The sequence below is a fragment of the Trachypithecus francoisi genome, unplaced genomic scaffold (assembly GCF_009764315.1).
Source record: "Trachypithecus francoisi isolate TF-2019V2 unplaced genomic scaffold, Tfra_2.0 Lachesis_group2, whole genome shotgun sequence".
NCBI lineage: Eukaryota > Metazoa > Chordata > Mammalia > Primates > Cercopithecidae > Trachypithecus > Trachypithecus francoisi.
Window position 1 is genome coordinate 47,238,167 of NW_022681465.1, and position 288,358 is coordinate 47,526,524.

The 288,358-nt window shown below is 37.3% G+C and overlaps 1 protein-coding gene and 2 long non-coding RNA genes across 27 annotated transcripts; 2 read left to right on the forward strand and 1 right to left on the reverse strand.

Annotated features, from left to right (window-relative positions):
- Positions 1-11,297: 11,297 nt before the first annotated feature.
- Positions 11,298-48,229, reverse strand: LOC117064934. Its single transcript, XR_004429751.1, has 4 exons — positions 47,995-48,229; positions 47,542-47,603; positions 47,047-47,118; positions 11,298-11,848 (listed from the first exon to the last, which is right to left on the reverse strand). It is a non-coding gene; the product is annotated as an uncharacterized LOC117064934 (long non-coding RNA).
- Positions 48,230-48,705: 476 nt separating this feature from the next.
- MEF2C (myocyte enhancer factor 2C) lies at positions 48,706-234,796 on the forward strand. 25 transcript variants are annotated; one of them, XM_033179178.1, is made up of 11 exons: positions 48,706-48,895; positions 66,015-66,111; positions 129,565-129,760; positions 148,658-148,861; positions 192,602-192,739; positions 201,645-201,831; positions 204,309-204,356; positions 220,858-221,030; positions 223,407-223,536; positions 224,126-224,261; positions 230,118-234,796. In XM_033179178.1, exons 3-11 carry the CDS (start codon positions 129,707-129,709, stop codon positions 230,437-230,439), a joined length of 1,392 nt encoding a protein of 463 aa, XP_033035069.1. In that variant the 5' UTR covers positions 48,706-48,895; positions 66,015-66,111; positions 129,565-129,706; the 3' UTR covers positions 230,440-234,796. The 25 variants fall into 25 exon arrangements, with proteins under 25 accessions (XP_033035069.1, XP_033035060.1, XP_033035059.1 ...); XM_033179169.1 differs by lacking the exon at positions 192,602-192,739 and adding an exon at positions 192,399-192,542 and having other exon boundaries at positions 129,568-129,760; XM_033179168.1 differs by lacking the exon at positions 192,602-192,739 and adding an exon at positions 192,399-192,542 and having other exon boundaries at positions 48,729-48,895.
- A 43,522-nt stretch (positions 234,797-278,318) lies between these two features.
- LOC117064935 lies at positions 278,319-288,279 on the forward strand. The gene is made up of 3 exons (XR_004429752.1): positions 278,319-279,796; positions 281,643-281,691; positions 285,135-288,279. It is a non-coding gene; the product is annotated as an uncharacterized LOC117064935 (long non-coding RNA).
- Positions 288,280-288,358: the final 79 nt, after the last annotated feature.

The following is a 288,358-nucleotide window of genomic DNA, read 5'->3' on the forward strand; positions in this document are numbered from 1 at the left end:
TTTTATAAACAGTACAAAATGGAATCTTCCCTTTACAAACTATCAGCCTAGAATTATGGCCGACATCCTAACCTACAGTATAAATTCTGTGCACTGTATAAATGTCAACTGATATTCATGGCCAATGTGCCCAAAATAAATTTTCCCCTTGAAGATTTTAAAGGTAAGATTTATGTGAAGAAATTGGGCACATATTTAAAAATGACAGACTACACGTTCTGCTAATCAGTTATCAACCTGATTTATTTTGACAGACTTCTTTTTAAGATGATCAGAGCTCAGTCTAGTGTACTACACGGTTTTTTTAAATGCAATGATTTTCTTGAAAATAATGAATTATTAACTTTTTATTAAAATAGATTCATTGCATTCATCTCTCCACACCCATATTACTTACCTGTTGGTTTTGTAAAAATATTGTCATTGTAGAGCATGAAAAGACCTTTACCAAGGCCATAGATAAATTCAGCTGAATTTTTCATATCTCTGGTAAGAGATTTATTTTTTTGAAAGGTGAGAAAAATCTTACCTAGGTATAAAAATAATACAAGAAATAAAAAAGTTTTGAGAAAATACATTTTAGATTTTTGACTGAAAAAAATAATTTTTAAGGGAAGTTCTATTTATCCACAGCAAGCATGCTTTCTCTGATGTTCTTTCTTTCTTTTTTTTTTGTCTTTAAATTTGTTCTAATGTTATCAGAATTGATTTTTAGTCTCAGTCATCCCAAAGGAACTGTCTTGAGTGAAGCTCTTATCGGGGAACTGTAATGAAGAACCAGCTCGCAAAGCTGTTACTATGGTGCTCACATATCTGAAGAAATTTTTAGTGGAAATAAAATTCCAAAGCACTAAATTTAGAGGTATTTCGTTTCCTAGTAAGAGGTATAAAAATAGTACTACTAGATACAATTTAAATTCCAAGGGGGAGATATTTATTTCTGTACGATACCCAACCATGTACATTATAGAAAGCCAGTTTCTTTCCACAAGTCTTGAGACAAATTAAAAATCATGTTAACTAATTCCCTCTTAGCCTCCCATCCCACCAGAGAATAATAGTTTTAAAGAAGGAATTCTTTTCCATTCTCACATTTTCATTTTTGTGTTGCTTTTAAGAAGACACTTTACAAAGTAAAGCATAACTATCTGAAAAACGTATTCTTCTTCATATATTTAAGAAAAAAATGTTGACAATGATGCATAATTATAGTTTTAGATACTAAATTGTATATTATCTCCAGAGGGCAAAGGAGAGTTAAAGAACATCATTGGTGTCCTGGTATAGTTACTAGAAAGATCAGGTTTAAGCCATATTTTACATTAAAAGCAATAATTACTATGGTGTGATTAAGTCAGCAAAATTCTCTTTACCAAAAATGAAAATTTCCAGAAATCATGAAAAAGTATAGCCCTGAAATTAAAATATTTCTAAGTATCATATCATATGTAAATATAATTTTAATAAGCCTCTGCCCACTACTCAAATATAAACCAAATTCCCCAAGTCAAATTACACTTCAGAAGTGTTGCCAAAATTACTACTTGAAGAAGAAATTTTAAAATCATCTTAAAAATTTCACTTTTGCCATTAAGCCACCAGAAACAACAGAAAAAAATCCTGTAATAATGTTACATGGATGAGCATATTATGTTACATCTGTACTTCTAGGTTCATAAGAAAGAAGAGAGGAACTGGCATCTCTCAAGAAACGAAACTAAAGAAGTTACAGATGTATACTTTTGTATGAGTGATAAATACTCATAATGATTGAAAGGGGAAATAAAGAGTATAGCTATAAGCATTCCATCCATTATGTACAATTTTTATTGATATAAATATATATTTGAATTTTAAGACTTTTAAACAGTAAGATTTGACAAGTGCAGTAAAGAACAAGCTTCTCTGTTTATGCTGTTCCATGCATACAGGACAGAAGAGTTCATGTTATAATTGGCTTTGGTTTTATCTATTCTTACAAAGTCAAACTGTCCTTAAATGAAATTATTCACAAAAGCAATCCACAGCGCCATCCTCTACATTAAAATGCAAACCTCATGTTAACATGAATAAATGTGCCCATAATTTCGGAGAATATTTTAGGAGTTGTGGCCATTATATGTGTTTTATTTTTAATGTAAACTTGGAATTTGGGAGAAATGTTACCTTGTAATTAGAATAGAATACCAAGACTAAGATGTATAATGCAATGCAACAGTGGGTAATTCACTATTCTTTTACAAATATTTAATTCAATACTTCTGATTTTCAGTCTGCACCACGAAGGAAATATTTCTTCAAGTAAAGTAAATGAAGAACCTTCGTTAAAGAATTCACATGATTTTCTAGGTATACTTTTTCTGTTACTGTAACTTAATTTTCACCTCTATCTGACCAGGCCCACTACAGATGGTGAAATAGAACGAGAAAAAATAAAGTAAAACAGAAGTGAATTTATTTTGCTTTCACATAAAACAAAACTACACTGTAGCACTCAAAAAATAAAAATTATTGAAGCTTTTTCTTCTGACAAAACACTTAGAAAACAATCTCTAAAACTGTCAGTTTAAAAACTCCTCAGGAACATTACACTGTAAAAGTCACCTTTTTTGTTAATTCGTTATTTGTTGACAAAAGAAGTGTTTGCCTGTTTTTTGTCACTATGGCTGTAATTCTTTCTCTTTTTTATAGGCTATATACTAAATATAATCTACTAAATTCTTATCAACCTTTTGCTTACAATAAAACCAGCTCTCCACCGTTTCTACTTGCTAGACAAAATTGATTAGAAAGTGATTCTCATGTTAATTTTACCAGAAGCTAGAAAGTGCAAACTGCACATTCAGCTACATAGATTTCTGGACTTTTAACTGTGTTTATGTAACTGTACCAGAAACAGTATTTTGCAAATAATCACAATGTATTTCATGACATTCCCTAAATCACATTTCTTTTTGGTCTCATTTTCAAGGCCAAGTCAGAAAACTTACTCCTTTAGGTCAGGAAAGAATAAAAATTTAGCTTGAAAGCAAGGCTTTGGGGAGAGTGAATGGATTTGCTAAATTCTTTTAGTACCTACTTAACATTTCAAAACTAAGCTTAGAGGACTCAATCAGAACTCTCATTATAAAGACAGGATGCCATCCACCTATGAACTCTCTAGGTCACGAGGCTTGCTTCTCTATGTACAAGGGCTCAGTATAAAGTTAAAGGAGAGTTAAGCCCATCCCTTCTGTTTCTGGAGGCTGAGAATGGTAGAAGGTGGAAAGCAATCTGAGACTGCATTTCAATTTCCCTTTCTGGCTTTCTTTTTTCTTAGTAGTTGTGTGCTGGGAAGCTCAAGGGAAAAGCAATCCCAAATTCCATACCTGACCCTAGAATGCAACCTTCTGCAGCTGTCCTTGCTGAGAACTCGTGTATTAACCTTGAGGAATGGCTTTCTAGACTCCTCTGAGTTTCAGTGTGGCCTGGATAGAAACTAGGAACTTCTACAAAATCCCACATCGAAGCCCCAGGGGAACTGACAGGGCAGCTGAGTTGAGAGCTGGCAGGCAAGGTGCGTCCACGGCAGAGGCTCAGTTTGAGCTTTCCACCAGGGAGCCATTTGAGAATAAAGCAGAGACAATGTTCTGTAGCACCAACCAAAGCCAAGGGGAGGGGAAGTTGACCAAGTTAACATACATGGTGCCTAGATCAGCTATGAGTGTCAGCAAGGCAATAGACAAGGACAGCACCCTGAAGACCAGAGGATCAATAGGTCTCTGCACCGAAGAATACCAGCTCTTCCCTACCACTCCCAGTCCGTGAAAGCACCCAGACACTTGAAGGGGTGCCTGAAAGTGGACAGAAGGCTGAAAAATCTGGGAGACGAAGCACGTTTTCCAAAAGAGACAGCATTACCTAAAGGGATGGTTTTCATTATTGGATTGGACTGAATTTTAAAATGCATAGGACTCTATATTTATAAGAGAACCAGAATAGTTATAGACAAAATAATGGAGCTATTTTCCAGGCACATCCACGTTGCTATATGAGTGAAGTTAATGTTACATAACCAAGACAAAGAAGAAACTTTCTGCAGTAAAAATAATTCCTTCTCCAAACACATATTCTTATACACATGCAAGATCACAACATGATATCTGATGAGGAGAGAGGAGTAATTGTTTTTTACCTGAATCATCCATACTGGGTGACTTTATAAGTGAGTCAAATAGCTGCTTGGGTTTCCTTTTGGAGTTTGTCATGTCTGTATAAGTCAGGATTACCAGTTCAAAAAACAGCAGTAACAAAATCCCTGCTCTTTTAAAATTTACTCATCTGCAAAGAGGAATTCTAATTATCTCAAATGGTTATTTGGGGAATTAAATAAGACTATTCATGTAAAGTTAAGGGCTTTCCATAAATTGGTTAGCACCGTCTCTGTCCTTGTCCACCCTATCTTCATACCTTTTCTGAGATCAGTGAGGTTTGAATGTTCAAGATCACTGATATTCCACTTTCCATCACCATCATTTCCAATCTCTGATCACTGAGTTTCCAAGTCTTCTTTGTTGTTCACCTGAAAAAGTTCTTAAGCTTATCCCCTGATCTCCTTTCTCACTGTCATGACCTTCAGTCCAGATCTTATTTCTTCTCTCTTTGGCACCTGTAAGTACCTTCTCACCAACCATCTGTCTCGAATCAATTCCTTCTTGTCTGCAAGCCACTGCTCGGCTCAGAGTTTGTCATTCCTTCTCCAAGACCCTCTCTACTCTTTCCTTTCTCCTGTCTTTTTTTTTCTCCCTTCATATCTTTCTTTTTTCTTTTTATAATTTCCATAAAGAACATGAAGCTACTCAAAATGTTGAAATACATAGATAGCATGAATCAGTTGAAAGTAAATGAGAACAAAGATGAATAAAAAAAGCAAAGAGATAGCTATTAGAAGAATCTAAAATAGACCCTTCCCCAGCTAAGGTCTGAATTCAACTCTGAGTTTTAAGGCAGTTCAAATGGAAAGGCAGGTATTGTTTTTCATGGTCATTAACTCAAAATTGTAAAACAATTAACTTTACACTTAACATCTGTGTTTCAAAAATTTGAAATTAGTTATGGAATAAAAAGTTTTTCTTAGGATGTGCTGATAATTCTAATTTTTTTTAAAGTTCATGTATTAGTAATACTATAGCATCTATAAATAAAAATATTTCACAAATAATTTTCTTAATATGATATTTAAGAAAATTAATGACTAATACACTGTAAAATCTATAAATGTAGATCTGGAAGTAACTCCTAATGAAGACCAATCTCCTGATTTCGTTTGAAAAAGCAATAATAGTAATGCTTGGCTTTTGGAGAAAGCAGAAGTTACTAGTGTGGTTTTGCAAATATCTCATTTGATCTTAACAAGAAAACTAGGTTTCTGAAAGGGTAAATGAATTGACCGGGATTACACATCTGGCAAAGAGTAAGGTCAGAGCTTGAACACAGCTTCACTCAACTATTTTAGCAGCCCAATTGGCATCAATTGATTGATTAATTGAGAGTGATTAATTGCAAGCAGCTGAAGCCTGTGTCACTGGAGGTGTATTTTTTTTTTTTTTTTTTTTTTTTTTTTTTTTTGAGACAGAGTCTCACACTCTCACCTGGGCTGGAGGGAAACTGGAGGTATATTCTTCATTGCAATCTCATTCAGGCCCATTTTGATATGTTATAGTGTCCTCATTCCCTTTTATCTACTTTACCCAAAGAGAGAGTAGAAGTGATAAATGCTGAAGAAGGAGAAGAGTGACTCATTGCATGTGTATGTGTTTCAAAATTGGGCAGGTAAGACTTAAGCATATATTTCCAAGCCAGGCATGATGGCTCACACCTGTAATCCCAGCACTTTGTGGGGGTTGAGGCAGGTGAATTGCTTGAGGCTAGGACTTCAAAACCAGCCTGAGCAACATGACGAAACCGAGTCTGTAATAAAAATACAAAAATATGCCAGGCGTGGTGGCACGTGCCTGTAATCACAGCTACTAGGGAGGCGGAGGCAAGAGAATCCTTTGAACTCAGGAGATGCAGGTTGCAGTGAGCCAAGATGGTGTCACTGCACTCCATCCTGGGCAACACAGCAAGACTCTGTCTCAAAAAATATATATATGTGTGTGTGTGTGTATATATACACATAAATATATATATTATATATATTAAATATTGTATTTAATATAGTATATATTATATATATTTATTATATATATATTTCTAGAGGGCTCTGAGAAAGAAGGTCCCTTAGTAGTTACCATACCATATGTCTATAGGATATGAACAAAAAGAAATGGGTAATCCTTGTGTCAGCTGCTGGAAGTCATCCTGCGACTATGAAGGGGGCTCTGGAAGTCAGAGTGAAGAGACAAAAAGCAATCATGTTTTCTTGACACAACAGAGCCACCTACACCACACCACCTTCCAGTTACAAGGCCCCTACATGCCCATTAAGTCTGCGTGAATTGAGTTTTCTGCTACTTGAAACAAGAAGTATATGAACTGATATATGAGAGAAGAGTGGAGGCAAAAAGGAGTGTAGTTTACACTTTCTTAAATATTTCAGACTTGTGCGTAAGGTCACGGACAAGATATTGGCATTTATTAGCATTTGAATGTGTATGAGAATCTTTTGGATGACACAAGTTTGACGTACAAGATGTGAACACTGAAGTCTAAATGGTGCATCAGGGAAATGGCAGGTGCTTTACAAGAGCTGAAGGAGGAAACAGAACAGTCCCCCTCGTTCTACACAACACAGTATGCCAGTGGCTATCCCCTCTGGTTTATAGGTGACAGAAAGAGAAACTATTAGGAAAAATTACACTAGAAGGGAATGAATAAGTGGAACATTCTCTGAATCGGTCTCCTCTACTCACGAGGGAAAGGGGAAGTTTTCCACCCACACACTGGGCACTCTGTTTCTGCTTTGTAGACTGTGCCCTATTCCTCTCCCCACTGGAAGGCAATGGGGAAAAAGACTTTACCGAAGCACAAGACAGAATGACCCAGAGTGCAGTTCTGGAAGACAGCCAGTTCCCTAGCATTGATGTGGTCCCACTTAATTCCTCCGGGTGGACACATGTACATGTTTAGTGACAGCAAGCTATTGCAGCAGCTGGCATACAAGGAACTGAAGTGGAGTCACTGTAAGTAGGATGGACAGAAGAAATGCTCTAGAAAATGCTCAAGTGTAATTTCAAGCAACGTTGCATTGTTTTGGAATGTGGGAAACCACAGGAGTAAACAAGCCAAGCTGGCATGCAACAGGCACAAATAAAGCAGGACTCTTTTTTCTTTTTCTTCCAGAGAAGCCAGATCAAAGCTCTGGAGTAGCTGGCGATACTCTACAAAGTATTGATTCATTCTGTTAACAGCTGTTTATTGCATACCTACTATATATGTTGCACAGTCTCCAATACCAGAGTATGACAATGAGGAAGGCACAATTTCTTCCTTTGATGTACAGACACCTGAAGCCACCAAGCTAAGATGTGCAAAATATATATATATAATTTCACTTTTTCCATACCATTTTATTTTCAATTTGAAGCTCCCACTCGCATTGTAACAGAAATAAGGTCTCCTTCTATCCCCCTTTCTCCTGGATTGTCTCTAATTTCCAAGGAGCTTAAAAAGTGCCAGGGACTGTGAAGGGAAGGTGAGAATGAGCAGTCCAGTCTTCATGTCATCATTTGTCCTCACTGCTCTACGGGGAAGCTGCTATCTCTTCTGCACTGGTCTAGGTCCATCTTCCTCAGTGGAGAAGCAAGACTTCCCCAGGTCCTGCTCCATCTTAGAGACTGTTCCCTTCTTCCCTGAAAGTTCTCTGCTTCTTTACTATTCCAGGCATTGTCTAGGTCTTTTTGCAGATACCCCAAAGCATCTAAGTCCTCCTCTTTCTTTCTCAACTCTCTTCTTCGGAAGGCACAACAGAAATTGACCCATTATGCCTTCAAATCTGTTTTCTAATTTTGGACTTTAACTTTGAGTTACAAAACAAAGATATCGATTCCTTTATTGTCTTTTGTTTTCTTTGCTGTCCTTCTCTAAGGTATTCTGGTTTCCTGAATGCAGAGGCGGGGTAGAGGTTATAAGAATATTAGGAGGACAGCAGCTTTGGTTCATATCTCAAAAAACTTGTTCCAATACAGTGGGGTTCTGTTCTCCTTTGGGAAGATGGAAAAATTTTCCTTGGTGAGATAACACATAAGTGGGTCTTGGAAATGGATAAATGTTCACCAAAAGAAGAAAGTAAAAGAGAATCAAAGGTCTGATAAATACTTTACTCGGCCGGGCGCGGTGGCTCAAGCCTGTAATCCCAGCACTTTGGGAGGCCGAGACGGGTGGATCACGAGGTCCGGAGATCGAGACCATCCTGGCTAACACGGTGAAACCCCGTCTCTACTAAAAAATACAAAAAACTAGCCGGGCGACGTGGCGGGCGCCTGTAGTCCCAGCTACTCTGGAGGCTGAGGCAGGAGAATGGCGTAAACCCGGGAGTCGGAGCTTATAGTGAGCTGAGATCTGGCCACTGCACTCCACCCTGGGCGACAGAGCAAGACTCTGTCTCAAAATAAATAAATAAATAAATAAATAAATAAATAAATACTTTACTTGTAAACAAAGTTAACCCAACACTCATTTTAAATCACAAAATAGTATCAGATTTAAGAACAACATGCAGATCTCACAGAAAATGAGGTTTAAATATCATTAACTGAATAAAGTGTCTACCCTGAGTAGAAAACTGAACCATTGACCACTATATTTTATGTGGTTAAATGTCCATTTAAAGTTAACATCCCGTCATTCACTTTAAAAAATAGAAAAGCTTTATTTAAGAAAAACGTAACCTAAAGTAAAGCCCCAAAGCAGAGGTCAGATACAAAATTAAGAATTTTTTTCCCTTTCTTTCTGTGGTAAAAGTGTATTTGACTAACGACTTCCATTAAAATAATGGAGTAATGTAATATTTCTTTGTGTATGAAAAGAAATCTTTTACAACATTGACACTTTTGTATGAGAGGTTTTTAGATGCATGATGCATAACTAATTTCACCAACTATATTGGCAAAGAAATGTGGAAACACGATAGGCAAAAACAATCTCTTAAAATCACCCATCAATGTTCAATTTCCTATCAGCAGTAATACAAATGTTATCAACACATGTGTAACCTCCCTTTACTACATTGAGAGTTGTGTGGGTGTCCATGCACGGGAGAAAAGAATCCCAAGAACAAACATCACTCTTCCCAATGTACATTTTCAGTATCCTGAATTTAAGCATGCTCAATGAATCTGACAGGGAGTGCTACTGAAGTCTCAACTCCAAATAAATAGTTTAAAATAAAAAGTTGTATAAATATTAGTCTGTGCCAGTGGTGCGGTTTGAGAGGGAGTGCTATAAACACAAAGTAAATTAAATGGGATCTACTTTTGTGGGGTAAAAGGCTACTTAGACTGGTTATTATAGAGAAAATGTTGTTGTGTGGTGCGACAGCACGTACCCATGTGGCTAACCTACAACTGGTAGAAGAAACAAATCCCACCCATACCTAGAAGCGGTGCCACAGCCAGACCACAATTCCTATGAGGGATGAACTTAATTTGCTGAAAATGAAGGCCAGGCTCTGTTGCAGCTCATTAGCTGGTTACAGACACACTGAGAGAGAAGAAAGTGGAATTTAGTCGATGTTCCAACTTCTACATGTGCTGTGAATAAAACAGACTATTGTTTTTTTGATAAAGAAGTATTGTTTTGAATGTGCAGATTGGCTAAGGAAAGCCAGCAGAATTTTTTGGCCAAATATAGTCTCTTGCTCACTCCTAAAAATCCTAGCTTTCAAATTAGGAGCTGAAGTCATTGAAAAAAAAAAAAAAAAAAAAAAGTTTACATTCCTGCAGCCTGCTGCAGCAAAGCCAAACAAATGTTTGGCTTAAAGCTCACTTACATCTCTTTCATGAGCCTTTTTTTTTAACCATGGAAGTCTGAAAAATACCATTTCTTTTATCGAGTCATTTAATGCCAAGTGGGGAGTGTGTGTGTGTGTGTGTGTGTGTGTGTGTGTGTGTGTTTATGTGAGGACACGCACACTCAGCAACAGTACTATAGGGTCAGTGTAGTGGTTTTAAAGCATGTGGGTCATATTTGAATTTAAAGAAACCATGGTTTTACAGCTTCTGGCATAATTTAGGTCACAGTCACAAACTGTGATTTTTTTTTAAGCATCATTAACCACTGAATGGACAAGGAATGTGTTATATTCAAGGAGTTTCTTTGGTGCCAGTTCAGGCAATAAAAACCTAAGGACGGGTCAAACTGGGAGGGTAACTTTGTATGTAGTTGCCCTCCTGATGCACTTTTTTACCATAAAAATTGCTTGCTTTTTGGCCTTCAGTCTCTAAGCCCAAAGTGGATAACATGAAGTAACAGCATCAATTTATTGAAGGCAGACATCTTGATGGCCAATTTTTGTATAGTCAGTAGAACTAGTGATTTGGCACTCTGAAGAGGCCATTAAAATGACAAAATTGCAGAACTGAGTATGCAGTGGTCTAGTATTTTGGGGTTCACGGGTAGATTCTCCTTCCAATATTCTTCATAGATCAGCCAAATTTTTGCTAGAATACAGTTGAGTTTTGTTATAATGATGACATTCATATTAAATAAATTCCCAGTCTGAGAGCAGAAAATGAAATGGTTTAAATGAAGCCTCTTTCTAAGTCAGGGGCCACTGACAGTGTGTGCCCAGACCTGGGGAAACAGAAACAGAGGGAGCCATGTGAGCATCACTCTCATGGCCTCTCCCAGCTTGCTACCAGCTTTGCACGCTGATTGGGCTATTTTGTTGGCAGGAGTAATTTGGTATTGAGGGTTGATTTCCCAAGTGCAAATGATTGGTGTGTTTGAGGCATGTCAAGAGGAGGAGAGCAGAGAGTAAATCCTCCTGGCCATAGTGTCACATGATGGGTGGCTGAGGGCCTCCTTAGGCCAATTCTAGTTCCTTTCTCAACCTTCAGACACTAAACAAACAAGTATATGGAAGGAATAAAATGAAACATTTACTATAAAATATTATTTACACACTAATTTCCTTTTCAATATATTATTAAAAGCATTTTCATCACATTCTTAGAATTTCCATGATCTTCAGATGCCATTTGGGGATTTTTGCTGTTGTTTTGTTGTGGGATTGGCTTTAGCAGAATTTCACCTGCATAGGTTTACATGCATAGCTTATATCATCAGTATAATAGTGAACATATTACCATCAGAGGAAGACCAGAAGAAATGTCTTTATTGTACATTTTCCCAGATATTCCAGATATCAATGTTTATACTTTTGACGAGTGTTTTAATACAATACAATCTACCACAGAATGTTTCTGATTTATGTCAAAACCTCTGAAAATTAAGTGTGGTGAGCTATAAGAAGAACAAAGAAGGTCACCTTTTGAGAGAATGGATGAGGACTGCCTTCAGTTCTAAACACAGGATCACTTCATTAACAAGATGTGCCCCAGACAAGCATTTTCCAAATAAATATTTGTTGGGTACATAAACAATTAAACACTTTAATTTTACCTTTTTAATTAAATTATTTATAAAATAAATGCCCTTGCCTCCTTAAACATTGTTTTTAGAATGAAAATGTAATTATTTTGTCTTGTGTCATCACTGTGATTACCTGCTGCTGTATTATAACCATGTGTCCTGTCTGCCCTTTAAGTTGGGTGCTTTCTCTTTCAGTTCCAGGTTCTTAGTTAAGATGTTTCTACTGCTATGCTGTGCCTGTGTCTAATAACATTTCACATTCTTCCAATTTGTTCTGAAATAGAAAAAGAGATTTTTGTTAACAATTTATGCTAAATAATAATCAACACGACTGTGAATGAAAGGATGTATAATTACAATTAGGAGAAATAAGTTGAAGAGATCTATTGTACAGCATGGTGACTATAGTTAATGACAATAGATTACATTCTTTAAAAATGAAAAGATGGTGAATGTTAAGTGTTCTCAGTACAAAAATGATGTCTATGTGAGGTAACACATTTGTTAATTAGCTAGACTTAAGTATCCCACAGTGTATGTATACTTCAAAACATCATGTTGTGGGCTGGTCACAGTGGCTCATGCCTGTAATCCCATCACTTTGGGAGCCTGAGGTGGGTGGATCACAAGGTAAAGAGTTCAAGACCAGTCTGGGCAAGATGGTGAAACTCCGTCTCTACTAAAAATACAAAAATTAGCCAGACATGGTGGCAGGCATCTGTAATCCCAGCTACTTGGGAGGCTGAGGCAGAGAATTGCTTGAACCCAGGGGTCAGAGGTTGCAGTGAGCTGAGATCGCGCCACTGCACTCCAGCCTGGGCTACAGAGCAAGACTCCGTCTCAAAACAAACAAACACATCATGTTGTGCACAATAAACATGCAATAAAAATTTTAAAAATAATAAATTTTCTAGAAGTTTTATAAGAGCACTTTCTGCCAAAGAGTTTAAATTGTCAGTATTCAGTATTACCAGATCAATATTCAAGTAAGTAAAGAACTATTGTAATCTACAAGTTCTGACCACCTCTAGGCTACTTCAAAAAGTCAAGGAATACATATTGCAACTAAAATTCAAGTTAATTACCAAATAAATTTTCCCTTGAAAGGTTAAGTTTTGAAACTAATTTACATCCTAAGCTTCTCAGACCTTACCTCATATTTGAACACGATTTGACAGTTTACAAATAACTTTCACATAATGTACTATTCTATTTTACCTGTATAACATGAGCATGTTTGACTTTTTCAGGTAACAAGGAATTGAAACATATTCTGGTTACTTTAAATTACTGTAAGGCCTTACAGGAAAGTAAGGAAAACAAGCATCTGTAACACAAGCCTAATGGATATTAGAGATCATTCAGGGATGTGAAAATGGTTCAGAGAGCTAAGTCCTCACAGCCTGCTTCTCCTGTTGTCACTTCTGCAGAAGGGACACGTCTCTGCCTTTGCTATGGCTTCACCATTATTCTCACCCATTTCCTTATTTTAGTATATTCTTAGTAATATGAAAAGCTATCAAATAAAATTTTCTAAAATTTTTAAACATTTTGTTTTTAAAACATATTTTTAAACGTAATTAAAATACTGCAGTAAATAAAGTATCTTTAAACTAGAAAACTGTTATGAATATTTTCAGTACTGTATGAAAGATTAAATGGTGTATCCTTTAACCCAAAACAAAGATGTTACCTGACTATTCTTACCTCTCACATACACACACAAAATGATTCACAGGTGAAAGTATTGAGCCTTTGGGTGTGAAACATTTCTGGCAAACCATAGATAACTTTATCTATTCTCCTTAATGTTCCATGTATGATTGGTGTTCAATTAAAGATACATACATGAGATGATAAGACTTTTATTTGGTCTAGAGAAAGAGGAGTTGTTTAGTCATGGACCTCAACTCTTTTTTTTTTTTTTTTTTTTTTGAGACGGAGTCTCGCTCTGTCGCCCAGGCTGGAGTGCAGTGGCGCTATCTCTGCTCACTGCAAGCTCCGCCTCCCGGGTTCACGCCATTCTCCTGCCTCAGCCTCCTGAGTAGCTGGGACTACAGGCGCCCGCCACAGTGCCTGGCTAATTTTTTGTATTTTTAGTAGAGACGGGGTTTCACCATGGTCTCGATCTCCTGACCTTGTGATCCGCCCTTCTCGGCCTCCCAAAGTGCTGGGTTACAGGCGTGAGCCACCACGCCCGGCCGGACCTCAACTCTTAAAACAGAATGTCAGAGTGTCTAGTCTCCTTGCAGTCTTGACTGCAAACTGAGCACTCTCTTATTATTAAGTACTTTCACTTAGAAGAAGCCACTTTTCATAGAAGAGAGACTCAAAAAATCTCATCCATAAAACAAAAACAAAATGAAAGACAGGGACATAAAAGTCAGCAAGAAATACTGAACGTTCTTCGGGGGATGAGGAAATGTATAGCCTTCATTCTACCAGATTCCCAGACCAAGTCTACTTTTGTAAAGCAATAGTCTTGGTATCTTGAGAAAAGGAGCAACTCAAAAGGAAGTGTGGTGGAAATTTCCAAAACACAGAGAGTCTGTCTGGATAAAAACAGTGAAGACAGGCTTCTATATTTAATGACAGGGCCTGGGTTGCCTGTCTTCTGTGATCACTGGCTCTGTGTGGTACACTTTGGTAAGTTTATGATGGTGTAATCCCCCGATGAATGAAGCACTCCCTTCCCTTCGGTGCTGTTTATTCTTAGCTTATGCACACAAAGAGCAAAAAAAGTTGTCAACAACGTATCCAGTTTATACACTGAACACACTACTAACAGCCAGCTGACTCAAGTGAACCAAGCAGTTCTTGTATCCTGAACGTCCTTCCTTCATTAATTCACACACACAAATATTTGCTCTGCACCTACTATGTGCCAGGCACAACAACAGAAGAGGTTAGTTGGGGAAAAGTGTAGAACAGGAACATGGCAGTGGTAGAGAGGAGAGGAAAGAGGAAAAAATAGTTTCTGTTTGTGTTAATAAAGGGGGAGATTGTTTTCCTGACATCCTGTAAAAATCTGTGACTCTCAGTCATATTTAAAAAGTGTTCATTTCTGATTTGAACCATAATATGCAGGGAGATGTTCCTGTGTTGATTCGCCCTTTATGACTGCTCCTGAAATTCTCATAGGAGGTGCAAAATACATCTATTCTAGTTCCCTAAAACAATCCAAACCTTAAGCATACGCAACTCCATATCCTTCAAACGCAGAGAAGAATGAAGACAATAAAATGACTTATTGTTTAAAAATTAGACATTTGATAATTATAAAAATCTCTTATGTGTCCATTTTACAATTGGAAAATAAACATATTAGAGTAAATACGATAATAGCACCTAAATTCTAATACCTTTGATATAATAGTTGGAGAGAATAATTGGAGGAGAATGGAAGAAAAGAAATTTTAGCTGGAATTTGGAGTTGTGGATCATTCTATATCTTTAAAAATGAAGTTCTGCCCTTAGGGAAAAAAAATTAAGTGGTTCTGGCCTATAGCAGGCTGTTTCAATACCATTCTGTGCATTGGGACAACAGAAACAGCACTTGTTCAGAAAATGTTTCAAGTCATGATTTCTAGAAGTCACCTCACTTATCACTATGTCAGAATATTTTTCTTCAGTCCATTAGAAGCAGACTCTGCCTTTATGCTGCTTTCAAGGATTCCAAAGGTTCACTCACAATGCCAGAGTACAATAAAATTCAGCGTAATGTGAACCACTCGATGATATTGCCTTTCCTTATTGCCTTTCAGTTACACCATTCTAAATGCAATAAAGAAGAAGTTGTGCTGTGTGGAACAGACAGAGAAATGAGTATCATTCCCTGAGTTGAAAAGTCATGGGTTGTAATACACTATGAGCTTAAAGGAGAATTTCTCATATCGATGGTTGGTTATGCGTGTTTGAACATCCGAGTAACCTAAAAAGCAAATAAGATTGCCTATTTCAAATCACGATGGTTTTTATTTGGCATGCATTCCACGGTAGGCAGTAAAGCAGTGCCCCCACCAGCTGCAAATGTATCTATGTGTTCTTCTGGAGAGCAAACCCAAACAGCACTGGGGTCATAGGAAAGGAGAGCTACTGGCCACTCGCTCTGCGGAGCAGCCCTGGGAAAGTGAGGTGATTCTTTCCACATTGTGGCTTGACTCTCAACAACAGGTTGGAACTATTCGGGAGACTGTAAACCCAGCAATGTCTTTCAGTGCTGCCAGTGGGGCCCCAAGTGATCTTGGGCAGTTTGCATAGAACCCTGACACAATCTGACCTATCTCTGTATGCATTAGCCTGAGGCAAGTTGCTTGACAGGAAGGCAGGCGCACAGGATGCAGCCTAGTTTTCTGTGTCTTCTGTGGACTCTCAAGCAAAGCAGGAGCTTGAGGATAGCAGTGCTGATCTTTGTAGGTGATATTAGGTGCATTCCAAACATAAAAGCCATATTTAAAGCACTCAGACCATACAATGGTTATTTTACATATGGTCATCTGTTTATTTGAAGATGAAAAGAGGCATTGCTGGACAACTCTGGCTATAAATACCAGTAACCCCAGGCATTATTTTAAGTGTTTCCTTTACCTTCAAAGAAAAAAAAAAAGCAAAGCAAAAAAATAAAATAAAATAAAATAAAAATAAAGCAACTCAAAGTGACATTTTAGGGGTAATTACACTCATATTTTGAAGTAACTTATCTTAAGAATATGAATGATTCTTGTCTAGCTCACATCTTGTGTAGTTTTGTGTAGAATTCCCACTAACAATCCCTTTGCCCTGTACTTAAAATAAACCCATCTATTCCTTCTCCCAGAAGGAAAATAACAAAATTCTCAATGGTTGCAGTGAAATTATCCCCTGTGATATGAGTGAGTCATCTCAGCCACTGCAGGCAAAAGCTCACTTCTGTGAAAACTTGTTCCTTGTCTTCTTTCTAGGGAACCTGCATTACTGCCATCAGACTGGAAAACACGCAGCTTTATTTCACGTTATGCACCAGACACTCTGAAGAAGTTTTCTTTAAAGTTAATGCTTGCACATAACTGACTTTCACCATAGTTAAAGCACAGAAAGGAGTTTGTCTTAAAAACATTCTTAATTTCAGTTAAGAGTTTTAATATGTGGCTCAATGGGCATTTCTCGTGACTGCTTTTTCCTACAAAACTATTAACTCTTTAAAATAGCAAGCCTGATTCTGTGCACTTATTCAAAGCATACATATTATTAAAAAAATGCATCCATATTTTCTCATATCTTTCACAGTTTAATATTTAAGAAGTCATACTGACTACTCCAACTTTACAGGTATTTAGTAAATGTTCATTTGTTGAAGAATCATTGTGAAGATTTTATTAATTAGAATTTACCAGTCTTACCAGTAATTTTAAGCAATACGTTCATTTGTTAACACTTTATTTTTCTTTTTCATTCTACTCGTTTACATTTTTAAGAGATGCAAGTTCCATAATTTCTATGTATGAGGTACCTATTTGGTGGATTGATTCCTTAAACTATATCCTTTTTATTTAAATCAATAAAATGGTATAACAGAGTACTTATTATTTATGACACATTTTACTTCATGCCAATGAAATGAATAATTTTTTATAAAGTTAATTCATTTTTGCAGAATTTTTCCCAAAGAAATCATCTTAAATACTGATTTTTCATTTTTCTGAATGTATATTAGATGTCACACATGCATTAGAGAAATTCTGAGTTACTCTGACTTGAAAAAAGTACCTACCAATATTAATGGAGTTCTTTAAAATTAAGAATCTCACATCTTCCCAGTTCGAGACAGTGTATTTTCTGACACAGGTTTTCAGAAACACAATAGGAAACATTAGCGAGTGTATTACCCACCCCTCTTAAAGGTGTCAGTGCCTGTAAAAATCTAGAAATACAATAAAAAGAAAGCCAAGAAAACCTAGGTACAATGCCGTATGCTCAGCTAAAAAAATTAAATCTTAGACTCGTGCCAAAAAAAATTACCAAATGGTTATCTTGGTGGGATCAGCTCCCCCTATAAAGATTGCAACCAAACTGATGACCTCAGAGACAGAAGCCATCCCTTTGGCATCACTGCTCAAATGAGAAATAGAACTAAACATCCTGAGACTTGTTTTAAACAAAAAACAATACAAAATAAAGAATCAGAGGAACTGAAAGAAACTTTTGAGCTCATTGGTGATAAAATCACCTATTTTCATCGAATAAAATAAGAGCTGGAGAAATCATAACATTTAGGTATTATTGAGGTATTTTCACTGAAGACTACAAGCTCTCAAGGCTCCAAAGAGCAAATAGAATAATTTTAAACAATTGACAAATAATGAAAATAATGTTTAATTCTCAAAGGGCCTTAAACTGATCCTCAGTGATGGCCATATAGTCAGCATAGTTGTGACAGCGCTGGCAGTGGAAATTACGGGATCTTGGAGATGATGTTTGCCACCAAGATGAATGGCAGAGAATTGTTAGAGTTACCCAATTCACTGAGACGGGGGAGAGAGATGGTGGGAAGTAAGCCTTTCCTTGTGAACCTACACATCGTACTTATGAAGCCATGTGTTGTAATTTTATCTAAGCAAGTAGGAATGCACATAAAAGTGCCTGAATTGTACCATAAGAGCTTGATCTAAAACACAAGCATGGAATAGAGTAATAAATTATCACAAAGTGGAAAGTGGTAACACTAGTAGTTCAAAATTCATGTCAGGAAAGCAATGCTATACACACTAAAGCCCCAGGAGCCCCAGACATACTCTTATCTTGGATAGCAGAGCAGTACAGAGGCACAGGCTCAACCCTGAAGAACTTTGTCTGTGGAAGGTAATGACAACCAGTGACACAAGTAAAGAAAGTCACAATATGGCATTTTAGAGGAGAATCATTCATTGGATAAGGGAGATTGTCTCCATTGCAGTTCATGGTCTATAGGACAATACTTCTGTGAAAATTCTACAGTTTTTGTGGTAATCTTTGCTGTTCCTCAAACTTCCAAAGCCATTGTCGGTCTGGGAATTTCTTTGGAGATTTCCAATGAGCCAGCTACGAAATCCAGAGTTTCTAAAAGTTATCACCTCAAATTTCCAGTCAGGTTGTCAGAATTTGTCAGCAGTGGAAGATGCCAGATAGGAATGACTGTGCCCTGAGACCTGGCACATCCAGTGGCCTGGCAGGGCAGGTATTGGAGGTGTCTGCATTGCAGGTGAAGACTGGGCTTGTCTGGCAGCTCCACGGGGAACTATTGAGAGCTCCAGGGATTCAGAAGCAGGAGTTTTTATATATATGTATAATGTGTGTGTGTGTGTGTGTGTGTGCAGGGAGATATTAGTGATGTACACAGATGCTCAATTCATATTTTTACCCTGTGCTTGGATCTTCATGTATGCTCACCTCTAAAGGCCACACTAAGAGTCTGAGAAATGGGATGGTATGTATTTAACAGAACAAGTTCCAGGAAAAGAATCTTGAGAGAAGAGAGACAAATGGGTCTCTCTTCAGATAAATGGTCTAATGGGGTAGAGAAAGAGGCAAGAAATGCCTGAAAGAATTGGCCCTTAATTTGGAGGTAAGGCCATAAGGTCAGACGAGGTAGAACGATACTGAAATAATCCCACGATCTAAGCCTTTTGATCTATTTTTTAATAGTATTTTCTTGGACTTTCTAAAATTATATTATCAGCTATCATGTCTTGTTTCTTTCATTTGCCTGAATCTGTAATCCGTGATTGCAAATTTGAGTAATTCACCCCTTTAATTTTCTAAAAACATGGAAACAAACAAACAAAAGCCTGTTACAACTACATGTAGAATAAGAATAGGCTCTGTCTGGGTAGAAGAATGAAGGGCTCTTTTACCATTATTGATATTGTGAACTATTTTTCCTTTGCATTTTTAGGCTCTTCTCATTATTTCTTGATTCCTAGCTATAGTGTCATGTTTGAAACTGACCACTTGTTATATGAGGTATTAGTATTTTAGGCTTTGTTGTTAATTTTCTCTACCAACTTGAGTTCTGAATTGCATGGAATACTTTTAAATAAAATGGTGGGCATATGGTTCTGCTACCTCTTTATAAGTTGCAGTGTACCCAAATTAGCTTTTCTATATTAAGTGTGATGCTAAAAGCAATTATTCTAGACCCACAGACTAAACTGCACATGAAGATAAATACATCATTTAAGGTAAATGAACCTTGTAAGGGCTCTTGAATGTCGATGATATGCATGAAGAGCATTTCATTTGTAGATAGATTTCTCAACATGCCCAATACAAGAGATTCTGATGACAGGTGGACTCTCCATAATAACTGAAGCGGGGGCACAGATATTCTACAAAGTTACATCTCCTTTAACAAACATTTACATAGCACCCTATCACAAACCAGGCACCATGCAAGGTCCAAGGAATACACAAATGGATTCGATATAATCCCTACACTCAAAAGGCTCACAGCTTAGCTTGGGAGATAAGCATATCTTTAAGTACTACACGGTGTAACACAGTATGCATAAATGCCAAAAACAGGAATAAAGTGAAAGACCTACTAATGTCCTTGGATGTTCAGGGGATATTTCACCAAAGATATGCCATTTGAACCCTATCTTGAAAGATTTAATACATGTTCCTAAGGCAGATAAAACTGAGATGATTTTCTGATGGAAGACATTCCAGCTATGGTCATAACATGATTTGTATGTGGTAATTCATAGCTTGGTACAGCTATGAAGAAATAGTGTGGAAGAGTCTGAAAAGTAGGCAGTGCAAGAAGTCTTTATGTGCCACATTGAGAAATCTAGACTTAATCTTGTAGGTGACATCAGGCCATCGTAGCTTCTTAATCATAACTGATAACCTTGTCAAAAGAATGAAATATTCAATTTTTTAATCTTCTGTTGTGCTTAGTTACTTTCTACCTGCACTTCTTGTATAAGTCCTTACACATTACCATTTCCCAGTAATGCAGTCACAGCAGAAGGGCCCTGAACTTCTTCTAGAAGATTCGGTCACTGGAGAGAAAGACTCTCCTGTCCACAGGAGATTATTTATTTTAAACCTGATTTAATTGCCATACCCCAGCTAGTACTTTGCAGCATAGCCAAATGAAATAGAAAACAACCAACCAGTAAAATATTTCCCAACTCTAGAAATATTCAGTAAAAGAGATTTCACCTTGCACATCCCGGGAATATACAATAAAACTTTCATGTAAGTATTTATTGTATGATTGATAGCATCACTTTTGTCTCAGGAAATTCTCAGTATCATGAGAAAGTTCAAAAGCAAGTGAGAAGCCATCACACTCTCCAGTAAATCCAGTCACCTCGCAAATTGGAGTTTTATGGTTTTGCGGAATAATAAGATAAAGAGAAGTACACTTATTTGAGCTATTAGGTTGGTGCAAATGTATTTGCAGTTTTTTTTACCATGGAAAGTAATGGCAAAAATAGCAATTATGTTTGTACCAAACTAATAGTTCCATAATATATTTCTGATATTTCCTGGGAGTCCACGAGGAACAATTTATCCTTACTTCTTGAAAACTATTGTGTCAGGAGGTAAACTCAAGATGTTTATTAAAAAACATGATTATTGGGTATACTCAAGAAAAGAAATTTCTTTTTAAACTATATACCCAAATAGTGGTTTTATTTTCCCCACACTGTTTGCCTTTGTCTATCAATTGATTAAACCAAAGCCTTGGGGAAGATACTGGTAGTGAGAAGATCTGAGCTCTGGACAGATTACACACTTTTGGAATTAAACCCAAAATTAAAATTTAAAATAGGGCTAAGACCAGAACTTCACCAGTGTCATAAATTGTACATTATTGTCTTATTTTCAGTCTATAAGCTGTTATCAAGAGCAAAATGTCATTATCAATATAACTCTAAGGAAAGTTTACAAAATAAAAATTTGTGAAAATGAAAACTGGCAGCTGGAAAACAAAGCATATCCATGTTTTTCCTATCTGCATACTCTTATCTATTGATATACATTTTGCTTTTCTGTAATTACTCTCTTTTTTTATAAACCACTCATTTTTTTTTTAATCAGTTGCTTAATCAGAGGGTCTAAACACTCTATGGGAAATTTCTCCTTTCTTCTCTCTTGACTATGTAAAAATAAAGAAGCAAGCTGTGGCAAATGTTTCACAAGAATTTTTGTTTCCTAAAATGTTAATGGAACAATGGAAATAAGACAGGAGTTAAAGGCTATCACAATTACATAGATTTTCATTTTTTTCCACCAGCAACTTTTTGCTAACTTTTCAAATTATGCATTGTTACCTTGACCCATTTTTTAGATGCCTCAATGGATCTGAAAGGCAGTAATTTGAGACTTAAAATTTGAACTTTCAATTGCCGTATTTTTAGTACAACCTAAAGGTGTTCACAGGAAAATGTGAGCCTAGATTAGACAATAAAGAGTTGTTTTATAAAAGCAATCAGCTTTTCTAGTTCAACTCTCTTTTCATCCTGAAATTTTCCTAAAAGAATTTTTTATCTAATACTTTAAGATAATTACTTGCTCATGGCCATTGGGTTAAATTTTTTATTAGTAGGTTTTCAAATTGTGTTCTTCTGCTAGTTACAAAAATGAAAATATTTTAAAATTACATATGCCAAATTAACTTTACAGTACAAATGTATACTTTTAAAATTATAATTTACAGCACAAAGGTTTCTGACACCTTACATGGCATTCCAATTCCTACAAGAAATTGTTGAGATTCAGGAATCACGAACCATGCCTAAGTTCTTGGAAACTATGTGTCTGCTATGGTGGCTGTTGGCTCCTGTGTATGGAAAAAAGTGCCACAGAGAATTTCAACCAACTTGAAGCAACTGTTCCAAAGAATGTGGCTTAAGATTTTCAAAGACAAGTCAGACACTTAATGCATGCAGCTGTACTAGAAGGTGACCAAGAGTAAGAATAGATGAATCAAATAACAAATGCATTACCACGAGGCTGGTTTGAATTGCCAGAACTAACTTTTGTATTTTTACCTGAGGAGCATCATATTTCAAAAGAAACAATTAAAAACTGATATAGACAGAGGACAAATTTCTAAAATGAAAAATGGTCATTAAGATGGTAAATAAACTGATGTCCAATTAAAAAAGGAATCCGAGGTTATCAAAAGTTACCTTGACTATAGGAAATACCTAAATCTTGTATGTTCTTTTGAGGATAGCACATACGAAAATTTTAAATCACACTGAAATTTAACTACAAAATTCTTCCAGAATAAATTAGCTTCCAAAAATCAAACATTTTTCAAAGAGCCTATAAAAAAAAAGATAAGTGTGAAGTGTAGGCCTTCTGTGGAATCATCAAAATCTCTTAGCTCTTTATTCTTTTTTCTAAAAAGTTTCTCTGCTGAAATATAATTTAGAGAACATGCAGAAAATAAATTTAGGATAGTCCAAACAAGTATGATGCCTGAAGCTCCAATAACAATTTAGAGACTATAAATGTTATTAAATTTCAACCTATCTTTTCTTGGTGAATGCAATTCATTATTTCCTAAGGAAATCAGTCTTGACCAATACCATTGTGAATTACTTATATAATTAAATATGCCACTTCTATAGAAAACTTTAGGTCAGCAGCAGATGTTGGTAAATTCCTACAGAAATGCATGCCCAGAGAATGTTTTTTTTTTTTTTTAAATGGCAGAAATCTGCTAGCTATTCCTGCCTTATCTGCAACAGCTGAGCAATCTTTCAGTGCCACGCGGAGACGGAAAACTTGGCTCAGATATAGCGTGGACAAGCTTGCCTTAATCACATTGCTCTTTTACATGTGCACAAGGACATCAACATTGACAGTACAGAGTAAAGCAGCCATTTGCTGAAAACAACTGTCAACGTTGTCAAGTTTTTGGAACCTCTTATAATGTGATTTGTATGACAAATCTTGTGGCATTTTGTTTGTCAGCAACAGTAGTGAATTTCCATGTATCTGGGAAGGCAGGAGAAGTGTTCAGAAGTGAATTGGGATTCTTTACACAGACTGTATTAAAGGAAAACAGTGATTAATTTTAAAATGACAGATTTCAAATAGATCTAGAATTTTCAAAGTGGAATTTCATTTCAGATATCACATAAATATGTTTTTCTCCTTGGGCTCAAACCTTGAAGAATTGCTAGAGTCGTTCAATTTTCCTTTGTTGCTCTCTAAGTTTTGAAAACTGTTGTAAAAATATTAATATTTTCAGAGACTCGGATCTGTAGCAGTAATTAGTAGAGGGTGTTCTAAGTGACAGCAGTAGGTTCATTTCTTTCTTTAAGAACTAGATGCTCATTGGCCATAAAGCTCACGAAATCAGTTGTAGTCACTTATAACTAACCTAGTGCACACCAGTGTTATTCAACAATGTATCTATTAAAAGACCATTATAGAGATCTCATGGTTCATTACTTTTCAACACTATTCGTGCTTATCCTTACTTCGTGCTGTGTTTTTCATATAGCTACTCCTTAATGTGTTTCATTCATGTGTCCTCAGCCAAGGTCCTCCTTCATGTGGGTGGGTGGGATTAGCTTGGATGTGCTTACATAACGGACCATGAATGCCTCCTCCTTGCACATGCCAAAATGCCCATAGATGCCTGACACCAGTATCCTAGCCCAGCCAAGAAAGTCTCAAGTTCTTCACATCTACACTAATTATGGTTCCTTTAAAAGAGATCCTTCAAAGTCTAAGAGAGAATCTTTCTTTTTTATGCTTCCTTCCAAGTAAATATGGTTCAAGAATCCCAGAAAAGGTATTCTCTCCTGTTAGGATCCTTTTCCCCTCTCATCAAAGCTATGCTCAACATCATGTTTAGGACCACCCTTACAAATATTAGATACTAAAAGATTTTTTTTATGGAATGGAATTTTTTAAATGATAGATAAAACTGAGAAACACTCTAACTGAAGGATTAATGTTTTGCTTCAAACACAATAATAACTAGTTCTCCCTCCTTTCTTTCTTCCCTTTATTTTTCTGGAAAAATACTGAATGAGGTGCCTATAGTAGCAATAGAAGTGTGATGCAAGCTACATTAGTAATTTCAATTTTTCTGGTAGCCATATTAAAAAGTAAATAGAAGCCAGGCACGGTGGCTGACACCTGTAATCCCAGCACTTTGGGAGGCCGAGGTGGGCAAATCACCAGAGGTAAGGAGTTTGAGACCAGCCTGGCTAACATGGTGAAACCCCGTTTCTACTAAAAATACAAAAAATCAGCCGGGAGTGGTGGCCCACGCCTGTAATCCTGGCTACTTGGGAGGCTGAGGCAGGAGAATTGCTTGAACCCAGGAGGCGGAGGTTGCAGTGAGCCGAGATCACACCATTGCACTCCAGCTTCAGTAACAAGAGTGAAACTCCATCTCAGAAAAAAAAAGGAAATATAAACAGATGAAACTGATTTCAATAATACTTAACCCAATATATCCACAGTATAATGTAATCAGTATAAAAACTAGTTACGAGATATTTTACATTCCTTTTTCCTTGCACTAAATATTTGAAATCTGGTGCATATCTTACACTTACAGCGCATCTCAGAACTAGGCACATTTCAAGTGCTCAATAGCACCATGGGGCTAGTGGCTACCATATTGGACAGCAGAGTTCTAGAGACCTCAGTTCTCATACTACTCGGTCCACTAGGTTATGTGACTTTAACTAAGTCTCTTTTTTACTGAGTCTTATTTTCCCCATCTATGAAAAAGACTTTAATAATTCCTGTCCTAGTTTATCTTTGAGTAATTTGTGAAGAGCACATAGAAAACTACAGTTAAAAGTAGTTTAAAAATTAGTAAGTTTTCTGCAGTTTTTAATTTTTGTTGCTATTTCCTCTTTCCCAGAGTTTCCTTTCCTCACTTTCCCTTAAAAAAATCCTCTGACTGCTATTTAAAATCATACATGGTAAGGTGTGCTGTGTTTTATGGTTTAAAAATCTACTATTAAATGCTTCCAGTGCCAAATTTTTGCTCCTCTCGATAGAAACTTGCCTTCATAAAACCCTAAGCTTAAGATAATATCAATAGCCTGCCTTTTCTGTGATGGTCACTATTTCTAAAAGATGCTCATATTCTATAGTTTTGTTCTCTCATCTTCCAGTTGTGCTTTGATAATTCTAGACTAGAGCTTAGCTGTGTGTCAAAGATATGTAGACCTCTCTGTACCTACATTTATTTTAAATATCCAGCGTATTTCCTACTTATAAAAATACTAAGAATGGAAAACTATGTACAGTCATGAGCCACATAATAACGGTGGTCTCCTAAGATTATAATGGAGCTGAAAACTCTTATCACCTAGTGAGGTCGTAGCCGTCATAATGTTAGCACAACACATCACTCACGTGTTTGTGGTGATGTTGGTGTAAACACACCTACTGCGCTGCCAGTCACATAAAAGTCTAGCACATACAATTATGTACAGTACATAATACTTGATAACGATAATGAATATGTTACTGGTTTACATATTTACGATACTATACTTTTACTGCTATTTTAGCGTGCACCCTTTCTATTTATATATAAAAAAGAAGTTAACTATAAAACAGCCTCTGACAGGTTCATCAGGAGGTATTCCAAAAGGCGGCACTGTTATCGTAGGAGATGACAGCTCTGTACGTGTTACTGCCCCTGAAGACCTTCCAGTGGGACAGATGTGCAGGTGAAAGACAGTGATATTGATGATCCTGACCGTGTGTTAGCCTAGGCTAATGTGAGTGTTTGTGTCTTAGTTTTTAATAGAAGAATTTTAAAAGTAAAAATAAAAATTTTAATAGACAAAAGTAGAGAATAAGGATATAAAGAAAAATATTTTGCATAGCTGTACAATGTGCTTATTTTAAGCTAAGTCTATCATAAGGGTAAAAAATTAAAAAATAAAAAGTTTATAAGGTAAAAAACTTATTGTATGCTAAGGTTAATTCATTATTAAGAGAAGAAAAATATTTGCTATAAATGTAGAGTAGCCTAAGTTTACAGTGTTTCTAAAGTCTACAGTAGTGTACAGTAACGACCTAGATATTCACATTAACTCACCACTCGCTCACTGACTCACCCAGAGCAACTTCCAGTCCTGCAAGCTCTGTTCATGGTTAAGTGCCCTGCACATTATAGTGGAAGCACAGCTTCCATTATAATTAAATTCTAATTGTTTCTAAAGTTTAGGAAGGATAAAATGGTTACTCTCCACAGTGACAAAAGGAAGCCAAGAAAATAAAGTGCACATTTGTATGAACTGTGAGGAAATAATGTACCATTTAAAAAAATTTTTATACTGTATTTTTACTGTGTCTTTTCTACGTTTCGATACACAATTATTTACCATTATGTTCCAATTACCTACAGTACTCAGTACAGTCACATGCTGTACAGGGTTACAGCCTAGGAGCAACAGGCATACAGCCTAGGTGTGTAGTAGGCTATACCATCAAGGGGTGTGGAAGTCCACTTTATGATTTTGCACAGCATCAAAATACCTAATAATGCATTTCTCTGAATGTGACCCTATTGTTAAGTGGCAAATGACTGTATAATGGTTGAACTTTCAATCAGTATATTTTCAGTACAACTTAAAGGTATTGACAGGGAAACGGATCTAAATTAGAAAATAGTTTTATGAACACAACTACCTTTTCTAGTTCAAGCCTCTTTTCATTCTTAGTTTTTTTCTGAAAGAACTTTTTAGCTAGTATTTTTAGTTAATCACTAGCTCATGAGTAGGAAACCCTGCCTCATGCACTCATTGTCCTATTTCTTTAATTTCTGAAAACTTCCTTGACATATAATAATTCTTACTGGCTTTTCTCCTCCTGATCATTTTAAACTCATTGCCATTCCTTTCCTCCTTTTCTCTTCTCCCCTCCGACAGTCTCTCTGTCACTGTCTCTCTCTTCTCTCTGCCTTCTCAATCTCTTCATCAACTGTGTTCTCAACAGTCACCACACTGCTTTTCTTTTTTGATCTTTTCTTGTGTATTCAGCTTATATTCAGTATCTGGCAGGCTGGTAAGTTGGCTGCATCAAAGGAGCTTTGAACTTTTGCTTGTTTGTTTACCAATAACTGTCTTATACCCTATAAGTATGTAAATAAAAATATATTATAAACTTAACACATAAAATAGATTGTTATTTTAAAATCTTATAAATTAATCTAGCAGCATCTAGAGTACTACCACTGGACTCCCAAATCATCTACTATCCCAGCAAAACAGCAATCTATCTGAACAGTGATCTAAACGTTGTGGGTTTTGTTTTTTTTTTTAATGCTCTTGAATACGATCTTAATCACCATTTCCAGTGGTGTGTCTACATACCAGCTGCAGCCCTGCTGATTAGAGCATCAATACCAATTGATTTTCTAGCACATACTTGCAATGTCTATTGTATCTCATTGCATACAATTGGTATTTAGCTAAAGATAAGGGGGAAAAAAAAGATTTCGTGTACAGAACACATGGGTCCCAGAGAGTTTCATAATTCCCAGGAGAATATAAGAATCAGGTACTCAATGTCAGACTAAATGGTTTCTTACAGTTAATGTGTTTGGTGACCACAGCCTCAAATAATTCTCTTGCCCAGAGCCAGGGTTACTCAGCTGTATAATAACCTCTAAAGTCTCTCCTTTGAAAAAGACTCAGGATTCATGACTTTAATTTTGCCACTGATAATATGAAAAGTATACTCCAAATAGTACTGAGCAAGCATTCACTCTCAGCTTCCACTGTAATGAAATTCTAATTGTTTCTAAAGTTTAGGAAGGATAAAATGGTTAATCTCCATGATGACAAAAGGAAGCCAGGAAAATAAAGTGACACACTTGAATGAACTGTGAGGAAATAAAGTGCACAACATGCGATAATGCCATGACTCCGTGTTATTGCGCATTTCTGGGCTGAAAAGATATGGCTTGATGGGTAATTTGTCATGCTGTGCAATAGAGAATAACAGTAAAGAGACTTCAGACAGAAGAAAATTACACAAATAGTAGGGTGGAAAGGTATAATTGAAGATGGCAAAAGATTGAAAGAAAGACATTTAAAATTACTGTACTGACCTACTAAATGCACTTGGGCGTGGAATCCTGGCCTCACAAGAAGAGGCATTAAATGACTGCGGGCTGTGACACTACTGCAGAGTAATGCCAATCTCCTGAGCGTTCGGAGAAGAAAAACACAATGCACAGCCTGACAGAACAGCCTCAACTTGCTTTCTTAATGAGAGGAGCATAGGATGCTGGTGAACTTAGATAGATAAAGTTTCCTAAACTAATTCATTTGCTTACATTACGAATATATTTAATTTATTAAAAATATTTTGGGAGCTTAACTAATTCCTTAATTTTCTGAAGTCAATAAATCTGCACGTTATAAAACTGCAAAACAAATGGAATATCTTTTCAAATGGATTCACACCAAAGGAATATGCTTTTCACATCCGGTTAAGTTCTTCAGGATTGAAGAGTCTGAGAGATCAGTATGACATTGTGCAAAGCACATTCATAACTCTGAGAAGCAGAAGACACAAGCGGTATCCCCACATCTTCTGCAGTCTCATTAATCATGTACAGCTCTGGGCAAGTCCCTAATCCTCATGAAGCTCAAGTTCCCTTCTTTGTATAAGGAGAAACATGGACCAGATATTTTCTAAAGATCTTTTCCAGTCCGTAATTCTATTTCAAACAGCAGAAGCTCAAAAAAACCTTCTCCATAAATATTATTTCCATTTCCTTTCCAGAGATGTCCCAACCACGCATACTTTATAATGACTGAGGGCACTCATCTACTTTGTTCCCTTAAATTAAAGAAATATGCCTCCTACCTATCATGTAAGATAACTGCATGATAAACATAAAATTCTTTGAGATGTCAGTTATTTATAAAGATTTTTCCATTTCTAACATATAATGCACAATCACAACTTATCTTTAAACATTTAATTCTTAATGACAACAAAGAACTTATAGGAATATGACATTTCTTTATATAAAGGAAAATGCTATCCTTGATGACTATACTACATAAAAAATGAAGTGGGAGCATTTTTGCAATTCTTATTATAGCTATCATGACTCTATTGCCCCATCATTTCTTCCACAAAGCAGAAATCTTAGGTTATAATCTGTGTAATCTACCATAAATTGCTCAAAAAAAAAGTTTTCCAATGGGAAGTATCTTCTGTGTATTACTGGTAAGGTACAAAATGGAAAATAATATATTATTAATAAATGAAAGAGTGATTTCCACTTTTAAAAATAATTTTTAACTCGAGGAAAGTTAAGTGAGCTAAAAATAAAGTATTGATCAATATAACTATTCTGTCTAGATGACATTGTAAGAAATACATTAAATTAAGCTTCAAACTTGTAAGGGTAAAAAAATTTCGAAAGTTTAGAAAGACTGCTTAACATGGACTTGTGACATACTATGGGGAAATATTTAGATATGCCTTAGAGATTTTTTAAGGCCCAATAGGCAACCATGCTGTACTTAAACAAAAATCAGCACTTAAAATAAAAAACGGTACTTAAAATCACAAAAGGTACAAAAGGTGCTTAAAATCACAAATAGAATTCTGTACTTAAAATCACAAATAGAATTCTGACTGAATTTCATCATGAGACATCATTATACTTTCGCTCTTATATTCTTTTTCTTCAAGTTAAACATTTTAGACTTTCAATATTTATTATGTTTTATATTTGCAAATTACAATACTGATGATAATGAGCAGCAGGTACTATTATACAACTTTATCCAAAAATATCTTTTCATTAATTCATTTCAATATAGGATACTTATTTAAAATTTCAAGTGGAAAATGCATGGTAGTGGAATCTAGCAAAATCTTGTCCCAACTCCCATGGACTGTGATTGGTACATCACATATAACAGGACAGACATAAAATTAATTTCTGACTAATGTCAATAAAATAATCTATTAGTCACTTAATTTAAATTTTCAAAAATCATAAAACTAGAAGAAATATCAGAAAGTCACCTAACCTTGGGCTTTATGCACATGAGATTAATCTTTCAAAGAATGTAGTGAGCAAACACAGTCCTCTAAGACACAAAGATTCATCCAACAAATAAGACTTTTGATGACTGTTAAGGTCTCTTCCAGCTCTGGGATTGTACATTATATGAAAACATATAATTATGTTCAAGAAAATTCTATTCAAAACATTTGCTCATATCAGAGTCAAAAACTTCTCAGAACTCAGAATCCACAAGTCTCAGTTTTAATGCTCACATTTTAAGACTATTTTATGAGAAGTCTTATCAGGGCCATGGAAGCTATTATTCTTACCAGTGTAGGAATAAGCAGATCCAAATGCCGTCAATTATTAAAATAATAATAAACCACTCACTCACTTATACATTTCATGAACACTTACTACCATCTACTATGTTCCAGGCACTGGACCAGGCACCAGGTATAGAAGACAATTACACAGACATGACCCCTTTCAGGGTCTAGTAGAGAACAGAAAGTTGAATGAATAACAATGGAGTGTGGTGAGATGGGATAAGTCATATGAGCCCAGGAGTTCGAGTCTGCAGTGTGCTATAATCACATCACTGCACTCCAGCCTGGGTGGCAGAATAATATCTCATCTCTTAAAAAAATGTGGTAAGTACAGGAAGCTGTGAGATCAAATAAAGGCTCTGTTAAACCTAAGGCAGATAAGGTGTAGCTGAGACTTAAAGAAGGTGAGCAAGGGTAGCTGCTTTTATGCACTGCGCCCTCTCACTTCTGCATCTTTGCATATAATGCCGTCTCTCCCTACAATGCCCTTCCAACCTCTTTCTTAATCATCCTCTTGGATTCAGTGTGGACAGAACCTCTTCAAGGAATCCTTCCCTTAATCTCCCACATGCACTAACTAGTCTGGAGTGAATGTCCTTCCCTCATCAGTGCTCACTGAACCAATACATAGCTTCATCCACCATTTCTGTAATTGCCTGTTTAATCCTGATCTCTTGGGCTAATAAATTCCAAGAAGAGGCTTGCTTCTCTGAAGCTTCTGGGGAAGCTTTTGTAGCTCTTCTAAAAAGTCCCTTTCACTTGGTAACTATCTTGCTGATAGCCACTGATGAAGCTGGTCCACAGAGAGGGCAAACAATGGAAGGAAAATGAAGCCCAAACTACTGGATTTAAATGACCCTGGATTCCACCACATCTCTGAACTTTCAGTGAAGTGAGCCAACATATATTTTTATTATTGAGGCCATTTGGATTTGTGTTTTCTGTTACCTGCAGGCAATGGCATAGTGACTGATGAAACAGTATAGATGGGAAGCATGCCTTTTTCCTCAGCATCCAACACACTATTTACCACATACAATGACTCGATAAATGTTTCACGAATAAATGAACTAGGGAATTTAATTAAAATATCAGATAATTAAACTATAAATTTTATTTCTAAATATAATTGAAACCAAATTGTTTTCAACCACAATGTTTTAAAGGTGGATTAAAACTCTCTTCAGAAAGCCTGACATTTTTAGAGGGTTTTGCATGTTGTAAAGAAAATAAAGCTTTACTATTTACAGTAGCAAAGACTTGAAACTAACCCAAATGCCCATCAGTGATAGACTGGATAAAGAAAATGTGGCACATATACACCATGGAATACTATGCAGTCATAAAAAAAAAAAAAAAAAAACAAAACTGAGTTCACGTCCTTTGCAGGGACATGGATGAACCTGGAAGACATCAATCTCAACAAACTAACATAGGAACAGAAAACCAAACACTGCATGCTCTCATCCATAAGTAGGAGTTGAACAATGAGAACACATGGACACAGGGAGGGAAACATCACACACCAAGGCTTGTCAAGGGGTGGGGGGCAAGCGGGGGAGAGCATTAAGACAGATATCTAATACATGTGGGGCTTAAAACCTAGATGATGGGTTGATAGGTGCAGCAAACCACCATGGCACATTAATACCTCTGTAACAAGCCTGCATGCTCTGCACATGTATCCCAGAACTTAAAGTAAATTAAGAAAAAACAAACTAAAAAATAAATTTTTAAAAAATAAAGTAAAGCTTGTCCTGTGCTGTTCTAAACTTCCTCATTCAGTGTCTTTCATCATGTCCCCACTATCTCCCTCATGCCAACAAGGAAGTCCCTCTCACTCTCTAGTGACTCAGTGTCTTCACATTTCTCTGCCCCTTCACTCTCAAAATCTGTTCTCCAGAAAGAGCTAGTCCACCTACTCTGACTTAATCAAAGTATTATCATTTCTAGGGATGTTTGAAAAATCCAAGCGTTGTAATCTCTAATCATGCAACTACAGGTATCAGTAAGCAGGTAACAAGGACATTTGTGGAGCCAATAGCCAACTGTGGCCATGAAACAGCAGAAAGAGATGGCTGGTTTCCCTGTAGACAAGGGCAACTCCAGATAGTCTCATTAATGGTCAGATTAAGAATTTGACAAAGACTCATTCTTGTTGCATTCTCTTAAGAGCACATATTATACATCCAGTAATCAGTGAATCATGTCAACCAAGTGATAAGAAGTTCTGGCTGTAGACTTTAACCCTGGGATGGGATTTAACACCATCTGTTCTGTATTACATTTGGAACTAACTTCATAATTATAATAAACATCTACATTAGAAATTCCTCTACCACCAAGTACTATGAGCAAATTATAAATAAGACTTGATTTGTTCCAAAGATGAGCAAACTCAGTATTCTTTGTTATAGACCCTAAACCCAGATAAAAATTAGAATCTAAAAAAAAAAATAAAATAAAAGCAGATGACCCTAGATAAATGTTCCAGTATACAACCAGTACAAACTGTCTGGCTAACATTTTTTTTTTTTTATGAAATCAGATATTCCAGAGCCACCTTTATCACCAAACATAAAAGCATCCCACTGCATATCTCAACAGAATTGTCTGCATATCCTTAATGTCTTTCCATGCAATTTTATGCAGTCAGCACCCTATACGTTAGAGAAGGAATGGATGTGTGCTCTATGGGTTCTTATAATAGCAATGAACCTTCATAATCAGATTAATTCCTTAATTTTTCTTACTTTTTCATGCAGCTGCATTAATACTACATTGTCAAAGACAAAGATGAACATGAGACACGAGATATGAGTTTAAAAAAAAAGAGAGAAGAGCAAAAAAACAATACAGCTATCCAAGGAGCAAGTGCTGAGCTTGTGAAAAAAACAGCTCCTATTTTATTAAATAATAGTGTTCCTGCCGGGATGTCTGAAGTACTCTGCAAGGCTAATTAGGGCAGATCAATGTACACTTACCTCTCCAGAAGGCTGAAAGGTGTGTAGTGACTATGTGTCATTAAAAATTTACTTGACCATGGGCATCAGATGTCCATGAAACAATGACCCTGGTAAGCACTTTAAGTTTTCATTTTACTCATGTCATCCTCAATGCATCATAAATGCCATAGACACCATTACTATCACCCAGGCTCATAGCAGCTGATGTGCTGTATATGCTTGAGAGGGTGGTATCAATTAACTATATTATCTATAAAGCCATACTTGCAATTACTACCACTTCACAATTTATCATTAACACATTTGGCAGATCTTTTTCCAAAGTAACATTTATTTAAAGGTTAATCAAAATTCTTAGAACAGCATTTATTATAATGTGATTTTTGATAATTGACTAAATCAGTGGCTCTTAAGAAAAACACCCTTGTCTCAGTCCTGCTCAGTATACACCACAGTGTCATTTGGGGAAAAGAAATATATATTAGAAATGTTCATTTCAGACCTCGTCATGGAAGATCATATATTAATGTAATCAGGTGGTACATTTACATGCTCATTAGTAATCCAGCATTAGTCCGAATGCTCACTATTAGGAATAGATGTACCACGAGTTATTCAGAATACCCAGAAATAGTATTTCTTATTTAAACATCCAGGATAAGCTGACTGAACTAAGTGCACACCTTGGATTTGAACTTTGAAGGCACATCACTAAAGCAATCAGTTATATCAGGACACTCTTGTAAAATAATCTCAATTATAAAATTCCTGCCCCTCCCTAACACAGGAGTTGGAGGGAGTTTCAATATCAATCTGTCTGATTCACTGTAACTGCAAAAAATCCTGATGAAGTGTGTGTTTAAATTTTATGCTTTAATACATAGCATGCCACTAAAACCACATTAGTTATGCTTTAAGCTGCTTAATCATATGTCAAAATCTGTAAAATCTGTTCTTGCATGCTAAGGTAAGTTAACTACAATTAATCAATCAAGAAAATAAATAAAATGTAATAAATGCCAAATAATATAACTTCTTTTAAACAGATGCCTAGCTACACATTTGTTCCCCAAATACTTATTAGCCATCATCATATAAGGAAAATATAATAAAAAAGATAGACTTCGCTGAGCCTTTCTCCCATTAGTAGCTTGCTCTAAACTTAAAATGTTTTAGAGAATTCTTTGGCATGATCTGACTTTCCAACTAAAATGTGAGCAACCTGAGGGTCAAACTTATCTTTTTTTATCCCCTGTGCCCAATACAATGTCTTAATCATAATAGGTGTTCAGTTTGTTGAATGAAATAATTGAATGACTCAAATATCCATGAACTAGATTATTTTATCATAATGCTTATAAATTACAACAATATTTATATTTTTTCTTCTGACAACTATATATTATATTTCCTTGGCATTTAACTAAAAGTAGTAGTACTCTCTTAGTTAATTTTTTCATTTTTTTCATAGAGTCAGTTAGGTTTCATAGAACCAGCAAGGTGGGTTGGTAGATATGTTTGTTTGTATTTGTTCCTCTAAATGAAAATGGTGATTTTTTTTCAAATATGTAATTTAACAACTTGATGAATATAGTTGTGGACTAAGACTTGGGAGGCTAATTATAAGTTATGAGTCCAGCTGGCAAGAATTTATTAAGCACCAACTGAATAAACCAAACCATGCTAGCAGCTAAAAATATATGAAAGGATATATTAAAAAAGAAAACCACGTCCTGCCTTCCAGACCTTAAATCAGAGAAGGTACATACATGTGCCTTCAACAAACGTTACCGACTACACTTTACACCATGCAAGGCACTAAAAGGGAGGACAGCCAACAAGTCTCAGTTCTCAACAAGAAGCTAAAAAAGAAATTAACAAGTAACTGCACGCCAAGCACAAAGTCATGAATATCACTAAAAAATTACAAACTGATTCCCTTAGAAGCCTCAGGAAAGAAAGCAGGTGAAATCATGGAAGTCTTAAGGAAGTAGGTGCCATTAAAAATAGTTCAATATAATTTCCCAGATTACATAAATTAGTGAATTCACTAGTGATGAGGGCATTGAAAGTAAAGGTCCAGAGGTTTCCAGAGTAAGTTAGTCACTTTCTTAAAAACAGCAATCTGTTTGTTAATCTCATCAAGTTAGTTTGGAGACATAAAATAATTATAACTTCTGAATTAATGGCCATTCAGTATGAAGAACACTGAAGAAATTTCCTTTCAAGGTTCCTGATGGTAATTGTAGCTGAGGAATCTCAAGACTGAAAGTATCACAAGAATATTTTAACAATCAGGAGTTGCACTCCTACTGTCACACCACTTACCCCATTGTCTAAGGCCATACTGTGCAATACAGTAGCCCCTGACCACATGTGACTATTGAGTACTTGAAATGTAACTTTCCCAAACTGAGTTGTGCCATTGGTGTAAAATACACGCTGCACTTCAAAGATTTATTTTATTATTATTTTTATTGAGACAGAGCCTCGCTCTGTTGCCCAGGCTGGAGTGAAGTCGCACAATCTCGGTGCACTGCAACCTCCACCTCCTGGGTTCAGATGATTCCCCTGCCTCACTCTCCCGACTAGCTGGGACTACAGGCACATGCCACCACACCCAGTTAATTTTTCTTTTTTCTTTCTTTTTTTTTTGTATTTTTAGTAGAGACGGGGTTTCACTGTCTTGATCTCCTGACCTCGTGATCCACCCGATTTGGCCTCCCGAAGTGCTGGGATTGCAGGCGTGAGCCACTATGCCCAGCCCAAAGACCTATTTTTTAAATAATGTAAAATATGTCAATAGTTTTATATCAATCACCCGTTGATATAATAAGATTTGGGGGTATATTGACTAGAATGCATATATTATTAAATTATTTTCACATATATCTTTCTACTTTTTACTGTGGATACTAGAAAATTTTAAATTATATATGTGACTCACATCATATTTCTCTTGGATTAGTGCATGTCTAAAGGTATTGTGAAGAATAATAATTTTTGAAGTATATCATGCTGGCATTTTAATATGATTATCTGATATAAAAATAATGAGCTACTCAACACATGCTTCCCCAAAGCTAGGAAAAACATAAACATTTCTCCTGATGAACTGGAATCTCCTGCCCCACTCTCATCTGATAGTAGGTGGCATCATTTCTATGCCTCTCTTTTGCTCCAGTTGGCAGAAAGGTGAGCCTAAAATTCAAGTTATTCAACTGCAGGATGTTTGAGGGAGGGTCCTTGTTTTCTGGTTTAGTTTTATCCTATCCCCTTTTTATTACATCCCTTTGTTTTAATACTTATTTTGATGATTTTATTATTGTGAGCCACCAAGATAGCTTTTTGGAACCAAGAAGAGCTATGGAGAAACAAGAGGGTGATTGAGCCTCATACTATGGTGCAATCAGTGAGATGCCACCCTTCAGAGTCTGGAAAGACTCATTATGTCTGAGGCCCTTCTCTCTGATACAGGAGTGAAGCACAAGAGACGTTTAGCAATACTAGCCAGGACACACATTTGGGATCACAAATATACAGCAGAAACTATTCACAACTGACGTACACAGATCTGTAAGACAGAAAGGCACTATATTCAAAGGGCAGAAAGAGCGCTGAAGTCACGCAAGCAGCTGTAAGTAATAGGGCATCATATTAGGCAGAAGTAGCAGTAACTATCAGGAATACTTAGATATCAGGCAGATGGTGGCCATCATCAGATCTGATCCTATTTCAAGAAACACCACAGAGTGGAATTAGAGCATAGTGACAGCATCCAAAGATCCAAGGAAACTTAGCAGAGGCCTAGTCCCGTGTAGACAGAAGGGGACAATTTCCATGTCTATAGAGCACACCGGCCCCTGAGATATAATTCGGAATCATGGCCTCCCAGATCTAGTGAACTGCACAGATTCCAGCTCAGAATGAGCAGTAACACGGGAGCCCAGCAGTAGTAGCAGGGCCACTATATGTACCCAATAGAAAAGAGAGTCAAAGGCTCCAAATATGCTTCCTATTGTTGAGTTTGGTCCAGGGACTGATAGGTTTGCTGCAGGTGGAAGTAGATTCAGCACACTTTTGTTCAGGCAGAAGCAGAGGAGGCAAGGAAGATGGGGCAAATGCCTTCTCTTTATAAACTGGAGGGATTATAGTGGTGGCTATGCAACTCTTGTTCCAAAATCAACCATTCAAGAATATTTAGGCAACTTTAAAAGAAATGCTTCTTCACAGCCTGGCCAACATTGTGAAATCCCATCTCTACTAAAAATACAAAAAAAATTAGCCAGGCATGGTGGCAGGTGCCTGTAATCCCAGCTACTTGGGAGGCTGAGGCAAGGAGAATCGCTTGAACCTGGGAGGCAGAGGTTGCCGTGAGACGAGATGACGCCATTGCACTCCAGCCCAGGCAACAGTGCGAGACTCTGTCCAAAGAAAAAACAAAATCTTTTCAGTGGCTTTCCAAATCTATGGAAACTATACTGCTTCCAAAAATGCTTGTAATATTTTTAATAGTATGGTTGTGTATATCCATGTTAACACTGGTACAATCATAAAGTTAAAGAAAAAGTATAGAATTTGTGGAACGTTATGTAACTTTGAGAATCCTTACAACTGCATTTTAAAGAAATAATTAACAACAAGGAATAACTAATAATTTTTTCAGCAATAGAGAGAGATATGAGAAGTCTAGGACACAGAAAAGATCATGGCCATATAAAAATCAGGACCACAGAGTCACCACAAACTATCAGAAATATTCTAAGTCAAGTATACATAAACTTGACTGTTTTCTTAGAATGATTTTAAAAGATTTAGCACAAAACTGGGTTTCATTTCAGAAAATCAAAATTAATAAACATTTTAAATGAAAAGTAGTACACAACTGATTACAACAAAAAATGAGGAAGTCTTGGGATTGAATCAACCATAAATGACCTGTTAAATGTAAAGTACATTATGACTATATCAGCAAAATTCAAAATAAATGGTCCAAGACCCAGTGAATTCATCAATTTTTTAAAAAGAAGCATGAGGCCAAAGACAGAACTAATTGGTGACTTTCACAAAGTAGACCTAGGTAATTTCAAATTGGCTGTTATACTCCTCAAGGTAAAGGACACAAACCAATGGTACCTATACACACCTTTTGTGATTTTTATTTCAAGGAGACAGATCAAATTTAAAACTCCAAGAATGTTTTCTGCCTGATTATTCCAGCAACCCACATAGGCACAGAGTCAGACACTTAGTCCAGTAGTAACTCCAAGGAGGTTTTTCTGACACTGAGAAGAGGGGGTGAGTTTTGGGGGAAAAAATTTTAAAAAAAGTATTTCCAGCCTATTCAAAGATTTGTGAAATTTAGAAAGAGCATAATAATTCACCTATTCAAGGATTTGTGAAATTTAGAAAGAGCCTAATAATTCTAGGACGACTGAGTTGTCACAATGTCACAAGAGCACAAATTCATATTGAGTAACTTTTCTAGTAATACGAACAAAACCAAAATATAAATTTCCCTCAACATATCATAAATAACATATATTCTACTTAGTTCCAAGAAAGAAAAAAAAAACTTTTATAACTTGAGAAAACTCAAAATATATGACAATCTGTCACTAAATTAAAATAAGCTATAGTAATAAGTGACTATGTAAAAAACCCACTACAACTATGTGTTCATCTTCACATACAAAGGCTATTTCTAAATGGGTCAGAGTAAAGCTTTGGCTGATACATGCTGATGGCAGAAGAGGGCCAGAAATGAGCCAAAGCTGTGTGTATTCCAAAACTCATTGATATTTAAATCTGGAGTGGGTCTTTGTGCTTACATTTGAACATGTTGTGAGAACATGAGCCTCCTGTTGCTTTGTAGTAATACATGCTCATTCTTATAAAATGTTTGCCTTGTATGGTTAAGGTATTTTACTGAGGCTATAAAAGGAGGGCACATTACTTTAGTGGGGCTAGAGGAGAATCAACACAACTATTTTGCTAGTGCATTACTGCTAATACATGTCCTGCGAATAGAAGCATGACTTGACAGGGAAGCTTTAAGAGATGAGAGTAGTAGAGACATCTTAGGACTTGGGAATGGAAACAAGGTATTCCTCCATATATATGTATTACTTCCCTGTACTGAAATAAGCACAAGAAATAACTAATGTTTTTCTCAGCTATAGAGACAGAGACAGACAAAAAAAGACCATGGCCATAATAAAAATCTGGACTACATAGTCACCACAAATTACCAGAAGATGACAGAGAAATACTCTGTCAACTATACTACTGACATACACGGGAATGTTTTCTCAGAATAAGTTTTAAAGGATTTAGCGAACAACCAGTTCTTATTTCAGAAAATTAAAATTAATAAAAATTTTCAGTGAAAGGTAGTATACAATTGGCTATTATAATTGGATATTTACTTCTTTGTACCCTCCACAAAATTGCAAGATATTTTTTAATTTTTTATTTTAAAATAATTAAAAATTCACAAAAAAAATGTGCAAAGAAATGTACAAGAAGGTCCTGTGCACCCTTTATCCAGTCCCCATTCTCAATGTTAACATCTTGCAAAACTACAAAACCAGGAAACTGACAATGGTGCAATCCATGGAGCTTTTCATAGAATCCATAGATATTTCACCAGCTGTACATACACTTATTTTTGTTTGTGTATGTGTGTATAGCTCTATGTCATTGTATCACATGTGTAGCTTTGAGTAACCACTAGCACAATAAAGACACTTAACTATACCATCACCATAAGACTCCCTAGCGCTACCACTTTATGCACATCCCACCCTCTCCCCTTCCCCTCCCTAACCCCTGGCTACCACTAATCTTTCTCCATGATGATCTTACTTCATGAAGGTTGTATGAATGAAATCATTCAGTAATGTATCTTTTTAAGACAGGTTTTCTTTCACTCAGCACAATTTCCTTGAGGTTCATCCAAGTTGTTACCCGTAATAACAGTTTTCTAGTCTTTATTGTTGCAGTCTATAGCAAGCTTATATCACATTCTGTCCAATCATTCACCCATTGATGGGCATCTGGTCATTTCCAGTTTGGGGCTATTACAAATAAAGTTGCCGTGAACATTCATGTTCAAGTTTCTGTATGAAAATAAAATCGCAACATTTTTAAGGGAATGAGTGGTGTTTTATTCACCACTGTATTCTCAACACTTCATATGACACATAATGAGTAATCAAAAAATGTCTGTTAAAGAAATGAATGGGTGAACCAAAAAATTGCCTCTAAGTGGCAGAAAATAAAAAACTCATCTGTCGGGGGAAACCTAGTTGGAAGGAAATATGCCAAGAAGAGGTCTTGAAGTGGCACTGGCAGTTTTTTAGACTACAGCAGTGTTTCAGAAAGATTTCCTACACATAGACAAACACACATCAATCAGAATATTTTTAAATTTAATTTAAATATTGAGCATCATATTAAGAAGCTGTTTGGATTAACAAGCTATAGCTGAACTTTTTAAGAAACAACTGAGGAGACTTCCATTTCTAGCCAAGATGGACTGAAAGGGACTGGATGTGCCCTGCTTCCTAAAACAACCAAAAATAAACCCCGACAAAATATATGAAACAATGGTTGTCAAGACATGAGCTATCAGACCACAAAGGATGTTGATCCCTGAGGGAGGTGAATCCTATGATGGCTCTGGCTTAAGACCGTGAAGGTTTCTTAGCAGTGGCACAGGAGGGGCAACTAACTCAAGGGAGGTAAACTCCACGAGTTGAAGAAACAGAGCTGAAGGTATGGGATAATAAAGTGGCTAAAGCTTACAGGACAGAGTTCAGGAGAGAGCAGGTGTGCAGACAACAATCTCTTGAAATCTGCAGAGAGTCACAGAGATCTGGATATGTGCATGAGGAAGCTACTCAAGGCTGGGGAAAGAAGCATCTGAAATAATTATATGGAGAACAGAACCTGGCACCTTCCTAGGGTTGGAAATAGGCCTTTTCTCACCAGCCAGAATGGAAAATCTCTTAATTCATATGCAATTAGGTAGAACCTCAGTAGTGAGAAATGAGGAAGACTATGCACTGCTCTGGTCTCTCCTAGCTAACATTTTAATCCCGAAAAATTGAAAGCAAAAAGAGCCAAGTGAATCTATCTATATCTAGCGGGTGGCATAATCACACCAAAAGAAACAATTCTACATGACTTAAAACCTCAGTAAGACATACATCTTGAAAGAGTTTAGAAGGGGGCTGTACACAGGGTGTACACAGGATGTGTCCATCACTACTGATGGTAGTAGTCTTGGTATTATTATTCTGAGCCTGTTGTAAGTGTATCGTAGCATAAGCAAATAAGTACGCTAGTATCATTAAGAATTAAGATTGTAGGATGGTCAGTCGGGGAGAAAGGACATTGATATGATACTAGATTTATGTGATTAAATTAAAAACCTGTTGGCCTGTATATTAATAGGAAGTATTAGTGTGAGTTCCTGATGTACTTAATCTTAAAATTAAACACACACACACACAGATTTTTTCTAGCTTTTTCCTTTGAAAGGGTCTATATTAAGGACAAAGTCAGTAGCAATGAGCTCACTAATTTCAAGGTTACGGTTTTCAAGTACTAGTTCCAAGACCAAAAAAAAAAAAAAAAAAAAATAGAACTAGAATTTCTTGGATAATTGCCTGATTCCAGGTTTGGAAAGGAAATGTTAAAGATGAGCCTGATATATTTGGTCACACCAATTATCCTGGAAGCTCTCAAAAACTGGAGGTTCTTTCAAAAACACAGAGGAACCAACTGAGATAAACTTTGAGTACTCAGAGATGTGGCAAACTGGGCGTTCATAAGTATGATAACTGCAATAGCTTGACGCATATTAACGTTCATAATGAAATTTTTAAAACCACTGGTAAACTTTAGAGGATGTTAAGGAACCACACATTATATTAAGAACTGATAAAGGGAGAGAATCAAGCATCCATCCTCATTTTCTTATAAAAATTGAAACTCTAGCAAACTAGTTTATCTTTATAGAAGCATTCCACCCAATAAATAAACCAGAAATGACAGTTATATTGCCATTTTCAAGCTCTAAGGAATAAATGGATGTAGGCAATGTCAACACCAACTGCTAACATCACAAAAAGAGAAAGAGCCAGTAGTCTTGCCCCCCGATCCCCTAAAAGAATTTGATCAAGTCTTCACTACCCATTAACAGGTAAGAAACAGGGCTGAGGAGCTCATTAAATGACTCTGCAGCAATGCATCAGCAAAAGCAGACTATGGAAAGCTCTACAGCATAAACAATCCAGTGTCTTCAGAAACAAGGAAAAATAAACATAAACCTATAGATTAAAAGAGGAGACATATTAACCAATTACAATGTATGGACTTTATTTGTATCCTGCTTCAAATAGTAAAGAATACAAAACTTTAGGAGACAACCAGAAAATGTTGAATATTGGTTTTGTATATTTGAGAATAGTAAGAAAATGTTGACTTTTTAAGTATGGTTAATTTTCTAGATGTGGTTCATTTTTAAGTTAAAAAACATCTTAATCTTTTAAAGATAAAGACTGAAATGTTACCAGATAAAATGATGTCATGTCTGGGATTCACTTCAAAATAATTTGAGGTGGAAGTGGAAAGTGGAAACAACAATTATGAAACAAGCTGACCCATGAGATGATAGCTGTCAAAGGTAGGTATGGTTATATAAAACTTCATTACAGTTTTCCCTCTACTTTTCTAATATATTCTTAATTTTCATAACAAAGAGTCAAATACACTTAAAAGTAGACAAATACATACTAATTTGAGGTGGTGGTTAAGGACTCAGAAGTTACAGCCCATGTGTCTGAATGAAAGTAGTTTCTCAAACATGCAGATATCAGAGATTTGTAGGATTCTCTCAATGGAGAACCTTGTTTTCTCTACACAGAACACTGGTTTCTGAGCAAGGGTGGGCCCTTTTTCTGAAAACAGATCAGGCAATATGAAAGCGTTTGGCTACTTAACTGAAGATACCGAAAGAAAAAAAATAGGACACCAAAAAACTGGGTCTACAAATGTGGTTGTTGGTTCTCCTTGTTTGTTTCAAATAAGGCTTGGTTTAGGAGCAGTCTAATAAAGCATGTGACTGCTATACTGCCAACAGTATCTTTGCAAATAAATACAACCCATACAATTCAACTGTCCATCCCACTTTTCCTGTTTGTTTATTGCTCTTCAACAGCACCTCATGCTTTTTAATTTTTTCATTCTAAGGCAAGGAAAAGGGATCTTTAGAGAAGTTAAAAAAGTTTTCTGAAGTCAAATAATTCATTAGAAAGTATGTTTTATCCAGAATCCTATTGTTTTGCTGCAGAAGGAACACTGAGTAGCTTGTCCAAGGTTCTGCCAAAGGAAGTCTCTTCTCTCGCGTTCATCTGAATCCAATCCTTCCAAAAGAACATGCCCAGGTCTAATAAATGGAGTTTCTAAAAGGATGGATGTCTCCCATTTAAAAAAATATTTCCCAGAGTCTCTAGGGTTCAATGTCCTACAAATAATCAGCATTCAAGATATGAATTTACTGGCTTTTAAAATCTATACAAATTTAAAATTTTCAATATTATTTTACAGTCAATTATCCCATCTATAATATTACTGTCTAGCATTATTATAAAAGTATCATCACAAATCCTAATGATCAATTTCACTAAATGCCTGAAAAGATCATGGGAGATTTAAACTCTGATGTGTGCTTTGGAAGATAATCAGCTTTTGGAGAAACAAGGCTAGGGAGCACTTTTTGAGACCGATTACATTTTTGGAATTATTTGCCAAGTTGTATTGCCAAGTTGTATTGCAGAAATGGTAACAAAACTTTTTCGTTTTCTTTTCTTTCTTTCTTTCTTTTTTAGATGGAGTTTCACTCTTGCTGCTCAGGCTGAAGTACAATGGCATGGTCTCAGCTCACTGGAACCTCCACCTCCCAGGTTCAAGCGATTCTCTTGCCTCAGCCTCCCAAGCAGCTGGGATTACAGACGCCTGCCACCATGCCCAGCTAATTTTGTATTTTCAGTAGAGCTGGGGTTTCACCATATTGGTCAGGCTGGTCTTGAACTACTGACCTCAGATGATCCACTCACCTTGGCCTCCCAAAGTGCTGGGATTACAGTCATGAGCCACTATGCTCAGCCAATTATAACTAAACTTTAAAAAAATTTGTCCCCATAGCTAGAATTTTCATTAGTGTATTTATCTTTTTCATGTAGTCTTGTTTATAATGGGCCATTTTAAAAGTTGCTATCCCAGGCTTATAAAACAATTTTATGATGTACTCCTATTGACCATATGAAAAGCATTCATCTCTGAGAAAGTATCCTAAAGACATCCTATTGTAATGACAATTCAAATATTAAAGCAAACATAAAAAATTGTATTGTATGACAGAATGCCAAAGGAAATAGAAAATCTCTGCAAGAGGGTATTTAATTTCTGATGCAAACAAAATAGTACTCTTTACAATTTGGCCTATCACATGACAGTATTTCTCAACCTCCTGCTAAATTAATGTTGGAGCACAGTTCTTCAGGCATTAATGATTTCAGTTATGGTCAACGGTAGTTGATATACAGATAATAACTGATAGTGATATCAAATCTGCACATATTTGACTCTCTCCACATTTCTAAGTGATCTAGACCAGAACTAGCTTGTTTATATGGTATATGTAACTACTAGTTACATGTGGGCTATTTATATTTAAATTAATTAAATGTAAATAAAATTCAAAATTAAGTTTCTCTGTTGCACTAGCCATGTTTCAAGTACTCAATAGCCACATATGGCTAGTGAGTACCATATTGGATGGTGCAACTATGGAACATGTCCATTATCACAGAAAGTTCTACTGAACAAAGTTGGTCTACATTAGAGAGGCTACTACTGATGAATGGAAAATCTCAAATATATACATAAATGTGTATATATATATACACACATAATCTATTTCTATAGCAATTTTCCTTTTGTTATAGGAGGTTTCATTAAATATGTCAAATTTAAATTTTTTTCTGGAAACATTTATATTTTAATGTAAACAGTTAAAATTGTGCCATGAGCACTGCACTGTAGATTTTCATTTTCCTTGTATTACAAGGATAATGAATTTCAAAAGATTTCATTTTCTCAGGATAGTGAATTATAACATTACCCTGTCTTCTCCTTCAAATCTTTCTTTATAAACATCTATTCTAAGCCCTCTCTGCTTCCAACTTTACTCAGTAAAAGCCTACCTTTGTTGTGCAGCAAGGAATTCCTACTTTAGAAGGTAGCACTTCTGGCCTCAACCTCCACACTTGTGAAGTTTATAAGTTACGTAAAAAATTCAGTTCCTAGCCAAGTCTTCTTATTGGGAGAGGAGGCCCTTCCAAAGTTCCAGCGAATTCCTTAGTCTGACAGGAATTTTTCTCAATTTAGAAAGATGCGTTAGGTAACATATATTAAAAGGCAGAAATATGTAAATGTATAAACAATAGAATTTGGCATAATTATGTGATAAAGTGAAATGTTCCTGCAGTTAGTTATTGAACATGAAGGATCTCTGTCATTCTTCAGAGAAATTGTGAGATAATCTCTACCATTTATGCTTAGCAAGGAGCCATAATGCAGAGGAAAAGTAGAAATACACACGAGTGACAAAAGTAAAAAAATATATATATGAAAAACTCTCAAACTACCCTCGATGAAATGTAGTATGTCTGTATTTAAAGACTAGGTAAATCATACAGTGAATTTAGAGGGTAAAAACGATGTCTATAATTATATGAGTATATAGAAAATGTTAAGTATTTTGTGAAAAGGTATGTAAACAATAACGAAAAATCATTTCATGTTGAAAATAATTTAATTTTAAAAGTAGATAGTACAAATACAAAAATTAAAATAAAAATAAAGTCCAAGTAAGGAAATAGTAGAAATTTCAAGTATTTTAGGAATGTCTTTCTCCAGAGTAGCATGTTGTTTAGAAACTAAATTTCCACAGTAGATTTCATAACTCTTGAACATGAATTAGAACCTTGATATTAGCTGCAGAAATGTACATTAGTTTTGCAGAAGGGGAGAAAGAAAATAATGTGCCAACCTCCCAACTATTTCCCCAAACAGATTTTTGCATCTTGTCACTGACTTTCAAGATTCTTTTCTCGGTTTAAACATGTAATCTTGTCTCTTTGCTCACTTGCTCACTCTTCAAGCAAGCCTACAGCCAAATAAATTGCCATAAATGTTTACCAATAAACCACTATTTTCCAAGGAATTTTTTCTTAATTTTTAAAATTTAACAAGTTTAACTACAATTAAGAAAGTACTCCTGGCACAAGGACTTTGAAACACTGTTTGGGTCTTGGAAAAGTTTGAAACTTCCAGTTCATTAGGACTTTATTTTGTACCTAAGAACGAGAATTGATGGAGAGGTTGGGACTAAACACATAATTTTATGAAATATGATGGAAACATGAGAGTTTTGGTATGACGCACGTAACAATCAAGAACCTGTTTCTTTTTAGCAGGCTCCTAAAAAGTACCTCCCTTATAATTACTAAATAAAAACACTCACTTATTCAGTACTCAGCTAGCTTTTAAAATCTGAATAACAGAAGTACACAGTGAGAGAGGTACTTACATGGTTTCCTTGGATACTGGATGATGCCATTCAGGTCTATGTTTTTATCTGAAAGTGGTGCCCTGTGGAGAAATGAGGCTTGGTGAGTGGCTGTTTATACATAATAAGTAAATAGGAACTTTGTTTATTTTACAAAGCATTTTTTATTTTGACCCAGCTTTTCTTTTCTATCACACCCAACTCCTGTAAACAGCAATAATACGGTAGAACAGGTACTCCGTACAACTCTTTTTAACTCCACTTAAGAAATCATAATTATTAAGGCAGAAGTTCAGAATGCTTTGGCTAAGGATGTTACTCCTTGGGCTGCTTTATATATCTTAACTATTTTATTTATGTCAGATATATTAATGAATATTGCTTGCCTCTCTATTTTCCTCAAACGGAATATTTCCCAAACCACTAATAAAGAAATTAGTCTAAAACATTCACATAAATGATAAATGTCCTTACCTTAACCAAAAGATAAGAGAACTCAAGCTTTAGCCAGTTTCTAAACATGAAGGGATTGCACAGACCTTAGCTGCCATTTTACATGTTCTAGTGGCATCCTAGATTCCCAGTGGTTTTAGTGCTATGAGCATACAGTTTTGACATTCAGTCCCTCAGAATTACACACATTCTAATTTTGGTAGCATGATTAATCCCTCCTATGTGATAAGTTATTTAACCTTCTAATATTTCTTAGAATTGAAAAGAACAAATGAGTTGCAGCAAAGAATGGCAAATAACTTTAATGCTTAACACAATTTAATAACCTGAAATGAAGTAAGTATGTGCTATGTTTCCATTAAAAAGTTTCCAGCCACAATTAATTGAACGAAAACTTGTCTTGTTCCAAGATTATTCTTGGAAATGTAATTTTAAAATCTGCTTGAAATGAGGAAACTTACTTTTTTATACCATATGAAAGCAATTTCATTTTTTAGGAATGATTTTTGGATAGACTTCCGATTGGATATTTTCCATTGGAACTAGCAGCATAGGGGGTCGGGAGGGGGGAGGGGAGGGAAGCAATTCTGTGTTCTTTCGCCAGCACTGACAAAGGTCTGGTTGTCAGTGATACCTTTACAGCTAAATTTACTCCAGAGTGACAGAAACAGGTGCACCTCGGCCTGCCAGACACTTGTGCAGAGAGATCACGCATCTCACGGCTTGACGATCAAGGGGGCAAAGCCTTGGTCTTCATAGAAAAGGAGAGGAGGCAAACGCAGCCCAAACTGGGGGGTTTCTCTTCAAAGCCAGCTGGTCTGGCTTTATTCTACAGGAATTTTTTTACCTGTCAGGATTTGGACAACAAAGCCCTCAGCAGGTGCTGACGGGTACAACTTCCTGGAGAAGCAGAAAGGCACTGGTGAGTTTCAATTGCCAAAATATATTTTTTAATCTCTAAAAGTTAATTTTGTTGTCTTGAAAGAGGCACCACTGAGGTACCTGTGTTCACAAAGTTGGAGACCATTGGAATCAGAGCCAACTCACTCAACAGTGGGTTTGCCTGGTGTGAAAGCAAAGCTGTTAGCATATAACAATTTTTTAGTTTTTTTTCTTTTTTTAGGTTTTAAAAAAGATTATATTTTTAAATATTGGTCTCTTTCATTACTGTTTTCAATCTTTGGAAGATTGAGTTAATTACATTTATAATGTTACATGTTTTAACACATATTTTAGTCTTCTTTTATCTAATTATCTAATTCTGTCATAATCTTTTGGGAATAAAAAGCTATTTTCTAATAAATCTCCCAAATAAAAAGGTGCAGTGGTGGCACACGCTATTTTCGAAAATTACATGTACTGGCTTTTTAAAATGTGTGCATGCTACAAGAACATGAATAGAGAGAATATGCAATTAACTTTATTTTAATACATTTTTAAAACATATATTGCATGTATAATTAAATAATTTAAAATATATTGCATGTTTAATAATTAAATAAAAGTAAATTGTATTATAGTAAATATTATTTAATAATTAAAAGTGGCAATATTTTCTTATTACTTTACAAAGAGTGTCTTTTGAGAAAAATCTTTGAAATTAACAATCAAGACAGTATTAAAGCAGGTTTTTACATCATTGATTTCCAAAATTAGTATATTTACATATTTTTTAATTTTTATTTTGTGAATTCAAAAGTTTAGGCCAAAATATTTTTTTCAGAATAGGATTTTAATTAATGCAAAACATGAAAAAATGAGACCACATGTTAGGACATATTTTTAAAAAGTGATTCTATTTCAGGGATTCATTCTTTTAACTATGCTTCACAGCATTTCTCTACAAATTGTTGTATTATAGTAAATTGAAAACATTTATTTAAGCAAGTAAGCAGCTCAAAGCTAGAGCCTATACATAGTAAACATATGAAATCATTTTAATAACCAAATTCCATATTCACAGCAACATGGGCTAATTAATTTAACAGAAACAACAGTATACATTGATCAAGAATGTTATAAATTATTATGCATAAAATCAATTTTCTAGGCTCTGGGGGGTAGAATTGGTGCTTAAGAAAGAAAAGATCCCTACCAATATAAATTACTAATACTATGAGACAATTGTTTTATTCTGATGATCACATAAATAACTTTCAATCTACATCCTTAATACATGATTGTATAGTGGAAAAAAAATAAGGTCTGACTTTTTTAATGACTGCTGTATCTGAAATAAATTTTAAATCAATGATGACATGGATATGCCACAAATGCATAACTAACACACACTTTTAAACTGTGGTAATTACTATTGAAAATTGTGAAATATTTGTGGTTTAAAAAATTATCAGAACTACTCCACCCAAACAAAATATCTAATATTTTAAAAACATAATGTTATCTACAAACACTTTAATGAACCCATATTTTAAAACATTAAACCTATATACTTTTTATTATAAATTGTTACATGTATATTATATTTCAAATGATTAAATCATTTAAAAATATACATGTATTTATTGCGATTAAGTTGCTACTTTCATATATTTTGTCATGCTTCATTATGTTTCATTATATTGATTCAGACACCTGAGTACCTATAGTCACTAAATTTTTAGAATAACTTCATTAGTCTCTTAAATAATTAGTATGTATTTCATGCACTTGAAAATTTTACTTTTATTTTTCTAGTCTGTTAAATACTGCATTCCTAAACAATCACAATATTTGCTTTTAAAGATGATGGTTACTGCAAAACTGAACTACATGTGTTCTTATTTCAACTTCAGAATTATATTTGTTAAGTTTTCACGTGCATTACCATTGGCTATAATTATTACATTGTCATTAAGTATAAGCAAACCAAAAGCTTCTGTCAAACTATTGCTTATGACTCTGTCAATTATTTAAGTATAAATGAACCTATTGGAAATAATGTTAGATATAGTTCAAGTATTTCAAAATAACTAAATTTATCATTTTAACTGTGCCTGAATTGTAGATTTAATCTAAAATCACATTATTTTTTCCTTTTCATTATGAGAAGCTGTAAATTCTTGTCCACCATGCAGCTATGTTTGTCCTTTCTAATAAATCTTCAACATTTTGTCACACACACCAAAAAAACTATGCCAACTCCCTCAATGTATGGGAATAGTTTATTTTAATAAAATATTGGAGTTTAAAGTAGCATTGATTTATACCTGCTCTAAATATTTAACATTAAAACATAGGCATTTCAAGCATTATTTGCAAGATATCTTCCTATCTTAAAGACAGCTTATTTACAGTGGAGAAAAATTGTTTTCCTGTTTCAGAAAGACACTTGGAAAAACATGTTATTTAACCTTACATATTAATAGGGAAAATCTTGATTCTACCAGTAATTAACTTCAATTAATTATATTTTGAATATCAGCCTATTTAATTTCAATGCAACAAAATTTCCAGCTAAAATGATTTACTTGTAGGTATTTAAAGCAACAAAATATTTTGGCAGCTTTATATGTATCTCCTCATTGACCAGCCACCTGACTGACAGCTGTCAACTGTCCATGTGCCAAATGTAACCCAGTAAAGATAAAAATTACATATTACTCATCCCTGTTGATAATACCTGGTGCCAGTAGGTTTCAAATAGGGATAACTAGACTATAGATAAAAAACAAGTAAGTAGGGAATCATTTCTACTGCCTACCTCTCCTCCTTTGTCATTAACTCATTTCCCCTTCTTTTTCTTATTGATCCCTTTTCCCTTGCTATCCGTATCTACAGAGTTATTTTCCTTAAAGGAACTTTCAGAGTATGTTACAAGTCTGTGTCCATGAAAATACTGGGCAGCCAGGTAATAATGCCCACACATTTCTTTTAGTCTTATTCTCTTTTGAACTCATAAACTATTTCAGAGTTATGGGAAGAAAGCTTTAAAGCTTTCAGCTCCTCATTTTCAAAGAAAATGAAATCAAAGGACAAAAATGAAATTTACCAAAGGTCACCAAGGTGGCTATGTAGATACAGACTTGGGTCTGTTTCCCAACTTAATATCCAGTGATTTTTTTTTTTCTAATTAGACTTTAAATATGTTGACTATTAAACTATAAGTAACAATGATCACATGGAAAATTAATGTGAATTGCATTCCTTTGAAGAACACTTTTCAGTTACCAAACTTAATACTTTGTTAGAGAAATACACATTTTTATCACAGCGTATTAAAATGTAGTTCTAAAAAATACAAAGACTATAAATGTACTAAAACATCTATGGTACAAACATTTTTTATTTGTTTTACTATTTAAAAGGATTTCCAAACTGGAAATATTTATGAATGTATATGAAATATCAGAAATAAAAAATAATCAAAGGTAATATATATATTTAGAATATAAATGTAGAAATCAAAAATATAGGTTGGAATATAGGGTTTTAAGATTGGAAGTAATTAAAAACACAAAATACACTAACACATAAGCATATGTATATATTTAAGTGCATAATACATTATATAGTTCATATAACTGACTTAACAACTGACTAGCTTGTCTGTGTGTATATATAACTATCTTATATTAATTCTAAAAGTATTAATTATGTTAGTAAATATTGTATATTTATATAATTTGTTGATAATATTTGTACAATATGTTGATCCAGTCAAAGTCATGAAAATATTAATATTCAAGCCAAATATTTGTCTTCTGGATCTCCAGAAAAGAAACTGTTTAGTTGAAATCTACCACATTCTGAATTTATAAGAATTTATCTTAGTCCTGGGCTTTGGAACAGTACTTGCTTATAGGAAGTGTTAGCTTTAAAACCCAGACATGCAAATTAATAAGAAAAAGAGAAGGGGTAAAGCTTAAAAATTGAAAACAAATATGGGAGGAAATTGTAGCCAGGGTTCCCCTGCAAGGGATTGATCCAAAATAATCAACATTTTTATGACTAACAATACCTTTTAGCAACTAAATTGTATATCTAAATTTGAAAATATATTTGCTTATTCCATTACATTTAGTCCAAATCAACATTAGTCATTAATCAACAAACCATTTAACAATATGCAGTAACAGTATGCAAATCAATTGCAAGCAAAGTAGTCAGTAAATAACATCCATTTCTAGCAATTTGAAAGATAGGAGTGTCAAAGGAAAATGTGCAAAATCACAAGACTTTCAAGTAAGTTTAATCATTGCCCTGCATCCCAAAGGGGTTTTAGTGAAAATGAGTGATTCGTCCTTTGTCTGCTTTTGAAGGATCATAAAGGCTTCCTCATTAGAGTTACAGAGTGTTCTTCAAAGAGCACCAGAGCAGAAGTAGGAAGGTTTGAGTTAGACTCTTGTTTCACTGCAAAGTAATTTTGTGACTGGAAACAAGTCACTTAACCTCTGTGAGGCTAATGAATGGATGGATCTTTTTGCCCATTTTGTACACATCGTAGGAAAGGAAGTTTTAGATACCCAATGAAAGACATTTCCTCTGTTTCATGTGAGGAAGTCTCAAAAGGAATCTGGACCATTATTGGTGGGTTCCTGTCTGCAATGACATGCCCCACCCTGTCCCTATTGCTATAAGTAGCCCGCCATGTAGGCATTCCAAGTAATTAAAACTGACACGGTATCTAGTCTGTGAAGTCAGTGGGCAAAACAAAATCACTTTGCAATACACTCCAGAGCAGCAGGCCATATTTTTTCCACTTGGGGACCCTAGTAACATAATACAAAAAGTCTCATTCTCAAAATTATATTATGACATAAAACTTTAAACTTTGCAGTATGCACCATAATGCCAAATTGACAAAAAGTACTGAATGGTCATTTAATATTTTTATTTTATACAACGAGGGGACAATTTTTAAACTTAGAAAGATATTCTCCACACATACTACTGTAAGCCAGCATGATAATATATTTGTTTAGGTCAGGAAAATGTTGGACAAGAAAGAGTATTAAAAATATTTGAATCCTAGTACAGTATGTCTGCTACCTACAGGTATTTAGGTTATGTATGGTGAATAAATGGATTGAAAGAATGGATAAATACAGTTGGGGAGTTCAATATTTTTAAGGAAAACTTGTAAACTAAAGCAATACTTTTGCAATAGTAATAATCATTTATTATTGCTTTTTTATATTCACAAGGACAGAACTAAAACATGATCAATGTATTTTTTAAAAAATCTTAATATAAAAGAGGTTAAAGACCTAAGATATGGATCACTCTGTTGACAACGATGGCAAAGTTGTGCAGGCCTTTATGACTGCTTGGCAGATGGAGGTGATTACTGAGGTCATAAGGAACATTTGCATTGATTGAGAATCTCTTTACAGAGAAGCCACATTCCTCAAGTGACTATGACCAGTACCAGTCCTAGTTTCACAGAGTCTGGGCTCACATCAGCTGGTAGTCACTGAAGGATGAAAATGTTTGGAGTTACTTATCACCAATGATAGAGGTCCCTGGATCTGAAGCCCATTTTACAGGTTTTGCAGAGGTATCAGGACCCAATGAACAGATTCCATCCAAGAAAAGATAATGGCTATTCCTCAATTAAGTAAAGATGAAGAATTGTACAGAAATTTGAGATAATTAGGTTTCCATATTGCTTAACTGGTTTTCTAATTTCAACAGGCAGAATATTTGTGACATGTCTTTGTTTCTTGTTTACAATTTTGAATCAAGATTTATCTTACTATCTTGAAAGGTTCTCATGACTTTAAAAGTTCCCCAATATTTGTTAACATTAGTGAAGAGAACAGGAGTTAATAACAAATGGAGAGAACACAAAGTTACGGCATTAGAGAGACCTGTGGGTCTTATGCTTCCCCTCACCTTAAGAGAGTGGCATGCAAAAAAGTGCTACGCAAGAACCACCTGAGGAGCCTGTTACAATGCAGATTCCGGGCGGGCGCGGTGGCTCAAGCCTGTAATCCCAGCACTTTGGGAGGCCGAGACGGGTGGATCACGAGGTCAGGAGATCGAGACCATCCTGGTCTACACGGTGAAACCCCGTCTCTACTAAAAAATACAAAAAAAAAAACTAGCCGGGCGAGATGGCGGGCGCCCGTAGTCCCAGCTACTCGGGAGGCTGAGGCAGGAGAATGGCGGGAACCCGGGAGGCGGAGCTTGCAGTGAGCCAAGATCGCGCCACTGCACTCCAGCCTGGGCTACAGAGCGAGACTCCGTCTCAAAAAAAAAAAAAAAAAAAAAAAAATGCAGATTCCTGAGATTGCAGCTAAGTGGGCCTGGGGTGGGGCCCAGGAATCTGCATTTTAGCAGGCACCTAGGTGACTCTGAGGCACTTTGATGAACTGTTCTTTGAGTTAGGCTGTTAACATCCTCACAAGGAGCCCTGTTTTGTGAGGAGGATCAGTTCTCCTGCTCTACAATAACAAGAAAACTAACACTTAGTGATCCCAAGTCCCAAAAGATGAAAGGGAGCATATGCACACAACTATAGACTTTACCTTTTAAAATGTATTGTTTGCTATAATTAAACACTACTGTATTGAGTAGTTCATTTATTTTAATTATCTTATGTAGACTGGAAAATAAGTGTCATCGAATACCAGTGAAAAGCCAGAAAAAAATCATTCTCAAGTTTTTCTTAAATTTAAGATGCTAAATAATACAGCTTGAAATGTGATAAAACGGCTTGAGCGAACTCTTCAGGATAGTCATTAAAACAATACAGATAGTGCTTATTATGGGGAGTATGAGAGCATAGAGCATACACATTCACCAAGTTTTAGAATGCTCAATTAATCATCACTGACCTGCGGAGTTTAAGAAGTTATAGCCCAGTGATAATGTGAGAGAAACCACAGGCTTTATTCTCCTGTGGGTGAGTTTATTTTGTGGCCATCGGCTACATAGACTAGAATCTCACTAGAATCTATGTAAGGATGAGATGAGACTGTGTGGATGCATGAACATAAATTTTTCATAAGTACTATATAACCAACACAAGCACAGACCTTATTCATTGTAAGTTAATCATCATTGCAATCAAAGAGTAATTACAGTGATTAATAACAAAAAAATCATAGAAGTTATTCTATGACCATATTATCTATAACATGCATCATCAATTGTTTAGAAATAAGCTCCTTTAGTGATGGTGTTTTATTTTGAAGTGATTCTGATACATCAAAAAATAATAATACCCTATGGTTCTGAAACAGAAAATGTAATTTTCCAATACAAAGGAAAAATCCTGTTAACCAGTTGTGTGTGTGTGTGTGTAGCTTTACTGAGTTCACAACTGATGAAGAATTTACAACTGAAAATGAAGAGAGGAAGCAGTAAAGACAAAGGAAGGAAGGAAGGAAGGAAGGAAGGAAGGAAGGAAGGCAGGCAGGCAGGCGAGCCAGCCAGCTGGAAGGAAGAAAGGAAGTAAATGGAATAGTTGGGAGGAAATCTGTCGACTAGCTATTTAGCCTTTGCTAAACGGGTCAAAAGGAATAAGAATGTTGTAGAATGTTTCTTACTTTAGTAGTGTCAAAATCTTTTACTTAGAATCTTATTTCTTCATTCTGAATCTTGAGTGACGATTTTCAAATAAAATGCATTCTATTTGATATGGATACTCTTTATTTACAGATTTAAGACTACACTAAGTTGGGAAATATTTGTTTATGTACCCTGTCTTTGCACATAGGAAGATGCTTTATCTGTGATTTAATAGAAGAGATAGAAGGCAGAATGAAATTTGCCCTCTAACCCTAAATCTCTCCCAACCCTTTCAAATTCTCTTTCATCCAACAAGTGGCACATATTCTCTTCAAAGAGTTCTTAAACCCTGTTCAAGACATTTCTAGATAAACAATAACTAATTATGCCTCTGGTGACTTTGGTGGGGCAGAAGGGAGAGCACACAGAGTAAGTCTGATTGACAACATAGTCACTATGGCACAAGGGACATGCAGTGGCTGCATGCCTCATATTGCAAACAGGTAATAGAAAAAGAGACCAGAGGAACAGGTAATAGACCTGCAAACAGGTAATAGAAAAAGAGAACAGAGGTAATACAATGTACAATTTTTTTAAGTGTATAAATTTTTTTTTTTTTTTTGAGGCGGAGTCTCGCTCTGTCGCCCGGACTGGAGTGCAGTGGCCAGATCTCAGCTCACTGCAAGCTCCGCCTCCCGGGTTTACGCCATTCTCCTGCCTCAGCCTCCCGAGTAGCTGGGACTACAGGCGCCCACCACCTCGCTCGGCTAGTTTTTGTATTTTTAGTAGAGACGTGGTTTCACCGTGTTAGCCAGGATGGTCTCGATCTCCTAACCTCGTGATCCGCCCGTCTCGGCCTCCCAAAGTGCTGGGATTACAGGCTTGAAGGTGTATAAATTTTCAAGGAGTATCTTAATCTTTTGCTGATAGAGAGTTCATCTTCCAATCTCAACATTTTCAGAAACAAAACTGCTTCTTCAAGTAAGAGTCAGGTTTCCCATTTACTTGCATCCAAGGCTTAGATCTGTGTGGACAAATGAAGTGGCTGCTGGCAGGAGGGACCTGAGACACACTGAAAGTGCTCCCTAAAACACATCCTGACCAACACAGCAGGGTATCTATGGAAGCATGGATACTCCTTCGGATTATGAATTCTTTTCAGAAAACTTTTGAAGAGAGGTTCATTTAAAGTGGATACCGTGTCATGGATTAGGCGGCTCAAGTGGCCAGCTCCTCTGATAGAACATAGTTGGAAAGAATTCCGGGACATAAAGGGGCAGCTGAGGGATGAAAGGACCTTGTAGGTCAGGTCGCAATAATGGAAGGCCCAAAGAAGAAAGAAGCCACTCGTGAAACAGTTATTACTGATTGTAAAAATTGCTGCTGGGTGAGTGGAGCATGCCAAAATGAAAGCAGGGCCTGCTGAATGTGAGTATAGGGAAGACAGTGATGTAAAGACAAACTTTCACAGCATCACAACTGCGCATATGCTACACAGATAAGAGCACCGATTTAAGAGGAGTTCACTGGGATCTAATAGGAAGCCACTAATTCAACATATTTATGCTCAATTCCCTTAAATTTAAGATTATATAATGAATAAACAATTTAGAAGATGTCTGAGGTAACCAAAAAATAAAATCTTGAAGACTTATTCTGGGCAAATGTGTGTGTCATTACTTTCATAACTCTGATGAAATCCATTAAGAATACCCCCAAAAAAGTTTATCTAAAGACAATATTATACAGAACACTGACAAGGATAATATAGTTAGCAGTACAATATGTAAGACTTCTTGGTATAATACATATTAACTGAATAAACATACAACCATAAATATGTTTATCTTTACTTTACATATTAAATACTTCACATAAAATAACTGTTTGGAAGCATGAAACTGACAGAAAAGAAAACATCTTTTAAAATATCATTAGATAACTACAACATTGAGATGTTCTCCAGGAATATGGGATAGTTCTTGAAAGTGAAATGGTATACAATAGCTAACATTTGTTGAGAATTTGCTATATGCGAAGCACTAAGTGGCCACAGAAGTACAATTTCATGAGCTTCTCTCAGCAAAATCATTATCATGGGTAGTTCTTGCCACCTTCCCCATTTTACAAAAAGAACATTTAGAAAATTAAAGTCAAAACAGTTATTTAGTGTCTAAACGTGGGTTCTGGTCCAGAGTTTCTGACTTATCCTTCGCTGTCCATTTTATACTCTTTGAAAAGAACATTTCCCATGCTGTTTATACATGATCTATAACTACTAATTTAGTGAAAATGACTTTTTAAAGAACTACCAGACCTTTTACGAGTGTTACTTGTCAAAACTTTCTGCTTAAAGGCTATACAATCGTATCAAAAATACCTTTGAAATTCCTCTTTTATATCTTCAATTAGTGTCAATTTATGAGACAAATATCAAATCATCTAAAGCTTTATAATCAAATCTTAGTTTTCATCCTGTTTACTACATTTGGCTTGGATTTACTTTTGGCAAAAAATTCATCCTTAATGATTAAGATTTGCCAACAATCAGGCCAGTTTTAAGACTGTGTAGCAAATCCCTGAGGAGATTTCTAAATAGACTTGAGCAAAGACAACATTACTGAAATAAATGAATAGTCTTCTAAAGTGTCTACTTTAAAGAGGATGACATGCATTTAGATATGTATTTCTGAAATATTTTCTGGTGATACAAAAATATATATTATATTATCCCTATAAGTGAACAAATGTTATGAATACAAGAAAGCAGTATAGCATCATAGCTAAGAGTAGAATATTGGAAACAAACACATTGGTTTTATGTCGTTTGGCACTTACGAACTATGTGGCCCTGGGCAGGTCATGTCAGCACGCATAGCTTTAGTTTGTAAAATCTGTAAAATGGGGACAATAATAGTACATGTCTAAAAGGTTGTTCTTTGAATAAAAGGAAATAAAGTTTATAAAGCAATGAATACAGAGTCTGACAAATAGTGTGTGGCCATTAAATGTTAGGTACTTCAGACATTCATTTCAACCCACATTCTAGTAAGATAGTACTATTTTTGTATATATCCTCCAGATATCATTGTATTATGCTGAAGAACATTACTGATTAAAAAGATTTAACTACAAATTTAGTATAAATAAATAAATAAGTAATAGTCCATAGGAAATCTGACCTTTGGTTTGAGTCTTTGACTCAATCAGTACTTTGGTGAAACTAGTTTTAATCACTGACTTAAATTTAAAAGTTTTATGGAGTTTTGCTTTTAATTCTCACCATATTACAAAATAATTTAGAAACTTCCTCCCAGTGAAAATTCTCTTTCTTCCTAAGAAATTAGAATATTGATAAAATTATGTGCCTCCTTGTTCCAGACTATCTATAAAATTATGTATTGAAAGCATATAGATCTATGCATGATCTTACCTTCTTGAAAACATAACATTTTCTATTATATTGCTTGGTTTAAAATTTAGGATTATAAATAAAATATTTTAGAAATAATTTTGTAAGCTCCAGTTAAGTAGAATATAGTCATTTGAAAAATTACCTAGAAATGGCCGGGTACAGTGGCTCAAGCCTGTAATCCCAGCACTTTGGGAGGCCGAGGTGGGCAGATTACCTCAGGTCAGGAGTTCAAGACCAACCTGGCCAACATGTTGAAACCCCATCTCTATGGGAGGCAGAGGTTGCAGAGGGCCAAGATCACACCACTGCACTCAAGCCTGGGCAACAGAGCAAGACTCCATCTCAAAAAAAAAAGAAAAGAAAAAAGAAAGAAAGAAAAAGAAGTAAAAGAAAAAATACCTAGAAAGATAGAGAGAATAATGCACATTTTGCCATGCAGTAGCCTTTATTCCTTCTTTTCTAAACTCCTTTGTCTTAGCTTGGGGTCTTCATTTAATAACTAACGTTATCATGAATATCAGATATAAAATTTTTACTGACATTCTCTAAGTTTGTTTTTTTTCTGTAATACACACTTAATCATAAAATCAGTATGAATCATAAACATCTCAGGTGGGACTTTATTAGAACCAAAAATGCAAAATGACTATACTTCTATTTTTCAAGAAATGGTACAGTCCCCTAACAGAGCTGTAGTGTTAATCATATGTCTAACAGAACTACTTCTAGGTCCTCTTGAACAGAACTCTCCATTAGGCATTCTGTGGGCTACCCCTTCCCAGCAGGCTTTTGCCCAACCAAGTTGCCATAGATGGCCATCAGACATTTGGAATGACATCAGGAGACAATCTGAGCAGACTCTGCCCTAAAGAATTCAAGCTAGCAGGAGACTAAAGATATCAATGTCATCTTGGCTGACAACAGCATTCCAAAGGTCAACCAGGGTGAAAAGAGGATAGACTCTGAGTTTTCAGTGCCTTTTCAGCAACCAAGTGGCCAACAAGTATAATAAAGCATCCCTTAAGAAAAAAAAAAAAAAAAATCCTAGAGGCATGATGTCGGCGAAAGGCAAATAAGGCAACCTGTACACTTAAGTCATGGTATTTTAAAACATAAGAAAGTTTTGCCTCTTCAAAGGTAAATCTCATCCTGAACCAATTCCCACCTCTTGGATGACCTACTTCTTTCTGCTGTGATAACCCCACTATGAATGAATAAGGAACTTAATGGTATAGAAGTGGAAATTCTTTGCATTAGATTAAGAATGGCTAATTTTTACTGCAGTTTATCACTTTTCCAGCCCTGTGCTTTATGCTGAATAACTCATTTAATCTTTATAACAAAGTTTGAGGGTAGCACATTTTGTTCCACATTTTACAAATGAGGAAATTGAGGCACAGGGAGATTTAAACCACATGCATAATCATACAGTTACCATGTGATACAGCCAATTGACTTTTGGCCACACAGTCTCTTCCAAGTCAGATCAGCCTTCTCACTCATCAGCCATGGAGAAGTTGAGGCCTTCTACCATGTCTACAGGCACTTGAAGAAGTGAAACATTTTCTCTTAGGATACTGGATTTTAGGGAGAATGGGAAGAATGCTGAACCACATGCAAATGGTAAATTAAGAAGAGAAATAAAGACAATAATTCAAATATAAATGTAAATCTACACTTTTAAAAGAATTTATTGTTATTAATTTAAAATTAGTTAATATTCATAAGTACTCTTATTTGGACACTTTGGGGATCCTTCACTAAGGGTTAAATTAAAGGGTAGCTACTCTAAAAGAGCAGAATTAATACCAACAGTTCACTCCTAATTAACAATAAGATATATAGAATACAAACATGGCATTAAAAACAAAACAAACCCAAAAGACAGAACAAAACAAAACAATAAAACTAACAAGAAAGCTTATGCTTTGTCTAAATCTTCATGATGTATTCTGTTGCCTTATATGTTTCAGATAGTGTAATTTATAATAATGTTTCGTTTGGGCCGGGCTCAGTGGCTCATGCCTGTAATCCCAGTACTCTGGGAGGCTGAGGCAGGCAGATCACCAGGTCAGGAGATCGAGACCATCCTAGCTAACACGGTGAAACCTTGTCTCTACTAAAACTACAAAAAAAAAGAAAAAATTAGCTGGGTGTGGTGGCAGACGCCTGTAGTCCCAGCTACGCGGGGGGCTGAGGCAGGAAATGGTGTGAACCCAGGAGGCAGACCTTTCAGTGAGCAGAGATCGTGCCACTGCACTCCAGCCTGGGCGACAGAGCGGGACTCCATCTTAAGAAAAAAGAAAAAGAAAAAGTTTTGTTTGTTATTAACATTCCTGAGCCAATTCCATCCCAGTTATATCATAATCAGTATATCTGATATCTTTATCAAATTTGAGAAAGATTATGCTTTGCTAACAATTTTTACCTTAGGTAATGCTTTTCCTCCCCGACCTTAAGAAAGCTTTTTAGCTCTTTAAGAGGATAATCCCATTCCCTCGGAATTTTTAAAGTAGAATTACCACAGTGTTATCCCAATTAGCCTCTTAGAAAAGGCATTATATAAATCTATGACACCACCAATAATATATTTTTAGTTTGGGAGATAGTATTATTCCCCATGCTCCTCCTTATTCTTTGTTAAATGGAATTTCTTCCTGGAGGAATACTTAGCAGTATTTTTTCTTGTAAAAGGGTACTCTTGCCTAAAATTTCCAGTCAAGCTGCCTTTCTATAAGATGAATTCGCCTAGAAAGATGTCCTGGTCTGTTACAAAGTATACTGGACCCTGTTAGGGGACCTTAACTTTTTTCCAAATTTATGACATAACTTTGGGAGCATCACTTAACTTCGCTGGGCCTGATTTCTCTTGCCTATAAAATAAATTCGGTGTTTGGCTGAAGTGTTCCCCAAGGTCTCTTTTAGCAGGAAGATAACTGAAATTCTGACTTTAAAGCTTCTCACACTAGTGCCAAGTAACAGAAACTCCAAGAGTGTCCTAAAATGTGGCTGGTATCAGTCATAATGTAATTTATTTCTTCCTTTTCCTTCCTTCTTCCTTCCTTCTTTCCTTCCTTCTTTTTCTTTTCTTTTTTTTTTTTAACCAGCATTCATTTTGAACTCTATAGCAGCATTCTCCAGTAGAACTTTATGAAGCGATGGAAATGTTTGACATGTTGCTGTCCAATAAGGGAGACACATGTGGTTACTGAGCACTTGAAATGTGGCTAGTGGAACTGAGGGAGTGAATTTCTTATTTTTATCTTATTTTAACTAATTTAAACAGCTACCACCTTGGTAGCCGCTAAATGTTTCAAGAACATGATAACATAAACGTTTTTACACCTTTGGTGTAACTGAGTATTCCACAATGCCTTTGGAACATCGATATTCCTACCATGCTTGGTGCCCTTGGAACAGCTCCCCAGACAGATGAAGAACAGCACAGATATCTGCATTTAGTGACAGCATTTTTGCAAGACATCCCAGCACCGTTCCCCTGTGTTAACAAATAAAGGGGGTACAAGGAGAAAGGAAGTTTTCTGTTTTGTTTTTAAAGTGTGTGTTTTATCCTGAATACCCTACTTCTTGCTCTACTTTGTGGCTTTTTCCTAGCCAAAACTCACACACGACTTTTATAGAGCTAGGAGTTGGCTTTTGTTTTTTTGAAAAATAATTCCTTAGATGCTGAGAGCTCCGACTAGAAAATCCAAGTTGGGGCCCGTGTTCTTTCCTATTGGTCTGTCAGGTGAAAAACTCCGACTGGCCAGAGCCGGACAGGGGCGGCGGCTAGACCTGCAGAGCCCCTCTTGCTCTCCCAGGCTTGCAAAATGGTTGGAGCGCTTCGGGCAGCCTGCGTCACCAGACGTGGACCGCGTGCCAGCGCTTTGTGCACTGTTAATGGCTGGGTTCATTTTACTTGGCCCCTTGTATTTTCGTGGGTCGCTCTGAGCCCATCCCCAGCTCTTTGGGATCTCATTTCTCCAGCCCAGGATCCCAAAACCAGACCAGCAGGACAACTGCCCTGGCACTGCCACCGCCCGTTTCCACAGTCCACCCACAGCCGTTGCGCCCTCCTCCATTCCCCAGAGCCCACCACGCACCCTCTTTACCAACAAACCACCGGACGCTTTTCCCCCGGCCGTGACTTCCCCAACCCCCAACTAAAGTCAAGTCGGCACACCCCCTTTCTTCCCCGTGCCAAACCAGCGTGGCCGCCCACTCATCGCACCCAGGTCCAGCAGGTCCCCAAGAGAGCCAGAGTCTGCCTCCTGCTCGCCCGTGGCGCACGCACATGGCGCACTCACCCCCTACTAGCAGCCTCCGAGCTCTAGAAACACTCCAAGGAAGGAACCCCCGCCCCTTCAGCTCCGTCGGCCCGGTAGAAAAGTGGGTGGGGGGAAGCAGAGACGGGCAGAGAGAAGAGTATATAGGTGATGAGAGCAGTGTTGGAGGGGAGGATCGGCAATAATTGGATGGCGTTGTGGCTGTTGCGCCTTTCCTGAACGCCCAGCCAGCGCGGATTCACTTTTCACACAAATCAACCGGAGGGATTGTTGCTGCCTGCAATCAATAACTCAGCGGAGTGAGTTGCTGAAACCAGAGGCGTGCCTCGTCTGGATCTTTGAGGGCCGCCCGGATTGAGTCCCAGCGCTCTGCTTTCCAAACAAAGAAGTGGGCACCAAAACGCAGGACAAGATTTTTAACCCCCACTTCCACCCCGACCCCGGGTAAACATTTTTTAAAATGAAAAAGCACACACATAGTAAGGTATCTAGAAGAAACAGTTAAAAGGGGAAGTGTGAAAATCCATTCCTTGAATTGAAGGTTTCTGTGATATTTCAAGAAATGGGATAGAATCAATGTTCCGATGAACAACATTGAACAATTTTGTAAGTAAAGGTAAAGTCGCATTAAATTTAGTCATGCATGTGGGTATTTTTGAATCAGCCACACACTTGCAAGCAAATTACTGATCAAGCCTTATTTGGACATACTGATTACAGGAAAAGGAAGAAATGTATCATAATTTGTAGTGTCGTTTTTAAAAATCCTTACCATACCTTCATGTTATTTCATGAAGATTGCATTTCTCTAAGGTGAATAGGCCCTGGGAGATGTGTATTATGATTCTCACTTTAGACTGTAAAATGAAGCACAACTGGAAGAAAGAGAATTCACCAAATCACTTGGTAGTGACTACAAGACCAAGTCTGGACTCACTCACTGTGGGCCTGAGCCTAAAAAACTAAACTCAACTAACACCCATAAAATAAAACTGGCCAAAATTCTTCATTTCTCTTTGACCCTGAAGCAACTTAAAAATAAACCTCAGAGATGTCAACCCAAATATAGAGGCTTTATAAATGATTCTTCACTATGCAAAGTCCTCCTGCTATTACAAATGGGAAAATAGATATTGACCATCCTGGTCTGAAGTGTCTCAAGGCTGGTTCTCTTTTTGGGACTAGCCTCAGTCTGAAGCCAAGGAAACGTTCATTCATGTGCACAAAGTCATGGAAAGCTAGGCTAAAACAGAAATCAGAACACAGGAGCATTTGTCTGTGCTCAGTACAGTTAAACACTGCTTGGAAGAATAAGGTATTATTGGTAATAGAATTTATAAACCATACTGAATACACATCACTAATCCCAAAGTATTTTAAATTGGCCTTTAGGCAGTGCATAAAATAAGCCCTTTCAGCAACCTCAACTGCATTGCAAACATTTCCCAATTTGACAAATTGTGTTAGATTCGGATATAACGGATTTGACATTCTTCTGTAATTCTCTATCAGATATAAAACTGAAGGTACAGAAATACAGATAAATATAGAATCCTTAGATATGTGTAAACCCTGTCTTGAAATAACAAATCCTTTGTATATTGCAAATGCTCAATCACAGACAGTCCACATGCTGTATATGCTGCTTGGGTTAATGCTGCACCTAGTGAATTTTTGAAATTTAGATATTTGGCACTATTTATATTGAAGATTGTTATCACAATAAAAGACAATTTCAATAATCTTATATTCAAAACACTTTGGTTTAAAATCGAAGTATTGTTACTTCAGATTAGAAGTTTTAGAAATAAATCTATTTGAAAGTACTTTCATATCAGCATTAACAAAACACTATATACTTTTTTGCACTTCCACATTTGAAGGTGCCAAAGAAGAGTTGCAAACTGTGAAGTAACTTCTATGAAGAGATGAAGTAAAGAACGGAAGGCAAATGACTGTGGCAGTAAAGAAGTGTATGTGGTGAGTGATCACATTTGTTTTTATCATTTACCACAGAGTTACCATAAAGGTAGAACTGCCAAACTCCTTGACCTTAGGTATTTACAGAATAGACATGTATAACAATATTAAAGAGTTAAATGACCACAATACACTTTATATTATAAGCAATGACATACCATTTTGCTTAAAGATCATGTCACCTTTCAGGGCCTACTTTTGCAAGTACTGTATCTTAAACAATCTATTTCATGGGAAGTCCTGTGTATCATCAATACTATAATTAGACAAAGATTAAAATATGTAATGCTATTGGAATTTGTGTCTCACTGCTTTTTAGATCTTTCTAAACTACGATGTTCACTTACCATGTTTGTGTTAAAAGTATTCTGGCTGAGGAACAAATACTATACAGTTGAATAATCTTAAGGGGTAGATTAATCTATAGCCTTTCTTCATCTCAGGGTGGGTTGCTGTGGCAACCGCCCCAGTTCACTTTAAAATAATTTTTAAAGCTCACTTCAAGAGCTACACCCAGCGTGGGCCAGGCTTAAAAGCAGACAGACCCAGTGCACAGGGCTTTAGTGGACCGCTGCTTTAATGTAGGGAAGTAGTGAAGAGAGGAGGATGGAGTAAGATGGTATGCAGCTCTGAACAGAAATTGCAATATTAGCTTTCCCTGTAGTTAAAATCCCGCGAAGCATGCTCTCTGTAACTTCTAGGACACTTTAATTAAATATATTGCTAAATATAATTCTTTTGAGGGAAAAACAAGTGACTCTATATTTACATTCACAATAAGGCATTTACTATTTAATGTAGGAAATGTTTGGTGATTAGAAAAAAAAAAAAAAAAGCTGGTACATCAATCCCAGGCATAATTTTCTGTTAAAGGAATTGTCACCTATTATTTAACTGGATAGACCCTACCTTCCAATTGGTTTAAAGGGTAGAAACATTTTCTGTTTTCCAATCATAGAACTGGAATAGGTTACAGAACTCATTTAACACATAAACGAACTGAAGCCTAGAAAGGACAAATCCCTTAGTAAGGCACAAATTTTGAACTAGATAGAGAATCCAGGTCTCCTGACACCGAGTACAAGCTCCTCCCTACATGAGAAAATAGTCTGATCCTGACCAAGTATCATTAGATGGCAAGGATCAGGTTGATTTTAGTTAAAGAAAAAACAAAAACAGAAACCAAAAGTCCGGACGTATTTAAAGAATACAAAGCACATTCTGGATTAACTACTTTGTGGATTACTCATGAATAATTTTAAATCTCAGGTGATTTTCTATTGTATATGTCTTCATATCTCTTCTCTTCTGCTTCAACTCTAAAGGCTCATGGGAAGAAAACTAATGGTAATATTAACTTAGGTCACACATAATTAAGAAGCTAAATCTGCTGAGGGGAAAATCCTATATTTTAAAAGGCCAACTGTGATACATTCCAGATCCAAATTATTTTCAAATTATCCAGTGTGAGGTTATACTTACTTTTGAATGCTTGCAGTATCATTGATAATTATGGGTTTGTTATAATGTTTATTACTAAATAATTAAAATATGAAAAGGTAAAATAAAATAATTTCTTTTTGAAAGAAAATCTAAAACTGAAGTGTACTGTGGTAAACAGAAATACTCTCTATAATTCATCAAAAACAGCAGGGCTGAAATTCATGTTTTGGCTATGTGTTTGCTCATGTCAAATAGACTGTTGCAATTCACTGCATTAATTTTAGGCATTATGGCAATAAACTTAGATGGTCCTTAAAATGCTTTGCTTTTTCAGGACCTTTGTGAATCTTGAAGAAAATTAATTTTATTTTTACCACCATATGTAGACATACCTTAGTATTAAAAATATCTTTGCCCTTTAAATTTTTGGATTTTCAGAGAAGTTGTACTTTGAATGGAAACCTGATATAGATGCTCTCTGCCGTATTATTAAAATGAATAATACGGTAATGGCAAACTCACCATTTGAAAAACCGGCAAACAAAATACATTGTAGATACTAATCTGCAAGAAATACTACTATTTCAGATGGTTTTTGCTTTGTGACATTTTGTGATGCATTCCTATAATAAAAGGGAGGGAATGGTCTTAGTTGTGCTGATAGTCACAATGAGGAGCTGGAAGCTTGAAAATTGTTCAGATCTAGTTGTACTTGCCTATAAAATAAATCTTCCCCTTTTAAGTGAAGCCTTGGGACTGTTGCCTAAATGTTGAGCCCACTCTTCTGAGAGAAGCTACTGACATCAAATACCTCCTACATTGAAGCAGGAGGCTTTTTGAACCATACTGTCCTCTTACATTAAAACAGTCGTCTGGAGGCATATTGCTGAACTTAAGAGGAAATACAACTAGTCATTGGGTTAAACGTAGTGCTAAAATGCATTTTCTAAAGTGAGGAAATATCTTCAGTTAGCTAGATATTTCAATATACTCCTATTGTCTACTCTCATACATTCCATGTTCTATGAATTTTCCCTTCTTGCTTTCACAATATTTTTTAAAAAATTAATTTGGTTTAAACATTTTATGTCATCTGTAATTCTACTGGCATGCAATCTTGTCTTTTAATGATTCTATACTAGTTGATGTATTTTATCTCTGGCTTTATTGGGCATGGTATATATTAATAGTTGGTTAGGGCAGGAGGTGCCCAATCTCTAGTAGCCTTTCCTAAATATTAAAGCCTATATATATATTATATATGTATATCTATAAGTAAGGAAAAGTGTTTATCATGCTTTAACCTTAACATAAGTATCCTTCCTTATCAGTCTCTATTTCTGCTTCCTGTGCAGCTGAAACTCTTCAGGATAAGTGAAGTCATCAGCTATCTGCTAGGGTAGCCTAATGCATTTGGGAAGTTGGTTTGGTTTACATGTTAATGACCTGGATGAAGTCCAGTAAGGTGTGGAAAAGACAGAGTGGGGGGAGGGGGGAACTCCGAGGAAGCTGCTGCCTCGGTAAATATTTCCAAACTGATTAGAAAGTTCATGGCTCCGTGATGAAGTCGAGATCTCAAATACTGGTAATTATTTTATTATTTCGTACATTACTAACATTAGAGAAACCTTTCGGCTCGCTTTCTAGCGCTCCAACCTCTTAGGGTGAAAACCGCGACTTCTGGGCGTGCAGGAAAAGCACGCTGGAATCGAGTGCTGCAGACATCCTGGACCGTGGCTTTTACGCGTGAGTAACGGAGGAGCGCACCGACCGGTGGAAGAGAGAAGTGGCTAACGCGTGTCCAAAAGGGGGAAAAGTCACAAGAGCAACTATTAGGGTCGCGCTCCTATTGGTCAGAGGAAAGATTCCGACTTTAGAAGGACTTTCCTGCTGGCTGGCTCACAGCGTCCCCGGAGAGCGAGCGCGCCGCAGCGGGAGACTAGGTTCTCTCCTAGCGTCCTCCGCAGAGGCGCCGGGAGAGGAGCAGGGAGCCGCAGCTCGCCGTGTTGTCTTCATTTCGTGCAATAAAGAATTGTCATTAGGTTTGCGTATGGCATGTGCTATTACCCCACCGTAAAACTAAAATTAGCAAAATGTCAGGAATGGAAAGATTGATTCACCAAGATGCAATTATCATTTAAAAGTGCTTGATTGAGGTACTGATGTTCAGTGATTTATTCTGCATACCATATACATAATTAAAGTAGTGTAGTGGAGTAATTTATCAATCTAGTTGAGACTGGAGGGGTGAGGAGGGAGCTGCTGTATGTTTGTTTTATTAAAACGCTCCGAGGTCTAGTCCCGCCCCCCTTTTGCAAGAGTGAAACTGATGATTTCTCCAGCTCGCGAGGAGAGTCAACGGTTTGGGATTGTGGGGGAGAGAGAGACGGAGAGAAAAAGGCAGCGCGAAGCAAAGGCAAGGACAAAATTAAATAAAGGGGGAAAAAAAGAGGCAAAAGACACCTCGTCGGACGTGCTGCTTAGAACCCCAACCCTTCGTGCTCCGTCTTCCCTGCCACCCCCGTCTCCCCTCCCAGTATCCTTCCATCCCCCCGCCCCCACCACCCCCAGTCTTTTTTACGCGATGTTTCAAACGCTGTGAGCTGTTCTCCTTTTCCCATTCGTCTTCTGTCACTTCCTTCCTGGACGCAGTTTTCTGGACGAGTCTGGTTACTTTTCATCTGACCAGCCGCTGAGAGCCACTTTCTCCTCCTCCTCTTCCTCCTCCTCCTCCTCCTCTTCCTCCTCGTTCTTCCTCCTCCTCCTCCTCTTCGGAGCGGCCTCGGCGCGCGCGAATGCGCGGCCCCGCGCCCCCCCCTCGCGCGCGCTCTCCTCGCGCGCGCACACACGCACACATCGTCTCCAGCTCTCTGCTCGCTCTGCTCGCAGTCACAGACACTTGAGCACACGCGTACACCCAGACATCTTCGGGCTGCTATTGGATTGACTTTGAAGGTTCTGTGTGGGTCGCCGTGGCTGCATGTTTGAATCAGGTGGAGAAGCACTTCAACGCTGGACGAAGTAAAGATTATTGTTGTTATTTTTTTTTTTCTTCTCTCTCTCTCTCTCTCTCTTAAGAAAGGAAAATATCTCAAGGACTAATCTGATCGGGTCTTCCTTCATGTAAGTACCCCTGACATTTCTCGAGGAAATAGAAAACCCGGGTATTGTCTCTAAAATCTGCATCAATATATTCCACGGCACTGTGTCTATCTATCCCTGTGCCTTTTTTGAAGGCTGAAGTTGAGGTTCGTTGTGCATTCTTTTCGTTAGATTCCATGATTTCCTTGTTTGTTGCTAAAAGTAACTTTTTAGATAGTCGTATCTGTTTGCCATCAGCTATTGAAATCACTCCTGACTCGTTCCTGTCACACCAGTGTATTTAAAGTTTCATGAAGTTAGTTCACGTCATTAGCATGTTTGATATGGTGGAGCGTGTGGAGCCTGGTGGATTTTAATGTTTCACAGCATGTTCTGTGACCTTGAAGTAGATGTCTTAAGATTTAGCAGTTAGTTCACTGTGGAAAGATGCTCCCATGAGTCCCCCAAAGACACTGATTTGCCCTGGGTTATGCTTCTGAGCCACTAATTCTTGGGATTAGTTTGAGCTAAAGCATGGCTGTCTGTCAGAGTATACCTTTGTGCATTTCCTTCCCTCACCAAAGTGCTGGCTTGACAGAAGGATTCTTAATTGGTGTGGACAAAAAGTAATATCCCTGCCATGATAGTCTACACATTTCACAATTCACGTTCGATTTCAGCATATAGTTTGCTGTTCAGGTCAAGTCAAATATATAGCCGTTTAAAAGCAAGCAAGGTTAAGTCACTTAAATTGCCTTCTCTTTGGACTTGGAATGAAAGTTACCAAACTCAATGATAAAGTTTGGCACAAAGGAAGTATATATAGATGTGACACATTGTTTATTGTATTATTAAATGTTATGGAAGTATTTACATTTAATGCTAATGTTATCTTCCTTCCCTGAACATGGCTATTGATTTTTAAAGAATTTTATATCTGAATCACTTCTGACTATTCTAAGTCCAGTAGTTATCATTCTTTGGGGAAAGCCTTTTTTTGTCACATTTTAGGAATGCGTGTCTTTTGTATAAAATACTTTATATGTAAATGCTGACAGTATAATAAGTAGAATTGGGCTCTCTGCCAGTTCCTTAACCGGTCCTCAGTGGAGAATTGCTTTGACACAAAGTGCGTTTTACTATTGTGAATCTGAAACTAACTCTAATAGTAACTGTCTTATGAAATGCTTGGGGACTGCATATAATTTCTAAGTGCTATAAAGGAAACTCCAGCCACCTCATTATACCAGTCCAAAAAAAAAAGGTGACCAGCCTACTTTCACTGGCACCTTGCAATGGAATTGTGGTTGCAGAGTAAAGATGTTTATGTGGAGTGTAATAACTCCAGTCCCTAGAGACTTGGTAGGACATGGAAATGTGACCACCTGTGAACCCCGTTTAACCTCGTATTGCATACCAATTTTAGCTTTAAATAGATCAACAATCTTTAATTTGAAACTAAAACATCTTATTTAATTTTAAAAAATAATGTCAGTTTTGGCTAGTCTTTAAAAACATTCAGTATGTACCAATATGGTATAAGCAGTATTTTTGTTTCTTCATCAGTTTCAATTAAAGATAATGCTGTTAAAAGCCATATTATTGTCTTCTAGTGTATGCATGAAATTATTTAAGTTAAAAGAAGTAGTTCTAAAGCAAGACTCAGAACTTGATAGGTAAAATGAGATGTCCCTATCTAACATCCTATTTCAAGAGGAAAGAAATATTTTACATATCTCGTTCAATTTGTAGAAAAGTACACTTAGCTGTGTGTTCGGCTACTAGCTCAATTCTAAAAGTTTTCATTAAAACAGTCTTTAAACATAACATTTGCTTAAAATTTGATTCTCCCGTCAAACAGGCAGTAGGTGGCTGTTATCTTTACTTCAAATTTTACTAAATTTTATAAAAATCTACTATTTTTATTAATATAATTCACACAGCATTGGAATGTTTGACTTTTTTCAGGCTTAGGAAAGGCAGCATTTTACTTCACTCATTAATTATACCATTTACATCCTGATTGCTGTGCATGTGGAATATATTGAAAGATAATATTAAAGTGTCAATTTTATTAAATGTTAATTTGTTTTTTATTTCAATAACGAATGAGCAATTTATAATAAAAACAGTTTTCCACCTTTTCTGAGCTATTCATATTTTAAAAGTATGCAATCACCGATATTAACTTTTCAAGATAGAAGCACTTTAATACTAGATAACTCCATGAAACTTAGATAACAAGAGGCAACTTGCCCCTTTTCTTCTTTGTAAACATGTTCATTTTGCAAAATTTGGGGGAAATGATATCTGACATTTTTTCCTTGGCCCTAACTTAACGGAATCAATAAATTGCATAACACTGCAAATGTTATCTTTCTAATAAATAATATATTGTATTGAAACTTCTTTTGTAAAGAACAGCACTGAATAACTCCTTAGCATATCTTAACATTACCTTTTAAAACTTTCTTCTGTTTATTGAAGTATATTTTGTGGTTTTATTTCACAACTCTAAAGTGTGGTATAATTTGAGTCTATGAAATCTCAGAAAGTGACAAAAATGGGGAAATAGCTGTGCAGCAATACTTGTGCTACATAACAACAAAGACATAATTATTAAACAGAGAATTCTGGCTTTGGGGACATGATTCGAAGCAACGTAGAAGAATTTAATATGCAATTCATGGTCACAAGATGGACTGTTAAGAGATTATTAATAAAGTTACACTTCTTTTTCAAAAGCTCATCCTCTGAAAAAATGTCACACAAATTAATATCTAAAACTTATCAAAATACACATATTCATTCTATACTAATGTGGTGATTGCCTGGGCACGATGAAGTGATTTAATCACTGATGTTTCATCAGTATGCTGCATGTGGAAAGATAGGTAATTAAGATCCCCGTCCTTAGCACTGTACCTTAATCTCATAGGCGCGTGGACTATCTTGCACTCAGTAAAGCTTGACTGTTCACCAAGATCTGTCACCTTTAGGAAATCAAACCAGATTACAGAGGTGATTCACAAAACCAGGAACAACAACAGAGTCTATGCACCTTACAAAAGGCAGATTACATAGTTCACATGTTATTTTGATAGGTCAAAGATAAAAGCTGATTGTTGAGGAATGGCAAGACACTCAATTTCAAATGATTGCTAGATAAGTATACTTTGACCCTGTTGCTTCATCATTATGAACCATTCAAACAATGGAAAATTCAGTTTCCAAATGACAGGCTTTCAGTAGTGAAGTAAGAGAAAGCATGTCCTTTTTTATCTATGTCCTCATTGTGTAAATTTTAAGTTCCATCATTTCTTTATTAACAAACATCAAATTGTCTGCTTACATGAAGCAGGTATTGTAAGACTTAAATGCATTAGACATTTTCAGAGGCGTTATAAATAGCACAATATAGAATTTGCCAGAAATAAAACATACACTCATGTTATTGAGTAATTCAGCAGAAAATGCATAATAGTCAATATCCATTATGTTATTCTGTTGCCAAATATATTCTACATAAAAATGTGTAATTACATAGTTATGAATCCATACATCTGAAATATATCTTCATAAAAGTTCATTGGTCAAATTATATATATATATATATATATATATCATGAATGTTATATAAAGGTCATTCTTTACAACAGAATATGATGTTTTGAGAGTTTCAGAGAATAAAGTTTTGGTTTACATAATAACATTTAAAAAATCTTAACTTCTTACACACCCAACTTTACAGTAATTTCTTGCTTCTTCTAAAATTGAAGTCCTTTTTCACCCAACTGATGCCTCCTAGTGTTTCACACAATAAAACACTAATGAGTCACTCATAAATGTAAACATTGCATTTTCATTGCCTACATAATCTGTGATACATAAAATTAATATTTATATGTTTAATTTTCTGTGCACTATTATAATAAGATAGAAAATTTTAGTGAATGAGATGTTTCTTCTGAGTGGATTTGTGGCACGCACTTGCAGGTTTTCTTTGACCATAACAATATCTTACTAAGTTTTAATAAGTTTATTACCTTGAGTTCCAGTTATATATTCACTCTTACTTCAAGTGAGAAACACAGGCAAATAACAAAGCTTCCATTTTGTAGGTCTGGGAATTAATTATATAGTTGAGTTCATTCTGAAATGCCTGATAAATTGCACAAGGACTGTCCATTTCATTTAAACACTAAAATATCTTAAAAGAGATAATTTTTTTTTGCCTGCTGTGTCTGTACACTTGCAAATTTCTTTGTAAAAGTGGAATAAAGAAAAAGAATATTTAGAAAAGATAAAATCAAAAATAAATGCAAAATATTCTATAAATGTGGAGTATATTACTTTATTAGAAAATAATAACAAAAGAAAAACTTGCCTTGGAAGGAAATACATTATTCTACATAATGGGAAGTCCTGTTAGAATGTAATATCCAATGACCGGCAGCTTGCCTTAATGAGGTAGAAGTTAGTGGGTACCAACTTTGGTGTGAGTTTTCTGCCATTAGGATGATAAGTGCAGACCTGTGGTATTTTTGCACATTTGTGATTTCAAACAGCTCTCTGATTCTACTTGCTAAGTTTCTAAATATTTTTTCTCTAATATAATTATGAAAGAAAGGGGTAATTCCTCTAATGGGTCTTAAATTGAAAGAATGCAGTCAAAAACTTGTAACATTCATGGGCCTCTTCCTGAGGTGTCATACAACATACATGTACACAAAAACATTCATGAGTTTCTTCTACTAACACAAACATTCTAAGCATCCAAGTGTAGACACTTGATTGAACTTCATTTCTGTTATCTGTGTGTGTGTTATTTAGGTCTCCTGACTCAAAATACACAGCGTATTAACAATATTTGACTATCACTTAAGATTTTCTAATTTAGTCAATAATACAGTGCTATTACAATTGTTGGACACATTTCAAAGAATGTAAGGGGGTGTGTTCCTTTCGTTCAAGGAAGCAAACATGTAGAAAGGGGTGGACCTTTCCCACAAGAGCCACATTTCTTCCCTTGGAGAATTGAAGCAAATATGCAGTATGTAAGTGAATAGCAGCATGAGAAAGAAAGTAATTTGCAATGATCTCCTATAGTTAGTGAGCAAAGAAAATTGTCAATTTTTTTTAAAGCAGCTCTTATTGACAACCTATCTTACACTGAATATTGAAAAAAGGTATATGAAAGTTTTATAATTTCAGTATGTTTTAACATTCATGCATGAAATAACTGTAAAGTACACTGTAATAATTTTGTTTTTGCTCAAATCAAGAATTTTGTAGTAACCATGTTACTTTACAGACAATGTTGAGGCCTAACAAAATAAAGGGTGCTGGAAGCATTCATTCCTTGCCCCTCTCTTTTAAGAATATGAAGATAGCATTGATGTTCTTATGTTATTTTTGTCTGTGTAAGAAAAATAATTAAAGAATGTTCTATGACAAAGAATACCATTGTAAAAATAAGATTATAGAAAAGCCTATTCAATATACTATTATCTCGCATCTCCTTGATACTATTTTAATGTTTACTGCAAAAAATCATATTCCTATTAAATATGGAAATTATGTGATACATGTTATATAAATTCATGGTTTACTTTCAGGTGATATGAGTAACATTTATTTGTCATCACTATAGTTCATTTGCTGTACATTGTCATTTTATTGTGCAAGTTAAATCTTGGTATATATTTTTAAAATACAGCCAATGTAAACAAAGTTCAAAGCACATGAAGAGAATCTTTCGAGGGCATTGAAAAGGAAATTGATAACATTACAAGCAATAAAAACAGTAAGCCTATTACAGGCAGATTTCTTCAGGAATCATTACTCTTAAATAATGCAGACATTATAGAGACTTTATTAATTCTTAATGCTGTTAATTTGAAATGAATGGAACAATGTTGTTCCTCCTGCAAGTGTTGGGATTCAGGTAGAATGACAGTGCAAGTCCTCAAGTAGTGATTTGAATTAAATACTCAAAACTTGTTTTTAGAGGCTGGAGGAACTATCTGATCTTGAAATTAGTCCCTTTTGAGAACCTGCTTTTTGCAAATAGCATCATGAGCATGGTGGTCTGGTTTTCCTCTTCTATCTTGTTGTCATAGATAAGATGCACATGAAGAATTCATATAAATTGCTCTCAGATACTATGGATTCCTAGCATATTGTATTTAAAAAGAGATGGATGTGGTCCTTCGATAGAATGTGAAGCGTTTTTTTAAAAAAACAGCCAAGAACTATCCCCGTCTTTTTTTCACACCTGTGATTCTTTCAGCAAGTTAGAAGGATAGCAAGAGAATGTGCATCCTTCCCCAAACCCCGAAGACAGGCAGCTTTGGCTTAAATATGCTTATTTTCAAAATTAGAAAGTAAATTCATTAACGTAAATACGTTGAGATAGACAAAGAAATTTGCCTGCTACTTAATAAGCACACGATTTATACTTTTTGTCTTCTAATTAATTTTTGACCCTGAATAAGGAGCTTACAACCAAGGCATATTATGGAAAACTGGCATTATTGCTTGATGTAACATGAGGGATTGGAATTTCTTTAAAGTAATTTTGAAGATGTGATTATTTAGCAGAAATATTCACTGGAGCATTTTACTTTTAGAAATTATGGTCACACAAGGAAGCCTTTATAGGACCGACTACCTAATTGCAGTCAAAGATCTCCTGAATGAATGAACACACACACAGAGAAGAACACACATTTTAAGAATATAGTGATCCTATATTTTTAAAAAATTTTGCCACATTTTTTATATCTGAACAGAACGTATATGTCTGAGCAGATGTTTTAAGTTATATCCTTCATGTAGGTGAGTCTGTAAATGTACCATTTAACTTAAATGGCTTTGTTGGAAGGTAGTTTGAGGAGTTTAAAAAGGAAAAAAAAAAAACAAAAAACTTCCAGTTACTATAGTTTCAGCTCTTTCTTCTTTAAAAACAGTAATTACACTCAGGATAAAGAAAGAAAAATAAACTCTTTTAATTCTTTGTAACATCCACAGTTTTTCAGGTAGAGCTCTGGTATATTTTTATTCCTGAATATGCAGGGCAGGTACTGGAAGCAGAGCTACAAAATGAAAACTTACTGGCTGCAGACCAGATACTGTGCACAGTGCCACATCATAAACTTCCCTTCTTCTGTCTCAGAGTGATTTCAGCCCTAAGTAATGTCCTTTTTTTCCCCCTGCATAGGGTAAGGAACAGAGGGCCTTCTTCCTGGGAAATAGGGGAAATAGCTTTGGGAAAGGAAAAGCATAATGTTTCCCCTCTTTTGAAAATTCAGCCTCTTAAATTACTAAGACATTAACTGCAAAGTGGATTCAGTATGTTTCCTTTTTATTCCCATATAGCAGTTTAGAATGCATAAAACAATAGGTGTGAGATAGAAAATGAGACCTCTTCCCCACCCCCTACCTCCAGCACACCCAGACCCAATCAGGTATCTGTACTTTTTGTTTCACAAAGAAAAATATAATGGTTTCTTTTCAATGAAGCCTGTGCATTATATTCCAGATATGTTAGATCATTTTGTGATGCAAATTAGCATTGAGGTTTTTTGTACTTATCTCGGGAAATAGCAACGTTCCACCACAATGTGTGGTGCTGCAATAATTTTTATTGATAAACACCCACACTTTAAATGATTATTAGGGGTCAAAATACAGAGTACAGAGGGAGAAAATGTGAGCTTTAGTTTTATGCTTTTCATTTGAAAGGTACAGTGTAAGTAACGTGTTTAATACAATGCAAAATAAATTGACTTCTAAATATCTGCATTAATGTTCCTTGTATCTGAAACTATAGTCTAAAAACTTGTACTTCTCCTTAAAAAAATAAAGTAAAATTTTTTTAAGAAGCAGGCTTTAATTACCAGTTACATTTTCAACTGTTACCCATGTGATTTTTTAAAAATCCTATTAAAAAAATAATTTCTAGCTGCCATGGCTCCTTTCAATCAGTAGAATTCTCATTTGTATGAGGTGCAACCAGCACACCTTTCTAAAACTAGCCTTCTTCTTTAGAAATATATTAAATGAGAGCCTTCAGGAAAAAGTGTTACCACTTAATAAATATTTGGTCTAATTTTATTTTTAAACTAAATTATTGATTTAACAGTATATGGATAGTGTATAAATGTTAGCTTTGTCGTTAACCCACTACACTAATTATTAATTGCCTATATGAAATTGACCAAATTAGACCAACAGTTAAGTGTAATTTAATTTTATTTCTCTTGAAACCTAAATAGATAAGAATGATAATTTTAATTATGTTTAAATATCAGGCATCTATTTTTCTGTGAATGCAAATGTTCCCAATAAATTGTTAAGAAATTAATGCAGCATAAATCTTAAAAAATGTATAAGGCAGCTTATAAGAATATGAAAACAATGGCATATTCCTATACCTGGTACTTTTTCAAGGCCCATTAGCAAGGGAGGGAAAAAATGTTAAACTTTGTTTTGTAAATGCTAATATAGATATGAGTCAATACTTTTTGACATTTATTTGTTAGAAAATTACACATATTTAAAAATTCAGATTAAAACTATGCTTCTATTTAGGCTATTGTATAAGAGATTTCTTTATTTACTTGGAAATTCTCTGGAACAGTAGGATCATTTGAATCATACCCCTTGGTAAATATTGTCAGATACATTGTAAAGTTTCAACTATTGAACATGTGTATGGAATGGAAATTTTAAAATAGATAATAAACTATCTTTCTATTTAAATATGATAAAACTATACCCGATTAAAACGTTGACTCTATTAGAGGTTCACCTAGTTGATAATTCTCTGGTCAAGAATTTGGGAAATCTTAAACTCTGTTAACCATTAAAACAATTACTTCTTTAAGGTACCTGATTTTCATCCATATTTGAGGAGCCTTATTAAGTTGTTGGGTGGTCTTTTAGTAAAGGTTTATGTGGTTTAAAAAGTAGATCTTTTCACCCTTCTATTACAGTTAACATTAATATCTTTAAAAGGTACTGTGTAAATCCAGACCTAATTCATTCTGGATGATTTTTCTTAACTAAATGAAGTCTAACAAATTTGTCTATTTTTAAGTGAATCTATTTTTTTATTTCTTGTATTTATTGGAAGTCCACTTAGACTCTATATAGGTTAGAAGTTAAAGGAAATAATTTTGACTATTTTTTTCTTTCATTTTATGTTTGAATTGTTCCCGCCTTACATAAATCAAAAAAAAAAAAAAAAAAAAATCCATGGCAACATTGATGGATTTGCGGAAGGCTGAGTAACATACTCAGTAACCATTATTTGTTTCCCTATAACTCTTTGGTTGAAAAGAATCGGCAGTATCCCTTCCAAGACTGTTTGATCTTGCTTGATTTAGAGTGAGCGCTATGTGATTTTTCCCTCCGCTTCTCTCATTTCATAGCTTCAAAAAAATCAGAGAATTCTTCACTTCAATGTTTTTTCCTTCCGTTTTCATTGTTTTTGGATTCTCTCGTTTCGAAGCTTCCTTCTTGCTTCAAAGTATTTGTCATTGTGAAAGCAAGTGCACTTTTAACTTGTTTTGACTACACATGGGCGACAGAATTGTTTTAGATGCTAACTTACCTCCTTACACTTGAGAAACTGATGTGGTTCATCACAGCCCAATGCCATGATTTGAAAGAGCTGCAGACACTGATCTTGAAACAGCCAGGGCTGTAGGATCACGTCTTTGTAAGGAACAACAGCAGCTTTAGAGTCACTTGGTAGTATATTCGTGGCAAACATGAACAGCTTCATGAACTCCCTGGAAGTGGTACAGTTATTGGGCAAGTTCAACCAAATTATGCCTTTTAGGCTGCTCTATGAAGTAAGCGTTGGACCAGAAATCCAACAGGGTGAGTGTGTGTGTGTGTGTGTGTGTGTGTGTGTACGGTGTGTGTACAGTGTGGGGAGCATCGGGTGGGGGAGAGCAGAGAGAGACATAAAGCGTGAAAGGATGAAGATACACTCAAGAGAGAGAAGATCATTTAAACAGCCATAAAGAGTTTGGAGACCCCATTTCACTTAATATCATTTCTTTGATTATATATGTTACGCTATTAGACAAACATGTCCATAAACAATAAAGAGTAATGATTAAGAACAACGACCAAAACTGGGTCCAAAAGCCGACCTCCCATTTACTGGTTAGTGGTTTTAGGCAGTTGTTTTAATGACCAGAAAGCCCCAGTTCCAGGATCTGTAAAATGGGAGTTATAAAATCACCCACCTCTTAAAGATTTTAAGGATTTACTAGGATAATGGATATAAAACCATAATACAGACACATGTAAATGATCAGTAATTACTAAATTATTATCATAGCATTACACTATAGTTTAGTCATTTTACATTCCTGCTAATGATCATTTAGAAATTTTGGGTGGGATGGTTATTAAAAATTATTTTTCAATAATACTGTCAGTCAATTAAATTTGGGTCATATTCAGAGCAAGTCTGTAATTCTTACGCAGTGGTGGGTCAATTCTAATGACTGCTAAGTACAATATACTTCTTTCTTTAAGAAAATCAAAACCTTTCACAGATTAGATGTTATTAAATAAATATCGTATTATTTTTAGAACCAGAAATGGAAACAAAGAAACAAAATAATACTATCCATGAATTTTAAAAGTCATTTACTCGAAGTTCTGAATTGCAGATAGATTATTCCTTAGTTTTGATGCAAGTTCAGTTTGGAGGAAGTGTTTCATGTAGTTATTAGGTGATTTTAATGGTGTAACCAGCCTTGCCAAGAATTCTAAGTTTTTTTCTTAGTATTATTCACTTTTGAAGTATACATTCAAAATCTTTGTTTATTTTTCTTATTAGACAACTTTGATTATATATAGAGATGGAATTAATTTATGATGAATGTGTGTTCTTTTAGTCTTTATAATCCTTCACAAGAACTCTTGCATATAATAGGCATTCTATAGATATTTGTTGAATAAATGAATGAATTGTATTTTCCCATAAAGAGGAAATGCATTTTTTATTTGAAAAGAAAATATAACCAGCAAATGGTGCCCTTATTATCTATTTTTCTCTAGATTTGAGGGCTTATTCATTATGACCACAGTTTATCAACTTTGAGATGACGAATAAATGAACTTGTCTTAATTTGGGTATTTTTATGTATATGAGAAAAATCATAAAGTATAGAAAATGCAGAATTGTACCTGAGGATTATTACTTTCTGATAATGCAAACAAATTTAGGTAAAATGTAGATTTAAAAATGTGAGCATTACTGGTGTCAGGACACCCCTTTGTTCAGCTTTTCTGTTCACATACTTTCTCAAAAAAATTCATATTTTGGATGTCAGGTAATATCAATGAGACATGCCCAGTTTATACAACCTGGCGAGTTGCAACCACTTGAAATTGTTCTCCTGCTTTTGAATAATGCCCCTCTAGTGTGCACCTTGCATTTCAGCTTTCTTTTCTAACTCTGTTTTAATGCCTGGATAAAGAGTGCTCAGCGCAAGGAATACTTGCAGAGTGGACTTCCCTATGGTAAAACAGCATGGACAGCTCCCAACACTGCAATCAAGGACGCCTCTAAAAGCTTTAATTTAAAAATAATAATAATAATAATAAGTCTGCATGAAGATGATGGAGCCCTCTAAGGCACATGGGCTTAGAGAATTATTCCCATCTGCAACCCCCTCCCCCTACTTAGTAGCCCTTTCCAGGGTTATGATTACTGGAAAATGGCTGTTAATCACCAGAATTTTTTTTGACTGCAGCTGCTTCAGTCAGACTACTAATCTATTAAACAACTTCATCTTCAGTTTAAAATTTGCATTGTATACTGTATAGAATAAATTTTCATTGTAATCAGAGCATCCGAGAAAACTTCTTGATATGATTTATAGAAGCACATTTGTTTTTATGTATGGACCTCTCTACTGCTATTGAGCCAATTGTTTAAACAATACTGTGGTTGATCAGCATAAAATAAAATATTGTAGCACTCTTGAGTGCAAGCAACATTTACAATAGTCACATTTGCAGAATATTTGAATTGTGGCATCTTTGGCACTTGTCAATATAATACCCACATAATTCAAAAACTTACCCCAGATATTTAAAATTTGACTTGAACCTGAAAGGGTTTTTATAAGTTTAGTGTTTTTGTACCAGGCTGTGGTAGAGTGGTTTGGCCTCTTTTTCTACCCTAATGCTTATTTCATTGCCATAATTTGAAGAAATAACCCAAAACCTGAGTCAATATTTAGTGCCGAGAGAGGACAAAACAGCTCTAATTTACAAAGAACTCCTTTAAAACACATTTTTATATGTAAAATTGACAGGCTAAAAGATGTGGTTGGATGATGTTCATCATGTTGGAAAGAATGTTTCAATTAAAGTTGAACACTTTCTCTTCCAGGTCTTTTTTTCTCCATTTTTTATTTGCTGTGCCAAGGTATCCATGTGCGTTTTTCCACTGTCATCTGGCTCATTCCCAGCAGATGCACACAATCTGTTCTGCTGTCACTAACAGGGTTCGGTTTATGAAAAGAATGTGTCAGAACATGCCACTATAGTCACTTTTACAGGTTTTTTTAAAGAGTAACTGAGAATATATGCATTGCCCTAGTTTTATTGTGCTCAGGCCTTAAGAGATTTCTAAGAAACTTTTATAATATTCATAGACCAAAAGCTTTCTTCCAAACATATTTTTGACCAAATATTTACTTTCCATTAAAAATAAAATTTTAAAAGTTCACAAACATCTTTATGAAATGTGTCATATTTAAATATGAGTAAATTTTTATAGGATTGTTTAAAATAAACCATATATTTTTATATAAAATTATTAAATTTCCAATTATGAAATTTACTGCATAATCCTTCAATACATATCTTCCCTCATACTAAAAGCAAACCTACCTTCCTACTCAAGTCAAAAGCATTGTTTAAAAAATGTATTGTAATAGAATACTTAGGATATGGCCACAAGTACCAGTTATTTGATCTGATACATAATACTGATTTCCCTAAGTGTTTGACCCATTAAGTTAAAACCAAGTAGTTAAGCTACCAAAACGTTCTTAGTCCATATAGAGACGCATGATACATTGTCCTTTCACAAAATAATATGACATTTTATTTTTGTAAGCGTGCATGTTTTAAAAGCATAATAGAAAATTAGTTATGAAATTAATTTTTGCTCGTTAAGATTTCTGTATTTCTATTGACTGTTCTTAAAAAATCAGTTTTTGCTGTCTTCATCAAAAATAATTTTTCTGTTACTATGTGAATTAAAAAAATTTGAGCAATGGAAGTTGCATTTGTTTCTGAATTCATAAGTATAGTAAGTTAATAGAATTTGAAATTTCAAGTGTGTGTAGTAAGTATGTACTGCATATGCAGATAGATAATGGACACATTTACATTTTGTATACAGTTCATGGTATTTAAATATCTCCCAGAATTGAAGGCTTTAGAAAGGTACTTAAGTGCTAGTGTTAGGATTTTAAAACAATTTTTGACTTGGAGAACAACTCAAAGTTCAGGAAAATTAAACATTTTTTAACCAGTTATAATTCACATGCACTAAAAATGCAGATTAAGAAAATATATTAAGGAATGACAATTTGTACAAATGAAACATTTTATATGTGTGTGTGTGTATATATATATATATGTGTGTGTATGAAAACTAGTTTCAGATTTCTGCCTAGGGAAAAATTACAAAATACATTTAAGGCACAACATGATTATGAAACTGATATATTGTCACATAGACAAATCCAGCAATATAAATTAAGACCTTTGTGAAACAACTTTGTCATTATGGTAAGAAAATAATTTACAGTTGGAACTCATTGACACTGTTGTTACATCACATAGATTAATTGCCTAATTGTCTTTCTGACGTTCTATCACATGCTTGTTATAGTAAGTTTTCTTCATAAAGAAAAAGGAATCCTTGTTTGTTTTATTTCAAATATTATAATGTGTACGTGACTATTGTAAGTTGATTTTATAATGTTTTTTGACTATGTGAACACAGCACACAGACTTAAGATGAATCATAAAGAACAATTCTGGAGTTCACTTTTTTTTTGCCAACATTTTAAATCTGTAATCTTACACATCAGATAACTCGACTTTTTAACTAACCTGTAAATAATTTCATTGCTTTGTTTTGGGTAATTTGGAATATTTGCTCTTGGCTTAAAAGGCCAGGAATCATAGGTGGTGAACTGATAAGAATGTTCTAGCTGAATCATGTGGATTGTCATAGCCTCTCTCTCTTCTCCTTACAGTATCAGCAGGAGGGTTGGGGGAGAATTGTAGTCTGTTACAAGAAAGTAGACGGCCTCACTAACTAACTATGCCAGTATTGGGTGGGGGGTGTCACACGGACTTGGAGAACAACCAGAATCGTTTATTTTGCTGCAATTTGAATATACATGACATCCTTTCAAGACAAAACTCCAGAGGCAAACTTATTTATACTTAAAATCTTCTATCACTCAAAGTGCAAATATCATCCCAAATTTCACTGGGGGAAAAGCTTACTCTTCTTAGCAGTATTCACCGAACTTGAATATCTGCAGTTGTGTTTTGCCTTGTGAAATGCTTGTAAATACCAGATCTTCTAAAAAGGTAGGGTTTTTTATTTAGTAATGCCTCATAAAGAAGTAATCAGATATTTTCCCCCCAGCTTTATTTTTTAAAGTCAAAGGAAGAGTAGTTTTGAAATGTGAAATGTTGCTGGTTCTCCAGGATATGAACCGTGGGGCCATTTTTATATCAAAAATACTTTTTAAAGTTTTGCCAGTTGTCTTGATTTCCAACACAGGGGGTACCACCCTCCTTTGTGGTTGGGAGGTAATTCTTTCTTTGCGTTTGCTTAGTCATAGGTCTTTTTGGAGCAAAGACAGATTATTTTTGTGACACTGTCCCCAAAATATATATTATTCATAGACTAAGAAACCCATCAAAGAGTCTCGCTGCACGCGTAATGATAGGTTGGACTGCAGTGACCAGAAGGCTCTCCACTCAGCTTTCTTTAGGGAATTTAAAGACAGTTGTATCCTTTTTCCATCTGCATCGACATATGTTGACCAGTTGGTTTTCAATTCTTGCTGGCTTGGTGGTTGAAAGTAGGACTGATCTTCTATAAATATAATTGATACTTTCAACTATGACTTAGGAATTCCACTTTTACTTTCTTCAGCGTCACTACTCAAAATATCTCTAATAATTATAATAACTTTTATGATATGTGTTTAAAAGCTTATATTATTAATTTGAAAGAATTGCTAATTATAATAAGACAATAAAAACCACAGCTAACATTTTTTTGAGAGCATACCATATACTTGAGCACTGTTCTATGGGCCTGAAGTTTTAAATGCATTAATTCATTTATTCCTCAAAACTTAATGAGGTAGGTGCAGTTACTATCCCCATTATATGGATGAAGAAACTGAGGTAAAAATTTGCAAAGTAACTTGTCCAAAGTTACCCTCTTAATGGCAGACCTAGAATCTCAACCCAGATAGTCAGTTTCAAGTCCGCTCTCTTCCTATTAAGCCAAAATCTCACATACCTGATCTTATCTGTTAGATAGGAAGAAAGAAAGAGTCAATTATTGAGTCTTCATTTTGCCTAGCATCTTGGGGAAAAATATTTAGTAACCTTGGAATGACAATATAACTAAGTTTGTGTAAACATGTTTGTATTGTTTTTAAAGATAAGTGAATTAATTGTTGGTCTGTGATATATACTTCCACATTGTTAATGTGAAGTGAGAAAAACATATATTATCAACTACTTGATAAATCATCTTTTCACAAGCAATGTCTTATTGCTATTTGCGAAAATATATTTTTCCAGCTACAATATTAGCTTTAATTGAAATGGGAAAATCTCATTTTATGTCATCGCTGTCTAGTGACCACTTCGCTATTCATTTCTTGAGCTGTTTTCATTTTTAACCTGCATTTGCAAGAATCATAGTAATTTATATGGTTTTAATTTTAAAATGTGAGATGTATGACGGAGTCTATAAATGAATATTAAATGGATTTCAGGAGTTATTCAGTAAATTTAATTAGTGCAGATGGATATTCTAGAGAATTCAACTTCAAGAACACCTTTAAACTTTTTCTTTGTAGTTAGAAAAGGAAAACAACAAAACCTAACCAGAGTTAGATGTGAAATAACTACTGACGCGTTAGAACAAGGTCATATTATATTTGAAAACTAAGAAATATAATATCAAGTTTATTCATCAAATGCATAGCTTTTAGCTTTTAACTGAATTTTTCTGGGTTCAGTAAAAGACCCTTTGAAAAAGGAAAAGGGTCATTTTTAGAATTTTTACCATGAGAAACAATATGAACTTTCTTTTTTCTAATAAACAGTGTCCTTGTTTTTTCATAAAAGTATTGCCGTACTATTGACTAGAAGGGAGGACAGAGAGGCTGGCCAGAGGTCAGATGGGACACAGACATTTCTGAATTACCAAATATACAAGCTTTGGACTTCAAATTAATAGCTGCCATATTTTTAATGTCATGGATTCTTTGCCAAATTTCCACAGTTCATATTAGTAACTACATTTGCTTCCGCTTTGTTTCACTGTTGAAGAGAATGAAATGCTTGTTTGGATTACCATGCAAATATGCAAATAATCTATGCCCTCTGTATTTAAAAATTTGTTTATTAGAAATGTGACTTGAAGATTTGGGGATTCAATGTATTATTTGGAATTAATTGATTACAGTGATAAACAGCCTTCCTGTCATTTATGATGCCCATTGGCGGGGGAGTTTTGTGTGCTTTATGCAACATTAAGTGCCGTTGATAACACTCAGTGTTCATTCTTCTCTTTCCAGCAAAACCCCTGAGGCCAGTTATATCTACTTCCTAATGTGATTTTGACTAAACTTGTTTGAATTTTCTCTGTTTAGAATCTTCTAACTATAAAGCACACCCTAAGACTCCATAAAACACCTTATTTATATTAATATCCATTTGAGTTGTAAATATGCAGGAAATAATTATTCACTCTAAAGGCCTGGGTTACCCTAAGACTGAGGAGGAAGTTATAGCTGTTGGTTAATTCTATAAAAGATAATTGCATAAACTTATTAGTAATATTCCTTGAAGAGGATTGTGATGTAGCTAATATTGCATTTCAAAAGCCTTTTTTAAAAGTTTCAACATCCAAAGACTAAAATCAACCAAGTTTCTCACAAACAGAATTCATTAGAAGACTATGGGCTATAACTGAAATTTGGTATATGCCAAGTGACAAGGTCATAGGTATAAAACATTGGATTTCCTTTGAACAGTTAGCTTAGATAAGTGGTTCTGAATTATTGGCTGTAAGGAGAATTATTTTAAAATACTGATGTTAGCCGGGCACAGTGGCTCTTGCCTGTAATCCTAACTACTTGGGACACTGCGGCTGCAGAGTCGCTTGAGATCAGGAGTTTGAGACCAGCCTGGGCAGCATAGTGAGATCCAGTCTCCAAAATTTTTTTAAAATGGCCAGGCATGGTGGCTCATGCCTGTAACCCCAGCACTTTGGGAGGCAGGTGAATCACCTGAGGTCAGGAGTTAGAGGCCAGCCTGGCCAACCTGGGGAAGCCCCGTCTCTACTAAAAATACAAAAATTAGCTGGGCGTGGTGCCAGGCACCTGTAATCCCAGCTACTCAGGAGGTTGAGGCGCAGGAGAATCGCTTGAACCCAGGACGGGGAGGTTGCAGTGAGCCAAGATTGCGCCATTGCACTCCAGCCTGGGCAACAGAGCGAGACTCCATCTCAAAAAAAAAAAAAAATTAAAAACACGAGCGTGATGGTGTGGTACATGCCTGTTGTCCTAACTACTCGGGAAGCTGAGGCTGGAGGATCTCTTGAGCCAGGACTTCAAGGCTGCACTGAGCTCTGGTAGTGACACTGCACTACAGTCTGGGTGACAGAGTACGGCCTGGTGTCTAAATATATAAATATACATATATAATTTATGTATTTATGTATATTTATAATTAAGTAAATATGCATATTACAAATATACATATACATATACATACACACACACACCAGTGCCCAAGTTCCACTCCCAGATTCATATTAAATTGACCTGCCATCCAGGTATTGCAGTTTCTCAGAGCTGCCTGGGAGCTCTTAATGTAAAGCTTGGGTTGAGAACCACTAGTTAGAAAAAGATAAATGTGAATTTTTATTTTTAAATAGCATATAATAACCATATATATTTATAGGGTACATGTGATATTTCCACACATGCATACATTATAGCATGATCAAAGAAGGCTAATTAACATAACTATCACCTCAAATATTTATCATTTCTTTGTGTGGAGAACACTGAATACACAGTGAAATACTATTCAGCCTTAAAAAAAAAAAGCCGTGGCTAGGCATGGTGGCTCAGGGCTGTAATCCCAGCACTTCGGGAGGCCAAGGCGGGAAGATTACCTGAGGTCAGGAGTTTGAGACCAGCCTGGCCAACATGGTGAAACCCCGTCTCTACTAAAAATACAAAAATTAGCTGGGCGTGGTGCCAGGCACCTGTAATCCCAGCTACTCAGGAGGTTGAGGCGCAGGAGAATCGCTTGAACCCAGGACGGGGAGGTTGCAGTGAGCCAAGATTGCGCCATTGCACTCCAGCCTGGGCAACAGAGCGAGACTCCATCTCAAAAAAAAAAAAAAAATTAAAAACACGAGCGTGATGGTGTGGTACATGCCTGTTGTCCTAACTACTCGGGAAGCTGAGGCTGGAGGATCTCTTGAGCCAGGACTTCAAGGCTGCACTGAGCTCTGGTAGTGACACTGCACTACAGTCTGGGTGACAGAGTACGGCCTGGTGTCTAAATATATAAATATACATATATAATTTATGTATTTATGTATATTTATAATTAAGTAAATATGCATATTACAAATATACATATACATATACATACACACACACACCAGTGCCCAAGTTCCACTCCCAGATTCATATTAAATTGACCTGCCATCCAGGTATTGCAGTTTCTCAGAGCTGCCTGGGAGCTCTTAATGTAAAGCTTGGGTTGAGAACCACTAGTTAGAAAAAGATAAATGTGAATTTTTATTTTTAAATAGCATATAATAACCATATATATTTATAGGGTACATGTGATATTTCCACACATGCATACATTATAGCATGATCAAAGAAGGCTAATTAACATAACTATCACCTCAAATATTTATCATTTCTTTGTGTGGAGAACACTGAATACACAGTGAAATACTATTCAGCCTTAAAAAAAAAAAGCCGTGGCTAGGCATGGTGGCTCAGGGCTGTAATCCCAGCACTTCGGGAGGCCAAGGCGGGAAGATTACCTGAGGTCAGGAGTTTGAGACCAGCCTGGCCAACATGGTGAAACCCCGTCTCTACTAAAAATACAAAATAAAGCCAGGCCTGGTGGTGCATCCCTGTAATCCCTGCTGCTCGGGACGCTGAGGCAGGAGAATTGCTTGAACCCGGGAGGTGGAGGTTGCAGTTAGCTGAGATGGTGCCATTGCACTCCAACCTGAGAGACAGAGCAAGACGCTCTCTCAAAAAAAAAAAAAAAAAAAAAAAGAACAGGAAATTCTGTCATTTGCAACATGAATGAACATAGAAGACATTACATTAAGTGAAATAAGCCAGGCACAGAGAGACAAATACTGTGTGATCTTGTTTGTATGTGTAGTGTTAAAAGCTGAATTTACAGCAGTAGAGAGTAGAAAGGCAGTTTCCAGAAATGGGGGCTGGAGAGGATGGGGAAAGGGGAGATGAGGCATGGGTCAACAGGTACAAAGTTTCTGTTAGACAGGAGGAAGAATAAGTTCTGGTATTCTTTTGCACAGTGTGTTGACTATAGTTAATAATAATGTGTTGTATATTTCAAAATAGTGAATCTTGAACTTGGGCATACAAATCCATGCATTCTTACAGTTTCAGAAACAAATAAACCTGTAACTTGAAAACTACCTTTGGCTCTGCCAATAAAATGTCTACTGCTATTGCCCAATGCTTCTCCTTGGACATCAGTTGTATAAATTTATTAACTAATAAGTCAGCTTTTCACTGTTTCATAGGAGTGTTTCATTAGGGATACAAAAGCGAGAGATGGAAACTCTGTTACTGAGGAATTCAGTCTGATGAGGGAGATGAATATGCAGAGTGCAATCATAAATGTAATGTGATAAACACTATACTGCAGGTATATTAAAAGTGAAGTAAACGCTTAATTGATAGAATGTTGATAGAATGTTCAGCTCTTTTGGGAGATGACTGATTAGGTCAATCTTCAGTCGAGGATGCCTAAGGTGAGTCTTACATGATGAGTCAAATCCTGGCAGTACTCCAGAAAAAGAAGTTTTAGGGGCTAGTCTGCCCTCTGAAAGCATAGCAGACTTTCATATGGTTTTTTATATGGCTTGCCATATTCTCAACTTTGCTTTCCCATTTAGAAAAGCTGTGTAGGCCTTGCCCAGGCCTTTAGATTCTGTGGAAATTGGGGGCACCTAATAAAGCTGTGAACATGGTACCAGAAGTAGGAAGTGCCAACCTAATCTTCTTTCCATTTTCTGGTATGCCGTAGAAACCTCACTGTTGGAGATCTCGAGGTAACTGGGAGGACATACTCCTCCTCAGCACCCACTCCTGCCCTATTTCCTAGACACAGCTGAAAGGAAGGATGACCTGATCCAGGTCCTCCCCTGCAACCCACTGTTTTGACAAGGGATATGGGACAAGTTATGAATAAGAGAGAAGGGCCAAACAGGGAGCTACCCAAGAATACTTTATATAGTGGAGATTCAACTTATATCTGTTACAAAGTAATTTTTTTAAAACTTAAAGGGCATTTCTCGTTTTGTTTTCCTTCTTATTCTAAAAGAGTAAAACTAAAGAAAGACAAGTACTTGAGGAATGTCATACCGTTAGGAAAACATCTTGTATATTTTTAAAGAACTTCGGGTACTGTAATAGAAGGGGATAAATCTGTAAACATAGCAAACCATGATCTTATAAGGCATGTAGAATCCAAGAAACTGAGCTTATCCCTCCTATGTTGCCAAACAAACATACACACATGTATCTGTGTGTGTGTTTGTGTGTATGACAGAAGTCAGAAAAGGCAAGACATGACAGGAAAATAAAAATGCTAGTTCCACAAGTTCTGTAGAAAAAAGATTGTTTATTTCATAGGAAGCCTTACCATAAAATGAACCACATAAAGTCTTATGTAAAGAGCAGGGATTAGATAATGATCTCAGTTATAAAATGGAACAGAATTCCAAGTCTGTAAACCTTTTGGTCGCAACTGCTAGATAACGTTTTCTTCACAAACCAGGTATTTAATGAAAAAAGCCCTGTTTCATGTGGAGGGATGTGGAAGAACTGGGTTGCACTGCTTGCTAATACCATTTCCCAGTGACTGAGGTAGAGAAATAAATTAGTTATGAAAGACTGAGAACTTTGGTATAATGGGTTGACTTTTTTGGAAGTCACAAAATGTAGTGAATTTGATCTCAAATAGATAATACATTAACATCATACATGTAATTAGAAAATTATCACCTTGAGTAAATTAAGTATACAGCATTCAATTTAATTAGCATAATATTAGAGATTTGCAAGTCAGTAAATATCACAAGGTGAAATTTATATTTTTTAAATACAACTGGAAACCCTCCAAAAAGTCAATTTGATCCATGTAAAAATGGTTAATTTTCAAGCCCTCGAAATTTCCTAATACTGGTTCCGCAGAAAAGGGGCATATTTATCAGGACTGTTGCCTCAAAAGGGCAAAATTTTCTATGATTTTAACGTATAAATCTATTAAGACTCAGATTGTCCTGATGAATTTTTTTCTCTCACTTCGTCCAATAGCTGAGCAACTCAGGTGAATTAGCTCATAACTGGATGGACTAGTAAATTTCAAGAACATACTACATCCAAGGGAGATAATGCAACATACCTGTGTTGCGGTGGTTATGTTTCTAAGAGTTTTAATATGATTTATTTCAGATCTGGCTTCACACTGGAATCTCCTGGAGAGTTTTTAACAAGTAACAATGCCAGGGAACCTGGTCTAACAATCCTGATTTCATTGGTCTAGGATGGGTCTGGGTATCAGTGTTTTTAAAAAGTGTTTGAAGTGATTGAAATGTATAGTCAGCGTTAAGAACTACTGTTAGTGGAACATTCAAAATTTCTACTTTGAAACATCTTTGAACTCTAGGGTGAAGCAAATACAGAACATTGATGTTACTTCCATTCTAGCTGTAGAATTGAGAAGAAAATAAATTAATTTCTTAAGTTATGGCAGGAAAATTTTCTATAGAATCCTGCTTTTTTTCATCTATGAGATCAGCTGCATCATTCCAGTTTCTAAATTATTGGCATTTCTAAAGATGAAGTAACAGGGGAAGTGATGAACTTTATAAATAGACTGCCTAAAATATTTGGCATGAGGGGTCAAGATGTAGGCGAAGCTGGAAAAAGACTTTAGTTTGGGTATTAGCCAGAGGCCAGCAGTTGTTAAATTCCCTAAATTTCCTTAAGAAAGGAAAGAGTAAGAATCCCTTGAAGAACATATATTTTTTCTCCAATGTGTAGTCAGTGAAACCCAGAGGGGGAAAAAATGTACCTTTCGAGCCAAAATTAGGTCATGCCAACCACAGCAAATTGGAAGCTCTACTTAAACTGTAGTCTTGCAGGATTGCTGTGGATCATCTTAATGTCATGCACGTGGTGGGGCCAACACTTCCAGATCGTAACTGCTAGGCTCTGCTGATCAGAGCAGCTCTGCAGAATGAGGCTGCAGTTGGCACACAGACATAACCTAAGGCTGTCTGAAAGGTATGCCCTGGAATATGGCATTTTTTAAAGTGAAAAAAATTTACAGTTTCTAAAAACAAAACACATTTCATTTGTTTTATGATTTTAGAGGGGGGAAATGTTAAGGGAAATAGCGAATGGACAAATCCACCATTATGATCAGCAGACACGGCTTCCTGGTCATTGGGACAAGGTTGCCAAAAACCTATCTCACCATTAAAAAAATAAATAAAACATACAAAGTAATAGTTTCATTCATTTATTCACCTGTACACATTAGAAGTGGCAGGATTGCCCCCTTACCAGCCTTAGAGAAGTGGAAGAAAATTAGAAGGTACTTCTTTCATTTCGTTGGCACTCCCATCATTATTAAAATGTTGAACCTACTATAAAAATGGAACATATTGCCATTATGTAAAAGAAACTGTTGTCCTTTCCTACCTGTGAAACATAGGGTTTCATAGGTATTTCCAGTCATTAGAATGCTGAATTGGCCATAAAAATGTAACTTATTTCCATTACCTAAAGGAAATTTATACTCTTTCCTACTTAGAGAAAGTATTTAGTAAAATGATAAGACCTGTAGGGTTTAAGAAACTGTATCATGAATTGCCCTACCAAACTATATGAAGCTGTTTAAAGAAAATATTAGTATCTGCTACAGTCTCCAATGTGTTTGTTCTGTTTAAAAAGAAAAAAACTAAAATATATTTTTTGTTGAACACTACTGAATTCACTCCCACAAGAAAATAAAACCTCAAATTTGTTGACTTGTTCATAAATGAGCAAATATTTTTGCAGCCTTGTAGCCATTAGCTTTACATCTATGTCATGTCTGCGAAGAGTTTTTGCTCGTTGAGTGCAACTTCCCAATATGTACAATTAATAAGATCAATCTAATTTTCAAATTATTGGCTTCTTTTAGGATGAGGTTATAGCAGTTATATAACATTCTGTCAGGTATGAACTAAACTAGGATACTGGAAACATTAATGCTTTCCTCTTATTATGGAACACTGTCATCTTCAGTTAATTAATACAGGAACTTGCATATGTGAAACAGCATTCTCCTTTGTTTTCCTTGCATGCTGGTTCTACCTTTTTGATAGCACAGGAAGTAAAAAGACCAATCTGTACTACATGAGGATTCTGGAAATACTTCACAAAGGAGAAAACAGTTGAGTGGGATCTTAACGGAAGAACTTGAATGTGCCTTGTCACTGCGTGTCTTGCTTTTGAGTACAGACTCTAATATACCATTATGTTCCCAGTAATACCGTCACTACTACCTTCCTGGGGAGAACTTTGAACATAATATTTAAATGATGAGAAAGTGAAGTTTGAGGATTACTGCTTAAAGATTCAAGTATTCTTAGTTTATGTTATTTTTTAAAAAATAGCTTTTTCTATTCCTTAATGCAGATTTATAATAAGCATTACTCTAAATATTTATTAGTTGTCTTTAACTGACATGCAGAACACATGAGAAAGAGATTTCTCCGAGGAGTAACTAACTGATCCAGGATTAGGGAATGACAAGGATGTAAGTGAGGGCCAGAGAAGGACTGCACCCAACAAGGATAAGGACACAGATGGGTGGGTCCCAGAATCCCTACCCTTATCAAATGCACTTCACTCCCTTCCTTGTCTTCTAGTTAACTCTTACCGGGCTGCCTCCTCCTGACATCCCAGGTGAGCTTTAAGTTTTGTTGCCTGTGGTCACCAAATATAAATACAGCCAAGGCCCATGATTAACTTGCGAAATTAACGAGCAAATGAATTCTGTCACTCCCTTTATTCCAATATTTATGGTGTCTTGCTTTTTTAAGGGTCCCCTGAAATGACTGGAAAAGTACCTTGAATATACTGTAGGTGAATATTACACGTGAATTCCTATATGAGGGACAGGAAAAAAGATTGAGGAGGCTTGAATGTAGAGGTTGGTCTTGAGGTGATAGGCATATGTAGGAGCATGGAGGGAAGATTGAGGAAGATCCTAATTTTTGCAAGGAGTAAAGATGTATGCATTGAGTTGATTAGAAGTACATATTCGCTAGTTGGATTTCATTATCAAGAAATATCTCAATTTGTCAAAATTAAATTAATAGGAAGAAAATACTTTGCTGAATATTCTTATGAGTCTAAAAACAATACTGCATGTATTTAATTCACAGAGTTTTTGTTGTTGCTGTTTTATTAATTTCATTGTTTTTAAAATCCTGCTTTGAGATTTTTCTTTGCATTGTCTAGACTTGGACCGTAATTTAAGCACACATTCAGCTACTTTACAGGAAATCTGAAGAAAGGGAGTGTATTAGTTTGTTCTCACCATATCATTTCTCACCTGGCGCCTCCCAAATCTCATATTCTCACATTTCAAAATGCAATTGTGCCTTTCCAACAGTCCCCTAAAGTCTTAGCTCATTCTAATATTAACCCAAAAGTCAAAGTCCAAAGTCTTATGTGAGACAAGGCAAGTCCCTTCCACCAATCAGAAGCATGTTAGTTAGTTCCACCTATCAAAATCAAAAGCATGTTAATTACTTCCTAGATACAATGGGAGTATAGGCATTGGGAAAATACACCCGTTCAAACTGGGAGAAATTGGCCAAAAACAAAGGGGTTACCAGCCCCAAGCAAGTCCAAAATCCAGTAGGACAGTCATTAAGCCTTAAAGTTCCAAAATGATCGCCTTGGACTCTGCTCACATCAAGGTCATGCTGATGCAAAAGGTGGGCTCTCATGCCCTTGGACAGCTCTGCCTCTGTGGCTTTGCAGGGTATAGCCCCCCCCAACCCCCCAATCCTGGCTGCTTTCTCAGGCCGGCATTGCATGTCTGTGGCTTTTCCGGGTGCACAGTGCAAGCTGTCAGTGGATCTACCATTCTGTAGTCTGGAGGATGATGACCCTCTTCTCACAGCTCCACTAGGCAGTGACCCAGTGGGAACTCTGTATCGGGGCTCCGACCTCACATTTCCCTTCTGCATTGCCCTAGCAGAGGTTCTCCATGAGGGTTCTACCCCTGAAACAAACTTCTGCCTGGACATCCAGGCATTTCTATACATCCTCTGAAATCTTGGTAGAGATTCCCAAACCTCACTTCTTGACTTCTGTGTACCCATAGATCCAACACCACGTGTAAGCCGCCAAGGCTTGGAGCTTGAACCCTCTAAAGCAATGGCCTGAGCTGCACCCTCAGGCTGTTTTAGCCACAGCTGGGACACAGGGCACCAAGTACCAAGACTGCACAAAGCAGCAAGGTCTTGGGCCCAGCCCACGAAACCTTTTTTTCCTCCTAGGCCTCTGGGTGATAGGAAGGGCTACCAGGAAGTCTCTGACATGCCCTGGAGACATTTTCCCCATTGTCTTGGTGATTAACATTTGGCTTCTTGTTACTGATGCAGATTTCTGCATCTAGCTTGAATTTCTCCTCAGAAAATGGGTTTTTCTTTTCCATCGCATTGTCAGGCTCCAAATTTTCTGAACTTTTATGCTATGTTTCCCTTTTAAACATAAGTTCCAATTCCAAACCACATCTTTGTGATACATAAAACTCAATGATTTTAAGAGCACCCAAGTCACCTCTTGAACACTTCACTATTTAGAAATTTATTCCACCAAATAACCTAAATAATCTCTCTCAAGTTCAAAGTTCCACAGATCTCTAGGTCAGGGACAAAATGCCTCCAGTCTCTTTGCTAAAACATAGCAGGAGTTAACTTTACACCAGTTCCCAACAAGTTTCTCATCTCCATCTGAGACCACCTCAGCCTGGACTTCATTGTCCATATCACTATCAGTATTTTGGTAAAAGTCATTCGATGAGTCTCAAGGAAGTTTCAAACTTTCCCAAATCTGCCTTCTTTGGAGCCCTCCAAACTGCTCCAACCTCTGCACGTTACCCAGTTCCAAAGATGCTTTCAATTTTCAGGCATCTTTACAGCAGCACACCACTCTCTGCAGTACCAATTTACTGTTTTAGTCTGTTCTCACACCACTATGAAGAAATACTTGAGACTGGGTAATTTATAAAGAAAAGAGGTTTAATTGGCTCACAGTTCCACAAGGCTACAGAAGCCTCAGGAAGTTTACAATCATGGCAGAAGGTACTTCTTCACAGGGCAGCAAGAAAGAGAATGAGTGCCAAGTGAATGGGGAAGCCACTTATAAAACCATCAGATCTCATGAGAACTCACTCACTATCAGGAGAACAGTATGGGAGAAACCACCCCCATGATTCAGTTATCTCCACCTGGTCCTTTCCATGACATGTGGAGATTATGGGAACAATTCAAGATGAGATTTCGGTGGGGACACAGCTAAACTGTATCAGAAAGGGAATAAACATTATACAACAAGAAGAGCATTATTTTATGCACTGGTTTTTAAATTACCCGACTAGCTAGTTTATTTTTTTGTATCAGAGAAATAATCTGTGAATAGTTAAATAAAAAATATCCACAATCGTTGAAAGAAGTGTACGTCTTATGTTGTGCTATTCAAAAAACTGTAATGATGCTTTTCTAAAAGTGGAAGTAATTTGTTTTATAGATGAAAATATTTTCAGATTATTTAAGAAAATAAACTTAAATATGGATATATTTTTAAATGCTTCCTACGTATTCTGTATAGCACTTAGCAAGACTCTTTCAAATTCCAACATTTAATAACAACTGTTTAAAAATGAACTGTAACTAACCCTCAGGAAAAGTTGCAAAGTTTCTTTTTAAATTTGTGTCTCTTCTTCAGGATTCTTCAGCAAAGACAGCACGGGGTTCAGCACCCTTTCTGGGTACCTCCTGCCATACTTGTCTCCCTTATTGCACATAGAACCACTTTGGATAGTAAACCACACAGAAGCTATTCTAGAATGGGCCGAGCCATTCACATAAATACTAAAATTAGAATGAACCTCAGTTCTCGGAAACACGAGACCCTAAAGACTCTACTGAGGCAGCTGTGATTCATTGCAGTCCTTTTTTCATATCACAGTAGACAAATACCAACTTTTGTGACTTCAGTAAACATAATTCTCAAGATCTGCGTGAAATGATATATGCACAATAGAACTGTAAAATGGAAATACTGTATAAATGCAAATTATTCTCAATCCACATTAGATTGTAAACTCCTTGAGCTTGGAGACTGCACCTTACTCATCTTTGTTTTCTCCATGGTCTGCATGAGTCTGTTACACATAATAGATGTTCCATCTTTATTGAATTAATTTGAAGCAAGTGAATGAAGGGTAATAATTATCCTAATTCAGGTGAGAGAGACCTAGGAAAAGTAGTTGATAAAGTATTTCCACCCTGAGGCTTTTCCTAGTGGTTATCTTTCCCACATCTGACTTTCAGAGAACTTTTTGAGTGTCTCTTTTATGGTGTTTACTAATTTCTACATTGTACTAAAGTTAATTTTTAAAGTATCTTTCTAAGTTTGATAAAATGTAGGCTCTTTGGTGTGCTGAGATTAAGTTTTATTCACCTTTCTATTCAGGATATACTTCTTGATGGGTTTTTAATCTCTCAACTAGCAAATTATTTTTTGCACCGCATCTGCTATACTACCTGATTGGCTAAAGGATGTTGATCATAGCTACTCTATAAACCCATGGATACAAAAATTTATTAGGATACAATAAATAGGATCTATTTATTGTATCCTAATACGTATTTCACAGAGAGGAAAACTGAGGTTTAGAAGTCTCATAGATTGAAACTTTGGTCTCGCGGAAAATATGGTTCTTATATAGCTAGAAAAAACTGCTCTTAATGGTCTTTAATTCATTTTACATGCAGGTAGTAGATAAAGAATGCTTCCACCTCTTTCCTAAATTGTAATTTTACAGTTCTTCCTCAGATTTTGCCCCCATGTAAAAATTAGGAATTAATGTGGTTCTTGTTTGTGTCACGAGTGAAGTCGCGAAATAACAATAATGTTGTCACTGATAAAACAATGTTGAAAGACACATTTATGATTTATTAGGAGACATAGTGCATTTTATTATCCTTGTTTGAAGTTTAAGCTTTATCCAAAGCGTTCATGTAAATTGTTCTATTTGTCTTGTGATGAGCATCTGACCACGTGGATCACTTATTCCTGTAAATATCTGAAAATTCAAGTACATTGGAAAGGGTTTATTTCTTTTATAAATTCATTATGTGGACATCTAATAAAAGCTAAATCATGCCATTATCTTTTCCATTGCTATTTAACATCAGGTGATTATGGGAATAAGAAAATCAAAATGATATTCAAATCACTAAGTTTTACTTTTCACGAGCAGTCTTTATGATATATTTGTTTTAATTATACTGTTGCCTAAAATGATTGTCATTTTTATTTTGCATAGATTTCATTTTTGCAGGCAGTTTCCAGTTATCTATATGCATTTAATTATAGTGACTTAATACTGTTTTCAACTTATTAAATCTCTGGGCATTATGTAGCTAACAGAACGTTTCTTCTTAATGGTCCTAATGGAAGCTACCTGTCTACCCTGTGTACACAGCTGCTTGGTAATCAACTCTTGTTTAAGCGTATACAAGTCCAGCCTAGACGATATCACTACCCATTGCACAACTCAGCTAGAACTACATTTTTTTTTGTTTGTTTTACTTTTTTTCAAAGACAAACGAACAAACAAAACCAAAACAGATGGTGTCCCACCATCACTCAGGCTGGAGTACAATGGTGTTATCCTAGCTCACTGCAGCCTTGAACTTCTATGCTCAAGTGATCATCCCTTCTCAGCCTTCTGAGTAGCTGAGACTACAGGCACAGGCCACCACACCCAGTTAATTTTTTCAGTTTTATAGAGATAGTGTCTTGCTATGTTGCCTAGGCTTGTCTTGAACTTGTGGATTCAAGCAGTCCTCTAGCCTTGGTCTCCCAGAGAGCTGGGATTACCAACATGAGCCTCTGTGTCTGGCTAAAACTACATTCTTTTTCTTTCTTTCTTTCTTTTTTTTTTTTTTTTATACGGAGTCTTGCCCTGTCACCCAGGCTGGAATGCAGTAGTGCTATCTCAGGTCACTGCAACCTCCGCCTCTCAGGTTCCAGTGATTCTCGTGCCTCAGTCCCTTGAGCAGTTGGGATTACATGCGTGCACCATCATGTCCGGCTCATTTTTGTATTTTTAGTATTTGTATTTTTAGTCTCTACTAAAAATACAAAAATGGTGAAACGGGGTTTCACCATGTTGGCCAGGCTGGTCTCAAACTCCTGACCTCAGGTGATCTGCCCACCCTGGCCTGTCAAAGTGTTGGGATTACAGGTGTGAGCCACCGTGCCCAGCTAGAACTACATTCTTAAGAGCAGTACATGTACCATTTTAATTATCACTTGGAAAAATAAAAGAATTATAATAAAAATATTTATTAAGGAAAGTTTTATTGTTTTACAGTATACTTATTTCAAGTGATGGTTAATACAACCAGAATCCAGTGTTCAAATAAATAGAAAGAGACCGCTACTCTGAACAGTCTTTTACAGGCACTAAGTTTAGAGTGAGATTCTGACTACCTTTTCTCATCATGTTTCATGAATTTTCTTCATTTCAACTTTCACCCGTCCCACTGGTACTTTTAGGTGTGTGCTTTTCTAACATTTTTTAAAAGAAATAACTTTTAAATTAACTTTCTAATTATACAGAAAAGATTTAAAGTATTTAGTTAAAGGATGTGTTTTTTAATATTAAAAATATTTGCTGTTACTAACCATACAGTTCAACATACGTTTCTAAAATTCTTTTAATCATGTTACGATACCTATAACGATAGCAGTAAGTTATTTTTTTGTCACTATAGTGCTAAGGAATGTATATGACTGCCAAACACAATTACTTTTGGTCATTTGAATTTTCACTTGTCATTATGGAAGTGTTGCAAACTAAAATACAAATATAGTTTGATGAACTGCTTATATTCTAGATATAAAGTACTTATGGATTGAGTCTGATTGTATTGATTGCATTATAAAGCTTCAAGTAATAATCATCTTGGTACATTTTAGTACAATTAGAACACTTTAATCTTTTTGAGGTGCTGAAAATAGATTTTATAATTTCCAGTACTTACAATAAATATTACAACCTATTCACACAAATATAAATGCATGAAACTATTTTAATTTTAAAATATAAAATAAAAAGTTGCACACGACCAAATACTGAGTTTTTAAACCTTAATTAAGTTAGCCGACTTGTCATCAAGAATGTGAAATTACTGAGAATAGTAGAGTATAGAACATTAGCAAGCAGAAGCTAAAAGCTAGCAGAAAAATTAGCCGGATCCTAGCAGATAGGCTGTTTACACTGAGTGAGTTTAGTAAGTCTGCATCCAATACTTGTACAGGTTGATTGACATCAAAATGGAAGACAAAGTGAAGTCATGGCATTACTCAAAAATGAAGCAAAGTAGCCAAGTTTTCTACTAAAATACAGTTGACCCTTGAACAACGTGGAGGTTAGGGTTGCCGAACCCCCATGCAGTTGAAAATTTGTATATAATTTCTGGCCCTCCAAAAACTTAGCTACTAATAGCCTACTGTTGACCGGAAGCCCTGCCAATAACACAAACAGTCAATTAACACATATTTTGTGTGTTATATGTATTAAATACTGCATTCTTTTTTTTCTCTTTTCTTTTTCTCTCTTTGTGTGTGTGTGTGTGTGAGAGAGAGAGAGAGAGAGAGAGAGATGGAGTCTCGCTGTGTCGCTGTGTTGCCAGGCTGGAGTGCAGTCGCGCGATCTCGGCTCACTGCAGCCTCCGCCTCCTGAGTTCAAGCGATTCTCCTGCCTCAGTCTCCTGAGTAGCTGGGACCACAGATGCATGCCACCACGCCCAGTTGATTTTTCTATTTTTAGTGGAGATGGGGTTTCACCATGTTGGACAGGAATATACTGCCTTCTTACCAGAAAGTAGGCTAGGGAAAACAAAATGTTATAAATGTTCTTAAGAAAATCATAGAACAGAGAAAATATTAAGTTAAAGGGGATCATCATTAAGGTCTTCATCTTCATCTTTACATTGAGTTGGCTGATGAAGACGAAGAGAGGGGTTGGTCTTGCTGTCTCAGGGGTGGTAGAGATGGAAGATCATTCATGTGTAAGTGGACTCTCTCAGTTCTAACCTGTGGGTGTTGTTCAAGTGTCAACTGTACATATATATTCTTTCTTAAAGAATTATACGTGTGTGTGTATGTTTGTGTGTGTGTATGTGTATACGCGTGTGCGTGTGTGTGTCGTAGAGATCACCAAAATCAGAGTATGTACACAGACCTGGAGGTTACAATTACTGCTCCATGTTGAAGTGAAGGGCATTCTGAGCATCATAGTGGCCCTGAAGGTCCTCTTCAACTCTGAATCCTCCATACCCTCATCTACTTTGGCAGTTCCCACTCAGATGCTGCATTCTTAAGGCAATCAAAATAGTCATTATTTTTCATTAAAATGTTGGATTCTTTTTAGTGTAATAGTTAAAAAGCAGATGCTGGAGTCAGATTGTGTAACTTCAAACCCTAGATCTACCTCTTACCATGGGCAAGAGAAGCCCTCTTGGCCTCCATTTCGTCTGTAAAACGGGCATAATACTACAACAGCATATTTCTGGAGATTAGATGAACTAATATATGTAAAATGAATAGAATAGTGCATGAGACAAAACAAGGATTAACAATCATCCTTTTTAAACTTTTATAGTCAAGAAATTTTGCTTTGAAGGATTTTTGATTTTTGCCTTTTGAGAGGAAGGTCTAGGAAATAGATTTTATAATTACCACATAATCCTACGTTATCCTACAAGCTACCCTAAAGTCATTAAATATGACTTTACTTTTGTCGTTTATCTCTTCAGTGTTTTTTAAAAAAATTATTGGAATGAAATGTTAATGGTTTCAATTCAAATTATTAAATTAAAAATGGATCTAGAGAATACTGGATTTGCTAATTTCTGGAAGTTTCTGCATTTTGAAATGTTGATTAATGGTAGATAATTTCTGAAGGCAACTTGCAGATTCATTTGCCTGAAACAGAGAAAACAAAACTTTAATAATGGCCAGTCATGAATGTGATCTAAAGTTCAACACTTAAGACACAGATTAAATAGAATAAATATGTTCAAACTTTTATTGTAGATTTTTAAATTGAGCCTTAGACAACATTTTGTGTTAGTCAAATATCACACTCATTTTCTGTGCATATGACCTTACTGCACACATATTATCACACACATATTATGTGCATATGACCTTATTATTTATTTTTAACAAATAAATTTTGCAATCTTTGCAGGACAAAGAAGATATTTCCCATAGAATTCAACAGGTTAGCCAAAATTATGTGTGTTGGCTCTTAGATGTGTGAATTTTAAGGGTTAAGCAGTTGGAGCATGTGGGTGTATGAATGCTTTTTATTTTCAAATTAAATTATTTAGAAACAAGTAAATTGAAAATACTTTAAAGTATTTGGCACAATAATTTTTTTTTTTTTTTTTTTTTTGAGACAATCTCACTCTGTCGCCCAGTCTGGAGTACAGTGGCGTAATCTCGGCTCACTGCAACCTCCACCTCCCGGGTTCAAGCGATTCTCCTGCCTCAGCCTCCTGAGTAGCTGGGATTACAGGCAGGTGCCACCACGCCTGGCTAATTTTTGTATTTTTTGTAGAGACGGAGTTTTACCAGGTTGGTCAGGCTGGTCTCGAACTTCTGACCTTGTGATCTGCCGACTTCGGCATCCCAAAGTGCTGAGATTACAGGCATGAGCCACCACACCTGGCTCACAATAATATTATTTTAAGAAGTATTTTCCAATATTGAAGAATTTTTGTGTCATCGAATAACACATACTACTTCTACATCGCCCATTAAGAACTCTAAATACCTTATTCATTAGCAAGGAGAATCTTTTAACTAACTCTTTCACAGAGAAAAATGACATAGGTAAACAGAATTTGTATCCCCAAGAGTGTCAATTGTTTTACCACAATCCAAACTTAATTTTCATCAGCTGCCCATTTTTATAATGTTCTTACTGCAGTTGCAAATCACTAGTTAACAGTGTGGAGTGAGAAGTTACACTACTGAAGTTTTCAAAATGTGCCTCAGCTTATCTACCTTATTGTGACTAGAATAATTATAAGAATTAAATAATATGCATAAAGCACTTAGCATATTGCCTACTATCATTACTATGTAGAGAGATAGAAATGTGTGAAAATGGGAGTTTTTACCTTAAGGACATAATTTTCATCCGTGTAAAATTACCCAATATTCTATGAAGTAAGAGATGTGACATAACTAGAAAGTTGTAGCCATTCAATCGATTTTCTGGAACTAGCTTTATTATCCCCTACTAAAATGGTTTTGGCCACTATAACTTTGGTCTTTCAAATACAGATCATCATTAAGTTTTTAAATCCAGTAGATTCTCTCCACAACGTCTTTCTGCTCTCTACTTTTGAGGAATTTTTTAAATGGCAAATTATTCTATGTCATCTTTTGAAAAATTATGACAATTAAAGATTTAAAATCTCAGGTAAAATATTATATATGGATTTTTAGTTACATTTTGTGCCCAATTGCTAGTTACAATTGTAAGTGTGCTGAATGAAGTTTATTTGGACTCTGTGTATTGCCACTTTTTAGTTATGTACTTTATAAGTGGAATTTATTTCACTCTAACTTTTGTAATTTAGATAATCATTGTGTTCAAATTCAAATTTGAGGAACTCCTTTGTAATGCATTTGCGATCCAAGTCATTAACGAAAATTGTGTAAATATAAATGAGATAAACAAAATAGAAATGGTGGTCTCATATGAAAGGTATAGATTGGTGTCTGATCTTCTGTCCTAAATTTATGTATCAGATTCACATGTTAAAATTCTATCTAGAGGTCCTGGGATTATTCTCTCTCCCTTTTTTTTTTTTTTTTTTTTTTAACATATGTTGTATAGTCAAGTCACTAAGTGAAAAAAAAAGAAAAGTGGTAATAGAGGAAGTTGGCACGGAGAATTGCCGCTGTACTCAGCTCTTTTGATCTTTTTCTAAATATAGTTTTAAAATATTGTCCAGGTCAGCTGATATAAGCAGGGAAGTGCTTCTTCATGTCTTCTTTCTTTCCCAGCCATTTCAGTAATGTTTTGGTGAATTAAAGTATGTAAGTGAAACAAAGAAATCAGTACTGAGTTCTGATAGCAAATTGCAAATTGAAATTGCTAAATTTCCAGATATTGTAATAGATTGCTGATCCCAAAGCTAGGACTACATTGGTATTCTATGGCTAAAGTGATAAATTTTTAATAGAGATGTCTCCTATGAGCAAGTCTTATTATAACATACTAGAATATCATTTATTCTTTCAGGGTGTGATTTATTCTATTTAAATATAAGACCTGTAAAGGAGATGTGTTAATCTATTTTCACTCTAAGTACATAAATATGACTGCTACACTCCAGTCAGTAGATGTATTCAAAAGACAATATGTCTACACTCTCACATTTCTTCTGTAAATGATGAATAATATTGATAAATGAAAATTACAAATCTGCAATAGAGCTTAACTGTTGAATACTAAATCATTCTGTTGCTAACTCCATGTTCCAGTGACATTTTCGATATAAAAAATGTCATTCCTACATTTAAAAAATATTTTGTGCTTTTGCAGTAATATAAGCAAATGTGCATTTGAAAGAAAATCACAATGCAGCCACAAATAATTCCCTTTAAGATTCAAAGTGCCATTTCAAAAATGGTTCAGTTTTCAAAGTGGAATATTTAAAACCTCTTTCCTGCCAGACTGTATCCATTCCACATATTTGGTACAACTGAAATAGAAGAGTTGGTGGAATGAAACTCTTCCATCTATATTTTGGAAAAACATATTCACTCACCTCAGTTTGTCAGTGTGCATTTAGAGGCTGGTCATTATGCAGTAGAAAAAAGAAGAAGGCAGCTCTAACTCATGTGACTGACATACTGAACATGGCCATTAATACAACTTGACAGTGACCTTGGTGGCATTACAGGTAATCTCCCTGCAGGGATAAACTGTGTTTGAATGATATTTCTACCATGTTGAGCACAAAGAGAGTTCTCCTTGGAATTTTACTGCTTAATTTTCTTTTATCCTAACAAAAATATTATAAAGTGATTTTTGTAATGATTTTCATTTTCCCTTTGCTCTCTGAAATGACAGTTTACTCCGTGGTATTGCTGCTGTCATTTTTCTGTCCTTATGGGGAAATGCCGTATATTTGTTGCACTTTCGTAAAGGGTTGAGGTAGGCCAAGCATGGTGGCTCACGCCTGTAATCTCATCACTTTGGGCGGCAGAGGTGGGCGGCTCATCTGAGGTCAGGAGTTCAAGACCAGCCTGATCACCATGGTGAAACCCCGTCTCTACTAAAAATACAAAAATTAGCCTGCCATGGTGTTGGGCACCTGTAGTCCCAGCTACTCAGGAGGCTGAGGTAAGGAGAATCACATGAACCCAGGAGGTGGAGGTTGCAGTGAGCTCAGATCGCGCCACCGCACTCCAGTCTGGGCAATAGAGCTAGAATGCATCCCGCCCCCCCCAAAAAAAAGAGTTGAAGTATATTTTATTTTTGTTATGGTGTAAATGTGTAATTAAATGTTATACCACTTTTAACAAAGTTCTAATAAGCAGAAAACACATGTCAAGAAGATATAGACTGAAAATTTGATGTTAAGATAATTCTTTTATTATGTGTTTTATAAAAATTATCAGCACCAAAATTAGCTGGGCATGGTGGCGTGCACCTGTAGTCCCAGCTACTTGGGAGGCTGAGGCAGGAGAATCACTTGAACCCAGGAGGTGGAGGTTGCAGTGAGCCGAGATCGCACCACTGTACTGCAGCTTGGCGGCAGAGCAAGACTCCATCTCAGGAGAAAAAAAAAAAAAAAAAAGTTTTCTGCAGCATAAGTTAGTGTTATTACCATTTAAAAGTTATTTAGATTATATAAGTTAAAAATGTGTATTTTTATCACCAACTTCTGAGATGTTTACCATAGAAGACTCGTATGTATTATTGCTTGTTTCCTACTTCAGATAACCTTATCACACAGGAAGGGAACTGTGATGCATAAGATTCAGGTAAATGAATGGAAAAGATAATGACAAATAGTAAAAGTGTGATCTTTCTCAATACTTCTACTGCTGTTGTAACCTCAGATTTAGTGGTAAGGCGGTACTGAAATGACTACAAAAAAGAAGTTTCACATAATGAAAGTTTGACTTATTAAAAAGCCCTTAAGTAGGTCATAATTTCTTACTTACAGTTGCTTCTACGTCATATTTCAGTGCAGGAAATGAACAGTGACTATAAAGGAAGTTTTTTCCATAATGTGGATCCATTTAAAAGCTTTTCCTTCCTGAATTGTTTCTGGGGTCTTTTGGCAATTTGAAGCAGCTGTTGACAACAGCAGTTATAGGCACCATTGACACGGGAGGATGTCACAGTTGCAGTTCAGTGTTCGTTATTTGTAATGTTCGTTCTAGCTTCAACTTTTACATGCAGTTCAAATTAATTAACTTGTGGAATTAAAACAGGTTCACCGGTCATTGACATCTTTTAGTATCCTATCTATTGTAAGGTATTAGAAAGTTGCTTACCATCAATGGGTTATTTTAAATGCACAAAGTGAACTATTTTCATACACAGAACTCTTAAGAATCATTTGATAAGAAGGGCATAGAAATTTATTAGATAAGACATGTTCAATAAATTGCAGAATACGGCATTTCTTACCAGTTCCTCTATACATTTAACCTTTAGCAGCACCTTTTTCCAATTCATTGTCAAGTTAATCTATATAGTCAGAGTCCTAATTATGTTTACATTACTAAGACATACACCAAATGGAAAATTAGAGATATCTTATCCCTAGTTATAAGTTGTAGGTAAATACTTGCTGGTATTTTATAACACTGTTTACAATCTTAACCATAGGGAAAAGAGCTGTTTTTGGAATGACTTTAAATAGAAGTGCATTAAGAAATATAATTTGAATCAGAGAAAAAGTTAGATTTACTTAGTATTTTTGGTGTACTATATTAAGACTACAGATAGCAGTATATTTTCCCAGGTTTCAAAGGATGGTAACAAAAAGCCAAGCAGAAACAAAACAAAACACCCTTCTCTAATCAAATAAGAAATAAATTTTGTGGTATATTTTTAGGTAAAAGCTCTGATCATGGATGTACTTGAATTTGATATATGTATATCACTATCAACTGATTTCGGACTTTGACATATAAAACTGAAAAACAACATGATAAAAATATTTCCTTAGGACTTTTCAAGAAGTTAGAATCTGGAGTCAGCCTCCCTTATCTCAAAATCCAGTTTTGTTGCTTACTTGCAATATAAAGTTGGACAAATTGTGTATTTTTTCAATGCCTTGATTTCCTCAACAGAAATACAATATGAAGTATAATCATGAGATTACGAACTTACCGGAGATTAAGGTCCAATTGAAATATAGAAATAACATGCCTGGGGCATGTTCATTAAATTTTACCACTTTTACTAGGATGATTTAAAATTATTTCACAGGCGTGTGATGACTCATGCCTGTAATCACAGCACTTTGGGAGGCCGAGGTGGGTGGATCACGAGGTCAGGAGATCAAGACCATCATGGCCAACATGGTGAAACCCCATCTCTACTAAAAACACAAAAAATTATCTGGGCGTGGTGATGCGTGCCTGTAGTCCCAGCTACTCAGAAGGCTGAGGCAGGAGAATCGCTTGAACCTGGGAGGTGGAGGTTGCAGTGAGCCAAGATTGCACCACTGCACACCAGCCTGCATGACAGAGCAGCGAGACTCTGTCTCAAAAAAAAAAAAAAAAAACAAGTTTCATCGAACAATCAAACACAAATTAAGACTTTGTTGCCAATTTTCACACTTATTTCTTCAGATTTTTTTCTTCTGTGTTTGCAACTTGAAATAGAATCTGTTAACATAATTTTCTGGATTAGATAAAGTCATAGATATTTGTTTCAATAGATCATAACTAATAAAATTTTTAATTACAAATAGAAGAAACATATATATTACATAGTTAACACCTCTCACTTTGTTGTGGAGAAATTGAGTCTTAGAAAAAAAATGAATGAGGTATAAAACTTGAATTTCAGACACATGAAAAATGCAGTTTAAATGTAATTGTGTAACATAAATTATCTGCCTAATAATTGGTCTGCCTCATTTTTGCAATGTCTCAATAGAATTCCAAAGATAGATTGATTTTTTTAGCTTAATTTCAACAATTTGTTGGTTCACCATTGAGGGTTTTTTGGGGGGAACCAAATTTAAATAATACGCAAGCAATATTTTACGTGATATAACATGTCTGTCCATCTCACATGGATAATGGAGTAAGATACCCAAATAGAAATGCTTTTTATACCGTAGGATTTAAAAAAATTTTTAAAAAGCAAAATACTCAAATAACTAGAGAGATTTTTATAAAGGCCTTCATGTCTCCCAAAAATGAGATAGGAAAAACGTTAGGGTTGAGAAGATACCACCCCCTACATATCGAGATGTTACAAAATAACTCAGTCTTTTGTGGCTCCCAATCAGTAGCCACTGATAATCTCTGTCCGTCATACCCTCCTTCTCCTTCTAGAGCAGGACTGAAGGAGGGGCAGTATGTTTCTCTGGGCAGATGTTGTGGTCATCATCATCACGTGCCCTCTCCAGTCCACATATTTCACTGAATAGAACCTGCGCTTAATTTCAAGGATTCTGGAAAAGAAAAAGTTGCTTTTCTTCACAAATTATTGAGATCCTAACCTAGCATATCATCTTTTTAAAGAAGATTATTATTATTTAGATTCTCATAAGCACATGAAAAATTTGTCTAGGAAGTTGACATACTGGTAGACATCTAGCTACACATAAGAGGTGTTTTCTCCTTTATCGCACCTTTTTCTTCCTGCGAATTTTTTCAACATACTTAATGAAAATTGAAATTATGTCAAAGAAACTATCACAATGTTTCCTATTTCTTTATTGACTGTAACTTTGTGGCTGTTAAATGAACGAATTCTCAGGAAATTTTTTTTCACTGTTTAGCTTCTCTCTCTTTTTTTTTTTTTTACATACTGTTGACGTCTGTAATTGCACTGTTTCTAATCCACTGTCTTTTATTATATGTTAGAGTCATTGATTACTTGCTTTCATCATCATATAATAGAAATATCTAAATATTACAGTCACAGACACCACAGATATGTAATACCAGAAAACATGAAAGTGAGTTAGCTTTCTTGTTTTACTAGATTTTTTTTCTTTCAGTAAAGCTAGGAAAATATTATTAATTAAAGAGTTTAGTTTTCATCAAACCTGGTGATTGGCCAGATTCTCAATATTTTAGCACCCAAACACAAATAGGAATTAAAGATCTGAAGAAGTCAACAATAGAAAAGATGAATTTTAATGGAGCAGATTTCAAAGAACTTGTAAATATTACAAGGTATTTCTTATAAAATATAGTATGTAACGTAGAGGATTGCACAAATGGTCAAAGAACACTTCATCTGAAATCACAAGCCTTTAAAGAAAGAGCTGTATGAGGAATGGAAATTTGAATGTATTATGAGAATAGGAGAAGTTTAGAAGTTTAAAATTGTATAGAAATAAAAGTTCTAAGAAATAGGGCTTAAAGTTGGATAAGGAGAATCAAAATTAAAAGATGATTTTTATGAATTTGTTTAACCAAAAACGACAACAAAAGATAAAATAAAATGTAGCCCATTTTTAATGTGCTACCAGGAGTGTGTAAGTTCCACCAGGGCATGAATTTTTGTCTGTTTCATTCCCTGACATATTACATAGAATAGTGCCTTGAACATAGTAGTGACTCAGAAAAAACTTGTTGAGTGAAGGAATAAATGAAATGCTTCTTTGCTTTATTTTTCACCTTTATTAAGCAGTGAAATGAATACATGCTTATAACCACATACATGAAATATAATGCAAGTATGTATGACTTACGGAATCCATTGATACTAAGGAACAAAACAAATTTCATGGAACTCCTCCTAGAAAGGTTTCACTAAAGTCTAAGATCAGTTTTTTGTTGTTGGTTTTTTGGTTTTTGTTTTTGAGACAAGGTTTTATTACGTCACCCAAGCTGGAGTGCAGTGGTGCAACCACATCTCACTGCAGCCTCAACCTCCTTGGCTCAAACGATCCTCTGGCCTCAGCGTCATGAGTAGGTGGTACTCCAGGCATGTGCCACCACACCTACTTAATTTTTAAATTTTTTGTAGAGGCAGAGTCTCACCATATTGCCCAGGCTGGTCTCGAACTGGACTCAAGTGATCCACCTGCCTCAGCCTCCCAAAGTGCAGGGCGTGCAGGTGTGAGCCACAGCACCCAGCCCTAAGATCATTTCAATAGTAATGGCATTATGAGGCCACAGGCTGCTAGTCTTAAGAATTTTTGAGTAAGACTAGGAGTTGACTATCACACTGATAACATTTCTTAAATGAAGGATGACGCTGGGAACCACAGTTAGTAATTGTCTTAGTTGCAGACTTAAAAATGTACAAGGAAATAATTGCCATGAAATCCATGTGTTATTTATCTTAAAAAGTTCAGGATGTATTAAGCAACATAGCATCATATAAGAACTGGTCCTATGAGAATATTTTCATCTTTGTTAATAAAGTGTGAAGGAAAAAGGATAGGTATAATTTCAACTTTCTAAGGCTTTTGATTTTCTACCATATGACATCCTCATCCATAAATTGGGAAAATATCATCTAAACCACACACAGATTTTAATGGTAGCTAAAGGAATAGTGAATTAAATAATTTACTCATTACATTTTAAATGCCAACAAATCCTGTATAAAGAGTGCTTGAGGTCTGGCCCTTGAAAGATAGGAATTCAGCATAACCTTGGTAAACTAGAGAAGTGGTCAGAAATCTTGAAGCCAAGGAGAAAAAAAAAATAAACTCTCCAAATACAAAATGTGGAAGAGTTGGCTAGAAACAAATCTGGTAAGGGAAAAATTACAAAATTGAAATAAGTGAAAAGGCAAACATTTACTTTAAAATTCATGCAGTGTGTGGATAAATAAAAATATTTATTTGATAAGACTATACAACAAAAGCACTTTTCAAGGACTGTGTATACTTTTGGACTCCAGAGATCTAGGCAAATCTGATGGGAAATGATGAGCTGCAAAGATGGCGAAAAAATAAAACCCAACGTAAGGGAAGATTAACAGAATAGATACAAAGCAATACACAGTCTTGAAGTGTGTGACATGAGGATGTGATCACCAAATGTTGTTCTCTGTACAAAGGACGGAACAAGAGGAGTGGACATAAAGTATTCTGTGAGGGATTAGCTATAAGTAAGAATTTCCTGAGAGTGAGAGTTGTGAAACATCAGAATAGGATACTGAGGAAGGTTATGTTGCTCCTTTTCCGGAAGGCCTTAAAAATAGGAGAGGTGGAATCTTTGTGAAATAATTTGGGTATAGTATTATCTGAAGGAGGGAAAAATGATATGACCCTGCATAACTCTTGCCAGTATTAATGTCCAGCGTTTCTACTGTTACCTTAGATGAATGGAAAATACAAATTGTATTTCTAACCAAAAGAAAAGATTTTTTTCTCTTTTCTGACATGGCAAAATTTATCATTCTCATAAAGATCCATTTTAAGGCAGTTGAAATTTCCAAGTCCATTCTGGAATTCTCCGTAGTAAATTTAGTGAAACACTAAATATTCATATTAACTAATTTTTTTCAAAGGGAGTTGGTAGAAGTTTTTCTATACTTACTGTTTTTCTATTTCATAAGATACAAAAGACAAACACTCTTATATAATTTTGAAATTCAGAATCATCAGGATTGTGACCAAATAATAATTGGGTATGTGAACTAGTTACTTGATGGAAATGTCCGCTTTTTTAGCATATAAGAGTAATATGCACACTCTTCCCTTTTCAGAACACTTATTACTGGACCCACAAACATGCATGAGGGATACTGACATAAAAATTATCCTAGAGGTGTCTTCACGTTGAAAGGCAATATTTGCCAACAGATTCTTTCTTACTGAATTACAAATCTCAGAGATTTCCTGTTTACCAGAAGTCCTCTTGGAGTGCATGGGATATAGAAGCAGCCATTTTGGCCGGGCGCGGTGGCTCAGGCCTGTAATCCCAGCACTTTGGGAGGCCGAGACGGGCGGATCACGAGGTCCGGAGGTCGAGACCATCCTGGCTAACACGGTGAAACCCCGTCTCTACTAAAAAAAATACAAAAAACTAGCCGGGCGAGGTGGCGGGCACCTGTAGTCCCAGCTACTCGGGAGGCTGAGGCAGGAGAATGGCGTAAACCCCGGAGGTGGAGCTTGCAGTGAGCTGAGATCCGGCCACTGCACTCCAGCCTGGGCGACAGAGTGAGACTCCGTCTCAAAAAAAAAAAAGAAGCAGCCATTTTGAGCATTCACTTTGCACCACCAACTGCCCAGCATCTGAAATTGAACTCAGTCTTACGTAGGTAGGTAGGTAGGTAGGTAGATAGATAGATAGCTTGATAGATAAATACGATAGATAGATAGGTAGATAGATAGATAGATAGATACAGACATAGATAAAATGTGGCATTGTTGCCTTATGGAGTTTTTGAATGGTTCTGACCTGTTCTCATCAACTAGTACAATAACATATATAATTATATAAGTGAATATAGATGTACTATATATGTACAAATATAGGTACATGGTGTTCTGCCTATGAAAGTAGGAAAAAAGTCTAACAAATGCTGAATATATATATATACGCAGGATTACTTCCTCATTCTTATAGGCTCTGATAGAGCAAGGCTACACAATACATTGTGAAAAAATTGTGATATTAACTTCTATAATGCACCAAAATATGCAGTATTTTCCAAAAATTATAAATATATTGCCAATTATGTCAGCTGTTTTTATACAATTAGTATATTTTATTAGGTGTGTGTCTTATAAAGTTGATAGCCATAAAGGTGCTTCTAAAATAATGTACCTATAGAGATTGAATTGCACAATTAAACTCAGAGCTCTAAAACACAAAGTATTCTGAAGAAGTATGTAACTGTATAAAATTTTGAAGTGGAAACTTCCCTGTAAATAGAAGGATTTGGAGTAGACCATAATTTGAGGAGATAAGGAGAAGAAAGAGGAAGAGCTAACAAGAAGGAAGAAGAGGAGTGGCAAGGGGAGGAGAGTAAGGATAGTGGCCAGGGTCATACCAGAGCTGGTTAGGTGTGGTTTAGAAAACTACTCAAGGTACTTTGAAGGAAAACAAGATGACTGCTTCAAGCTTTGGGGATGAGATATCTGCGTAATTCTCAACTGTAATTCTCAGATGGGAATTCGGGTAATTCTTACCTTCATCATAAGTGAAATTGGCTCTCCTGACCCATTATCAGGAAGACAACTCTTTTGGGTTTGTTTTTCCAGGAACTGTGAAGAATATATACTGATTTATACAGTATACATTTACCTGGTTTTCCTTGTGAACAACCACATTCATTTGTAGAAAGTAGAAAAAAAACAAATAAACCAAAAACAGCTACTGATGATCATCCAGTAAATTGTAATAGTAAAGACAAATATCTAACTTACATTCTATTCCCTTGCTGGCCCAGGGAAGTAAACTCATTTTTGCCATCAAGAATAAGAAAATGTGAGATGAGTTGAAGAACACTCATTTTAAAAATAATTTGTAGATTCCACCAAATCCTAAACATCACATTTTCTACATAGAATTTTAAGTTTTAAGTACTCCCTTGAATACCACTTAGCAGCATAGAGAAGTAACAGAGTATGTGATTCGACTCTCTGAGTGTGAGACTGGATTGATACATTGATCCAATATTGATATATTGATATATTTATATTGATTACAGCTCTAACACTAGCTGTGTGACCTTGGGTAAGTTACTTAACTACTCTGTCCTCCAGCCTTCTTTTCTGTAAAATGGAAATTGTAATAGTGCCTTCCTCATAGGCTGTTTTGAGGATTAGAGTTAATACATGTAAAGCTTTCAATACCTTAATATTTTCCTAGGTATTATGTATTTATTAAACTTCTAAATGTGATTAGTGGTCCAGAGTGCATAATGTAACCTTGGTCTTAACTGTTTATATTGCTTGAGGCTGAGGTGAACATACCATTCAATATTTTAAAATGTGGAAGAAAACAATTCTGTTTGTCCAGACAATAACTTCTTTGCCAATTTATGGTTTCTCTAGGATAATACTCTTGTGAGAATCATTCCAACCCTCGTTTTTTTGGTTTTGTTTTGCTTTCCTCCTTTATTGAATGTATACCATTAGGAACTTGAAAGGCATCTTAGAAACTGAACCCAGCTCGCTTTTTATGTCTGAGGATAATGAGACTTAAAAAAGTTGACTGGCCCAAAGTTCACTGGGTAGCTAGTGAACCCAACTGAGAGTCTGACTCCAAATGGAGCTTTCTTTTTACTGTGCAATATTGCTTTGCACTTAGTGCTTTGGGGTTTGGAAGCAAATTGTACTCTTTAATGGCAAAATAATTTACTAATACTTTTACTTCAAGTGAACAACAGTTTTCTGCACCTGGTCTCGTGTTTGCACTTTCTTTGTAAAACTGGAAAAAAAAAAGTTTTCCATTGTTTTATCATGTCTTCAGCAATACCATTATATTTTCCTTGTGCCAAGCACTGAGCCAAGTATTTGTCTGAGGTATTTCAGCACTGCAGTGTATTCAGTGGTTAGAGGGAAGAAGCTTGTTATTTTCTTTAAAGCTAGCATTTCCAAGGGATATCTGAAATACATTGGGAAATAGTCCAGATTCTGGCATTCAGCATGTAGAAGAATATGAAAAGTCCTATAACAAATAAATCGGTTTTCCCGAACTTTTTTTTTTTTTGAGGAACAGCTTGTTAAAATCTTAGGAACCAGTAATCTCTGGAATCCACTTTGGGGAATGCTCATTTAGGCACTTTGGGATCTCTAAGGAAAGGAAAGTCGTGAGTTTGCCCCCACCCAAGAGTGCTTTCTTTTAGAGTCTAGGTTTGAGAGAATCAGGCTAAAATAGGATCCATTTTAGTAACTTCTGATCTATAGTACATAGTCTTTTTTTACAAGGGAAGCACTGTAATACTTTCCGTTTAGTGTTATCTGCTGAGGATGACTTGGGCTATCCTTGAAAACAGCATGGGACAGAATGTGTAGACACGCTGAGATAAGGAGCCTCCTGCTAGGCCTTCGGCCTAGAAACTGTCTCAGCTCACTCTGGCCTGGGGCAACATCCCTCTGCAGCGTGCCTGTCCTTGCCCTGCCTGGATTGTATGGAGGAAACATTTTGCTCGTCTGAGAACACCTCTATTCCTAGCTCTTTGATAGTTTCACTTTCCATATCCCCTCAGTTCCAAACATGTGGAAAAAGAGATAAAGAAAGGTGATGAAATGAAAAAATGGAGTGGGGAATGCTACAAGTAGAGAGGAGAAACTCGTATTTCCATGTCTGGTTTGTATGCAGTCATGACTGGGTTTTGGAGGGTGAAGCAAATGTACCCCAGAGGTCATCTTACTAGATAGGGAGGGAGGTGAGAATATAATGTGAAGTATTGGTTAGCACTGAGAAGAAAATCAAATGCAATTTTTTGTTATAATATCTATACCATGATACATTTAGAAAAGAAAAATATAGTGTTTATTTTTTAAAAACTTTCAAATTTATGTTTCTTTTGTCAGGCATTTGATTGATTGTAAATGAAAATCGGTAAGTGTTCATTTAGGCTTCATGGTAAATTATATAACTTACGCTATTTTAAAACTGTTAAATTATGTTCATGAAACAGGAAATTAGAAGAAAATGGTTTGGAATAGAGAATCAAATTTATTTACAACTTCCTCCAAAAAAGAGGAGAATTGAAAATATATACCCCTAATTCCTTAGGGCATAGGAAATTTTGACCTCTTTCCCTAAAATACTATCATTTGTCATTAGACATTTCTGTTTCACAACCTTAAAAATTAAAGTGGGAGCCTGTTGTCCTTTAGTTTTCTATTTATTAGAATTTGTAATCCTTACCTTTGTACTTTTTTGTTTGTTTTTCTTTTTTGAGACGGAGTTTCACTCTTGTTGGCCAGGCTGGAGTGCAATGGCACAACCTCAGCTCATTGCAACCTCTGCTTCCCGGGTTAAAGCGATTCTGCTGCCTCAGCCTCCCAAGCAGCTGAGATTACAGGCACCTACCACTACACCTAGCTAACTTTTTACGTTTTTAGTAGAGACGGGGTTTCACCATGTAGGCTAGGCTGGTCTCGAACTCCTGAACTCTGGTGATCCACCCTTTTCGGCCTCCTAAAGTGCTGGGATTACAGACGTGAGCCACTGCGCTGGGACTGTATTTTTTTCTTAAAAATGCTTTCATTTAAAATACTAGATAATTCAATTTGTCTATTCATTCCAAGTTGGAAATTAATCTGTTTGGCTTGAGGCTACACAGCTTGCTCTATAGGTGGGGATGGCCAAAGACACATGAATATTTCCAATACCGTGAGACACTGGGATTTTCAAATATTGCTGACATCTTAATCAAAGCTCTGCTGATTACTTGGGAGTTGGGTCCTTTGAGAGAGGAAATAAATCAGCCTCGCCCATGGACAAGTTACATTAGTATGGTTGTAAAATTGTTTATTTCTCAAATTTTAAAAAATGTGATTTTTATATAATTCTATATTTTACACTTGCAGAAATTTTGCATTGTATTTACCAGATTCTTCGTGGTGTTATCTATAGTTAGCACTGTGAAATGAAAAGAGCTGTTTCAACCAGTGGCCACTGCCATCATGAAATATTCACATTTCAAGGGAAGATATGCTTTTGGACTCAACTGATGTCAATTTAGAAACATTTTGCATTATGCTATATTCCTAGGGCTTCAAAGTAGTTATAATTTTTATAAAATTATATAACATCAAAGTGAAGGAAGCAAGTTAGACAATGAGTATATGAAATTGAGTGGTATCCATCTGAATTTTTACAAATGAATGTAGTTTTGTCTTTTATTTGAGCCTCACGACCTCATAATAGAATGTATATATTGTTACTATTCCCACTCTATAGAGGAAGAGACTGGGGTTTAGAAAACTATGACTTGGCCAGGCTTGTACCACTAGTGACAGGCACAGTGACGGAGTAATCATCCTCCAAATAACGTCTGACTCCATCATGGATTAAGACTTTACTCAAACATCATCTCCTCAAATAACCCTTCCCTATAAATCAACCCAATGGATGCCCACCTCTGCCCTTCTTCACTTCATCACCCCTTCGTCCATTCTACTGCGATATCTTCTCAATAGCACTTCTGTATCTAAAATCATCATATGGGTGCACTTGTGTGTCGCTCCTTTTCACCTTAGAACATAAGCTTCACGAAGACCGAGACCTTCTGTTCTGTTTTCAGTGGTATCCCTGGCACGTAGCATCATGCTTGACAACTTCTTGTCTCTGTGACTAATGATTGAATTTTGTCACTGATATCTGTGATATTAAGCATCATGGTTTTGGCTCACGGTATACCCCGTTACAGTGATTTAACCAGGGTTTGATTCCCATGTAGTCCAACCTGAAATCTACAATCAGAATACACCGAGTATGTCACATGTAATTGGTCTGCTCCAAAGCTGTGGCAGGTAGCGTGGACTGCATCCTGTTAGAGGACCCGAACTCCATGTGTGTGCCTTAATTTCATTTCTGACATTTAACTGTCACCCTTCCTGCCCATCACCCTGAGAGAAGTTCTGAAGTATTCGAACAGTGTGTTACACAGCCCCAGCATGTTCTACAGTGTGCCAGGGCAGTCATGGAGAGGCCTCTTGTTCTGGAGCTTTGCACAGATAAAGGGAGGATATAGTTTTGAGAGGAATGCTATAACTACAAAGTGCATCCTGAAGGCCATTTAGCTCACAATGAAGGTCTGTGTTTTAAAATAGCACTATAACAAAGTAGCTACAGAGTTTTGGCAAGGGCTTCAACTATTTATAGAACTAAGTAAGACATAGTAAATAGTGCCACAGTACCCAGTTCTCCCTTGCCATAACCCCAAACTTATAAGAAGCACTGTAATTATATTTTTCTACTTAAAAAAAAATCATAGTAGCCATTATCAGTTTAACCATACGGAAGCTTAGGCTGAGATTTCTTTTTTAAATGCATAGTTTTGATTTTCAGCAGCTGCACTGGGTCTTTAATCATATATTATCTTTATGAAGCCTTTTTCTAACATATGTTAATTGGCTGTTTTCTGTGACAAATTATGAGCTCTTACTTTGATGAGGTTCAATTGCAATCATGTTGGAGTCGAGTACGCAGAGTTTCCACCCCTGCTGGCTCCTCAAACCACTACAAACATCCGCACGTCACTACAGTGCTGAGTAATGGCAGGATTTGGGCTGGCTGATTTCTCTACAGATTTTTTTTTCCACAGGATATTTTCAGCTTCTTTGTACTAAATCTGTTGCAGGGTTTGCCCTTTTTAGCAGAAGCATGCTCTAAAATTAACATCAAATCTTATTGGAGATTACTATAATACATGAGAAATATTTCATAATTCAACATCCGGTGTCTGTTTTGGTTTACTAAAATTTTAGTACATTATTACACATTTTAAAAAGTCAGTTGTAAGTCTGGTAAGTATTTTCTAGATCATCAGCATTTTGTAACATATATTTTGAATTTTCCTCTTTTGAGAAGAATACAGTTATTAAGTGAATAGATGATCAGGTGTATATTTAGTTATCATAAAGAAAATGCACATAATGGTTTTCCTGGAGTTACCAAATATATCACTATGTTAAAAATTCCATTGTATTTTCTTTGCAGTTACATCTGTTGGTCGAGTCATAAAAATAATTACATGTCCCATCAAGGCTAATGTCCTATAAGATGCATAGCATGCATTTCAATTCTCTAACACTTTTTAATGTATGATTAGGATGGACAGATATGTTCTAATCCATCTGCTCTGAGAACTATGACCGATATCCTGCATCAAATACCAGCAGATGATCAGTGATAGCCATAATTAGAATAGATATCAAAATACAGTGTGTTTGTTTATATTCAGAAGAAAGTAGGTTAATTGATTAAAGCCTTCAGAATCTGTGTCAGACACCAGTCATAGTGGGATTAATTTAACTGTTTCTGCTTTGACATCTCAAGTATTCTAAGTAAACTGCTACAGTTGTTCAAAATCTAAATCTATGGATCAAATTTTCATACAGGTATTAGACTTTAGAATCATATGAGCCAGATGTGAATAGGAGCTACTCCTCCTCATGAGGCTGTTTTTAATCAGTCATTTCCCTAGAGTAGCACACAATCAATGAGCTCTAAATCCTGAGGCTACCTGCGCTTGTAGGAAGGCCTGGGAACATCATTACAGAACTTACAATTGAGCCATGTGAAAAAATTAGAGCAGAAATTAAGGGTAAGAAAGGTTAACTTCAGAAGTCTTACTTTGGTACTGCTTTTTTAGAGGGAGGTAAAGAGATTTTAAAAAAAATGGAATATTAACCCCACCTTCTAAATGCAGAGAATTTTCTATTAAAAGATCATTATAAACAAGCCAAATGAGATGTTATTATTGATTTATGTTAGCTAGAACTGTTTAAACACGTGTATTATTTCGAGAATGTACATGTGGGTCAATTTCAGGAGGAGTAAACAAATGTAAAGATTCTTTTTCGCTAGTACCTCTGCAGCTATGTAGAATGGCTTCAGATGTCCTATGTAATACTTCGGTGTGCAGTCACTTGACGTACTGTGTCTTGAGCTAATGTACATAAGGAAATTTAGTTCCACTTGATAAGACACATGCTTAACTGGCTTTAAGAAAATAAACCAAGATAAAGAACAATGTGTAAATGAAACAGAGAACTTGGCACTTGACTGTATGGAAGCCCATGAGCCATGTGGCTTAATTGGGGCCAGTTGGGATCATTTAATGATTGCTGTCAGAAGATCAGATTTAATTCTCCTTATAAGAAGACCACAGTGGGATAGAGTTAAACAAATTGTCATCAGAGGTTTCAGATGAACAAAGCCTTAATTAGGTTGATTGGGATGCTATAAAAGAGATGAAGAGAAATGGAAAAATTGATGAATCACTGAGTTCTATGTTGAGCTACATATAATAGCAATATCATATATATTTTGAGAGATAGTATTATAGCATTTTGAACATCACATATTTTAGCATGTAAAGATTCTATGTGAACTTTCTAAATGTGTAAGGTTTAGAGATAAAAATAAATGACATTCCACTTAAATAACGATGATTTATCTAGCATTTTCTCTTTAATGTACAACAAAATCATTGGCAGGGGGACAATGGTATTTCTTCCCATTTCAAGGTCATCTTTAGATGTTAAATAAATTGGAAAATAAACAATGAAAGCAGCAAGTTATTTTCAAGGACATAATTTTCAATCATTTAACAATATTTGAATGCAGAGTAAAATAAAGCTTTTACTGAGAACGTCCTTTTAGGCATTCACACCACAGTCTTAATAATATTGTGATTATTTACTGGTGATAATATTCAAGACAACTCAGGTGTCTTAAAATGTACCCTTATTGTTTTATTTACACATTTTGAAAGACTAAAATGTGTTTTTCCATGTGCTGTGCACACATGTGCACACACACACAAATGTATCAGTAAGACTGAAAAATGTGTTCAACACTTATAGGCATATGAGAAAAATATTTTTAGAGTATTTCCATTTTAATCATGAAATATGATATATTAAAGATGCAGAATATAACGAACATAATTTTTTTCTTACAGGATCATGAGATACCTCAGAATTTATATGTTTTTATTGTAATAACATGAAAATATATAATAGCAACATCTCCCACTTCTAGCCTAGCTTGCTTTACAGACTATTTTGTTTCACTGATGTTGATGTTGTTTAGTGCTTAACTTGCTTTGTTCAATAACAGCAACAAAAATCCAGCTGCATGTGCTTACTGAGAGGTTATAGCTGGGGAACAGAACACTATCTGTGATGCTAAATTGTAGCTCTTGCTTTGTGATATGACAGTGCAGGCTTTACCTTTGTGGTGAGACCTGCCACATCACTCAGAGGCCTTTGAAAGAAAACATAGTAGCTGCACTGTTGTGAAAAATTAGAAAAGCAAAGACATGATAGAACCCTGAATTAATTATCTAATATAATGTGGAAAAGCTAAAAGCTGTGGTAGGGTTGGATAGCACAAGGTTCTTCACATATTTAGAACATTTGGAATTTATTTTGGCATGGGAATAGAGAATGCTGTTTTAGCTGCAGTGTGAAAAAAGTGTTCAAGACAAAATAGACTATGGATGACTATGACAGGGAGACTGTGCTTCCCTCACAGTTATTAAATTGTTTATAATGCAATACAATTGTAGAGAGGTATGTGTCTCCTAAATTCTGGAACTGTGTAAATAAAATGATTTATGTCATGGATAATGGCAGGTTAGGCCCACTTATTAAATTAATTGCAGGGGTTTTGAAAACGAGTTCCTTTTTAGCCTTATTATATTTCTGACATACATTTCATCTCTTTTTGTCCTTGGGGAAAGATATTAAAGTAGGACTAGAAGCATTAATGTAGAGTTTTCAGCAGCCGTGGTCATTGGGAAAATTGATATATTTCCCTAGTTATTTCCACTTTTGCTGCCTGAAGCTCTTCCGTAGCTGATATGTAACAGAAACTTCTTAATTTTTTTAACACTGTAAATTTATTCTTCATTTGGTGATTATTGTTACAGGATAAATGAGGCATTATCTGTTAGAAGTTGCTAATCATTAGTTTTGGAAAGTGAGATCCTCATGGTAAATGTAAGGACTACACTGTTCGCTTGATAGCATTAGTATATGATAGGACTTGCACTTTATGCCTTCAAACAGAAGCAATCATACGAGCAGTAGGCTATGTTCCCAGTACTACTATGTACCCAGGACTCACATCTAGTACCACATCTTATGATCATAACCATCCTACAAGTGAAAATTGTTTTCTCAGTTATGGGTAGGGCAGGGAAACAACAGTTCCAAGGGGTTAATCATTCTGGAGTCACACAGCGTCCAAGTACCAAGCTAGAATTCCAACCCTGTTCTTTCTGATCCCCAAATCCATTCAACTTCCAATTCTCCGTATACATTATTCTAATTCCACATAGGAGATGCTATATAAATATGATGAAGTATTAAGTGAGGTTATCAATCTGCCTTTATATAAGCAAAAATAGTAAAATATTTTTAGTGGTAGTCATTAAAAATAGAAGCTGAAGAAAAGAAAATACATCAGTTGAGAGATACAAATCTTAATTGATTGTCAATCAACTAATAGTCATTGGCTCTTTTTATATGTTTGACACTAAGGGTATATACTGGGGATAAAAAGGTGAAACAAACAAATATACCCGATGCTGAGGTAGTTTCAGCTGTTGCAAGTGCTACAAAGGGGAAGGACTTAGTGCTTAGATCTTATGAGAGGGAAATTCGATGTCATCTGGAGGGCGTGGAGTACTTCCTGAGGAGGTGAAACTGAAGCTGAGACAGAAGGGAGGAGAAGTTAAGGACGCACAAAAGGAAAGGAGGAACATCCAGGCAGAAAGAATTGCATAGTACACAAAGGCCTCTTGGCAGGAAGGAGCATGGCAGGTGTGAGGAACTGGAAAAGATGGTCAACATTATTTATTATTTGTATGTGTGGTACTGTGTTACTGAGACTTGAAGATGATTTGAAATTCATCATATTGATACTAAATTAGAATAAATTGTGAAAATAAATTGGCATATGGCATGATGGTATTTATCTAGTGGAAAAGAATGGCTGTTCTTTTATTACCCTTAGAAGAATGAGTCTTGGGTATGTGATTTGGAAATGAACTCAAATTGCACTCATAACTAAGGTAATGGTACATTTATAAAATACATGGTAAGCTTAGAGAGAAATGGATAACTTTCAAGGCCAAGGAAATACTCCTCAACTCAAGACATCACACAGTCGAGCATCTATAGGAGGAGTAATCTGGTTATACCTTTTGAAGTTCAGAATAGCTCTTATTGGAAAAAAAGTAAAAGTTCTGCCTGTTTCTTTTAACCAAAATATAATTGTATGCTTCATACATTTTTCAAACAAATCACAAAATAGAAAGCTAAATGTAACTAGATGTAACATATTGAGCAAAGTTTTCCACTTAAAAAGATAATGAATCATTTAATTATTTGATTTAGCAATACCAGGCTTGCAGCAACTAGGCTTATGATCATTTTTGCCCCTTACGATGTATCCAGTTTGTATGTATTTAACAGTATTATTTACTGTTGTGAGTGTTGTGTGATAGAGTATGCTCAGTTTGCAGCTTTGAGTTTTTACGAAACATTATTTGAGGATGCTAGCATTAGTGAAAATGTAAGTCAATGAAAATGATATTTGCTAATACGAATAAAAGAAAACCAGAATTTTTTTGAAAACTGGCATCACATATTTCAATGTTTTATCATTATTCATAGGCTGTTTTTATTTAAGTGACTGCATTGTACTTATTGTAGCAAAATACATACTTTGCAAAGATAAGTTTAGCAGAAGAGAATTAATTTCTTCCCACATCTTTTAATGTGGCATGGCAGTCTCACTCTAAGATCAAAACACATAACTGAAGGTTATGTTTAACTTCTAAATCAAAGTGTTGTGGGAAGATGATTGAAATCTGATGATGACTCAGATCCACTTGATATGTGGTTTTCTTCCTACAGAAACCTTATGTAGAATGCCATTTCCATGTTAGAAAGAACCTAATAGCGAGGAGATTAAATAGTTTCACTATAGATGCAAAGTTTGTGTTATATACTTTGGTTCCTAGTTTGAATTTTCTTAAAGAACCTCGAGAGCCTCAATAACCATAAGAATCTTTTCCCCCTCAGTATATCTTTTTTTTTTTTTTTAATGTGGGAGCAAACAAATGATTAGCATATTTTACCAGCATGCATTGATTTTTTTTCCCGCCGGTTTTCATAATTCTTTTTTTAACCAAAAGTTTTAATTTATCTATTTTGATTCTTTGCTTGCATAGAATTTTTCATTTGCCTCAAAGGGTAAATTCCAAGTATATGACTGCATTAACTGTGTACGATGATTTTTCTAAGGCCTGGTAAACAATAATTGAGATATATCTGCTACTTCAATGAAGTAACTTTTTTGTTTTCTTATTTTCATTTCTTAAAGCAATCATAACAAAACACTAACCTAGAGCTGACATGGATTTTTCTCAGGTGTTTTAAAGATGGAAATTAAAAATCACGCCCCAGGTCTGAATTGTCCTCATTGTCCCTTATCTGAACCTCTCCAAGGCCTCTGTGTGTGGGGTGTGCAGCACAGCGCACTCAGACAGTTCTGCTCAGAGAAGGAAGTGGAGAGTTTTGGTTCCCATTTTACACTTCTGGAACAGTTTAGGGAAGGAAGCACCTTTACACCTTTTATTGTTCGTGGTTGCTGACATCATATCCTTCCCTGACCAGTCTGTGTGCGTGTTTCCTGCCATTCTGTCAAAATTCTTCTGTGCTACTGGGAGAGATTTGTAGGAGGGAAGGAGGGAGGAAGAGGGCAAGAAAGAGGGAGGGAGGGAGGAGGGAAATGGAAGGGGGAGGTATGTGTCACTCAAGGGAACTTGTTTGTAAATGAGATAGCCCAGTGGGAGAATGATCTTTAGCATCTGTCCAGAAGAAATTCTTCTCGACTTGGGTCTCAAACCACTTTGCCTTCTTCTGCCTGCTTATGCCAAACTCAAACTCAAAATGAACAGAAGCCTGCCGTAATGAAGTTCCCCTTTTTAGTAAGCAGCCTCATTTTAGTTTTCTTTTATCTGGGTTGGCATTTTTTTTTTTTTTTTTTTTTTTTTTTAGAAAAAAATGCAGAAGACTGTAACTCTGTAGAGTGTAACTATAGTAGAACATTTCTTCTTTTTTTTTCAATTACTGATTATTTATATGTAGCTCTGTCATTTTCTAAGAATGCTTCTTTCCTGTGGAAAAAGTAGCGGCAAGGCTGTTGGAATTATGTTAAGCTTATGATTGATTGTACATCATTAAAGCTCTCTGCATAACTTGAAATTTTACTACATGTAGGCAAGCTATTGTAATCCTTTTTCATAAACACACAAAACAGTTTTACAGATTACTAAAGTTAAATAATCTCTTTCTTCACCTCTCTAGGCCTCCTACAAATTAATACTTGAAACTGACCTTAAAATATAGGTTTTGCATAAAAATTAGGTTAGAGAAAATGTGCTAAGAAAACAATGCGTGAGCTATTGTTGACCTTCCTAATTCTTTAAATTTTTACTGACAGCCTTGAAATGTGGTGACCGATAATCAAATGTTCTAAACCACGTTTCATGATAGACTTTACTTCATGACCAGTTACTTAGTGTCATCATCACCACATATTACTCTGCGTGTGTACTTCATACCAAATTTTGCATTTTAGAAATGTTCTGAAGGAAATATCTCAAGAAATATTTATTTATACAGAAAACAAAACTTTAGTTCTATTGAAATTTAAACTTGCTTCTCTCTATATTGCTTTGCATATTTCAAAAAAGAAAATATATTCAACAGCATTTTTATCAAGCACTTATATATACATAGATGCATGCACACATTCTCTCTGGCAAAATTTTTTTCCAGCATGTTTTAAGAATTTTTTTTTTTAAAGTCCTTGCTCTGCTCTTTTTAAAAATGGTCTCACTCAAAGTTGTGAAATATGGGGTGGTGATATGGAGGAACTCTCCTAAGTTTGGTTCGTCAGGAACTCTCTCTGCCTTTCTGAGACTTTTCTCCAAGGTTGTTTCGCTGCTTGTTTGGTTATTTGTATTTTGAAATCAGGATCTGTAGACATTCTTGTCTCTTCTGCCTTATCACCACACTCTAATCTGCTCACCCTGACCCTCCACCTTGAAGTGAATAAGCGCTTAGGCAGCCATAGTCCTGTTAGCCGATAGTACCACTGGCCTCAGCTCAATGAAAGGAAAGGAAATTGTCCTATATGCATTTGCTGTGGATTCATGCATTGGCTTTCTGTGATAGAGAAAGCTTGTTTGTATCTTTGGGGTCTTAAACATGCATGGGAAATACCATTCTAACATGCTGCTTGCTTCTAAGGTAAGACTATGGGAAACACAGGAAAGTTGCCCCATTGAGTGACATTTAAGACTTTTTCTAAAAATAGATGGACCGTGTCTAGCAACATCAAATATATGATGCAATTATGCTTTGTGGGTTTTTCATATTTTAATGTGATTTCAATATGTTATAACCATTTTTATGTGTATTTGTCAAATGTGTGTTATTTCTACAACTCTTTAAAATTTTGAACCACCTCCAACATTTAAAATTACAGCTGGAACAATAGTTTTTGATGAGCACTGTGTGGTCATAATGTTACTCAACATACATATTCTGAGAGGCAGAACCGAACTGCAGTTTAGCAGAGAGGCATGGGGCAAAGAGAAGGGATAGTCTTAGTATTTAAGCAGCACTTAATCCACCAGAACTAATTATATCGTAATAGCTTCTCCAATTAAATAATCACCAAAAACTAAAAAAAAAAAAAAAAAAAAAAAAAAAACTCAAGGTGATAAAGAGTTTAGAAATTAAATTACAGAAATCAAAAGACAGCTAATGGTCAAATTGAATGTGTAACAGCCTTCCTGTTCCAAGAACTTTGAATTGGAGCCAAATAATCTATTAAATAGCCAGGACATTGGCTTAGCATTACATAATGCATGTGGGAATTTATCAGGTCCGTTGTCAGACACCAGCTAAAATAAACAGGGAAATTCTGAGCAGTGTGTAAAGTTGTTGCATTCATTGACCTAAGACGAAATAGAATAATTGGAGCTGTTGCTTGAAGAAACCTTTGTGGAATGCTTTCTTGTTAACTTTCACATTTCAGAGCAATTAACTTCCGTTATGTTCAAGTATTTTCAGATATAATTTAAAACCAAGTAAAGTACGTACTTTTAATATTCTGGGTTTCTTGGACTTACCTCATGTTATTGATGATCATTTCTCTAATTTTAATTCATGACCTAGAGATCGCCAGTATGGAATATGAAGCTTCTGCAGTTTTGTATCTTACTCCACAAAGACGTGATATCTGTTTGTAAATATTTAAATTAGAGGATGGATGGTCTGTTATAAAAATATGGTATAAATTGAAGAATAATCTTAATTTTGCACCATTTATTTTCTATCAATGCTTATCTTTTTTGATTCTTGTTATCTAAGATGTAGTTTAAGGGCTTTCAAAAAGAAAAGATCTCACTGCTGATAGATGCTTGCAATCTAAGATTAAATATTCCATATTATTTTTACGGTGTTCTCACAGCAATAATTTTTTTAAAGTAAGAGTAAAGGATTTAGATTTAAATTAGTTGACATTTACATATATCAAACAGCACTTTCATAATCGTCCATCCTATTTGCATAACGAGGGACGTTATCACCTCTGCTGTCAAAACAGGAGATTGTTTTCCCTTCAGAAATGAATTAGCTGCCCTACTTAGCATACACAGGTACATAAAGGTTCATTAACTCTCTGATTTAGGTAATTTTTCATAACAGAAGGGTGAAATTGTCACCTAATTTCATTAAAAAGATTAGGAAACTTTTTACAAAAAAAAATACATTTCAAGTGTTAGTCTTTAAAAAAGCATCACTTAAATGACTTGTTAAATTACTTACGACATTATTAAAAAATAAAACATTCCTACCTGATATGCTGCTGTCTGTGATATACCATATACTTTTAACAAAAAGTTGTTTTTATTCATTTTATTGCTTTAGCTCCGTATAGCCTATTTCCTTGATAAAATTAGAATATGATAGTTCTTATGAAACTGACTTGCTGTTAGAGTGATATTTAATTTTTCTTTTTTGTTCAGCAGGAACGAATGCAGGAATTTGGGAACTGAGCTGTGCAAGTGCTGAAGAAGGAGATTTGTTTGGAGGAAACAGGAAAGAGAAAGAAAAGGAAGGAAAAAATACATAATTTCAGGGACGAGAGAGAGAAGAAAAACGGGGACTATGGGGAGAAAAAAGATTCAGATTACGAGGATTATGGATGAACGTAACAGACAGGTGAGTGGAGTAAACTTTCTTTGTATCATTATTTATTAATTATATTTTCTCCACATATGTTAAGGGTACAGAAAATATTTTGAATCTGTAAACATCTATTGAGAGAAGTTTGGGTTAATTAAATGTGGCCAGTTAAAGTGCTGATAGTCTCTTATATATAAAGGAGAAAAAATCACTTTATTTGTCAGAGATATAATTTACACATTTGTGATCATTCACTTTTTAGTTCAATACAAATTTTAAATGGGAAGTGTGCTTGTGTGACATGAATAGCTTGATAATTAAGAGTTAATCAGCACAACATTGTTACATTGCACACATCATCAAACAAAGATATCCTTATATTCATGGGAACTAGACCTTTTGTGGTCATTCACTTAAAGGTTTATAATATGGGATAAATATCCTGTATAAAAATGGCTTTCATTTTATTCATAGTAAATGAGATTTTGAAATACATCCAAACATTTTAACATTGTGCTGACAACAACAACAAAGAAAACACCCACACAAGATATTAATAACTTAAAACATATAGGCAAGAACTATCAGTTAATTCATACCATTTTAAATCTGAATTTGATAAACATAGAGGCAGATGGTGTTATAATTTTTTTCTAGAACGCCAGTGATAATGTCTGTGTGATACAATTAATCTGTTGTGAAGACTTTACACATTCAAATGCTCAGTTCAGCATTAAAGACTTGTATATCATGAATGCCTGCAATTTGATTCTATTTTTCTTCACACTTGGGGAGAGTGGATTTAGTTAGGCTATATAAGGACAGCTGGGTAGCTTGTCTAACATTAGATATTAAATAATGGTCCTGGGAGAAATTACAGTAATGCAGGGTCCCAGCCATCTCATATGGATCATGGAACCTGCAGAGAAGACGTTTCTGAACTGTGGAAGAGAAGAGTGTTTTGCCTATTGCTCAGTTACACTGAAGAAAGGCTACACAGTAGCCCTGGGGACAACCACTAGACTGTAATTTCCCCACAAATACAGACACCCATGTCCTCTATTGTCCCTTTTTGTCTTCTTGGACATACAAATGGGACTAGAACTGATTGATTCATTTTTTTAAATATAATGTTGTTTCATGTGTAAATTATAATGAATAGGAATTATTTATTGCATCACAGTCAGTATACCATTAAAAAGTAGAGAAACTTTTAGGTTTTCAAGTTTATACTCCTCTAAATTATTGTATATTTTCAGGTACACATGACTTGAGCTAGTTTTGGCTGCAAGTTTAGCTAAAGGGTGAATAATATTAAGATTTATAGTGGATTCCTTTAGTGTTTTCATGCACATCGTTTCTTGCTGTGGATCAAGCCAAAAAGCAATAATTGTGTCAATAGAAAACCACTATTTTTTAATTGGCCTATAGCTTGAAATTGAGATTAAGACTGAAATATTGAACATCAGGTAACACTGTTTGGACTTTGTTATTTGGACCAGAACCTATTTTGAGTACAGTCAAAAACATATGAATGAGCATTTACACTTTATTATCAACATCAGATAATTTTTAGGTTTATGATATTCATTGTATCTTGTTTTGCTTGCAGAGTTAGAAGAGAATTTTTGCAGGTTGAATTCATGAGCTTTTATTATGCTTTATTTTAAAAAAACAGGGATCCAAGATTTTTTAATTTCTATTTCTAATTATTATGGGTAGATAATAGTTGTATTTAATATGGGATACATGTGATGTTTTGATGCATGTATACAATGTGTAGTCATCAAAATCAGGATAACTGAGGTGTGCCTACCTCAAACATTTATCATTTCTTTGTATTAAGAACATTCCAATTCTATTCTTTTAATTACTTTTAAATATACGATAAATTCTTATTAACTGTAGTCACCCTATGTACTACCAAATTCTAGATCTTATTCATCTTACCTATTTTTATACCCATTAAACATCCCCACTTTATCCCCTCCCCGCTCCATGCCCAGCTACCGTTCCAAGCCTGTGGTAACCATCAGTCTACTCTCTATCTCAGGGGGTTCAATTAAAAAAAAAAAATTTAGTTCCCGCACAAGTGAGAACATGCAAAATGTGTCCTTCTGTGCCTGACTTATTTCACTTAACATAATGTCCTCCGATTGGTTTCACCCATGTTGTAACAAATGACAGGAATTCTAGGGATAGAAGAATTTTAAAGCCAGGAGTGGTAGTTCATGCTTGTAATCCCAGCACTTTTGACAGGCAGATCACTTGAGCCCAGGAGTTCAAGACCAGCCTGGGAAACATAGGGAAATGCAATCTCTTATTTAAAAAAGTAAAAAAAAAAAAAAAACAATGGTGTGGTAGTGGCACGCACCTGTGTTTCCAACTACTTGGGGATCACTAGGGCCCGAGATGTCAAAACTGCAGTGAGCCGTGATCATGTTACTCCACTTCAACCTGGGCAACAGAGTGAGACCCTGTCTCAAATAAACAAAAAGAAAAAAAAAGATTTTTAATATCATACTTTTGAGCTAATAATTGAATATTTTTTCTTTATTTATATACAGTTGCAGGTACAGTGGCTGTTACTCTCATCCAGGTTAGAAGTCATAATAACTTTAGAAGAAGAAAACTTATTCAAATTCAGCTTAGTTTGACTCACCATTTTTTTAAATTCTGAAGACAGATTTCTTGATTTTATTCTTTAGAATTTAGGATGTATTTATTCTTTTCTCCAGTCTTTAGATACAGTAGGCCTGTAAGTTCAATGCTTTTAAACAGAATTAGTAAAATTGAAATCCACCATGTTTTAATATATATTTCAGTGATTATTTTAGAGGCTATTGACAATTTCAAACATCTTACATATAAATGTTTGTCTTGTGTACCTCTCACCTACTATGAGAGCGGTTTTAAGAGTCGTTTGGGAAAGAGCCTAAAATATGTAGGGCACTTCTAATAAACAAAACTAGCAAATCCAAAACAGCATATCATACTGTGTAGCGGCATCCCTAACCTGGGCTTGCTTTCAACTGTGTATTCACATGTTGCAAAGAAAAATATTAGCTGTTTTGCCCTCTTTGAAGCTGCCCCACTGTAGACTGTCCAGTAGAACCTCACGCAATGGCTCACTGTCATCTTTTCTTAAAAGCTGTCAAAGACTGCTCTGCCATTGCACTTGTTTATTTAGCTATACACAGAACAAGGTATGTTTTTTCCAGAAAAAGAAATACTGACTTGTGTGAAATGAAATATTACAGCACTGATGTGATAAGTTGTATATCATTAAGAAATAAAACTGTTGTGAAATAGAATGGCTGTTTAAATTGAATCTTACCTTTACTTTAGCCGTCTTTCATAGTGGAAGTAGAGAACAGCTCAAATTCAGAAACATCAATACATAAAATAGTTTAGGTGAGAATAAAAGTTGACAGCCTTTTTTTATTTAAAAAATTTTCGGCATTTCCAAGTTTACAAAAACTATTTATTTTTAGTTTCAAGCTTAAACATCATGGATTTCTTAAGCAAGTATGTAAAAATAACATCAATTGTTAATTTATCTTACAGAAATTTTCACACAATCTAATAAAAGTAATTACCAATTATGTGCCAAGAACTATATATATATATATAATTCTAATTAATTTTTATTAATAAGTCCCATTTTATGGCTGAATAGTTCATTTATTTGTGAAATCAACAAATGTTACTAGACTGCAGTGTACCTATCACTAAGTATTCAGTGGTGAACAAGAATCTCGTCCAGTTTATCCTCTGCTTTAGGGGGTCAGCGAGCTTTTCTGTAAAGGACCACATAGTAAATATTTTTAGCCTTGTGAGCCATATAGTCTTTGTCTCAATTACTCAACTCTGCCCTAGTAGTCTGAAAGCCATATGCAATATGTAAATGAACCTGTGTGGCTGTGCTCCAATAAAGCTTTACGGACAAAAACAGGACATTTGGATTTCACTTGTAGGCTACAGTTTATGGACCCCTGATTGAATTAAACAGACATGAAATATGAAAATATATAACAAAAATTTCACTTATATGTGCTATGAAAGAATAATAGAAGGTATTTACATCAGAGTTGGAGAAAGGCCTGAGGAAGTGCTAAACGATGAGCTAAAAGATGAGTCAGAGTTAGGCAGGTGACAGCATTCCAGAAGCAGTATTTGCAAAGCTCCTTAAGAGAGGAAAGAGCTTGACTGAGGAGCTGAAGGAAGACCAGTGGGACTTGAGCCTGGTGTATGACTGTAGAGAAATGAGAGAAAAGATTGGATGTTAGACAGGACCCAGATCTTGCAAAGTTTTGAAGGTCCTATTAAGTTCTAAATAACTGGCTCAAGATTGAACAGTTAAAACTGGGAAGTGACCAAGATCTGAGCCCAGATCTCTCATACTCAACACAAAACAAATCATGCTCTTTAAAATTATGTCATGATGGATCTAGTGTAATATAATAACTAAGAGCATGGTTTTGTGTCATTGCTTTTCCCAAATACATTATACCGCATCCAGCATCATCAAATGGCTAAGAGGCATGGTTTTTAGAGACATACAAACTTGGTTCTTATCCCAGTTCTGCCACTTACTAGCTATATGACTCTCTAGCAAGTTACTTAGCCCCTCTGAGCTTCAGCAGTACCCTCGTCACTAGAGTGAGGATTAAACAAAAATAGTACCTTTCTCATTAGGTCCTTAAGATAAGCTTCAGAAGCTAACAAGGGGCTAGAGAATGATACCAGAGCAGGAGCGAGCTGATGCAAAGAGGATAGTTTGGACAGGAAGGAAAGATCACACAGGACGTTTGCAGAGAAGGATTTATGACAAAGGATGGGGAGAAGTCGTTTCCTAAATTTTATGCTTGTGGGAACTATTTTCGAATATATGTTACTGACCAAATTATTTTTAACTACTCCTCACCATTTTTATCACTACCAGCTTCCAGCTTATGCTAACACTACAGTTTCAGTCTCTCAATCGGCACTTTTTTTTTTACCCTTGAAATACCCCCATCAGTTAGGCAATCATAATCTTACCCTCTTTCACATGGTACCAATTTTTAATCATGCTCCTGAAACAGTTGATTTTTTTTTCTGTGACACTTTTATTGTAGTTTACAATAGCATATATATACAGGCTTAAAACACTCAACAGCAAACGTGTTTTTATGCACAGATGGTTTGGGGAGGGGTTTGCTTCATTTCTTTTGTCTTTACATTTTTTTAAATTAACAAATAATGGTACATATTCATCGGGTACACAGTGATGTTTTAATACATATAATGTATAGTGATCAAATCAGGGTAGTTAGCATATCCATTATCTCAAACATTTATCATGTCTTTGTCTTGGAAATGTCCAATATCCTCGTTCTAGCTATTTCAAACTGTAAGATCCATTAACTGTAGTCATCCTTTGGTGGTATAGAACACTTGAATGCATTTGTCTTATCTAGCTGTAATTTTGGATGCTTTAACAGTTTTTAAATGAGTCTTGTCCTTATATGACTCTTTCTACAAACAATATATTTAGAAATCTGTTATATTAGGAAGAAAGACATATAAAAATCAGGCATGCTTAACCTAAACCTATTTACTTGTATGTTTGTATTTGAAAATTTCAGCTTTCCTACTTTGAAGGACAGGAGAGGTAAACCCAAATTTATTTGTGCAACTTGTTATAAAAAGACATTTAAATATTTGTCAGATAACACGGGGCTTAAAATAGTAGGTTAAGGAAGAAATATATTTAAATGTCTTAAGTTTTCTTTTCTTTCATCAGATCTGGAACACTAATAGTTTTTGCCAGCAAACAAAACTTCATGTAATTATCAGTGCAATAACTGGAGCACAAATTAAAGACAATTAGCAACATTCTCCTGTTAATAGAACAGGAGAATCCCCTTATGACTAAAAGAATTCAGAGTTCATAGCTGTTAAATTTTCTAACTTCCCCTCTTCTTGTGTCCCCGTCTCAGTCTCTTTATATGAATTATAAATTATATAAGATGAACTAGGAAAAAAGCTGGAAAAATGTGTTCAGTGTAGATGCAGCTTCTGACAGTTTCTACATACTGATGTGTTTTTAAACTAAATCTGGTCTATTCGACACCAAACTGAAAAAAATAGATGTATAGATGCCCTCAAGTGACTCTTTAAAAACAAAAAATTTTACTCCTTACTTTTTCCTGGTTTTCACCAAGTTAATTACAGTTCTAAATTTGGGAGTTACATTCTAATAACCTAATAGAAAAATTTTAAAAGAGAGATACATTCACTCTTTAAATGTGACTAACTGGATAATTGAGAAATACAAATTAATTGCTTCAAAAAAATAGTTTTTCGGTGAATTCCAAACCATAAGTTGGAGAACAGATAGAAGACGCAGTCACCACTGCTAAATGCACTTATTTTGGCCACCTCCACAAACAGAATTTCCAGACTTGCGAGTCTTTCTTTAAATACTATAGAAGAATTATATTTGTAATCAAGAAATATCTGGAGTCTCTTTCAGACTTAGTGAATAAAAAGTTCAATCAGTGAAAAATTATTGATTTTCCCATCTTTTAATCCAAAATAAGCCTGCGAATACCTCACAATAATGATGATGATGATTGTTTTTTCTTAGTATCATTTTTTAATGGGGAGGAGCTACCTGCCTCCCCAACACTTTATTAAAAGTTATACTAAATTTATTTCATTTAAATAAAATTAGGGTATATCATAGTAATATTTTAGGACATCATACTCGTCAGAATTGAATTATAGGGTGTAGTGCTGCATATTGGGGATGCCTTCTTAAAAGCTCCTCATGCGTATAAGTTAAATCATTCTTTTATTAATCTTAAAATTACCAAGGGAAAAGTTTTTATTCAAAGATTTGGAATTGCTGGTGACTGAAGAGGTTGAAAAAGAAAACCAGAAGGGAAAATGACCCAAATAGTACTTCTAAGAGTTTCAAAATTAAAAAAAAAAAAAAAAAAAAAGTCAGTAGGCAGAATGCTCAGATGTATGTTTAACAGCTGTGACCTCAGGCCATTCATTTCCATTTTATCCTTTAGCATTTTGAAAACAATTCACAAATAGGCTCCCCACCGTGTAGTGGGATCACAGCAATAGTGTGCCACGCCACACATTTACTATTTATCCCATTTGGTGCATTGTAGTTTATATTTATGTCAGCTAGATCTACTCCTTTACTGCCAGAAGGATATTGCTCCAACCCCCGTCAATCTCATTCATTCACTTTCCTTTGGTAGGAAATCTGAGAAAGGCCAAAATTTTCACAAGGAAAAGAGTAATTGTCTCTTGTAGAATTCTGTCACTCTTCTTTGAACTTGAGGGCCTCAAGGGTTTTTATTGTTTCCATTTCTAATTTGTGTATCTCACATAATTTCTACTTAAAACTGTAATTTAAAAAGAATCTAATGCTTTTATTTATTGTATATCATTTTGTGTAGAAAGTTGACGCTGAATGGCCCCTTTCACCTCTGGGAATGCATACACACACCACTCTGTCTGCTACAAGTCACCTTTAGCTTTGCAAATGCACAAACTGTGTGACATTGTATTACTGAGAAGCCAACACTAAAAATAATTACATTATAAATAGACCACATAAACCCAGAAGTTTCTTCCAAACTGTAGATTAAAAGACATGATGCTAATTGTTTCAAAAGCCATGTCCTCTGCAGTCTGAACTTCTTTAACATTTAGTTCAAAATGAAACTACTTCAAAAATTATTATGTAAAAGTATTTTTAAAGTTTACATCCCAATGTATTCTTGTTGGAGGTAGTTTGGAAACATTTATTTTTTCTGAGGATAATGGCTTTGGGCAAAAATTTTTAAAAATATAAGTAAATTAGACATCACTAAGGAAATAAATTAAATTTTCATAATATGTAATGTGTATTTGTGTTTCTTTTGAAATATGTTGGACCTTTAATAAGAATTAGAGAACCAATCTAAATGTTTGGAAATTTGACTTTTAATTTTAAATTGTAACAGTTTAACTGAAGAAATCACTAACACTTAAATAACATTTCAACAAATGTAACTGTTTGGAAACTATAACGGAGACAGCCTTCTGTCTTGCAAGGATTGATTTGGAAAGCCCTGGGGGAGAAAATATTGGAGTTAGGAGGTAAAACCTAAGCTATTGTGGAAAGGAAGAAGTTACACTCTTCCTGTTATGACAGGAAAATGTAGACAAATGTGCTTCCTGAGCATTTGCTCAGCAGGGAATGAAGTATCCTTTGACCTTTCCTTTAGATACATTTGGCTTTGTTGAACTAGTAAACATGTTTTTGCCCCCAAAATTTTAATCTGGTTTATTTGATTCTTCTCAGATTCAAATGATATCTCTTATGTAGATGAGATACGGAGAAACAGAGGTATTGATTTTATGACTGCATCTGCAGATTGGATTTAGAATGAAAATCAACCCTTTAACGAACCAGGCAGATCTGAGCAGCACATATAAAAAATGTGAAGCCTGCTGTGTTAGTCCCCTTTTCAAAAGGCAAAACATTCCGAGGCCTTAAAATGGGCCACAGTAAAATCTCTTAAATCCTGATCAAGTTAATAATTTTCAGTCATCCTTCTTCCTTTTCCTCATGTAGACAAATGTATCAGAATTTAGCTGTCACAAATTTTAAAACTCAAACTCTTGTGAGTTTGTTAAACACTTGTTTTATTAATGTGCATTTGATTATTTAATTTAGATCTAATTGTGATTTATTATTTTTTCATCCAGTGCATAAGATTTAGAGTTTTATTTTGGGATTTGGGATGTTGACTTATGGTGAGGGATTGGTAGAGTTCTAAATTCCACACTCTAAGCCCCCATTTTAATCCTTTTATCATGTTCAGAATTTTAGGAACTACTGCTTGAAAATCCTTTGGAAATACTACTATATTTCAGTGAAACGAGGCTCAATTTGCTTGAGGGTAATGAGGACAATAGTCCCCTTTGCAGCAGAACACACTGCTGTCTCATCCTCGCAAGTTATGCTGGAGGGTTACAAGCACGTGGTAGCAGTCTGCTTAAAAGAGTCCCTCGCTGCCCTTTAAAGAGCCTTTCATTTACGATGGCAGGCCCCGTCATTGTATAAAGGAACACTTGTCTAGAACACAAGTCTGCAGAGGCACTGCTTCCTCCCACCGAGAGTAATCATCGGGCCTAAAGCTCACAAGCCTTTCTAATGACAGAGTGAATTAAACAAAATAAAACTGAAGAGGAATACTTTAGAACACTTGTGCCATTACTTACTGTCAGGAACAAGGGAGGTAGAGAAAGAGCATTTAGGAGGGCATTTCCCTTTTTCCCAATTAAAGATTGTCGTTGCAGACTCTTGACTCCAGCCCTAACCCTTTAAACACATAGGAAGACCTGTGGCTCCTGGATTACAGAGTGTATTGTATCTGTGAACTGTCCATCTGTCACTCATTAGTCATTCTGTTTCCTCAACTGGGAGGAAACTGAGAGATTATCTAGGTGGGGGGATGAGGAGGAGGAGTCGACCTGAAATACTTTCACAGAATGAGGGTTATATTTATCATGACTCTATTTGGAGGGAAAAAAAATGATAAAACCTCAAACCTTTGAAAACAGAATTAGCTGGGTATATAAGTCCCAAACACGTCTTAAAACAAAGAAACTACTATTTATGAGTTAAAGAATGGTGAAAATAAAACCATAAAAAATTATCCATTCATTGAGGACCATAATGTTCAACTAAGATTAGGCTAAAAATATTCTGATTGGTGGAAAGAAGTATTTGGGACCCATAGATGAGATTTTTGTTCCTTCTCTTAGTGATATGTCTGAGGCAATTTGGAATTGGGCCTCAATTATTATTATAGATGTGAGTAGCTGCCGTTTCTAACAGTCCTTTTCTATCAGAACTCTTTCCTGTAAGGTGCAAGAACTACCATAGTAAATATGGCAGGAAAGTTCTTCTGAGGTGATTTTATGAATGGGGCCGGGCCTGGGAGGATGAGGGAGGGGGCAGTCGTGTGGAGTGGAGAAAGATTATGAAATGCCCTTTCCATTGCACAGTAGTCAAACTAATTTCCCTACCCTGTAGGAAATGATACAGGACTCCTTCTCTGTTTTTAGAACTTGTTATTTACATTGCCTGTGTAAATCAGAGGCCCACCTTTTTTATTCTAACTGTAAGCAGACCTGTATTTACTACCAACTAAAATTCTTCCCATTTTCTGAAATTAAAATAAACATCCATAAATATAGAACTAATTTGTGCCCACTAGTGCATGTATGTGGTTCTCAGTGGCTGTAGTGGGAATGACCAGAGCGTCTGAGGGCAGAGTTGGCTGCAGACTCTATACAAAAGTAGCTTTGATTTACTGTCAGAACCTAGAAACCAACTTGCTCTCAATTTAGTGTTCTTAGTATTATTTTTTGACTTTAACCCAGAAAGCAGTCCTTACATTAATTAATATGTTATGCATTACTGTGCTTGTACTTACCAGAATTTCTGATGGTTCTTAATGTAACATTACAAATGACAGTGCCTGCGCATTGCTCGATAAACAGTTGACTGGGTCGATATTGAGCTGAACTTCAGCCCCTAAAATCCATAGTTATCTAAAAGAGGGAAGGAACACCAACTAACAGAAAGAAAGATGCATTTTGTGTGAAGAGGGTTGGTTTTCTAATCCATCCAGGAACAAGTTTGGGGACCTTGGATAAGGAAATTCACGTCGTTGTTTAAAGTATTCATCTGAAAAATAGGGATGATAAACTGTGCTAAAGAATAAGTTCAAAGAGATACTGTCGAATGTAGGGAGATAATTTATTATAACATCTTTGAGCTTCTTAGAAAAAATCATCAAATAAGCAACACTGTTATCTAAAAAAAAAATAAGAAATATGATATGCTTCACTTGCACCAACAAACCCACACATAAAATTTGACCCAGTCCAGTTTTTCTCCTGATTAATTTTACCAAATGTAAGTTTTTACAGTAAGTTAAAATGACACACAAAAAAAATAAAACAAGTATGTGAAATTGCCCTCTCTCAGTAGCAAACTTCTTGTTGACATAGTCTGAGCATCCATAGAAATTTATTTTCAGCTATTCATTTTGAATTATGAAAAACACTATAATTCCTCTGTTCATATATCTATTCATTCTATCAACATATATTTATTTAGCCAAGTATTATTATTGGATGTCACATTACAACAATGAATAAAAGATGGCCCAGGTACTCAAGAAAAGCTGGGATATAGCTGAGAGAGATACTCTAATCTAGACCTAAGTAAATAATGGTAACACAAGCTGACAGTCGGTCCTAGGAGACCAGTCTTTTACAGTATGTTTCAAGGCGCGACCAAGCCTGGTGCATCAGAGAAGATACTACTTACCTTGTAAAGTGTTTCACAGTTAACAAGTTAGTTTACACTTGTATTATATCCCCTACTTGACCTCTCATAAAATTCTATATGATGCCTATTATTACCTCTACTTTCCAGGTGAGGAAACTGGGGTTCAGGTAAGTTAAGCCATTTTACGCAAGGGCACACAGCTCATAAAAGGCAGAGCTGGGACTTGATTTTCAATTTTTATGTTTTTCTTTCTACATTGCACTGCTCCAGTCATGATGCATATATCCTGCTTCTTTAAAATTTCTTTAATAATGTGAATTTTCTATTTTATCAATCTGGGTAATTATTTTTCTGTGCATTTTCAGTATGTCCATCATTTAACGTTGTCTAATTCTTTACAGTCTTTTGTGTCTCTTCTAGCTACAAAAAAGTTATTTTATTTCTTGAAATATGGAAATTAGAGGTGACAATGTATTGGTGGGATTGAGTAACTAAAACATAGGAGATTCTGTAGGGTGCATGCTTGGTGAACCATATTGCCATTGACTCTTAACTCAAAGCTCTATGATACCTAGGCATAGATTAGGAATATCTAAAAATTAGAATAAATATTTTAAAGGTCTCTAGTTCAACTTCCTGCTTAATTCAGGAACCCCTTGTACACCTTCCTGGATATGCAGCTGTATGTGAACATATTCAGAAATGAGCTGCTTCCTGCTTGGTGAGACTAGGTCCACTCTTAGGCAGTTCTCATCACTAGTGTGTGATGTGGAGAAAGATTATGAAATGCCCTTTCCATTGCACAGTAGTCAAACTAATTTCCCTACCCTGTAGGAAATGATACAGGACTCCTTCTCTGTTTTTAGAACTTGTTATTTACATTGCCTGTGTAAATCAGAGGCCCACCTTTTTTATTCTAACTGTAAGCAGACCTGTATTTACTACCAACTAAAATTCTTCCCATTTTCTGAAATTAAAATAAACATCCATAAATATAGAACTAGTTTGTGCCCACTAGTGCATGTATGTGGTTCTCAGTGGCTGTAGTGGGAATGACCAGAGCGTCTGAGGGCAGAGTTGGCTGCAGACTCTATACAAAAGTAGCTTTGATTTACTGTCAGAACCTAGAAACCAACTTGCTCTCAATTTAGGTTCCCTTGTTTTGAACCTCTTTATGATTTTCAACAGTGCTTACTAATTTTGCCTCTTCACACGGGCATATGCTTCAGATCTTAGAAAATGTTTAGCATTTCACTTTTAATTCTATTTTTTCTGAGTTATACATTCCAGATTCTCTCAGTGGTTCCTCATGCAAAATTGTTCTCAGACCCTACATCAGTCAGTTTACCATCCTGTAGATGCTCTAATTTTGTCAGTGCCTTCTTAAAATGTAACCTTCAGAACTGAATACACTACCAAAGATGGTTCTGACAAACAAAAAGATCAGTAGAATCATTAATTACCACTATAGAACACTAAAACTTTAGATTGTTTTCCAAAATTCCATAATTTTCTCCAACCTGACCTTTTGTAATTGTTTTTTAAAAATATGAATGTGGACTTTAAAATTACCTCCATTTGAGTCATCTTGATTGTGACCCAGCTTTCTAAAGGCTGTAGAAGGCACTATGGATATAGACTCTATCACCTACTGTGTTTGCTCAAGCACCCAGATTTACATTGCATGCAGATCTGATAAGCCTGCCTTCTTATATTCCCATCTAAACCAATGACAAAAATGTTTCCTGGGATGGGAAAAGTACTGAACTCCATGGCACTTTACTAGAGGCTTTTTGATAAACTTAACATTGATCAATTAAGTCGGCCTCATTAATTATAGTTCAACAGCCATATTTAAATCAGCTAAATTACTACCATCAAGTCTCAAATTGTGCATGAGGATTTCATCACTTTTCCAAATGCTTATTCTTTGAAAATCTGAACTCATCAGAAAGTTGAATACATTTTTGCTGAACAAACTCAGTCATCCTGAACCCATGGATCCTCCCCATTCTTTCTGTATCCTGTGATTGTAAAATTAAATTTTTATCTTCAGACTTTTTCATCTTTCATGATGAGTCATCCAGGCAAGGGATAAAAAAGAAAAAACTTTTCTCTGAACTTTTTGAAGTACATTTTTCTTGAGGTCTACAGCATATTTGCATATATATTTCTCTGCAGACATCATTTACCTTCTTTATTATAAATTCCAAGATAATATAATTACTTTATCTTAAGATTTGTGTCACTAATAAGCTAAACATTGTAGTAAAATAAAGGTATATGTGTCCAAAATCTCTTATTTTTGGGAGATTAAATTATTTAAAAGGCAAGTAAAAAGTGTCTACTCTAACATAAAATTATACCGAAACATTCAGACTTCAAAATGGAGTATTTCCATTCCATAATCTACTCATTCAACAAAGGTTCATTGAGTGGCCACTGGTCAGAGTCTGTGAGAGGCCTGAGTGAGGGTCTTTGGGGAATTCAAATCTGGCAGAAGAGAAAACCAACTTTGTAATAGTGGAGTACGTCTGATAATAAAGATTTGAAAAAGTGCTGGAGGACTACAGTGAGAAAGGAATGAGTTTTATCTGAATGTGACAAGGAAAGCATCAGAGAAAGAAGTTGGCATTTAGTAAGCCTTACAGCATGATGGGCGCATCCAGTGGCCAGGTGGAAAAGGAGAGATGGGAGTAATACCACAATCAGCTTTCACCAAGTCAAGATTAGAAATAACCAGTAAGGTAGATTTCATTTCATACTCATCTTGACTGAATTTACATCTATTATTATTTTTCTAACTCAATAACTGAATTCACTCAACTCTAGATAAAAATACGAATTCAGATTATTAGACCTGACTGAAAATACAACTTTGTTGGCCAAGTCATGCATTTTGTTCCAAATAAAGAAAATTCCTTTTAAACGTTATGGAATTAAATGACTTTTTCTCCAGCCACAAGGAACTGATATGAACAAAGGAGATATTATTTTATATAATGGAACCCACAGTACCTAGCACAAATGTCTGACATAGAGAATATTCAATAAATATTGCTTAGCATAATGTTTGACATGCAGAAAATGCTCCATAAAACTTAGCCAAATTATTTTTACACTTTTGTGAATAGACTTTCTTAAATTTTTAGTAACTGGTTTGTAAGGTGCTGCATATAATGAATGTTTCTTTTCTCAAATTTCAAATTCTAATTTCTGTTTTTCCTTCATACCTAATAGATTCTAGAGCCATTATCAACATAAGATGTATGATATCTGTCCTTATTCTAGGATTTAAAAGTCAGGGCCACTAAAAAACTTAACATACCATCATCACATTTGGGGCTATTTAAAGATGGAAAAAGATAAAGAAAAAACACAAAATAAAAAACTTACAGAGTAGTTCTGCTTTCTACGCTATATCACGCATTAAGTCTCTTTAATTTAATAACATGTTGACTTACGTAAATCCTGGAAAAGAGTGACTCTTTGCCTAACTACTGTAAAAACCTCTTTCTGCCTCACCTAAGGTTCCAAACATGTTATTTAAAAAGAAATATGGACTTGTCCCCCATTACAAACTATTATCAAGTTAAGAAAAATGTAATCATCACAACGCATTATTTAAGTATAAAAGCTCAGAATTGAAATCTTTGTCATTGAGTGGCATATTTTAAATGAAGAGTAATATTCCAGATCTCTTTAGAAAGCCTAATGCTTAAAAATAATTTTATCTAACCATGAACAATGTGAAAAAGCATTATAAAATACATTTTGAGTATGCTATGAAGATTATGAACATAATGCAGAATTAAATTTAGGGCAATTAAGAGTAGATTTTGAAGATATTTTCTTACATGCTTTAATACAATCATCATTCCAGTTTGCAGTTTTAAATTGCAGAAGAAGCTATGTGCACTGACTTCTTTGACAGGTATTATTAAATAAGTATGCATTATCTAGCAGCCTATTTGGTTACACAAAAATTTAGGAGCACTAAAAGTAAACACAAATAGTGGCATTAATGATATTTCTGTACTGAAATGTACTTAGATTATGAGTGTTGTAACGTGCAAAATCCTGAGGTCTGAGTACAACAGAAACCATACTGTATTGAGACATTCCACATGCAGTTTGTGGTCATGAAGTTTGATTAAAAGTGGTTTTAGATATATGAAAGTAGTCTAGGTCAGTGCCTTCTGTAATGAACGTATTCTGTAGCCTATTTCACTAAATAAAATGCCAATATGCAGGTATAGTTTCATATCAAAATTGGATCTAAAAGAAATATTAAAAGACATTCAGTACAGCTCTGTGTAATTAATGATTATTATGTTTATTTAGTCATTCCAAAAAGTTAGTTTTCAACCCATCCTTAATATCAGTTATGACTCATCTGAATAAAACAGAATAAACTTTTCTAAAGTAGTATTATAATCAGATATGAAAATAAAACACTGGCTATATTTTATCAGAAGTACTTTAGAAAGACAATCAATAAAGATGAAATAGAAGGTAAAACACTGACAATTACAAGAAAGAAGAATTATCCAAGTTGAAACGTAAATAACGTAACTGAGTAAATATTGACTAGTTGATATGGGCTAGTAAATACCTAAATGCCTTATTTTCCAAAGGATGGTCACTACAGCTTTATCTTTCGATAGCTCAGCTTTATCTTTCTATCAAACATAATAACATCCTCAAATAGTCGTAATTGGTAGACTCTTCAAGTCACCAAGATGAGTATATTCTGCTAGTTCTTTTTCAGTTAAGTCAACTAAGAAATTTACGGGAACTAATATTTATTGAGCACCTACTCTAAGCATTATACTCAATACTATACACACATTATTGGATACAATCCTCACAACAACCCTAAGAGTAGGTATAAATCTCTGTTTTACAGATGCGAAAAAAATCAAACTCAAAGAACTTTATTTAAAGTAAGGCGAGGCACAGTGGCTTATGCCTGTAATCCTAGCACTTTGAAAGGCTTAAGCGGGAGGATCGCTTGAGCTCAGAAGTTTGAGACCAGCCCAAGTAACATATGGAAACCTCGTTTCTACTAAAAATAAATGAAAATAAAGATAAAGCCAGAACATGTTGGTGCACGCCTGTAGTCCCAGCTACTCGGGAGGTTGAGGCAGGAGGAGCATTTGACCCTGGGAAGTGGAGGTTGCAGTAAGCAATACTAGTACCACTACACTCCAGCCTGGGTGACAGGGGGAGACCCTGTCTCAAAAAACAAACATAAAAGAAGTTTTTAAGTGAATGTCACATGGCTAGCAAATGCAGCATTCAAATTCAGAGTTCTCTGAATACAAACCCTATGTTCTTTGCTTTCTACCATACTACCTTCAATGTCAATGTGATAATATAATTATTATTAAGTAAGGAATATATGTATTGTTTAAAAAAGTTTGCATATGAATTGTTAAAAACATTTCATGGCAAAATTTATTACATATATAACATACATCAACTTGTATCTTTCTAAAGACTTCACATAATGGTTTCCCCTATCATTTGTTTGTACCATAGATTTTTACCATGTGCCCATACATGTCTACTGGTCTAAGCACTGGGGATAAAGTAGTGAGCAAAATAAAAATGGCATATGCCCTTGTGGGGCATGCACTGTAGTGGAAGAGAGGTTAAACAAATCACATAGGAAAATATACACAGTTTTGTATATTTTTTAATTTTGTACATTTTTGTATATATTTTGTATATTGTGTATATTTGAAAATATAAAATGTAATTGTAACATTAAGGAAAAATAAAAGGTGATAAGTAAGATAATAATTAACAAAATGTGGAGGAATGAAGAGACTGGGAAGTCAGGTTTTCTGCCTGCTAGCCCACAGTCCTTGTCAACATAAATCTATTTAGTTGTACGGGAGGGTGGGGAGTGGGAGAAGGAGGCGGGCCGGGATTCAGAGTTCTCTCTGAGGTTTCTAGTTTGGATGTCTGAGTTTATGGTGAGATGGGGATTCCAAAAGGGGTAACAGATTCTAGACTGAAGATAATGAGGTTGAGCTTTGGAGGATTTGGGATTCCAGGATGTTTAGACAGGTGTGGAACTGGAGGACATGTATTGGGTGTCTGGAGACAAAAAGAAAGATGAAGCGTAGGAATATGCAATTAGGAATTACACACAAATCTGTGGTGGATAAAATGAGCTGGACTCTGCAAGGTGGTTTGGATTTGAAGGTATGAAAAAAGTGTAAATAGTTCCTTCTGAAAACAATAGCTTAATTAAGTAAAGTAGCTTTTCCCAGAATATGTGCCTCAAAAACCTAGTTCTGAAGAGTGATAGTAAATGATCCTCAAAATAAACATGCAGAGAAACAAACAATATGTCAGCAATAGGTTTGAAAAGCAAGTTAAAGTTTAAAAGGTTTCGTAGCCTTTAACATACCAATGTGCCTCATTTTCCAAACATATTAGGCCATTGAACTTTTCTCTTAAGGAGTGTTTGATAGGAACAGTACTGTACAGAATGAATACCTGCTGGGGAACAGTGGACCATATAAAGGTTTATAATTGAGACTGTTCACACCTTTTCAGTATCCAGACTGGAGCAACAAGCTGAAGTTCAATTAGAAGAGAGTTGAAATGGGGAAGAGTGAAATATATTTTTGCATTTGGTAGGATTGGCAGGTAGGAAGTTTTCAAAGCCAGGGAGGGAGCGGCTGTAGACAGCTCATCAGGAAAAAGACAGTAGGAAGAGTGAGGCTTTGCGGTTTGAGATGAATTGAGGAAGGAATGGTTCCAGGCAGGGAGATCATCTAGGACAGGAAGCTGCTAGGCTGCCCAAAATTGAAGTGATAAGGACATGAGTGATAGAGTCGCCTGGGAAATATTATGAACCTGAGAAATACTTTGAGGAAAGGAATTATGGGTTTTGGTAATAGATTAGATTAAAAGAAGAAAATGGTGGCATTAACAATACAGTTTCTGACCTGAGAGAAGAAGAAAGATACACAGAAGAATGAAACCAAAACCCTAAGCATATGATGGCTAACGGACTTCCCAATGCCCTGCTGGGTTTCTAGAAAACAGAATACGACATCCTCTGAGAGCACAGTCATCTTCAAGTGTTTTCAATTAAATGACATGAGAGTAGACAATTTTAAGCCTTGTTTGAACACAGATCTAAAATGCTAAGTTCATAATGTCATGTCCACTCTTCAAATAGTCAAAAACAAGCTCCAAGCTAATTATTAATTGGGAAATATGTTAACCATGCTGAAATTAGTTTTTTTTTTTAAATCTTAACTTGCTCAAAGAAACATGACCAATTCCCTGGTCACCTTCATTAAAATACCCTACATTAAATCTTGCATTTAGAGTCTCACATTCAGCAGCAAGCTAGAAATCACACATTTTCAAATGATAAGCAGAAATTAATTTTAGATTTATTTGCTTTCTTTCTAAATGTGTTAGTGCCCAAGGGCTCTGACAACTACACAGCATTGTTTTGTGAAGGAAAAGAAAAAAGAAAAGAAAAAACCACACATGCATGAATATTTTTTAAAAAATCTTGGCTGCTTTCTTTTTTCCAGGTGACATTTACAAAGAGGAAATTTGGGTTGATGAAGAAGGCTTACGAGCTGAGTGTGCTGTGTGACTGTGAGATTGCGCTGATCATCTTCAACAGCACCAACAAGCTGTTCCAGTATGCCAGCACCGACATGGACAAAGTGCTTCTCAAGTACACGGAGTACAACGAGCCGCATGAGAGCCGGACAAACTCAGACATCGTGGAGGTGAGAGAGCATGCGTGGTGAGCCCCAAGCCTCTGCAAGCCGGGGTGTTTGGACCTCCCCCGGCACACACACATATTCACATCATGTTCTTTTTCCTAAGATGTTCATAAAGTCCCATAGCTAGACCCAGGATTATTATCGATCCCAATTCTTACTCCACCTTTTCTCTTCCCCTCAAAAGTTAGAGTGATATGATGATAGAGACCATGTAGATCTGGTCTTTGCTAGAAATCAAGTACCAGTGTCAAACTATTTGCTTTATCTTTTGCAAGTGGTCATTGTCCACAGCTGCATATCAGGACACCATGGTTGGAAACTCTTGCCAGGGAATAGCTCATCCATTTTTTAGAGACTTCTGATCATTTCTTTTAGGTATATAATAGTTTCCCAGCATCATCAAAGAAAAAGTGTATTTAAAAATGAACTCACCCCAACCTTACACTTTCAGTTTTTCGATTTATGCCTCCTCTTTGTAATTCATTATTCTGAATGCCTTCTTGGTGGAAGAGTAAAGGCAATTATTCTCCTAGAAATGTTTTTTCCTAAAAATTATATCTTTTACATATCAATGAAAACTGTTAATATACACAGAATCAGAAATCAGATGAAAATGAATTTCTAAATGTTACCTCAGTGTTTAATCAATGTCAGATTTAAAAAATTGTTTTATTGTGCCAAAAATAAATGAGTATGATGTCTAAAGTAAAAAATGTTTTAGATGTGTTAGCATAAGTAACATACCGTACAGTTTTGGCTGGAACTTTCTAAAGATTTTCAGCATCTATCCTATTTAAATACTTTGTAGTGCCCTTCATGAGCAATGACTAAGACTGTGAAACCAAGAAGGAAGAGGTATAATAAGAATGGTTCCCATCTGCCTATTTTCTTTATCTATTTGTCTACTCTGGCTTCTCTAGATTGTGCCTGCTTTCTCAGAATGAAAAGAAAATTAATAAGTGTTTCAAAAGTATGTACTCGAGTCAGTTTGCCAGAGTACACGTCATTCTTGCCATTACTTAGACTGGTTCCATATTGTGAAAAAATGTAGTGCTAATCCTGATCAAATGAATATGCCTCCCACATCCATTTCCCTTCTACCTGTTACAGTTGTCTAAGACTAATTCTCATTTCTTTGCTTTTATTTGAAAGTTTTTCAAAAGTATTGAGCTAATTGTTGTATTTTATTTTTGCCTAACAAGACCAAGGAAATAATTTCAGAGAAACAAAAGTGAATGATAAATAGATCTAGTGTGATATGTGCTTAAATCACTAGGCATTATTTTAGTTTTTCATTGATAATTTGAATTGTGTGTTTGCCTTGATCTTGAAATTTAAGATCACTAATAAAATTGACCTATGCATTTTAGTTTTTTATTTGCATATAAATGTGAAAGTACAAAAATATGAAGGTGAACACTGCTTGTGTGTGTGTGCACTAATACATATGTAAAATAAATTCAAAAAACAAAACACCTATTTACTCAAAACTCCCATCTCATTGCTAAAACCATTATAACAAAAGTCAGGGTAACAAAAGAATTTGAGTTGGAATTTATCATTAGACTGGAACTGTGCTAGTCCTTAATGTCGTGTGAAATGCAGTAGAACCATAATGAGCCAATTGAAAAATATGTTCACTTCTAAAATTTGCTTTCTTAAAGGAGTTTAAAACCTAGAACATTCATCTTCTGAGGGTTTTTCTTAGGAATATATTATATGACTTGACGGCAACTTAAAACTTCATATATTGGCCAGGTGCGGTGGCTCACGCCTATAATGTCAGCACTTTGGGAGGCCTAGGTGGACAGATTGCCTGAGCTCAGGAGTTTGAGAGCAGCCTGTGTAACATCGCAAAACTCCATCTCTGCAACAAAAAAAAAAATACAAAAATTTTTTGTATTTAGGCATGGTGGCACGCATGTGTGGCCCCAGCTACTTGGGGGGCTGAGGGGGAAAATGGCTTGAGCCTGAGAGGTCAAGGCTGCAGTGAGCCGAGATTGTGCCTCTGCACTCCAGCCTAAGTGACAGAGCAAGACCCTGTCTCTTTAACAACAACAACAACAAAACCCACTTCATATATTGTATGAAAACTTATTATTTTTTGATAGGTGGATATTTGAAAGTCAGACTTCTTTAAATGCCACAAAAACAGCACTGGGTTAAGAGTCATTGTTTTTCATTTGAATCCTTGTCTTGCACTTTTGTGCTATGTGGTGAGTTGGGTACCCCTCTGGGCTGAAGTTTTCTCATGTCAAAAATGAAGGCATTGAATTTGAAAGTGCTTTTGCAAGATTATAATTTTTCTAAAAAAAGCAATACATGTAGGCTGGGCGCGGTGGCTCAAGCCTGTAATCCCATTACTTTGGGAGGCCAAGACGGGCGGATCACGAGGTCAGGAGATCGAGACCATCCTGGCTAACACGGTGAAACCCCGTCTCTACTAAAAAATGCAAAAAACTAGCCGGGCGAGGTGGCGGGCGCCTGTAGTCCCAGCTACTCGGGAGGCTGAGGCAGGAGAATGGTGTAAACCCGGGAGGCGGAGCTTGCAGTGAGCCGAGATCCCGCCACTGCACTCCAGCCTGAGCGACACAGTGAGACTCTGTCTCAAAAAAAAAGAAAGAAAGTTCCCCAAGTAATTCTTAGACACACTAAATTTGAAAACCTCTGCAGCACTAGTTCATAAATTGTGTTGGAGGCCAAAGACCTATGATACATCAGGGATTTGAATTCGTTCTTAGAATGGATCTAACATAAAGTTGAAAGTTAAGATAGTTTACTACTCCTGGGTAAAATTTTAAATCCTATTTATTTTAATTTAATGGAATACATTTAACTGAGTAAGTTTAATGAGGAGCATAATATGTTTCATGAAGGGTCATTAGTTTTATGTTTCCCATTTGGACCATTACCCCTCTTCCTTACCCTCTAAAAACAGTTTACTCACAAGAAGAAAAGGTATGGGGAGAGATAGAAATAATAAAAGTTCTAGTATTTAGACAGAAATACAAATTTCTGGGCCATACCAGAGTAGTGCTACAGGGTCATAGGAAGCTGCAGTGCGTGGGTGTTGAAAAAGATTCCTTCTTTTAGCAAAAAGGCTCTGCGTAATTATCATGTCTTTGCTTGATAATTAACACTACTCCACACAATGGCATAAAGACTCACAAAGGCTTAACAGACTGAGATCGATTTTTTTACTATTATATTATAATGCAGCTTGAATATCTGTTTAGATACAATATATAAATATGCCAGATTTAGTAAATGTGTTAAATTTTTAATCCATTGGTTAAAAAAACAAAAACAGTTATTGTATTAAAAGCACTTCCCTTGAAGAAAGTTCATTTTACTTAACTCTGACAAGTAGACTGGGATATTTACCCAAAATGTTAGCTTGTCAGACTATTGAAATTCAGTTGGAATCTGATGGCATTAAGGAACTGCTCCTTTCACTGCTTGTTCACTAGCTCCACTCCTCATTCTCTTAGCTGTCTAAGACAGCAAACCCTACCAGTTTATGTTGGGCTCTGTTCCTGGAAGAAGATGTGGTTGTTGAGTACTTCAGGATGATCTGAAGACTCAGATCCCACAGGACATGCTTATAGGCCATTGCTTCACTTAGCAATGTTGTAGCAAGCTCCATTCATGCTCAGAACTGTGCAAGAGACTCTGAAACAGCAGGAGACCGGTATTCTTGTTAAGAATGTAAAACATATATGCAAAAAATGAGCTTGGGAACAATTGGACGGCAAAGGAACAATAACCTCATTAATGCAGTATAAGCTGCTGAAATGAAGGCATAGGCTAAACAATTCAACAGAACTCATTCAGCCAGGTCATGTGTTTTTCCAGAGCATTCCAGGTGATCCTTGGAGTGACAGGACTCCCAAACAGGTTATCTCCATATCCAGCACATGTTTTTTTTTGTTTTTTGTTTTTTTTTTTTTTTTTTTGAGGCGAAGTCTCGCTCTGTCGCCCGGACTGGAGTGCAGTGGCCGGATCTCAGCTCACTGCAAGCTCCGCCTCCCGGATTTACGCCATTCTCCTGCCTCAGCCTCCCGAGTAGCTGGGACTACAGGCGCCCGCCACCTCGCCCGGCTAGTTTTTGTATTTTTAGTAGAGACGGGGTTTCACCGTCCAGCACATGTTTTGTAACCACAAAATCCTTATGGGAGTATCACTTAGCACTCAGCCAGGAAGGAATCTCTCATCCCCTCAGTGAACTCAGTGATTCTAACGAGCTACTCATTCAGTCTGAGCCGGCAGTCCAGTGATTAAGTGTGGAAGGGGAATAAAACACAAGGCCCTTTGCTGCTCTCTAGGAAATTCAGAGATGGATATAACTCCTGCAGAAGAAACCTTTGATTCACAACTGTCTCAAGAGAGAATTATTAGTTTTTCTTTTTAGAGGAAGAATGTGTGTGTCTGTGTGTCTGTGTGTGTGTGTGTGTGTGTGAGAGAGAGAGAGAGAGAGAGACAGAAGGAAAGAGGCAGGGGGAGATGGAGAAAGAAATGAGAGAGAGATTATATTTACCTGAAATTTTATTATTTTGGAAATTTTATTTGCTGTCACTTGAATCCTGACTTCTGTTTTGATTTGGAGACATCTAAGAACAGTTGCTGCAGCAAAATATTCTCTGCACAGTAATAATTAAGGCCTAAATTGGGATGGGAAATGCCTTAAAATAGTTTATAACTTGTATAGCTTCACAATGCTGATGAAAGTTATCAACGAGCTAAGTGCTCTTACATAGTTTAGTGAAAATACTGAGTACAGTTTTTGTTGAAAAGCGAATGCAGCAAATAGCGGAATTGGACTTCTTTACAAACTCAGTATCACAAAATTTGGAAATGGATGTAAATGTGAAAATATGTCTACTTTACTTGAGCATTCATTATATCTAATTAGCTTCTAATTTTATACTTATAAAAATATAGATGTAAAGCCACTGTAACCAGACTGCCTCTAGATTCTTCCTCTCAGGGCAGAGCATCTCTGAAAGAAAGGAAGCAGCCCCAGTCAGGGGCTTATAGATAAAACTCACATCTCCCTGGGACAGAGCACTTAGGGGAAGGGACAGCTGTGGGCGCAGCTTCAGCAGACTTAAATGTTCCTGCCTCCTGGCTCTAAAGAGAGCAGCAGATTTCCCAGCACAGTGCTCAAGCTCTGCTGACCCCAGTGCCTCCTTCACCTCCCAGGAGGAGTCAACAGACACCTCATGCAAGAGAGCTCCGACTGGCGACTGGTGAGTGCCACTCTGGGACAAAGCTTCCAGAGGAAGGAACAGGCAGCAATCTTTGCTGTTCTGCAGCCTCTGCTGGTGATACCCAGGCAAACAGGGTCTGAAGTGGACCTCCAGCAAACTCCAGCAGACCTGCAGCAGAGGTGCCTGACTGTTAAAAGGAAAACTAACAAACAGAAAGGAATAGCATCAACATCAACAAAAAGGATGTCTACACCAAAACCCCATCCAAAGGTCACCAACATCAAAGACCGAAGGTAGATAAATCCACGAAGATGAGGAAAAACCAGTGTAAAAACGCTGAAAGTTCCAAAACCCAGAATGCCTCTTCAGCTCCAAAGGATCACAACTCCTCTCCAGCAAGGGAACAAAACTGGATGGAGAATGAGTTTGACAAATTGACAGAAATGGGCTTCAGAAGGTGGGTAATAACAAACTCCTCCAAGCTAAAGGAGCATGTTCTAACCCAATGCAAGGAAGCTAAGAAACTTGAAAAAAGGTTAAGGGAATTGCTAACTAGAATAACCAGTTCAGAGAAGAACATAAATGACCTGATGGAACTGAAAAACACAGCACAAGAACTTTGTTAAGCATACACAAGTATGAATACCCAAATCCATCAAGCAGAAGAAAGGATATAAGAGATTGAAAATCAGATTAATGAAATAAAGCATGAAGACAAGATTAGAGAAAAAAGAATGAAAAGGAATGAACAAAGCCTCCAAGAAATACGGGGCTATGTGGAAAGACCAAACCTACGTTTTATTGGTGTACCTGAAAGTGACGGGGAGAATGTAACCAAGTTGGAAAAAACTCTTCAGGATATATTTCCTTTCAACAGGAGAACTTCCCCAACCTAGCAAGACAGGCCAACATTCAAATTCAGGAAATACACAGAAGACCACAAGATACTCCACGAAAAGAGTAACCCCAAGACACGTAATCATCAGATTCACCAAGTTTGAAATGAAGGAAAAAATGTTAAGGGCAGCCAGAGAGAAAGGTCAGGTTACTCACAAAGGGAAGCCCATCAGACTAACAGTAGATCTCTCGGCAGAAACCCTACAAGCCAAAAGAGAATGGGGACTGATATTCAACATTCTTAAAGAAAATAATTTTCAACCCAGAATTTCATATCCAGCCAAACTAATCTTCATAAGTGAAGGAGAAAAATCCTTTACAGACAAGCAAATACTGAGAGATTTTGTCACCACTAGGCCTGCCTTACAAGGGATCCTGAAGGAAGCACTAAATATGGAAAGGAAAAACTGGTACCAGCCACTGCAAAAACATCAAATTGTAAAGACCATTGACACTTTGAAGAAACTGCATCAACTAATGGGCAAAATAACTAGCTAGTATGATAATGACAGGATCAAATTCACACATAACAATATTAGCCTTAAATGTAAATGGGCTAAATGCCCCAATTAAAAGACACAGACTGGCAAATTGGATAAAGAGTCAAGACCAATCTGTTTGCTGTTTTAGGAGACCCGTGTTACGTGCAAAGACACACATAAGCTCAAAATAAAGGGATAGAGGAATATTTACCAAGCAAATGGAAAAAAAAAAAAAAAAAGCAAGGGTTGCAATCCTAGTCTGTGATAAAACAGACTTTAAACCAACAAAGATCAAAAAAGACTTAAGAAGGGCATTACATAATGGTAAAGGGATCAATGGAACAAGAAGAGCTAACTATCCTAAATATATATGCACCCAATACAGGAGCACCCAGATTCATAAAGCAAGTCCTTAAAGACCTACAAAGAGACTTAGACTCCCACACAATAATAGTGGGAAACTTTAACACCCCACTGTCAATGTTAGGCAGAACAATGAGACAGAAAATTAACAAGGATATTCAGGTCTTGAACTCAGCTCTGGACCAAACAGACTTAACTGACATCTACAGAACTCTCCACCCCAAATCAACAGAATTCAGCATTCTTGTCAGCACCATATCACACTTACTCTAAAATTGGTATAATTGGAAGTAAAACACTCCTCAGCAAATGCAAAAGAATGGAATTCATAACAGTCTCTCAGACCACAGTGCAAGCAAATTAGAATAGGGTTAAGAAACTCACTCAAAACCACACAACTACATGGAAAATGAGCAATCTGCTCCTGAATGACTACTAGGTAAATAATGAAAATAAGGCAGAAATAAATAAGTTTTTTTGAAACCAGTGAGAACAAAGACATAGCATACCAGAATCTCAGAGACACAACTAAAGCAGTGTTTACAGGTAAATTTATAGTACTAAATGCCCACAGGACAGAGTGAGAAAGATCTAAAATCTACACCCTAACATCACAATTAAAAGAACTAGAGAAGCAAGTACAAATAAATTCAAAAGCTAGCAGAAGACGAGAAATAACTAAGATCAGAGCAGAACAGAAGGAGATAGAGACATGAAAAACCCTTCAAAGAATCAATGAATCTAGGAGCTGATTTTTTGAAAAGATTTCTAAAATAGACCGCTAGCCAGACTAATAGAAAAGAGAGAAGAATCAGATGCAATAAAAAATGATAAAGAGGATATTACCACTGATCCCACAGAAATACAAACTACCATCAGAGAATACTATAAACACCTCTGTGCAAATAAACTAGAAAATCTAAGAGAAATGGATAAATTCCTGGACACATACAGCTGCCCCAGACTAAACCAAGAAGAAGTTGAGTACTGAATAGACCAATAACAAGTGCTGAAATTGAGACAGTAATTAATAGGCTACCAACCAAAAGAAGTCCAGGACCAGGCAGATTCACGGCCAAATTCTACCAGAGGTACAAAGAGGAGCTGATATCATTCCTTCTGAAACTATTCCAAATAAAAGAAAAAGAGCGACTCCTCCCTAACTCATTTTACGAGGCTAGCATCATCCTGATACCAAAACCAGGAAGAGACACAACAAAAAAAGAAAATTTCAGGCCAATATCCCTGATGAACATTGATGTGAAAATCCTCAATAAAATACTGGCAAATCAAATCCAGCAGCACATCAAAAGCTTATCCACCAGGATCAAGTCAGCTTCATCCCTGGGATGCAAGGCTGGTTAAACATACGCAAATCAATTAACATAATCCATCACATGAACAGAACCAAAGACAAAACCACATGATTATCTCAATAGATGCAGAAAAAGCCTTCAACAAAATTCAGCACTCCTTCATGCTAAAAAACTCTCAATAAACTAGGTATTGATGGAACATATCTCAAAATAATAAGAGCTATTTATGAAAAACCCACAGCCAATATCATACTGAGTGGGCAAAACCTGGAAGCATTTTCTTTGAAAACCAGCACAAGACAAGGATGCCCTCTCTCACCACTCCTATTCAACATAGTATTGGAAGTTCTAGCCAGGGCAATCAGGCAAGAGAAAGAAATAAAGGGTATTTAAATAGGAAAAGAAGAAGTCAAATTGTCTCTGTTTGCAGGTGACATGATTGTATATTTAGAAAACCCCATTGTCTCAGTCGAAGATCTCCTTAAGCTGATAAGCAACTTCAGCAGTCTCAGGATGCAAAATCAATGTGCAAAAATCACAAGCATTCCTATACACCAGTAATAAACAGCCAAATCATGAGTGAACTCCCATTCACAATTGCTACAAAAAGAATAAATACCTAGGATTACAACTTAACAAGGGATGTGAAGGACCTTTTCAAGAAGAACTGCAAACCACTGCCCAAGGAAATAAGAGAGGACACAAACAAATGGAAAAACATTCCATGCTCATGGATAGGAAGAATCAATATCATGAAAATGGCCATACTGCCCAAAGTAATTTATAGATTCAATGCTATCCCCATCAAGCTACCACTGACTTTCTTCATAGAATTAGAAAAAAACTACTTTAAATTTCATGTGGAACCAAAAAAGAGCCTGTATAGCAAAGACAATCCTAAGCAAAAAGACCAAAGCTGGAGGCATCACGCTGCCTGACTTCAATCTATACTACAAGGCTACAGCAACCGAAACACCATGATACTGGTACCAAAACAGATATACAGACCAATGAAACAAAACATAGGTCTCAGAAATAAAGCCACACATCTACAACTATCTGATCTTTGACAAACCTGACAAAAAAAAGCAATGGGAAAGGATTCCTTATTTGATAAATGGTGCTGGGAAAACTGGCTAGCCACATGTAGAAAGCTGAAACTGGACCCCTTCTTTACACCTTATACCAAAAATAACTGTAGGTGGATTAAAGATTTAAACATAAGGCCTAAAACCATAAAAACCCTAGAAGAAAACCTAGGCAATACCATTCAGGCCATAAGCATGGGCAAAGATTTTATGACTAAAACACCAAAAGCAATGGCAACTAAAGCCAAAATTGACAAATGGGACCTAGTTAAACTAAAGAGCTTCTGCACAGCAAAAGAAACTACCATCAGAGTGCACAGGCAACCTAAAGAATGGAAGAAAATTTATGCAATCTGTCTATCTCACAGAGGGCTAATATCCATAATCTATAAGGAGTTTAAACAGATTTACAAGAAAAAAACAATCCATCAAAAAGTGGGTGAAGGATATGAACAGATACTTCTCAAAAGAAGACATTCATGTGACCAACAAACTTATGAAAAAAAGCTCATCATCACTGGTCATTAGAGAAATGCAAATCAAAACCACAATGAGATACCATCTCACACAGGTTAGAATGGTGATCATTAAAAAGTCAGGAAACAACAGATGCTGGAGAGGGTGTGTAGAAATAGGAATGTTTTTGCACTGTTGCTAGGAGTGTAAATTAGTTCAACCATTGTGGAAGACAGTGTGGTGATTCCTCAAGGATCTAGAACCAGAAATACCATTTGATACCAGCAGTCTCATTACTAGGCATATAACCAAAGGATTATAAATCGTTCTACTATAAAGACACATGCACACCTATGTTTATGGCAACACTATTCACAATACCAAAGACTTGGAACCAACCCAAATGTCCATCAGTGATAGACTGGATAAAGAAAATGTGGCACATATACACCATGGAATACTATACAGCCATAAAAAAGATGAGTTCATGTCCTTTGCAGGGACATGGATGAAGCTGGAAACCATCATTCTCAGCAAACTGACATAGGAACAGAAAACCAAACACCGCATGTTCTCACTCATAAGCGGGAACTGAACAATGAGAGCACGTGGACTCAGGGAGGGCAATATCACACAGCAGGGCCTGTTGTGGGGTGGGGGGCTAGGGGAGGGATAGCATTAGGAGAAATACCTAATATAGATGACGGTTTGTTGGGTGCAGCAAACCACCATGTCACGTGTATACCTATGTAACAAACCTGCATGTTCTGCACATGTATCCCAGAACTTAAAGTAAATAAATATATATGTACAAAATTATTTTTATGTGCTATATAGATAAATATTATACAAGGATACTTTTCTTAAGAGAAAAAAACAGATTCAGTTATCTAATCATTTGCAGATTTTCCTTCTTTCAGTCATTGATTGAACAAAAATTAGTTGAATTCCTGCTCTGTGTTATATTCTGTGAAATGCCTGGAGATACAGATATAACCAAGGCCCTTCAAGGACTCCTTAAGTTGGCTCACAAGGCCATGCATGATATGATCACTGTATTTCTCTTACTCTTCAGCCTCACTTTTTGCAATTTCCCTGCCATCAACCTGCCCTTACCACCCCCATCCTATATTTAAGCCACACCAAACATATGTACATTCTTCAATCTCTCCAAGCTCTGTTTTGTCTTAAAATTCCTTACTGGATCTCTGCTTGGCTGTTACTTATCCTTCACTCAAGTCAGGTCCCAATTTATACTTTGGAAAGTCATCCTTGAAGCCCCTATAACTTGTGTTAGGGGCTTCCCCTATGTTACAGTCATCATTTGTTCTCTTTCCCATCAGAGCACTGTTGAAGTTGTTATCCAGTTGCCTGTCCCACACTAGATTCTAAACTCCCAAAGGGCAAGGGACTGTACGCGTTTTGCTCACCATCATATTCCCAGTGCTTAACATGAAGTCTAGAGAGTGTTACCTCCTCAGAATATATTTATAGAATAAACAAACAGGAAAGACCGACATACAACCAAGTGATAATCATGTGGCGTAACATTGCACATTTAAAGTATGAAAAGGTATGTTTATAGTTCCAGTGAAACAATTCATTAAATTTTGATAGAGTTTATCAAAGCACAATTTAAAAACACTCAAGTAATCTAGGTCCATACTCTCTAATATAGTAGCTACTAGGATCATGTGACTATTTACATTTAGATGGATTAAAATTAAATAAAATGTCCAGTTCAGTTCCTCAGTTGCATTAGCCACATTTCAAGCATTCAGTAGTCATGTGTGGCTAATGGCTACTGAATTAAACAGGGAAGATATAGAACAGAATGCATTGATCATCACAGAAAGTTCTACAAGACAGCACTGGTCTAGACTGAAATATGAAGAGGGAGATATTTAAACAAATTGTGTTTTCAAATTAATACCAAAATTAATTATTCAATATAAAATTCGAGGAGTCACTTCGGAAATGAATAACTGTGTACCTTGTGATTTTGGAATTCAGAGCATAAATGTTCACTTCAAGAGACTCTGATCTGGAGCTAAACACTCACCATAAAACTAAAAGCACACTTTACCCCTAACCCATAACCACAGAGTCAATCAGTAAACTTATGATCTGGTCAGAAAGCACTTGCAAGTTGTTCAGGCTGACAGGGAGCATTAACTGTGTGAGCTGGGTGATGTCTACTGTATTTTTTTTTTAACTTGAAGTTTGTGAACGGAAAGATGATAGTTCTGTCTTATTACTATTTTTAATTTACTTGAAGCAACATTGGACCAGTATTTATCTATATAATTAGTAAGTTAATTTCTCCAGAAAAGTATTTTTCATTACGAAAAAGCTTAGAGAAATAGTATTCTTGAGATACATTACAAATCCTTCTTAGGTTTACTATAAAACATAATTGATATAGATCTTATTGCTAGTGACTCAGTAAGCCTACCTTGCCCTCTGTTAAGCCAAGTATATAATTGCTTTTCAATACATAGTATTGAAAAATTAACAAAGTATTAGTATTTTCCATAAAGATTTAAACCTTCTGGGTTGAGGCTTCTAAGGAAAAGGGGAAAAAGAGATTTTGTTATTAAAAATGTTTTTTTATTTCCCTGAATTTTAATGTAATTTTGTTTATATATCTTTAAAAGACTTTTATTAGTACCTGTAAATAATATTTTTATTTGTTCCCCAAAGTCTTAAGAAATGAGTCTAAAATTTTTTAATGTATTCATATTTCTCATAACTATACCACAATGATTTGTATAGATCAAATTTGAAGAGCCATTTCTTTTTTAAAAATAATCCTCTTGCTTAATTTATGTTTTGTAAACATGAAGAGCTGCTTCATGTCTCATTTATTAAGAAAATAATCATTGTTGAACAAATAATGATGTGAGGCAATAAAACTGAACTTCCTCTAGTCTCTGTTATTACACAGCTCTAATAGTTTGCAGTCAGTATGAACACAGTGAGCAGATAATTACTTAATAATAGTAGAAGCAGAAAAGACAGGGTTCAAAATATAGACTTTTGTCAGTAATATAATTTCTTTATCAATATTAATCATTACCATTTTATCATCATTATTATTTTACATGAACCTTCCTGAACTAGACAAACCAAAGATCTCATGTGATCTCTTTTCCCCTGACACCCACCATACCTGTAAATGAAAGGAGAAAAATATATAGCCTGGATGATAATTGTCAATTTTTAATGATATTTACAAATTTCATGGCATATGGTACTTGGTGGTAAGCAGCATATTTGAACCAAATGTTACATTCTAGCCATTGATACCATCTAAGTAAAAGTAGCATTGGTTTTAAAAGGTGTCAAGTAAGAATCAAAGTGTAGAACATTCTTACTTCCTCAGGAAAAGTTACTGAGTATATAGCCATGAAATAGTCAAAAGTAAAGTTTTAAGAATGACTCTGAGCTTTGCCTAGAAGCAGAATTCTAAGATGATGACTCTTTTCATTAAGGAGTGTTTATTATTTTAATTTCTTCACTCCATTGTTGGTTTTGGGGATTTTGTTTTTGTTTTGTCTAATTACAAATCCCTCTCCTTTCCCTGAAGGACATGATGAAGCTTTGTTCATCTCTGTACTTCCAGCTGCCAGCTCAATGCCTAGCATATTGTGGACATTCAATATATAGCAACCTGCTGATGATCATTAGCATAAATAAAATTTTTAAATATACAGTTTTTCTTTGGTGAGATCTGATGTGTTCTAATAATAAAAGTGAGAATCTTTCAAGTCAGCCAGAGTGAATAAATGTTGTTTTGCATCAAAAATAAATAAATAATTAAATCACAAGGCACAGGAAGCCAAGTAGAAGTATTGCTTGTGGTGCTGGTGGAAAGTAAAGGACTTCCAGAGCAAGGTACAGTATTTTGATTCCGGGAGGGGAGAGAAGAAACCTGTTAGTGCTTTGGCCAGTATTGGGCAAGAGGGATCAACAGTTCTCAAATGAAATGCCTGTGGCCCTGTCTGAATCACCAGAGTACCTTGCTAAAACGCTGATTCTAACTCAGTGGATATGGGGCAGGGCCCAGGATCCTGTATTTCTGGCCAGGTGATGCTGATGCTGCTGGTGGAGTAGCAAGGATCTAGATTTCCTTTTCCAAACATGTATTTCCTTCTGCATGGAATTTGAAAGTGTGTCTGTAGACTATTTCATACTCTTTGTAATTTTATGGAGGCTTAGAATCATACTATAAAACAGGTTCTTACAACTGAAATTCAGTGAAACTAATTCTTGAAAGGAAATGTCTTAGGTTTTTCTAGAAGTGTGATATATTAATAAAAGGCCCATCACTACCCATTGAGGTAGGACTCTGGAATATTTCACTCCTTAGTGGGTGCCCGTCCCTTGGTACTGGCTGCCTGGAGCACACAGTTAAGGAAGATGCTGAGTCCAAGTCCACACATTCAGGAAGTGTGATGCGATTGGTTAGGGGCATGTGCCTTGGGTACAGAGAGATAGTGCTAACCATAACTTTTTCATTATTCTCTTGGTCAAAATAATCAATAGGACATTCTGGGAAAAGACTTAATCAAACTCAGTCATTAAAAGGACTATAATTAGGTAAATGCCGCATACGTGTACAACAGATTAAGTAGACAGATTATATTATTGGAAATATATCCCATTTTACAGCTATTTGGCATATTATCCAGTCATGTCTCGATGGTATTTAGTGTATTCTGTGCTACTCTGAAATTTAACCACCTGGAAGAAGATATGAATAAGAAAAAAAAATCTCCGTCAATTATTTCTAAAGGTCACAGAGTTAATGACTAGCTGGGAGGTTAATTAGATTCTGAAAACCTCTTCATATCAATTAAATCTCTTATCTTTATATTTTAGTAAATAAACTCAGTAACTATTTAGAGCTACTGTTCTAGGGTAAGAAACGTTGTAAACAGTAAAACTATACAATGGGTGTTTGAGTTTTTTCCTCACATTAAAAAAAAAAAAATATATAGCAGGCATGGTGGCTCACACCTATAATCCCAGCACTTTGGGAGGCTGAGACAGGAGGATTACTTGAGCCTAGGAGTTCAAGAAAGACCAGTCTGGGCAACATACAGAGACCCCAACTCTACAAAAATAAAAATAAATTAGCTGAGTGTGATGGTGCATACCTGTATTCCCAGCCATGCAAGAGACTGAGGTTGGACAATCACCTGAGCGTGAGAGGTTGAGGCTCCAGTGAGCCATGATCATGCCACTGTACCCAGCCTGAGAGACAGAGCAAGACTCTTATCTCCAAAAAAAAAAAGTATTGGCCGGGCGCGGTGGCTCAAGCCTGTAATCCCAGCACTTTGGGAGGCCGAGACGGGCGGATCACGAGGTCAGGAGATCGAGACCATCCTGGCTAACACGGTGAAACCCCGTCTCTACTAAAAAAATACAAAAATCTAGCCGGGCGAGGTGGCGGGCGCCTGTAGTCCCAGCTACTCCGGAGGCTGAGGCAGGAGAATGGCGGGAACCTGGGAGGCGGAGCTTGCAGTGAGCTGAGATCTGGCCACTGCACTCCAGCCCCAGCGATAGAGCGAGACTCCGTCTCAAAAAAAAAAAAAAAGTATTACAAAAAAGTAGATATATAAATTAATAACAGTAACTTATTTTAATAATGGTAACTTATTTTATAATTTCTGAATTAGATACTTTATTTTTCAAAAATAAAAGCATGCATATTACTGTTTAATCATAAACAAGTTCCATCACTATGATGTCAAGGAGGAAACCATTTCATAGAAAAATAGACCAAAGTTACCCTATGAATTAGCTACTACTAATCTAAAGCCAACTTCACTCTCAGTTATTTCAGTAGGACATAAGTTTATTGATTGACTCTGCGGTTAGTTCCAGAAACTCAACCCTTTTCAAAGTTACTGTACACATTTGTAAATAAATGGTGTATTTAGCATCTATACTATGACAATTATAAACTCATTTCTGTCATGTGAATTTTCTTTGGATAATATAACCAGACCAGATCAAAAGATAGATCTGCATTAATCTGTAAGGTAGCCTAGCCACGTGTGGCTATATAAATACCAATATAATTTAAATTACATAAAATTAAAAGTTCAGTTTTTCAGTCTCACTATCCACATTTCGAGTGCTTAATCGCAAGATGTGACTAGTGGCTTCCGAATATAATTGTCCATTATGAAAGAAACCCTCTGTTGGACAGTAAATGATGAAACTGGTGAATCTAGTGCTCTCTTTCATTCAAATAACTGACATGGGCTGGGCGAGGTGGCTCATGCCGGTAATCCCAGCACTTTGGGAGGCCGAGGCAGGCAGATCATTTGAAGTCAGGAGTTCAAGATCAGCCTGGCCAACATGGTGAAACCTCATCTCTACTGAAAATACAAAGAAAAAAAAAAATAGCCAGGCGTGATGGCACATGCCTGTAATCTCAGCTACTCGGGAGGATGAAGCAGGAGAATTGCTTGAGCCTGGTAGGTGGAGGTTGCAGTAACCTGAGATTGCGCCACTGCACTCCAGCACTCCAGTCTGGGCAACAGAGTGAGATACCGTCTCGAAAATAAATAAATAACTAAATAAATAAATAACTGGCATGATGGTTAACAGATACAGCCCAATAAGGGGTACGTAAACTGGAGAGGTTACACCTGGCTATTTCACCTTTCATTCCTGCAGTGGGGATTTATGACATGCCCACTGTGCGCCAGTCAGGACCTGAGCCAGGGCAGAGAAACCCAGCAAGGAAAGTTGAATCACTCAGTCAGCATTTACTCCAAGGAACAGAGTATTTGTTAAAGTCTATGTGATTTTGTGGAGAAAGATGAGAAAACGGAGGGATCACTGAAGCTGGAATTGCCCTGAGGAAGAAGAGAAAATGGAAAAGGGAGAAGAAAAATGAGTAGTAAGGATGTAGAAATAAGCAAGGTCCCTTGTAAACTTTTCCAACAGGAAAGAAAAGATCATGCATGCACACGGTTTTGATTTTTCTTAATCAGTATGTGTGGAATTTTATCTTCATCCAGGCTTCATGATTGGTTTTCCTTAACTGTGGTTGTTCTGAATTAATTTCATGTGGGGGAAAAGAAAGCTACATAGTGATTTTCCTAAAGAATATTGTTGAAGCATTGTTATGAGAGTTCGTCTTTTAAATTTTACTTCTAGGACATAGGACTTTAAAAGCTCCACAAATTTGAAGGAAAGATGGATATTAAAAATTCAGTTCCAGTTACAGCAACATCACAGACTCTCATTCTCTAACGGAGGGCGAGTTATGTAACCTTACTGGGCTTTAGGTTCCTCCTGAGTTAATGTTGTCTACCCTGAGCTCCTCACAGGGCTGTCATGAAGATTACAGGTTATAACAGATGTCAGAGCCCATTGTCAACCCTTAAGTTTTGAAAAGTTAGTTTTATTTTCAAAGTCAAGAGAAAAAGTTCAGAGAAGAAAAAATGCTAACCAAAAGAGAGAGAAGACACACATTCTTAATTTGTGATTGCAAAGTTTATGCTAATAAGTATATTATTTATAAATATTGAATTATTATATAAATAACTGCAGCATTTTACCTAAATTAAGAAGATCTAACAAAGGTCAACGAATTGATTTTTTTTCTTTTCCACAAGTATTTATGAAGTGTATGTGCAAAGCATGGTATTCACGACCCTCCAGGGCCAGTAGCAGTCCATGGTGGACAGAATATACACAGTATTCTCTCATTCAGTAGATATTGATGGACATGAAGATCATTGCTAAGCGTTCTGCCAGTTACTGGTGATGCATCTGTGATTATGATACCCAATGATCTGAACCATAAGATACAGACAAAGTACAGTGGGCTAACAGAGGAGAAGGAAAGCAATTACAACTATGGGCACCTGAAAAATCTTACTGTAAACTTCAGGTGAAGGCATGGCCTTGAATAAGTAGAATAATTTGATATACTAAGCCAATCTGAGAACGATTTTTCCCATTTAAACTAAAAGTAAGACTAATAAATGTAATTATATGTGGGCATTAAATGCATATATGTATATATATATATATATACACATGTATGCAGTATGTATATGTAGCAGCCTTTTTTGTTGTTTTTTGTTGGCACTGGATTTTTTTAATGTACGGTTTTTCTATAAACAGATGGTTATAGTTTCTAGAGAAATTCCATAGAATACAAATGTTAGAAAGATGCAGTCAATTTAATTGCCGTTAAGCTTAATAAAAGGTTCAACCTTAAAGTTGCATCCCACATCCTTAGTTTAACTTTACAGATGAGATTTTTTTTTCCCCCTCTCTAAATTCTAAAACATGATACATCTGGCTGAGAGGCTGGAAAATTGTTACATGCCTGTGCAACATTCTTACAACCTAATCAGTTCTTCAAGTTTTTCTCGCGGTTTAATCATTGGAGAATGTTCTTTGTTTTTGTAGTCACTGTTTCACATAGTAACAGCTTGTTGTATTTTGGTCTGTTTGCCAGAGGGTAGGTTTATTTTTAAAACCCTGAACTCTGAATTTTTCTTTATTTTTCCAAGATTGAAAGCAGCTGAAATGCCTGGAGTTACAGGTTGAAGGCTGCTTCACAATATGTGGAGGAAGCTTCTTTCCCTCCTCCCTTTGTGTGTGTGTGTGTGTGTGTTTTTAATTTTTCCCTAGCAAATGTCTTCTAACTGGTAGTTGTCTAAAAATAGAAAACTGCTTAACTAAAAATAGCCTGGCTCTCAGTCGTGCCAAGGAAAATGGAGAGGAATAGGCGTGGAATAGAAGGCTGAGTAATCCAGTTCTATTCATTCAGAGAAACCTTTGAGAATGCAGGCGATGATAAAGTGCCCTCAAAAAACCACAGGCCCGACTCTCTCTTCAGACTTCTAGGTGCCAATAAACATTTTAGCCCCAGGATACTTTTTTTTTTTCCTCATAGGTTGTAAACATTTTCTGAAAGACAAGGCTTTGTTTCAGGGAACCTGACAAACTGCCATAAATAACTAACTTTCCTAAGGTCTTAAAAATTCATATTTGTAAGATGTATTTTAAAAGAGAATCTTAAATGAAAGTATTGTAAAATAATGTACATCGTGTAATAATTAACAGAGGAAACTCTGTTATAATAAAAACCACTTAACTGCTTGCAATTAAACTCAAAACTTTAAGGAGTTTCACAGCAAGAAAATTATTCCTGTGACTCATTGTAGCTTAAGAGAGCAGCTGACTCATTTTAGTTTAGCTCCCTGAGACATGAAATTCTCTTGTTCAGTCTGTATCCCCTTAACATGCCAATATTTAGTCTCTTTCTTACAATTATTATTTTCACTCAAGCAGATTTTTACTTTTAAACTTTAAAATGATGTAGAAACTACTTCGAAAAATAGCATTTCTAGAGTAGGATGGCTTTTAGTTTCAATAAATGGAATTCTGAGTAAGTCATAAAAAATATGTGTGTATACATATATATATATACTAGTTTTGCAATGAGAATGCTTTTTTTCCCCCTATTTTGTTTTGCTTAAGTAATCTGTAAATCAGGTCAAACATAGCAACAGGGTGTGGAAATGTCAGCACAGTTCATAGGGTTATACGAGTCTGAGCATTGTTATGTTCAGTTCCTGTAATGCTGCTGGTGATAAGACTCTTGAGACAAAAGACGATAATTGATGGAAAGAGGCTTAAATCATTGCTAGAAGAATCAAGGTCCTTGTATCTGTGTACATCGACTCTTCTGGTCTCCTTCCGTCTTGTAAAGCGTTTTGTCGTCTTGCATGTTGGCCCCCTACTGCTCTTTGTAATGGATGCAGACCACAAGTGATTCCTTTATGCAGCATACAGGGTGTAATTGTGTCTGTGTGGTGTATTAGTAATTACCAAGCTGAATTCCCATATTGTGTCTTTACTGCAGGCATGGAAAAATAGGACATACAACCCTGCAAAACCATTTTCAACCTAGATAGTGAGCCACTTAGAGCTGTATTCCAGGGACAAAGCCTTTTATTTGAATACTTTTTAAACAAAATTTTCATTGTTGAGTCATTTGTGCCATGCAGGGTAAATTCAGTTTGGGAAATTATTACCTTTGATATTATATTATTCATTTCTGACTCTTCAGCAAAGTCTTTGTAATATGGAAAACATTGGCTCTTTTTAACTGCTGAAATAAAAAAATAATATTGTTAGATGTAATAGTGATATGAGCTATGGTAACTATGCTAAGCTATCATACAGAAAGAATACTATGTGAATTACTACATTTAATAGATTTTGTAACATTTATAAACATGAAATAATATAGTTATTTTAGTAGCATTTTTATCTTAAACAGTTGTATTTTATACATAATTTATCGATATTGGCTCAAGCATTGTTAAACTTCAGAAAAAGCTGACAAAAAATTTTGTTACAGTAAACAGATATAAATTAATTATTAATTTCTTTGCTATAAAATTTGCATCCATCCTTTATGTATTATGTAGCTGATATTGATTTGACTACCTCCAAATCATTGTGGATTTGAAATGTCCACAGTATTATCTGTAATAGAAGCCAAAATAATGCAAGCAGCTTGGCTTAAACAAAAGAAAGTATGCTTATTCTGTGCATGAAATGCTTATAATGACAGTTAAAAACTATTAAATAGAAGTACAAAGAAATTAATACAGCAATTTCATTATCGATTTTCAATGCAGTTAGACTTATATTGCAAATTATTCATTAAAGCATTCAAGATTCTCGTTATATTTTTACCTTCATATATGAAAGTGGTCTTTCAGTATGTATATCTTAAAAATTTGCTTCCACTTTTATCTGTAGATTTTTTAATTCAAGCAATAATTATTAAATTCTTAGGATATACAGAACTTTATATGGATGCTAGGAGAAATACAAGTTTGGAAGACATTGTCTGTGACCTCACAAAACTTACAGTCCAATTAAGGTAGAAAATACATGTGGAAATCAACCGGACAAAACAACATAATGAGAACTATGGGATATTTAGGGGGAGGCAACATAGCACAATGTTGAGGAGCATCAGTTCTGGAGATAGACTGCGTGAGTTCTGTATGTCCTTGGGCAGATTACTTAGATTTTCTGTTTTATTTTTTATTTTTATTTATTTATTTATTTATTTTAAGATGGAGTTTCACTCTTGTTGCCCAGGATGGAGTTTGGCAGTGGCACGATCTCGGCTCACTGCAACCTCCACCTCCTGGGTTCAAGCAATTCTCCGTCAGCCTCCTGAGTAGCTGGGATTACAGGCATGCGCCACCATGCCTGGCTAATTTTTTTTTTTTGTATTTTTAGTAGAGACAGGGTTTCTTCATGTTGGTCAGGCTGCTCTTGAACTCTCGACTTCAGGTGATCCACCTGCCTCAGCCTCCCAAAGTGCTGGGATTATAGGTGTGAACCACCACACCTGGCCAACTGTCTGTTTCTTAATCCCATCACTTGTAAATAGAGGTTAATAATACTACCTTCTGCTTTGCTGTTATGAAAATTAAATGAATGAACATTTATAAAATGCTTAGAACAGAGTCTGACACTTGCTAAGGTTTACGATAATGATAATGATGACAATGATGGCAGTGCTGCTCCTGGTAACATATCATCAAGCAATAAGTGGTAGGAAGAAGTTTAAAAAGTCAGGACAGGCAGCCATGATTGGTAGTCATTTTTAGGCTCAAACAAGTCAAATTCAGAAAGATGGATATCAATTGATGAAAAAGATGTGGGCAAACCTTTCAAAAGACCAAGTGTGCAAAGAGTCACAAGAAAAAAGAAACAAGGGCATGAAAAACATTAGCTTGATGTGAAGAGAATATTCACATAAAGAAAAAGAGATAAGAAAGATGGCAATGAAAACGGGAAGAAGAGACAGAGAAATCAAGCACTCTAAATATTTGATGCGGAATTAGATGTGATACAATTGGCATCAGAAAGACACTCCATGGTCTCGAGCAGTAAATTAGCATAATGACAACCAATTCTTGAGAGAGGTTCCACTGGAAAAGACAGAAGCAGTTGTGAAAAGTAGAAGTGCCAAAATATTTTACTTTTTATAAGTATGTATATGTGTGTGTGCTAAAAAGCCTGAAAGCTTTCACCATACTTATATTTTTATTTCATAGGACAAGTTGCTTCGGAAATATGCATATAATTTTAGTTTGCACTAATAAGGTGCACATGCATTTCTTTGAGGACTATTTATCACATACAGTGTGTTAAAAAAGCAAATTATAGAGGCCTCAGGAGGTTTCTTTGTTGTGTTTGTTGTTGTTTTTGTTTTGCCTTTTTATTATTGTTATTATTTACTTTTTTTTTTTTTTTGAGATAATTTCATGCCCTTCGTCCAGGCTGGAATGCAGTGACACAGCCTTGGATTACTGCAACCTCCAATTCCTGGGTGCAAGTGATTCTCCTGCCTCAGCCTCCCAAGTGGCTGGAACCACAGGCACATACCACCACATCCAGCGAATTTTTGTATTTTTTGTAGAGACAGGATTTTGCCATGTTGCCCAGGCTGGTCCCAAATTTCTGGGCTCAAGTGATCCTCCCACTTCAGCCTCTCCACTGTGCCTGGCCTAGGAGGTTTATTTTAAACTATATAAGCTTCTTTACAGTAAATTGAAAAATAAATCAAGATCTATAAATTTGTAAGTTCCTAATGAAGTAGTGCACTGTTTAATTTTTAGACAGTCTCGCTAGGTTGCCCGAGCTGGTCTCAAACTCCTGGGATCAAGAGATCTTCCTTCCTCAGGACATGTACGCTTTTAATGACCGCATAAACAGGTCAGGATTCTGAATACAATACTGTCAAATATGAAAACTCTACCCTGAAACTTCCACATCCATATAATAAAAGTCCTGCCCTTTCATATTAAAGACAGTGTGATGCTGGAGGAGGGACAGACACACATTTCGGCATCAGACAAACCTGGTTTCTGCCACTTTCATAAATTCTGTGATCTTGGGCAACATTCTGAATGTCCACCAAGCTTCAGCTTCTGAAGCAGTAAAATAGGAATAATAAAACTCACTTTTGGTCTTCCTGTAAGAATTAGCTTATGTACATATATAGTCATTAGCACATAATGCTCATACAACTGGTATTTATTTTCCTGCTGTTCCTTTTTGCATAAGTAAATTTAGGCAAAAAATTTAAACTTTCACTTGTATATACACACACACACACTTTGGACACTGAAATCTTCAGTGTATTTGGTGCTTACATTTAAATAAAATGTCACATTTTATAAATTATCATATAATGCATTTATATATCTTGTGTAATAACGTTATGAAATTCTTCAGAAATAAGGTCCTCACTACACAGATTTTTAAACTAGGGAAAGGGTAGAAAAAGGAAAAAACTAGGAGTCAAAAGTAATTCTATGAAGTCCAGTCAAAACAGAGTTTAAAAAAAAAATAATAAGTGGAACTCTGCCAAATAGAGGGGCTTGCCCAAGTTCTCTTAGTGAACTCTGGTAGATAGTATTAGGGTATAATTTATTTCCTGATATCCCCTTTGAACTACTTTGTATCCAAGGAAGAGGAGTTAGACAATGAGAGAGGAAGTGAGAAAATGAGAGAGATGTAGGGTGAAAGAGAAGGGGGTAGGTTGATTGAGATTTCAAGACAATGAAAGTAATTAGCAAGGCTAACACAAGTGTGCCTATGCTGCCAGTTTCTTTTCTGAGACAAAAATAAATAATTGATTTCATTAAAATATTAGTCAGTCAACAATGCTTAGTGTGACAATATTGTTAACAGTAAAACATATATGTCGTGCATTGCTTCTGGGGTGAAACTTGAAGCATCTTTGCCCTGGCTCCCTCAGTATTTTCATGGCAGTGAGGATCCATACTCTTGGAAATAAGCCAGGAACACTCTAATGTATTACACATGTGGCTTAGTTCCAGGTGAACAGGTGTTTTAAATATTCTAATCACATACCCACAATGTATATCACTATTGGGAAAAGGATATCATTTTTAATCCACTGATGTTTGTTCTGAGCCACACCTTTTTCACACTGTGAAGATTTTCAAGATGAACAGTGATTTGGGGAGGGATGGCCATCTGAGCTCAACTTTAACTGATAGGAGGTACAACAAATTTATAGTTCTGAACTCTGCACCTGGAGGCTGGCTACTGAGATCAAACCACTTGCTGACCAGCATAAAAATAAATAGGAAAATATTTCAGTGTTTTCCACAATTGCGTTTTTACAAATACAAGAGATTTTATTTATATTAAAGAAAGCTAGTTTTTTGTTTGTTTGCTTGTTTTTTGAGATGATCTCACTCTACCACCCAGGCTAGAGTGCAATGGCACGATTTCCGCTCACTGCAACCTCTGCCTCTTAAGTTCAAATGATTCTCCTGCCTCAGCCTCCCAAGTAGCTGAGATTACAGGCTCCTGCCACCATGCCCAGCTAGTTTTTTTGTATTTTTAGTAGAGAGGGGGTTTCACCGTGTTGGCCAGGCTGGTCTCAAACTCCTGACCTCAAGTGAACCACCCACCTTGGCCTCCCAAAATGCTGGGATTGTAGGTGTGAGACATGAGACACCATGCCTGGTCTGCAAATTCTTATATTATGATTAGGGGAAGAAATTTGTTTTCCATTAGAAACCACCATTAAGTTTGCAAGCATTGTAACATAAAAAAAAAAAAACCCTCACTTTACTGAGGCCTAAGTTACTATATTGAAATACTACTTTCTGGAGGGAAAAAGATAAAATCTACCCAAAAGTACATCTAACCAGAAATAATTCTGAAGATTCTTTCAAATGTTCTGCTTCTTGCTATACACACACACACACACACACACACACACACACATACATCCCTACATATATTCACATATACATGCAGTTAATGTGAGACTGGCAGTTTCCAGCACAAAATATATAGCTCCCATTTCACTGTGCACAAGTTCCTGTGTCAGATCAACAAAACTTTCATTGATTTCTGTCTATCTGGTTGGCTTTGACAATAATGTAATGCAATTGGGGAGGGAGAGTTTCTAATTTCTCCCAGACACCTGCCTTAACCTCATGCTTCATCTCAGTATAGACTGGATTCCTTTGGCTAGTCGATAGTATACATTACCTCATGGAAGCCGACTTTGAACTATGTTTTGCTTCCTTTTAATGGTACTCTTTCCCCTCATCTTTTAACAGTGATCTTTTAAAAAGAAGTGTGATTCTATTCAGAATGATGGTGATGGCTGTTTGAGACATTTTAAAGCTATTAGGTGGTTAATATGTGGTTAATATTATTTATTCAACAGAAAATGGACTTTAAGCACATGTAAAAAGCCAAGCATCATAATTGTAAATTCTTTTAAAAGTTATACAACTTTATTAAGTTTCAATTTTCCAAAAGTCCAGTTTCCCATCTGGGAGACATGGGTATTGGCCCAGCTGTGGGAAACCTCCAGAGAAAACAGGAGAGCTCCGCTGCTGCGGAAGCAGTCAGTGACTGTGGGTGGCATTTTCTCCGCTGAGTCAGGTCCTGCCAGCCCTACCCCAGGCTTCTACCAACAGTGCGGATTTTCTGGCAAGATGCAAAACCCAAGTCTTTGTGGTTCTTGAAGCTCTCCTGCAGTTTCTCCTTTTCCTTGGTACTTTGGGAAATTTTCACTTTAGAATATCACATCTTGCTGTGTCTTCCTCACAACTGTTGAAAAAATTGGGAAGTTTAACAGTCATTTATTTTATTTTTCCTCTCATCTGGCCTATAAAGTAACTTGGTGTTATGTGCGTGTTTTTCAACAAGCAGGAAAGGAAAGAAATTATGTACCCATGATTTTGAAAATATTTTTTATACAGCATACAATATTTTTCCATGATCCCTCACTTTGCCCAGGGAGAAACAATAGTTTCTCCATAAAAGCATACATTTTTATCTTTTCTCCAATCTATTCCCTCAACCCAAGAGAAAATGTAGTCTTGTAGTTACCAGCCTTTGTATCCCCCATCTGCTCAAGCAAACTGAAGAGAAGAGGCAAGCGGTTGGCTTCTGCATCTGAAGAATATAGGTGCCAAAATAAGAAAGTGGACCTTTTTGTTTGTCACAGAGACTTAAGGTTCTTGCTAGTATTACTCTAATCATTGTAATAAACTTGTGCTTCATTTTATTTGTAATCATTTGTAATAAATAAATCATTTATTACCATTATTTGTAATAAACCTGTGCAGATAGGTACATTCTGTATGTTATTCGGAAAGACTTCCTTCCTAGGCTTAGGAATGTTAGGAGTTTAAAAATTTAGTAGCCGGGCGCAATGGCTCACGCCTGTAATCCCAGCACTTTGGGAGGCTGAGGCAGGCGGATCACAAGGTCAGGGCATCAAGACCATCCTGGCTAACATGGTGAAACCCTATCTCTACTAAAAATACAAAAACAAAATTAACCAGACATGGTGGCAGGCACCCAGCTCCTCAGGAGGCTGAGGACGGAGAATGGCGTGAACCCGGGAGGTGAAGCTTGCAGTGAGCCGAGATTGCACCACTGCACTCCAGCGTGGGTGACAGAGGGAGACTCCATCGAAAAGAAGGAAGGAAGGAAGGGAGGGAGGGAGGGAGGGAGGAAGGAAAAATTTAGCACCCTTTCTTTTCCTTGGGGCTTAAAAAACCTACGCTTCATTTTAACTAGATAGATAGTGCCTAAATATTGGTGAAGGGCCTTCCCATCTATTCAGTTGATATTATAGCAAAATAATAGGAAAAACATTTTAGATAATTTTTTATCAGAAAATGAATTTAGTTACAAACACATCCCTTTATGAAAAAAATAAGATTTGTCAGGCATTTCACTAATTTCAGCTGAGAGTAAGTGTTCAAAGGATACAGAGACATGGTTTAGGCAATCCTTATTGTTAAACAACCTTGCAGAGGCAGAATAATTTGATAGCTAAGAGAGAAAATTCTGGAGCTCATGCATGGGTTCATAGACTTGGTTCCACCACTCACTAACTTTGTAAACTTCAGCAAGTTCTTGAACCACTGTGTGCCTCTTTTTTTATTCATCTGTAGATTGGCAGTCATTGTGGAAGAGTAGATTGTGACGATTAATAAGACCCATGCAAAGCCACGGGCTCAGTCCCTGGCACATGTACATGCTCAGGAAATGGTAGGTGTTATTGCTGAGGAATGGATTCAATTAAAATATTAAGAAAATTAATATTTTGATAGTGATGGAAGACTGGTTTAATTTCCTCTTCATGCCATAGGAGAGGAAATGTTGTTTTTATAATTACCTAATGAAGAATCTGGAAGAAATGATTTTGCAAATGATACCCTTAAACTCACCACTGAACTAACAAAATCACTGAGATTTTGTTAAGTTATGGAAATTGAAATACCTAATTTAAAAAATCAGGTTTGCAGTACATTTCCACGGATAATGCCTGAAATTATTGAAGCGATCATGACTACAAAAACAGGCAGCCAGGAGGCCAGGTCTACAGAGTCTGTTCAGAGAAGGCTGTCTGGGGCCACAGGACAGAGTGCGCCATGGGGCTGGCAGCTTGCACTTGGCCTTGCTGAGTTAGACAACAGGTGCCAAGCCACTGCCAGGTGTGGATATCAGGATGAACAAAATTGCTGATGGCCTGTGATAAAGCTTTATGTTAGATCATAAGGTGCTGAGCCTAGATGATGAGAGACCAGTTCACATAGGAAGGGAAAACTTGATGTGTTCACTGGATTATTTTTCCCTTCCTCTCTTTCACACAATCTTCAAATTCTCTCTTTTCCACTCATTTTTGTTCCTTCCCTCTCTCCCTCCCTCCCTTTCTTTCCTCTCTCCCTTCTAGTATTTTTCTGTCTATTTATAACCTCTGTCTCTCATTCTTGGTATTTTTATTTTTAAACGTTTTCTAAGTAGAATGATGGTTACTGGAGACTGGAAGGGGTTGAGGTTACCAGAGGCTGAAAGGGGTTGATGAGGGCGGGAATGAGGAGTTGTTGATCAAAGGGTACAAAGTTTCAGATAAACAGGGGGAATCGGTTTTGAGAGGTACTGCAGAGTAGGGTGGCTATGGTCAATAATAATGTATTTATATTTCAAAATAAGAGAATAAATTTCAAATGTCTCACCATAAAAATTAAGTAAGAGAGGTCATAGATATGTTAGGTAGATTTAATCATGCCACATTGTATACACATAACAAAATGGCACATTATACCATATAGATGTATACAAGTATTGTTTGTCAATTTAAAATAATATTACTAATAATGTTTTTAATTATAGGGGAAAGTTCATCATAACAGTTAACAAATTCATTAATGAAATTTATCTTAACAATTTTATCAACACCAAATGATCACCAAAATAAAAGTAGAAGAGGCATTTGATGCAATTCTGTTTTCTATTAATAAAAATTCTTAATGGACTAGGAATAGAAAGAAATTTCCTTAAGTTTATGAAATGTATCAACAAAAAGCATTCATAGTAAGTATATAATGGTGAAACATTTGGTTCATTCCTTTTAAAGTTATTAATGAGATAAATCTGCCCCCATCCCTGCTTTAAGTCATACTGAGGGCCTAGTAGATGGAACGAAATGAGATAAAGAAATAAAATGTATGTAAATCACACACACAAAATTTCTCTCTATACTTTTCCATTTTTCAGTTCTCAATGTCACTCTAGCTTTTATAGCATCACGTGAAATCCAAGGGGACAATGCCCACCTAAGAATATTATCATCTGCATAATATATGCAGCCATGGGAAATGAGATTTTGTGAACTAAGAATTGGTCCATGATTCTGGACTGTGGATTCATATATGGATAGCATTCAGAGCATAAGGAAAATAAATTGAGACAAGTTTGATTTTAATTATTAGTTAATTTAATTTGGAAACATAAATTTTGAAAAAAATTAACCTGATAAAATAATAAAGTAACTTAGCCTTGATTAGCATACAGTATCAATAATAGTACACTTTCCAAAATATTTCTTATGAATTATATTTTATTGTAAGTATTTAATCTAGAAGGAAGGATCTGTTTGCCATAACGCAATGTATATTAGGAATTTTCAGATTGTATTTATTCATGACTCGTGTCCTCTTCGAGCAATTACACTCAATTCATAATTGCCTACACTAGTGAAAAAGGATCCTTCACATTAGTGCCATAAAACAGCAGGAACTACAATGTGAGTCCAGGCACAGCAACCCCCAATAACAAATGAGCCAGGAAACTAGCAGGCAAGTCCCAGTGGAAAGCTGAGCAGAAGACCCTAACTCTGAAATGCTACTGGCACTTTTGATGTCGGTCCTAGAAATAACTCTGATTATTTTTCTGGTACCAGCTGGAAATAATTATATTGTTAGGTAAGCAAATAAAGGCCCTCTAATTAGCAAACTTGAAATTTACATTAATTTATGAAATTCTCAGGGCCCAGTACTCTGCCAGGTCCTAAGGATACCCAGACACAAGGCACAGACCTGCCCTCAAGGAGCACAGCCTTGTGTGGAACAGAGGCAGGCACACAGTGGCATTGCAGCATGCAGAACTACGACAGGACTGCAGGAAAGATGAGTTTAAATAAAGAAAGCCACTGGAATGATGTCAGTGTGTTTGGTAAATGCAGCAGAAGTCTTGAGAAACTGCCTGAAAATTGTGAAGCACATTTATTTTTAAGCACCTGAAGCTCTTATTAAACAATCCTATCAAACTTTCTTTCATCAGACACCTACCCAAGTCAACGGAATGTAAAATCCACCACTTACTACAAATTCACATGTTAGGTGAGTGGTAATGAGATAACAACTACAGAGGATAAATGGATTCGATTCTCTCCATCTCTACAAGTAATCCATAAAGTGACAGGAGAGCTAAGAGGTAGAAACTTACTTTGGAAGGCCAAGGTGGGCAGATCACGACGTCAGGAGATCGAGACCATCCTGGCTAACACTGTGAAACCCCATCTCTATTAAAAATACAAAATATTGGCCGGGCGCGGTGGCTCAAGCCTGTAATCCCAGCACTTTGAGAGGCCGAGACGGGCGGATCACGAGGTCAGGAGATCGAGACCATCCTGGCTAACATGGCGAAACCCCGTCTCTACTAAAAATACAAAAAAAAAAAACTAGCCGGGCGAGGTGGCGGGCGCCTGTAGTCCCAGCTACTCGGGAGGCTGAGGCAGGAGAATGGCGTGAACCCGGGAGGCGGAGCTTGCAGTGAGCTGAGATCCGGCCACTGCACTCCAGCCTGGGCGGCAGAGCGAGACTCCGTCTCAAAAAAAAAATAAAAATAAAAATACAAAAAATTAGCCAGGCATGGTGGGAGAATGGCGTGAACCCGGGAGGCAGAGCTTGCAGTGAGCCGAGATCGCATCACTGCACTCCAGTCTGGGCGACAGAGCGAGACTCCATCTCAGAGAAAAAAAAAAGAAAGAGGTAGAAACTTATTTGCAGAAAAGAAACAATTATTTCCATTTTAAGTTTACTGCTATGAGTTTTGGAGATCTGGTCTGTGAGACTTTCTTAATGCATGATGTAGTTGTGGGTAGATAGAAGTTTGTTCCCTGACCAATTGACAACATCCTAGAAATCTAACAACTTCTACCTCCAGGTCAACTGTTGAACCTGCAAGGAGCCTTTTCCCCAGATCTCTGACTTCCAGTTGGCCTTTCTGCCTCTTGTTCACTAGGGAGTACATGCTGGTTTCCTGTCCTTATGCCAAGTCTGACGAAGCCCCAGGATGTCTGTCTGCTGGCTTAACTGACCCTGGATCAGCAACTGTCCCCTGACCAGCAACCATCTACCCATTACACCTTTCACCGCCTCTGTTAAGCAGAAGGTTTGCCAGGACATGAACCAATACAATGAAAATATTAATACTGCATTAACCAAGTCCCAGGAGAGATTTTACATGGAAAGGGACAAGTAATATACAAGTAAGACTAGAGACCAAGACTACTCACCTTTTACAGACCTGGCAAACCTAACTAAAAGGCGAGAGAGGTTTGGTTTTCAAGGGGAAATGTTTGCATTCCTAGCCACTAGCTTTTGCTTAGTCTGCCTGAGCCTCTCCATTATATATCATCAGGCTGTCCTTACCATTATTCCCCTGTAGGACTCCTATCCAGAAAAGTTAACCAATTTGTAGCAACATTCTACTGTCGGATATCCTACTAGTTGCCAAGGATGGAAAGTCACCAGGAGACTTCCTGTCTGCAAGAATCTTATAATCTAGAAAATGATATAAAAGCAAGAAAACAGATAGCAACAATATGAAGTAAATGTTAATTGCATAGCTCTAAGGAAGAATAAAAGAGACATTCTATTAACTGTCTCTTCCACGTGATTTTTTTTCCTTTTATAATTTCAGTTTATGTATGAGAATGGGAGAAGGTGAGGTTAAGGGGTGGGTGTCGCTAGTGGTAGAATCAGCGTATATGTAGAGCATGTATACAAACATAGTAAGTGCCCTCTATGTGTTTTCAGATTTCATTGTAATTCCATTTTAAATAAGAACCTCTGTTGCTACAGCCTTGAATTCCATTATTCTTTTATCGACAATAACAATATTTATTGAGTGTCATCCATGTGCTGGGAACATTCAAGATGCTGTGGATACAGAGGTGAAAAAGACAAAGATTTTGCTCTTATAGAACTTTGTTCTAATACATTGAGACTCTTCTCTCCCAGGCAGCCACTGGCGGCTGTGACTTACGTATTGTGTTTCCACAATCCCAGTGATGCTCTGCACTCCTGATACTTCACTTTCTCTAACATATCAGAACAATATGGGTATTGAGCAGTGTGTGTTAACAGTTGTCAATGGTAGTCTCTGGGATGGCATGTCACAAGCTCAGGCAAAATCCTCAATTAGCATCTAAGTGAGTCTTCACAGGACATATTAACTGGGGACATAGAATATAAGAGACTCTCCCCACTCATTGCTATCAGATCACTACAGAATAACCGAAACCAAAGTGAAAATTTTCAAGAGTGAATGATTTATAGCCACTCCTTGAAGAGCAGGTCAGTTTATTAGGAAGAGTGAGAAATCAATTTTAAAAAAATTTGAATGTCAGGTATTATGTGGGAAGAAGTTGAGGATGCCATAAATGAAATCTGTGTTCACTATCCAGAATTGGTCCTTGAAAAATCTCTCTACCTGCCATTTAAGAAATTGAAGAATAGAAATAACTTGCAGTATTTTTGGTGCTGTCCCAAATCGAACAGTGTTATTGATGATGTTGGCCCTATGACTTAAGACATGAAAACCACAACAGCGAGAATGTTCCCCATCAGGACAAGGGCCAGCCCAGGAGAAAAGTGGGCCAGGGTCAAGCCCATTAGATGTCTTTACCTCTCTTCAGCCTGGCAGAGATCCAGGTTGGGAGACATGAATTAAAGGAAACAGTTCAGTCTTCATCTTGGGAGTTCCTGACTGTCTGAAATAAGGATTTTGATATCTTAAGTTCTCAGGTATGATCAAAATAGTCATGACACAAGTCAATCAGCTGCCAACCTCAAGTCTTTATTTCGCAATGCCCTTATGGAAAGTTCTGTGTATACTCTCCTTTTCTGATAAGCTGGCAATAAACTGGAGATCCCAACTGACAGAGATTCTTTAAAGTACATCAAGGGTAATGTCCTTGTTTTGGAGGGAAGACGTAGAAATAGAGAAGAGAATAAACAAAGGTGTCTATTGCAGTAAGTTTGATTTTCAAAATGTTTGTGTCTTCCTGGCAGTAACAGAGCAGCAGCCACAGATGACTTGGAAGCCCATCAAGCCCCAGACTCTGAGCAGGTCTAAACACAGATAAATCCCATCTTTTGTGACCCAGATATAATAGTCTGTGTCACCTCCTCCATTCCCTCAACTCCCACAGGGATGTCCTTTGCAGCAATCATGAAGTCATTCCAGAGATTGCTTTAACCTACCAGAACTTGTACTCCTTACATTTTGAGGTAATAATCTTATTAAAACAAATAAATAGTACTGTCACTCTACAAGACCACCCAACTCATTTCAATTAGTCTGTCACTGTTAGAAAGTATGGCTGTCAAGTTTGTTTGCTTATTCATTTATCCAGTGAACCGTAACTGAGAATCTTGGTTGAGCCCACACATATTAACCAAGCCCTGTGTTAGGGACCAGAGATGCCCATTTTTCACAGAACTCACTACCTGGTGGTGAAGCAGACACGTTTAACAATAAATTACGGCCGGGCGCGGTGGCTCAAGCCTGTAATCCCAGCACTTTGGGAGGCCAAGACGGGCGGATCACGAGGTCAGGAGATCGAGACCATCCTGACTAACACAGTGAAACCCCGTCTCTACTAAAAAATACAAAAAAACTAGCCGGGCGAGGTGGCGGGCGCCTGTAGTCCCAGCTACTCGGGAGGCTGAGGCAGGAGAATGGCGTGAACCCGGGAGGCGGAGCTTGCAGTGAGCTGAGATCCGGCCACTGCACTCCAGCCTGGGCGACAGAGCGAGACTCCGTCTCAAAAAAAAAAAAAAAAAAAAAAAAAACAATAAATTACAATATACCACATATAAAAACAAAGAGGTCAAGGACTGTACAGGTACAGAGTAGGAAGTCCCTGAGTGCCTTCTACAAGTGTTAGGACAAAGCTTCACCAAGTAAGTGAGGGCATAATGTAATAGGATGTCCTAGGACAATTAAGGTTTGTGTAACTGAGAGGAGGAGTATATCAGGATATTCTAGCAAGGCTTGAATGGTATATATCAAAGCAGTGTTTCTAAAGGATCAAGCCGACTTGGCAAATGACATGAAATTTCCCCCTTGGCCAAAACCCAGCGATATAGTTTGGCCGTATCCTCACCCAAATCTCACCTTGAATTGTTATAGTCCCCACGTGTCATGGGAGGGACCCAGTGGGAAGTAATTAAATCTTGGGGATGGATCGTTCCCTTGCTGTTCTCATGATAGTGAATAAGTCTCATGAGATGTGATGATTTTATAAATGGGGGTTCCCCTGCATAAGCTCTCTTGCCTGCTGCCACGTAGGACATGCCTTTGCTTCTCCTCTGCTTTGTTCCATGATTATGAGGCCTCCCCAGCCATGTGAAACTATGAGGCCATTAAACCTATTTTTCTTTATAAATTACTCAGTCTTTGTATGTCTTTATTAGCAATGTGAGAATGAGCTAATACACACAGTACGCAGGAGACAAGAGGAAATGAGCCTAGAGGAAGGTGGAGGGTTTGTAAGGAGAACAGCCATACAATTAGATGTGCATTTTAATTAGTCCCTGCCAGAAGTATGAAGGAAGATTGACTGGAACGTGGGAGTCCAAAAACAAACAGATAAAGCACAGGAGACCTAATAGAAAGAATAATGATAAGTGAGTCAAGAAATTATGGAATCAAGGGTGATTTCTGGGTTTTCAGCTGGAACAAGTATGTTGTAACATTTGCTAGGAAGGGAAAGATGAGAGAGAAATGGATGAAAGGATAGGCTGGAATCCAGAAGATAAATGGGAAAAGAAATGATATAGTAAAAGAGATCATGGGAAATCCTGTAGAAATGAGGAAATGCGGTGGCTCAAAAGATAGCTCAGAAGTGACTGGTAAGTGCAAAGATGTAGGCTGTAAGCTACTCATTTCAAATGGCTAATCATGCATAGACTCAAATTGAATAAAAAGGCATTTACAACTAGGAAATAAAAATAGTGATTTGACTTACTTTGACCCAGGATAGCGTCTACATATTTTGTTAAAATAAGTCATTAATGGTTTATAAAAGATGCTCCAACATGTTATTTGCAAAGCACCAGTGCCTCAAGATACAGCCTTTTTGTCCCTGTAATCCATTTGCAAGTAAAATGCCATAGTCTAAAATGGTTACTATGTGAAGTTACAATTATTATACATTGTATACTTTCAAAAAACCTGCTCCCTGTTCTTTATTAATTTACTTCTTTCCTCTCTCAACCTTTGTTTAATTTATAGTTCTGTCTTGTATTTTCCTTCCTCATTTAAGAAATCACTAACATTGCCCATTCTTCAAACAACCTACAATTTGATTCTTTGCATTCCAGCCTTTCTTTTCTTAACTTGCATTATAAAGATTATTAGGATAGGCTGGACACAGTGGCCCATGCCTGTAATCCCAGCACTTTAGGAGGCTTAGGTAGGTGGATTACATGAGGTCAAGAGTTCAAGACCAGCCTGGACAACATTGTGAGACCCCATCTCTACCAAAAAATACAAAAATTAGCCATGTGTGATGGCACACACCTGTAATTCCAGCTACTTGGGAGGCTGAGGTGGGAAGATCACTTGAACCCAGGAGGCAGAGGTTGCAGTGAGCTGAGATCACACCAGTGCACTCCAGCCTGGGCGACAGAGCAAGATTCCATCTAATAACAACAACTATAGATATAGATATAGATACAGATATAGATATATAGAGATAGGGTTGACTGCATATACTATCATGCATTTCAATCATTATATATTAAGTGTTCTCTCTTTAATATTTCGCTTCACATCTTCTGGATTGAGGATCTCAGGGATTGTTTTACAGCTAACGTGTGCCAGACTTCCCCATCTCAGTCCCATTCTAGGCCAACTCATGATGCATGCCCTGTCCGGGTTCCAAGAGAGGTTTGGCGGAAGAATCCTTATAAACACCAAATCCTTGATCTGTCCTGAGGAAGCCTGAAACATCTGATTGGCCCCAGAATCACCCTGATTTTCCATGAATTCCCTCAGGCAAAGGTTGGCCCAGAATAAGACCAATGTGAAAAGCCCAGGAGAATAGTGGAGCAGTAGACTAGCATCCAAGAATGGGGGAAAACGATGAACTTTGCCCAGGAATTTGAAAGCATGCTTAATTCAGATTTATAGTATCTGACTCACATTCACAAATTTCCCTGTGCTCTTTCCTACAAAGGTTTTTTTTTTCCTTTTCTAACCTTTACCTTCTGCCTGAAATATCACTCCCTTTTTTCTCTTTCCATGCTGAAAATTCTGTGCCCTCTTTCAGCTACCCTTTTGATTACTGAGATTATATGCTTACAACTTTCCGGCACTAAAGATTTCATTGACTGCTCAGTTTTTCTGAGGGTCTCTATTTAGATCAGTACCCCCAAAATTTAAGCCTTCAATAATGTAAAATTTGTGAGCTATAATGTTTCATACATGTAAAAATTATGCCTACATTGCACTGCTTTCTAACTTAAAAACTCTTAAAAACTGTACATTTCAAAAAACAGTAAATTTGTGAGTTATTAAGAGGGAATAAAAACACCGAGTTTTAACATAGTGTGACATGGTAACATGAATGGAAAAAAAGAAATTCCTGTTGCAAAATACTGTACCGAGACTAATTTTCCTCTCTCTAACATTTGAATATTCTTTTCTGTTCTGTTCATCTATTCATTTCAGTTTGTCATGAGTGCCGCAAATATCTAGTACATTCCAACCACTTGCCAGGCCTTGTGCTGAGTTCTGGTGATACAAGATGACAAACTATTCCTAACCTCTAGTAGCTCATGGTAGCAGGAAGAAAAACACATAAACAAATCATCTTTATCAAATGTCCAGAAAAATCATCTTAGCATCTAGAGGACCACAGGCAGCACCTGACATATAGTAGCAGTTAGTAAATACGTATCAAGGGGTCTGGATCCTAGTACGGCCTTTGCCTCCAGCCAGCCAGACAGCCTCAGGCAAGCCAAGAAACTTCCACATACATTAACATTGAAGTGGAAATGTGTGTTCCATTCATTTAGCTAGCATTTATTGAGCACCTATAGTAGGTCAGCCTGCTCTATGGTGAAATGCCAAAGTGAATAAAGCAAAGTGCTTTGTTAAGGACCTCTCAATCTAGCAGTGGGAGAAAAACACATAAATAGTCAATAATGTGTGATTAAGACTATAATGGGAAGATGTGCAGAATAAAATGAGTGCATAAATGAAGGAGAAATTGATTCAACCCTGGTGATCAGAAAGTCTAAAGAGAGGAGACAATGTGTCAGCTGCGCTTTGAAGGAGGAACAGATACTGGTGCGCTCATTCCTGAAGGAGAGCCCAGCTTGAGCAGGGATGCAGAAGGAAAGGCATGCAGCATATGCACCGTTATTCCTCACCCGCTGTGGGCATGAGGAAGGGCCAGATGATGCTTGGTGCTCTCATCCAGACTAGAGTATCAATAATTAGCACGATTTGAATGTTTATGTCAAATAATTTGTGGCCCTTAGAACAGAGTTGGTGGGTGTTTCCTTGTGTTCAATACATGAAAAGGCTTTCAGATCTTTAATTAGTGTGTCTTTTATTTCCATTATTTGAAGATGAAAATGATTCAGTGAAAAAAATTTCAGCTCCAGTATTAAGATTATCTTTTGAGGAAGCATATAAAAATAAAAACAATGACAATCTGCAACTCTATCCATCCCTTCCCCAGTAGAAGTTGATATCTGGCCACAATGAGCATTAATAAATAACCTAGAGGAACACAGTATTGTATGCTTTTATATTTCCATCTTTTTATGAAAATTTTTACAAGTGAATAATTTTTGGTAAAATCTAATTTTTTTGTACTCTGTATTGGAAATGATTTGCTTGCCTAATTAAAGTTTACCTGCTGATTATACTAAATTTAATATATTAATGTATTTCATATATTAATTCATTTCTAGAATAAGAACAAAGAAAAGGGACTATGGTACTACAGGGAGACATAGTATAGACAATGCTTACAGTTTGTGGGGAAATTTCTTGACATCTAATCTTCCCTCAGCCTAAGGCAAAAACCATACAATATTATAAGTCAGGTCAGAGGTTTTTAGTTTTAAATTTGTATTGGCTGCATTCCTAACACATAAGCGCACAGAACAGTATCTGACACGTAGTAGGTTTTCAATAATCATTTGCCAAATAAATGTTAAATGAAGTAAGTCACTGGGCTCAGTCCTCAAACCACCTCTCCGTAGATACTAAAGGGTCAGGAAGCAGCAGCAGCATGAGTACCAGCACACCAATATGGAAACACTTTTAGGAAATATTCTTAGAAACTCCATTTATAGACAGTATTCATTTCAACTACACTTCCTATTCCTACATGAATTTACTACTTTCTAAAGATTATTCAGCTTGTTAAGAGTAGATACTTATCTTCATAAAGCTGTGAACGACAAGCAAAAAGTGATTTAGGATCAGAGGAAAGGAAACTACCTTTTCTAAGTTGATGCTTTTTTTTCTTGGCTTTTGTGTGAACATGACATTCATGCAACTAATAGTAATAATTCCTGCATTTGTTCTTGACACATTAACCCTCTGAAGTAAAGATCACACTACCTATGCAAGAAAGTGTGATTACTTGAATTTTTAACAAAGGTTAATAGGAGTAACTTGGGGGCTTCTCCAGGTTTCTCTCCCTGTAGAATGGGCAGGCACAGGAAAAGGATGATGATGAAAATATACATTCTTGAGGACTGAGATTGCAGACATGAAAAGAAATTGAGTGGTTGAAAGCTTTTAGTCTGTGTTACTAGTTCTCTGAAAAATAAAAGCTGAATTTTACATAAATAGCATTAATATAAAAATACAACTTCATATAATTGAAAAAGGTCAATAATTTACTTATTTCTTTATACTAACAGGAGATAATTTTTGAAAGAATAAAAGGAAAAAATTTTGTAAATCACAAAATAGTATTTAAGAAGGGAAAAATCAGTTTTAATCACTGCATAGGAAAAGGATTTTCTGGTTGATAACATAATGCCTAAAACAAGAAATGAGAGCTCCATGTGGCATTCTTTTTCATTTATATTCCTTTCAGTAACGAAATAGAATCTGTTCCCCTAATGAAATTCTATTTCATTAGAATTTTTGAAGCACCTGTCACCTATCATCATCAGTTTGTACGTATTTCAAGTTTTTCCGATGAGCAAATGGAATAATGCAGGGTCCATATGTCCACATGTCTGGGAGGAAAGATTCCACGTGGTTTTTGGATTACCTGTCTGGACTCTTTCTCCCATTTATTGCTTGGAATATGTCACCTTCTGTCAATCTAATTACTCCTCTAGGAAACGGCTGTTCTCAGCTCACAGTATGACAATCGCTGTCTTGTGAAAATATCCCAGAAGCCTCTGTAGTTGATGGATCTACCTCAACAGTGTCACTCTGACGTGGAAAACTGACTTCAGTATACAGGCTTACTGAAGATTTACTTGAGTTCTCGGAGGAAAGAGTTTCTTTAGATACGTAAGAAGAGAAGCTGGTGGTTTTAGGAGATCTCTTGCCTTATCTTGACATACAGGAATAAATCTTTTCAAAACATAGTCAGCTGAGAGACAGTATATACATCTTGGACTTCTAGCTCCTGTAAAAGAATAACAATTGAAGTACCTGCATTACCTGACCAGTGACACTTGTAAAAGATCAGAGAAGCTTTCAAAGTCCAACAGCAGAGATTTTGATTTTGCTAGAGAAGGGCCCAAAGGAATAATGCTTATTTATCCATTTAGTCAGCCCTTTCGTTCATATCGACTACTCATTACTGTGATGAAGACAGACTTGGCTGAATCTAACAGAAATTCTTTTGTTATCATTAAACAGCTGTAGATTTTTAATATAATAAAGATAAAACTGCTCTTATAGTTCCACATTCACACTATGATATTCAAGTTTGTGCCATCACTTCCATTTTCAGAGCTTTATAATTCCACCATAATCATTTGTTCTTGGCAGAAATGTGTTATACAAGCACTCAGCTGAGGATAATATTTTTGAACATTTTTTCAATGTTCTTTCTGGTTATGTGATTATGGGAATTTGGAACTCAATATTAATTTGCTCTTCAGTTTTGTGTTTGTATATCTCAAAATGCTCTTTTTTAAATAACACAATTTAACTTGAATCATTACTTAGATTCGGGTGATATTCATAGCAAGATAATGCAGTCAGATACAAGAAGAATGTATTGGGAGAAAATGAGCCACATTTTTCATTCTCATCACTGCCATTTCCTTTGTGACTCCATGCCACCTGCCTTGTTTGTTTAATAGTTTATATAATTCTTCAGATACAAAGTGAGCTGCTGACCTAATTGGTTTCTTTCATTCATAAACTGATGCGTTTTATTGACCAATATACACTCCAAGTCTTGACTAAAATTTGACATCTAAGAAAATCAATATTTTAGCTATATTTTCATACTTGAAATTTTCCCTCAGCCTAATTTTTTAAAATTTCTACTTTTTTATTTTTATTTTTACTTTTTTTGAGATAGAATCTCGCTCTGTTGCCCAGGCTGGAGTGCAGTGGCGTGATCTCTGCTCACTGCAAGCTCTGCCTCCCGGGTTCAAGTGATTTTCCTGCATCAGCCTCCCAAGTAGCTGCGATTACAGGCACACGCTACCATGCCCAGCTAATTTTTTTTTTTATTTTTGGTAGAGACAGGTTTCACCATGCTGGCCAGGCTGGTCTCGAACTCCTTACCTTGTGATCTGCTTGCCTCGGCCTCTCAAAGTGCTGGGATTACAGGTGAGAGCCACCATGCCCGGCCAATTTCTACTTCATTTATTTCAGTATCCAGTGTACTACTATAGTTACATATGAGTGAGAGAGATCTAGTCTGCACCCATCACTTCACACAGGTGGGAAAACGGGCAAGGGAAAGGCGGGCCCCACACTGTCTCCAGGCAGGAGGCAAACACTTGTTGACTGACCTTGGGCCATCACGTTTGAGACCTGGCATAGGTTTATCTAATCTCTTCGTGGAAGACTTGTGGAGATAATGGGTTAATATTTGTGGAGATCTTTCAACAAAGTGTAATTGATGTTTGAATTTTTATAAACCAAACACAATATCTGCCCCCTGAAAGCTTTGTGAGAATATTTAGCACACATGTATGTGCCAGATGGATTGTAATGACAGTTGATAGGCCTCTCCTAACCCTTGCGTTCTGTTGTCAGAAATCTGCATATCAAAACAACTATAATTTTTACAATAAGATTTATTGGTTGAAAGATTTGGGTGCACACTGAAAAATCTACTGCCTAGATAAGACTATAAATTAACATTTGGAAGGCTTTAAATTAAAGGTTTATATAAGAAAATTCTTGGCAGGGTGCCATGGCTCATGCCTGTAATCCCAGCATTTTGGGAAGCTGAGGCAAGAGCATCACTTGAGTCCAGGAGTTCAAGAGCAGCCTGGACAACATAATGAGACCCTGATTCTACAAAAATAATTTTTAACCAGGTGTGGTGGCACACACCTGTAGTCCCAACTTCCCAGGAGGCTGAGGTGGAAGGATTGCCTGAGCCTATGACATGGAGACTGCAGTGAGCTATGACCGCGCCACACTGCATTCCAGCCTGGGCAACAGAGAGAGACTCTGTCTCTAAAAAAAAAAAAAAAAGAGAGAGAGAAGGAAAGAATATTTTTAACATGTCTTATAGAAATATAGATAGATAACTTTTGAAAAATATCAAATAATATTTTCTTGATCTTACCTATTTTTCTCTATACAAATGAATTCTAATGAAAAATACATGGAATATAATGCAAAACACTCAGAAAGTATCCTTAAAAGCTCAAAGATATGCGGAGATCAAAGCAGAAACACATCATAATACAACAGTTATCAGCCAGAAGAATGTTCTTGTAGTTGAGATAATAAGAAAAAAGTATGAAGCACAAGAAGTTAAGTTAGTAAATAAAATTATTATTCCAATGTATTGTGATGTTCTTTATCGTATTGTGGTAGAAAGTCTCTAAAAGTACTTACTATGAATGAAAAATGATGCCTGTAGATCAACGATAAGGGGACAGGTGGCCCCACCAATTATAAATTCCCCAAGATTGTAAATGTATATTTTATCATACTGTGTCAAAATATTCATTTTAATATTCAAACATTTTACCACATAATAAGCTGTAACCATATGTTTATTTGTTATATTATACCACTATAACATTAATAAATATTTACAGAGCCACTGTGTATCCTAGATATATTAGAAATGATAGCTTTCTTGATTTTTGATTTTAAGTGAAAATATTCAGTGCCTCAGAAACTAATTTTAAATAATGTTACATTTGTTACACATTGGTAAGAGCCAAGGAGTTTAGATTTTTAAGACTGCCACCCCCCTTTTTAACTCATGTTGTTTTATTTATTTTCCCCAATTGCATAAATTAAAGATGGGGTGTTATCTCAGCTTTGAATTCCTTAGCTTGATGTCGCAGCTTCTGCTTTATTTGTATGTGAATTCTGTCTTTAATAAAGATGAGCTCTGCTGAACTTTCCATTAATGAGAAACACTTAGGTATGCATCTCTTTATAACGGATCTTGATGGTACCAGGAAAATTCAGAAATGTTGCTAGTCTATTAATAATTAACATGGCAAGCTGTATGATTAATCAGAAGTTTTATGATCTCTAAAAACATAACATTATCTCTGTAAATTGAATTGTATACAATTACGTTGACAACCATTAGTTAAAAAAAAAAAAAAAAAAAAAGCCGGCCAGGGTGTGGTGGCTCAGCCTATAATGGCAGCACTTTGGGAGGCTGAGGCAGGCGCATCACATGAAGCAAGGAGTTTGAGACCAACCTGGCCAGCATGGAGAAGCCCGGTGCCTACTAAATATACCAGAATTAGCTGGGCATGGTGATGTACCCAGCCACTCGGGAGGCTGAGGCAGGAGAATCACTTGAACCCAGAAGGCAGAGGTTGTAGTGAGCCAAGATCGCTCCACTGCACTCCAGCCTAGGCAACAGAGCAAGATTCTGTCTCAAATTTAAAAAAACAAGGAAAACCCAGGACTCCTAACTCATACTTTTTCTGTTACAATGTTACATTAGTATTTATTCTTTTGTGACGGCTGAGACTAGACCAGACCCACATCCAGGAAACAGGAGGTTCAAGATGAGGCACTGACGTTTTACTTTCGTGTGTCAGTCTCAGGGCGATTCCTACTCAGCTGAAAAACTGGAGGAACCCTGGCTAGTTTGGTAGTTACTGACTTGGTTACCTGTTTTCAGTGTCCTTTGTCTTCCTTACTCAGCTCAGCTGTTTTCACTTTTCTTTCCACCTGTGTTTAGGAAGAGACCTTCTCATTATTATAAATTTTGATAAGATTTTCACATATATGGAACCCTAACAAACAAAAGTAGTTCTCCACATAAGCACAGTGTCTGAGCATTCTTCACCTATACTTGGTGGGGATATTAGCTATGTTCTCTTCTACCCTTTAGCTGTCAAGTACGTCAGAAGTGGAGGCTGTGGGCGCAGGACACGACTAATGCAAACCATTAGTTTAAATTCACACTTGAATCTGTTTCCAACATTTCTGCTTTTGTCATCATCACAGGTTCAGAAATCATTGAGTAACGTCCTGATTTCTAATTTTTCTGTGGGAAGAGAGTGTTGCAATTTGCCACCTTAATTGTATTCTGCTGTAATTGTCTTTCACTAGATATTTGAAGCACATATGAATTCTGCATCATGAAACTTGAGTCTTTATACCCTCTGTTCGTTGACTGAATTTAGTTGCAAGAGGAATCTTTCGCTTTTATTTTTTTAAACTGCTGATGAGCACTCAATTGAAATGACTCAGTTTTCATCTGTGGTTTCTCTTCCCTAATAGAATAAAGCATATGTAATAACCTGAAATACTGGACAGCTTGAACTTCTTTAATGCCCCTGAATGTCTCTTACAGCCTTTGTCTAGGTTTGAACTTTCTGAATTATGTATTTCAGACGTTGAGAAAGAAGGGCCTTAATGGCTGTGACAGCCCAGACCCCGATGCGGACGATTCAGTAGGTCACAGCCCTGAGTCTGAGGACAAGTACAGGAAAATTAACGAAGATATTGATCTAATGATCAGCAGGCAAAGATTGTGTGTAAGTACTCGGAACACCCTTCATTTTTTTTACTCTTGATATTTCTCTGAACCTGGCAGGCATTGAACAAGAAAGAAAACAAAGGCTGTGAAAGCCCCGATCCCGACTCCTCTTATGCACTCACCCCACGCACTGAAGAAAAATACAAAAAAATTAATGAAGAATTTGATAATATGATCAAGAGTCATAAAATTCCTGTAAGTACCAAAGGTAGATGGCTGGTCTGCTGATAACTGCTGCAGTAACATACCTTAACCCTCTCAGTGATGGCTTTCTCTAAGACTCTTCAGAAAGTCAAACAGATAAATAGCCATCTCATCCCACGGGCAGCTCATTTAGAAAGCAAACCCTAAAAGATGCTGAGATTATGTAATCTAACGGAGTTGCCATCGAAAAGTTCATTCTGAGGTAGAACAGTTCACAGCAGGAAGAGAAAGATTTATGAGACACACCCTGAATTTACACAATCTTTTAAACACACAGTCCATGCAAATCACAATACACGAGTAAAACACTGGAACCTCCTCCCAAGCAAGTCTGAGAATTGCCATAAAATACATAAGATTGTACATTGTTTGCTGAGAGCTGATACACAAGTGGGTCAGCAATTCTTTAATGTAAACTGACAATCATCACCTAAATAAAAGGTGATTTCTGAATAAAACTTCAGCCCCTCTCCCTATACATAAAATTCAGCAACAGCACTGAAGGGTTAAAGCTAATGCTCGCTGCAGGGAACAGACTGCATGAAACCTAATGGTAAGATTTCAACATGTTTGTGTGCTGGGGTGATTTTAAAGCTTTATCAGAATATTATCCGCTTTGCCATCAACATTTTCCATGCTTTAACATTTGGCTAATTTTTGTTTTAACCAAATGAAAAAAATTCTAACAGTCAGTCATATGCCTTGCCAGATATTTAAGAGAAATAACTGCATGTATTATTTTTTTGTCCACATATATAGGAGGAAACTGTATACTTTTTGTTAGATTCTGTCATCAATCAAATAATGTTAATTTTGTGGCATAAAGGGGTGAAACCCAAGGCTCACATGCCTTCTGAATAACTAATGTTAATGTCTGAACCCTAATTATATACAAGCTCCTCAGTAGGTAATCAGTTCCTTTTGAAAAAAGTTCATTTTTTGTAAGTTAGCAAATCAGCCTAAACCTGAAAATTGAGAGAGACTGAAGTGAAAATATGTTTTGGTGATTACAAGTGCAGATATGTGGGGACAAAGCTCGAGGCCAAATTCACAACTTCACTCACAAGATAAATTGATATTTTACCATAGTAGCTGCACACTCAAACCTGTATTGAATTAAATTGAACACTTTAAAACTGTGTGTGCATATTAAAATTTCTGTCCTCATAAATACCTATCTGCTTCTTTTGTTAAATGAAATAATGTCAGCAGTAGAACTTTTGTTGAATCTGAATTTTTAATACACTGTGTCATGAAGGAAAGCTAAGTGCTGTAAATTCTTAAAGGTTTCATAAAACTGAGTATTATATGCACACATTCATAGTGGGCACCTTGTGAAATGGAGTATTTAGTATTATATGCAGCTATGCATACTTGTTATGTCCAGAATTATTAAATGATAAAATATCCATTGGGATTTTATTTTGCCCAGAAGGAAAAGAGAAGCGGCTCCTTTGGGCCAATCTATTTATTTATTTATTTATTTATTTATTTTGAGACGGAATTTCACTCTTGTTGCCCAGGCTGGAGTGCAATGGTGCAATCTCCGCTCACTGCAACCTCTGCTGGCCTCAGCCTCCCGAGTAGCTAAGATTACAAGCATGTGCCACCACGCCCAGCTAATTTTGTATTTTTAGTAGAGACGGGGTTTCTCCATGTTGTTCAGGCTGGTCTCGAATTCCTGACCTTAGGTGATCCACCCGCCTGGGCCTCCCAAAGTGTTGGGATTACAGGCGTGAGCCACTGCGCCACGCCATTTGGGCCAATTTTTAGTTCTTATGGTCTGAGTTTCTCTTGCTATATAATACATTGATGTGGAGCAGCTGTGCACTAAGGTTTGTGAGTGTAGGATGTTAAGGCAGAGTACCTTAGGTGTGTCAGACAGTAAGAATCCCTTGCACAGTTGAAATAAAGACAGATATATGCAGTACAGCTGATCACTCAATGGAGGTGATCATTTAGGTGGAGTTTTAACCCCTAAAGTCCTGGGGGAATGCACATTGGATCATCATTTTTCTCATACTTTAGGGAGAGAGACATGTGATACACACCTGCATTCCCTCACAGGATTTCAGCCTGTTATGTAAAGAGTTCAAAATCAAGATACGTGATATCTTAAGGGGTGCAGCGGTGTGTGGCAGGGGCTGAAAAACCACATTAGAGTTTATGGGCAGAGCTGTGAGAAGGAGCCACCCAGCTCTGAGCTATGCCACAGAGTCTCCATCTCCTTAGTAAGTGCTTCAGTCTTCACGATGAAAAGCCCAGTTTTTGCACATTGCTCTGAGTTGCTGGAAGTCAATTTTGTTGAAAGTTTCCACAGCTGCTAAAACATTTACAGCAGGGCAAGGACACTCTGCCCTTTGTATGTAGAGAGTGTCTCCACCTCTTTAAAAACATTACAAGACTGTTTTTCTATTTCGAAGACCCGGTTTGAAGAGTTTCCCTTTTAAAACAGAAAATTTAATATTGTAGTCACCTGTTGGTATACTATAATTTATGCCCATATTCCTCAATTACATGAAATAATTCATGGGTGATTTGGAACTGTGTTGACCAGCATTTCCTCATGCTGGGTTTGCCATGGTTCATGCTGGGCTTCACAGCAAGAGAAAACATCTCCGTCTGAGGAACCAGCAGAAGATAGGAAAGGGGCTAAACGAATGAGAGGCGGGTGCAAGTTGGTTGAGAGTAAAAGGGAAGGGAGTAAGTAGAAAGAAACAGTATATATTTTCTTCAAAATAATGTGCTGTGAAGAGAGAGAAATAATGCTGTATGTAGGATCAAGGGAGAAGTTAAAATGAAAGCACTTGAGATTATTTACATACAGAGGAGAAGTGCTTCGAGGAACGGAAAGATTGAACATACAGGTACAATGGAGATAAAATGACCAAGCTTCTCAAGGAAGGGAAGGAGGATGGGACCTAAATAAGACGGTGTTACAGATGGAGCCAGGTGTAGCTAAGGTGGTAGCTGGGTAGAATGATGCTGAGTAGGTGACCATATAATGACCTCTATTTTATTTTTATTTAGTTTTATTTTTATTTTTTGAGACGGGGTCTCACCCTGTGCCTCAGGATGGAGTGCAGTGGCGTGATCCTGGCTCCCCTCAACCTCTGCCTCCCAAGTGCAAGTGATTCTCCTGCTTTAGCCTCCCAAGTAGCTGGGACTACAGGTGCCTGCCACCAGGCCTGGCTACTTTTTATATTTTTAGTAGAGATGGGGTTTCACCATGTTGGCCAGGCTGTTCTGGAACTCCTGACCTCAAGTGATCCACCCACCTTGGCCTCCCAAAGTGCTGGGATTACAGATGTGAGTCACCAGGCCTGGCTATTTTCTTTATTTAAATATATTTAGTTTAGCTTCTATAGTTAATTAGGGAAGGGGGAAGCAGGTGCTTGAAAAACGACTGAGAAGTTAGACATCATGAGGAGTAGGGGATGGAGAGGGAATGGACAAGTCCATGATAGACTTGTCAGGCAGCCTTGAGGGAATTTAGATAACAAGCAATTGGTCCTCACAAGTCATCAGAGTTGTATGATTTTTTTTTTTTTTCCTCTACTAGGGCCCAGCAGCTGGTAATGGTTAATCAAAATTTAAAGGTGTCATTAGTGGCAAAAAAAAGGGTGGGGGGAAGATTCAGTTCAATCATTCGCATTAAATAAAAGAGGGCCCATTAACTAAAAATATTTTACTTAAACTATTTTATTTGACTTTTTTATTGGACTTTTCCTTGTGGTGAGTTTGGGAAAATACTGGGTTTTGGATAAGAGTTCAGATACTTTTCCGATTATGACTCACTACAATAACCATGATCACTTTGTTCAGGGATAAAAACTAAAAGTTTTTTTAGCTGTCATGTCTGTGTCCTTCAAAGCTGGGACCGGCTTCATGGGCCCTCGACTTGGCCCTGTTCTCATAGGGCTGCACTTGGTTAAATACTATGCTGTCATTGTCTTGAAGTTCTTTATACTTTTTTTAAAAGGGCCCCACATTTTCATTTTACACTGGGTCCTGCAAATTACATAGCCAGTTCTGCTGACAGCATTTTATTTAATCACCCCAAATTCTCTCTTTCTTCCTATCTTGAGTGTTTGTAAAAGTTGGAGTCTGGCCCTGAAGTCTTTGCAAGTTTGGTGTTTTTAACTACTTCTTGGCTTTCATTTTTTAGACAAAAAAAAAAAAATGTTTAAATGTAGATGCTTTCAAGTTTCCTAATTTTGAAAAGTCAAAGAGAAAAAGAATAATGCCAATTTCTTGGAAATATTTATATGTGATTATAGCATATGCTTTCCCTAAAATGTTTAGAGCTGCTTCGTCTCTTCAAGGATACAACCATTTCATGCCTTAGATAAGGAAATCAAGGTCAAGGGAGATTAAATGACCTGCCTGGTTAAATGGCAATTTATTACATAACCTGGACTGTAACTGAGATTTCTGATAGAAAGGCTAGTGTTCATTCTGATTCTCTAAAATATCTTCTCAGTGTGCTCATTTTTAAGTTTATAATTTGCTTTCAAAATTATAGATAGTTCCTTTAACTCAGAAACAGAAAATCAAATACCATATCTTCTCACTTAGAAGTGGGAGTTAACAATGGGTACACATGGACATAAAATGGAAATAATAGACACTGGGGACTCCAAAAGTGGGGAAGGTAGCAGGGCGGGGTGAAGTTTGAAAAATTAGCTCTTAGGTACAGTGTTCACTATTTGGGTAATGGGTACACTAGAAATCCAGTCCCCGCCAGTATGCAATATATCCATGTAACAAACATGCACATGTATCTAAAATTAAATTAAATTTTAAAAAAATTATCATAGGTAGTTCTTGATACAGATAAGGAAACAAAGCAAAAGATAAATAGAAAACAAATGATCTTGGTATATTTTATGAATTTTGAAATTTTGAAGTATACTCTGATACCATAATTATATTTGACTGCTTAGCCAATCACAAAGTAGTTTTATAATAATCATTATCATCCAATTGTTTCTGATCCAGAATTCTAGAAACTGAAGAATTAATTCTTGGGGATAATAGTCAGAGAAAGGAAGGAGTAGAATGACTTTCACTGACCTGGTTGTTAGGATGGTCCTGAACTCGTTACATAATTATTAATAATCCTCTTTATTTCACCCCAGGGTGAAGGGGATATGGGCTTTACTCTCTAATGAGACACAACCATCATTCTATCGCATATTCAGGGAAGATATTGTTTTATAGCAGATCCTTAGATACCTAGTAACAGTTAAACATTTATAAGTAGTAACAGTGAATTCAAATTAAAACATTTGTAGCCCAGAGATGGCTTTAAAATACCAACTCTAAGTTAATATGGAAGAGAGGAGTCTTTAAGATTTCTTTTTTCCTAAAACCTCAGACACTCCAGTGTAGATACTCACCCATATTTCATGAGAACCCATTTGGTTTATTATTTATGCGGTCCATAGGTAATGAGCTTCTAATATCTAGCCCTTATTCACTTAACAGAATGATTTCTACTACAGCATTTTATTTCTATCCAAAAACTTATACTGTGTTGCATAGTGTTTTGGTAGCAAAAGCAACAGACTCAGTCACTAGATAGATGACCTAGGGCCACTTACTTAATCTTACCAGTTTGAAAAGGGAAGAATTATATCTATAGTCAAGGGATGTTTAAAGGGTTATATCATATCATGTATATCAATTATATAGCACAGTGCCTACTCAATAAATAATATACAGTAAATAGAAGCTTTACTTTTGTGTTAGTACAGTGTCTTCCTAAAACTTCTCCTTTGAAGAAAAATATTAAGTTCCTGTAATAAGAGGTAGAGTAGGCTCTGCATTGCCTCATAGCAAAAGGGCACTATTTAACCAACATCATAAATGATTTTATAACCAAGGGGAAAGAAGAGCAGGAAAAAGAGATCAGGATATGGGCAAGTGGCAGGACAATTACAGGATTAAATAGGGTGGTTAGGGTGGGCTTCCAAGAGAAGGCCACATTTTGAGCAGGGACTTGAAGGAGGTGATGCAGTTCGTCATGGAAATGAAGCAGGGAGGCAGAAGGTGTTAGGTGATGAGATAACAGAGGTTGGCAAAAGTTAGAATTCCTGTGGACCCCTGGAAGAAAAAACTCTCATCTTGAGTTTTTATTCTAAGGTAAGAGCCCTCACGGGGTTTTGAGCAGAGGAGTGTTGGCATGACTTAAGCTTTTAAAGGGCCAATCTGATTTCTGGGTTGCAAATACAAAGGACGGCAAGGACCGGAGCAGGTACATCTGTTAGGACATGACTGCAGTTATCTAGGCAAGAGATGGCACTGCTTGAGTCAGGGTAATAGCCACACCCTCCAGCCATTGTGATACCCAAAGATAGTCCAACAGATTTCCAAAATGCTCCCTAAGGAGACAGTCCCACCCCTGTAGAGTACCAATGTTCTAGATCTAGAGTTTCTCTTATGGCCCAAGGTTGCGCAGGAAACAGATGGCAAACTCTAAAGGGTAATTGAAGAGAGCTTATTAAAAGGACTGTTTACAGATGGGTAGAATTAAGGGAAACCTGAGAGAATAATGAAGTACATTAGGGCTTGCAACCTAGAAGCTGTTCCCATCTCTAGGCCTAAAGAAGTGGAGGGGAACAGTACCAGATCACAGCAAGATCTATGTGTATAGGAGAGAGCAACTCAAAAAGAGATGGAGTCTTCGCTAGAGAAACGCAGCCTCAGCCAGCCTGTGGCCCAGCAAGGATGACACCACTATAAAAAAAATACCCTGACCTTGCTCCCTCCTGCTCTCTGTGCTATTGCTGGTGTCTCCTCCACTGATCAGTGGGAAGCCAGAGGGCAGGAGAGCCTGGGTGATGCAGTCTGGAGGGTCAGCTCCTGGGCACACAGCAGAGTGAAGGGGCTAGAGAGTGGGTCTGGATGGAGCAAGTGGAGAATATACCTAGTAGAATCACTTTACTTTGTTTTCTTGGGTATGCTAGAGCAATCCTTATTTGGCCTTTCAATGAAGAAATACAATACGTTATGCATGCTATAGACTTTGACTTTACAGCATATGCTAATTTTTTGTTGTTAAAGGGGGGCTGGAAATGTAAGGCTAAATTCATTATTTGATGTCTTATCAAACATTTATATTCCATTATGTCAATTTTTATCCAAAAATTATTTCCCCTGTTTACAATAGAGAAAGCCTAATAAAGACTGGCCATATTACTGATATCACTTGAACATTTTTATTTCCCTCTAAAACAATGACAGATTGGGCCAGGTGTGCTAACTCACGCCTGTAATCCCAGTACTTTGGGAGGCTGAGGTGGGCGGATCGCCTGAGCTCAGGAGTTCAAGAACAGCCTGGGCAACATGGCGAAATCCCATCTCTACTAAAAATACAAGAAAAATAGCTGGACGTGGTGGCACGTGCCAACCACTATTTGGGAGGCAGAGGCAGGAGAATCACTTGAACCTGATAGGCAGAGGTTGCAGTGAACAGAGATGGCACCACTGCACTCCTACCTGAGGAACAGAGTGAGACTCTGTCTAAAAATAATAATAATAAAATAATAATAATAATAATAGTAAATATAAAATAAAAATGAAAAATCAAAGATGTGTGGAATAAAAGAGTTTTGAATGTAAAGCATTTGCTGTTGTCAATACTGACATGTCCAGAACATGGAAGAAAAGAAAAATGGGAAATAAATAATAAGGGAGCATAAACATAAACAAAGAAAAGTATTATGATCATCACCAAGATAAACAGAGAAATATTACACAGCAAGATGTACGATGCAGGCCAGCTGACCAAACAGTAACAGAAAGTGGATGTTAGCACTAAGGGAAAACAATAGTAAAAACAAAATAGGACCAAAAAAACCAACCAAGTGAGCCTTATGCACATATGCATTTAAATTTGCACAATAACTTATTGAGAACCCCCAAGGGAATGCCTTAATGCCATCTATAAATCTTATTCCATATATATGTCCATTTTATATTAAGAATGCCATATGCTTTGATACATATGAGTTCTCCGGCATTATATTCAAAGAGTATTTTTACTTGTAATGCTTAGAAAAAATAGCTACAATTATGTTCCTGTGTTCATCTAGTTAGTACAGCAGAAACATAAACATGATTTTGCTTAACTTGACAAAATAATTACTCAAAAATCAATCATTGAAACCTGGATTAATCTAATTAGACATCCACACAGCTTCAGTTCACTAAATATTTGGCAACTTTCGCAATTGAGACACAGGTCTTGCCGTTTGTCCGTGGCGGTACATACCAAAATATGAAGCAGAGCGTTTTCTGAACTATCACTTTAAAATGTGAATTATTGAATGATACATGCTCTGTTGAATCCTATATGTTAAAATGCCTATTCTCTTTAGAGTTACTTTTAAAAGACAGACTTTAAAGCATAATAATTAAGGTATATGTGCTATGCACATGCTTGGAGATGATTTTCTGTCATTAAACTTCTACATAAATATGCTTCAGTAAGCAGTTAAAGGCTTTGGTTTGCATTTTAATCCTTTTTCTCTGTGAAGTCATCACAATCAGACACCTTTGATCTTGCAGTCATTTCTGGCACCAGATTCAGATATCACAAATGAACAATTACTACTTAATAGAATGGAATCCAAAGACAATGGAGTCTAATGAAATGGGGCTTTGTTTTAACAAAAGTGAAACGTTTTCTAATGGTTGCAAAGGAAGAGTTCTAAGCATATTTAAGAAATCAATTTATGATCTGAATGTCTTGAGAGCTCTTAATGGTCTTCTAGACACCAAGTAGTTTGGAATGTAGAATTTTTCTTGGAAACATAAGGGCTGTCTGTCCTGAAGAGCTTCCGTTATTAATTCTTTTCTTTTACCTATGTTTTGTTTTCTGTTCCTGCAGGCTGTTCCACCTCCCAACTTCGAGATGCCAGTCTCCATCCCAGTGTCCAGCCACAACAGCTTGGTGTACAGCAACCCTGTCAGCTCACTGGGAAACCCCAACCTTTTGCCACTGGCTCACCCTTCTCTGCAGAGGAATAGTATGTCTCCTGGTGTAACACATCGACCTCCAAGTGCAGGTAACACAGGTATGTCCTCCTTAGCATTACATAAGGATGTAATGCTAACGGATCATTGGAAGGGGCCACTTTTGGCAAAGCCAACACTGCTTTATCTACCAGATGTTTTCTGGTTTTCCATTTACTCTCCTTCACGGCTTACCATCCACCCCGGGGCTGGGTCTCCTGCATGATAGAGCCTAAACTCTTTAGTATGTCTTTGGAAATCTTTCATAATCTGCCATTTATCTTTTTCATTCTGCCACTTATCTCCTCCCGTGGCTATATTTTAACCACATATTCAAAAACAGGATGTCAGATGTCAGATATCCTTTCTCCACACTTTTACTTCTGCTCGTCCCCCATGCCTAAAATGCCATTTTCCCTCTTCCTCCTGGCAAGCTACCACTTCTTCTGTGAAATCTTCCCCTGTGTTCTCTAATAGTATTTATCCCATTTAGTTATTTATTATTTAGGTCACTTTTTGTTTATTTATACAGTAACTTATCCCACAAAGGACTTAGGCAGAAAGAAAATATAAGATAGCATCATTTGTAAGACATGTGAAATAAAAACAAAGCTGAGTCAGAAATGAAGTTAATTAAACACATGTACACCTGCCCCAAATTTGTCTCTGCACTTTTACTTGCTGTTGTTCAATTCGCAGTGTCCAAGGGAAAAATAAATTATTGCTCAGAAAAAGTTCATCCATTCTTAGTACTTAGAACAATCAAAATACATTTTGATGAATTGTATTGAATATGTGTCTGTTTTGATACTGGTTTTAAAGAACATTAAAGGGAAGAATGTTCTCTTGATTTGCTAGATTCATAATAGGAGCCAAGTCAATGAATATTGAATATAACAAAACTATTCCTTTATTTTTCCAGAAGCAGCATCAAAAATAATTGTATTTCTAAGTCACATACAGCAAACCATTATATATTTGCATTTCATATTTTTAAAAGTACTCCATGGGACATTTTTAATATATCTTACATACACATAGCTGTATGAAAGTAGTTTATTCATGGAGGAATTTTCCTGTAGAATACTTACATATCTGCCTTACAGTTAGAACCAAACGTGTTACTATTTTTGTTACAGAAGCTTTGTATAGAAAATACAATTAAATTCATCCAAATAAAAAATTTTAATAAATCTTGAGTCGGGAAATGTGTTCAAAGGACTTCATTGGGCTATTCTCTTGACTTTTGAATATATTTGAATGTTTTCATATGAATTTTCAGTAACCACATTTATTCCCTTCAGCTCATACTCGAATGCAGTTCACTTTTCTATTTGATAAACTCATGCTCATTTTTTTAATTTGATACTTTATTTCCAAAATATTATCTGATTGGAAGTAATAAACATTTTCTTAAACTGTAACGAAGGCCAGATGCAATGGGTCACTCCTGTAATCTCAACACTTTAGGAGGCTGAGGTGGGAGGATTGCTGGAGCCCAGGAATTCAAGACCAGCCTGGGCAACATAGAGACACCCCATCTCTACAAACTTTTTTTAAAAATTAACTGGGTATGTTGGCTTCTGTCTGTGGTCCCGGCTACTCAAGAGGCTGGGGTGGGAGGACCACTTGAGCCTGGGAGGTTGAGGCTGAAGTGAGCCATAATCCTCCCACTGCACTCCAGCCTGGGCAACAGAGCAAGCTCTGTCACAAAAAAAAAAGTATGTATGTGTGTGTATATATATATACACACACATATATATGCATACATATATATACACACACATATAAACATTTTCTTTTAATTCCAAAACTTGAACCAACTAATAATTATAGAGTATCACTTAGAGGCAATTAGAAAATCTAGATGATATTCTCACTATTATTATTTTGACTGAATCTTGTTTTTTTCAAAACTGAAAGTAATTTTTATATTCAATATCTTATTGAAACATCTTGACTCTCATAAATAAACATTGTCAAATTTTAACATACTTTCTTAAGTTAGCGGTAAGCATATGTTTCTTAATTTGTGGCCAGTGAAAAATTTGTTTTATTGTGTCAGTCAATAAGATTTGAATAGTAAATGTAGGTAGATTCATGAAACGATCAAATTTCTGGACAATTAACATTGCACAAAATTAATGGCATAAAACATATTTACAAAGAACTAAACATCAAATGTGAAGTCATCTGAGCATATAGTAGACCTTCCTCTTTCTTTCACTTTCTATAAAACATCTGCTTAGAGAAAACCTAGACTTAGAAATAATAAAAATGCAGAGACCAAAGACTGGATTTTTTTAAATGTAACTTTCTTAGAAAAAAAGATTCTGCAAAATGTCAGTGATTGAATGTATTTTTAACGTTTGAGCACAGCATGGCACAGTAAAACAAATGTCAGCCATCTGACTTGGGTTGTACTTTACAAGTTTATGACTATTGCAAGAGGACAAAATACTGAGGTTGCTAAAGGTAAAGTGTTTTGTTCTGTGGGCCTTTAGCCTTTCTCGTTTTGATCTTCTTCTTTAATCCATAGGTGGTCTGATGGGTGGAGACCTCACATCTGGTGCAGGCACCAGTGCAGGTAAGCACAGACTCCATACTGCAGTATGTATTATTGTTCTGAGTTCTTCTACTAGGTGATTTGCAGGACAAAGTCTTTTAACAAATAAAGTTAAGAGATCTGTGAGAGGCCTGGAAAAATGACACCAATAATTTTTAAAGCACTTTTCTGAAGCAGAAGTGGTTAAACAATAACTTAAAAGAAAATTGTTTATTAACTAGAACCTTCCTTAATAAAACTTCAGCTGGTCAGCAGAAAATTAAGGGCTCTGATCCAATCGACCTAATCCTGGATACCATCCTTGGACACAAGAGTACCTTTAGCAAACCATACTTTTTGCGTTCTCTGTTAATTATGTCACATTAAATGTGAATCATTTTCCACCCAAAGAAGTATTGAACTTCTGTGCATTTCTAAAGGAGAGTACATAAAGAAAAGGAGGGGTTAAGATTATAATCATTCAACAGTACTGTTAATAAAATAAAATCACATTGGCATTAAAATGAGCTCTTAGAGAACATGAGTATAATGCATCCCAAAAAGACCCTAAAATATATTTCAGCTAAGAACTTCTTACACTGTGACCAATAATTGTCTCAGTCACATATCTCCAGGTTTCCACGTTAATTCATAATATCAAGATTATTGAAATATTGATGTCATTTTCAATGCAGAGGCAAGATAGCACAATACTTTCAAATGCCAACTGCAGTTCACTATTGGCATAACAAGTAACCATGGTAATTTCTGCAGCTGGAACATGCTATACATTTAAAATAGTAGGAGGCAGGCATGAATGACACAAGGTTATGTTTGAAATGTCAAAAAAAATCAAGTTTATTGAAATAGCCATGGATAGCCTAATTAAAATATTTTGCCAGGGTCAAGTAGAATAGCCTGCTAATTATAAGAAAGAAGATAAAGAAAATTGGTTTACAAATACAATTTTTATAAATATATCTATTTGAGGGTAGACTTTCTCTTTTCTGATGCTGGCTCTTCACTAATTCAGTGAATAATGACGAAAAAGTATTAGACTTACACAGTGATTAGCAAATAAGATGAATAACACTAGCTTCCTATTTTATATATCTTTTGAAAATTAGGTCGAGTCAAATTAGTGAGTAAACTCACGTAATATTTTGCTGGACATGGAAATGAATTTTTTTCCCTCAAAAAATGCTCTGTGGTTTGCAGACTCAAAATTAGAGAACCGGGTCAAATCCAGACCAATGTTTCTTGGATCCAAGTGTCTGCCAAACACTATGGTTAGAAAAAATGGTGAGGACTGAGAATTGGGTGGTCACAAAGACCAAGATATAATGTAAGAAAAATGGTTTAGATGTTATGCTGTTTTACCCAATATCTCACTGCACTGGTTTGCTTACTGTTATGGAAACAGCTAGTAGTCGTTCTGAACATAATTAAAAGTAGTAAAAAAAAAAAAAAAATGTGGAGGAAAACATGGCCTGCTCAGCTTTGATGGAAGTGGCTTGTTACTGCTTAATAGCTAGAATGCTTTAGAATCCTATATTGAAAATAAAAAATGTTTGGTTTTTTAATTATTCTGTCATTGTCAATTCCCAGACAGTCGGCTAAGTTTAATGATCCTCTAGGGATAGAGAAGACTCTCAGTCCTGTAGGCATAAAAGTTTGACACATACAGGATATAGTATCATTGAACTAACAAAATCTTATGCACTTAGCAAATTCATCCTCTTACCTCAGGACCTCTACCATAGGCATGAGAATCTTCTAATTCAGAAACAGAAGAAAACAAAAAGAAAGACACTGAATTGCTCCACCCTGCTGATAATAAATATTATATCTTGATTTTATCTAATAACTACAAGCATGTAGTTTTCACAGTTTCTATATAGCTGTGAAAGTGTTACCCATATTTTAAAAATAGAGGAAGAAGCCCTTTCTAACTCTAGTCCCAAGGAACACCTGTTGCAGATGCCACTTAGTCTCAAGCTTAGCTGTCATGTCCTGCTCATAACTCAGCCATCTTCCCCTTCTTTCTCATGCCAACCAGTGTCATATGTCAGGCTGAATATATCGGTGCTGATGTCAGAGAATCACATAACACCAGAGGAAAACAAGGCCAGCCAGAATGTTGCTACATTTTCAGAAAAGAAAACCAAAGCAAAAAGGCCAAAATACAGCTTCCAAATTGTGCATATTGTCATTGAAATTCAAGGTTTCAGATAAAGTTTGAAACTCTTGAGACCAAGTGGCAAGACTGCAATTATGTTAAATACTTTTTAGCAGTTGCAGTTTTTTCCAAAATCAAGTCATCTCACTTTGTAAAAAAAAAAAAGAAAAAGAAAAGAAAAAAAAGTGAGGGGGAGGGAGAGTCTCATGAGGGAAGGACGTAAGTTGAACATTTCTTATGTGCCTATAAATACTAAAGGCCAAAAAGGTAAGCACGCTTTTTTTCAGCTCAGTTTGATCGTAAAGTGTGGCATCTTTCCTATCCAGTGCCTGAGCTATCCTTTTCTATCATACCATCATCCAGTAAGTTTCTAGAACCTCCTAATTCACCTTCCTGCTTTATATTGCATCCAGCTCCAGTCTCCCCAGGACTGCTTGTTCTTTCTTAAAACCTTAAGTTCACTATAGGTCATCATTCACATGCCAAAAATCCAGCTATGGCTTCTTTTTCAGAATTAACCATGAACCTCTTATCCCTGGGCCCAATCCTACTCTCCAGCCTTAACCTTCTTCCCTTCTGCCACTGCCATCAAGAACCCGGCCGTCCAACTCTACTAACAGTAAACATTTAAACTGGTTTTACTGTGCGCTCTGCAAAAAGTATCATTTTCATAATAGTCGCTTAAAGTAAGTGTTCACATTATGCCATTTCTACAGATTGGGAAACTGAGGCACAGGGAAATTAAGTAATTGCCCAAGGAGGAATCCAGGCAGTCGGGTTCCATAGTGTGTGTATGTATATGTGTGTGTTTTGATATAGTGTCTTGCTCTGTCATCCAGGTTGGAGTGCAGTGGTGTGATGTGGGCTCACTGCAGCCTCAACCTCCCAGTCTCAAGCAGTCCTCTGCCTCAGCCTACTGTGTAGCTGGGACCACAGGCATGCACCACCATGCTTGACAATTTTTTAATTTTTTTTCCTTATAGAGATGGGATCTTGCTATGATTTTCAGGCTGGTCTTGAACTCCTGGATTCAAACAGTCCTCTTTCCTTGGCTTCCCAACGTGCTAGGATTATAGGAATGAGCCTCTGCACCCAGCCTCAGAGTGTGTGCTCTTAATTGCTACACTGTGCCGCCACTTGGCAATGTCACGGCCGCTTGCTCTTACCTATGCAATCCTAGCACGCCTTTCCTTCTTCTGCTTCATGCTACTGAGCACTCTTTGTCATCCCACAGAATTCACTTCAGCCATTTGAAAAAAGCCTTTCCTGACTCTTATAGAGAGGTTATGCACCTCTTTCCTGTGCTTCCATAGCAGCCTGTACCAACATTAAATTTCTCATTGCATTATGACTGCAACATCTGGGCACATCTCTCTAGGACACACAGCTCTGTGGAGGCAAACTGTTTCTTATTCAGTTTGTATTCCCAGTTTAACACATAAGCGTTAGCACACAGCAGATACTCAGTAAATGTTTTTCAGCTGAGTAAGGCAAAAGTGGATCTTCTAGCCATAAAGTTTTAATAGTGTTGATGTAAACCAGAAGGAACATTTCAAAGAAATTATGTAATTTTCAATACAAAAAGATATACCTTTGATCTGTAACTCACAAAAATAATGTATTTTTCTGAAGCAGTATACGAATGTTTAATTAACTATTTGATTAAATGGCTGAGTACCCTGGGCCAGTAAAGCAAAGTTTCACTAACTCCTCTAATATTCTTAAAGGAAAACCTAAAGAGCTGACAGATAGCAGTAAATGAAATGTGGGTTGCTATCTCAGGCCATCACAAATCACCTCTTAAAACAATGAACTTCTTATCATCACTTAACTTGAAATACTTTCAAAGATGAAGGCAAAAGGTAATAAAGAAGTAGCGGGATAGGGTTGTACGCTTAGTATAAGAGAAATACACAGCAAGTCATCATAATACTTTAGTTAGTAACAGTGACTTTTCTAAGATTTCAGTTGATGGTTATTCATCTACTACTTAATTCTTTCAACAACCTAAATGAAAAGTCACTGCTTTTAAAATAACATATTGTCATAACTCTGTACATTAAAACCAATAAAACTTTTTTCTTTTTCTTTTTTTTTTTTTTTGTGAGACGGTGTCTTGCTCTGTCACCCAGACTGGAGTGCAGTGGTGTGATCTCAGCTCACTGCAACTTCCGCCTCCCAGGTTCAAGCAATTCTCCTGCCTCAGCCTCCTGAGTAGCTGGGACTATGCAGGTGCATGCCGCCATGCCAAGCTAATTTTTTGTATTTTAGTAGAGACGGGGTTTCACCCTGTTGTCAAGGCTGGTCACAAACTCCTGAGCTCAGGCAATCTGCGCACCTCAGCCTCCCAAAGTGCTGAGATTACAGGCGTGAGCCACCGCACCCGACCACATTAAAGCTTTTAATGTGCTAATCTGAGTGGTTATTGATGATTGTAAGATCAAGTTCGGTTGTTTTGTAGTTATTAGATTTAATGGAAATAACCATTAGCACAGCAATGCCTTGTGTTGGATTATTCACTAACCTGTTAGTGTCCTTTGTTTTCACTTTGATAATATGATTGCCTTTTATTGAGTAGAAAGGACTAGTGTGCTCAAGGATTTATTGATTCGTAGTTGAGACCAAAAAGAGAAAGAGAAAAAAGAAAAGAAAAACCTTTAGGAATCCCTTTGAACATTAAAGATAATTTTACAATCTACATAGCTATTTGACACGAAGGCAAAGGAGATTTATATATATTGGTTAATACTTTTAATTAGCATTTATTGTAAATTAGATATAATTTTATATAAAAAGAAACTAACAGCTGTTTCCTTATTTTGATTGTTAATTGTTTACCATTTTATGCATTTGGTTGTCAAGCATTGTCACTTCTGGAATGCTTAATTTATGTCAGCTAAATACGTGGAGAGTTGATGGTGGCAGTGTACTGCCATGGATAAATACTGAGCAGTGAATAGGAGATCTGGTTTCCAGACTCTGGAAGGACTCCATCTAGCAAGACCTTAGATCATGACTTAGCACCTTTGAACTTAGTACTTACTCAGATTGGAGATAAGAAACAAATATTTTTACAATCCATTTACACGCAATGCTTTATGATAATAATATAATCATAAAATTTTGCTTATATTTTTGTAATTCATCTAGCATTGAAAAAGAAAAAACTTAGCGCATTACAAAACAGAACTAAGTGGAAAGAGGAAAGGTCAGACAATGCTTAATTTTTCTGTACCAGTACCATTGTTTTGCAAGTATTTGTTTTCAAGAATACTTATCAAAAATTTCCTGGCTGACTTTTTTATCAGCCAGAAAGACTTCTCTGCATTTCTTACTTAGTGATTTAAAGTATCAGTGAAGTGGCTAAAATTTTAGTTTAAAAGATTGGCTTTAACAAGTTTGCATTTTTGTTGCCCAGGAAAACATAACTTCAGATTGCAATATTCAAGAAAGGGAGAAAGGTACTTAATTACCCTCAAATAAGAAAACTAACTGTTAGTATAAAGATACAATTTTTATATTATTTTTAAAATATTATTAAGCACCAAATGAAAAAAAATCTAGGTTAATAGTTGGGTTCTGTTTTGAAAGTATTGTTCCATTAGTTTGAATTGTTCTGAATTAAAAATTCTGAATTCATTTGCAGTTTTACCTTGGGAGTTCACCCACAACATAAGTAAATATCTAACAGCATAACTTTATTATTATTATCTATGAAATTAAGTGACAATGATTTTTTAACCCAAACCAAGTTTATCAAGATGAAAGGAAAAAAATACCTAATCCTCAAATTAGATAGCTACAGCATGTGGTATGCAGTTACTGCCAAGAAAATCAGTGTTAACTTTCCATATACAAAACCCGACAAATTATAGATAAACCAGTACCTTGATGCCATTCTCTAGGGGCTGATGTTGAAGTGGGAAAGGCAGGTCAAAGCTAAGACAAATGAAAAATGTTACAGGTTAAGTCAGGATGTTGTAAAATATGCCTTCGACCCCTTTGGTTTGACTTCATTCTTAAGAAGTTTGATTTCCAGAGGAAAAAAGAAAATTTTAGGTTATAACTTCCTAGAGAGTGTTTTAGCACATTTGAGAGCCCTTTGTTTATCCTGATTTCTAACTTCACAAATTGTATTCTTTTTATCCTCTATCCTTCTATATATACAGTAAACTACTGTGAAGATTGGTTTCTTTACTCATATCCCATTGATTTAACCTATTAGTGTGAAGGATAATAAAACCTTGGTTGTTTTTAATATTAAATTCAAGCTGTTAATATTTCCCCCTGAAATACTAGTTTTATTCAAAATTTGTCTTTTTTCCCAAGCAGTCTTTTTTCTTTATACACCTATTAGGTTCCTCTTCCCTATCTTTGGCATCACGGTAAGATTTTATTTGGAGATAACACGGAAAGGAAAGCTTTTTTCATAATCATCAGTGATGTGACATTGTGCATCAGTAGACAGCAGATGCTGAAGGGGGGATGTGGTTAAAAACCCCCACTTTTGGAAATCAATTTTTTACTTACCAGGGACTTTCTCACTCGGTGCTTCAAGGCTGTCGGCCAAGAGTATAATCTGCTGTTTTTAGACAAACCTTTGCCAATCACTTAAATTTTGCAGTTACACTTACATAGTATGTTTCAGTCGAATTTCAATCCAAAGAGTATTTAGTCATGATACAGTATCATATTTGAAAGATCATTAGCTATGTTAAACTTAAGTATTGTACCAAGAACCTTGGATAAACAGTTTAAATTTATAGCCAACCGATACCTCCAAAAGGTGCTAAGTATTCACTGTGTTTATTATTGCTCCATTTCAATTGTTTTAACTCAATATTTAAGTTTATCCATTTTACTAGACATTATGCCTTCTTTTTACAATTTCTTGACCCTAGAGTCCACCCACCACCTCCAGTTATGATAAAGAACCAATTATGTTGTATTTAAAGTGTAAGGGGGAAAAACCCCTGCTACACTAGTATAGAATACTATAATATAGTAGTAAGAGAAAACTAAATATATGGCCAGTTTACATATTCAAACATTGCAACCTTAATTTACCTAACAATCAAGAAAACTGAATCTTTAGTTGGGTCTAATATTAAGCAACTCAGTGAAAACTGTAAAACCATGGAGCAAAATTTTTGAAGTTTGGGGAAAGATTCCAGAGGCAGATATTCAAAATAATAAAACAACCAAGGAAAGTATGTGTTTACAAATTATTTTAGGAATGGCACTATTGCCCTTGAAAAGTCTGTTAAACTCCTCTTTTTCAGGATTGATGTAAAAATTAAATGAGATAATTGATGCAAGGCGTCTAACATAGTTTCTGCCCCAGAGTAAGTGCTTATTAATAAATGTGAGCTATGGTTATAATCATCTACAGTCTTGATTTTTCTAGCCTATCTGGTTATAGTGTTTAGTTTAATGCAGTTCCAGTAGTATTTACGAAATGTGTGGTGAAGGGAGCACACCAGTAGGCTTCACAGAGATGTCCAGCGCAGGGCTCCTATCCTCAAAGGTGGAAGTAAAGCAGATGTATTAATAAATCTGAAGCAGAATGTGAGAGCAGTACAGTTCAGTGCAACACATTTCACTTTGAACGTTATGAACTTCTGATGTGTTCGCAGCAGTTGTGTAAATGTTAAAACCACAAGTAATTATTCTTTCTCTTCTGTCACGCTCTCTCTAATTTATACTGTCTCAATATTTTTGTTTATAAAAGTGACTGAAAGAATGAGCGATTGTGTCAATAATGAAGACACCCCCTCATTTTTAGCAAAGAGACAGCCCCAAAATCTCAAGAAGTGAACAATTAAATGAGTCATAAATCTATCATTCATAGTTAAATGGAATTTTTTAAAGATAGTGTGGTTCAATCGCATTTTTATGGTGCAATTAAAAACTATCCCTTCAGTAAATCAGTGCTCAAAGGAGAATGATATTTGGATTTTTTATATATGTATGCTGGAAACATCAGATTGTCCATTTCTTCCTTATTTGCAAATACAAGGATGCATGCTAAATCTCAGACATCTAGCTTTTGTAATGTAGTGGTAGCAACCTGCATTTTGGATTCAAATCAAAGCTCTCTTCCTTGCTGACAGGGTGATCTCAGTCAAGTAACGGAAACTTCTTAAGCCTCAGTTTCCTCATCTGTCAAAAGCTGGGATGGTGATGCCTAAATCCACATTACCGTTAGGACAAATGAGAAAGTCGTTTGCCAACACAAACCTACTTTATGGACTCTGAATCTTTGGAAAAGCAACTTAGTAATACATAAAAATTCTTTACCTCTCCCTCATAATCCAGAGCTTACATAGGATGTGCTGTACGTTAAAAGCTCATTGTTTCATTGACAGACTGTTAATTTCTCTCTCTCTCTCTCTCTCTCACACACACACACACACACACACACACACAATCGTTGAACAAAACACAGCCCAAGAAACATCAAGGACAAATAGGCTAGATATGAAATTCCTGAAGCTTTGGTCTAGCATCAGGTGACATGGTCAAAGAGAAGAGACAGCTCTCTTTTTAGAACATCTGATGCCCCCGAACTGGTATGGCCAAGAATAGTTCTGGCTTTGGTGTAGTCTTGGGGTATTTCTCTAAGAATATACCACAGAATGCACTGAGGTTTCACAGGAGTTTTTTCATAGTCTAACATTATGCATTATTATATAATTTCCCTAAGAAAACCCCAGAAAAAGTGGAGCCTTTATTTTGTGTGTAAGAATCCCTAATCAAGAGTCTTTAGCAAGATAAGAATCAGAACTCTGATTTGCCCCCATTCTACATTAAGCATATTGAAATTTTCATCATTCCCAGATTTCTGACCCCTGAATATTTCGTGGTTGTCTTTTGTCTTAGAGCTATTCAATGTAAAATATCTTTTTTCTCAAAAAAAAAACAAAAAAACCTGATGTTGATACATAGCAGCTGAGTAATTTACAGTTCCTAGCACATGTAACAAGGTTTCAGGCATTCAGTCTAGGTCTGCAGTCTAGAAGATCATATTTTTCCACTAATTTTTTTTTCAACTGTCACTTCCAGTAGAGTAGGGGATTGTATGAGCAAGCTTACGATACACAATTTAAAGTGATTTTCAATAAAAAGATGTATGTTCATTTGAGGCATAAAACAGTATCCTAATATTGGAAACTAACTTTTAATCTTAAAACTAAAATATAAAATTAATTGATGATAGTGAGCATTATTATGTATGTGACATTTCCTGTCTAACAACCCAGTATGCTGTAACTGTTTTCAAAATAGCTTTAATTTTTTTTAAAAAGTGAGTAAACCATTTTGTTGAAGTAAAAGCAGCAAATCGATACTTCAGAGGTCCAGCTATATGTTCAGCTTAATGTTTTCCTGTGGCAATTTGCTTCAAATCCCTCAAAATCAGATACTATTAACAAGTTACTAAATTGTTTTTATACATTTATATATTAGAAGTTATTTCCCAGATAACAACTAATCGCGGATACTAAAAAAATACTAGACATTTCACTGTAACATTGGGTGTTTCTGATAGAAGCTGGTCTCCTAAAGTGACTGTAATTAGGTAAGCATCATTACCATTTGAGTATATTACAGGGGAGAAGATTATTGATTTAAATATTACAAAATCTACTTTTAAAAGTATATTTAATCGTCCACTCAAAATAGCACACTGAAAGTTAAAGCAGCTACTCTGGTGTTCAGTTTAGCTAAACCCAGTATTTCCTACTTGTAAATATTTATTTATCCAGAAAGAGACCAGAAATGTGGTTTGAAACATCACCATTTTGTGCCTCCTTATGCAAATTCAGTGTCTTCTGAACCAGAACTACTATTTATTGTGCCCAAGTTACAACATGTCCCTCAAACTTGCACATCACCTCTGGCTTAGGACAACCTTGACTGTCCTGTCCCTAGTCTCACAAATCAGTCGTGTCCTTTCTTCATTTGTATCCCCATAATTTGAAAATGAGACTCGACATAGAAAGGCTTTCACTATCTCACAGCATGACCAGTTCTGAAGGAGCAGTGTAGTGTTGTACTTCAGGGCATGGACTCTGGACACACTACTTGGGCTTCAAATCATAGCTCCACCAGTTGATAGCTGTTTGACATTGAGCAAATTCCTGGACCTCCCTTTTCTTTGATTTTCTCATTTCTCATTTTTCATAGGGATACTATTAGTATTCCACAGGGTTGTTCTTGTGAGGATTAAAAGTGCTTTACATCCATGTACAATAACTAACACTTACATAGCAGTTACAAGTGCCTGGTAATCTTCTGAAAAGTTAATGTGTATGCTTAATGTTGTGTTATTGGTAAATAATACTACACACTGTGTTTGCGATTGCTAATATTATTGGATGGTAAGATTGTCAATGACTGCCTCAGATGAGTACCTGAGAGCCTCTCATTCAGATTACTTTTATGCTTCTTTCACACTAGGGAAGTACTTCTATTGAGAAAACTAAGGCTCAGTAGGGTTGAGGGAACTCTTAACAGAAACATCTTGAGTAGAACCTAGATTTCTCTGCCTTACCTCTTCTTGTCTCCAACTCCTGGCTGCCTGTAAATCTTTCCCTCTGTGCTGCCTCATTCAGACATCATTTCTCATGTATTCTAGAGCAAGTCATTCTAACTAGCTTCTCTAACAGCAGTCCAACCCCCTTTTGTCTCTCCTTTCCACTGCCATCATTGTTCTTTTCCTAACACAAATTTAACAAAGCTAACAACTTGGGAGCTATCTTAGGCGCTCATTTTCTAGAGTATAAAGTTTGGTAGAAATTTAGTATAAAGCCTACAATGTGAAGTTAACATAATCTGAGAGGTTCATGTTAGCCAAGCCTTCTTTTTCAACTTCGGAAAACTGTATGCTCCAGAAGACCCAGTGTTTCATCTTCAGAGGAATTCCCCTCCTTCTAAACTCCAAGATCTCTCTGTCCTGCATTCCTTCTCTCCACAAAGCATCTCTCTGAACCATCTGATAAATTCCTGTTCACTCTTAATAGCCACGCTGCCACCATTCTTTTTCCTAGGATATCATGCAGCTCATCTTTTGGTGAAAAGTTCTGTATGAGTAAATTCATATTGAGATTTATCTTGATATAACGACAACCTGTGGCAGCAAGTACTCGTCAGTGTGGAAGAAAATATCAGAGACTTCAACTTTTCATTTTCATTAGGGAAAATGTCTGACTTGTTTGAGTCTACCACTTGCAGTTAGTTAGCTAAGGTAATGTGCTGTGAAATGATTAACAGGTGCAACAGGTAGAAAAGTAGCTTTAATTAACCCTCTATAAACAAATTTAGTAGGTGGGCACTTACATGATTTCCTGGCTTTCGTGTTACATGGTTGATAAGCAGTTTGTCTCAATAGTGTACTTGGTCATCAGTTTGCAATCATTATCGAAAATGTAAAATGTTCTCAAGTAGCGTAAAGAGAAGAGACCCTTGACGTTTGAATTTAACAAGTTACTCATTACATTTTCAGTTCTCACCTTGTTGTCCCTCAATAACTTACCTTTTAGTGCCTTTCCTGAATAATTCTTAATTTTTCTAGCATATTCTTTGTATCTATTTGCAAAGCACCTGAAACATATAAAGAACTAGTACTCTGTGTATTATCACTGCCTCTAATTGCAGCAGAGTGGAGTGAATTCAGTGTGGGCTGAAGTTGTCTGAAAAGCATCATGAAAGAGTTGGAACTTCAGCTGATCCTTAAAAGATAAATTTGAATTAAACAGGAGAGCCGATACTGCCAGTTATTGAATTGCTAGAGCAAAGATTTGCATATATTCCAAGGACCATAAGGCAGGCTGTGGCCATTGGAAATTAGATTTCATAGATAGAGTGTGTCAACTGTAGACAGTTCTGAGAGCCAGGCAGGGCACTGACTCAACTGTGTTAAGCATTCATGTATAAAAAGGAACATAATGGAAGTAGCAGTTTAGAAAGACTTCCTTGAGTGAGTTGGTTAGCATCACACAAATGCACAAAAGTTTGAATACAGCCTTAAGGAACTCCTCTGAAGGCCTGAAACTCCTCTTAAGGCCTGGTGAAGAACCCCCCTCAACTAGAGACCAGAGGCCCAGATGGAGAGTTGCTGAAATATTTATTCAAATGGTGATGAAAGCCAAAGCTAAGATGGCAGCAGTGGAAGTAGAGACAGGCATTTTTGAAGAAAAACGAACAAGATTTGGTATCTCATTGGATATGGAAATGGAAGAAGGAAGGTAGTAAGATGATGGAAGATGACAGTTTGGTAAATTAAAAAATGGGTATTCCAATGACAGAATTAGCCATGGTCCATAGTGACTAGTTCTGTTTGTGCTTATTAGTCTTATATGCTTGTATTCATAATTGAAAGTCCTAGAAAAGAAAAAGGAACAAGTGAAGAAAACTCAAAATGCCTAAACATCCAAATAAAAGAAAGTTTCAGAACTTTGGGCTCAAAGAGAGCTACATGTTCAAGTGAGCTCTGAGACAAGGCAAAATGCCTTCCTCATAATATCTTAAGCCAGGAATATGTTCTTTGAATTTACAGCTTCTTAAAATAGGAGTCAATAAAAAAAAATGCAGCAAGTGTTTGCTAGTTAACTGGGGAGAAAAATGTTTTTTCTCCTAACACCACATTCAAGTTCTATGTATTGACACTAATTTTAATATGAGTATATACAAACTTGTACCAGAAGAGGTAGATTCTACAATCCTTTATGTAAGTTAACTCATATATGCTTACATGTGTTATTTTTATGTGAAACAATATTTTTAATCAAATGAAACTATAAAACAAACTGACTCTAAAGTTGGTCTGTACTTCATTTTCTTATAATCTATAATCAGGAAATCCATTCACTCCTGCTTTATAATTTTTGTGCCTTTAAGTGGTCAGAGGAATGTGACATCTGCATACAGTCACGTCTAAATTGATAATTGTCCAGGCAGAGGGTAATTTTAAAACATAGCAGGAAAAAAGGTTGAATCTGTATATTAGAAGGTTGTTGAGAGGTGGTGTTTCCCACCTCCCGGACCCCTGAATTTAAATGCGACCATTCTCTTTGGTGAATTTATCTTAAGGTGGGACAACAGGCTCAACACAGGCCGCAGCATTCTGAGTGAGGAGGAGGCTGCGGTTTCCCAGCCGGTTTAAATGCAGGCTCTTCTTAGCAGTAAACCACACGCATGTATTCATCATTGATTTTCAAATGATAGGTTTCTATATCACTGGTTTAGGATCCACAGTCTTGCATTCCTGAATCTATATTATGCCCAAAGAATAACAATTTGGTGGCTGGAAACAGAAATGGTTATTATACGGCTCCAAAATGCTAGCTGGCACAATATGCTAGAAACAGCAGAAATTCACTAGCAAAAAGCAGAATTTATTTGTTCTTAAAAATAACTCAATGCTCCAAAAATATGAATTTTAAAGTGTCATCATGGTTCAAAATATTTTACATTTCAGTATGTAAACACCTTAAAATATGTGACTAATCTTCTAAAATGGCATAATTTCCAAATAACAGGAAATATTCCAAGAGAAAAGTAGAAGGCTTTTTAAATCATTTTTTTTAGTTTTGAGGTATTTATTGAATGAAAAACTATAATGTATGTTTACTTTTTTCCCCCTACTGCTGCCCTGAATAACTGTTTAAAATGTGGGCAAAAAGACATAGGCTTTGTTGAAATTTCTCAGAGAGTTTACTGTAGAAAATGCAAAAAAAAAAAACTTTTCTCAAGGCCTCCCTGAGGCATTTCCATTTTCGCACACTGGCCCAGTGCTTGTCATATCACAGGACAACACATTTCACGAAGCGGTTTTACTTCCTTTTAGCAAAATAACTCCTCCATGCAAACCAGTATCGGCATCTACCGAGCTGGGGTTTTAGTTTCTTCTGATCTATTCAAGCTTCATTGCACTGCTTAACTGATCTTTTTTTCCCCCTTCTTTTGAAATTACCCAGCTAATTTTCCATTTGATTGTTTATATAAACCAGATCTCACACAGACTTAATAGATAAGTGACATATGTCTTCAGTGTGTCCATCTGACCTTCAGCTGACAGCAAAGTATAGAGCAGAATTGACCTTGATGTTCTCATTCTCTTTTTATCCCGTAGAATCTATTAATTCAAACTAAGTTCATACCATATTCACAATAATGATTCAGGATGACATATTAAATATAAAACTCCTCTAAGCACTCCATTTTGTCAAGCATTTTTTTAAAGTGAACATACTCTCTTTTGTTTGTTTTTTCTTCTAGTGAGAGAAGGTAAATGCATCGTTTCCTGTAACAGCTTTTGCCACGGAATACTGTTCAAATTTACTGTAAAGAAAGTTTTGGCGTTTGTCATATTTATCAGCTTTAGAGAATTTGGCTAATTTTCCAGAAGTTTTCTTATAGAAGGGAATTTATATTCAGATTCAACCAACATTTCTTAAATGACTCCTGTGTGCTCAACACATGTTTTGGGGGTGTCCAGTTTTTTGTTGTTTTTTTTTTTTTTACCCCAGGAGCTAGGATAATTTTATTCATAATCCAATTGACAGACTTGATCTTGTAGTTATTTGTTACATATTCAGCCTGTTTATTCATGCATAAAATGAGACAGGTAAATGAAGGGAATATGAAGAACAAATGTACTTTATGCAGTGTGCCTCAAATATATTTTGCTTCTAAAGATGTTCCCATAAATATCTCCTCAAATATACCTTTGCCCTGCCTTCCCAGTTCCTCATGGCCTCTATCTCAGGCCATCAAGCTAGTCTCCAGACTGGTCCACACTAGCAAGTCTTACTAATTCCTGAGTATACCAATGCCAGTACATCTTTCTGACCACGTAGAGGTCTGTGTCATACCTCTACTCTGAAACTTTCATTTCCAGCATATAAACCCAAGGCCTTTTATCCTGGAATTCAAGATCTCCACAAGCCAACACCTGCATCCCTCCAGAGTCTCTGACACCCTCTCTTTTCATGGGTCCTCTTCTAAACAGGTTCCTCTCAGTACCCCTTACCAGGCTCTATAAACTCCTACCTCAGCCCTTTCCTACCGCTTCATCACAAACCTAGTGTATCTTCCTATGGCCTTTCTTTCTTCAAGAAAGAAATCAATTCCTACTTCTTCAATCAATCCTACCCTCATCAATTCCTACTTCTTCCGTGAACCCTATGCTGCCTTGTATTGGTCTTTATGTTTTCCATGAGTATGTATTGGATTACCACAAAGAGATTTTAGAGCTTTCCAAGCCTGAGGCCTTGTCTTTGCATCCTCACTGGGTAGCACACAATCTCATTCATGCAGGGGTAATAGATACTTGTGTTTTGTAATGATGACAATAACAGTGAGGTTTAACTGTCTCCTTCAGAGAGCTTCAGAAGACAACTGTCTAGTTTCTAGCAAGGATTGTTGAATCAGGTAGCTGATTTCTCTTATTCTCCCTTCGGAGTCAGTGGAGGAAGTCAGCAGATGTCTTTCTGAGTCCGCTCTCATGCCAGCTCTGCTGGCATTTGTAATCAACTCATCCCTACCTCTCTTGGTCATATTTTGAAATATGAAAAACGGAGACCTTGGGATATCCACTTTTCTGTTAGTAGGGTGCTGAACATCAGAGACCTAAGAAAACCCTTTCAGTCTTCCCATTCAATGGCTATTCCTGTGCCTTGGTGAATCAGCACTTTAGCGGGGGCATCATCACTTCATTTCAGCTCCAGGGAAGGAGTTTGCTTTCTGAAGTTCTGTGTGAGCAGGAAAGCAAGGGTTATACACTGAACTTAGTGAGGAGGGCAAAGTAGATGGAAGAGAAACCATAGAGAGAATTCACTCAGAGAAAAGCAGAACTGAACAGCAAAATGTGTAAGCAGCTTCCCTTCCTCCTGCATGTCCTAGAAATTACAGTCTTGCTGGTATGCCCTTTCTTCATTTAAGGACACACAGACACACAAAATAAAACCCAAACCAGTGAACTGAAAGAGTGAGTCACGCCAGCCAGGCCTCCGCCAAGCTAGTCAATTAAAGTGCAAGACCAGTTCTGTGCTTTTCTTAGACCCTGAACTACTGTCTGACTTTCTTCCTGAATATTTTTGATAGGAAAAAAGTATATGCTGATTTCTGAGCAAGTTGATGTATATTGGCTATCTTCTCATAGAAAGTTTCTAATCTTCCTTCAGAGGACTATTGAATAATTAAATGGGTTACTTGTCCCATGGAGGTCAAATCAGTCATCCTATGGTTTTGCAATGTGTGTCTTACCATTAAGCTTTTGCTTTTATTCTCATGTTGTGTATTCTTGGGAAACATATTTGACCTAGATTTCTTCCTGAGTGCTTTATTGTTTTTTCTTAACAGGGAACGGGTATGGCAATCCCCGAAACTCACCAGGTCTGCTGGTCTCACCTGGTAACTTGAACAAGAATATGCAAGCAAAATCTCCTCCCCCAATGAATTTAGGAATGAATAACCGTAAACCAGATCTCCGAGTTCTTATTCCACCAGGCAGCAAGAATACGATGCCATCAGTGGTAATACAAAACTACATTTTAAATAAATATTGATAATGTTTTGTATATGTTTTGCTGTTTTTATGTTTGTCTAACTTGATGGATTACTTACATTCTCCCAGAAAATGAACACATCAGTGCCATTGACAGAGCATTGCTTGTATTTAGCTATTATTTCTGGTAACTGGTTTGCATTTCCCTTTTCCGTGTTAAAAAAGAAAAAAAATCTAATGAACTTCACTAGGCTGATGTTCTAGGACAAGAAAAACATTTTCTTTTAAGACTTTCAATTTATAGCTGGAAAAAAATTACACACTACTATCAGTCAATCTCTATGTCCCATAAGCAGAGTAATAATAGGTAATAAGGTACTTCATAACATAGTATTTTTACAGTATTTATGTCCTCAACATGCTGACAATGAGAAAATACTTTCCATAATTTCTAAATGAACTTTCTCCTGTTAATTAGCAAATCCTTTCTTAGATGTATTGCAATGATAATATCTAATACATCACATGCCTGCACACTACCTCAATTCATCTTTCCATATATGTACTTCATGAAAATAGCTATCTCTCAAAAGCAAATTGTGTTAAAATCCTAGGCATTTTAAGAACAAAGGTTAGATTTTACATCAAAAAACAATTGTAGCACCTCTAAGAAAGATAGATAAATAAGAAATTTTAAATAGAGATTATATCCCCAGACGCTGTCATTTTTCTTTCTTCTGGGTCTGCGTGCCTAAGATGAAGATAATGTTGTGGGACCAAATTCAACAACCAAGAGCCTTACATCACTGTTCTACAAATTAGCTTTGCTTAAGAGCAAGAACATTTAAAACCAAGATTCAGTAGACAAATTTAGATCACTCTGCAAACACATTTCTTTTTTTTTTTTTTTTTTCTTTCTCTGCTCTGTGGCAAGCTTCAGGGTACAACAGTCCTGCGAGATGATTAGTTTATTATGGCACAGTGCTGATTAATTTTGAATATCAACCAAAAAAATCACATAATATGCAGCATTCCTTCAGAAAAAACTGGGTCTAATAAATATAACCTCCTACAGGGCTACATCCAAGCAGTGTGGGCCGTGCATGGCAAGCCATCTCTATCAACAGATTTATTCCAGGTCCCTTAAAACTGATGCTGTCCCAGGAAATCTGTGATGGGTCAGTTAGGTCCCTCTCTGGCAGCCAGGTGTAGCTCCCCTTCCTCCAGCAAGTGAGGTTTCAAAGCACAGTCTTGTTTTTTTCCTTCAAAATGGGGTGATGAAATAATGAACATTGAGACACTGACCTGGGCTGAAAACCGGGTAGATTTGTCTTCACATTTGAGACAAACAGCTCATTAAGGGAAACAAAGAATGTCTTTGTGAGGAGTTATCTTTGGAGTCTGGGTTTTAAAACTGTTTAAACTGTTGTGTCTATCGCAAGATGCTTTTCCTTTTGTTGAAAAGATTTTGCCCAATTATAAATATTTACGGACACTAATTAATAAAACTCCTTCCGCATGCTCTCAGTCTGAGGATGTCGACCTGCTTTTGGTAAGTGGTGAGAGCGCTTCCCTCAAATGGCATGTGCAAAGCTACTTTTAGGAAGAGGTGGTAGCTTTGATAAAAGCTATTGAAAGATATTGGAAGTTACCACAGTATGTCAACATTGATTATGTTTAAATACCATTAATTTCTGGCATCACTCACAGGTGAAAAGAATGTCAGGTTATTTTTTTCTGTTTCAATATTTTAGGACAATTTATAGTAAAATTCAAACAAAAATATTCTTTCATTATATAAAACTAAAATATTTCTTCTTCTGGAAATTAAAGTCTCATGATTTTAAGTTTATGTGGGGAATATTTTATCTCTTTACTGTAATGAGTTAAATATTCGCATTAGCTGCTTTGCCATCTAGTTTGAGGGAAGTTTTAGAAGAATCTGAACAAAGTGGTCAGAGCACCACCTGCTGGTCGGAAAATAACATGAGCCCCTACTCATTTGCTCTCTGCTGTATGTAGAACTGAACATAAAAACTACCATGGTTGATTTTAATTTTTTTTAAATTTGCATTTGAATAAAAACTGAAACAATGGAAGTACAGTATACATATTTCATCAGTTTTCAACATAGTCTGTTTTTACTCATAATAAAGCTATGGTACTTGTTACTAGTTCTGTTGCCTAGGAGATACTGATGTAATGGGTTACTATGGCAACAGCTGGTCTCTTGAAGGATTGTAAATGATAGGGTTGGCAGAGTTCATAGAGACACATGTTAAATGATTAATTTCATGAGATTTGTACCAAGTTATCTCTTTATGTGCAAAACTAATACTGAAATCTAATATTTTTAACTTTTAAAAATATTCCATCAGTAATGTCTTTTTATTTACTTTAAAAGAATCAAAGGATAAATAACTCCCAGTCGGCTCAGTCATTGGCTACCCCAGTGGTCTCTGTAGCAACTCCTACTTTACCAGGACAAGGAATGGGAGGATATCCATCAGCCATTTCAACAACATATGGTACCGGTGAGTAGCTTTGTCATGTGCAATTAGTACACTAAATACTTTTTATTGAAAAGCAAGATGAAAAAGTTATCTTTTACTCTATTAGGAAGCTTTATTTAGGGCCTGTGCTGTCCACAGCACTGCAACATTACCATTCTTTACTAAGACAAAGTGAATATCCACATTTTTCTTTCTTAACTGACTGAAAGTTTTATTTACGCAACCTGAGTTCAAAATAGAAGCACACTTTTAAGAAAATTGAGCTATTTCTTTGATATAGTAAGAAGCTCACTTTCTCAGGATTGTTTAACATTTCTACGTCATCAAATATGTACATACCTTTATACTAGATTGTAGTTCTAATAAACTAGAATTGTAGACTATATTACTTCAAAGCATTCATGGAATACTTATTTTTGGTTTATAGTATATTCTTTTTAAATTAAAATTATCGCTGATGCTTTATCTCCCCTCCTCCCAAAATCAAAAATATATATAATAATGATAATCCTAATAGAATATTTTGGAAATTGAAAATGTTTATTCTGTTTAGCATTTGATAATTTCTGAATTTAATATTTTCCCTTATTGTTTTATTCTTTTAATCTAGAGTACTCTCTGAGTAGTGCAGACCTGTCATCTCTGTCTGGGTTTAACACCGCCAGCGCTCTTCACCTTGGTTCAGTAACTGGCTGGCAACAGCAACACCTACATAACATGCCACCATCTGCCCTCAGTCAATTGGGGTAAGCAATATTATTTTTTATAGTATAATTTTAGAATGCATTTTAAAAAACAAATGGCAATCTCTAAATATGTGCTTTAATATCTCATTAGCGGATGTAAAATTCTGCTTTTTTGAAATCCAAGTGTAATTTTCAGATCAATACTTTTCAAGTAGCTTAAATCTTGTATACCTGTTTTTTAAGAGGACAGCGAGCTCTGTAATAATGAGGTAAATTGTTTCCTTATTGTTTTAGGCTACATTTGTTTCCACTTCTATCAGTGATAGAATTTTTATTTAGTTTTCACACGGTTCATTTGGGACTTAAGAAGGCATTTATAGTATAAGCTTAGATATTTGAGAATCTTTCTTTTTTCACGTAAACCATATAGTTTATGCCAATGTTAACCTAATACACATAGGAACAACTAGTCAATTGATACACTGGCTTCACGTATTTATAATGTATTCATATATAGTTGTATACTTATAGATACTGTATGAAATATATGTATGTAATACTAATTAGTACATATAATACTAATTACCTAAATTTGGGTATAAAAATAATTTTTATGTAGTCAGAGGATGTATTTCTGCCCCCTTGTGGTAGTTTTCAGATATGTCTTTATCATAGAAATGACTCCTGTCATTTATCTGTGGAAACGTTCAAACCTTTAAAAAGCTCTGAATTTGGCCGGGCGCGGTGGCTCAAGCCTGTAATCCCAGCACTTTGGGAGGCCGAGACGGGCGGATCACGGGGTCAGGAGATCGAGACCTTCCTGGCTAACCCGGTGAAACTCCGTCTCTACCAAAAAATAAAAAAAATTAGCCGGGCGAGGTGGCGGGCGCCTGTAGTCCCAGCTACTCGGGAGGCTGAGGCAGGAGAATGGCATAAACCCGGGAGGCGGAGTTTGCAGTGAGCTGAGATCCGGCCACTGCACTCCAGCCCGGGTGACAGAGCGAGACTCCGTCTCAAAAAAAAAAAGCATCTCTGAATTCACAATTCACACTATTTCATATAAAACAAATCATTTTTTTAAAAAGCTTAAAATATAAACTGAAAGCCTGTCAATTTAATAAGTCCAAAATTGCAATTAATCTTCAAAAGAAAATACCAGGAGCATATAAAATATTTAAAGATAACAAGCTTTTATATTTTAAAAATATTCTGTATGCCTAGCCCACTTTTACTTTTCTGCTTAGCCATTTGGTTATCATTAATCAATTAGCTGTATTAGTTAACTAGTTATATATCCATATTTCTAAGGAGATAGAATAAAACATTGATTAGTATAAAAGTCACTGATTTATATCACAACCTTGTGTCTCTTATGTCTGCTGGTGCCCTCTCTCCCCACCCACTAGCTTTCACATGATACTGATTTAGCATATATTAGTGTTGTGATTATGAAATATTCACCCATACACTGTTTACTTATGTTCATCCTACCCACTAATCTTTGTCATTGAAAATCTAACCTTTCATTTAAATAGTAAGATAAATTCACGTGACACTGTTACTCAGCTTTCTTGAAAGATAGTTAACTTTGAAGATACATTATGTATTGATCAGCAACAGAGTTTTATCTTTTTAAGACACTTAAATTTTCTCTGGAATGTTAGCTATTCAAGTAGACATTAATTGTGGGAACCTCTTCAGGTAATTATCACCAAGCATAATACCATCCAGGCAACTAAAAAATATGTACATGTATACATATTTTGTACAAAATATCTACTGCTATGGCTTAGCAAGGAATCCACTGAACATGATTCTTGTCAGAAATAAACATAACCGCTTATTTCCCATTTTTTTCACAAAATTAATCCATTATAGGGCTAGATTTCCCTAAAAGTTATCAATGTCAAAAGCCATATTATTTTCTCTGAATGCAGCTTTTTTTGTTTTCAATAGTACCTGATAATTTACATTTTTACATATAAACACATATTTATTTACATATTTTAACTGTATTACAATTTTAAAACTCTTTTCTATTACAAAGGAAGAATCTAATTCTCTGCTGCCTCTTATAATAGAGGTTTCAGTAAATGAGGAAAGAGGGACAGCCCTAGACTAGAAAGGAACTGAATTACAACAGCCAAAGATGAAACATTTTGTTCAGCTCCTGGTTCCTTTCAACACTGAATTTCGTTGTGCTTAATTTGACTCTTAGTTTTGTCTGTGAGTTTTAGTTGCACTTAATCACATCCCTTACCCCTCAAATGAATGGAATGACCCTTCCAGTCCTTCCACTGTTGACCCTCCTCTCTCTCTGCTTCACACACACTTTCTGTCCCTCTCACAATCACATACAGAGTAGCTTTTTGAAAGGAGGTTCCTTCACATGGACTACCTCATGTTCACACGATAAAATGTTAAACTGTTTTTTTTTTAAATCCCAAGCTGCAATACTTATGTAAAGTAATTTACATGAGCATCCTTAATTCTTTACAGTGTAAATCAATATAAAAAGAATTGATACATTTTCCAGGCCAAAGTTGTCTCATAGATTTGTGTTGCGGGCTCACATTCTTTTGGCTAGAGACAATGTTCATAGCAGAGTGGAATATATTTCAGCACCACCAAAGTAGATAATCCCAGCAGCCCAAGATGGTTACCACAATTCTTTCTCAAAATTGCAAAACTATAAATAGAGTTCTTCATATTTTGCCCATGGAAAAAAGTTCATTTTGTCCTTTGGTGCTTTAAGTCTTCAAAGCTGTACTTTTAAAAACTAGTATCTGGTTTTATCTAACCAAGCTAAGTAAGCAGCACAAATTGATTTGCTATAGGGAGAGAGATGGCTGGCAGAGGAACTTGCTATCAAGAGTTAATGAAAGTCCTTTGAATACTAATATTTGATTTAGAGTAACACTAAGTTTTAGTGTTTTTCTAAACTACCACCTATAAAAAGGGCAACCTGTTTTCTGGAAGTATTTCCATACGTCATCTTTGTCGATGTGGGTGTTCAGTACATACTGAGAGAGAGAACTCCGAGTAGAGATGACTTATAAAAGGTTAGGTTAAATATAGTTTGATAGTCTAATTTCTAGGCGGAGGCAGTAAAAAATTTGAATAAAACTATCCAGTCATGTTTGATTTCTGAACAATTATGGGAAAGGGTAGGAGTTTTCCCAATTCAAAAGCATCTGTAATAGATGAAAATTTGCATAGAGGAGTTGATATGGGTAACTTGCATATCTGGCTTCTATCTCCCCACCCACCTCTTTATCACCCACCCACATATATGCAGTATTTCACAATTAACCAGGTCTATAATTATTCATGTCTATATTTTGTTCTTAAGAACAAGTAGACCAACATGCTTATATCTGAACCTAGCATATATGCAGTTAAGTTATTTTAATGCTGCTTTTTTCTTTTCAAGAAAATACTTCTTTGTTAACAGATACTAGCCATTCTATTTTGTATCCTATGTCACAGTATAATGAAGCTGAATCTAAGATACCACTTGCATTTTATTACTGTGGATTTAGTCCCCAGAACTACTCAAAATGCTTCATGTATGTTTTCATTGTCAAATGAAATTCCACCAAAAGATAAATTTAAGCTAGTCTGTTTGTAGAAAGGGATAACCAATAATTGTTACATCTTTCATGGGAAAGATACACAGCTAAACCTATACAGACCAGTTCATACAGGGAGATGAAGCAAAGAGGTGAATAGTGCAGCTTCCAAAAACTGTGTTAAAGAAACAGAATTTTGGTTATATTATTTTTCCCTTACCTTATCTAGATTAACTGTTAGACTGTCCAACTCACCAATTTTTTCTTCTAATTTTCGATGTCACCCTTCCTGTGAAGACACAATCTGTATGTCAAAGGGCAAGCCAAAGTATTTATTGATATATCACTTTTTATTTTCAGGCTCCTAATTCATATTCATTATTAAACAGTTGTGTAATTCATAGCAGAAACATTTAATTAAATTTTAGTGATATAGTCTTTCCTAGAGCCAGGAAAATTCTTTATTCCAGAAATCAAAAGATGATTTCCTCTAACATCAAAATGAATCACTAAGTAACTTTGAACCAAGATAAAATAGTCTACCATTATGGATCCTTTTGAAATACAGGAGTTCCCTCTCCCCATTTTAACAAGGCTTATTTAATTAAAATTTTGGAAAATTAGTAAACTAATAAAGACTATAAAATAATAAGCTACAAATAAATAGCTCCAAATATAAACGGGTGTTTGAAAATTATATACACTCAGTGTAGTTTCTTGATATAAATGCTAACACTGCTTTGATTATATAAGATCATAAAAGCTAGAGAAAGAAACGCTTATTAAGGAAACAAATAATTCTCCTTTATATTATTCTCTACATTAGCTCACCTATTTATTAATAGAAGGAAAGTAATTCTTTGCCAGTAGGTGGTGCTTTTGTACAAAACATCACTCAAAGATAAACTCGTTTTTTACTAATTTTATATCACTATACATCTTGGGTTTGTATCGCATCTCCCAAAAAGCCAGCCCCAAGTTACTCCACTTTTTTTCTGAAATATATACTTTTTCTCTCAGTGCTCATAATGACATTGTTAGTGCTGACTAGTTCTCTCCACTGGAAAGCAGCGTAATTACATACATTAGTAAGTAGGCTTGCTTTCCTTTGTTTAAAATGGGTGTGTCTGTATGGATAATTCTTCACTTGGATTCTTCCTCAGTAAAAGAGAGTACTGTACTCCCTTGACAATATAGTCAAGTAATCCTGACTCTAGCTGTGGAAGTCAGTGTAATCAGTGTAAGAAGAGTAAAAGCATCTTAAAATTGATGCCAGCAATGTCACTATGGTTTATCCTGATCAAAGTCATTGTGATTGCTAATTTATACTTAAGGGCTTAATGCTTTTTTCCTCTAGAATTCCAAGTTTCTAAATTTTCCCAGATTTTGGAGGAAGGAAAAATTATTCTCTCTGGGAATATATGAGGATTAAGGATTATAAACACAGTAAAATCACACTACATCCTTCTTCGCAACAAGCTTTCCTTAGGCAACACCAGATTCATCGACTAATACCAATGATACATAAGAGGAGTGGTAGCCTAAGAATTCCATCAGGGAGTGACTAGCATTAATAAAATTGAGGTAATTGTGGAACACAGAGTATTTTCATCTCACATAACTGCAAAAGGATGAAGAAAGTCAAATTATCAGTTTTAATGGAGTAGAAAGTCTAAGTGTTTTAAAACCAACATTTAAACTTTCTGCAGATAATTTTCAATTTCCCTCACCCTTTCCCTTTTTTCCACCTCCCATGCTTTTTACAAGATATAGTTATTGTGTAGCATTTGAGTTCTAGTCATTTAAAATTTGAACTCCCTTCACTTTCTCTGAAGACTATGTAACTCCATCTGTATGTGCTTATTAATTAGAGGCAAATATTTATATTGATAATAGGCTTTTAAAAATAATATTCAAACACAAGCATTAGTAAATCCAGGAAGTCTAATTCCAGAGCTAAACACTGTATCTAAAGGCTTAGAAATTTAATTTTGGGGACTAGTCTAGGGATAGAGTCCATGAACACAGTAAATGCTTTTTCCATTGTGTCTTAAACCTTTCTGAAATGGTAAACTGAATGTTTAGGGAGCCTGTCAGAGACTAGAGATATATTTCATGAGGCCTGGTCCAGTTAAATACTATAATTACTACCGGGCAAATCAACAAAGGCATCCTAAATTGCCCTAAGAAGGCGATGCCCTTATGTGCTTCCAAGCACGTTCTTTTCACTCTGGGCATGCTCTGGTGTCTATGCGAGTCTTTAAGCTGATGTTTTATGTAATTGTGAGTTCCTGGGGCCTCCAGGCCTCCTTCATCTGTAACTGGGTTTCCTTTCCTCCTACAGAGCTTGCACTAGCACTCATTTATCTCAGAGTTCAAATCTCTCCCTGCCTTCTACTCAAAGCCTCAACATCAAGTCAGAACCTGTTTCTCCTCCTAGAGACCGTACCACCACCCCTTCGAGATACCCACAACACACGCGCCACGAGGCGGGGAGATCTCCTGTTGACAGCTTGAGCAGCTGTAGCAGTTCGTACGACGGGAGCGACCGAGAGGATCACCGGAACGAATTCCACTCCCCCATTGGACTCACCAGACCTTCGCCGGACGAAAGGGAAAGTCCCTCAGTCAAGCGCATGCGACTTTCTGAAGGATGGGCAACATGATCAGATTATTACTTACTAGTTTTTTTTTTTTTCTTGCAGTGTGTGTGTGTGCTATACCTTAATGGGGAAGGGGGGTCGATATGCATTATATGTGCCGTGTGTGGAAAAAAAAAAGTCAGGTACTCTGTTTTGTAAAAGTACTTTTAAATTGCCTCAGTGATACAGTATAAAGATAAACAGAAATGCTGAGATAAGCTTAGCACTTGAGTTGTACAACAGAACACTTGTACAAAATAGATTTTAAGGCTAACTTCTTTTCACTGTTGTGCTCCTTTGCAAAATGTATGTTACAATAGATAGTGTCATGTTGCAGGTTCAACGTTATTTACATGTAAATAGACAAAAGGAAACATTTGCCAAAAGCGGCAGATCTTTACTGAAAGAGAGAGCAGCTGTTATGCAACATATAGAAAAATGTATAGATGCTTGGACAGACCCGGTAATGGGTGGCCATTGGTAAATGTTAGGAACACGCCAGGTCACCTGACATCCCAAGAATGCTCACAAACCTGCAGGCATATCATTGGCGTATGGCACTCATTAAAAAGGATCAAAGACCATTAAAAGAGGACCATACCTATTTAAAAAAAAAAAAAATGTGGAGTTGGAGGGCTAACGTATTTAATTAAATAAATAAATCTGGGTCTGCATCTCTTATTAAATAAAAATATAAAAATATGTACATTACATTTTGCTTATTTTCATATAAAAGGTAAGACAGAGTTTGCAAAGCATTTGTGGCTTTTTGTAGTTTACTTAAGCCAAAATGTGTTTTTTTCCCCTTGATAGCTTCGCTAATATTTTAAACAGTCCTGTAAAAAACCAAAAAGGACTTTTTGTATAGAAAGCACTACCCTAAGCCATGAAGAACTCCATGCTTTGCTAACCAAGATAACTGTTTTCTCTTTGTAGAAGTTTTGTTTTTGAAATGTGTATTTCTAATTATATAAAATATTAAGAATCTTTTAAAAAAATCTGTGAAATTAACATGCTTGTGTATAGCTTTCTAATATATATAATATTATGGTAATAGCAGAAGTTTTGTTATCTTAATAGCGGGAGGGGGGTATATTTGTGCAGTTGCACATTTGAGTAACTATTTTCTTTCTGTTTTCTTTTACTCTGCATACATTTTATAAGTTTAAGGTCAGCTGTCAAAAGGATAACCTGTGGGGTTAGAACATATCACATTGCAACACCCTAAATTGTTTTTAATACATTAGCAATCTATTGGGTCAACTGACATCCATTGTATATACTAGTTTCTTTCATGCTATTTTTATTTTGTTTTTTGCATTTTTATCAAATGCAGGGCCCCTTTCTGATCTCACCATTTCACCATGCATCTTGGAATTCAGTAAGTGCATATCCTAACTTGCCCATATTCTAAATCATCTGGTTGGTTGTCAGCCTAGAATTTGATACGCTTTTTAGAAATATGCCCAGAATAGAGAAGCTATATTGGGGCACATGTCCTGCAAATATGGCCCTAGAAACAAGTGATATGGAATTTACTTGGTGAATAAGTTATAAATTCCCACAGAAGAAAAATGTGAAAGACTGGGTGCTAGACAAGAAGGAAGCAGGTAAAGGGATAGTTGCTTTGTCATCCGTTTTTAATTATTTTAACTGACCCTTGACAATCTTGTCAGCAATATAGGACTGTTGAACAATCCCGGTGTGTCAGGACCCCCAAATGTCACTTCTGCATAAAGCATGTATGTCATCTATTTTTTCTTCAATAAAGAGATTTAATAGCCATTTCAAGAAATCCCATAAAGAACCTCTCTATGTCCCTTTTTTTAATTTAAAAAAATGACTCTTGTCTAATATTCGTCTATAAGGGATTAATTTTCAGACCCTTTAATAAGTGAGTGCCATAAGAAAGTCAATATATATTGTTTAAAAGATATTTCAGTCTAGGAAAGATTTTCCTTCTCTTGGAATGTGAAGATCTGTTGATTCATCTCCGATCATATGCATTGACATACACAGCAAAGAAGATATAGGCAGTAATATCAACACTGCTATATCGTGTGTAGGACATTTCTTATCCATTTTTTCTCTTTTACTTGCATAGTTGCTATGTGTTTCTCATTGTAAAAGGCTGCCGCTGGGTGGCAGAAGCCAAGAGACCTTATTAACTAGGCTATATTTTTCTTAACTTGATCTGAAATCCACAATTAGACCACAATGCACCTTTGGTTGTATCCATAAAGGATGCTAGCCTGCCTTGTACTAATGTTTTATATACTAAAAAAAAATCTATCAACCATTTCATATATATCCCACTACTCAAGGTATCCATGGACGGAACATGAAAGAATAACATTTATGCAGAGGAAAAACAAAAACATCCCTGAAAATATACACACTCATACACACACACGCACAGGGGAAAAAAATAAGAAAATCATTTTCCTCACCATAGACTTGATCCCATCCTTACAACCCATCCTTCTAACTTGATGTGTATAAAATATGCAAACATGTCACAAATGTTCTTTGTCATTTCAAAATACTTTAGTATATCAATATCGGTAGATACCAGTGGGTGGGAAAGGGTCATTATATGAAAATATGAAGAAATAGCCATATTAGTTTTTTAACCTGCAATTTGCCTCAGCAACAAAGAAAAAGTGAATTTTTAATGTTGAAGATAAAGTAAGCTAAAGTACCAGCAGAAGCCTTGGCTATTTATAGCAGTTCTGACAATAGTTTTATAAGAACATGAAGAGAACAGAATCACTTGAAAATGGATGCCAGTCATCTCTTGTTCCCACTACTGAATTCTTATAAAGTGGTGGCATGATAGCGAAGGGATAATCTGAGAATTTTTTAAAGATGATTTAATGAGAAGAAGCACAATTTGATTGTGATGAGTCACTTTCTGTAAACAATCTTGGTCTATCTTTACCCTTATACCTTATCTGTAATTTACCATTTACTGTATTTGCAAAGCTAGTATGGTTTTTAATCACAGTAAATCCTTTGTATTCCAGACTTTAGGGCAGAGCCCTGAGGGAGTATTATTTTACATAACCCGTCCTAGAGTAACATTTTAGGCAACATTCTTCATTGCAAGTAAAAGAACCATAAGTGGCATTTTACACGGCTGCAAGTATTGTTATATCTAATCCTATTTTAAAAGATTTTTGGTAATATGAAGCTTGAATGCTGGTAACAGTGATGCAATATACACAAGCTGCACAACCTGTATATTGTATGCATTGCTGCGTGGCGGCTGTTTATTTCAACCTTTTTAAAAATTGTGTTTTTTAGTAAAATGGCTTATTTTTTCCCAAAGGTGGAATTTAGCATTTTGTAATGATGAATATAAAAATACCTGTCATCCTCAGATCATTTAAAGGTTAACTAGTGAGAAAGAAAAAACAAAATCCCAAGACACTTTTTAAAAGAATGTCTGCCCTCACACACTTCTATGTATTTGTTTTTCTTACATGCCCATCTTTTAACTTAGAGATAGCATTTTTTGCCCTCTTTATTTTGTTGTTTGTTTTTCCAGAGAGTAAATGCTTTGTAGTTCTTTCTTTAAAAAACATTTTTTTAAAGAAGAAGCCACTTGAACCCTCAATAAAGGCTGTTGCCTAAGCATGGCATACTTCATCTGTTCTCGTTTGTGCCATCTGCCATGATGTCGTCACTTTTATGGCGTTAATTTCCTGCCACTACAGATCTTTTGAAGATTGCTGGAATACTGGTGTCTGTTAGAATGCTTCAGACTACAGATGTAATTAAAGGCTTTTCTTAATATGTTTTAACCAAAGATGTGGAGCAATCCAAGCCACATATCTTCTACATCAAATTTTTCCATTTTGGTTATTTTCATAATCTGGTATTGCATTTTGCCTTCCCTGTTCATACCTCAAATTGATTCATACCTCAGTTTAATTCAGAGAGGTCAGTTAAGTGACGGATTCTGTTGTGGTTTGAATGCAGTACCAGTGTTCTCTTCAAGCAAAGTAGACCTGGGTCACTGTAGGCATAGGACTTGGATTGCTTCAGATGGTTTGCTGTATCATTTTTCTTCTTTTTCTTTTCCTGGGGACTTGTTTCCATTAAATGAGAGTAATTAAAATCGCTTGTAAATGAGGGCATACAAGCATTTGCAACAAATATTCAAATAGAGGCTCACAGCGGCATAAGCTGGACTTTGTCGCCACTAGATGACAAGATGTTATAACTAAGTTAAACCACATCTGTGTATCTCAAGGGACTTAATTCAGCTGTCTGTAGTGAATAAAAGTGGGAAATTTTCAAAAGTTTCTCCTGCTGGAAATAAGGTATAATTTGTATTTTGCAGACAATTCAGTAAAGTTACTGGCTTTCTTAGTGATGCAGTGTCCGTGGTGCATTTTTTTAAATTAATGTTTTGCTGTTTAAATTTATTCAATTTTATTGTGTTTTTTAAAAAGCAGCTTATGCCACAAGCACAAATGAGCTTTCTCAGTTTTCAACTCAAAATATTACATGAAAAGATGGATATGTGTGTGTGGGAGGGGTGTGAATTGGATAACAGTTCTTAGGGTATTACAGAATTCAGCCAGTGTTGGAAGTTTAAGGTTCTTATTGAATGGTTCAACTTCTTTATCAAAGAAGTTCCATGAAGATCTCTGATAACCTGTTTAAATGTACAGAATTTTTCAAAAGTTATTGTGAAAAACAGTACCATAAAATAAGTTATTTTTTAACTAAAATCTGTGTAAAGTGTTTCCAAAAGCGCTTCCTTTTTCTTCATCAAAGTAATTTCTAAAAGTTGAAAACATAGGCTTATAAATCTGAATAAATTAGTGAATTCAGACATTTTTAGAGACTATCAAATATATTCATTATTAACATTCAATAGTAATCTCTAAAGGGGAATGTCCTTAAAAAGATCAATACAAAGATTAATTTAAAAACTGAAAAGGAAAACAAGACACCACCAGTTAGCCAGCTGGAGAACTTGGACTTTTGCATTAGTAGTGATATCTGCTCCAAAACGAATGCAGTTCGGGGAAATGTAGCCTATGACTTCAAAATAGCAGTGCTTTTTGCTTTGTTCTCTTGTATTCATTTTCAGCAAACATTTATTAAGCAATTATTATATGTAACTCGTGGTGATTCTAGGATGAATGAAAATGTAGCCCTTTATCTTAGGAAACTTATAAACTAATAGGAGATAAAAGGTATTCTCAGGGAAGTCTACAAAGTACTACGCGGGAGTCACTCTGGCCATCCTGGGGCAGAGCAGAGCAGTGGCTCAGATCCTGGACACTTCCTCATCCACCCTGCAGAGGAAGCCTTTCACTTGATTTTGAAGGTGGGCAGGATTGAGAAAGGCCCAGAAGGGGATGAGTTCAAGGCTGTTTGTGGGCATGTGATCCCTGCAGTCACACACGGCCCTACCTTGTGTTTCGTTTCATGTTCTGCTATCATTATCCTGATAATATCCTGGTAATAAAATTATCCTTAATAATTCTATGTTTGAGTTTGAATGTTGTAAGTAAAGTTCAATAGGACAATAAAGCATGTGCCTGAGCAGAGGAAATACACAGGAAAAAGTGAACTGTTTTATATTTTAGTACCTTTGACAGAGGGAACCTTTTGTTTTGCTTTTTTAACAAGGACTTCCACGTTTTCATTTTGCACTGGGCCCTGGAATTATGACACCATTCCTGGATGAGGGCATTTCGCAAGGAAGAAATAGTACAAAAGTACAGAGATAGGAAAGCAAGAGACAAACTTGCAGGAATTGTGGGCCTTTCTGTTTAGGTAAAGTATAGCCGTATGTAGGGGAGCAGTGAGAGACAAGACTGGAAGAGTTAGTTTGCCTCTGATTGTATGTATAATCGCAATTTTAAAAGAATTAGGCTTAAGCAATTAATTGAAAGATTTAGGAGAGAGAAAATTGTCAGAATTCAGTAAATGGTTAGATTAATGGTAGGAATGGTGATAGATAAGGAATTGTTAAAGTTTACAGTTTTAGGCTTAAATGATTACGATCCTAGTAATGTCCAAATTGGAAATTGAGAGGTCACTGCTTTGTGAGGAAGGTAGTCACTTCAGTTTTCAGTATGTTGAGTTAGAATATGAGAATGTTGTAAATAAAGACTTAAACTCAGGATATCAGTGAATGCTGGCCTGATTTGGATGTGTGGGGTTTTTTTTCTTTCAATTATGTTCGAAAGTCTGGATTAAATAGAAATACTGAATTTGGCAAGGGAACCCTATTCAGAACACAGCATCTGAATTTTCATCTTGTGATTTGAGAAAACCCTTTTTCCATTTTGTTTGCATATTTCTATGGCATCTTTCCTATGTGTTATCCTTGCAGATTGACTTCTAAACAAGATCCAATGATGAAGGAGGAAAGCCAAGTTCGCTTCCCTACTGTGCATATCCCTTGGATTCCAACTGTCCGTATTGCCTGAGAGCAAATATCTCCATCACCAAAAAAGAGGCTGCTCTTTAACCTCTCCTGTCCCAAGCACGGCCTCCTTCCTGGGAACTTTTGTTAAGAGTTAGAATTAGGAAAACATGGGAAATAGTCACTGTTTCTGGTCTTAAAGTAGTTTCTGATCTTAATGATAACCTTGGCTGCCAAATCATCAGCTCCATCTCTTACCCAGTCTGTATTGCTTCAGACTGGAGGAAGAACTTCCAGCCCTCATATACCCATTTTTAGTAGCCAACTTCTAGAAAGGATGCTTACCCTTTGAATCTGGCAACTCAGTACAAAGGCCAGACTGAAATGGGAGGAAACATGAACTACTAGTGGGACAATTCTACATGGAATAAAAAGTAGTTAGGAGAGCACTTTGCTCAAACACTCCAGGGCCAGAAATGTAGCGGCCTTGCTAGTTCCCTTGGCATGCTCCACCAAGGGAGAGCCAGTGCCTGGGAGATTGCAATGGTAGGGGCAACCTGAGGAAACAGACGCTGAAGTTGGGTGTGTGAGTGGGGGCACGACACTAACAGTCCCTTCACTACAATAGACTTGACCTACATGACCTTATTTAACCTACTTGATGACACTGTGACAAGGGTGCAGTTTTCTTTGAGAGGTCTTGGTTAATAATTAAACCAACTATGCCCCTCACAAGCTAAGTAACATTTGTCAACTTATTTATTCCCTCTAAGCACTGATTTTCTCTAAATCACAGAGTTTGTCACTAACTCAGAGGGTTACTGAGGCTCCATTAAGACTTAATAGGTGCTAATCACTGAAAAGGTTGGGAGCCCCACTCTCCCACAAGTTACTCAAAGTAAACACAATGCTACTCCATAAAATGATGGTAAAAGAAATCAACAAAGTTCTGATTTTTCGTATGATGACCACAGTATGCTATTTTATTTCTTTAGGAATATCATATTCTCAAAAGATAATTTGCTAGGACCCTACATTGCTAATGCTCAAAGCACATATTCCACTTACAGAGAAAGTCGAGCTGTGCAGGTATTCATCCCAAAGCTTCACACTACTAGTGCTAAATATATCAAAACACAGACTTTTCTAGAAGTGATAGTTACAGAAACAATTACTTTCTTCAAACATTTATTCCAGAAATATTCTATATGATATGCTCATTTGTTTTTACAAGGGAGAGAGCCCTGTTTGGAAATGCAAACCTATGTGTATGCAAAAGCTTATATATGTAATATTCATGATTAAAGTACAGGGAAGGTGCCTATCCCTACAAGAGTGCTTACGTAAATTGTGATACATCCTCCCAATTGAATACTATGTAACCATTTTTTGAAAAACACAAAACTAACTAAAGCCTCTATGTACTGATACGGAAAACTCCAGAACATATCATTAGGTAAAAAGCAATAATAGAACAGCGTATAGAGTATGCTACCTTTCAGGTAAGAACAGGAGGAGACCAAAACAATAAGTTTTCTTAAATTTGCATGAAGAAACCCTAGAAGAATACACAAAGAAATGAAAATACAGCCAGGCATGGTGGCTCATGCCTGTAATCCCAGCACTTTGGGAGGCCGAGGCAGGTGGATCACCTGAGGTCGGGAGTTTGAGACCAACCTGGCTAACACGGTGAAACACCATCCTACTAGAAATAAAAATTAAAAAATTAGCTGGGGTGCTGGCACACCTGTAATCCGAGCTACTTGAGAGGCTGAGGCAGGGGAATTCGTTGAACCCAGGAGATGGAGGTTGCAGTGAGCCAAGATTGTGCCACTGCACTCCAGCCTGGGTGACAGAGCGAGACTCCATCTAAAAAAAAATAAAAATAAAAAACTTAAAAAAAGAAACAGATATGAAGAAAGTAGTTACCAAAGTGGTAAGGGTTTGGGGAAAGAGGTGAATGAGAGGAAAGATTTAACAACACATACTTTTAAATATTGTTTTTATTTTTGAACTATATAATATGCTACTTATTTTTTTTTAAGATTTTAATTTGAAAATAAGCCTTCCCCCAAAAAGCAAATACCACACACTGAATAGATTTATAGGGAACGCTCCTCTAAAGAAGCAGCCTTTGGAAAGAAAACGCCAGTGTGTACAGCAAACCTTAGGACTGATAGACTCGCCTCTAGGATTCTCCAGGCACAGGCGGCTTCAGCTGTCAGTTCCGGATGACAGGACCACAACCTTAAGGTTAGCAGTTTGCTTCTCTATTGACTACACTAACTGGCCAAAGAGCCTTACTCAAGCAAGCAGTTTTCTATGATTAAATCACAAATATGAATTTAGAATTCATCCCATAAGGTTTAATTTATTCTGCCTAGTTAATAATCAGTTTATCCTATCAGCCATCTAATATTAAGGCTATAAATCTAGAGATCTTTGCTGAATTTCTGTTGCTTCCTTCCTCATTGTCATTGCAACCTCCTCCCCTATGACCAACCCAGCTATAGTATTAGAACACAGAAAACATGCCATTCTTACCAACTCCTGTGTCCTGTGTCCATAACAATCGGCTGAAATTGCATGGAGATTATGTTACTTTTTGGTACTTTCAAATTCATCAGCTGAATTTCTAATTAAGTTTTGGGAGGCTGAAAATAATATTTTTCACTATTTTCCATCTTTTCATTCTTCCCATTTACTCTCCTGGTTTATGTGCTTTGCATGTGAAAAAAAATTATTTGAGCCAATCAAAAACATTTTCTTCAGAGTTTTACTGGCAATAAAAGAATAATGCTTTCCCTCATGAATATGTACAATTGTTATTTGTCAATTAAAATAAACTCTTTTTTTCAAAAATAAAGAATAATACTTTCTGGCCAGGAGTGGTAGCTTATACCCTGCAATCCCAATCGTTTGGGAGGCTGAGGTGAGTCGATCACTTGAGCCCAGGAGTTTAAGACCAGCCTGAACAACATAGTGAGACCCCTGTCTCTAAAAAAATTTAAAAATTAGCCTGTCATGGTGGTGCACACCTGTAGTCATAGCTATTCTGGAGGCTGAGCCCAGGAATTAAAGGTTATTGTGAGCTATGATTGCACTATTGAACTCCAGCCTGGGGGACAGAGCAAGACTCTGTAGCTATGAGAGAGAGAGAGAGAGAGAGAGAGAGAGAGAGAATAATAGTTTCTTCCATCTCTCTCCTGAATCCCCAAACCAGTAATGATATTTGTCCTTTGAGTTTAACAACTACAAAAGAACTCAGAAGAAAATGATTCTTGTCTTCTAACCAGTGTGTCCTCTCCAGAGTCCACTTTAACTGTACTGACAACATAAAGACATGCACAACAGCCCTTCCTCACCTACCTTAATAAAGCCCAGTTTTCTTCCTGCCTTTTTAATAATGCATTTTGTAGACTCTGAGAATAGAAGAGAAAGTTCCTATGAAATATAAAATCAAGAACTAGGAGACATGTTACATTGAACTTCTGTATTTAAAAATTATATATGACTAGTTATTAGATAAACCAGAATGTAACTAATTTCAGTGCTAATTGTGATAACAATTATTAAAAATCACTCATTAAAATTTATGTGAGGAATATGCTGCATGAAAGAATCTGGGCACAAAAAAGAACAAACTGTATAATTGCATTTATATACACTTCAAGAACAGACAAAACTAATCTATGCTGTTAGAAATCAGAACAGTGGTTGCCTGTTGGTGGCTGTGGGAACTGACTAGAAGGGGTCACCAAGGGACTTACTTCAGTGACAGAAATGTTATATATCTTGACTGGGATCATTTGTTAAAATTCACCTAGTGTACATTTAAGATCTGTGTGTTTCACTCTGTGTAAATTTTAACTCAATTTTAAAACGCTTATATGAAGAGAAATCTCAAATTCAGAATATTATGTAAGAAATAGTAGTAGGGCCGCCACTCTAAGGTATCTCCTGTTGAAGTGTATGAGGGCCTGCTTCAATACAGATAATCATTATGCTTCCATTGAGCCCTGATTCAAATCAAGATAAACTACTGAAAGAATGTTAGTTCTCTTAAATACTTTGAACATACTCCACTATAATATTTGCTGTACTGTTATATTACCATAGATAAAGGGAGGTAAATTTCAGCTCAATCCTGATCAAGTTAATACAAATGCTAAAGTAGTAGCAGTAATCTAATATAATTACATCGAGACTGATCATGTAGTGGAACAATACACATCACATAAATTGACTACTTCAAAGATGAAGATATTATTTATTGTAGAATATTAAATGACTTGATTATTTTGCTATCCAGGGTCTTATACCATATTCTTACTAACTCTTGCTCAACATAATGTTAAACCTCAGAAGATAAAAAAGAGTAAGAAAGCTAAAATTCTTATATTTTGTCTCTAGACTGTCCAAAAAGAGACTTCATTAATTTTCACCCCAGGGAACCTATTTGAAGCTTCAGTATATATAGTACCAAGAACGACAGTCAATGCAACCGGTAATATTAAAGCACCTTCCTATAAAATTGATCATTCAGCCATTCATCTTTGAGGGTTAAATAAAGGACAATACAAATAAAAATAAAAGTCCCGGGTGCATTTTGAGGTGCACTTAGTGAAATTAAGTGCAAGGCCTATCTGCTTAAGTCCTCTGAAGCTAACAGTGGAATTTCATGAGTGTATGAATTTCAGAGAAAAGTACATATGATCAATAGAAAAAAAAATGCTTAAATGGGAGGAGGGCAGTAGACATTGCAATATTCACTTAATTATTAAGAAAAAAAGATGTCAAACATTAAAACAAAAGATTCTTCATGAAGCATTAGAAACTATTTGTTGTTAATGCATTTGATCAAATATGTGTATATAATTCTAATTGACATTCAGCATTTATATGCACACACACATAATACATATATAACACACATACACAATGTGTATATATATAGTTCATGAACATGAATCAGATTGATACAATCAACAGTAGAAAAGAAGGTTTGATTTTATCTACATGGATATTTGTCTCAGAAAACAAACTCCATGATAGCAAGATTTCCCATGTGGGCTTTTGCTTTCCTTTGTCTGTCACCACCAGAAGGCTGTGCACATCCAACACAAGCAAACATCAGTTTTTGAGGGCAAGCAGAAAGAGTATAAGAAAACTGCATTCTAGAAAGTAGATATCTGGGTCTAATTTATAAGGTCACATTATAAGGATGACAGACAGCTCTGTTTCTCCTGGATAACATTGAAGAGTGACCATTGTATTACTCCCAATATTTCTTCAGCTGAAGAGGAGGATATTAAGGTGCACTTGTGTAGAAAAGGTGAGCAAGCAAGGGTCCCATAGAGATACCCAAACACTAGCATTTGTTTTATTATAAACCATCATATAGATTAAAATAATCTTCAATTGTGATCTTGTGCTATTTTAATTATGTAGTAAGTAATGTCTTAAGTCCTTAGTAATATATAACTTATTATATATTAAGAAATATTTTAATCTTTATCGTGTCATGGTATGGTCAAAAGGTTACAAACTTTGACACCTGTGTTTAATGCCCCCTTGGCCAGCTGCAAGTTATGAAAAAAAATTTTTAACCACTCTTGGTCAGTTTCTTCATCTGTAAATGGAAATAATATCTATATTTAGGGATGTTATAAGGGTTTTTAAAACTATGTATACACACACATATATATATATATATACAACTGTTATGCACATTATACATAGATTTTTATATATAGTTATGTGTATGTACATATACATATACATACACACACATGTGTATCACTCAGTATTTACCTGTTTACCTATTTTAGTACACTATATAGCACTACACATTCACAGAATCTTAGTGAAAAATAAATATACCTCCAACGGAGCTGAAAGGTTCTAGGGAGTAACTGGGGATAGTAAATGATTACTCTCCTTACCTGGTACCAACCACTAAGAGTAATGAGCTAAATGTTAAAAAATTTCTAAATGCAATTTTAAAAAATAATTTAAAATATGTTCAAACAGATTCAAAAATGGAACTATTATGAAGAAGTATTATTGTTGGGAGACAGTCCTCTATGGGTCTCTCCCATTGATACACATCTTGTTGGGTTTGCCAGGAATGCAAATGCAGGACCAGTCTAGTCTTCTCGTTTTGTCACCCAGGCTGGAGTGCAGGGTTGCAGTCTTGGCTCACTGCAACCTCTGCCTTTGGGGTTCAAACAATTCTCCTGCATCAGCCTCCTGAGTAGCTGGGACTACAGGCATGAGACGGGGTTCCACCGTGTTGGCCAGGCTGGTCTTGAACTCCTGACCCTAAGTGATCTGCCTACCTTAGCCTCCCAAAATGCTGGGATTACAGGTTTGAGCCACTGCGCCCAGCCTCAAGACCAGACTACTCTTTAACCAGGTCATTTCTCAAGGTTGGATTTGCAGTGAGCAGCCTTGAAGATAGGGTAAAATCTTCCTCTGAGACAAAAAGGGGGGGTTTTTTACTGCTTGTCATAAAAGTGGTGAATTTCCCAAACTTAGCAATCCTCAGCCACACGAACCCACTGTGCACATAGCAATCATCTGAGCTATATTACACCACCATATCACACAGAACTGCGGACAAAAGGAACCAATGCAAATATGTTGATGCTCATGCTATTTGTTGTGCCATGAGAAATAAATACTTTTGTCCGACTTAGGAGTCTCACGTCTTCTGCCAACCTTTATCAAACAGTAACAGACTTACTCAATAACTTCTAACTTTTGGTGGGGGAATGGGTTGGTGGCAGAAACATGTTTCTTTTTTAAAAAGGAAGAACAAGGCTCCCACAGTTTTCATTCAAAGATAGGAAAAGACCCCCTGGAATCCAGTAGCTAACGTTCTTGCCCAAGTGGTAGATGGGGTATGGGTAAGAGTTCCCATTGTTTTCTTGTTAATGAGGATAAACAATGAGAGCTAAAATTGAAGCAAGCTACAGAAATGGTGTCTTAGCTGTTGCTCACTCTCCTACAAAAGGGCAGAGGAAGATACATTAACATTACAAAGGAACAGAAAACTCCAGCTAAAAGGTAGTATGGCTGTGGCTATGGAGTCAAGCAATTTCTAAAACTGAAATAAGTGATGTCAGAAATAGGGATTTTGCTCATCAATATAGATCTTCAGGTGAACTGCAAACATTAGAAGTTTGGTTGCACCATGAGCAGGCAACCTCTCAAAAGCAAACGTGAATGCGAAGTTTTGCCAGATTGCACAGGGCTGGCCATGCCTGTCTCTGCTGCAGTCAAACTTGCCTAGCAACAAGAATGAGGCATTGGATGCTGGGTGGCTGAAAGCTCAGAAGACAAAATGTAGTGACATAGACAAGGACAAAAAGAAAGGGACCCCTGGACCTAGGCACTCTCCAGATGCCAAAGGTGAACAGAGAAGGAAGCAGCACTGGGGTTAAGATATCCATCCTAGAGTCAAGGGTCAAGGGGAATGAAAAGGCTAAGAATTACATTTCCTCCTACTATCCCCATCAATGGACTAGCCTCACCAGCAACCCTGCACCTCCCAACCTCACAGCTGGAGAATAGCATGATCTGGGTACTACTACTGTACCCCTTGATGTGCGTGTGTTAGACTCCTTGACCTGTATCCCTGTAGGGAAAAATGCACCTGAATTCAACTGATGGAGTCTACGCAAAGTTCACAGTAGACAACATAAACTAAAGTGACCTTATGGGCGGGGCATTTATGCTACTACTATGTAGTATTGTGACTTCCATATCTGAACATGTAATAAAATTAAGGTGGTATATGCCTATAGTTCCCTGTTCCATCAATGATAGACAGGACCCATATAGGAATCACTGCATGCACCCTCTCTTTAGGGTGGTCAAGAACAATAAAAACCCAGAGGGAGAAAAGAAATCACAGCTTTGGTTAAAGAGTTAAAGGTTGCCAGATTCTCAGAGAGGTCATTTTCAGGACCTCTCAAGACACCATCACTGCCTAACATCGGTGAAAAAAGGAAGCTTTTAACCTGCTACTAAGGTCTTGTTGAAAGCTGTGCAAGCATTGTGACTGTCTGCCCTGCCATTCCCATTTTAGTTCAGGTCAACTCCAACTTGATGATTAACAAGCTAGGAATGCCCAACAGGCATTGTGAGTCAAATGGAAATGGTATATCAAGAGTACAGGCAGCCTGACCCTGGCAGCATTTTGGCTTTACATGAAAAAGTGGCAGCTACCCCTGTGGGAACTTCCTTGTCCCTGACTCCACCACAGGAAGCAAAACCAATAGTTCAATGGAATCCTATTCACAGAGGTTTTCCTAAATATTTGGGCCTAGCTCACTGATGATTTAACTAAATCAAAAGCTGATAGTATCTACTGGGAGGCAGTAATCGTTCAGCTTCAATGGCAGACTGAAAGACTGTGGTAAGGACCTGTCACCACAATGAATTGAATTGAAAGCCATTATCCTTACCTTACACAATACTTCTGAGGGCCACATGTTGTATTTTTACTGATTCTCGGCCTATAGTCAATGGCTTAGACATCTGGTCTGGCAGGATAAAGACAGCCCTGTTTAAGGGCAACAAATTAAAAACAAATTGTGGTTGCCAATTGAATAATCTGGGTCACTCAGTACATGCCTTTGTAAAGATTCATTTTTGAATGAGAATGACTAGAATCAAGCTGCTAAGCCTGAACTTTCCAGACAGCCTCCATTGTCACCTGGATATATTATAGCATCACACATAGCAACACAGCCATCACGTGGAATGGGCACACATTAAAAAGCAATGTTTCTGGTGCAGATGCCACCACTGCATGCCAGACTTACGGCTTTTGCCAAAAATTGGTCTTTCAATGAAGAACTCACTATACTTCAATAGACATTGTCCCTGCCTTTACTTGAAAAATTGATTATATTGGACCTTTGATTCACTCTTAGACTACCATTGATGCCTTACGACTGTTGACACTGTTTCAGGTTATGTTATTGCAATTCTAGACTAATCATCTGACTTTACTCATACCTTTACGGTCTTTGAATCAAACTATTTCATGTTTTCAGCTTTCTAGATAATCTATAGTCATAATGTATGCCTGCTGTCCCGAAGGCCACCCAATAATGAGCCAAAGGTCAAGGTATTTGATGGGTATTCCATGCACCTAGCCATTTACAGACATTCGATATTGTAGAGGCTTGGAACAGCATTTTCAAAATCAACACAAAAGGATTTCTGACTCCTTCTCCTTCACATTCTCCTGCTCCGCACACCTAAGTAAGGCAGTCTAGTCCTTGAAAGTAGCCATACACAGAAAGGTTTCATCTCCTTTGCTTGACTCTTGGGTAATGATCAAGAAAGAATGGGAGGTTATCAATACCGATTTTGAAACTTTAGGATGCCACCCTGACCATTTCTGGGCATGATACTTATTTCTTTCCCTCAGCAGCAAACCAGAGGCTGGCCTAATTGGTACATGTTCCAGGTGGCAAACTAGCCAAAATGGGGCTTCATTTATTTTGTTCACTGTGGCACCCTAAGCTGCTAGAATGGTACCTGGCACAGAAGCAACTCCCAATAATATTTCATGAATTAGTGAATGAATTATATGAATAAAATAAAGTATTCCAAGACTGTTGGGATCTTTAAATTGGTTTAAAAAATAGCTTAATATGTTGATACATTTAGATCTATTTTATCTATGGTAATTCCTAATATCACTTAATATAAGAATGAACCATCGTTTTTCATTTCCTCTACTGATGGACAGTTATTTTGCATGCATCAACATGGAAAAATCTTGAAAACACAAGTTTTGGAGAAAAAGCGAATGTCTAGATACGTAAATATGTAGTAAAAGATTTCCAAAATGCACAGGAGGAATATAGATTAACTTTTAAAGAGTGGCTACCTCTGGAAAGAAAGAAAGGGAGAGTAGACAGGATTAGAAGGTGTAGGGATAAATTTTACTTATTCATTTTCTTTAAAAAGGCTACATGAAAATTAAGATCTTTCAAATGTGAATGGTGGTTAATAAATGTTTGATATTCTGTTATTTCACTAGCATTTTTCTGCACATTTGAAATATTTTACCCTCAAAAATAATTTTTTTTGACTTAGTGTCTCACTCTACTGCCGAGACTGGAGTGCAGTGATGCAATCTCTGCTCACTGCAACTTCCACCTCCCAGGCTCAAGTGATTCTCCCACCTCAGCCTCTCGAGTAGCTGAGATTATAGGCACACAAGCCACCATACTGGGCTAATTTTTATAGTTTTAGCAGAAACAGGGTTTCACCATGTTGCCCAGGCTGATCTTGAACTCCTGACCTCAAGAGATCCACCTGCTTCAGCCTCCCAAAGTGCTAGGATTGCAGGTGTGAGCCACTGCACTTGGCCAAAAAATAATTTTTAAACTATGATAATATTTTCTGGTCTCGAATAAACTCCTTGATTACTATGGAAAACTTAAAGACTTAAGTTCAATCTAAGATTAGCAACTAACATAATATTTTCATTAGTTCTCAAAACCAATAATTTCTATCATAATTTGTATTTTATTTAATTTTATATTTTATTTTATTTTATATTTTATTTTGAGACAGGGTCTCACTCTGTTGCCCAGGCTGGAGTGCAGTGGCATGATCATAGCTCACTATAAGTCCAAACTCGTGGGCTCAGGCGACCTTTCCACCTTAGCCCCCTTGTAGCTGGGACTACAGACATGTGCCACCATATCTGGTCAATTTTTTTTTTATTGTTTGTTTTTGGTAGAGACCTGGGTCTCCTCATGTTGCCCAGACTGGTCTCAAACTCCTGGGTTCAAGCAATCCTTCCGCCTCAACCTCTCCAAGTGCTGGGATTACAGCCGTAAGCCACCATGTTGGCCCATAATTTTTATTTTTAGATGCATAAAAATAAACTTAAGCTGAAATTTATTTATTTATTTGCAATTTTAATTAATTTTTTGTCGTAGTCTTATCCCTTGCCCCTGTCCCACCCTTTCCCCTGGGTCCCCAAAGTCCATTGTATCATTCTTATGCCTTTGTGACCTCATAGCTTAGTTCCCACTTATGAGTGAGAACACAGGATGCTTGGTTTTCATTTCTGAGTTACTTCACTTAGAATAATGGTCTCCAATTCCATCCAAAGTTGAATTTTGAAAGAAGAAATACAATAGAATTTTACCATTTTATCTGTAGTCTTGTAAGCATACGGATAGGTTAATATTATTTCTCATGTCAATTCTATGAGCAGATAATAATGTCCCATTCCTAGATAATCTATGCAGTATTTCCACATAAACTTACACATATGTACTTAAGGGTTGCATAGTTTTGTAAGAGAGGTTCCCTCCACCCATAGTAAGTGAGTAATTCTGCAGAAACATGCTCCTCACTTTACACTTGACACATACCCAAGTTATTTGCTATCGGTTGTTGTATTCTACTTACAAATCCAGTCTCCTGTATGTTGCATGCTGTTTTACCCAGCCCCTCTGGGGACCAGTTTGAGAGCGTTTCAGCTAATTTAATAATGTAAGTTTGCTATACCAGCAAGAACATCTCTCTATAAGCTGAAAGAAGTCAGAGTGCTTTAAGTTGGCTTAAAAAAAAGTTAAAGCAAGTTAGAATCTTCAACTATCTTAAGTCAATGAATCAGGTACAAACTAGGTAACTTGTAATTTTGTGCACCATTACTACACATAAATGTGAGGTTAAATAAGAATAGCGGGAAGAAGGAATTACATGTTCTCATGTGTGCATTTGCATTTTCCCCTACAGATCAGTGCTCTCTACTGCTGAATATTAAGGATTTTGAAATAGTTGACTGATGAGTTTCTCATTCTTCTATTATAAAATACATGTATCTGGGAAATAGGAACAACATAGCAAAAAAGTTTGAAGTAACTTTTCCTAAGTTCTTAAGTAACTGAGTGTGTAAATTCTGTTAGACTTTGACCATGAAAAGAAGATAATTGCTGAGCACAGAAGATGATCCTGTCAGCCACTTGTAACCAAAGGACATGACCAAGAGATGACCGAGAGATGACTGTGATGTTCTCTTTGCTTTTTTTCTTCCCTAAGCAAATAGTTGTTAAATCCTAGGTGCAGAACAGCATGATTTCTGGTACTTTGGAAAATAAAATAATTGATTAAAATATAGCCCCTGTTGACCGGGCGCTGCGGCTCACACCTGTAATCCCAGCACTTTGGGAGGCTGATGCAGGGGGAAACTTGAGGTCAGGAGTTAGAGACCAGCCTGGCCAACATGGCAAAACTCCATATCTCCTGAAAATACAAAAATTACCTGGGCATGGTGGTGGGTGCCTGTAGTCCCAGTTTTTCAGAAGGCTGAGGCAGGAGAATCACTTGAACCCAGGAGGTGGAACTTGCAGTGAGCCGAGATCTCGCCACTGCACTCCAGCCTGAGAGACAGGGAGACTCCATCTCAAACAAACAAACAAAAAAAGGAATAGCCTCTGTTGTGGAGAAGAGTTCGAAATATAATCTGTTGCTCTGGCAAAGAGTCAAGTCAACTAGTCCTTACTGGACAGGAGTCCAACCATACACCTTGACTAATTTACTTCTCGTCTTCTGCCAACTGAAGCAAGTAGCTTATATGACAGCAATAGCAGTAACACATGGGTTGTCATAAGTAATATCAAAATGGAACTCTAGGTTAAAATAAAACATATACTTCAAAGTTACGCAAAAATCAAGGCTTTTAGTGTGCAAAATACTACAGGTTATTTTCTTTATTTACTTCAATTAAATGTGTAACATTTTTCTAAAAGCAAAGACTTCAGATCAAGGAAAACTTATCTATTGTGTATTAATGACTGCGTTGTTGCTGTTTCTTTTCCTTTCTTTCCTTTCCTTTTTCTTTTCTTTTCTTTTTTTTTAGAGACAGAGTGTCACTCTGTCACCCAGGCTGAAGTGCAGTGGTGCAGTCACAGCTCACTGTAATCTCAAACTCCTGGCTCAAGCAATCTTCCTGCCTCAGCGTCCTGTGTTATAGTTTCTTACATTTAGATTTTATATTTATATACCTCTTCTAACTGGTTCTTCCCAGTTTTTTCAATTCAACATGCCAGAATTGATTTTTAAATTGTGATGGCAGGGGTCTGTGAAACACTACGTTCCTGAAATGACATGTTTTTCTGCTGTTTATTTTATGTGGAAAAAAATAATTTTCCAAGTAAAGATAGAGAAGTTATTTTCATCCAGCTTACAATGCAAACCCCTTTGGGCACAGCTAGTGTATGTTCCTCTCCTGCAGTGCCTGAACAGCAGGAGCTCTTTTGCTTCTTTAGAAATGTCAAAAGGAGGAGGAGCAGGTTGGATATTGTAACAGTACTCTGTGTTGAGATGTAATCCTGAGCTTCATACTTCTGGAAGCTTCACAATGATGTGGAATGTTATCCTGTGTTTTTCTCTGCCTGTGTCTCTGAAGTCTGTGTGTGTGCACACACACGTATGCTGACACAGATAACTGTTTGAATAGGTCGTGAAGTTAAAACCCTCACTTTACAGTGTTGGTGTCACTGATCTTGAAGCTACTTCTCTTCCTTGTTTAAGAAAATTGTATTTTATGTAAAGACACCATTAGGACAATGTCAGTGGCACTGCAGTTACATTTTCTGGCCAAAATGACAAGACTCAACAATGAGCCAGAATACAGACTTAATGCATTAAAAATATGACAGGCAAGAGCTTGGTGTAACCAGCCTTCAGGTAAAATTCAAAACTGAGGCAGTATTTTTAATGTAGAAAACCAACTGGGGATGTTCGTGCATAATTTGTAACCATGAAATTGATTCCAGAAAGGGGTCATGAAAAGCATAGCTCTGCTAAGGCTGCAAAGCTTCTTTAGGGAAAAGTCACTCAACCCCTTCACTAAACCACCTTCTCTTCAGAGTCTTTAACAAGGAATGCTTGTTGCAGGAGTGCTTAGTCACAATGCTTGCCTTGAACACTTGTAAGGATCAGGCACAATACACTCCTCAGCAATGTCAGGAAGTTGGGGCCACCTAGGACTTTCTCTTAGAGACACTTACCTAGGCCTGCTCTTCACAGGAAATATCTGTTCTGTTAGGCTGTTCTTGCATTGCTATAAAGAAATACCTAAGACTAGAAATTTATAAAGAAAAGAGGTTTAATTGGCTCAAGGTTCTGCAGGCTATACAGGAAGCATGGTGCTGGCATCTGCTTGGCTTCTAGGAAGACCTCAGGAAACTTACAATCATGGCAGAAGGCAAAGGGGGAGCAGACAAGTCACATGGCAACAGCAGGAGCAAATCAGAAAGAGTGGGGCTGGTGCAGGGGTGGGGGTGTCACACACTTTTAAATGACCATATCTTGTTAGAAATCCCTATCATGAAGACAGCACCAAGCCATGAGGGATCCACTCCCAGGATCTAAATACCTCCTACCAGGCCCCACTTCCGGCTTTGGGGATTACACTTCAGCATGAAATTTGGGTGGGGACAAATATCCAAACAATATCACCTGTCCTTCAGACCATTCTTACCCAATTTTGGAGATAAAAAATATTATACATTTGTGTCTATTTCACTAAGGCATCATCCTTGTTTGTTCTAGGAAAACTATTCATGTACCACCATCCGCACCATCATCATCACAGTCATTGCTGACACTAGATATACTTACTAGATGCCAGACACTAATTTCAGGTTTTCAGGCATTAACTCATTGAATCCTCATAACAACATTGTGAGATAAGCACAATTAGTAAAGCTTTTTTACTGGTGAGAAAAATTGAGGGAGAAGGTGAATTAACTTGCCACAGGGTCACCCCATTGGTAAATCAGAGAGCCAGGACTTGAATGAGATGGTCTCATTTACAGGTCTCATTCACAGGCTAAGCGACTCTTGAATGACTTAAGAGTCACTTAACCTGTAAATGCTGGAAATTAATGCATTGACTCTTTCTAGGATGTCCATCCCTCTCCTCACCAGTGTAATGAGGTTTATTCTAAAGGTAAAAATTTTAGATATTGTATTAGATCAAAGTGGAGCTCTTTCAATTTAGTAGAATTATCAGCAATTATTCAATCAAACTGGATCATTCCCTCAGGAGCCAGACAGGAACACAAGCCACAAGGTGCCATGAACTAGCTAATCTCAAGAACACTTTCTGGGGTTTATTTAAAAATTTACTGTCGGTATGAAATAACTGTTACAAAGAATGATAGTTCCCTTCACTTAGCTGAGTCCTGGAGCCCATATAACGGTAAGAAAAGATTAGTAGAAAAGTATCCAAGGTGTTCTAAAGAATTTGAAGGGGATATCCATATGAAAAATATACTTATTCAAGGCAACTCTTTAGGCAAAGCCTGTGTCAGTTTCAGTCTTTGTGACAAGGCATGGGCAACTAGTAAAAGTAGTTAAAGTGTCAAATGTGGTGCACAATGAAAAATCAAAAGGGGGAAAATGTGAGAGTCAATGTTTGGACAATTGACATAAAAAAATATGGGCACAATATGGCAGAAGGTGGGAGAAGGTGGCCTCCTTTACAAATGCAATATGCTCAATGAAAGAATGTTTTATATGGGCATGTCAACAGTCAGCCTAATCTGAAAACCCAGCCATCGAGTGCCAGATGAGGAATGCCAAAATGCCAAGAAATATATCAAGAGGTAAAGAGAGCCAGTAAAAAAACTTCCATCTTGTGGCAGTTTTATGGAAAGGATTTACATAGAAATCAAGGGCTATTAATGAGAGCATACAAATTACCGTGGAAAATGATGATTAGTGATAATAATTGTTCGAGAAAACGTGTGTCACCTGCCTCTAAATGGTAATTTACTTTTGACTAATGAATAATTCAAGCATCTAAGCTTAGGAAACACCCCACTTCTATCATTAACTAGTTCCCTAGTCAAGCCACAAGGAGAGGACAACAACTGAATAGACCCCAGCACCAACCTATTCCTTCCAAGCAATTTCTTCATCGCCTCTGACTGCCTGGTCATGCTGACTAAGTCCTGAAAATCTCTCTTTCTTCTTCTTTTTTTTTTTTTCTTATAACATTTCCTCATATCTTCAGGATTTCCAGGAGAGAAAGTAAGAGCAAAAATGAAACAGAAGGAAGAGAAAAAGGAGGAAGAGCAAGAGGGGGAGAAGGATCAGTAAGAGGATGAGGAGAAAGGAGAAGGAGGAAAGAGAAAGAAGGGAGGAAGAAAAGAAGGAAAGGGAAGAAAAAAGAGAAAGGAGCACACTAAAAGTATCCTACCTCCAAATGTTAAATGCACTGAAGAAACTTACTTAGCTTGAGAAGTGTCCATGGAGTCTCACCAATTATATCTTACAGAAAACTCCTTTTGTTGCTCAATGTAAAGTTCTCAAAGTTAATGAATAAGCAAATTAATCAATTTCCTAGGCAGTGTGATTTCAGGAACAGTGGCTTTAAAAATAATTCTACCTTCTCCTGCTTGGTCTGGAAAGTCCATGATTAGAGAGCTTCTCATTTGCTTTCTAATTTGATATAAGGTAAATACCTCTAGGACATAGCCAGTATAAATCTCTTACACTTTAGTGTGAAATTTTATCAGATACTTTTCTATAGTTGATTGAATAAGCAAGGACAGCCAGATACACAGGGTGCCTAAAGAAGGAAGGAAATGAAAGCAAGTGGAAAAATGACTAGATGCACTGCAGTTTAGTTTTCCTGCTTGCAGTTTTACCTAAAAGAATGGTGACTATCACTGTACCTCTAACTTGTGAGAGAAAGAATCATGTTAATTGTTTTTGTGTGCATAGCACCAACCATAGAGTGCCACACTATGGATATGTGCTGAATTAATGAATAAATGAATGCAAGTATTCAGTGATTACTCTTGATATTTTGTAAAATCTATACATAACACAATCCCTTGCTACTAGCAAGTTGTCTTCTAAAAGAAATGGTGTACGTATCAAGCATTCTTTCCAACCAGCTATTTATCTGCATTAATTTCTAAACCAGGTTCTGCCTTCTCCCAAACCCTTTAGCTTCTGGTTAAGAAATGTATTGTTACTAGAAAACAAACAAGAACTGGTGTCTTTTTTGTATGCATAGTACATACAAATGAAGAATGGCTAATGATCGAGATATCCAAAAGATGACCTATATCACAAATAGACATATTTAATCATTTATTCAATGTTGACTGGGTATCTGCTGTGTAATGAGTAAGGCAGGCAAAGTCCCTGACCTCTTGGTGTTCCTTGTAATAAAGAGAAGTATATTAAAAAGTATAAACAAATATAGAAACAAAGCTCTTTCAGATTATTACAGATTCTATTTTTAAAATACAAATGTAGTAGAGAGTGATGGGGTAATGGGTTGAGCTAGTTTGGCCTAGGAATGCTTCCTGAGAATGCAATGAGCATGCAATCATGTTAATTTCTGCAGGAAGTGTTCCAGGCATAGAGAATGCCAATTATAAAGGGAAGAAGCAAGTGTTCTGGGAACAGAAAGGTGAATGTGGCTTTAACATAGGAGAAGAGTAGTCTTCTTTCTAGCACAAGCCCAATAATTTAAATTGTCATTGAAGGATCTTTTAAAATTAATGTCTAAGAATTATAAATGGGCCTTCTACTGTCTAAATTTTAAATCTGTCTTAGCTATTTTTTAATTCAGCTACTTATGTTCCAGATATGCTAGGTTTCCATTCTTTCCCTAATGGGCTTTCGTCATAATTGTACTGACGAGTATTTAGCATTTATGACAGGCCAGCCTTAAAAGAGTGAGTGCTATATAGTACCATTATGTTCCCCTTACTGAAGTTAGACAACAAAGAGTATTCCCTCCAAACATGTTCATTAAGATTCATATCTGATTTGAAAAGCTTGAAGGAATTGTGGCCAAAGATATGGACATTAACACATTTATAACCATCAATACATTAGCCTGGGCTCATTTTATCTAATGATCTAGTCTTTACCTTGGGAAATAAACAGCAGGACACTAAAAGATTAGAAGAAAAGTAAGCCAAGTTTGTTGATGAAGGAGAAAAACAAAAAAAGCTCAATACATAATACTTGATGAAGACAAAACTATTTTTTGCTCAAAATTTTAGCCATCCTAAACCGTGGTTCTCATGTGTTTTTGCATGAAAGTATAAATATTTCCTTGCTGCAATCGAATCTGAGAGATTACAAAACAGATGAATGCTATTTTTCTGGGGCTATGATACATTACATTTCTCTTTTGTGTGTGCTGTGATTATATCTCAATGCTGATTGTGTCTTACCAGACTTTGTGCTTCCCTTGGTTTTAAAAGTAATGGCAATGGTAAATACATCATAACAATAGCTTTAAAATGTTAGTATTTAGTATTATGGTATCAGCTATTTTAATTCGAGCATAACCTAGTAGTAAATCGAATGTGACTGTAAAACAACATTTTAAAAAATAACTGCCATTGAAGACCTTCTTTGTTCTGAGTATCTGCAACAGTCAGAGGATATGCTATTCAAATTGGCATATCATCCTCAGTTGAAGGTGACATCTTTTGCTTTTTTTATTTTTTTCAAAAATACCATTTTAAGGAAAAAATAAACTAATGAGGCTCATTTTCTCATGTGTCTCAGAAATAGATTCCAATGACAAAATGAATGGGAAGAAAAGAAAGGGAAAAAGGATGAGGAGGAGAAAAATGAGGATGAGAGATAAAGGAGGAAAAAAGGAAGAAGCAGAGAAATAAAAAAGAATCCAAATATATTGTAAAAAGACACTTTATTCAAATAAGTACATAATCTCACAAATGAATACTTTCCATGAATATTCTGACACATTTATTTAAATTTTTGAAATTTTACTTTACGCATGTTATAATATAAAATAGAGGATAAGCCTCTTTTTTGTAATTTTATCTCATTTATGTTAAATACAAAGATATTCTAGAACAGAACTAACAAGATGAAAGTAATTTATTAAAAATATGAAATTTCATTAAAGTATTATTTAATTATTTGTGTGTTGGCATGATTGGTCTATTACCAACAATTTTCAAGGAGCTCACTCTTTTATAATCTTTATTCCTGGTGCTTGATTTTCCTCTTTATACCAATTCACTATGTGTTCCACAATTGTAATCTCAGATTTAAAAAAATAAACAGTCAAAGAGAGTGGCAAAATGTTTGAATTTCTTTCAGAGGTTTGATGGTATGACCCAGAAGAAATAGAGATTGCCAGAATTAACATAACAGAGGTTTCACTGTGCTCCTGTGAGAAGCATTGATTGGGGTGGGAATACAAGTCTGTTTCAAGCTTTCTGTAGTGGTAGCAACTACTCACAGCTTCTACTCTTGTTTCTTAACCATAGCTTTCCTTTTTTTTTTTTTTTGTCTTTCTTTCCCGGGCTATAAGATTTTTATTTGATTTCCGTAATCATCCATCTGTATCTCCTTTTTTTCTTATAACGAAAAATTTCAGTTCTGTAAGACACCAATATAATGATCTATTTGCTTTGTCTCATAATGTATAAACAGTTGCAAAATATGAATAACAGTACTACAACTAGCGATATGGTGATTGCTTAACAACTAAAGATTATTTTTGGGGTTTTTTTTTTTTTTGGCCCTGATTATTTCTTAAGGTATATAAAGTCAAATTACTACACAGCTTTCCTTTATAATGGGCAACCAAGTACCATAGGTTGAAGGGTTACTCTTCAGCAGTTATAGCTTCACTTGAAAACCTGCCTGACCTCTGCTAAGAGCTTCCATTTAGGGTTTGGTAGTTGTGTTCAGACTCTGCCTCCTCCACATACTAGCTCTATACCTTTGTGAAAGTCATTTAATATCTCTGCCTAAGTTTTCAAATTGGAAAGAAGAGAGGGAGGAAGAAAAACAGAAGGAAACCCCTATTTTACATGGTTGTTCTCAGACTAAGAAAAAATATATAAAACATTTACCTCAGTGCCTAGAGCTTAAAATTATTAAGTAAATGGTAACTATATTATTTAGCTCATGAGCCAAATTCTTTCCAGATGAAACTTTTAAAAATCAATAGAAATAAAACTTGTCACATAAAAACAATTTTCAATCTTCAACAGAAATATATGGGCAGGTAAATCCTGACTTATGCAAACTTTTGTGGTTGTTTAAAATTCACCGTAGGAGGAAAAATATCTACAATGTATTGGGGGGGAGGGGTGGGAATGGCAGTGAGGGGGACAATAAATATGTAGGGAAAATCATCTTAGAAAAAAATTAATTTTCTTAAAATTCATCTAAAGCAGAGGGGGGAAACTGAGGCCAGGAGATTATTACTCGTCCACGCTCACAGGGTGGGGTGGGGCAGCGTTCTCCAGGGGCTCGCCTTTGCAGAAGACCCGCTCCACCTTCTTTCGACCCAGGTGCCCTTGTCGGGAAGAGTATGCAGTCTTCAGTGCCTGGGCCAAGCTCACAAGCCCTCGTCTGTTCCAGGAATTCCAGTCCAAGCTCAGTCCTCCCTCCATCCCGGGGCGTCGTAAGCGTGTCTTTGAGCAGCATTGTGGAGTTTCACTCTGAAAGTCCTCCTTATAGAGCAACTCCAAGGATGGGCTGAAAAGCACGTAGAGAAACTGGAACAGTGTGAAGTAGGAAGGTCCGTGCGGGTGGCAGCGCCAGTGTGGGGATAAGATGCTCACCGGACGGTTCTTAGGTGGCTCACAAGGGTGTTGTCTTTTCTTTTCTTTCTTCTTCTTCTTTTGTTTTGTTTTGTTTTGTTTTGTTTTGAGACAGAGTCTCGCTCTGTAGCCCAGGATGGAGTGCAGGGGCGCGATCTAGGCTCACTGCAACCTCTGCTTCCCGGGTCCCGGTTCAAGATATTCTCCTGCCTCAACCTCCCGAGCAGCTGGGATTACAGGCCCGCGCCACTATGTCCAGCCAATTTTTGTATTTTTAGTAGAGACGGGGTTTCACCATGTTGGCAAGGCTGGTCTTGAACTCCTGACCTCGTGATCCGCCCGCCTCGGCCTCCCAAAGTGGTAGGATTACAGGCGTGAGCCACCGCTCCCGGCCTTGGAAGGGTTTTTGAAGGCTCCATTCCCGAAGACTGAGTGAGGTATTCGATATCCTCCTCCCTCATTGAAAAGTTGTAAAACAGGAATCTAAGTTAATGCTGTTTGATTCCCAAGACTTCTCCAAGCCGCACTGTAGATCAGGAAAATCTACTAGTATTACTGCTCAGATTATCATCATCGTGGTCATTTAAGATGGAATGTGATTTCAAGGGTAAATTAGACATTGAAAAATTCACTTTCAGACCTCCGTTCCGTGCCTCAGTCTCCGGCGGGTCCGCCATTCAAGCACTAAAATGTTGCAGTTTGAGAAAAAGAAAAGTGAGGAAAACACAAGAGAAAAAATGCGAGGCTTTTCCGGTTCTTTTTTATATATGGAATAGCTTATATAGTCCAATTTTATTTTCTAAATCGCCCCACACATAAAGTGTATAACTCTAGCCAAGACGAAGGAAAAAAGAAATGTAATAGTTGGGAGCAGAGAGAAACAGCCAGCACCACCTCCCAGCGCAGAGCCCGGACGCCAGGCCTCGGGTCGCCCCCTCCAGCTCCTCCGATCCGAGGCGCGCCAGGTCTTGGACGTCCTCAGCCTGCGACACAGTTCCCAGGACGGCTCATCACCTATTATCTCAGACTCCAGATTTTGTGTGAACGTGTGAAAATTTTCCACAAGAAACTGGGAAAGATTGTCGATCATGTTCCCAGCGGGTGGTGGCCGATGGGGGGTGCTTCTCTGTCTTTGAGTCTCTCCATCCGCACTAGCAGCTGAGGTACAATGGGGTGGGGGTGGGAGGGGGAGTGTAGGGGAGAAGATTCAGGGGCCAGGTTCTCAGAGGCTCTGGGAGGTCAACTGTTCAAGTCCAGTCTTTTCTAAATCTTACTGGGGGAAAACCCTGAACATGAACCATTAGAGAAGAGGGCGACCCCTCTAATAACCCCTATAATAACCGGGCCCGGCTGCTGGGCATTGTCAACCGAGAAATAACTCGGTCGCTGCTTTTCTGGCGAAGACGTGCCATAGTCTGGGATAGCAGCCTGGTGTCACAGGGCCACACCGAACGCCCGCAGCTCTCTCTACCTTCTCTCTGCAGAAAAAGCGTGAGGCTGCTCCTCATCGGCGCCCACTTAGAAGTTGGTTGATGAAGGCTGCAGTGCGCACCTCCAGTAAGGGTAAAACTGGCACATTTGGGCCTGAAATGAGGTGCTCTGGGCCTGGTAGGCTCAGGTATGCCCTTGGTATGTTCCAGCTTACAGAGAAAAGAAGAGCGTTCACTTTGTTTCTGGTGGCAGGGTGAACAGGGCAGCTACGTGGCCAAAAGTGAGTGCCCAAGTTTGCAAGGGCCCAAGCTAATCTGGACTCTGATTTGGAGACTGCTGGAACTTGAGCACAGTTTGTTCTCCACTTCAAGTCCTCTTGCCTCAGGTGTACGGTTGCCTGGCCAACCGGAGGTGGGTCCTTTATTTGCGCCCCAAGTGGTGCCAAGAGTGATTCGCGCCACTTCCCGGGGGCATGGAGTTAAGCAAGGCAGTCAGGAATGTTAGTGGATCCTTACTTGGGGGTCTGCACGGTTTTGTTTGTTTTGTTTTTCTGACTCGATTCCAAAGTTGGTGGATTTTTCTGCTCTGGGGTTACAGGGAACTCACTGGGCTCAGTGTAGGGAAGGTCAAGGAAAACTACTGCTCTCCCATAGGCGGTTGCTGTGTGAGTCACGTCTGGGCGTTTTAAAATTGAACATTGTTTTGCTCACTGTTTAGTTTTCTGAAAAGATCACTTCTTAAACTATTACAACTCAGTTATATCTATTAAAATTGTATTTCTGTTGTAATATATATTTAATGTTTGGGCTTTATAAATGCTATTTCCCTTAAGCAGTTCTCAGTCCTTTCTTTGGTCCACAATAAAATACAGCTCTTAGAAATCTTCGGTTTCCCTGGGCTCATTTTCATCGCGTGTTCCTCATCCTGCCAGGTTACGCGTTTTCCCTCACTGCGAATTGACAGCATTGTTCCGAGTATAACCACCACTGACTTCTGGCCCTGGACGGTCTCATTCACCGGAGACCCTTAACTTCTCCGGCCGAGAAAGGAGGGGACGGTAGCTCCCTCCCTCGGCGGAGCTGAACTCCTACCCCCTCCTCCTGTGACCCGAGCCTATTGCGAGACCCGGCCACCGCCAAGTGGGGCGACGTTTCGCTCTTACAGCAGCCTCCCGACCTCTGTTAACTCCCAGGCCCTTTCCGAAGGCGCAAAGTGGAGAAGGAAAAGTTCAGAGAGAAAACATTGCTCGCTAGCCTCCTGCAACGTCCAGTTCCGCTCTTCCTTCCCCTGGGGTCCAAACTTTATACTGTCCACCAAGAGAGACTGTCCCCCGACTCGGCTGTCCCTCACTAACGCGGTGGTCCCCGACCGAGGGTCCCAGATGAGCTTCCCGCAGCGCGTGCGGGCGCAACAGGGTAATTGCGCTCCAGGCGTGGAACCCCAGTCCTGGGCGATGTGAAACCAACCCCACGCGGGCTGTGCTCACAGTTTGGAAAGCGGCATTGTCTCGGATCCCCCATATCTACCCCTCCCCCAACCCTTGAGGACTGATTCTGGTACCGCAGAACCGCCAGGCACAGAAGGGAGGAGAGCTGGGACGGACTCCCGGGGAGGGGATCACCTCCAAGTTCCCGCTCCAAGAGCTTGGTAGCTGCTAGTGGTCCAGACTTCTGCCCTCGGGGGAAGAGTACCAGAGAAGAAAGAGACTAAGAAATCCTCAAACGCCAGTGGAACAAGACCCGGGAGGAAGGGCCCAAGCGGGCGCGGCCGTCTGCGAGGTCAGCTTAGCCTCTACTGGACGGTGGAACTCTGTGAGGCTGTGGGGTCGCGGGATTTTATTGGGCCTCGCCAGCTTCCACAGTCTGTTGCAGTCTGTGGAATGGGGAGGGATAAAATGCAGACTTTGGTTTATTTTGAAAAACGGTATTCTGTCTGAACTACCACATCCATGGTTCGCTTTTGTCGCTTGCAGAACCAGGACGATCTTTGCAAAAACTTCTGCACTAGTTTATCTAACTAATGAAATAAATGAAGGTTAAAAAAAAAAAAAAACCATCATTTTTTCCTCCTAGTCTTTTGTTTTATTTTCGTTAAGCGAAGGGGTTCTTTTGTTCTTATTTTTGTCTTCTTATTTGCCTGAGGGGTGTGAATTCAGGAGCATCTGGACCTTTCCACACATCATTTGTTCGATTACTTTCTTGTTGTTGACCCAACTAAGCGTTTTAAGTTTTTTTTTAATACTTTACAGAAAAAAGAAAAATCTTACGAGTACTGATAAACTTTGTTTACAGAATCACATTCCGACTCCTTTCCCTGAATGGCTAGTGGCTCCAGAGCTTTGAAAGCCCTGCTTTTCTCTAGGTTCAGAAACCAAAGTTATTTACGCTCACTTCTCAAATCCTTTACATACGTTCTCCTTCTCTCGCTGGAAAAATTGATAAGTAACAATGTGTGTGTGCTAGAGCGCTTAAATGGCGTTTAGATTTCAGATACATCAGAAGAGCTAAGGTCTTTGCTCGACACGACTTGCTGACGGCTCTTTCTTCCTTAAATTGGGTACCCCTGTCCCTCCCTTGCATTGGATTCAGAGGAGAAAAGCGAGCAGCGGCTGAGGAAGGAGTTTTTTCCGCTACGGGCTCACTCGCGCTGCATATCTCCTCATGTCCACTAGAGGTCACTGGCCCCTCGCGGCTCGCGGCGCTACCGGCCGCCTTCCGCTCCTGAAGCTCAAATTAGCCGCGCGTTAATTAACACCCAAGTCCATCAAGGCGCGTTCCTCAGTACAGTACTCCAGCAGGGCTTATATAGACAACCTAAACCCAGCCAAAGCAAACCTCCCCAAATCCAACATTTCCAGCATGTCCAAAATGGGAGACAGGCGCCTGAGTAACCCGGGGCAAGGTATAGTGCCATCACGCTTTAACTTCTGTTCTGTGGGGCTTGCTAAGTTGCTGTGAAGATAACATTCTCTGCGAGCGCAGGTTCGGCGGGACCCCGCTCCGTTCTCCAGCTCTCCGAGGCTGGGCAGCGTGAGTTTTGGTCCCCGCAGCACACTAGTCCTCCGAGCGAGTTTCTCCAACCACAGTCGCTACGGGGAAGAGGGGCGCAGGTCCACACCTTTCTAGGCGCACACGAATCTAAAAGGAGGATATTTGTTTAGGGTATGATGCACAAGAAAACGCCCAGATGTGGAGAAAAGAAATATAAAATATGACGTTTCTCCTGTCTTTTGATGAGAAATGGGGAAGGGGCGGGGGTTGATGGTGGAGACGGACGCCCGGAATTGACTCTGGTGATTTTAGCGCGGGAGGGAGGGGGTGCCTGCGATGTCCAGAGAAGGTCACTGCCTCTTGCTTATTGTGCGTGTGTGTGCGTGTGAGTGTGTGTGTGTGTATGTGTGTGTTTAAGATCCACACGAAGCTTTGGGTCTAGTTTTTATTTTATTTTATCTCAACCAAAGCCCAGTAAGTATTTCCCACTATGAACTGGGAAGAATTAGTCACGTCTCCAGGGCCTCAACGAAATCCTTAAAAGACTGCATGAAACCAAGCCCGAGTTACATTCTAACAGCGCTGTCCACGTTCGTGATACTTGTAAATCGCCATGACGAGTCCCTTTAACATGGTGCCCTAGTGAGTGGAAGGGTCGCCTCTAGAGCTCTTAATTCTTTTGAGAAAAAATCTTGGAAACATTAATTCGCGTTCTGACAAGAGGGTTTACACGGCTCGGGGTCTTTTGCCTTAGCGGGGAGCAGGAAGTTTGGGGAGGAAGAGTGTGGATTCCTAGGAGTTTGGGCGCTGACCTTTTTTTTTTTTTTTTTCATGGAATCATTGGTGAGGATTCCAAAGATCTGGACGGTCGGGCCTTTACCAGAGAGGGATCCAGCGTGTTAACCACGTTTGCCCCAACTGTTCAGCCGTAGGCAAAATTAGCCTGCCGCGCCCTCATTGCGGGATGGGGCTTCTCCTGGGTTGTTTTAATGATGGCCGATTAATGAAGCCATTGTCCGCCTTCAGGGGAAAGAAACAGCGGGGGCGGGTTATGGGCCGCGTCCACGTGTTAGGCCACGCCGCAGGCACCTCCAAGGTCCACATCCACAGCACCCGGGGGCGGGCGGGAGAGGGAGTGAGAGCTTCAGGCAGCCCCGCGGCAGGTGAGTCCTCCGCTCTTGAAGGCGCTGGAGGGGGCACCCCTTGGAGCCCGCCCCAGTCTGGAGTAGCAAGGGGCGTCCAGTGCTTCCTGAGAAAGCTCTGGGACTTCGAAACCGCGGCCGTTTTTTTTTTTTTTTTTTTATCATGGTCCCAAATTATTAGAGAGACACCCTTGGGGAATTCCCTGTAGAATCCAGTCCCTACCTGAACCCCCAACGAGGGGCCGCCCCCATCCCACACTTCGTTCCTCTTCCCCTTCGCCTTCGGCTTGGGTGCTACTGAGCCGGCGTTTCAGGTTGGAGCAGTCGCCAGAACCTGATCTAGCCCCAGGGCGGGCACAGGTGTCAGCTTGAACTGGCATTATGTAATGGATTTGGCAGCCTTGGCTCTTACCAAACGGAATTAAGAAAGGTGGGGCTTTCTTTTTCTTTTCTTGACCTTTTCTTTTGACTACATCTGGTCAGGTGTACTCGATCCGTGGCAGCAGGTGTTACTGCAAGAAAAGACGAAGCGGAATGGCGGCGGAGGTCAAAGCACTCCCAGGCAGCGGCCCAAGACAGGCCCGGGGGAGCTGGGAAGAGCCTCAGCGACCCTTCCCTGAGCCACTCACCTGAGGCCGTAGCCGCAGGCGACCTGAATTTCAGGCGCAGGGGACAAGGAGATAGCAGCCCCTGCTCCCTTTGTTTTCTGGTCAAAACCCCTCTGGTAGAAACTGTGGGGTTCCCTTCTGATTACTATTTGCCTTTTGTTAGCCTACCTATCACCCCACTGGTGTGGGAGAGTGTGAATTTGGACCCAAAATCAGGACATTCTAGGTAAAATACCCTTGCAGGCGACAGGGAGCCCCGCCTTCATCTCGGAAGCGTTACCTGCGAGCAGCTCCGCCAAGGCAGGTCTCTAAAAATTAGCCAAACGGAGCCCCCTGGAACCCCTTCTAAGGTGCAAGACCATGGGGCTTTCGTCCAGGATAATTTAAAAAAACAATTTTGGTAAGCTCTAGAAGGGGATTTCATACAGTCAGTCTCCATTTTATTAGATACAAAAGAAAACTGAGGAATGATAACATCTCCCTCTCCAAACCGTCAGTTTACTTGTGGATACCAAATTATTGCCATGATGGAATTTGATGCTGGGGGCTGGTTTTAAGAGTCATAAGAGACCTTCCTTAGAGACCTAAGGAAGTGTTTGAGCCTTAAAAGTGAAACGCTCAATTTTGGGAGTAGGCTTACTTTTAAATGATAAAAAAAGAATAGTTTTTAAAGTACTAATTCAAAGGCTAAATTTGAGTCTCTGAGTTGAGTTCTAAAAGGAGCACTCAATAAGGGTGATAAGAAGATTTAAAACAAACATTTGGAGAGTTGTGGCAAAACTGTGACGACAGTGGTCAGAGGCTAGTGTCTAAGTGGTTATTTACAGGTGATGTGTCATGTATCCAGACTCCTTAATTTGGACTGGCAAATTCAGTCCCAAACTCACACCTATAAAGACTTGAATAACAACTACAAAAATAAAAATGTCTCTTTCTGGAGTAGCTTCCATTTGCAGAGGCTGCTGCCAGGAAAGCTGGTGAATCCTTTACACTGGATATTTACATGGGCCTGAAGTGCCCCAGTACCTGTGTGTTAATTGTAGCACAACCCTATGCAATGGCTACCTATAAATGACATTTTCAAAGAAATCTTGTAAGAGATAAACAGGGAGAAGACTAACATCTGATAGGAAATTGTTTAAAACAAAGTTCAAACTAGCCCCATTAAATATGTCACGGTCAAAACTGTTTGGTGGTGAATTATTTTTGCCTTGCCTGCTGTTGCCAAAGCAATTGATGATCACAGGAGACCTCAGCGAAAGGAATCAGGAAGCAGCACTCACCCCCACCTTTTTTTCCAAACGCACATGAGTTTCTTCGTTAATTCCATTTGCTGGATCTACTCTGCCAGCTGAAGATCCTGTACTGATCTGGGTAGGGACCAGCCCCCACAATCAGCCGTCTGTTTCTGAGCAGAACTTGGAGGTGTAACTACATTTTCATGCCAACAGGACAAAATGATTTCGCTCAGAATCAGGTTGTGTTTTCAAGTTACCTTTCCTGTCTAATCACGTGATGCTTAAAAGACTGATAACCTTAAAGCACACTCGTCAGTGCCGGCACCATAAACCTAGTTGAGCTTTGGGGGCTCTTCTTGAGTACTTATAAAAGATTCCACACCGTCCAGAGGGGCAGGTTGTATGTTGTTGGGACATCAGTGGCTACTTGGTGTCTAATTCAAGCCTTGAGGTGTTTTACTAGTTAACAAGAGTAAATTTCCCAGGTTGTAAATGGTTTAAGAGGGGAAAAAAGAAATGCAAATTATCAAGTTGTCTGTTTAGAACATAGTTTTGCAACTGCTAAGTTGTACTTTAACATAACCCCAAATTTCTTTTGTCCTCCTCAATAATAAATTACTTTCTTTTATATAATTGTTCTGTACATCAAAGCTGTACCGTATTGAACCCCTCACTTTCCTCCGTGCAACCCAATCCCGAGGCCTCATTAAAACACTGGCTAATAATTTTTTTAAAAAAGGCAAATTCTCAAAATGATATTCAATATGCAGGGCAGTTTAATTATTTAGTAACTGTTAAACAATGAAAAGTGTTTTCCCTCCACCATGTCATTGTACTATAGCCTGAATGTTGACCTTCCACAAATACCCATTTTTCAACGTGTAGCGATCCACCGAGAACGAACTCTTGTCCTCAGAAACTGAGTCCCAAACAGGGCGAATTCATGGGGGTGGGGGTCCCGATATGTTCAGAGTGTGTGCTCCAGACACTGTGAACATGGGTGCGGGCTGGGCAGGGGTCTGCGTGCTCTTTACTTCCTCTCTTATCACTGTTGTCTGAAAGAATTTTTAAAATACCACCTGGGTTGGTAAAATATGATCCTCATTTAATATAATGCGAAACCGGCTCGTTCCGCTGAGGGGAATTTTTTTTCCCCTACAACTAACGTAATTTTCAAAGAGCAACTTATTTTTGTTCCATTTTCCTTCAAAACTATGCTGGGCACAAACTAACAACATTTTATCATTCTTATTCTGAAATAAGATTTGGCAGGTAAATGAGTCCTAAAACATGCCAAATGTCCTGCAATCTACCGTTCAGAGATTCCTTATGCCACCTTTGTAACTGTGTAGCAACGGTAATCCCTTAATTAAGTATACAAATGAACAGTTCACCAACCCATCTAGTGGTTTCACTGGAGTGGGAGAAGGGAGATGGTTACCGTGACATCATTGTTATTATTTAAACTGCTAGGGGAGAATATAATTGTTAATAAAAGCCTTCTTCTCCAAGCCCCTCAAGGTTCCCTCCCCCCTGGCATTTTATGACGTGCCATCCAAGATGAATGTAAGTAGAATTATGTCGATCCTGGGAGCCTACTCTATAACTATAATGTCGCACAGGTCAGCAAGGAAATGCAGGAAAAAATTACTCTATTTAGGGGAAGGTGTTTCAGAAAATATATATTTACGAGTTTGAAGTATCGGTGTTAAAACTTTGTCTCTTTATGAATGTGTGTGTGTGTGTGTGTGTGTGTATGTGTGTGTGTGTACAGAGTGAGTTCTATAAACGGGTTGTGTGCATCCATTTTAGAATCCTCTTGTTTGTACATTAAAAAGCTGCCATGTAATCATTCCATGGGGCTGGTTTAATGCATTTAACAGAGAACTAATGGGTAGTCTATGTTGAAAAGCATGGTCCTATTTTTTAATCCCATCACGTATTGAAGCGGTTTTGTGAGAGTCTGTGCCTTTCACCTTTATCCATCGTGGATGCTCTTGTTCGAGAAATCCATTCCAACCACTTTTGGTTCCTGATCATTGCTAAAATGCTTCCACTTCTTTCTCTGCAACTATTCTTTATTTTTGACCTATTTTCGTCAGTCTTAGCAATAATGATAAACAATCCTTGCTGCACTGAAACTCAGTTGAAATGATCCGGGGAACCCCTGCCTTGGTCCTTGCTGCAAACTGTAATCTCAAATACTGAATATGGTCGGACTTGGACGTGGGATCCAAGCTGCAGGAGACTGAAGCTACTTTTTCGTTACCTTCTTTCTAGCCTGGAGCGTGCGCGCTATGTACACACACACACACACACACGCACGCACACACACGCGCACACACACACACCCCTCGGTAAAAACAAGCTGAGGTGAGGTGAGGGAGTGTTCCAATGTGAACAGAGACGCAGGGCTCGGGCGGAGGGAGCCTGGGCAGTGGGGAAACCGGCGGCGTGAGCAGCGCGGGGACCATGGGCTATGACTAAGGTGGGCGCCCCGCGGCTAGGACTAGGACGCACGGAAGCTGCACCAGCCTCCGGCGCTTGTCTGAGATGCAGAAGTGGATGACCCGGCTCCCGGGAATAAAATCAAAGTTCCGTGGAGCTTGGAGCTCTTAGACAGCCACGCTTGTCCGAGCTGAGAGCCCTCCGTGGCTCGAGCTCGCTCGTGGAGCGGCCTCCAGAGCTCAATCTGCTCGGGTAGAAGCCCATGAAGGGGGTCCCGCGGCGCTAGCTTTTGTACGGCCCCGCCTTGGCCAGCCGCTAGCTGACGCACAGGCTCCCCCGGGACGCTGGGGGCGTCGCACCGCAGCTGGGTGGGGAGCAATTTATTCCTCGCCGTCCCATCCCAGCCCATCTTTGGTTACTCCACCCTACCCCTCCCATCCCTCCTCCTCCTCCTTCTCCTCCTCCTCCTCCTCCTCCTCTTCCTCCTCCTTCTTTACCAACGCCCGCACTACCTTCTGATTCTCCACCTCTTCTTCATCCTCCATCCCCCTTCTACTTCTCTCTCCCCCTCTCTCCTCCCTCCCGCCTCCTTTCTCCCTCTCCCCCTCCCTCTCTCCTCTGAATAAGCAAGCTTTTGCCTCTAAAAGTCACAAGTAATCCTCGTGTGTGACAGAGAGAGAGAGAGAGAAAGAGAGAGAGAGAGAGAGAGAGAGAGAGAGAGAGAGAGAGAGAGAGAGAGAAACGAGCTGGCCGAGAGGAGCAGAAGGCAGGAGGGGAAATCTGGCACAACGGCTGGGAGAGGAAACTTGATGCTTCTGGGCCACCATTTGCCAGGGCCTCGCTCAAGGTAAGTACACTGGGGACCCGCGGAGTCCGTACCTGTCAGGGTCCAGCTCCCGCCCATAGCCGAGAGATGGGCACCCTTACCTGGGCTATTCAAATAGTGATCAAAATGGTACCAGGATGGGGTGCGGGTGAGGGAGTGCTCCAGCCGGAGGGCCCAGGGCCCAGAGGATGATGTGCGCCTGCAAGTTTGGACCCCGGGCTCTTGCCCCTGGGCACTTTGTGCCTCCTGCCGAGGTTCCGAGCAACTGCGGGGGCTCCAACTATCGGATTTCCCTTCCTAAGTCACCCGTTCGACAGCTTCCTCCTTTACACACCCGCGTGCAAATGAGCCGCTGCTCTGTCATGAAGTGAGAATATGAGCCTCCCTCAAACCCTAGAAATGGAAAGTTTGATAAGGCGGGGGCTGCGCAGACCTGCTGTTCTCTGGAACCTAAACCGGGAACCCTAGACTTGCGCAGAAAATTAATAGTTTTCCATTTTTCTTTAAAAAAAATTACCTTGAACGAAAAATTGTGTGTTTTCAAAAAAAGTGTTGGATTACCATGTCTGATCAGCTGCTGATGACCTACCAATAAGCGTTTTAAACACACACGCACATTCACGTGTGCGCGCGCGCACACACACACACACACACACACACACACACACACCCCAGGGGCTATGTGCAGTGAGGAAGGCCGTCATAAGTAACCAAGAATTCAGAGGGAGTCGCGAGGCTTTTTAAGTGTGTAAAGGCTGTGTACGTGTCCTCCTCGTTACAGAGAGCAGAGGGAGGGGGCAGAGGGAGTGCGCGTCGGCTCGGCGTTTTCGCTGTGCCTGTGTGTTTCGCGTGTTGTCAGCTGGCTCTGGTTTCTAAGCGCTGAGTGCTGCCAGGGGCGGGGGCCAGCATCCACCATCCACCTCGGCACCCTAGTGGTGAAACAGGACTCATTTGTTTGGTGCAGAGCGGTGACGACCTAGAAGAGACTGGAGTGTGGTTAGGTCGGCCCCCTGCCATCCATTACACCTGCGGCAGATGGCTCAAGTGGTAGAATGGTTTTGTTTGCCGAGATCAAGAAAGGAGGAGGGGGAAGCTAGAGCCTCGCCCCACTCAAAATAAGTACCATAAAGAGCCAAAGAAATGAAAGAAGCCATATTCGAAGGAAGCAATAATGTTGCTGCCTTCCAGGAGTGAACCTGGACACGTTAGTGACCTTGGCACCTGGCCCGAATTGATAACGACTGAATTTTAGAACCAACATTTTCAAATGTATTTTTAATAAAGTGCCCACTCCTCCCTACACACACACACACACACACACCACACCTATCTCCAGCCAGATGCACACAGGTGTTCTTGGAGCTCTACACCCTGAAGCCAAACGTCAGTAAGATCCTGCGGATTTCCAGATGAATGAAGCCTCTTCTCTCCCCCCACTTTATTCAGTCGGCCTGCTAGCTTCCACACACAAGTCCCCTCTCTCCAGACAACCACCTGGCTGGAATTTAGTTAGGTTTCAAATGTATCCATCTCATTTTCACACGCAATAATGTGCCTTTCTGATCAGTCTTCACATCCTTGCATCCATTCCTTCCTCCCTGCTACTCAAGAAGCAAGAAAGGAGGACACACACCCTCCCAGGCAGTCCAGAGGAAAGGCAGGCGTGACAAAGAACACAGACACAGTCTAATGACAATTTAGCCTGCCTTCTATTCCTTAATTTTCTCGTTAAATAAGAGGAACGAAAAGAAAAATATACTGAGGGAGACCTAAACAGAAAGCCTTGTCAGCCTTGTCTCCTCCCTTACTTCACACAGTCATCACGATAACACCCATACACAGTTACATGTATGAATATGCTTATTCACATTTCGTGTGAAATAAAAAATTATTTTGCTGGCCTAATTTTCTGTTCTAAACAGTAAACATTCCTTCTACTAGAGTTTAATACACTAATGCTTTGAGGGTGACTAGTATGGAGAGAAATTCCACAATTTTTGAAACATAAATTCTATTTTTCTATCTTCTTTAATGTCAAATCAACGTTTTTTTAGTTAGTAAAACCGAAGAATATCAAACAATGAGAATCCTTTCTAGCTAAGATTTTGGAGTCACAAATAAAGCTATATCCTAAAAAGCCAAAAGGAAAGGGAAAAAAAAATCAACTCTTGCATTTATCAAGATGCTTTCAATACCTAAAGACACCTCTGAACTGAGTCTGCTTGATAGGTGCTTGCTGTGTGCCCAGTGTAATTTTTAAATAAATATTTTCCTGTCCTATGAATGTTTCCATTTTATAAGGAGAAAGCTGACTTTGAAATGCAGTGGGAAACAAGATTTGTCAAGAAAAAATGCCAGTAGGATATAGCCCTATTTTATTCATTATTAATAATACAGGTTTATTCATACATCATATAAACTGCTGAGAGTCTCTCCTTCGATGTGAATTCCTATATTATCAGGACGCAGTCATCTCCACTTGTAAGAAAATTTAAAAAGAAAAAAAAATACTTGCAGAACAGAGTTGAAGAGCAGGTTTCCTGGGCCTTTTAGTGATTTCTTTTAAAGAGTGAGAGAGAGAGGGACCTGATCTAAAACTCTTGGCTTTAGAGACACGAAAAGCTTCCAATTTTATTTAAATAAAATGAAATTAGCAAACTTTTTTGATTGTAGAGAACAAGGACAAAAATTTAGTCCTAATAAGGTCTCCCACCTTGCAGGCAAAATCTTTTAGACCCTAGTTCTAACCAGTATATAAAGCTAAGAAAAATAATTTCCAAAATGAACTCTTGAAATTTGAATGGAACAAAAACTGTTTTTAATTCTGAGGTTTGTTAATAAGCAACATTTTACATAGAAATCTTAAGGAATGTGTTTAGCTCAGATACCCCAGTGTTTCAAGGAAAGGGAATATGTTTTACTCTTTGAGCAGGTCAGTATCAGAATCACACTCAGTCAGGTTTCTTAGGCCCAAGGGAGCCTCAGAACCTGAAAAGGGGAAAAGAAGGCATCTTGGGGAGTAATGGAAGCTGAGGTTCCCCCGTCCTCTACCTGCTGCTGGGACCAACATCATATCTCCTTCCCATATGAAATGGCTGTATGCTATTACAGAAAAGACTGGTTAAGAGAAGGTGAATCTGGAATACATGAATTGCTTTTTTGCCATCCCCAACCTTGCTGAGTTTTCATCAGACCTGCCACGCCTTCACAACCTCTCTTACCTTCCCCAACAGAAGCCAACTACGGAAGTCATGTCGCAGAGGATATATATATATGTATATGTATGTACATATGTGTGTGTATATATGTACACACACATATACATATACTTTATATATATATATGCTTTGGTATATATGCTTTAAACATATATATATATATATATAACTATAGGTCTCAAAAATATCACCAGCAGCCCAAATTTGCCTTTATTTCAGGAGTAATTAAGAAGATTATAATTCTTAAAGAAGAGCTACCAAATTTCACTCCCTAGTGGCAGTCTCAGGGCGCACTAAAGGTGCCCGAAGCTGGCTAGCAGTAGGGCTCGGCCGGTTCGCGTGCCCGGCGCCAACCGCTGCCTGTGAGTCTGTCTCCTTGACTCACTCATTTCCCTGCTTAAGGGAGGATAATGAACTCCTTTCTTTTCCTAATTTGTAAAGATATCTTCTTTAGTCAGTGCTGAACTGGGGATGGTGGTGAAGAGGCCTGGGTCATGAACCTGAGGAGGTCAAGGCTCTGACCTCTGCTTGGGTCTCTCTCATAAAACCAAGAGACGGTGGGTAACTGCGTCTACGGGTTTCTCCGGTTTCCCAGAAAAATGGGCATGCGTCTGTGCCTGTGTGTTCAGTTCCATCCTACAGTACTCCCAGAGGTCTCCAGAAAGCGTGGCTTTGTCTTCTCCAGGGCGGACGAGTCCTAGAGCGGTCCGCAGAGCCTTGGGTGCAGTTTCCCTCGGCCTCCCAAGTCCACGGAGCCGGGCACCCTGGCCCAGGGCAGCCCTGATGGCCCAGGCGCGGTACCCATGCGGCCAGTAGGTGTCGCTGTTCCCCTGCCGGCTGGAGCCAGAAGCCCCGCACTGGCCCCCAGAGCCACTCAGCCTTCAGCTCCCGGCAGGTTCGCAGACCCACCGGAGCTCCCCAGAGAGGGCCGCTCTACCCGCCCCCGCCCCGGGACCGTGCCCGTGCTCACCTGGCCACCACCGTAGCGACACTGCCGGCATAAGGAAGTACCTTCGGGGAGAGAAAGGAGAGACGGGTCTGTTGGGGCGAAACAGGGGCCCCGACGGAAGCGGCTCCAAGCCGGCTTCTCTCGTGACCCTTCCCTCCTTTCTCTTCACATGCCATGGGCGGCGGTGGGGCACTGAGGGCCTCCTGGTAAAATCCGAAAAGGGCAGAGTCTACCGGGGTTCCATATGGGCTTTACGAATAAACAAGAGGTTGAAAACTCCAGCTTCGTGGGAGCTAGCTACAGAAAGAGTGGATTGGTTTCAATATTATTGCCTCAAAAAAAAAAAAAAAAAAGGAAGAAGAAGAAGAAGAAGAAAAAGAAAAGAAAGAAACCTAGGCCTGGCTACATGTATGGGCTACATATCGCCTTGTACACACATATGAACGCAGAAATGCCGGGTAACCGCGATCGCCGTCCCCTCCCCAGGCCCAGGAAGGAGCCAGTATTTGGAATGTAGTTGTCTTCCCCAAAAGCGTTGCTTGCCAAATATTGTTTGCTCCTGGAAAACCTAGCCGTTTGCGAATCTGGAATCTGCATTGAAATGCTAGGTATTCAGAATTCTGCGCCCTTCTCTGGCGTCCTGCGGCTCCCTGCCTTCGGCCTCAGTGTGCCGCGAAAGAGATTATTAATCAGAGGCATTCTTCTTGTATGTGTTTCAAAAGAAGGGCAGTTGGCTTATGAATACCGAAAGGGACATTTACAATGGGCACATCCTATAGGTGACTGGAGATTTTAGTATGATTCTGGTTGTTTTGTACCGGGAAATCACTGCTCTGATTTGAGGATAGGGAGAGGGAGACTGTTGAATAGGCTAAATTCAGAACCAGGTGTTATTCAGAGTTAGTTTGCAAAACGGAACTGGCTGTGTGTTTAAATTAACGTCTAAAATCATATCTTCAGTCAAAATGTGGTGACATTTTGCAGTAAATTTTTTAAAAGATTCACATATTATCTGTAAAATTTGGGTTAAAGGAATAAATTCGTGAAGAGGAAAAACGTAACAAAATTTGAAACAGAAAGAAAAAAATTTTCACTTAAAGTCCAAAATATTTCGGAACACCTCTTTTTCCTGGCCCTGGGCTCACCATTTCAGAAGGTATGGTTGGAAAACTGTCGAGTCGTTAAGGCAAGCCTTAATTTTTACCGTGAGGTAGCCAAGATCATCTTTGAATGTTATATACTTTTCGCTATGTTTCATAAAATGAGCTTCTTTCTGTTAAGTCCTATATCTGTTATACAATTCTAAATATTTCTGATTGAGACAGCAAATTAATCATTCGGTGACGTGGTTGTGAGGGGAGAAACACGTGTCTCATTGGAGGTTGTGAAGTTCAGTGAGGTGGTATTTTTAGCTTGAAAGGTCCAAATTCAGATATTTGGGTATTTCTCCCCCTCCCACCGTTACCCCACCCCGTCCCCATTTTACTCTCTCTTTAACTCAACCCTTTGGGTTCCCTTTCTCCTTTTTCTCTCCCTTTCTCGCTTCTGTCTTCTCTCTCCCCTTTATAGCGCCTCTCCCCTTTTCTCCCTCTTCTTTTCCTCTTCTCTTCTCTCTTCTCTTATTTATTGTCTGATTCTATGTCAAGTTAACATAAAAGTAGCAACTGGGACGCCCAGTACCCTTAGCAGACCCTCTCTCCACCGCGCGCAGGGCACTTTGGGGAGGTGTCTGTCGCTGCCAGGTTACCGGCCAGAGTGGTGGCTCTTGGTGCAGGGCATGCTGATCTCGGAGGAGCTGGGGTCTGCGCGGGGTTGCGGGGCTTATTCAAATACCTCCCGCTGCTGCTGTGATTCGCAGGGACTCGGCCTCCATATGGTAATGCGGGGCGGGCGGTTGGGGGAGGCGCAGAAGGGAGGGGAGGGGAGGATGGGGGTGAGGGCGGGGTGGGAGGGGGCTCCGGCACTGCGCGCTCGGCTGCCGGGCTGGGACAGAGCACCCGGACCCGCGGCGGCAGCGGCAGCGGCAGCGACGCTACCCACCCTCTTCCCCAACACCCACCGAGCCAGCGAGCCACCGAGCCACGGTCCCTCGGGGTAAGCCACAGCGCGCACACGGCAGCGACGGTGACGGTTCACACGCCTCGGGTTACTACCACGCGCCAATAAGGGAGATTAGAAACAGAAAAGGAGATTACAGAGAGATCAGAGATAAGAGGTGTACCTCTCTGTGTTCCTTGTCACACAGCGCGCGCGCGCACATACACACGCATCTGTACACACATGCATGCTCAGACAGCCGTACACGCACGCGTTCCTTGCTACTGCCATCTAAATATATGCACCGATAGTCTATGCCCTGCAACGTGGCGGATGTGTTTGTCCTGATCCTACATAAACGCAGGCAGGTATGTGCGAGAGTCCAGGCAGGAACAAACAGCCACGCGCAATTTAACTGCAGCCAAACTCAAAGAGACCTTGAGCCTGCCGAATTGTTTCACTCAGCCAGGTACCCCCCAGAAACCGGCTATTCTGCAATCAGTTGTGGAATCCTGCAATTATTCATAAAATGTGCTGAAAATGTATTTTAGGAAACGTAATCTTGCTATATATGGCAAGGTAAAGGCGAACCTGAAGGATGAGTATGTTTCCGCTTTTTAATGTTATACGTGTAGCCATCTGACCACTTTTTATTGGGTGACATATCATATGAGCACTTTGGTGTAGGCTTGGAAAAACTACAGCCAGAGGTAAGGCTGGAAATGCTATAAGAGTTAAGGGAGCTGAAAATGGATGCTGGATAGTCCAGCATGAAAGATGGCATACGGCTTTAGGTTTGAAATCGGGGGAAATACATGTGAATATTTATACATGAAGGCCATTGGGGAAGGCTGAGTCTTGGCCTGAGTATCTGTGCAGGTAAGCCATTCATAAGAAAACTAATTATCTGTGCATGTACTTGGATTGTTTAATTGAATAAGCTGCATGTGTGCATATTTGCTGTTCTTTGAGGGTTTGCAATTATAGATTGAGTCTTTTTTCAGTGATAGTTTTGGGGGAATTAAAAGGTGGAATATATATTATATAATATATAATTATATATACAATATATATAATTTGGAATATATATTATATATATATTCCAAAAGCCATCATGCTGCATAGCTATATTGCCAAGAAAGAGAATCCCATCCTATAAACAAGATTACCATTGCTTGAAATCTAACTCAAGGCCTGTATATTTTAAGGCACATCAACTGGTTTAATAGCCAATTGTTTTGTGTATTTTTTTTTTCATTTCAAAGTCAGGAATCAAGGATGCTTTTCAGTCAAGATAATGTGCCTTGTTTCCAGACATATTAACATAAAAATGAAACTCAGTAAATTTTGAATGCAGCCGATAAGGTACAACATACAACATGGTTGAAAATGTCTTCCTTGAAGAAGGCTGTCCATTGCTGTGTCTACTCATTTTAAAATATATATGTATTTTTCAATAAGAAATGCTAGAAAGCAATAGGGCGGGGAATGCCGCACCTCTCAGGCAATCAGCACAAAAATTCTTTAGAAATCTTTGGAATCACTTCACTTATACACAGATTATCTCGAAAACACTGGCCCTGAACTGTGTTTCTGCTAATATGAAGTTAATTAGACAATCAAACTTTGAGCCTTGAGCGATGGGCATTACAGCCCATCAAGGTATGTCAAGAAAGAAAAAAAAAAAAGTGTCTTTTCTTTTATGACCAAATCAGGAGGTTATACAGCTGGCATTGCATATATGACAGATATGCATATTTGTAACCTTAAATAAACAGAAGCAGGGAGGTAACTGTTTATATTATCTAGCAAGATACAGCAGCAGACACTCGCTAAAAAAGACAGAAAGGGACAAGAGAGACAGATAGACATAATAAAATAACAACAAAAAAAAAGAGGGAAAGGGAACCAATAAAACGACAAAACCTGAAATTTTCGCGAATTAAAAAAATGCAAATATATCTTTACATATGCATCAGTATTAAAAATAATACACGCTGGAACCAACAGGAGCGAGAGCAAGAAGCAGAGGAGGAGGTGGAGGAGAAGAAGGAGGAGGAGAGGAGGAGGAGGAGGAGGAGAGGAGGAGGAGGAGGAGGAGGAGGAGGAGGAAAGAATGGAGGCGCCGCGGAGCCCTGATTATGCATGGGCTGGAGCTGCCTCCTCTAACCTGTTCTTCTCCGAGCCGGGCAGCCGGCGGTCCTCAGCCGCCCACAGAACAGGAGCCGAAACAACCGTTCTCGAAGGCTACAGCGTTTATTTTTCTCTTTTGGGGGGTTTTGGCGGTTGTTTCAGGGGCTCGCCAACTGGCCCCTTTAATTAAAAGCTTCAATAAAAGGCGATCGCGCCAGGAATGCACCCGCTCCTCTTCGCGCAGGATTTGCATATTTTTTTAATGCCCTAATTTCCTTGATGTATGTAAATGTAGCCGGACGTAGAGGGAGACAGGGAGCTGACGTCAATGGACGTGACCTCGCAGCTAAACCTTGAACGTGAAGCCGGGATGGGGGAAAACACGGAGCGGCAGCCGGCGGAACCCGAGAACGCGGGCGGCGGCGGCAGTAGCCGAGCCGAGGCCGGAGGTGCCAAAGGGGCCAGTGCCGGCCCCGGGGGAGGACAAGCCGTCGCCTTCTTTCTGCACCGCGCGGCTTTCAGACTCGCCAGCCTTCCGGCCGCACACGCAGACTCTTGTCCTGAGCTGCCAGCCCCACCAAACACACGTTCTTTTGCTTCCCTCAGAAAAGCAACACGCCCCAAAACAACAAACCAAAACCAACAGATTAAGCAAATGTTTTAGACCAAAGCTCGGGTAGCTTATCAGAAAGAAGACTCTGACCACGGAACATATATATATTTTTTGGCTTCTCTCCACAAGAAGAGGAGGGGGAGACCACAGACAACAGCAAATCACTCCTAAAACAAGATAACTACAAGTGTTCCCTGTAGGGAGAGGTAAATCGCCCAGCCAACTGGCGAAGGCTTCTGGTTTCGGCACCTATTTACCTGTGCACTCATTACGCTCAGCGGCTTCATTAACAGCAGGGTGATGAGCGCGCGTTTTAAAGTGATGGGAGTGTCGTGGTGTTCGTGTGTGTGTGTTGGGAGGTGCTTGCGCTAGTGAGCACCGAGGTAGGCGCTCTGAGCAGAGAGAGATCAGTCTTTCCACAGCCACGTCTGGAACTTATCTGAAGAGCCATCTAGGCCAGCACTCCTAGGTTGGAGTTCGAGTTCACCCCTTTAAAAAGAGAAGCCAGCAAAGGCTTCCCCTGAACAGCCAGGTGCTTCCCATCGCATTGTTTGCAGAAGGAGGCTTGAGGTGTGAGCCATTCCGTAGCCGCCGCCTTGCCGGATTTGGCCTGGTGTTTTGCACTTAGAACTCTACGGCCTCAGCACGGAGGTAGTGCCTCCCTGAGACGCTGCCGAGGCCTTTTCGTTCCCCTCCTTCCGCCCACGGCAGCCCTGCGCGCCGGCGTGTGCGTGCCCGCGCACGGGGCCGCTGGCACCTCCCTGTACACATCCGCCCCCTCCTCTGCTCGCCACCTTCTCTCGGGCAGCTAAGAAATGGTCCTCGGCTTCTTCTGGGCCGGAGGGCAGAGCTGCGAGCAGACAAGAAAGGGGCGCCGGTGGCTGCGGTGGCGGCTCCTCCGCTCTGCCCTCGGCTGCCAAGTCTGCCGTTTCATCGTTCCACCTCTCAGCCCCAGCTTTGTTTTCCTGACATGCTCGTGGCCATTGGGCCCCACGCCTGCGAGGGGAGTGTGTGCGTGTGCGCGGGGGGCGGGCGCGCGCGGCGGGTGGGGGCTCTCACGCCAAGGACACGCATGGCTGTCTGTCCTCCGGCTGCACTTGGCGGGAAAGCTAGGGGCCGCCGGCGGGGCTGAGCGCCAGCGGCTCTCATTACCGCCTCCCTGCTCCCCCCGGGCCGCATTTACATACGGGCCACTAGTCTGAATTTTTACGGCACTCCCCCCCTCCCGTACCCGGTCGCACGCGCGCAGGCTCGGAACTACCACCCGGGCACGCAGATACCCGCGCCCACGATGCGGCCAGCCCCAGGCGCGCAAACAGGCCCACAGAGGCAGACGGCACTCTGCGGGACGGATTCCTGTACCGCCTCCCCGCACTCCCGTGCCCACACCCCTGACAGCCTCCCTGCTTGTGTTGCAGGAAGCCCACCTTACCCTCGAAGCCCCCACCCTTCTCTGTCGTCTGCACACTTCCACCCCCACCCTCCCACATCTCTCCGTGTCTCCCTGGAAGACAGGCGCGCGCGCGCGCGCGCGCGCGCACACACACACACACACACACACACACACAGACATACAGACATACACACACGCTTTTTCTTCCTCCTCAAATAGATAACCCCTGTGGCGCGTCCCTGGTACCTTTAGAATAGCTCTAGAGTTTAGAGAATAAAAATCTTTAGAATGCATTTCTTGTCTTTAGCCAAACACATTTAACAACCACGATACAAACGGGAAGGAGTGAAGAAGGGGGACTTGAACCAAAAGACCTTTAAAAAAAAAAAGTATGCGAGTCAAAAGGTCATTCTCCAAGTTTGTAAATAAAATTGCAAAGGGAGTCAAGAAAGGAGAGGAAAGAAGGGGAAGAAGGTTAGGAAGACTCACAAGTTACATGAAACGGTTCATTGGAAAAACGACAGGGCGATTCTTTATTTTTTTTAAAAAAAGAAGAATCTTAAGAAACCAAGAGAGGAAAAAAACTGGAGGAAAAAAGAAAAAGAGAAGAAAAGGATGTTTAAAAAACGCAAAAGAAGTTTCCAAAGAAATGTGTGCTTTGCATCCTACAATAGGAAAATGTAGCCATTGCCTTCCTTCAGACGAGACATTTCTAATTTGTTCCGTCTGTCAGGAGGGGACTATGAGAGGTTTGGGTGCAAATTCATTATCTCTGGCAACGCAGAACGTAGTGTGGGGACTGAAAAAGACCGTGGCAATGGATGAACAATAGGGCTTCAGTTCATCAGTAACAAAAGCAGTGGGGAAATTGGTTGAGTTTCAGAGCACGTCCTCCTCGGCAGAGGGGGCTGGACTAGACCTTGGACAGCCCCCCCAAAAACTTGCCAAGCCTCGCACACACCACTTCACTCTCCACTCCGAGGCTCAGGGAGCAAGTGCCTGGCATGGGGGGGAAAAGTTGGCTTTTTTTTTTTTTCCTCCTTGGTCTTTTGCTCCCTTCTCCCTCTCCCCAGAAGGGAAGACCCATTTAAACTATTTTAGACGCAATCAACCAAGAATCACCATGTGGAATTGAGCGGCAGTTTTAAATGTGCTGAGCAGAGGAGAGGAATGATGAAAAAAACACATTTTTTTTTTTTTTTTTTTTTTGGAGACGCCGAAAGGAGCCTGTTTGTGTGCTGCGGCCGTGCTGTGACTCTGGATCTTGTCTTTCAGCCGGCGCCTCGGTTCCTGCCCAGCTGGATTTGGGGGGGCAGCATTGCCTGGCGCAGGGAGATCAAGTGAGTATCGTGGCGGCCCTCAGGCTGCAGCTTGCCGGCGGCGTGAGGCCAGCAGTGCCCGCCGCGGCCCCGCGCCCGCACTCCTCATCTCGCCCGCTAGCCGGTGCCCGCAGAGCCCCGCTGCGGGCCGCTCCGAGGGCCAGTCCGGGGCTTTGCTTCAGCTAATTGATTGTGTGCCTCGGATGTTAAACCTGTTGATCTCGTGAGTTTTCTGAGCCAGTACTGTTAATTATCCAGCGGCTTGACCCCCAGTCGCAGAGAGATGCCAGGAAATCTTCGCGTTGGAAAAGGGATTTTTTGTATCTAATTTTGTGATGGTGGTGGTGGTGGTGGGGGTTTCCCTTTTAAACCTAGAGCAAAATGCACTTGTATTTTGTACTTCTGGATTCGAATTCGCATTTTGAATAATTCGCCTCCCTTTAACCGCCCCCAAAGTTGCAATTACCTGGCAAGGAAACGAGGGTCTGATTAGATTTTGGTGGAAAACTTAGTACAGTAGCTAACTAGATCTGGTGGCTTTCCACTTCCCTTTTCTCTTTGCCTTTTGAATTTTGTGAGGTGAGAGGCCGCTTTACAGGGTTATCCCAAGTTCAGATTCATCAAGATGCAACCATCGTGGTTCGTTATTGGTACTTGCAGCGGTTCTGGTATCCAAATGGAGCTGGGTCTTTGCGGTTTGCTTAGAGTCTAGACCCGTCTGTGGAAGGCAAGAACTCCTTTCTGTGGCCTGGAATTATCTGCAGGAACCCAGGGTGATGGGAACTCGAGCAATGTATTTGCATTAGTTTCTGCGGCGTTTTATCTTGCAAATGTACCCGCGGTGCTTGAATGGGGGACTATCTTGAGAGGTCAGGAGAGCAGTGGAATTGATCAGAAGTTAGACCGGAGGCTCTGTCAAGTCACGGCCACGGCCGGGGGCCCCTTTGGAGCTGTGGCTGCCTTGGGCCCAGAACCGCAGAGTCGGATTCCGTTTCCTCCCTTTCTTGGTGTCCACCTCTGCCCACCACCCTCCTTTCTCCACCTTGGCACCGGTAATTAGGGCGCTGTCTCAGGAAGCGAGCTCCCACAGTCAGCGTAATTAAACCGGGGCAATACTTTCATTTTGCAAAACCAATAGCCCCACCCCTCCAGTCCAAAATAACAATAAGCATAAAAAATCATAAAAGAAAAGCAACCTATTTGGGGGAGTATTGAATTCCTGAATCTTGGATCGAGAGAGAATGGGGGAAGGGAATTTTTCAAAAATCCACCACTTTACAGCAATCAGGTTTTACATTATTCATTGATTTACTGGAGGAAAGAGCCAATCAGGAGCCATAGATATGAATGCACATCTCACCGTGCTGTGGCCTTACAGTAAACTATTTGCATCTTTCTAATGGAGTAGATATTTATCCAGGGATTCCCATTGTTCGAAAGGCCTGGAAATACAGTTCCTTAAACATTTAGAAAATAAGGCTGTTCCAGACTTAAAATCCTTACATGGAAAGACTCTCTTCTTTTGTATGGCAGGTTACAAGGTTCAAGTCCCTAATGTTTTTTTAAGAGTCCCTCTTCCTTCCAAGATAAAAACAAAAGAAAAGAAGAAAGAAAAATTAATTTCTCAAACCCCTCCAGATTCTGCATATTTTGCATTCACATTATCATGTATGTCTCCATTTAAATGCAAATTAGCATATTTAACCCTGTGGGTGCTGAGACCCAGGATACATTGTACTGGGGTTTTATGGAATCTCTTGGCATTTTAAGGAATCATGGTAATAATATTTTAAATGAAGCAATAGCTACATGACTTTATTCATATATATAAAAACTGTGATCATTTGTTTTCTGGACTATTTTTCAGATGAGACTGCAAAGAAGCATAAATGAATAGACAATCCAACCAACCAAAGGTAATTTTGAAATTTACATTTGATAAAATCCAAGTGATGTACAAAATAGAATATTATTTACTGGGTGGCAGGCCTGCAGTGGGTTTCATATCTCCTAATTCATGCTCTAAGTTTCTGTATGTGCAGCCTTCTCCTCTGCAGGGAGCCTTTGTATATTATGTATCAAGCACAATACAAATATAACCTGTAACTGCCCATAAAAAAGAAATTTGAGATACAGAGTAAACAATAGAATACTTTTGTTAGAAAGTAAGCCGGTCAGGTACCTTACCTGAACTATACAAATCACTGTAAATTAAATGGCTTTTATGTAGAAAATGGTAGTCTTGACTGTACTAGTGGACTGTGGTTTACATGCATTTGAATCATACAAACCAAATATTAAAAGGGAATCTCAGTGATAGGCCAATTCTTCATGTACTTTGCAGTAATCTGAATAGGATTCAGAGGTGTTCCAAATATTGGTGACAAACCTAATGCATTTGAATTTATGAAATAGCATAATTCTGATCCAAATAATGTGGAAAACCTAACTTTTCACTTTTAACTTAAACAGAGATTGTTTACTCCCAAGTAAACCAGAATGTTTCAATTCATGTTTCAGCCATCTGGAGACCTATAAAAATATTAGAAAACAAGCATGACAATCACGTCCTAATCTACTGGCCATTAATGGGAATTTATTAGTGAATGAGCAGGCAAACCATTTAAATTCAGTATATCCTTCAGTATGCAGATTTCAAAATGGTATTCTGCTCAGCTTAATAGCTTTTTGAAGCAAAAATATCTGATATAACATGTAGGTGTTAATAGTTGCTCTTAGTATGTGACAGACATTGCTAGGAATCTTTAGGGCTACACAATTGTTTCAACTTGTGTCACATCCTGTATAATAATACAGTCTTTGAAATATGTATGGTAAACTATCATATAAACTTTGGCAATATTCAAAATAATCAGATGCTCTGTGTTAAACCTTCCTGTGTAGTTTTTATTTCTGCATATCCTGAGAGATAGTGGAGAGTAAAATATCTAATTGGCTATCTGGCTAATGAACAGACTGCCTATAATCCTAATGGTTCATTTTACTTATTGGAGCTCCCATGATGAGTCTATGTCATATGTGCCAGGCATGGGGACCAGGCCTGGAGTCCAGTTGATATGACTATGTGGCATTGCCCTAGAATATGCTATTTTAAGACAGTATCTTCTATAGCTTTTAATTGTAGAAGCATATCAAATGTTCAATGTCTTGGCTTTCATGATGGGTACTTTGGTTTTAAAAATGCATTTAGTTGCTAAGTGTGGAAATATAGCCCTGTTACTTTGCAAATTCAACAGATATGGTGGTGATAAATGTACACAGACAAATGCATGACATCTCTTTGCTTCCACCAACCCCCACCCAGGTATATATAAAGCAAAAGGATATTCTAAAAATATCTGTCATCTGACCACATGCTTGCTTTAAGTAATACATGCCAAATCACTAATGATTCTGCATCTGTGTCTTGGAAAGCAAGGCCACAATACTGTCACTCTTCCAAGGCGGCAAAGCTCATTACTGTTTGACATAATGTCTAAAGTGAAATGTGCCTCAGTGATATATTACATTTTTATTTAGTAGTTTATGTTATGACCAGATAGTTCAAGAAGGAACAGTAACTTCATGGAGGTGTGTTTCTCTGAATTAGTTTTTGGTTTGCTTGTGCATTTTATGTATAACCCAATGCAGCCATTTCTGATTGTACCTCTTGTACCATAATTTGATAAGAAAAATAGATGAACAATTTCAAGAGCTTAGTCTTTTCTAAATAATCAGTACTGGAATGTTTACCAAAAAAGTAAATAAATAAAAAATCTTGGGAAATGCTGGCATCTATGTTACTAAGTCGTATCTTTAATTGGTGTAATATTGTAGTTTAAACTCTTAATTATAGGCTTTTCCTCACTATTCTGATTTTCTTGCTAGTCTTTTTTTTATAGGGTTTATATATATGTGCTCTGTATGTAATTCAGTAAGCGTGTTCACATTCGTGTCTTAAATGAATAAGTCACTGAATTAATGAAAGAGTGTATGTTAATTCCAAAAGTGTTTTAGTTGTTGGGGAAAATAATCTATAGAAATGAGAGTATTCTGATAAACTAGTCATATGTGCGATGAGTATTAAGATTACTCTAATAGCATATATTTTAAAGAATAGCAATATGACCAAACATAACTTGAAATTTTGAAAAGCAGTTCATAAGGTTCACCCTTGGTAAATATGAATCTTATGTAGGTTACCTTAGATGTTCTGTTGAGGGACATTTGAATATTACAACTACGTGTATTATCGATGTGTTAGACATAGATTACTCATTACTAAGGAGAGAGAAGAAGAAAAGGACTCTTTGAAGTGATCATATTCACACTTTGAAAAGTTCTAAGAAAAGGAATGAGGCTAATTAATTAATAAAACAGCATTCCTCTCTAGATAGAAGAAAGGTGGGGGCGGAGAAGGGGAAGGCAGGGCAGAGTTATGCTCTTAACATCCAGGTGTTTTATATGTATTCTTCATGAGGTAACAATGCTTCTTTCATACTTTCAGAAGCAAGACTATTACATTTTTCCTTTCGTATGAAAATTGATGTTTAAAACAATAGACAAAGGCTCAGGATTTTCATTACAGCAGAGTTGTGTACAGCATTAGAAACTAATGCTGCAATGTTTATCTGTGCTGCATTCTAACACACACACCCTACATATGCAGTCATTTTTTAAAAACCAGGATGAAGTCCGCTTGCTTAAGAGCATTCAGTTTGAACTTACAGAACAAAATACGCTGCCCTATCACCATGGTACATAGATACAAAACATGACTGAGCTGTGAAGCCATTAAAAACACACCACCAGAGCAAATTGTCAATGTAATCACACATCGACTCACTGCGTAATACAGATCTGATTCCCAGCCCCAGAAAACGAGGCCCTGCTTTAAGCAATAGCAAAGTGCCTTCCATCTGTCTGCCTATGCAATCTGCCAGAAGAAAAATGCAGGCAAAGACGTTCCCCAGATCTGAAATGCTTTTATCTGTCCTTAGAGAGAGATTTCTTCCAGTCTTTGGATATTAGAACGATCTACACTAGCACGGAGGAGGTAAAAGGCCGCGGGTTGCTTTTCCAGGAGCAGTCGGTAGTGCTAGCGGAAGAGATGTTGATTGAGAAAATAGGGATTGTTGCAATGCTGCCGCTACTGCTGCTGTCGCTGCCGCTGCTCAGGCAGCAGGCGTGGGGCAGTTGGCTGATCACTGATGCATATCAATAACCATGTACTTGAGATTTCTCATGACATCATCATTACCTTGGTCTCCCGCGGTCTCGAACCTTTGACCTTGCCGGGCTGGTCCACAATTTGGCAGTGAAAGCCCCTCCAATGATGGCCCTTTTCTCCTTCTTTCAGACCGGGGGCAGCAGCAGGCCAGCAAGACGGCATCTTCTCCTTCCCAGCCTAGAAGCCCTGTGAAATCGAGGATCTTCCCCCTAAAACACATACACACAAGATATGTGCAATCAAGCTGCCACCGCTTGGTAGAAAGCTCATGGTGTGCCTAACCAAAAAGGATCAGGAGCAGATCCTTGAATCAGCTGTCACTTCTATAGAATGGGATGGTTTTTTTTTCCTTCCTCCTTAACCTGCGCTGGAAATTGCCGTTGGCTTTATACATCTCTATAGAGAGAGGCTAAAGAGTCTTGCGTGAGAAAGAAGCAATTTACAATGCAAATAGAGGCCTGTGAAGGGACGGATGCTGCTGCTCACTCGTAACAGCTTGCTGCACCTTAATAGCTGGTTTTATTTTCTGATATTAATAGATGAATTGTTGGCTAACGCTGCCGGAGATTACTTGCTGAAAGGAAAAAAAAAAGTTCGGAATAAACTCTGAAGGCAACAGATCTCGTTTGGATGTTTTAGCCGCGCACACACACAAACAGAAACCAGGTCATATTTACATAAAAGGAGGAATCTTAAGCGCGGCAAGTATCCTGGACGACTACTCTTCGGTACTGCCAGAAAGGATCGGGACCTGGAGTCTGGCAAGACGAAGACAGAGGCCTGTGTGGGAAGCGAGTTGTTATCTTTGGTTATCTAGCTGTATGAGTGTATTGGTCTTCATAAAGCTAGATAACCGAAAGTAAAAACTCCTTCAAGATCGCCGGGGAGCGTGTGAGAGTGAAAGACTACAACCGAGAGACAGTAAAAACCAGAAAGGTCAGGAATACTTATTGAATCTAACTTTGTTTTTGTTTTGTTTTTTCCCTTATGATTAAAGGTGGGATGAGAGGAAATTAAGTGACACACATATGCTAAAATATCAAGGTGCCAGATATATCTTGAGAGGGGTTGTTGCAGCTGCAAAGAAGTATATAGTGCTAATGAGTAAAGATGCATGTGCAGTTTGTTCTATTTTAAGGCAAAAGTTTATATATCAGGAATTTTTTCCTTAGAAAGCTGTTGCAGAGATGTCTGGTACCTAGTTTAAAATGATTCCATAATATGTAGACTTGGGTAGTTCCTTCCTGAGGCCCCTCCCCCTCAAAATTTGAAGATTGTGCTTGGAAATTACTTTACATGTATTTGGGCTGTATGTCAATTTGTACGAAATTAGACCTTCAGAAAAGTTTATACCGGAAGGTTAGTAATTTATATCTATTGAGGACTTAGAGCTAGCAGGAAAAATGAAAAAAAAAAAAAAAAAAAGCAAGGGCTGATTTTTATTTTTCTATTCAAAATACAAGGACAGATGCTTCTCTGTTCCAAGAGGGTTTCCTTGAGGAAGCTACTGAAGCAGAAAGACATGATGGAGACGAGATCGCCTCCCCTCTTGTCAAAGTGTTAAAAAAATGTTCTGTCTTACTCTGCGCCTAGCATTGGAAATGAAAGTGACATTTACGCCACAACCCACGTGTGCGCCTCCTCTCTTTTTGTTTAAGGATGATCAGGTCTATCCAGGAAACAGCTCTGGCATCCCAAACTGAAATAATTAGGACGTATATAGACCTGACAAAAATGGAAAGGGGGTGGGGAATCTGAGGGTCTGTCTTGCCTAATTGATTCCGCTAAACGGAATGCAGGAGATGTGAACGGCAGGACGCTCCGATTCCCACGCTCGGGGGCAAGTGATAAAGCGGGGCCGGGCAGCCTATGACAGACAGCCCTGTTGGGGGGTGGGGGTATGAAAAAAACATCATGTGCACACACCATACTCATCTCCATCGCTTAAGAAAGTAAAGGCATTTCCCACCCACAGCCATCTGCAGCTCCCCAAATGGCAGCACCAACTGGTCTGTAGCTGCTGCACACTGTCTGCTTCTGTTAATTTTTAAACCACTGTTTAATCTGGCCATAATTAAGTTTTGCTTTCTTCGTTGTTTGAGATTTTCAGAATTCAAGGCAACCTATTATAAAGCAATTCCAAGAAAGTCCCATGACTACCTGCCCCTAATGTTAAAATCTCAGTCCATGAGATTATGGCCTTGTGACCACATTTTTACTTTTGTTTTGGGTGGGCTGTATTTTAAAATACATATCTCTATATAAACAGTCATTATAATTTCATGAGGCTTTTTACCTCTTAACATGATACATCTAGGAACTTGGTCTAATTGTGCTAGTAGATATACACTAGAAGTAAAACTATGAAGTCATTAACCTGCAGAAAGTTGATTATAACAATATGATAAAAAGTTTATTTTGAAATTGTCTCAGCTAGATGGGTCTAAATAGCCATTTTAATGTAATCTAAAAATAATACTATGCCTAGCAGAAACTTTGGTGCTTTGGAGGTCCCCATTGCCACCTTTTCATAAAAGTCCTTAAGTTTTCCATATGTCACCAAGCAAACATTTGTATAGGCATTTACACAGAAATGTAACCATTGCAATTAGAAAATATCCCAAATAGCCTGTTATCTTCCATGTGGCCTGGATTACTGACAATCCCAAATATACATTTTTTTCTTTAAAAGTAGTACAATTTCCTTTGTAGCTTCAATTCCTTATATGACTTCAGACTGGAGAAGCCTGTTAAACCACTGTTAGTTTCAGTTAGAAAGTCTGAGAGACTTTATATACATAAATTCTCAATTTGGCTGCTGTACACGTGCCAAAGTTTTACTACTGTAGTGACCGTTGAGAAGACCCTTGTTTATTTACATTTGAAGCACTGTTTGTGCAAACAACCTTTCATTGTTAAGTGCCTGTATTCCTTTCATTTACTTCATGTCCAGGGGTGCTATTTACCTAGAACCATTGTCTACTACAATTAACATTTACATTACAAAGTGTGTGGTTTTCTTTTTCAAGGAGGTTCAATTAAGGCAATAAGATGTTTGCTGGAGAAACCTATTGTTTACTGAAAGCACTCAATGGAGTCAAATTACTGAAGCTTTTGCCTACATCTTGGTCTTTTATGTAAATATGTTAAATATAACATCTAAGGAAAATAAACAATATTATAATTATGTGTTTGCCATTGTCATATCAAACTTGCTTTGTATCATACTAATGTTACATAACTTATCGATCAATAAAAATACATTTCAATGTTATTATTTTCATTTTATTTTTTGCTGTTTCACTGCTCTTGGTGCAACATGTCCCAATTTTTCTTTTTTCTATTACACATCA

Bases quoted from the DNA above. Each gene is read 5' to 3' on its own strand.
- MEF2C (XM_033179185.1), top strand. From the start codon at position 129,707: ATGGGGAGAAAAAAGATTCAGATTACGAGGATTATGGATGAACGTAAC. The intron at 148,862-192,398 runs GTGAGAGAGCAT...TATGTATTTCAG, and splicing joins CAAACTCAGACATCGTGGAG to ACGTTGAGAAAGAAGGGCCT. The intron at 224,262-230,117 runs GTAAGCAATATT...TTCCTCCTACAG, and splicing joins TCTGCCCTCAGTCAATTGGG to AGCTTGCACTAGCACTCATT.